The sequence below is a fragment of the Pan troglodytes genome, chromosome 14 (assembly GCF_028858775.2).
Source record: "Pan troglodytes isolate AG18354 chromosome 14, NHGRI_mPanTro3-v2.0_pri, whole genome shotgun sequence".
NCBI lineage: Eukaryota > Metazoa > Chordata > Mammalia > Primates > Hominidae > Pan > Pan troglodytes.
The window spans coordinates 119,557,877-119,841,516 of record NC_072412.2 but is presented as its reverse complement, the minus strand read 5'-3'; the positions used below and the strand labels follow the sequence as shown (position 1 = coordinate 119,841,516).

Below are 283,640 nucleotides of genomic sequence, written 5' to 3'. Positions count from 1 at the left end.
AAGCTTTGGGACGGAGGAGAGGGGCCTGGGCTCTGGAGAGCAGGGAAGGGCTTCTCTGCCAGTGTCATGAATTTCTGGGACTATAAAGGTAAAGTGGTGTGTCCCGTCCATGCGAGGCCAGCGAAGATCCCAGAGCAAAGATCTCGGATCCCAAAGGTCTGCCAGCTGGCCGAACCACAGGGAGGTGGTGGTTCAACAGCAGGTCAAGGTGGCCACTGGGCCCAGGAGGGACTTCTGAAGGCTGTGTTTCAGGTTTCTGGTCTCATAACACAGCATTTTTCTCTCCTAAACCTACAGTTTTCAAATAAATTAACTTTGTTTTTCTTTCTAAAATGAGAAGACGTGTGTGCCGTGCTCCCTCGTCGCCAGCTTGGTACGTGGCTGGTCTGTTTCCAAGGTGGGGAAGCACCACCAAGAGATGCATTCACGTTCCAGTAGTTCAAAACTGCAGACCCCATGGCAGAGAAGGGGACTGAAGACTGAGGTACCCTATGGCCCTGGGCCCATCGCCTCCTTCCTCCCTCACACACAGGCGCCAAAGGCCCTAGGAGCTTAAAGATGCTGCTGAGAAAGCCATCTTCTTGGGACACACAGACCATGATTCCAGCTTGAGGTTCAGAGACAATGAGTCATTTCCCATATTTCCCATTTTTGTCCAGGTACAGGGCAGTGGGGGAGGCACGCCTCGGAGCAGTGTCCTGCAAGAGCCTGCTCCTCCCCAGCTCTGTCTTGGAGCCTACACTTGAGCCATATTGCCAAAGCTGGGAACTTCAAATAAAGTGCAGTGACTGGTCTGTGGCTGCAGGAAACTCTTTCTAGTGCTTCTGTTTTCCCTTTTTTTGTTTGACTTTATCTTAACACTGCTTTTGTGGTGGGCTTTATCTGTTTCCTGTTACATAAAGCAGGAAGAATAAGAGAGCCAAAGAAAGTAAATGAAGTATAAATTTGAAACATTGGTTGCAAGCACTGTCTTGACATTTGCTGAGGAAAAACTCAATAGTATTAATATAAGAGGAGGAAAAGTAAGGAAATGAAAACAAAAGAGCCAGAAATGAGAACAAATACAATATACTTATGTCAATACATATAAATGGATAAAACTGAGCGGGGAAAGCCTCTGGGACTAGGTTAAAATGCAAAATTATGCTATTCTGTTTATGAGACAATATAAAATAAAGTGACCCAAAGATATTAACAATAAAATGATGTAAATTTGTTTGAGTTCTTTGTAGATTCTGGATATTAGCCCTTTGTCAGATGAGTAGATTGCAAAAATTTTCTCCCATTCCGTAGGTTGCCTGTTCACTCTGATGGTAGTTTCTTTTGCTGTGCAGAAGTTCTTTAGTTTAATTAGCTCCCATTTGTCAATTTTGGCTTTTGTTGCCATTGCTTTTGGTGTTTTAGTCATGAAGTCCTTGCCCATGCCTATGTCCTGAATGGTATTGCCTAGGTTTTCTTCTAGGGTTTTTATGGTTTTAGTTTTAACATTTAAGTCTTCAATCCATCTTGAATTAATTTTTGTATAAGGTGTAAGGAAGGGATCCAGTTTCAGCTTTCTACATGTGGCTAGCCAGTTTTCCCAGCACCATTTATTAAATAGGGAATCCTTTCCCCATTTCTTGTTTTTGTCAGGTTTGTCAAAGATCAAATGGTTGTAGATGTGTATTATTGTTTCTGAGGGCTCTGTTCTGTTCCATTGGTCTATATCTCTGTTTTGGTACCAGTATCATGCTGTTTTGGTTACTGTAACCTTGTAGTATAGTTTGAAGTCAGGTAGCATGATGCCTCCAGCTTTGTTCTTTTGGCTTAGGATTGTCTTTGCAATGTGGGTTCTTTTTTGGTTCCATATGAACTTTAAAGTAGTTTTTTCCAATTCTGTGAAGAAAGTCATTGGTAGCTTGATGGGGATGGCATTGAATCTATAAATTACCTTGGGCAGTATGGCCATTTTCACTGTATTGATTCTTCCTATCCATGAGCGTGGAATGTTCTTCCATTTGTTTGTATTGTCTTTTATTTCATTGAGCAGTGGTTTGTAGTTCTCCTTGAAGAGGTCCTTCACATCCCTTGTAAATTGGATTCCTAGGTATTTTATTCTCTTTGAAGCAATTGTGAATGGGAGTTCACTCATGATTTGGCTCTCTGTTTGTCTGTTATTGGTGTGTAGGAATGCTTGTGATTTTTGCACATTGATTTTGTATCCTGAGACTTTGCTGAAGTTGCTTATCAGCTTAAGGAGATTTTGGGCTGAGACGATGGGGTTTTCTAAATATACAATCACGTCATCAGCAAACAGGGACAATTTGACTTCCTCTTTTCCTAATTGAATACCCTTTATTTCTTTCTCCTGCCTGATTGCCCTGGCCAGAACTTCCATCAGTATGTTGAATAGGAGTGGTGAGAGAGGACATCCCTGTCTTGTGCCAGTTTTCAAAGGGAATACTTCTAGTTTTTGCCCATTCAGTGTGATATTGGCTGTGAGTTTGTCATAAATAGCTCTTATTATTTTGAGATACGTCCCATCAATACTGAATTTATTGAGAGTTTTTAGCATGAAGGGCTGTTGAATTTTGTCAAAGGCCTTTTCTGTATCTATTGAGATAATCATGTGGTTTTTGTCGTTGGTTCTGTTTATATGCTGGATTACATTTATTGATTTTCGTATGTTGAACCAGCCTTGCATCCCAGGGATGAAGCCCACTTGATCATGGTGGATAAGCTTTTTGATGTGCTGCTGGATTCGGTTTGCCAGTATTTTATTGAGGATTTTTGCATTGATGTTCACCAGGGATATTGGTCTAAAATTCTCTTTTTTTGTTGTGTCTCTGCCAGGCTTTGGTATCAGGATGATGCTGGCCTCATAAAATGAATTAGGGAGGATTCCCTCTTTTTCTATTGATTGGAATAGTTTCAGAAGGAATGGTACCAGCTCCTCCTTGTACCTCTGGTAGAATTCGGCTGTGAATCCATCTGGTCCTGGACTTTTTTTGGATGGTAGGCTATTATTGCCTCAATTTCAGAACCTGTTATTGGTGTATTCAGGGATTCAACTTCTTCCTGGTTTAGTCTTGGGAGGGTGTATGTGTCCAGGAATTTATCCATTTCTTCTAGATTTTCTAGTTTATTTGCGTAGAGGTGTTTATAGTATTCTCTGATGGTAGTTTGTATTTCTGTGGGATCAGTGGTGCTATCCCCTTTATCATTTTTTATTGCATCTATTTGATTCTTCTCTCTTTTATTCTTTATTCAACCCCATCAAAAAGTGGGCGAAGGATATGAACAGACACTTCTCAAAAGAAGACATTTATGCAGCCAACAGACACATGAAAAAATGCTCATCATCACTGGCCATCAGAGAAATGCAAATCAAAACCACAATGAGATACCATCTCACACCAGTTAGAATGGCGATCATTAAAAAGTCAGGAAACAACAGGTGCTGGAGAGGATGTGGAGAAATAGGAACACTTTTACACTGTTGGTGGGACTGTAAACTAGTTCAACCATTGTGGAAGACAATGTGGCGATTCCTCAGGGATCTAGAACTAGAAATACCATTTGACCCAGTCATCCCATTACCGGGTATATACCCAGAGGATTATGAGTCATGTTGCTATAAAGACACATGCACACGTATGTTTATTGCAGCACTATTCCCAATAGCAAAGACTTGGAACCAACTCAAATGTCCATCAGTGAAAGACTGGATTAAGAAAATGTGGCATATATACACCATGGAATACTATGCAGCCATAAAAAAGGATGAGTTCATGTCCTTTGTAGGGACATGGATGAAGCTGGAAACCATCATTCTCAGCAAACTATTGCAAGGACAGAAAACCAAACACTGCATGTTCTCATTCATAGGTGGGAATTGAACAATGAGAACATATGGACACAGGAAGGTGAGCATCACACACCGGGGCCTGTCATGGGGTGGGGGGAGTGGGGAGGGATAGCATTAGGAGATATACCTAACGTAAATGACAAGTTAGTGGGTGCAGCACACCAACATGGCACATATATAGATATGTAACAAACCTGCACGTTGTACACATGTACCCTAGAACTTAAAGTATAACAGAAAATAAATAAGTAAAAAATAAAATGATGTCTGAAAACAAGCCGGGAGGAGGGCAGTGGAGGTGACAATGTGGATAAAAGCACTGAGATCGCTGGAGAAGGAGTGTCGCAGACACAGACAGGCTGGGAGAAGCACACCTGTGGGGCCGTGATTTCACAAGGGCAAAGCCAGCAGAAGAGGTGGGAGGCTCGGGGAGGCTCTCATGCACGAATTCAGTCCACTAGTGAGATTTTGACTTGTGTACTTAGACCCAACATATAGGAGGTGCTGACTCTCATACCTAGAAACAAGACATGTGCGGGATTGTTAAATCTCATCCCCAAAACTTCCTGCAGGTTTGACTTTGACATAAGCCTCTGCCAAGCACCTGAGCAATTTGACTCTCCTGCCTGAGCCCAGCCCACAGATGGAATTGTGACATATCACCACAGTGATCTGTCATTGTGAGAGAGAACAGTGAGGGAGAAAGCGTCTCACCTGTAGTCAAAGAGGGGCAGCATCAAAGCAGACACTGCTTTTGGCAGTGAAATGAGCAAAGAGTGCCCCCACGGGTAACCCTTCATGTTGGTGAGGACATGGGAAAGCACTGCTACAAATCTCTGGAGAACAATTTCTATGAAGTGTGAAGAATAGAGTTTTTGACATTGTAAATTGATTTTTAATAACTTGTAATAAACTGAAAAAATAAACATTGATCTCTAACTTGCACAATACACAAAAATTCCATAGTTATTAAGCTCCATATTTACTAAAAACTGAAAGGTAATCAAGAAAACTTATAGTATTAGAAGAGAATACAGGAGAATACTTGCATAATCTTAGCTTGAGAGAGCCCTTTCTGTGTATGGCACACAGACCAGATGCCATAAGGGAAATTATTGATGGATTTGACTACCTTAAAATAAACTTAGGTGAATCGATAAGTAATAATGTGGAAGAGATACTTATGACATTGATAATAGAAAAAAGGTAAATATTGATAACATATACTTACTATAGATTAATAACGAAAAGTAACATATGATAAGAATTTGGTCAAAGGCTATGAACAGACAATTCATACAAGAAGAAATCAGATGGTCCAAAGTTTAAAAATATATTTACTACCAAGGGTTGGCAAAATTATGAGGAGACAGACACTTTGGGACCACTTTAAGCAGAGGTGAAAATTGCTAGACTGTTTGTGGGGGGCAATTAGGTGGTATCCATTGAAAATCTAAATGTGCTTACCTTTGATTTAACAATTTTCCTTCTAGGAATATAAGTTACAGCATAATTTTGTGTAAAGATACATATGGGTTAAGATGATCATCATAGTTTCACTTGGAATATCGAAAAACTGAAAACAACCTAAATTTCAATAATTAGAGGACTGATTAAATAAATTAAGGCAAATCTGTATAAAATATTTTGTAATTGCTAAAAAAGGAATGAAGAAGCCTTTCATGTATGGAATGAAACTATTTGTATGATACATTATTGAGTGAAATGAGCAATTTACAGAAAACTACATAGAGTAGGACTCCATTTTTGTTTAAACAAATATGGCCGGGTGCAGTGGCTCATGCCTATAACCCAGCTACTGAGGAGGCTGAGGCAGGAGAATCACTTGAACTTGGGTGGCAGAAGTTGCAGTGAGCCAAGATCGCGCCGCTGAACTCCAGCCTGGGTGACAGAGCGAGACTCCATCTCAACAAACAAACAAACAAACAAACAAACAAACAAAACCTCAAATATATGTACTTGACAAATAAAAATCAAAGTTCACATGCAAGTTGCTAAAAGTGATTACTTCCAGGGGCTGCCATCCAAGAGAAGACTCCCATGTTCCTTACACCCTCTATACTGTTTGACATTTTATGGTTTACAAAAAGCAAATATTAGCTTTGTAGTTAAAAGATTTGAGAAAATTGATTGGACTTGAAATGTTTAAAATTTCAATGTAAATTGCAAAGCAAACTAGATTTTCTGAATGCCTTCAGAGTTAGTAGCTGCTTAACAGTCATGTGTCTTTGCACAGGTACTTGTTCTCTTCACTCTTCGGGATTCTATAAGAGATGTCCAGCAAGCAGCAGAGCTGGGCTTACGATGTCGTACCAAGCATGGAAGGAAGCACTGCAAAGCTGACATCAGCACAAATACCTGTGGAAACTGCAGGGGGCAAGGCAATGAGGTGCTACTTCAAGTAGGTGCCCACGGGTAGAGCCTGTGATCCTAGAACTTGTCCAGGGGGTGGGGTCTGTGGTTCTGAAGCTTGTTCAGGGTTAGGGTTAGGGTTAGGAGCTTGTACAGGGGTGGGGTCTGTGGTCCTGGAGCTTCCACAGGGATGGGGTCTGTGGTCCTGGAGCTTCCATAGGGGTGGGGGTCTGTGGTCCTGGATCTTCCACAGGGGTGGGGTTTGTGGTCCTGGAGCCTCCATAGGGGTGGGGTCTGTGGTCCTGGAGCTTGTCCAGGGGTGGGGTTCGTGGTCCTGGATCTTCCACAGGGGTGGGGTCTGTGGTCCTGGAGCTTGTCCAGGGGTGGGGTCTGTGGTCCTGGAGCTTCCACAGGGATGGGGTTCATGGTCCTGGAGATTGTGCAGGGGTGGGGTTCATGGTCCTGCAGCTTCCACAGGGGTGGGGTCTGTGGTCCTAGAGCTTGTCCAGGGGAAGGATCCGTGGTCCTGGAGCTTCCACAGGGATGGGTTCTGTGGTCCTGGAGTTTCCATAGGGGTGGGGTTCATGGTCCTGGAGCTTCCACAGGGGTGGGGTTCATGGGCCTGGAGCTTGTCCAGGGGTGGGGTCTGTGGTCCTGGAGCTTCCACAGGGGTGGGGTCTGTGGTCCTGGAGCTTCCACAGGGATGGGTTCTGTGGTCCTGGAGTTTCCATAGGGGTGGGGTTCATGGTCCTAGAGCTTGTGCAGGGGTAGGGTTCGTGGTCCTAGAGCTCGTGCAGGGGTGGGGTTCATGGTCTTGGAGCTTCCACAGGGGTGGGGTCTGTGGTCCTTGAGCTTGTCCAGGGCTGGGGTCTGTGGTCCTGGAGTTTGTGCAGGGATGGAGTCTGTGGTCTTGGAGCTTGTGCAGGGGTGGGGTCCATGGTCCCGGAGCATTTATTTAATCTTTGGTGTCTACATATTTTTCCTTATGATGGGCTGGATTTTAAGGAAAGCAATCTTCCACATTATAATGGTCCACAATATAATGGTTATATATACAGGTAAAGCGAGTGATGGAAGATCTTTCAAACTCTTTAATTAATTTGATTTATTGGGGATATTTATAAGCAGTATAATTAATGACAAAATTTAAATCTCATGGTTCTTCCTTTACAATTACAATTTTGTCAATTTGAATAAAATGAAGAGAGTTTAGAGTTTAAATTGTGGGACAAACTCAGATTTTTAACTCTTTCCATTCTGGATTCTGTGGGACAGCTAATTCAGGATCATCACATGATTTCTTTTTTTCTTTTTTCCTTTTCTTTTTAATTTTTATTTTATTTATTTATTTTGAGACGGAGTCTCAATCTGTTGCCCAGGCTGGAGTGCAGTGGCAAGATCTCGGCTCACTGCAACCTCCATCTCCTGGGTTCAAGTGATTCTCCTGCCTCAGCCTCCCAAGTAGCTGGGATTACAATTTTGTGCCACCATACTTGGCTATTTTTTTGTATTTTTTTTAGTAGAGACAGGGTTTCACTGTGGTAGCCAGGATGGTCTCCATCTCCTGACATTGTTATCCACCCTCCTTGGCCTCCCAAAGTGCTGGGATTATAGGCATGAGCCACCATGCCCTGCCTCTTTTTCTTTTTTTAATAGAGACAGTGGCTCACTATGTTTCCCAGGCTGGTCTCGAACTCCTCAGCTCAAGCGATCCTCCTACCTCAGCCTCCCAAAGTGCTGGGGGTTATAGACGTGAGCCACTGCGCCTGGCCAACCTGATGTTAATGATGTTGTATGCATACTATCTGGCTAAGTTATTTTCACCAAATCTTTCTCTCACAATCTACAATCAATCAGCTGAGCTTATTTTAATTTCCTCAACTTTGTGAACAAATGCATGGTGGGTGAGGTCATCAGCTGGGTGACTGTTTTGCATCTCCTGTTACAGGATGTGACCATTTGACATATCCTTGCTGACAATTGAACAAAATGCTCTAATACGGCAAAGAATGAGTGAATACATAATTTTGATGAATCTGATGAAGTAAAACGGGAAATTTCAAATAGCTATGGATTTTAGATGAAAAAGAAGGTGCGGGTACCTTTTTGTTTGGCATATCTGCTGTCTCCAGGGAGATTCCGCACCAGCACCCGGGACTTCTCAGCCCTGCCCCAGTCTTCACACCACCTTTGAGCTCCATACCATGGTTATGAGTGTGTGATTCCTTCCAGAATGGCCGTGTTTTCTTCCGCACTCTGCGAAGTTCCTGTTCTCTCTTCCCCCTGTGCAGACTCCACGAAAGAGCACACACGTTTTGAAATTTGGATTTTATTAAGGCTGCCATTCCCTCCACAGGGCCAACAGGCTCCAGAGCAGGAAGGGGTCCCGGGGTGGAGGGTTGCTCCTGCTTCCCACTGAACCAACATTTAAGAAACCGGTTCTCCAGGTGCTGGAGCGGGAGCTGCTGGCTCAGAGAGGAGCGAAGGGCACACTCAGCCCCGGCGCGCTCGCTTTGCACTGCGGGAGGGGCGTTTTCAGGGTGAGCACAATGGGGCACAGCGGGGAAGTCTCCCGGTGCTTCCTGAGCGTGGTCAGCAGAGCAGATGCTGGACAAGATGAATGGGAGAGAGTGGGGTCCCCAGGCAGGGAGGGCGAGCACCCAGGCACCCGTGGCAGAGAGCAGGGTCCCAGGCGGGGAGGGCAAGCACCCAGGCGCCCATGGGAGAGAGGTGAGGGAGGTTGGCAGGGGTTGGATTTTGGAGGGTCCGGCAGTGCACAGAGTCTGGCACATGTGGAAGACAGTGTGGAGCCACTGAATGGCTTCAAACCAGACTCCACAGGCACTTGAGAAAGACCCCTGTGGACAGGCTGGGGCTGGACTGGGGAGCATGAATTGGGAGGGAGGGGCATCGATGCCAGCCCACTGCAGTGGTGAGATGGGAGCGGTGAAGGCCTGTTCAGGAGGCTGCATTGGATGGAGAGGGAGCCATGGGGGGCTGCGGAAGCGCCTAGAGTAGGGGTCTGACCCTGGCTGTGGAGCACAGAGGAGCACAAAGTAAAGAACCCACCAGGGTTAGGGCTGAGAGTTTGGTGATAGGGAGATTTGTGGAAGCAGGGAATAATGGTGGATGGTTGGTGGCCTCCTCCTGGAAGTTCACCATCACCCTCTGGAGACTTATTGGGCACTTCCTCTGTGCCAGGCACTGTCGTGTGCATATTTCGTTTCATTGGTGACAGATTGCATCTGTTGTTTTGGAAAACCATAGCACACCATGTGCTGCAAGATGCATCTCCATCTCAGAGCCATTAAAGTGTGTGTGTGTGTGTGTATCAATGAAATGTGCTTCTCTCATTTAACCCTGGGAGTGACCTGAGAGGGAGGCACTGTTGGCAGCCTGGTGGAGGCTGAAGCCATCCAACATGGGGCTGGAGCCGGGCTTGAGCTGGGGTGGAACATTTGGGTGGAACCATCTGGGAGGCTGGTGCTCAGGAGTGACAACAGGGCTGAAGACCTGGATCTGCAATCAAATCTGCAGCATCAAAGTGGTGCTGGGCAACGTTGCCCAGGGAGGACAGACAGGCAGGGAGGCAGCCAAAGGCTGAGCCACGGGAGCAGAAGAAAATAGGGCAGAAGAAAACAGTGAGGGAGGTAGGAAGTGCAGAAAGTCAGGAGTGAATTACAACCAGGAGGGGCAAGGATGCTAATGTTAAAAGCTGCAGAAAGGTCAAGGGTTAGATCGGATCAAACTAAACTGACATTTTATGAGGGTCAAATACAGTGGGTCAAAATCAGCAAAGTCACTCAACATAAAAAGAGTAGGACGGAAGAGTCCACATGAAATTAATGCATAAAAGTGTCCCTTTCAGCATCACTGATAATAGTGAAAATTCTGAGTTAATTTTTAATAATATGGAACTGATTAAGAAAGTGATGAGATCACATATAAGGATATAAGATCACATATAAGGTACAATTTTAATTATACATAATGCATATATGTGCACAAAGATATAACTCTATTATGTATTTGGAAATGCAGAAAATATACAAAAATATACAAAATGCAGAAAATATACAAAAAGTATTCTCTCTGGGTGATGAAATGATAGTTAAATTTCTTCTTGGTATCCATAAATATGTATTATGTTATAATCAGGAACAATAAAAACATTATTTTTTAAACTTTAAAAGGAAACAATTCAATAAACTGAGCAACTGGGAAGTCACTGGTGACCTCATTTGATTGTTCAGTCATTCAACAAATATTTACTGAGTACCTACTATGTGCCGAGCATTGGCCTGGGCATTGAGTCTACAATGATAAACAAAAGAGACAAAGTCCCTGGAATCATAAGGCTTGAGATTCAGTGGGAAGACAGACAGTAAACAGGTCAACACACAAGTAAGTGACTGTGCTTTCTTTTACCGTGCTTAAATGATGACTTTGGCTGCTTGGATGACAACTGTGGTGCCCGTGGTAAAGGAAGACACAACGGTGGAGCCAGAACGAGCACAGAATGAGCACCACACTGGTGGGCATCAGGACCTTCCTCTAGATGTGACATTTAGGTGAAGGCTGAAAGCTGAGTAAGAGCTAGGCCTACACGAACACTCTAGATTTCTTTTCACATACCAGGAAGGGCCCCTGAGACACGGAGGAGAAAGGTGTTGTACTTGAGACATCGTTTTAACTGACACCTTTGTTATTATTCCAGGCAGACCTGTTCACTTTATTATCTGGTCTTCTATGAGACCACCTACTCGTGTTATTGTGCAAATTGATGTCATCCAATTAAGTCTTCTCTTTCTTTTACTGTGCTTAAATGATGACTTTGGCTACTTGAAGTTTCACTGGAGCAAATTAGCTGTGTTGGATGTGGACAGAGGGATGGTGCCCAGATGGCAGTGGCAAGCGAGCTCCTGTTTCACTGTGGTCCTCACGGCAGCAGAAAGTGAATGTTTCTCTATTATCCATTATTTGTGGATTATCCTTGCTTGCTTTCTTCTCTTTTGTATTCATGAGTAATTGGTAGCTGGCTTCATTTGTCTTCCTTCCTCCCTAAATTTTCATTTAGCCAAATTCTCCTCCAGGCTTTAAAAATCACCTTCTATATCCAAAAACCAAAGGGGTCCTATTTAATTCTCTGAGGGATGAGGCTGTCTTTGGTTGTGGACCTGCTTATTCATATTGGAGGCAGCAGGGAGAACTCGCATCTTGTGGTTTCTGGCAGCCCAAAGGAAGGGGTTCTTGTCCAGGCTTCTGTATAGAAAACTGGACACATAGCAAGGCTCCCAAAGTCGTCCCAGCCAGAGCCAAATCCTAGAGACATGGGCTGGGAGATTCGGCACATAGTCCAGAAAACCATGGATAGAATTCAGGCATCCATGAACCTGGATAGGAAAGCAATTGCGTCATATTTTCACCAGTTTTTAGCTGTAATTCAGCATTTTCTTCCATTATAATTGGAGGCAACAAACACGGTAACCTGTGACTTTATCACCAAGAGAAACTTCAGATATTACAGTTGGTGCTTATTTTTGGAACATTATTCATACTTATCACTTAGGTGAATTTTGGTGGCTATAGGGCCTGCTGCAGGGTTCTGTTATTTAATATGGTAATAAATAAGCACATGAATTATTTTGTCATGGTTAAAAAATTATTTTGATAATGTGCTTCAATATAATTGGCTGCCTGTCAAATTGTGTGGATTTTATTCTATTCATTTAAGCACACTGCTTTCAGGAGTCTATGACGTCACCATTCTTCCAAAGCAGGTCGTGGCATGAAAAAGTTAAAGAAATCCATATTTGAAATATGAAGAAGCTAATAGCAACAACGATATTGGCTGACTTTTATTGAGTGCTGAGCACTAAGCATTTGCATGTATTAACTCATTTCATTCTCATGACAAGCCTACAAGAAAGGCACAGGAGTTCCTATTTTATACATGGGGAAACCAAGGAGCAGAGAACCTGACAATTTGTCCAAGGTCACACAGCTAGAAGTCGTGAAGCCCAGGTCTAAAGCTGGGAGAGACGGCAGAGTGAGCTGAGGTCCCACCAAGAGCCTGGCTCACAGATCTTACCAGCTCCATGGAATGTTGAAACTGCCGAGTGACCCAAGGAGATGCATTGATTACAGATTCTTTACTTTCTGGATACAGCTTCTCCTTGCTTTCTGGCATGTCTTCTCTTAGAGGAAGAGCATGGGACATATTTTGGACCTGAGTTGTAGAGCCAAAATGGGATTAAAAGCCACCACATAGCCTCTCTAGGGAAAAAAAATGGTGGTGGTGACAAAGTCTAGTTGGCTACATGAGAACATTTACAAGCAAAGAACAATGATCTAATCAGTTTTCCCTATAAGGCAGAGGTCCCCAAACCCCGGGCCATGGACCCATACCAGTCTGTGGCCTGTTAGGAACCAGGCCAAACAGCAGGAGGTGAGCAGCAGGCGAGGGAGCAAAGCTTCATCTGTATTCACAGCCACTCCCCATTGCTGGCATTACTGCCTGAGCTCCACCTCCTGTCAGATCAGCAGTGCCATTAGATTGTCATAGGAGTGTGAACCCTATTGTGAACTGCACATTCGAGAGATCTAAGCTGAGTGTTCCTTATGAAAATCTAATGCCTGATGATCTGTCACTGTCTCCACACGATCCCTAGATGGGACCATCTAGTTGCAGGAAAACAAACTCAGGGCTCCCACTGATTCTACATGATGTTGAGTTGTATAATTACTTCATTCTATATTACAATGTAATATCAAGCTTCACAAGAACAGGACCCCTCCCCTCGCTGTCCATGCCGTATCCCAGTAGCGTCCTCAATGGTGGCAAATAAACCCCTAGATTGTTTGAGACCTGTCTAGATACTTTCTGGTTTGCGAGCCCTGAGGACTTTCTGTGTGCCCTGCACGGTGCTGCCCTTGCAGTGGCAGGGGAGCAGATGGGGCTCAGGCTGAGCTTGTGCCTTGCCCACACCAGGTGGACGCGGGGACACTGCTGCCATGCGGTGGTGATGCTTGGCAGCCTGTGCCAGGGCCACAGCTTCTTTCTTTTATCCCCTCAGGGATTGCACTGGGTCTGGGAGGGGTCCCTTTTTGTTGGCATTTCAATGCCTGTCCCTTTAAGGCAAGAACTCCTCCCTGATCCCATACAGGAGCATCCATACACATCCAGCTGACCAGAGAAGGCCAGAATCCAGTGACCCTGGTCCCTTGCCATTTGCAGTAGGTTTGGTGAATGGGCTGTGGGTCTTAGAAGCCCCCAAAAGCAGTGAGATTCTTCCTTGAGATACAGTTCACATACCATACAAGTCACTCATTTATCGTGTGCAGTTCAATGGGGAGACGCCCACAGTCCTCAACAGTCAGTTGAGAAGATTTTCATCACTTCCTTAGGGAGCCCTGGACCCTTTATCATCTTGCTACCCCTCCATACCCTTGCCTTAAGCAACCACTGATCTACTTTCTGTTTCTATAGATTTGTTTCATATACGTGGAATCGTCTAATATGTGGTCTTTTGTGACTGCCTTCTTTCACTTAGCATGTTTTCAAAGTTCATCCATGTTGTAGCCCGTGTCAATACTTTATTCCATTTCATAGCTGGGCAATATTCCATTATATGGTTAGGGTTAGGGTTCAAAGTCTCTGCTGTATGGTCCTAAGAAGAAACATTTATTTTAAAAAAGCTACTGGCCAGGAGCGGTGGCTCACGCCTGTAATCCCAGCACTTTGGGAGGCCGAGGTGGGCAGATCATCTGAGGTCAGGAGTTCAAGACCAGCCTGGCCAACATGGTGAAACCCTGTCTCTACTAAAAATACAAAAATTAGCCAGGTGTGGTGGCATGCACCTGTAATCCCAGCTACTCGGGAGGCTGAGGCAGGAGAATCACTTGAACTGGGAGGTGGAGGTTGCAGTGAGCCGAGATTGTGCCACTGCACTCCAGCCTGGGCAACAAAGCGAGACTTTGTCTCAAAAAAAAAAAAAAAAAGGAAAAGAAAAAAAAGCTACTGTAATTTGGCAAATGTCTCTGGCATTTGAGCTGAAACCTGCTCTTTCCCTGCTGTTCCCAGCTCGGCAATGCAGACTGCACTCCAGAGGCTGCAGCCAGGCACACAGGCTCTACTCCCCATAGCTTCTAGTCGAAGGGCCTCCTTCCTGGAAGAGGCAGGGCCTCAGCTTTTCTCCTCTTGTCCTCAACTGCCTGTTGCTGAGACTAAGTCCCAGGTGAGTGTGGCATTGTTCTGCCCAGCCCCTGTTTATGGAATGGAGGATCAGCCTAGAGCCTTGGAAATTGTGCTTCTAAGAATACAGGAGCCCGGATCCCCTTGGGCTGGTTCACAGGCATTGGTTCCAAGATGGGAGAGGCAAGCCCAGAAGACCTGTGTGTCCCCACAACATACACACAATGAAGCAAAGAGCCTGGGGTGTCACTCAGAGAGAAGATTGCCATTGTCTCCACTCCCAGCTCTTCCCAAAGGGGCGAGCTGTTCTAAATGCTGTTTCACTTGCAACAGAATTTAGAGAAGTTCAACCCTCACTGAACATGAAAATAAAAGACATCCAAATTGGGAAAGAAGAAGCAAACTATTTCTATTCACAGATGATATGATCTTGCATATAGAAAATCTTAAGGAATGCACTAAAAAGCTGTAGAACAAATCCACAAGTTCAACAAGGTTGCAGAATATAAGATCAATACACAAAAATCAATTGTATAGGTTTTCATGTAGACATGTTTTCATTTCTCTTGGTTATATACTTGGGAGTGAAATTGGTTATATGGTAAATATATTTAATCCCCATATATTTATTAAAATATGTTTAATCACTTGAGGAACTGCTGGACTGTTTTCCCAAGTGGCTGCACCATTCCTCCCAGCCCTGGAGGGTTCCAATTTCCCCACATTGTCACCAACACTCCTTCTTATCTGTCATTTTGATTCCAGTCAATCTGGTAGGCGTGAAGTGCTATCACGTTGTGGTTTCGATTTGCATTTCCTTGATGATGAATGATGCTAAGTATCTTTTCATGTGCTTATTAATCATCTGTATGTCTTCCTTGGAGAAATGTCTATTCAGATCTTCTGCCCATCTTTTAATGGGGTCATTGTCTTTATCACTGAACTGTGAGAGGTCTTCATGTATTCTAGATGCAAGTCCCTAATTGTATCTGATTTGCAAATATTTTCTCCCATTCTGTGGGTTTTTTTTACTTTCTTGATAGTGTCCTTTGATGCACAAAAGTTGTTAATTTTCATTAAGTCCAGTTTATGTATCTTCTTGTTTGTCATTCCTGCTTTTGGTGCCATATCTTAGACTCCATTGCCAAATCTGAAGTCACGATGATTTCCCACTGTTTTCTTCTAAGAGTTTTATGGTTTTAGTTCTTACATTTAGGCCTTTGATCCGTTTTTGATTAATTCTTCTATGTGGTGTGAGGTGAGAGTACAACTTCATTCTTTTGCATGTGGCGATAGAGTTGTCTCAGCATTTGTGGAAAGACTATTCTTTCCTCACTGAATGGTCTTGGCCCCTTTGTTGAAAATACATTGATTATAGACACATGGACTCCCATTGATTTATATGTCTATCTTTATGCCAGTGTAATACTATCTTGATTACTATAGCTTTCTTAGTAAGTTTGAAATAGGTGTGGAGTCCTAATTAGGAAAGAGGAGTCAAGCTGGTGGGACCAAGGGAAAGCAAAGAGATAAAGCAGGTAAGCGACAAGTCTGCCTTTCTTCATGGTCCAGAACACGCAGCCCTCCTGGGCAAACAGCTCACAATTTTCCTGTGCCAAGCTATTACCAGACACCTGCAAGTTAGCTCACTGTAGCTTTGGTGTTATTGGTGCTGCACAAAACCCTCTTCAGCATAAATGCCACCCTATAAAATCCCCAGCAAGCCTTGGTCTCCTCATAGTCAGCCTCTCTCCTGTGGGCTGCCCGCTGCCTCCTCGAAATGTATTTTCCTGCTTTCTCTCATAAATCTGCCTTTCTTTACCTACAACTGTCTTGGTAAATTCATTACCCCCATGCCACTGGCTGAGATAGCCATTGCTCCCCAGCAACAATAAGGACACATGAGTCCTACTACTTTGATCTTCTTTTTCGGGATTGTTTTGACTAAAACAATCCATCAAATTTTAGAACCAGTGGGTCAATTTCTACAGAGAAGTTGGCTGGAGTTCTAATTGGGATTGTATTGAATTTGTAGATTGAGTTTGAGACAGCCAAATGCCCAGAATCTCTGCCCCATCTGACAAGTGTTTACACCAGATGCTTTTGTGCAGATGAGGGAACCTGCCCAGGGCCTTGTCTGCACATGCCCACATGCGCACTGGGGAAACGGGTGAAGCCACAGGCAGGGGAGGAGCCTGGCCTCTTCAGTTCCTGTGTGGTGGCCTGGGATTCCATTTGTGAGGTGGGAGCCTGTTAGCAGGACTCCATCTCACTTTGCTGAGTTTTTTTTTCTTTTCTTTTTTTCCCTTGTCACCCAAGAAAATCCTGCTCTACTCACCCTTCAATGTGTTCGTGTGCCTAGATTTTCCTGGTCATGTGACAAGAACCCAGTTTCAGCTGAACTAAGGAGCAAAATTCTGCAATAGTTTGTATATTGCCATCTTAATATAGCAAGACTTCTGAATCCATACACGTGGGATATTTTTCCATTTATTTAGATCTTCAATTTTTGTGGATGACGGTTTGTAGTTTTTGGAGTATAAATTTTGTACTTCCTTTGTTTATTCCTAAGTACCTATTCTTTTGATACTTTTGAGTATGGAATTGTTTTCTTAGTTTCCTCTTCAGATTGCTCATTGCAAGTATATAAAAACACAATTGATTTTTGTGTATTGATCTTGTATTCTGCAACCTTGTTGAACTTGTGGATTAGTTCTACAGCTTTTTAGTGCATTCCTTAAGATTTTCTACATGCAAGATCATATCATCTGTGAATAGAAATAGTTTGCTTCTTCCTTCCCAATTTCGATGTCTTTTATTTTCATGTCCAGTGAGGCTTGCACTTTTCTAAATTCTGTTGCAAATTAAACCATCCCTTTGGGAAGAGAATGGGAGCTGTTACGAGGGTCTGCTTCTTCCTCTGGGCAAAATCTCAGAGCCCTGGAGCTCGGAGTGGGAACAATGGCAATCTTCTGAGTGACACCCCAGGCTCTGTGCTCCACTGTGTGCGTGTGTTGGAGGGACACACAGGTCTTCTCGGCGTGACTCTCCCAGCATGGAACCAATGCCTATGAACCAGACCAAGGGGATCTTGGCTCCTGTAGTCTTAGGAGCACCATTCCCAAGGCTGCAGGCTGAGCATCCATTCCACAAACAGGAACTGGGCAGAACAAGAGCATCTCCAGCGCGGGGCCACACTCACCTGGGATTTAGTCTCAGCAACAGGCAACTGCACACAAGATGAGAAAAGTAAGGCCCTGCCCCTTCCAGGAAGAAGGCCCTTCGACTAGGAGCTGTGGGGAGCAGAGCCCATGCGCCTGGCTGCAGCTTCTGGTGTGCGTCTGCATTGCTGAGCTGGAAGCAGTGGGGAGACAGCAGGTTTTAGCTCAAATACCAGGGACATTTGCTGTTCTTGTCAAATTACAGTAGCTTTTCTTGAATATATGTTTCTTCTTAGGACCATACAGCAGAGACTCTAAATGACTGTGTTTTAACCATTTTCAAAAGTTTTGCTGGGGAGTGGGTTGAGGGAGCTCCTCATGTGGTCATTCTGGGGGTCTCTCATGTGGATCCCACTTGAAATCCATTTGTCATTGAGTTTTCAGTCTTGGGAAGAGGTATTCATCTCTGAATTTCTTTTTACATAAACTCTGATTGCAGCCTTATTTGTAATAGCCCAAAACTGGAAACCACCCAAATGCTCATCAACAGGTGAATGGATAAACACATTGTGATAGATCCGTACGATGGAACACTACTCAACGTTATGCTAACTGAAAGGCAGACAAAACGCAGATACTTGATGAACCTATACACATAAAATCCAGAAAGTGCAAAGGCACCCATAGGGAACCTTTGATGGGCAGAGGGTGGTGGGTAGGGGGACCGAAAGGCTCAGGGAAACCTGGGGAGTGATGAATATGTTTACTGTCTTGACTGGGGTGCTGGTGTCATGGGTGTATCATATGACAAACCTATCACATACACTTTGAATATGTGTTTACTGTATGCCAATCACATCTGAATAAAGACATGAAAAATGAAATCAGGAGTGAAAGTCCAATTGTTGGCTCTATAGTTTCTCTCATGTTGATTTGTGCTACTGGCTGACCAGCTAGCTAGATATGTTTATTCCATCAACCAACTGGTCTGCAGTGCTCCAGAAGCAGCTGAGACTCCCCTGAAAATGAACTGTTTCTCTCCAGCATTGTGCATTAACTTGGCAAGTGTCCTTTGTTAAAGAATGGAGTCAACTGAGACATGAAATAGCCAGTTATCAAGCCCCAAACTGATGCATTCTTGAGAAAAATGGTTGACTTTCCCATGGCTTCCATTGAAGCCCTGGAAGCCCACAGTAAATCATCTCTGAGGCAGGTTTGCTCCAGTTGGGCCTTTGAACAAAGCCAGCACACAGGACCATGCAGGGCCCGCCTGAGCTTGGAGCAGCACCTTCCCAGTGGTGCACCCTGCTGGGCCTGCAATCTTCCTGTATCACACACCTCGAGGTACCTGAGGATCAATTATATTTTAATTTATTATGAAATCTGAAACTACTATAAGCTTCTTGGGGATAGGTACAGGCCAAAAGTCTTAAAAGGTTCAAGCACTTCCGGAACAAAAACCCCTTCATTAGAATTAACTATCACAATCACCATCAAAATCTTGGACTTACAGGGAAAGGGCCATGGTGCAACTATGAGGTTACTCTAGGATGTGTAAGATGCAGGGGGCAGAGGTTATTGACCTTAGACAAGAGAGGCTTTTAGGATTCACAGTCAAGCATTTATAAGGTGATTTTAAGGAGTATGAAAGCCTGCTGATATTCATTTTCACAGAGGGCAGAACTCCACTTCTGGGTGAAAAGTGAGGTTATGAAAGAGCAGTACCAGTATCCCAGGCTGGGACCCACACAGGATGCAGGGGTACATGATTTTCGGTGTTTTTTCCAGAAAGATGCTGGACCTAGTGGTCTGCTGACAGAGAAACAAAACCTTTTGCTGCTTTTGGAAACTGACACCTTTGAGAACTGCAGGAGCAGGGCTGGGGTACAGCCTGTGTTCCTCCGCCGCCGAACTGCAACCTTGGCCAAGTTCTGCCACCTCCCAGTGCCTCCGTTTCCTACTGTCCTGTGAGGTGCACAAGAGCCCGAACCACACGGGGTCCTGTGAGGGTTCTCAGTCAAGCGCTTAGCAGGTTCAGAGGAGTGTCTGGCACACGGCCAGCTCACGGCCGCTAACTGTGATTTAGTTGTGGGTTGCGGAAACAGCCTAGGAGTCTCAAGTAAAACTTGGAATCACAATCCGCCAAGGAAAAGGGCACTCCTCAGAGCTGTGGCTGTTTTCGGGAGAGGACAGAAACCCCTCGACTCCCACCCACGGGCAGCTCTTCTGCCCATCCCCAACCCCTTCCCAGCACTCGGGTTTGGTGCTGAGCCCGGTGGGATGGCGGGAGCCGCTCCCTTACCTCCTGTGCTTGGAGTTGTTTTTGCTGTCAGTCTGTCCCCTGGTCCTCATGACAGAGGCCACCTTCTCCAGGAGCAGGCGGTTGTCCCTCTCGATGACGGAGAGCCGTTCCTCCTCCAGCTGGGGACAGAGAAGGAGGCTGGAGGAGCGCCAGCAGATTGCGAGGCTCTTCCTCACGCCCCGTTTCTGTGACTTGAGTGCCTTGGGAGTTTTACGCTGCCTCGTCTCATATCGCCGAGTGCGCCATCACGCCTCAGCGGGGACGGAACACACAGGGCCCCACTGTCACGCCTCAGCAGGGACCGTACGCATGGGGACGCCCCATCACGCCTCAGCGGGGACCGTACGCACGGGGACGCGCCGTCACCCCTCAGTGGGGACCGTAAGCACGGGGACGCGCCGTCACGCCTCAGTGGGGACCGTACGCACGGGGACGCGCCGTCACGCCTCAGTGGGGACCGTAAGCACGGGGACGCGCCGCACGGGGACGCGCCGTCACCCCTCAGCGGGGACCGTACGCACGGGGACGCGCCGTCACCCCTCAGCGGGGACCGTACGCACGGGGACGCGCCGTCACCCCTCAGCGGGGACCGTAAGCACGGGGACGCGCCGTCACGCCTCAGCGGGGACCGTACGCACGGGGACTCGCCGTCACCCCTCAGCGGGGACCGTAAGCACGGGGACGCGCCGTCACCCCTCAGTGGGGACCGTAAGCACGGGGACGCGCCGTCACGCCTCAGTGGGGACCGTACACACGGGGACGCGCCGTCACCCCTCAGTGGGGACCGTACACACGGGGACGCGCCGTCACGCCTCAGTGGGGACCGTACGCACGGGGACGCGCCGTCACCCCTCAGTGGGGACCGTACGCACGGGGACGCGCCGTCACCCCTCAGTGGGGACCGTACACACGGGGACGCGCCGTCACGCCTCAGCGGGGACCGTACGCACGGGGACGCGCCGTCACGCCTCAGTGGGGACCGTAAGCACGGGGACGCGCCGCACGGGGACGCGCCGTCACCCCTCAGCGGGGACCGTACGCACGGGGACGCGCCGTCACCCCTCAGCGGGGACCGTACGCACGGGGACGCGCCGTCACCCCTCAGCGGGGACCGTACGCACGGGGACACGCCGTCACCCCTCAGCGGGGACCGTACACACGGGGACGCGCCGTCACCCCTCAGCGGGGACCGTACGCACGGGGACGCGCCGTCACCCCTCAGCGGGGACCGTACGCACGGGGACGCGCCGTCACGCCTCAGCGGGGACCGTACGCACGGGGACACGCCGTCACCCCTCAGCGGGGACCGTACGCACGGGGACGCGCCGTCACGCCTCAGTGGGGACCGTACACACGGGGACGCGCCGTCACCCCTCAGCGGGGACCGTACACACGGGGACGCGCCGTCACGCCTCAATGGGGACCGTAAGCACGGGGACGCGCCGTCACGCCTCAGCGGGGACCGTACACACGGGGACGCGCCGTCACCCCTCAGCGGGGACCGTACACACGGGGACGCGCCGTCACGCCTCAATGGGGACCGTAAGCACGGGGACGCGCCGTCACCCCTCAGTGGGGACCACCAGCTGCTTTGCCCATGGATTGGAACGCATTGGGTGGAGTAAGTGACAGAGTAACACTGAGGCGAGGCACTATCTTGTAAAATTAGGTGACCCTCCAAAAGTAACATGTGGCGGTGGTGCTAATGAGGAAATCTTTTTTATATTTTAAGAAAGATAGAGATATTTTATTCAGTTATAAGAAGAGAATATTTGAGCCCAGAGGAAAAGAATCTGCCTCTTGTTTTAGGCTTCCAAGCGGTCGGTCTGCAGATATGCTGAAGACTGGTTACTCGGCTTCAGTTCAGCCCATTTTAACACCACTGCTTAACAGGCTCATATAAAGCCCACAGCATTTTGTCCTGGAGGCATTACTTCGAGATAACCATGCAATTCTCACTCACCAAATGAGGTAAACTTCAGGAGGTCAGGAGATCAGACCATCCTGGCCAACATGGTGAAACCCTGTCTCTACTAAAATACAAAAAATTAGCCGGGCGTGGTGGTGCGGGCCTGTAGTCCCAGGTACTGGAGAGGCTGAGGCAGGGGAATCGCTTGAACCCGGGAGGCGGAGGTTGCAGTGAGCCGAGATCATGCCACTGCACACCAGCCAGGCAACAGAGCGAGACTCCGTCTAAAAAACAAAATAAAAAAAGAACAGAAAAAAGAAATAAACAACGCCTGTAATCCCAGCATTTCGGAGGCCGAGGCGGGCAGATCACCTGAAGTCAGGAGTTTGAGACCAGCCTGGCCAACATGGTGAAACCCCATCACTACTAAAAACACAAAAATTAGCCGGGCTTGATGGTGGGTGCGCCTGTAATCCCAGCTACTCCGCAGGCTGAGGCAGGAGAATCACTTGCACCTGGGAGGCAGAGGCTGCAGTGAGCTGAAGTTGTATCACTGGACTCCAGCCTGGGCGACACAGTGAGACTCTATCTCAAAAACAAACAAACCAAAAACCCAACATTCTGAGGTGGTTAAGAAATGGTTTACTGTAAGGGAATGATGCTAGTTATTCTGGAACTGCACTGAATAAATTGTCACTGTGAATCCACTTCCCTTCCCCCCAAGACATGAGGGGTCATGTAAACCACAAATAAAATTCTAAGCCCCCTCCACAACTCCCAGCCAACTGAACCCCTCCTCTTGGCCAAGGGCATTCCTAAGTTAACCTGACAAACTAGTTCAGGCCATGATGGGAAGTGGGGATGGACATGCCTCATTATGCCCTGCTCCCAATGGAATTTAGGCACAACTGACCAGCATTAAGGTTAAAACAGAGACCTTAAAACTGACAAAAAGACTCTTTGTAGCAATAAGATACCAACATGATAGATAGCAGGTGTTAAAAAAATATATAACTATTTTACCCCAAAATATATTTATTTGACATATTTCAAAATGGCCCTGCAAAGCTGTCTCTTGTGGGGAAAATCTACATTCTGTAGAGAATCTCCTTCCTTTCCAGGTCTTCTTCCTGATCCAGGAGAGAATTTACTGAGTCTGGCACCTTTTTAACTCTGATGAGCAATATTTACAGTCTATATCCCCTGAGGCCTGCTACCTGGAGGCTTCATCTGCATGATAAGAATTTTGGTCTCCACAACCCCTTGTCTTAACCTAGACACTCCCTTCTATTGATTCCAGGTCTTTAGATAAATTCTTTCAACCAATTGGCAGTCAGGAAATCTTTGAATCCACCTGTGACCTGGAAGTACCCCTGCTCCCACTCCAAGTTGTCCTGCCTTTCTGGACGAAACCAATGTACACCTTACACGTATTGATTGACGTCTCAAGTCTCCCTAAAATGTATAAAACCAAGCTGTATCTTGACCACCTTGGGAACATGTTCTCAAGGACTTCCTGGGGCTGTGTCACAGGCAGATCCTTAAACTTGGCAAAATAAACTTCTAAATTGATTGAGACCTGTCTCAGATAATTTTTGGTTTATAGTCAGCACAACGACTGGGGAAAGATTTCTGCTCCAATTATCAACCAGCTCCCTCACGGACAGATGGGGCTAATTAATCACCTAGACTGCATTTTGTCTTCGGTGAGTTTATTCCTTACTAACCCTGCCATTTCTATTTTCCTGGGCTTTTAAGCTGGCATTTTCTAGTTAGCTATTACATTAAGTAAGGTAGAAATGAAAGTGTACCTTCAGCCTCTTGAGTTTCAGGTGGAGATGGTGGAACGTCAGCGGGGTGCGGGTGTCTACCAGCGGCTGGGCGCTCTGGACCTGTGGCATGAGGAGGCAGCGTTACCTGGGCGCAGTATTGGAAACAGAGTGAGCTCAGATTGTGCTGCTCTGGGGTCTTTCGTGGCACCAGGGATTCCATGTCAGCACACGGCCTGAAGTTCTGAAAGAGGCTCGTGCTTAGATTTGGAATCCGAGTATCCCCTGGAGGAAGCCAGGCACCCTCAGAAATGAGCCTCTATTGCCCTTTTAAAAGACAGAATTAAGTGGGTGCAGGGTGAGAATTTGTTAAATGCCAACACCTGATGACATTTCTAGTCTGCACTCTATTGCCAAGAGGCTTTTTTTTTTTTGAGTCTCGCTCTGTTGCCCAGGCTGGAGCATAGTGGCGCGATCTTGGCTCACTGCAAGCTCTGTCTGCCGGGTTCATGCCATTCTCCTGCCTCAGCCTCCCGAGTAGCTGGGACTACAGGCGCCCGCCACCATGCCCGGCTAGTTTTTTTTTTTGTAATTTTTAGTAGAGACAGGGTTTCAACGCGTTAGCCAGGATGGTCTTGATCTTCTGACCTTGTGATCCACCTGCCTCGGCCTCCCAAAGTGCTGGGATTACAGGCGTGAGCCACTGCACCCAGCTGCCAGGAGGCCTTTTATACAGTGAGTTATGTCCCTGCATCCACCTCACTTTAATTTCCAAGCTCTCCACCAGTATTTCAGGATGAGCACCTTAGGCATTAGCTGTACAACAATCTCTAAAGTTTCCAATTAGAAAAGGTACAAATAAGGGAAACATTTATATTTAAAATGTGACAGGTTAAATGCATGAGACCTGTTTGTATCACTGCTTGCAATAAAAAGGAATCCCCGCATATTCTAGACATTCCTTTATAGATTGTTAACTAAGGAACCTGCTCACGGATAACCTGAAGGCGACAGCATTGGGGAACTCCCCAGTGGAGGAAGAAACCCCCAGCACACGGAGAAGGATAGCCAGGCTGGGGACTGAACCCACGTGCAATGTGGTGACAGCACAGAGGGTGGAGAAGATGCAGCGAGATGTCAGGAGGTGGAGAAAGGGGCAGATGGAGAGGTGTTCACAGAGCACACTTAGGAGCTGCAACTTGGTCCCCAAAGGAAAGGGAACTATTGAAAATAGAGGCAGAGGAGTGACGTGGTCACATGGTCACTTTTTACAGGCTCCTCTGTCACTACGTGTGAACGAAGAGAAGCCTGAAGGAAGGCAGGGAGGCCAATGCCAAGGCTCCTGTGGTCATCCAGGGAGGAGACCTGGGCCTGCAGCATGCCCAGGGCTGTGGGGCCACTGGGCGGGGAGGTGGCAGGAGCCAGGCCCAGGTGTGGTATACATGTGTGGGGCGGGGGTGAAGGGAAAGGAAGGTATGAAGAATGCCCTCTGCTTTCAGTTTTCATACCAGGTGACACTAAGACAGAGAAGGTGGTGAGTGGGTTTGGGGCATGGACAGGAAATTCTGAGCTAAATATGTTTAATCTAAGATGCCTACACAGAGCTTTCTAGAAGCAAGTTTCTTCAAGCTCCAGATAAAGATTTGAGAACATAACTGTTATTAAAAATGTCACACTAGCTTGCCTGGTGGCAGAACTTGTTGACCAAGGCCTTTTGAACCCCTTAATATTATCTGATGTTGCTTCTCGTTTAATTTAAACATTAGGTACAGGGGGGAAGGGAGTGTTTCCTTACAGCAAAATGCCAGTTGGTAAACGTAGAAGCAGCGGTGTGGTCGAAAAATCACCATTTTGTAACCATCATTGTAAAGATTGGTTTTGGCAAAATCATTAAAGAATGCTCTTGGGGGGAAATGAGTGCCCCCAACAGAGTGCTTATTAGTATAAAAAATGGAGACCCGATCTCCCTTCCACCCTCCTCCCTTCCATGTTTGACTCAGGACTCACGTAAAAAGGCCTATATTGCCACTGGTCGTACATCTTTTACGTCTAATGTACAATTTCCCTGTTTTTCTCCCTGCAATTTGCTATGAGAAATCCAGAGAATTTGTCCTGTAGAGTTTCTGAGTCTGGATTTTGCTGATCACATGCCTGACATTTTCTGTATATTGGCAGTTAGAAATTCAGGTTCATTTTTCTTTTTGCTTGATAAACCACAGGTGGTATCTTGACATTTTATTGGCAGGTACAAATTTTTGCTCGTCTCTACCTTGTGATGTTAGCAGCAGTGAATGATCCTAGATCCATTACTTAATTACGGTTTGAAAAGTGGAGATATTCTAATTCCATCATTCAATCTGTATTTGTTTGCTGGAATACTTCTGTAAAGAAAAGCTTTGCATTGGCAAGAAAGTTACTAGGTTTTCTCTATTTGCCAATTTCAAAATAGTGAGTTGGTTCTTAGTACCTTCCAAAGGTGACTAGTGAGGTGTTTTGTTTTGTTTTTTTAAAAGACATTAGGAAGTAAAATGTTAAAACATATTTGACATGTTTCAGTCTATTGTATTAACTTTGGCAAGGTGCAGTGGTTCACACCTGTAATCCCAGCACTCTGGGAGGCCGAGGCAGATGGATCATCTGAGGTCAGGAGTTCAAGAGCAGCCTGGCCAACATGGTGAAACTTTGTCTCTACAAACACATTTGCCAACTCCTTGACCTTGGACTTCCCAGCCTCCAGCACTGTGAGAAATAAGTTTTTATTGTTTGTACATCACCAGCTTATAGTGTTTTGTTATAGCAGCCCAAACAGTCTAAGATACTGCTATATATAAATATATTCTCCAAAATTTATGTGTTGGAAACTTAATATCCACTGCAACAGTGTTAGAAGGTGAGGCCTGCCTTCCTAAATGGATTAATGTCACTATAAAAAGGGCTTTTGGGAGTGGGGTCTCTCATGCTCTTCTGCTACATGGGGACACAAGAGTCCATCACTTTTTGCCCTTCCACCATCTGCCATATGAGGACACAGCAAGAAGATCCTCACCAGACACCAGCTGCCAGTGCCTTGATTTTGGACTTCCCAGTCTCTGGAACTGTGAGAAATAAAATTCTGTTCTTTATAAATTACCCAGTCTGGGCATTCTGTTATAGCATCACAAATGGACTAATACAGACACTGCTTTTATTGTTTTCTAAATTTTCATATGCAATTAAATCTATCTGAATATTCTATTCTGCCCTAATTATCTTTACTAATTTATTTTTTGTTTTTAGTAGTTTTTCCATTGATTGTTTTGTTTTTTTCCAGATACTTAGGAATTTCATTTACAAATAAAATATCTATTGTAAAATATTTTTATGCCTCTAATGGATTTATCTTGTCTAATTGCATTGACTAACACCTCCAATACAATTTAGAAATTGTAAGAGATAGTAGGCATCCTTGTTTTATCTATTACCATAGAAGGAACACTTTTAGTGTTTTCCTATTAATTAAGATACTGGCTTTGAGGTGAGATATTAATTAGTATTTTATCATGTTAGGGACATATCATTGTAATTTCTATTTTATTGCTTGTTTTTTGGCATAAATGGGTGTTGAATTGTGTCAAAATATTTTCTGCCTCTATGGAACCAATTGTATAATTTTTTCCTCAGCCTATTATTGTGGTAAATTATATTAGTGGCTTTCCTCATATGGAATCACCCTTGCATCTATGGAATTTCCTTGGTTAAGATTATTTAAAGTGTGCTTCAGATTTTGTTTGATATTATTTTATGAATGTTTTTGTCTTTATATTGATATTCATACGTGAGATTGATTTGTGTTTTTTTACTTTTTTGGTGAAGTATTTGTCATGTTTTGGGATCGATGTCTCCTATTTGCTTCATAAATTAGAAAATTTTCTTTCTCCCTGCACTGGAACAATTTAAGGAGGATTGGATTTTCTGATCATCAAATGTTTGGTATAATTTTCTTATGAAACTATAGATAACTGTCTGATAACTGGTCTGTTTGGACTTTCTCTTCAGAAGCCAATTTTGGTAACACAGTCCTTTTATGTTGTGTTTTTGTTTGCGATTTAAAAAAAATTTTAAATGATTTTTTAAAGAGAACTTTTAGGTTCACAACAAAATTGAGAGAAACGTACAGATATTTCCCATATACCCTCTGCATCCACACATGCATAACCTCCCCCATTATCAACATGCCCCTCCAGAGTGGTATGTTTGTTACAATCGATGAACCTACATTGACACATCATAATTACCTAAAACCCATAGTTTACGTTAGGGTTCACTCTTGGTGTCACATATTCTATGAGTCTGGACACATGTACAATAACAGGTATCCGTCACTGCATTATCATACAGCGTATTTTCATGGCCCTAAAAATCCTCTGTGCTCCAGCTCTTCCTTCCTCCCCCCACCCACCCACCCACCCGTATCTTTTTACTGTCTCCATAGTAAACTTTGCCTTTTCCAGAATGTCATAGTGTTAGAATAATATAGTATGCAGTCTTTTAGCATTGGCTCCTTTCAATTAATAATATGCAGTTAAGGTTCTTCCATGTTTTTTCATATTTGATAGCTCATTTCTTTTTAGCATTGAATGATATTCCATTGTCTGGGTGTACCGTGGTTTGTTTATCCATTTACCTACTGAATGACATCTTTTTTACTTCCAAGTTTAGGCAATTATGAATAAAGCTACTATAAACATCCATGTGCAGGTTTTTATGTGGGCAAAAGTTTTCAACTCCAAGGAGCAAAATTGCTGGATTGTATGGTAATAGTATGTTTAGTTTTGTAAGCAACTGCCATTTTGTCTTCCAAAGCAGCTGTATGATTTTGAATTCCCATCAGAAATGAATGAGTTCCTGTTACTCCACATCCTTGACAGTATTTGGTGTTGTCAGTGTTCTGGATTTTGGCCATTATTGTTTTAATTTGCATTTCCCTCATGCATAAGATGTGGGGCATTTTTCATATGCTTATTTGCCACCTATATATTTTCTTTGGTGATGTGTCTGCTAAGGTCTTTGGCCTAATTTTTAAATTGGATTGTTTAGTTTCTTACTGTTGAGTTTTAAGAGTTCTTTATGTATTTTGGAAACAGTCTTTTATCAGACGTATCTTTTGCAAATATTTTCTCCCAGTCTATAGATGTCTCCTGATTCTCCAGACATTGTCTTTCACAGAGCAGAAGCTTTTAATTTTAATGAAGTTCAGCTTGTCAATAATTTCTTTCATAGATCATGCCATAGGCATTGTGTCTAAAAAGCTATTTCTTGCCAGCTCTGCTTGCTGATTTAAAAAAAAAAGTCATTCCCATACTCATGGTCATCTAGGTGTTATATTATTTTCTAGGAGTTTTATACTTTTTTTGCATTTTAAATTTATGTCTATGATCCATTTTGAGTTAAATTTTGTGAAGGCTGTAAGGTCTGTGTCTGGATTCCTCTTCTTCCATGTGGATGTTCTGTTGTCCCAGCACCATTTGTGAAAAGGCTGTCTTTGCTCTACTGTATTGCCTTTGTTGCTGTGTCAAAGATCAGTTGATGATTTGCCTATTCTTTCATTAATACCACACTGTGTTGATGATCATAGCTTTTAATAAGTCTCAAAGTCCATGAGTTTCAGTCCTTCAACTTTGTTCTTTCCCTTCAATATTAAATTGGCTATTCTGGGCCTTTTGCCTCTCCGTATAAACATCAGAATGAGTTTGCTGATATCAACAAAACAACTTGCTGGGATTTTTATTGGGATTGCATTGAATCTATAGATCAAATTGGAAAGAACTAACATTTTGACAATATTGTATCTTCCTATCCATTAACATAAAATATCTCTCCATTTATTTACATTTATCAGAGTTTTGTAGTTTTCTTTATACAGATCTTGCACATATTTTGTTCAATTTATACCTAAGTATTTCACTTTTTGGGTGCTAATATAATTGTTATCATGTTTTTAATCTCAGTTGTCACTTGCTGGTGTATAGGAAAGTGATTGACTTTTGTAGATTAAGCTTATATCCTGCATCCTTGCTATAATTGTTTATTCCTTCCACATGTCTTTTTATTGATTATTTGGTATTTTCTACATAGATGATCATGTCATCTGCCATCAAAGACAGCTTTATTTCCTCCTTCCTAATCACTATATCTTTTATTTCCTTTTCTTGCCTTATTGCAGTATCTAACATTTTCAGTACAATGTTACGATGTTTAAAAGGAGTGGTGAGAGGAGTGGTGAGTGCCTTGTTCCCGATCTTAGTGAGAAAGCTTCAAGTTTCTCAGTATTAAGTATGATGTTAGGTAGAGGTTGTTTTTCAGATATTCCTTTTTTTTTTTAAGACGGGGCCTCCCTCTGTCTTCCAGGTCGGAGTGCAGTGATGCAATCATAGCTCACTGTAATCTCAAACTCCTGAGCTCAAGTGATCCTCCCATCTCCACTTCCCAAGTAGCTAGGATGGCAAACATGAGCCACCGCCCAGCTAATTTTAAAAATTCTTTTGTAAAGATGGGGTCTTGCTATGTTGCTCAAGCTGTTCTCAAACTCCTGGGCTCAAGTGATCCTCCCTCTTCAGCCACCCAAAGTGTTCTGATTACAGGGCGAGCCACCATGCCCAGCCTGGAGATATTCTTTATCAAGTTGAGAAAGTTTTCCTCAACTTCTAGTTTCCTTTATTCTTGGTTTGTTGGGATTTAAAAAATCATGAATGAATGTTGGATTTTGTTAAATGCTTTCTCTGCATCTACTGATATGACCATGTGATTTTTCTTTTTTTAGCCCATCAATGTGATTAATTACATTGATTGATTTTTGAATGATGAGCCAGCCTTGCATACCTGGAATGAATCCCACTTGGTCATGGCATATAATTCTTTTTATACACTTTTAATCTAATTTGCTAAGTTTTGCTGTGGATTTTTGCATCAATGTTCATGAGAGATATTGGTTTACTGTTTTCTTGTAATGTCTTTGGTTTTGGTTATAAGGTAGTGCTGCTTCACATAATACGTACAGGAGGTATTCCCACTGCTTCAGTCCTCTGAAAGCGATTGTAGAGAATAGGTAAAATTTCTTCCTTAAATGTTTAATAGAATTTGCCAATGAACCCATCTGGGCCCAGTGTTCTGTTTTGGAAGTTTAATTATTGATTCAATTTCTTGAATAGATATGGGTCTATTCAGATTGCCTATTTCATTTTGTGTGAATTTTGGCAGATTGAACCTTTGAAGAAATTGGCCCTTTTCATTTAGGTTATCAAATTTGTGGGCATAAATCTGTTCATAGTATCCCTTTATTATCCTTTTAATATCCTAGGGATTGTAGTGATGCTCCTTTTTTCCTTTCTTGATGATCATAGCTTTTTAATATTAGTAATATTATTACTAATATAGTTATATTATAACATAGTTATTATAGTTATATTATTACATATATACTAGTAATATAAGTAATAATATTACTAATAATAGCAAAATATTAGTAATTTGCCTCCTCCTTCTTTTTTCTTAGTTAGCCTGGCTACAGGCTTATTGATTTTACTGATTTTTTTTCCCAAAGAATTATCTTTTAAAGAACCAAGTTTTATTGATTTTTCTCTATTGAGTTCCTATTTTCAATTTCATTGACTTCTGCTGTAATTTTTATTATTTCTTTACTTCTAACTTTGGGTTTAATTTGTTTTTCTTTTTTTGAGTTTCTTTTTTTTTTTTTTTTGAGATTGAGTCTCGCTCTGTCACCCAGGCTGGAGTGCAGTGGCGCAATCTCGGCTCACTGCAAGTTCCTCCTCCGGGGTTCACGCCATTCTCCTGCCTCAGCCTCCCAAGCAGCTGGGACTACAGGCACCTACCACCACACCCGTCTAATTTTTTGTATGTTTAGTGGAGACGGGATTTCACCATGTTAGCCAGGATGGTCTCGATCTCCTGACCTCATGATCCGCCTGCCTCGGCCTCATAAAGGGCTGGGATTACAGGCATGAGCCACTGCACCTGGCCTCTTTTTTTGAGTTTCTTAAAGCAAAAACTTAGATTATTGATTTTAGATCTTTCTTCTTTTCTAATATATGCATTCAATGCCCTAAATTTCCCTTGAAGCACAGCTTTCACTGCATCCCACAAATTATGGTAAGTTGTGTTTCCATTTTCATTTAGTTCAGAATATTTTTAAATGTCTCTTGAAATTTCTTCTTTGACCTACGTGATTTTTTTTTTTTTTTTTTTGAGACAGGGTCTCACTCTGTCACCCAGGCTGGAGTGCAGTGGCATGATCATAGCCAAAACTTCTCAGCTCACGTGATCTACTGCCTCAGCCTCCCTAATAGGTGGGACCTCAGGCATGCACTACCATGCCTGGTTAATTAAACTTTTTTTTTTTTGTAGAGATGGTGTCTTGCTATGTTGCCCAGGCTGGTCTCAAGCTCCTGGGCTCAAGTGATCCTCCTGCCTTGGCCTCCCAAATTGTTGGGATTACAGGCGTGAGCTACTGCACCCAGCCCCCATTGTTGTTGTTTAATATTCACATGTTTTGGGATCTTCCAGTTATATTTGTTATTGACTTCTAGTTTAATTCCACTGTGGTCCAAGAGTAGATATTGTATTATTTCTATTCTTCTAAATTTGCTAATATGTGTTTCGTGGCCCAGAAGATGATCCATGATCTATCTTGGTGAACATTCCATGTGAGCTTGAGAAGAATGAGTATTATCCTGTTGCTGGATGAATTGGATGATAGATATCAATTATATCTAGTTGATTGATGATGACGTTGAGTTCAACTATGTCCTTACTGATTTTCTGCTTGTTCGATCTGCACATTTCTGACAGGGGGTGTTGAAGTCTCCAACTGTGATAAGGGGATTCATCTATTTTTTCTTGTAGTATCTCAAGTAGTTTGATATTCTATTGTTAGGTGCTTGCACATTAAGGATTATTATGCCTTTTTGGAGAATCGACCCCATTTTATCATTCCCTTTAACTTTCCTTGTTTTGAAGTCTGCTCTGTCTAAAATTAATATAGTTACTCCAGCTTTCTTTTGATTTGTGTTGACATGGTATATTTTTTTCAATCATTTACTTTTAAGCTATATGTCTTTATACTTAAAGTGGTTTCTTGCGGACAACATATAGTTGGGCCTTTTTTTTTAATCTACTCTGACAAAGTGATTAATATAGTTGGATAAATAGCTATCATATTTGTTACTATTTTGTTTGTTACTCTTGATATTTGTTATTTTTGTCTTTTCTGCCTTTTGTGGTTTTAATTGAGCATTTTATATGATTCCATTTTCTCTCCCTTCTTAGTTTATCAGTCATACTTCTTTCATTACATTTTTAATGGCTGCCCTAGGATTTGCAATATGTACTTACAAATAACTCAAGTCCACTTTCAAATAACACTATATTGCTTAACAGGTAGTGTGAGTAACTTATATTACAAAATAATCTGAATACCTCTCTCCTGTTCCTTATCATTGGTGTTGTTATGGGAATCTTGAGGGTGTTGCCTTTCTGGCTGGAAACCTCTGTGGCTGGTGGCACCTTTGCCGAATTTTGCTCGGGCCCCCTGGGCCCACTTGGACTGGAAGGCTGTGCTCAGCTCATGCTACTGGCCTGGATCCCATCCCTCTGAAGAGACTGGAGTGGAGTGGCGAGGGGTGTGTGAGTGAGTGAGTGTGGGGTCCAGTCACTGCACAGCCAGTCATGCCAGCTGCTGCAGTGAGATGGGCAGCTCCAGGTGCCAGCATGGGTGCTGGCTCACTGCGAGGCTGTGCCTGGACCAGGCGTACTGCAAGAAGCTTCCATAGTTGGCACTGGGGAATGCAGTGGTGCCCAGAAGCTTGGAGGCTCCAGGAACTGCAGGGCCCCAAAGTGGGAGTCACAGCCCTGGCTCAGGGAGCTCCCAGGTCTGGGCCCCCGCAAGAGCCTCAGCTCTTTTCTCCTTCTCTCTTTTCTCCTCTTCACCCACAGCATGGTGAACAAGGGGCATGTTTCAGCCCTGCTTGTGTTGCAGCTCTTTTAGCCCCACCACTTGATGGGTCCCAAGTTCTTGTCCTGCATCCAGGAAGAATGAGGTACGCAGACAAGTGGAGGGTAAGCAAGACAAAGAGGAGCTTTACTGAACAATAGAACAGCTCAGAGGAGACCCACAGTGGGCAGCTCCTCTCCATAGCCACGGTGTCCTGACAAATGTTCAGCTCTCAGTAGAGAGGGTAGCTCCTCCCTGAAGCTGGTTGTCCTGACATCTCAGCTCTCAGCAGAGAGGAGACCTTGGGGTGTGCAGCTCCCCTCTGTAGCTGGTCATCCTGTCCTTTCTTCAGCTCTCAGCAGAGAGGGTAGCTCCTCCCTGCAGCTGTCAGCCCATCATCTCCCCATCATATCTCCATCCTCTGCTAGAGTCTGGCTGAGTCCAGGGTTTTTATGGGCCTCAGTGTGGAGGAAATGCATGCTGATTGGTCCATGGGTGGCCATGGGCAGACCCAGGGAAAAGCACCACAAGTTCCCTCTCTGGCTTGCAGGACTGGCAGCTGGACCCCCAGGCTTCAGGCCCTCCCCAGCTTGAAGATGGGGCTTCACCAGGAACCTGACCCCTTCTGCCCAGGAGTCCGTCTGCCTCCTGTTGCTGTTCATGGCACACAGGCTGTTCATGCCAAGAGGCACGCAGGCCAGCACTGTGCTGTCCTCTGCATCCCCCTCAGCCTCCCTCCTGCGCTTGTCAGTGCCCAAATCTGGAGGGGGCCGAGGTGGCAAGGGGCTGGCATGTCACTTCTGCCCTAAGTGTGGGCACACCCAGCCGGGCTGTGACAGTGCCTGGGCTTGTCCCCAACTTTTCTGCAAGATCAGAGCTGGTGCCAACAGTGGGGAGAAGCCAGGCAGTGGGAGCAGGGACTTCTGAGCCTGCGGGGAGACAGGGGGCCTTCCTGGGCTCCTGAGAGTGCAGAGCCACACACATGCCTGGGTCCGCAGCCATGGCCAGGTGGCTGCAGCTGCACCCAGGGAGCTCCTGACATGCCAACTCAGAAGGGGTGGGGCTCCCACTCATTCCTGGCTCCCACAGGCTCCGTGGAGTGTGCAGCCCTGGCCATGCCTCCTCACAGCCGGGGTGGGGATTCCAGGTCCCCACTGGGCCCCTCTCTGCCTGCTCCTGTGTGCCCAACTGCACTGCTCTCCCGTCAGCAGGCAGCTCGGCCTGGCTCCATCACAGCGGCTCTTAGGGTGACAGGTTCCAGGGGGCTCCCAGGGGTAGGCTCCGGGTACTGTTCACCTCTTTCCTGTGCCCTCCCTGCATCAGCAGGCAAGAGTGGTGACATGGGGCCAGAGTCTGCAGTGGTGGAGGCCCTGGGCCTGGGAGCAGGTCCTGCCTGGCCACACAAGGGTTGGGGCAGCACAGTTGGCTGCCTTGGGGATGTGGGACACAGAGGTCCCACCACTGTTACTGCCACTCCTGCAGCTGCTTCCACCACCACCACCCATGCACCACCCCCACCCACTGCAACTGACATGATGACAGTGGCTGCTTATTCGTTTCACTTATATTAATATAAAAGCAGGTGTACGTGTATCACAGATAGAGATATGCCCATAAGTATACACAGTCTAACACCATGCAGTAATTATGGTTTTGAACAAACTTTTATCTGTTAGATCAACTAAGAATAATAAAAATAAGAGTTTTTATTTTACTGTTGCTTATTCCTGCTCTGATGGTTTCCTTTCTTTATGTGGATCTGTTACTGACCTACACCATTTTTGTTCTCTCTAAAGAATTTCTTCTGCTATTTCTTCCAAGGCAGGTCAACTGACAGATTTCCTCAATTTTTGTTTGAGAAAATGTTTATTTCTTCTTCACTTGTGACAGATAATTTCTCAGGGTACAGAATTCTAGGGTCTTGCTTCCCTTCGTCTGGACACTTCACATGTCTCCCTACACTTTTTCCTGGTTACCGGCTGGAGGAGGTGAGCGTGTCATTCTCATCTTCGTTCCTCTGTTGGAGTCTTGTTCCTCTGGCTTCTTTCAGGATGTTTTCTCTATCTCTGATTTTCTGTAGTTTGAACATGATATGCCTAGGTGTAGTTTCCTGGGCATTTATCCTTTTTGGCATTCTTTGAACCTCTTGGATCTGTGGCTTGGTGTCTGACATTAACGTGGTGGAAATTCTCGTTCATTATTGCTTCAAATATTTCTTCTGTTCCTTTCTCCCTTTCTTCTCCTGGTATTCTCATTACAAGTAAGTTACACCTTTGTTATTGTCCCACAGTCCTTGGATAGCCTTTTCTGCTTTATTCAGACTTCGTTCTCTTTGCTTTTTAGTTTGTTCCTTGTTTGGCTGTTTGGCTGGTTTTTCTGAGACAGGGTCTCATTTTGTTGCCCAGACTGGAATGCAGTGGAGTGATCGTGGCTCCCTGCAGCCTCAAACTCCTGGGCTCAAGTGATCCTCCTGTCTCAGCCTCCCAAGTAGCTGGGATTACGTGTATATACTACCATGCCCAGCTAACGTTTAAATTTTACTGTAAAGACAAGGTGTCTCGCTATGTTGTCAGGGCTAGTCTCAAACTCCTGGGCTCAAGCAATCCTCCTGCCTTGGCCTCCCAAAGTGCTGGGATTACAGGCATGAGCCACTGTATCCAGCATGCTTTTCAGTTTTGAAGGTTGCTATGCCTCGAATGTTTGTGTCCCTCCATTGTTCATGTGGAAACTTAATCCCCACTGTGGTGGTAATAAGAGGTGGGGCCTTCAGGGAAGTGACTAAGTCATGAGGGCTCTGCTCTTGTGAATAGGACTAATGCCCTCATATTAATAAAAGAGGCTTTAGAGAGCTGCCTGGGCCTTCCATCTCTTATGCCATGTAAAGACACAGCCGTTCATCCCTTTTGTCCCCTTCACCATATGAGGATGCAGCAACAAGGAGCAATCTTGGAAGCAGAGCGTGACCTCATCAGACACCAAATCTGCTGGTACCTTAACCTTGGATTTCTCAGCCTGTTGAACTGTGAGAAGTGAATTCTGTTGTTTATAAATGACAATCTTTGGCCGGGTGTGGTGGCTCACACCTGTAATCCTAGCACTTTGGGAGGTCGAGGCAGGCTAATCACCTGAGGTCAGAAGTTTGAGACCAGCCTGGCCAACATGGTGAAACCCTATCTCCACTAAAAATACAAAAAATTAGCCAGGCATGGTGGCGCGTGCCTGTAATCACAGCTACTTGGGAGGCTGAGGCAGGAGAATCGCTGGAACCCAGGAGGCAGAGGTTGCAGTGAGCCAAGATCACACCACTGCACTCCTGCCTGGGTGACAGAGCGAGACTGTCTCAAAATAAATAAATAAATAAATAATGACAATCTGTGATATCTTGTTGTAGTGGCAGAAATGGACTGAGACAGGGGTTTTAATTGATACATCCTAAAGCTCAGGGATTCTTTCCTCAGGAATGCCAGTCTACTAACAAGCCCATCCAAGAGAAGTCCAGGTAGCACAGGGAAGAGGAAAAAGGAGTTTCTGGAGATGGCAGTGTCTGGAGGTAGCAGTGAGTGCAAGGCTGGAGTTGACACCGTGGGCATTGTAGGGAAAAGAAAGAGAGATCAGACTGTTACCGTGTCTATGTAGAAAGGGAAGACATAAGAGACTCCATTTTGAAAAAGACCTGTACTTTGAATAATTGCTTTGCTGAGATGTTGTCAATTTTTAGCTTTGCCCCAGCCACTTTGACCTAACCACTTTGATCCAATCTGGAGCTCACAAAAACACGTGTTGTATGAAATCAAGGTTTAAGGGATCTAGGGCTGTGCAGGACGTGCCTTGTTAACAAAATGTTTACCAGCAGTATACTTGGTAAAAGTCATTGCCATCCTCTAGTCTCAATAAACCAGGGGCACAATGCACTGCGGAAAGCCGCAGGGACCTCTGCCCTTGAAAGCGGGGTATTGTCCAAGGTTTCTCCCCATGTGATAGTCTGAAATATAGCCTCATGGGATGAGAAAGACCTGACTGTCCCCCAGCCCGACACCCGTAAAGGGTCTGTGCTGAGGTGGATTAGTAAAAGAGGAAAGCCTCTTGCAGCTGAGATAGAGGAAGGCCACTATCTCCTGCTTGCCCCTGGGAACTGAATGTCTCGGTATAAAACCCGATTGTACATTTGTTCAATTCTGAGATAGGAGAAAAACTGCCCTATGGCGGGAGGCGAGACATGTTTGCAGTAATGCTGCCTTGTTCTTCTTTACTCCACTGAGATGTTTGGGTGGAGAGAAACATAAATCTGGCCTACGTGCACATCCAGGCATAGTACCTTCCCTTGAACTTAATTACGACATAGATTCTTTTGCTCACGTTTTTTGCTGACCTTCTCCTTATTTTCACCCTGCCCTCCTACTACATTCCTTTTTGCTGAAATAATGAAAATCATAATCAATAAAAACTGAGGGAACTCAGAGGCTGGTGCCGGTGCAGGTCCTTGGTGTGCTGAGCGCCGGTCCCCTGGACCCACTGTTGTATCTTTACACTTTGTCTCTGTGTCTTATTTCTTTTCTCAGTCTCTCATCCCACCCGACTAGAAATACCCACAAGTGTGGAGGGGCAGGCCACCCCTTCAGGCATGGCCAGCCTGGCTGAGGGGTCAGGTGCGTTGGGGAGCGCTGGGGGCAGGGGCCACTGAGGCTCTGAGGGGGAAGGCTGGGCTGAGGATGAGGCCCCTATTCTAGGAGGGCAGTCATCAGGGGACTGGGGTGCACTGTTCTCCCACAGGTCTTTCTTCTCCTCTTATTTTATCTCCTCTTATTCTACCAAGGTCCTTTACAGTTTCAGAGATTTTCAGCCAAGCAATAAAAAACTAAGTTATTCAAAGAGCTGATCCTCTCCACTCTTAATTTGGGAGAAACATTGTTTGCATTCAAGTTTTAGTGCCAGTTGGAGAACTGTGGAGTGTTAGAGGGGTCCTGCTCATGTAGCTGCTTCCAGCCCCTGCTGCTCCTCACCCTTCTGCTGTAGCTTGCCCTTCTCCTCATTCAGTGGGGCCTGTAGCATCAGGGCCCATCTTGCTCTTCTCCCATTTCTTTGTCCTAAATGAGCCCTACCCCCGTGGGACAGCTCTGCCAGCTGCCTTAACCTCCTTTGCCAGGTCTCACGTCCTACCCTCACGCCCCTCAGCATACCCCTGCCAGGACACCCAGGCATCATCACCACCTGTGTCTGCCCCTGCTGGGAAGCTGTGCTTTCAGTTGCCCTGTTCTTCACCACAACCTCCTTTTCATCACTTGGTCAGCTGTGCCCAACAGCAGTTCCTTGACGATATGTGACTTCCAGTTTCTCTCTTTCTGGACGGGTTCTCTGTCTTCACTTCATCCCCTCCAGGTCAGACACCCAGTCCCTCTCTTCAACACTTTCGTGCCAGAATCATAGGTTCCCGGCCCATGCCCCTTGCTGCTACTCGGGGGCCACACTGGGGTGTTCCAATGACTCCATCCTTGGACGCAGTACCTGTAGGTTTCCGACGTCACAGAGCTGCTAAGCTAGCTTATGCCCCCTGGGGCCTCATGGCTCCAGTCAACCTACCAAAGTTCACTATTCAATCATCTCTGCACCTCCCATGACAACAATTTCAACCTTCTTTACCTTACAGTTTCTCAGGTACAGAGCCTGGTTACTTACTTAGGCTGCAGGATTACTGACCAGCTACCTCATGCAGGAGGTATTCTAGTCCCCGGGATACAAAAGTGAACAAGAAAACACCCATGGGGTTTCTATCCTGTAGTATTACTGTAATGCTAACTGATTCATATGTGCTATTGCCTTACCCACTCCTTTCCATGTTTCCCTACTGACAACGGTTGACCAAGTGCTCACTCCACACTCTACGTGCAGAGAACATCGTGGTGGGCAGGACGTGGTCAGCACTGAGTGGGGAAAACAACACAAGTAATGAACATGCCCATCAATCACGTGGCAACAGGAGGTAGCAGGCCCAGGAACCAGAGAGCAGCAGAGGGGACAGAGAAGACTTCAGGGAGGTGATATTGGAACCGGAGTGCCAGGAAGGAAGTGAGGTTGAGCTGGGGAAGGAGCCGGGAAGAGTTCCCAGTGGGGACCTCAAAGGAGACAGCAGGTGCAGAGGCCTGACGTGGGGTGGGGGCTGGGTGCTATGGCGCCTTGCAATGAGTGTGACCTGCAGCCCAGGCCACACAATGTCACTTGCAACCCTAGGAGGAAGAGAAATGCTTGACCTGCAGTTCACTCCTTGGGGTAGTCACTTAAGATCATTACAGGACAGTGTCTCCATTCCCAGAAACAGAAACCCAAACTTCTCCTTCTTAAGAGTATTTCCAGCCTGATCAACACACACGTGGAGACATGATACATGGAACATCGTTCTCTGACGCTCCACTGAGGTGTGGGCAGAAGACTGTGGGAGGCCACCTCAGATCTGCATGGCGATGCCCTCAAACAATTGTCCACATTTGCATCCAATAAATGGAAATAATAACATATCTTCTAATGGGGACAAGGGTTGGCTTTTAGTCCCCCTTGGAGTCCACTGTTTTGATAGAGAAAAGGATGCCGGGCCGGGCACGGTGGCTCATGCCTGTAATCCCAGCACTTTGGGAGGCTGAGGCGGGTGGATCACCTGAAATCAGGAGTTCAAGACTAGCCTGACCAACATGGCAACACCCCTATGGCAACATCCCTCTCAAAAACAAACAAAAACAAAAACAAAAACAAAAACAAAAAAACAGAAAGAAAGAAAAAGAAAAGGATGCTTCTGGTGTTTTTGTCTTAAGATGCTTTCAAGTCACTTAGGAAAAATTAAGTACTTCTTAAATATATGCTGTGATTAGAAATAGGATGGCCCTAAAACATGGCACATGAAAGCTGTCATCTCAAAAAAAAAAAAAAAAAGAAAGAAAGCCGTCAACTATTTAATGAGATTTTTATTGTATGGCAACATAGATGATGAATCTTGTTAGGAAATGTCATTTCAACCATGCTGTCTCCAAAAAGAAAATCACCTCCAGGACTCCAGGGAAAGCAGAGGCATTTCGTGGGCGCTGCTTGGTGCCCGCCCGCTGAGCTGTCAGGGCTGGATTGGGGACTTTCCTACCTTTCTCCTGTGGTCCTGATAGGCTTTCTCCCTTGCATGCCACAGGTACTCACTGGCACAGGGAAAGGTCAGCCGGGGGGCTCCGTGCATCTCAGCAACAAAATCGTCTTGCTCCTTCCAGACAGAGGAGCAGCTGGGGCCTGGTGCAGACCTGGAGACGCTGTGTTTGCAGGGTCATGTGACAGTTGTCATGGCGTCCAAGGAGGGGGAAGAACGGGAGCCAGAAGACAGTCTGGGATTCTCAAACAACACGCGAAGAATAATGGTGAAGAGTGGGATCTTCTGCTCCACTGGGGTGTTTTTTTTTTTTTCAGGAGATCTTGGATAGTTTAGTGTTGCCACTTTGATGCCACTCCTCAGCTACGGAGGAAGGAGATAATCACACATAAGATCTGAGAAATTCTCCAACTAACCTTCCTCCTGCCCACCCTTCCTTTGCTCCTTGCTGTCTTCCTCTCCCCTACCTTCTCTTTCTTCTCCTGCCCTTCCTCCCAACCTCTCCCGCTCTCCAGTTCTTTCCTTTCTTAATTAGTACCTTTCTTTCTGCTTTCCTTATCTCCTTTCTCTTCTTTCTTGAATAATTTATATAATTCGGACAATTCCAAAATATTTGTTTGAAGGTTAGGCAGCAGATCTTCCCTAATTTTTCTGATTGACTTGAAGACGAGTTATGCAAAGGCTTAGCTGTTTTAAGCCACCCTCTCTCCACTGCTCTAATCAGGTCGGGATGGGTTTTTCCTGAGACGAATGGAGTGAACATGGCGCTAGGACAGCTGTCGGTCGTTTCATCTTCGTTGAAGCCACGTGAGCAATGTTGGCGACCACACAGCAGAGGATTTGGTTAATGAGAAAATAGCATCATCATTTTCATGTCAGAGCTGTGGTCTTCATTACACTACAGCTCTCATCACACGAGACTCCAGTGCAGAATCCATGGATGGGAACTCATTGTTCAGCTGTGCATATGTGAGGAGCAGAAACAGGGCATTTCATGAGAAATTTGCTCTGAATATTAGCAGGATGTAGCGGCTGCCAGTCTGAAAGAAAGAATCAGATCTGGAAGTAATAAGATGTGAGTGAAGCCAAAATATGACTTTATTTCCTCCCCTGCCACTCTTGAGGTGGCTGAGGTGCTCTGTACTCAGCTAGCTCTGATGATCTTCAACATTTGGCAGAGGCCTTTATAGGCTGTTAAAACTGTTGATTTAATGAAAATTTTAAAGTTGCCTGGGTTTTTGAAAAGAAAATTTTATTTTAATACATAATTGTTCACAAGTATTAATTTTTAGATAACTTGCATATACTGTAGAATTTAGATGTAAGAATTCCTACCTAGAAATACAACCAGCACTTTAAGACATGAGGCTTAGTTATGATTTCTTAGCCTATACAATCTAAATGTTACATTCAGAGGAATTCTATTAGAATAATCAATTTCCTTTACTCTGATATTGTCATTGGTCAAAAATGACTAGAAAAAGCCTAATATTCAGTAGGTGCTCAACAAATACCTAATATTCAGTAGGTGCTCGACAAATACCTGACAGTCATGCTGATGGGAAGTAGTGCTGTCCATGCTATTGGCTGGTTCCTCAGCTGGGACTCGGAGTCAGACTGTGGGGCTGACCCTGCGTAGCCCTGTCTTCCCTTGTTCTTTCACCCTGTGTGCTGAGAAGCCTGACTGTGCTTGCTGCTGCCATCAGTTGGTGGATGGAGGACTGAGGGCTGTGCTCTATGTCTGCTCACACTCACATGGATAAAGCGTGCATTGAGGGCAAAGTGGACAAAATATGTGATGTTTGAAGTTTTTGTTTTTACAGTGTGGGGATTCACAGTGGTTTGGATGCACACACTGTTTTTGATGCTCCTGGTCAAATGAAGTGAGCTCAGGTCAGGGAAGGAGTCCCAGCTGCCACCCACAGCTGCCACCCGCACTGTCTACCCACAGCTGTCACCCACAGCTGTCCACCCACAGCTGCCACCCTCAGGGAAGGAGTCCCAGCTGCCACTCACGGCTGTCACTCACAGCTGCCTCCCACAGGGAAGGAGTCCCAGCTGCCACCCATGGCTGCCACCCACGGCTGTCACCCACGGCTGTCCACCCACGGCTGTCCACCCATGGCTGTCACTCACAGCTGCCTCCCACAGGGAAGGAGTCCCAGCTGCCACCCACGGCTGCCACCCACACTGTCCACCCACGGCTGTCACCCACAGCTGTCATCCACAGGGAAGGAGTCCCAGCTGCCACCCACGGCTGCCACCCACACTGTCCACCCACGGCTGTCACCCACAGCTGTCATCCACAGGGAAGGAGTCCCAGCTGCCACCCACGGCTGCCACCCACACTGTCCACCCACAGCTGTCACCCACAGCTGTCCACCCACAGCTGCCACCCTCAGGGAAGGAGTCCCAGCTGCCACCCACGGCTGCCACTCACAGCTGCCACCCTCAGGGAAGGAGTCCCAGCTGCCACCCACGGCTGTCACTCACAGCTGCCTCCCACAGGGAAGGAGTCCCAGCTGCCACCCACGGCTGCCACCCACACTGTCCACCCACGGCTGTCACCCACAGCTGTCATCCACAGGGAAGGAGTCCCAGCTGCCACCCACGGCTGCCACCCACACTGTCCACCCACAGCTGTCACCCACAGCTGTCCACCCACAGCTGCCACCCTCAGGGAAGGAGTCCCAGCTGCCACCCACGGCTGCCACTCACAGCTGCCACCCTCAGGGAAGGAGTCCCAGCTGCCACCCACGGCTGTCACTCACAGCTGCCTCCCACAGGGAAGGAGTCCCAGCTGCCACCCACGGCTGACACCCACACTGTCCACCCACGGTTGTCACCCACAGCTGTCCACCCACAGCTGCCACCCTTAGGGAAGGAGTCCCAGCTGCCACCCACGGCTGCCACCCACAGGGAAGGAGTCCTAGCTGCCACCCACGGCTGCCACCCACGGCTGTCCACCCACGGCTGTCACTCACAGCTGCCTCCCACAGGGAAGGAGTCCCAGCTGCCACCCACGGCTGACACCCACACTGTCCACCCACGGCTGTCACCCACAGCTGTCCACCCACAGCTGCCACCCTCAGGGAAGGAGTCCCAGCTGCCACCCACGGCTGTCACTCACAGCTGCCACCCTCAGGGAAGGAGTCCTAGCTGTCCACTCACAGCTGCCACCCATGATGTCCACCCACAGCTGTCACCCACAGCTGTCCACCCACAGCTGTCACCCATGCTGTCCACCCACTGCTGTCACCCACAGCTGTCCACCCTCAGGGAAGGAGTCCTAGCTGTCCACTCACAGCTGCCACCCATGATGTCCACCCACGGCTGTCACTCACAGCTGCCACCCTCAGGGAAGGAGTCCTAGCTGTCCACCCACAGCTGCCACCCATGATGTTCACCCATGGCTGTCACCCACAGCTGTCCACCCACAGCTGTCACCCATGCTGTCCACCCACGGCTGTCACCCACAGCTGTCCACCCACAGCTGTCACCCATGCTGTCCACCCATGGCTGTCACCCACAGCTGTCATCCACATGGAAGGAGTCCCAGCTGTCCACCCACGGCTGCCACCCATGCTGTCCACCCACGGCTGCCACCCATGCTGTCCACCCACAGCTGTCACCCACAGGGAAGGAGTCCTAGCTGCCACCCATGGCTGCCACCCACGGCTGCCACCCACGGCTGTCCACCCACGGCTGTCACTCACAGCTGCCTCCCACAGGGAAGGAGTCCCAGCTGCCACCCACGGCTGCCACCCACACTGTCCACCCACGGCTGTCACCCACAGCTGTCCACCCACAGCTGCCACCCTCAGGGAAGGAGTCCCAGCTGCCACCCACGGCTGTCACTCACAGCTGCCACCCTCAGGGAAGGAGTCCTAGCTGTCCACTCACAGCTGCCACCCGTGATGTCCACCCATGGCTGTCACCCACAGCTGTCCACCCACAGCTGCCACCCATGCTGTCCACCCACGGCTGTCACCCACAATTGTCCACCCACAGCTGTCACCCATGCTGTCCACCCATGGCTGTCACCCACAGCTGTCATCCACATGGAAGGAGTCCCAGCTGTCCACCCACGGCTGCCACCCATGCTGTCCACCCACAGCTGTCACCCACAGGGAAGGAGTCCTAGCTGCCACCCACGGCTGCCACCCACGGCTGCCACCAACGGCTTTCCACCCACGGCTGTCACTCACAGCTGCCTCCCACAGGGAAGGAGTCCCAGCTGCCACCCACACTGTCCACCCATGGCTGTCACCCACAGCTGTCCACCCACAGCTGCCACCCTCAGGGAAGGAGTCCCAGCTGCCACCCACGGCTGTCACTCACAGCTGCCACCCTCAGGGAAGGAGTCCTAGCTGTCCACCCACGGCTGCCACCCATGCTGTCCACCCACGGCTGTCACCCACAGCTGTCCACCCACAGCTGTCACCCATGCTGTCCACCCACGGCTGTCACCCACAGCTGTCCACCCACAGCTGTCACCCATGCTGTCCACCCACGGCTGTCACCCACAGCTGTCCACCCACAGCTGTCACCCATGCTGTCCACCCACGGCTGTCACCCACAGCTGTCCACCCACAGCTGTCACCCATGCTGTCCACCCACAGCTGTCACCCACAGCTGTCATCCACAGGAAAGGAGTCCCAGCTGTCCACGCACGGCTGCCACCCATGCTGTCCACCCACAGCTGTCACCCACAGGGAAGGAGTCCCAGCTGTCCACCCACGGCTGCCACCCTCGGCTGGCCTATGGTTACCTGCAACCCACTGACCACTCGACTCACGTCTGCTCTTGGACTTGACTGACCCGGCAGGGCCCATGGTACAGAATCTGCAAACATCAGACATGTTGCTAAAGACCCAGGAAAATCAATCACCCCCAACAACATGCTCTGGATTTCAGGGCACCACAGGGCTCCAATCAAGTTTTGCTTCTTAAGATCAGACCAGACAAGCCAGTTAAGCAGCAGCTCCTTGGCATCTGTGCTGAGGACTAATGAAACACTGACAAGGGCTTGCACACATGGAGCAACACTGCATGGAAGTGAGCTGCAGTCTGGGGTCCAGTGTTGAGAAGCAGTGCGGACTTCCACCGTGCACCTCTGTTCCGGGATCCAAGCCATGGCACCACACTGCATTTTGTGATTTCTATATTAAGTGGAGAATTATTTTTTATACTGGGCTAGGTTTGGATGTTTGGTATTATATAGTTTCTACTTATATTCTACAGAAAGTAAATACCAACGCCTATTTTTGACTTTGATTATCCAGATTATATTTGGGTGTTCAGCTCCTGCCTTAATCAATATTTTGGCCCAATATTAAGTTTAACGTTGTGTTTCTTAGAAATGCCTTGAAATGTCACCAAGTGATATCCTGAAATGTGGAGGCTGTTACATAGAACAGCTTATTATGTTGCATGCAATATGTAAAGTATTTGCTATATGACACATATTAACTCAGTCTTTAATATTCATAATTCTTTTCCTGTGTCCTTAACTCTAAATCCAAGCTTTGATTTTTCTGTTCTGCCCTCCCACAAAAGGCCGTATCTTCAAAACCAAGCAGCAACTTCGTTCTCATTCTGCAGAAGAGTGGTTTACAAACAAATCTCCAACCACTTCAAATTCACTCAACCTTCAACCTTTGGAGGGCAAATGTGCTTGCAAACATTGATTTCCAGAAAAGGTAACTGTGTCTCCAGTACCTTCTGTGTAGTGCAAATCACTTAAGAGCTGAGCTAAAGAAGCTGGGAGTCACCACCACCAGGAACTGCTGCGTGACCTGCTTAAGTCGACCCTTCCACTGAACAAAGCCAGAGTCCTGGAGGCCATCTTGCATATACTGAAGAGCCCACCCAGGAGTCAGGAATTTTGAGGCTGTGGTCAAAGAAATCTGTCAGACCCCTGAGCCAGCACTCAGAGGGCTTCTCCTGAAGGCACTCAGGATGCCAGTGGTGGGGTCTTTGTGGGGGATGGGGCAGGTGGGCAGTCTTCATAGGAGCTGAAGTCTTCACCCTCAGGAAAACGTGGATCAGAAATAACCCATCCTTCAACAACTGCCAGGTTACAGCAGAGCAGGGGACAAGACAAGGAAGAGCCCTGCGGCCCAGGTTCACACAGTTGTGAAATTAGCTTAATGTCACAGTGCCTAAAAAACCCTCAAGTCGCGAAATTATCTTAACGTGGCCCTGGACTGATGACGTCTCAAGATGCTGCCAACTTTCCAGTGTCTCAGTGCACCAAACATCTTGCAAAGTGAATCAATCCTGCAGAGAAGACACGACCAGCACCACAGGAACCTCGGAGCAGATGGCTCAGACACAGATGATAAGACTCACTCTGCTTCAAGGCACAAAAGATAAAATCGGAAATAGCTGCAAAGTACAGGAAACCATAAAAGTTTTCAATACAGAAGGAATGTTTACAACATTTGCAAAATTTGACCGTACGCTGGGCCATGAAAAAGTGTCCACATGTTTCAAAGGGCTGAAATCATACAGATAATGTTCACAGTGGCAGAGAGCCAGGAATTCATAACAAAAGATAACTGGGAAATCCCATGTTTGGAAACTAAGCAATGCAATTCCAAGGTCAGGAACAAGACAGGGATGTCCCCGTGGCCTTCCCTGATACAAGAGGAGCTCTTTGGATTAAGTGGATTAATGTGTTAGGGGTCTTGAACTGTCCACCTAAAAGGAAATTCAGAGGAACAGGCTCTCCAGAACAAATAAATTTAAGTGGGAATAGCAGGGGATTGCATGCTATGATAGATCACAGGCACACTGGAGGGGCCAGGGCAAAGGGGAGATCTGTAAAGACAGAGAGAACTCCACAGAAGCTGCTTTGTAACAAAAATCACTGGTTAGCAGAGCTTGTCCCAGAGCTGGCGTTAGCTCCTTGTGCAGGCCGCTCACCTGTAATACCGACCTGTCTCGAGGAATTTTCGTGCAATGCATCCTAATATGGGCGAACCTGAGGCCCGTGCAGGGGTGTCTTGAGATGAGGCTTGTCCAGGTGTTTGTGTATGAGGGTGCCCCGTCATGGCCTCCCCACCCCATTTCGTTAGGGTTTGATATGAGTGAACCTATTTTGGTACTAGCAACTTTCACAGAACAGAAGGAGTTCAATTTGCTGGTAATTAGTCATGGTGGTGTTAACTGCAGCCTTACTCATGCAATCATTTCTCAAGAACCCTATTCCTGGGACGATTCACTTAGGTCTCGATCCCACTCTGGAAATAGTCTTAAAAAATTGATGCAAAAGCATGCAAAAGCTGAGTGTATAAACACATGAATTCCAGTGTCACTGGTTTACTGTTGCACAGAGCTGGAGCTGGGCCCACTCCACACAGAATGTGATGGGGTGTGGTGCAGCCACTCTTGTGATGACTGGAAAGACAAACCCAGCAAGATATGCACAAAACTGCTCCTTTTACCAGTAAGTGGGGAGCTGAGCCCAGAAGATACCTTGGAAAAACTTCCTCTTACTAGCACGTGAGAAGCTGAGACTGGAAGACACCTTGGTAAAGTTAATTTGTTATAGGTGTGTTAAAGCAACTAAATATGGCCCAAGAAGGACTCTGTACTTCCAGATTTATGAGTCCTTGTGGATAAACTGCAGCCTAACTTAATAGGTAGACAAGATTGAAAACCTAATTTAGGAGTCTGAGCCTGTAACAACAGCTGAGTCTTGGCCAATCCCAGCAGCTGTACTTCAACCACTCACCCTGCTGAGTGTCCAAACTGTGTTCAAATAAGGCAAACCCTGAGCTGTAACCAATCCAGCTGTCTGTACCTCACTTCCAATTTCTGTACGTCAGTTCCCTTTCTTTGTCTATAAATATTCTTCCACCACATGGCCGCGCTAGAGTCTTCTTGGATCTGCTGTGATTCTGGGGGCTGTCCAATTTGCGAATCCTTCATTGCTCAATTAAACTCCTTTAGATTTAGTTTGCCTCAAGTTTTCCTTTTAATAGATGGTGTCAGAAGTGGGATCCGATATTGTAGGGGTTATAAAATTTGGCTTTTGGAAATTCACAGGGATTTTTGTGTTCCACCCCTTTGTTTCATTTTCCCTGTGCGCTTAGGTAGAAAAAAATCATTGGTGTATTAATCTGTTTTTATGCTGCTGATAAAGACATACCTGAAACTGGGAACAAAAAGAGGTTTAATTGGACTTACAGTTCCACATGGCTGGGGAGGCCTCAGAATCATGGCGGGAGGTGAAAGGCACTTCTTACATGGCAGCAGCAGGAGAAAAATGAGGAGGAAGCAAAATCAGAAATTGCTGATAAGCCCATCAGATCCTGCAAGACTTATTCACTATCATGAAAATAGCATGGGAAAGACCAGCCCCCATGATTCGGTTACCTCCCAGTGGGTCCCTCCCACAATATGTGGGAATTCTGGGAGATATAATTCAAGTTGAGATTTGGGTGGGGACACAGTAAACCATATCAATTGGCTAAGTTAATCAAGGGAATCTGAGAGTAAAGCCAATATTTTAGGTAAAAATAGGATCCTTTTTTTTAAAAAATTATACTTTAAGTTGTAGGGTACATGTGCAGAACGTGCATGTTTATTACATAGGTATACACATGCCATGGTGGTTTGCTGCACCCATCAACCTGTCATCTACATTACATATTTCTCTTAATACTAATGCTATCAAAAATGGGATCCTTAATTTCTAGAAAACTGAGTTCCTTCTGGCTTATACATTAGGCCTGGGAGGCCATGAAGTCTTAAAGAAATGGCAAAATCTTACTAAAGGTAACTTACAGTGGAATGTTCCAAATGAACAATGCACAAAAGTGCATTTAAAAATGAGGGTTCACAAATTAGTCTCATCTAGGGATGCATATTAATATGCAGAAGCTTTTAGAAAGATTTAGAGATGATGGGGCCAATCTGGGGGCAAGTTTGAGCCTTGCCAGTTTCATATTGGGGGCAAAGCAGAGTGGCTAACATCTATGTTTTGTCACATGTATTTTTCTCTGGCCAGAGCAGAAAAAGATAATTTTCCTTTGTGCTGTGGCTTGGCTGCAGTGGCTTGTGCAGCAAGCCGGGTCACTAGGGCCCTCGGGGAAAGGGAACCCAGAAGCCTAGCATGCCGACAAAAGGCTAAGGATTTCTCGTGAGTCAGAGAAATCCTGGCCTCTTTTTCTCTGTACAAACTGGTTAAATGAATAGTAAAAATCACTGTTTATCTCCTCTGTAAAGTTTTAGTTGATATGAAAAAGAATTCTGAGGCTGGTCTTAAACTGTAGTGAATCTGGTGTGCTTTGTGTGTCTTTCTGTATTGTTCTGTCATTAAAAGGGGTACCTTGGGATAACATGCATGCCTAAAACACCATAAGCCCACTGTTCAAGATGCAAATTGGTCAGTTATAAACTTTGCTTCAGGTCCCTGAAAGAAGAAAAAGAAAAAAAAAGTAGATGAGGTCTCCATCTTGTCTTAAACATCCCTGGGGGCTTGAGCTTGTAACCACGTGGAAATGTTTTCCTCAGTCTCTCTATCACAATGGCTGCCAGGTTCATGGTTCAATTCCCAGCTTAGGGAATGAGTACTTTCTGATTGATATTTGGGTGACATTTGCCATTTTTAAATCCTCTTCCCCTCCATGAACAGTCTTGAATTTTCCTTTCTGTAAGCACAAAAATATTGGCTGTTGGGCCTGGCTAAAGTCGGGTAATAAGAAACTTAAAAGAACTTTTATTAAACAGTGCTATAGATAATAGTCAGCTTAATTAAAAGTGGATATTCAAGCTCCAAGAGCCTGGGACTCCTTAAGAAAAACAGGGGCACCAGAGACCCCTTCCTGGCCCCATTCTTCCAAGGACTGGACCCTATACCAGTAATCCAATTAAGAAACTAACAAACTGGTAAAAGAAAACTTACAACTACTGTAATAATCTTCTGTCTGTCTGTCCGTGTAGTTACAAATATGTTGTGTGTGTAATGTTTATATGAAAGAGCTCTAATTAATTGGCTTAAAGAAAAATAAGCACTTCGATCAAATATTTTTAAAGAAAAATAAAAACTAATGCCCTTTAGTTCACATGATTTTAATAATCTTTGGGAAATAAAAAGTTTTAAAGATTATTGGCAAAAATAAAGACATTTGGTCTCAATTATGCAGGTCAAATACTAGGTTCGCTAAATGCTTTAAGGTGATAAACTGCCTTGACTTTTAAGGCCTGGGGACATGTGGAATTCCATTTCATAATATCAAGTGTTTTAAACCTTTAACATATTTGATAGGCTTCTCAAAATTGTATGTCAGCTTCAAAATGGTCTTTTCTGACCTCCAACTTTGGGGTGCTACAGAGGGCCCTTGAAACATCCAAAAGAGAGGTCAACAGGATTATCTGACATGTTAAGTTGCATGGGAAGCATTGTTAAAATAAAAATAGTGTTTAATCTTCAGGTTATACTTTGGTGAATTATATTAATATATGTTCCAAAATTGTATGGAATTTCTAAAATTCTAATATGTTTGAGTATATGCTATCAATCATAATTATGGTTATTATGTCAAGTTATTGTAGACCACAGAAATAAACAAATTTCCTAGCTTAAGTGTTAAAGTTTCCTAGTTATAGTGGTTTTAACTATAACTATTTATTTTATTTTATTTCATTTTTTTTTTTGAGGTGGAGTCTGACTCTGTTGCCCAAGCTGGAGTGCAGTGGCGTGATCTCGGCTCACTGCAACCTCCGCCTCCCAGGTTCAAGTGATTCTCCTGTCTCAGCCTCCCAAGTAGCTGGGATTACAGGCACCCACCACCACACCTGGCTAATTTTTGGATTTTTTAGTAGAGATGGAGTTTTGCCATGTTGGCCAGGCTGTTCTCAAACTCCTGACCTCAGGTGATCCACCTGACCTGGACTCCCAAAGTGCTGGAATTGTGTTTTTAACTATAACTATTTAAAGTCATTTCCACAGTTAATTGCTTAACACTGATGCAGTTTCTGAAAACTTCAAAAGCATGGTGTCCTTTAGGATGTTCAAGAAAGGATGGGGAGGACGCTGACAAGCGCTCTTGAACACAGGTTTCTAACAACTGCAGAGTCACGTCATTTGAACCGCATAACAGTTCCTGGAACTTGAATGAAAGGACTGACCGGGTTATCAAACTGCTAACTCAAAGTGGGACAAAAATTAACTGAATACCAATGAAATTCTTTGCCAGATTTTCATGCTAAATCAGCCAATACGGAAATTGTTTAGATATACAATTTGAATGAAATCTATGGTCTAAGTCAAGTTACCTATGATAACCCATTAGTTAACAGTGCTATGCACCTCATTTGGAGAAACAACTGTTATTCAAGAGGACATAAGTCCAATGTTAAGCATGGACTCATGGAGAACTAGGATGGCTTCCTTGTCCTTCCCGAGTCCTTAAAGCTTTTAATATTAAGAGTTCTGCATTCCATGACTCATCATGGAAAAGATAAAATAATCCAAATTAAATATATTGATGTGGTGATTTATAAATTGCAAAAATGGTTTATAACCAATGTTTGGTTCCATATTCCTGGGAAGACAATCAAAGCTTCAGATAAATTTGGTTACCTGATGGGCCATTTAAACATTTATGAAGGAATTTCATTCAATTGTCATTTTCAATGCATGTTTTCTGGTTGTATAAAAGCCTTCCCATGCGATAGGGCTGATATTATAACACTAAGTTATTGTGCCACATTGTATTTTCATCAGGTAACGGAAGCTTCTTTATGGTTCACTGAGGAGAGTCAACCCCTTCACAATCTAGAACACAAAGATGGGATCTTCTGAGAACGTCAGAGAAAGACTGCCATTGCCATCCTCACTGCAATAAAACTTTGGAAACTTGAACCTTGAGTTCATCATCTCACGACTGAGAAGGGTCCCTCCACACTCTTGGAACTGGACACCCATTGGAACCCTTAAGGTAAAGCTAACCAGGGAAGTTTCTCCCCAGAAGTAGTTGGCATCCTTGATGTGACCAACTTTTCCCAAGATCACGGATCAAGAATTCTATCACGAGACTCTTAGTTTTGAATATTTTCTCCTTGCTTATGCCTCTATGAACAATAGAAATGGAAAGGGGGTCTGTTGTGTGCACTTATGGGGTATACTTTTATTTGTGAAGGATTTTGCAGCCAGTCTTATACATGGACAATCTTATACTTTGATAGATAAAAGATGAAGGCCTGATGTAGGTGAGAAACTTTAATGGTACATACATTGCCTCATAATCAGTCAGAAACAGAACATTGATTAATTCTTCTTAACCCACATCATGAGTTAAAGAGAACATTGCCAGGAAGCCTTCACTCTTCTGGAAGGGCAACATTCGTTAGGTCCTTATTTCCATTGTTTGGAGTAAAAGAGGCAATGATTAGAAATGTATCCCTCATGATAGGCTCTATAGCAGATTCTACTGAAAAGCTATGGTTACACAACAAACTTTAAATTCTCTTATAAAAGTTATGCTGAAAAGTGGCTAAACAGAGAAGTATCTGTGCAGTTGCTGGCACTTACGGCCTATGAAGAAAACATTGGGTATTACAGAGATTCAGTTGAAGGGGATTAATGAAAAAACGACTTAGTCAAGTGAGTAGACTCCTTATCAAGCTCATTCTTTGATCTATTTGATTTTAGGAGGTTTGGTTTATGGGGACCCTGGGTAAGGAGTATATTGCAGACTCTTGGTATTATCCTCCCAATAGTCATAATAATAGTCTCCCTGGTGCACTGTATTCTCTCAAAGGTTTCAAATGTTTGCATGCAGCTATCTTTAGAATGTCAAATGGTCTCTCTTCAACTGGAATGACTAGAGCTGAAAGAAATGTGTGACCATGAGGACACCATAACCTATGAGGGATGTGCTGAGACCAGAAACCCAAAATCATGGTAACTGAGAGCGGCGCTAATGCCCTAAGTTTTGGTCACACTCTCACCTAAGTGAGAACCTGACCAAAAAGGGGGAATTTATTTTAAACAAAATGATGGGAGGCCATTGTTTTGGACTGAGCTCATACAATAGGCCCCAACAGACCCAATCAGACAAAAATAGAGTTTCTTGTGCTAAATGTGACATAATCAAAGACTTGAAGGAAACGTACAGATCCTAGGACAGAACAGACCAGGTTTTGTTTTCCTCCTGTAAACAGGACGTTCAGTATGAGGAGGTGCCTTCTGTTCAGTCCTTCTTCTTACCTTTGCAAAACTCACTGTTCTACTATTTTCCAGTGGGTTTCAAGACCAAATAAGTACATTTACTATGGTGATAGTGACATCGCTGACTAAAGTTTTGGTTAATCTCTCAAAAATTGAGAAAACGACCAAAAGAGGGGAATTGTTAAAGCAAAGTAAATATGTCCTGAGAAGGTCTCTGTACTTCTCTATTTGAGTCCTTGTGGATGAGCTACAACCTGACTTAATAGGTAGACAAGATCGAAAACTTAGGAGTCTGAGCCTGTAACAATCACTGAGCCTTGGCCAATCCCAGTGGCCGTACTTCAGCCACTCACCCTGCTGAGTGTTCAAACTGTGTTCAAATAAGGCAAACGCTGAGTCGCCAGCTGTTCTGTGCCTCACTTCCGATTTCTGTACATCATTTCTCTTTTTTTTGTCTATAAATCTTCTACCACATGACTGCACTGGAATCTCTTTGAATCTGCTGTGATTCTGGGGGCTGCCCAATTCGTGAATCCTTCATTGCTCAATTAAACTCCTTTAGATTTAATTCAGCTGAAGTTTTTCTTTTCACAGGTGGGAAGAAAGCCATTTTAAAGTTTTTATCATTTTGTGTGGTTAATTAAAGAAAATCTATTTGATGTGCAAACTAGGCCTTGATCACATCTTTACAGCCGGCCCCTTCCCCACTGACACCATCTCATACCTACTGAGCTTAGAAATTCAAAAAAACACAAAACCACTGCCTGCAAGCCCACCCTGCTCACAAGATGGATTCTCTTATAAAGCAAACAAGAGTCCCTCTGCCGTCGGTGTCTGAACAGCCCCTCCCTGGGGCCTCATGGTGTCTGACCGCCTGGCTGGCGAAGGCGTCCTTGCTTCCTCAGCCCCACATTGTTTCAGGCCTTGGATGTTCCAGGGAATCACAGAGAGGAGACCACAGACAAGAAGGCACCGGACACTCAACTTCCAGGGCCCTGGAGGCTTCCCAGGAAGGCTGCCTGGGAAGGAGGCCAGGCACCATTCTTGCTCTCTGCTCCAAGCCAGCTGAGTAGGGAGGTGATCTGAACATTCAGTTGGTTTTTGCCAGGAAACCTGGGCAACCCTGATGCTGGGGCAGCCATGCCAAGAGCTCGCAGCCCATGGTGAGGAGAGGGGGCAGGGGCTGCAGACCCATGCGGGCAGAGAGCACACCAGAGCTGGAGGCTGCCTGGTTCCCTTACTGTCTGCAAAAGCACCATGTCCTGCCTGGGATCTCCGCCTCGGTTCCTTTTTTCATCTGGCCATAGAATGCAGTAAGACTTTCAGAACTGAACAACAACAGCTTTTGTGCTATTTTGAGCAGCTATTTTTTTGTCCCTTGTTACTGGTCCTCAAGTCTGGCCTTAGGCAAAGCTCATGTCATCTGCAGGGGTCGGTCCCTCCAGGGCTGGGGCACAGGCTGGAAACCAGCCAGGCCCTGGCGGAGAACCCATGGGCACTGCCTGCCAGGAAGGCAGAGGGCAGCTGAGGCTGCAGGCGGGGGCGGGGGCGGCACAAGGCACAGAAGCCTTTGATGCTCAGACCCACGTGTGCTGAGCCATCTCAGCAGCCCTTGGAGCCTGGGCTCTGCAGGGTCCCACAAACTAGACAGGATGTGTGTGTGTGCTTCTGAGCCCTGGGGCCTGTGTCCAGGAGACCTGCAAGATGCCCAGTAAGCTCTCCAGCCCACAGAGAGGGGACAGGACCCTAACCTCTCAGCCCACGGCCCCTTGTTGCCATCTTAATGCAGATGCAATTGTAAAATAAATAATCATTTTCTCCATCACAAAAACAAGGAAGCAGTTCATGAGTATTTTTGGCAACATATCCTTCCCTTCAAGAAAAGGAGAAAATTCAATGAAATACGAACTGCACCCTCTCCTCCAACTGAGAAGGAAAATGAAATTGAGAAGAAAGCAGTATTCGTCTGATTAGTAAAGAACTGCCTTGGCCTTTAGAAGGTCAGATGTCCTAGGTGGGAACTGTCACTGTGACCAGGAGGAGGTGTGGATCCAGGGCTTCATTTCTGGTCCAGCTTGGTGGCTTGGGTCCAGTCCAGCGACTGCGGCTCCTCAGTCCGTCCCATCTTAAATGCCTCCTGCTGCACCAAGACCCCTTCCCACTTCTCCTCCTCCTCCTTCCCCCAGAATCGCTTATCACGATGGCCACTATCCTGGAGAGAGTGACTCCCAGCAGGTATTCCAGACGGAATCCCTGATTAAAGCTGTGCATGCTGCCAAGCTTCCCCCCGTTTTCACACTTTAACGCAGTCCTAGGTGGCAGCGGCCTATCACCTAAGAGGCAGAGTTTAGAAGGCCACTGATGAAAAATGATATTTTGCGTCAAACAATTCTGTGCTGTGGGGAGCTGTCCTGTGCGCTGTGGGATCTGGGTGGCACCCCTGGCTTCTAGGATTCTATGGATGTAGGTGTGCCTCACATCCAGTGTGACAGCCCAAAGAGTCTGCAGGCGTTGCTGTCCCCTGGGGAGAGATGGCAACAAAAATCAACCCCAGTCGAGAACCACTCTGTCAATCTAATGGGTGAGAGTTCACACTGAGCACCTAGGTTGGTTCTGAGGGAGATTGTTTTGGGAAGGTCGGCCTATGACATCCGAGCAGATGTCGCCTTTTATGCGGGTGACATGGAGACCACTTTCTTCACCTTCCAAGCAGGCTAGGAAGGGCCGACTGGCCGGGCAGGCTGTAGTCCTGAGAAAGTTCGAGTGAAGGCACTCTGCGCTTTGCCAGGGTCTGTGCATGGTGAAGGGGCCGTGTGGGTGGGCTGAGGTGAGGAAGACAGGCGTGAGGGTGAGCTGGGAAGCTGGGGGGCAGGTGGCCTGGTGTGCAGTGTGATCGCTCCCACACCACTCGTCCCCAGGATAGTCACTGAGCTCTCAGCACCGAACTGCATGTCTGTTTCCTTGTGGGAACTTAGCGTGCACCCGCCAGTAAATTATTTTCAAATTATTTTCTTACTGGAGCTCATCATCTCTTCCATGAATGGGAAGTACGAACTAAACACATGCCCCAGCGTGCACCCCAGACGGCGACGAGGACGCTTGTGCTGGCAGCAGGGCAGGCGGCAGGAACCCCGGCCAGGAGCCCAGAGACACGGGGGACTCCAGCTCCGTGTGTCCCTGGGAGGCTGCTTGTCTTTGGACCTCAGCGTCCACATCAGTAAAATGCAGGATGTCACATCATAGCTGTGTCACAAGAGGCGAATAAGACCAGAGGTAGAAGCACTGGGAAAGGACGGCGCTCCCGGGCCTCGGGCTGAATGGTGGAGGGGCTGGGTGCCTCTGGCTTCCATCCTCCTTGAATCAAGTTCTTGCCATAGACAGCACAGGGACGTGCACTGTGCCTTCCAGAAGCAGCACCTTTGAATCGGGGGGCAACTCAACTCTAACTTAGAGAAAGTGGTTGAGATGAGCTGAGATTTACCTTCTTCCATAATAACCTTTACCTTTTGATTCTAATTCTGCCCATTGAAGTCACACTGAAGAAACGACGTCCTTCTGCACACGAGGCCCCTCAGTATTGAAGAAGGCAGAGCACATATCCTTCCCCCATCTGCCTCTCCTTAGGCCACGCTTCCTCAACCCCTGTAACTCCTCCTGCGTGGCCAGGGAAGCACTGCTTGGAGCTGTAATTCACAGTGGTGGTCAGAGGCAGGGAGGAGAGGGTCCCTCCCTGGGTGCAGAGTCCGGCAGGGGTGCTCAAACAGTGCATGCCCTCACCCCACCTAAGGGGCTGATGAGCCCCCTTGGTCCCGGCAGCCCGCTCAGTGCCACATGGCCCCCTAGGTCCCCCTGCCGGGTATGGAAGGAGCACTTCTACCAATGGAATGTGAATGGTGTAGAAAGAAACAAAAAAACAAAGCAAGAACCGTCCAGTCCTAGTCTAGGCTCGTGTTTTCAGTAAAGAAACTGTGTCTCCCAGGAGTTGACAGCATCTGCTTGAGGGTGTACAGCTCCCTCGTCACTGGTGAAGGCTGGTGAGGGTGCAGCCTTCCTCACTCCTTATGCTTTTCCCAAACTCTGGGAAAAGCTCATCTCCGCTATCTTTCAGTTACATTCCCATTAGGAACGGGTGTTGTGGACGCCCTGCAGGGTGTCTGCCCAGCCCCCACGACCCACAACCCGCCCAGTCTGCCCTGTTCTTAGCAGGTGACCACCCCTGCCCCTGCCCTCGGCCTGGGCCCAGCTGAATGGATCACGGAAATGACCTCTTTAGAGACTGGAAGTGTTGTTGGGGCGCAGCTGGTTCTCTCGGCACGTGGCTGGCAGAGACTCTAGGAGACTGTGGGAGATGAGATGAGGGAGAGGCAGGGGAAATAGCCTTCAGGGGAGAGGACTTTGAGAAGAGGGACCAAGAAGCAGGTCCAGGAGGCCTGATGGGCCCTGGGTGGCTTTTCCAGCCCTGGCTTTAGATCTGCAGGAAGTCCAGCTGCCCTGGGTCTGTGGCAGACTCTGCAGTCTTCCAGGAAACTCCTTTTCTGTCTTGAGCTGTGAACGGAGACTGTGTTGGAGGCGTTGGCAGTGAGGTAAAGTCACTCCTGTCTCCCCCTAGTTTTGTACATTGGTAATATTTGTTCTCCTGGAAAAATAGAGACAGGAACCCCAGCCTTCTTTATTTTTTATTTTTATTTATTTATTTATTTTGAGACGGGGTCTCACTCTGTCACCCAGGCTGGAGTGCAGTGGCGCGATCTCTACTCACTGCAACCTCTGCCTCCCGGGTTCAAGCAATTCTCCTGCCTCAGCCTCCCGAGTAGCTGGGATTACAGGCGCCTGCCACCACACCCAGCTAATTTTTGTATTTTTAGTAGAGACAGGGTTCCACCATGTTAGCCAGGATGGTCTCAAACTCCTGACCTCAGGTGATCCACCCACCTTGGCCTTCCAAAGTGCTGGGATTACAGGCGTGAGCCACTGTGCCCGGCTAACCCCTGCCTTCTTTAATAGAAAAATTCAGATTTCTAACTGACTGGCCGTCTTTATTTTCTTTCGCCTTCAGAAAAACTGGGAACAATATGGAAGATATTTATGCTCATGCTCCCAGTGGAGGAAATTTTTAATGCCTCGAACTTCCTAGAAGAAGAGCTCTCTGTTGTGCCTTGATGGCCGCATGGCCGTTGCTTGCTAAGACCCAGCATATGCAGTAGCCTCAGACAGAAATCCAGTCGCTCTGGCGAGCAGCCACACATCGCTCGTCACACTCTCCCGAGACTCTGGCGAGTAGTCACATATCGTGCATCACACTGGTTTTGAAAAAGGACCCGAGCGTCTCTCCTGAGATCCCTGCACTCTTCCCTGGCGGCCATCACTTCACCCACAGTGAGCTAAGTTCGTGACGCTTGTTTCTCTCAGGACAAAGCAGAGATTTAGGTGTCGGAAAAGCACTGCAGGCACCTTATCCCTGGACCAGAGACTCCCTTGGTCTGCTTGATTTTTAAAGTAGAAACGGTCATTGTCAAAATGGCCCCCAGGCACAATATTTACACAGCAGACCCAGTCGCAGCCGCCTCACACCGAGGTCAAGGGGCAGAGACAGCAGGAACCGTGAGCTCTGGTTCCTGAGCCAGCGTCTCCTCCCTCTACCGAAGCCCTCGTGTTTGCACTGTCTTGACGAAACACCGAGGTATTTAAGTGGGAATAATATAGTTCCTTCCGTAGACAGCACAGTTGATGCCGTGGTCAAGGACAAAAATGTTAAAAGGTTTGGCCTTTAGTCGAGGACGGGCAGTTGTTGCTTTCCTGGCGGTAGCTGGATGCAGGCGGGTTTTCCTCCTGTGAGGAGCACAGCAGCCTGGGCGGGTGAGGAGGAGCCAGGCTGGGCAGGGCGGCTGTGGGTTCTCGACTTCCTCCTCCTATTCCGGGTGCCAGGAGCTGTTTACTGCCCTGTGAGAGCTTCCTGACAGCAGCTTCACTGGCCCCCTTCCAATCGAGTTCCTGCCCTCTCATCTTTGTGGAGACCACGCTGACTATGATTTCCGAAAATTTACTTGTTCTCTGCCAAATCCAAGGATTCCCACTCCCTCCCACCCATACCCTCTCTTTGCTTCTTCCCGGCTCTGCACACTCCCCAGCTTGCTTCTGCACCAGGGGCCCCTCTGGGGAAAAGCAGATTTCCCTTGAGCTAAAGAAGTTGCAGTTCACTCAGGCTGGGTGTGCTCCTGCCAGGCTGTCCTGGAGGTTGTGGGCACGTGAGCGTGGGAGGGGTCGTGTGTTCCTCCACCCTCACCCAGAGCAGCCCCTCTCGGCTTCGTGTAATATGCTGGTGTCGTACATACTTAAGTCTGTTTGAAGAAACTGTCCCAGGACTCATATAAATGATAAAAACCGTCGTTCCAGGCAGCCCATGGCTGGCATCTTGAGTGCCAATAACGTGCTCCCTGAAGCTTTCCCTGGCGGACACGAAGCAGCACTTCGCTCGTGATGGCTGATTTAAAACATGCCGGTGAACTGGAGGACGGTGAGCGCGACCCCCGCCCCCCGCCGCTGTGGCCGCTGCGGGGAAGCCTGCGCGTGAGTGGGACACACTTTGCCCTTCGTATTCTGAGGACAGAGGCTTGGCGTATCAGCGAGGCCGTCAGAGTTTCACTCACACCGTGAGGCGTTCTCTAATTAGGGGCGAGAGGGCACGACCGACCGGAAGCGGAAGCTGCGTGACTGCTGGGGGCGGCGCCGTGCCCGCCTTGGGAAGCTCGCGGCGGGTGAGCAGAGGGATGGAAGAACGCGTGCATTTAACGTGGCTTCTGCTGGCTCCGCATGAAACGGGTTTCAGAACACACCGTCTTGGGTCCCTGCCACATGTGCGTTGATCTCATTGGAGGCGAACCTTTGCTCAGGAAACTGATTCACCCAGTGGGTGACAATCAGGAAGGGCACGGAGGGCCAACGTGAGCGTTCTCACAAGCTGGGGACGAATGACGAGGCAGTGGAACAATTGCGGGATGAGGGGGAGTCACGGTGAGTCCTGCTTTGAAAATGAGTCAGGAGTAGATACAACATTTGTAAAGATGACCTGCTACCAAAAGGCCTTTGGTAAAATTCAACATCCTATCATGTTAAAAACTCTCAATAAGCTAGGTATTGATGGAACATACCTCAAAAGAATAAAAGCCATTTATGACAAACCCACAGCCAATATCATACTGAATGGGCAAAAGCTGGAATTGTTCCCTTGAAAACTGGCACAAGACAAGGATGCCCTCTCGCACCACTCCTATTCAACACAGTATTGGAAGTTCTGCCCAGGGCAATCAGGCAAGAGAAAGAAATAAAGGTTATTCAAATAGGAAGAGAGCAAGTCAGACTGTCTCTACAGATGATATGATCCTATATCTAGAAAACCCCATCATCTCAGCCCCAAATCTCCTTAAGCTGATAAGCAACTTCATCAAAGTCTCAGGATACAAAATCAATGTGCAGAAACTGCAAGCATTCCTATACACCAATAATAGACAAGCAGAGAGCCAAATCTTGAATGAATTTCCATTCACAATTGCTGCGAAGACAATAAAATACCTAGGAATACAGCTAACAAGGGAAGTGAATGACCTCTTCAAGGAGAACTACAAACCACTGTTCAAGGAAATCAGAGAGGACACAAACAAATGGAAACACACTGCATGGTCATGAACAGGAAGAATCAATGTTGTGAAAATGGCCATATTGCCTACAGTAATTTATAGATTCAATGCAATTCCCTTTAAACTACCATTGACGTTCTTCACAGAATTAGAAAAAACTACTTTAAAATTCATATGGGACCAAAAAAGAGCCGATATAGCCAAGACAATCCTAAGGAAAAAGAACGAAGCTGGATGCTTCAGCTACCTGACCTCAAACAAGGCTGCAGTAACCAAAACAGCATGGCACTGGCACAAAAACAGACACATAGACCAATGGAACAGAATAAAGAACTCAGAACTAAGACCACACATCTTCAGCCATCTGATCTTTGACAAACTTGACTAAAACATGCAATGGGGAAAGGATTTCCTGTCTAATAAATGATGCCAGGAAAACTGGCTAGCCACATCCAGAAAATTGAAACTGGACCCCTTTCTTACACCTTATACTAAAATCAATTCAAGATGGATTAAAGACTTAAGTGTAAAACCCCAAACTATAAAAACTCTAGAAGAAAATCTCGGCAATACCATTCAGGACACAGTCACGGGCAAATATTTCATGATGAAATCACCAAAAGCAATTGTAACAAAAGCAAAAATTGACAAATGGGACCTAATTAAACTAAAGAGCTTCTGCACAGCAAAAGAAACTGTCATCAGAGTGAACAGGCAACCTACAGAATGGGAGAAAATTTTTGCAAACTGTCCATCTGACAGAGGTCTAATATTCAGAATCTACAAGGAACTTAAACAAATTTATAAGAAAAAAACCCAACAACCTCATTGTTAAAAAGTTGGCAAAGGACATGAACAGACACTTCTCAAAAGAAGACATACATGTGGCCAACAAGCATAGGAGAAAAAGCTCAACATCACTGATCATTAGAGAAATGCAAATCAAAACCACAATGAGAAACCATCTCACGCCAGCCAGAATGGAGATTATTAAAAACTCAAGAAACAACGGATGCTGGTGAGGCTGTAGAGAAATAGAAATGCTTTTACACTGTTGGTGGGAGTGTAAATTAGTTCAACCATTGTGGAAGACAGTGTGGTGATTCCTCAAAGATCTGGAACCAGAAATACCATTTGGCTCAGCAATCTCATTACTGGGTGTATACCCAAAGGATTATAAATCATTCTATTATAAAGATACATGTATGTGTATGTTCATTGTAGCATTATTCACAATAGCAAAGACGTGGAATCAACCCAAATGCCCATCAATGATAGACCGGACAAAGAAAACGTGGCACATATACACCATGGAATACTATGCAGCCATGAAAAGGAATGCGATCATGTCTTTGCAGGGACATGGATGGAGCTGGAAGCCGTTATCCTCTGCAAACTAGCACAGGAACAGAAAACCAAACACTGCATGTTCTCACTTATAAGTGAGAGGTGAACAATGAGAACACATGGACACAGGGAGGGGAACAACACACACCGGGGCCTGTTGTGGGGTCGGGGGGTGGGAGAGCATCAGGAAAAATAGATAATGTATGCTGAACTTAATATCTAGGTGAAGGGTTGATCTGTGCAGCAAATCACCATGGCACACGTTTACCTATGCAACAAGGCTGCACGTCCTGCACATGTATCCCAGAACTTAAAATAAAATAAAATGAAATTAAAGAAAAAAAAGATGATCTGCTACAGAATGCCTTTCACAAGAATGCGACCAGGGATGAATTTACCCCCTGTGCTCAGCGTGACTGAAGTTCTTAGGAGAGCAATAGTCTAATGTTCACCTCCACATTTTACAGACGTTGAGAACACCATGCAGGGGGTCTTTGGAAGTGCTGGAATGCCCCCAGATGTCTGAGCACTCTGTCCTGTCCTGAACTCCCGCTAAGTGGAGGGCAGTTGCTGCTGGGCACCCTGAATGCAGGGCCTCCCTCCTCTTTAGGCCCAGTTGGATTGAAACAAAGTCCAGGGAGAAACGTGTAGCCCCAAAGAGAACAGGAATAGAGGTGCTGGCAGATGAGAATGGCCAATGATTTCCAAAGGTGGAAGGGGATGCAAGGGTGTGGGTGGTGGGGCAGGGTGAAGGTGCCCAGCCAGAGATGCTGAGAGATCAATGGTGGAGGCCAGGGTCATCTTGCTGAGGGATCCCAGAGTGGCACTGAGCTGGGAGGTCAAAGGGAGATAGATGTGGGGCTGAAAACGGGGTGGGGGCTGGTAATTCCAGTTGCAAGTGCCTGGCAGTAGTCACCTCTGCAACCCGTGCCTGCGTCTGTATCCCGCCAAGAAGCCAGCAGGTTCCCAGGCAGCGTCAGAAGATTCTTATTCACGGCCCTGGAGTCAGCATCATGGGTGTGGCCACAGCTTGCAGCCTGGGTCTAAGGCCCCAGGGTAAAATCTTTTTTTTTTTTAATTATACTTGAAGTTTTAGGGTACATTGCACAACATGCAGGTTTGTTACGTATGTATACATGTGCCATGTTGGTGTGCTGCACCCATTAACTCGTCATTTACATTAGGTATATCTCCTAATGCTATCCCTCCCCCCAACCCCACAACAGGCCCCGTGTGTGATGTTCCCCTTCTTGTGTCCATGTGTTCTCATTGTTCAATTCCCACCTATGAGTGAGAACATGCAGTGTTTGTTTTTTTGTCCTTGGGATAGTTTGCTGAGAATGATGGTTTCCAGTTTCATCCATGTCCCTACAAAGGACATGAACTCATCATTTTTTCATGGCTGCACAGTATTCCATGGTGTATATGTGCCTTATTCTAGTGTGGATTGCAGTGTTTCGGGGGAAGGGAGAGATGCTAGCCTGCTGTCTGCTCCTCATCCATCTGTCTTAAATAAAGCACAGCCACGCCCCGTCTGTGGATTCCCTCCCAGCTCACCTTTCCACCCCCAGCTCACCTTTCCACCCCCAGCTCACCTTTCCACCTGGAGGACCCCACGGAAAACCCACAGTGTCCCATCTAAATGAGCCACTGGTTCTTAGACACAGGTGAGCAGGCTTCTCCAGACTTTCCATAGAAACCAGCGACAGAGGGGAAGGATCCACAAAGGTGACAGCTCATGCCCGTAATCCCAGCACTTTGGGAGGCCGAGGTGGGTGGATTGAGAGTTCGGGAGTTCAAGACCAGCCTGGCCAACATGGAGAAACCCCGTCTCTACTAAAAATACAAAATTAGCCGGGCGTGGTGGTGCATGCCTGTAATCCCAGCTACTCGGGAGGCTGAGGCAGGAGAATCGCTTGAACCCGGGAGGCGGAGGTTGCGGTGAGCTGAGACTGCACCATTGCACTCCAGCCTGGGCAACAAGAGTGAAACTCCGTCTCAAAAAAAAAAAAAAAAAAAAAAAAAAAAAGGTGACAGCTGACCTCAGAGAAAACAGCTAAGTGGGAAAACAAAAAATGAAGTTAAAGATCTAATTACTGTCCTCAGAATATTCAAGAAAATACGCATATAGGTAACATAAGAACAGAATACTAGTTAAGAACAGGCAGAGAGCAGGAAAGATGTTTAAAATATGATTTCTGAACTGAAAATCCCACGAAAGAGATGGACTTCAGGGTCCAGTGAGGTTTCCAGAATATGCCTCAAAAAGACAGATGGAGAATTCTCAAGGAGAGATTAAAGTCCTGGACCATGCGCTGAGGAAATGCCAGGCGAATAGGCTTCAGAGAAGAGAAGGGAGGCAGGACGCTTCCTCCACAGGGGAAACTTTCCGGAGCAGAAGGACAGGGCAGAGGCTGGTGGGGAGGTGGGGGCAAGCAAGGAGACCCAGGACAGGGGACCGAAAGGACACTTCCTCTCCTCTTCTGGGGAGAAAAACAATCAAAAGGAGAAAGAGAAACAGAAACACATTCCAGTTACCATGACACCAGGACTGGGAAGGGCGAGGGTGAAGGTCGGGGAGCCCAGAGGAGGGGCACACCCCACGCCCAGCACCCACCCTTCCTCACCCCTCCACCCCCACACCCAGCACCCACCCCTCTACCCTCACATCCGGCATCCACGTCACCCACCCCACCCACCCCTCCACCCCCAGGCCCGGCACCCACCCCACCCACCCCTACACGCCCACACCCAGCACCCACCCCACCCACCCCTCCACCCCCAGGCCCGGCACCCACCCCACCCACCCCTACACGCCCACACCCAGCACCCACCCCACCCACCCCTCCACCCCCAGGCCCAACACCCACCCTCACATTTGGCATCCACCCCACCCCCCTCCCCCACGCCCAGCACCTCCCCTTCCCTCACCCCTCCCTCCCAACCCTCTGCACCCCACCCCTCCCCACCCCTCCACTTCCACGCCCAGCACCCACTCCTCCCCACTTCTCCACCCTCATGCCCGGCCCCCACCCCTCCCCACCCTCCACCCCCACACTCAGCACCCACCCCTCCCCACCCCTCCATCCTCATGCCTGGCCCCCACCCCTCCCCACTGTCCACCTGTATGCCCAGCACCCACCCTCCCCACCCCTCCACCCTCACACCCTGCATCCCACACCCTCCCCCTCCACGTAACACCCTACACCCCTACACCCCACCACTGGCCCTAATCTTCCATCCCCATGCCCCACACCTCCACTTTCCCCTTAGCCCCTCACCCTCATGCCCTGCACCCCACACCCCACCGCTCCCACAGCCTTCCACCCCCATGCCCCACACCTCTACCCTGCCCAAAGCCCCCACCCTCACCCTCACACCCCACCCCTCCTCATAGCCCCCACCCTCACATCAAACTCCCCCCACATTCCACCCTTCCCTAACCCCCCACCCCATGCCCCACACCTCCACACCCCACTCCTCCCCTGAGTCCCCCACTTCCACACCCCACAGTTGCACACACTACCGGTCTCCCAGCCTTCCACCCTCACACCTTGCACCTGCACACCCTCCCCCTCCCCCAGGCCCCACCTTCATGCCCCCACACCTACACCCTCTAATTCGACCTTCCAACTCCCTGAGCTCCCACACTCTGCATCCCACACCCCACACCCCACCCACCCCATTAGCCCCCACTGTCCCATGTCTCATGACCCACACCCCACACCCTCACAGCCCCCTCCACCCCCAACGCCCCACTACAGCCCCCCACTCACCATAACTCCACACCCCACCCCTGCATCCCCCATCCCCACCCCTGCATCCCCCACCCCCCACCACTTTGCCCCATGTTCCCAACCTCCCCAATCTCCCCCATGCCCCACACCTTAACCCCCTACACACCTTCCACGGCCACCCCGCACCCCCACACCTCACGGGCCTCCACACTCCTCAGAGCAACTGGAGCCTTGGGCCTCAGTGGTGGAAAGAGGAGGGTGAGCCTCAGCAGCTGCAGGAAGTAGCAGCCTCCTGGGACAGCTCATCTAAGGAGGACAGGCCCCCTTAACCAGAGAAGCCCCACAGGGTCTACACACAGACACACAGACAGAGTAAGGCTTTTTTTTTTTTTTTTTTTTTTTTGAGACAGAGTCTTGCTCTGTCGCCCAGGCTGGAATGCAATGGCGATCTCGGCTCGGCTCACTGCAACTTTCACCTCCCGGGTTCAAGCGATTCTCCTGCCTCAGCCTCCTGAGAGTAAGGCACTTTTTAACAAGGGAAAGGGGCTGAGCGTGGGGTGGCGCTTGCAATCCTAGCACTTTGAAGGCCTAGGCGGGAGGTGCTTGAGCCTGGGAGTTGGAGGTGACAGTGAGCTAGGATCGCACCGTGGCACAGACAAACCAACAGACAAAAAACGGGAAAGGCACAAATGAAACGATGAGAGCAGCAGAGAAGTGGGAAAGGCACAAATGAAACAATGAGAGCAGCAGAGAAGTGTGGCCACAAGGGGAAGGAAAACTGAGCAAACGTATCTCCTGGAACAAAAACATCAACCTTCCAAATCAAGACACAGCCACAGTGGAACACAGAATGCTTAGTGAAATTTTTAAAAGAGGATTTGTTAGAAACTATAACATGAAATATGACAAAACAAAGGGCCACTGCATCCTTCCTCTCAGTCTACATAAGTAAATAAGTTCGACTCACCTCTTCAACAAAAAGACTCGTGGGATCATTTGCAAAGTGAAACCCAACTTTATGTTGTGTGCAAGAAACAAGCAGAAAACACAGCAGCCCAGACCTTCCAAGGCAGAGGTCAAGGCATGCAGGCAGGTCCTGAGAAAATGTCAACAGGCATGGAGATGATGGACTGATGGAGATGATGGATTGATGGAGTGATGGAGATGATGGAGATGATGGAGTGATGGAGATGATGGATTGATGGAGTGATGGAGATGATGGAGATGATGGAATGAGATGATGGAGTGATGGAGAGATGGAGATGATGCAGATGATGGAGTGATGGAGACAATGGAGACAATGGAGTGATGGAGTGATGGATATGATGGAATGATGGAGTGATGGAGATGATGGCGACGATGGAAATGATGGAGATGATGGAGTGATGGAGACAATGGAGATGATGGAGATGATGGTGTAATGTAGTGATGGAGATGGTGGAGTGATGCCTCTGGGCTCTCGGCAATCTGCTTTTATCCTAGACCCTAAATTAAGTGTGTGGGAATAATAAAGATATTTTTAGACTCATACGGACTCAGAAAGTTTAGGCCCTGTATGATTTCTTCAGAGCAAGTTGGCTGAATTCTCACTATCGTAGTCGGAAGTCTGGCACAGACTCTATCTAAAATTAGTGAGTAGAGAGTGTTGTAATAACAGGAGGAGGTGGGAAATGCCTGACCAGAGGAAATAGTCGAAGTTGCCATGCGGGCGGACGGGGAGATGGTTGAGGCCACCACTGCCGCCTCCCAGCACAAGCCCTCAGTGTTTTTAACCAAATGCACATGTTGTGCTTTCAATGTTGCTTTCAGCAGGAAGGCACTTGGAGCTTTCTGAGTACTGACCCCGTCCCCCTCACACTTGCCTTTTGTTCTCTGAGCTGCCGGCCTCAGGCGGTCCGCGTCTTGTTTGAGTAAGGGAGGCTGCCCCGTTCCTGCTACAAGCGTCCCTTGCCGGCATTGCTGCTGCCTGTGTGACTTCCTGACTGGACATTTGCCACTGGCAGCAAGAAGCCCAGGCCCCTCTGATTCTGCTCCAATTAGGCCCAACCTGAGGGGCCTGACCGGAGCCCCATTTCCCCGTTGTGTCTTGACCAAAAGAATACCAGGTGGGCCATTACTTGCTTTCCAACAAACAGGTGGTGAGGAAAAAAACTTTTCCTTCACTCACTTATGTTTTTTAGTGACTGGAGTCCTGCAAATTGAACTGGCAAAAGTAGATTAACAGGAGAAAAAGCGTTACTTCATATGCATGTGGGGGCTTCACGAAATGAAACAAAAACCCCGCAGAGGCAGTCAGACCAGAGGCTTATTCACGATTTTAACAAAAGGCAATACATTTGTGAAGTGATGAGCTACAGGAAAACAGTGTTGGGTTCCTAGGGAGGTAAACTGTGAGCGGGGAATGGTGTGAGGAAACCACGGAAGCGGGGATTATTTTTGTGTGGGTCCTTGAGTGGAGCTCTCTCAGTGCTGTTTCAGGGCTGATGAGCGCCTGGAACCCTCGTCAGTGATGAAGACTCTTCTGCCCTTCCTAGAATGAGAGACAGGAGGGGACTCCTTCACAAAGAGACATTTATGCCATGGTTTTTGGCAAATAAGGGCAGGATAGAGGACCTTCTCTGCAGCTGCTGTTTCTCAATCGCCCTCAGCTCGAAACGATCTTACACCAAAGCGGCACGTCGCGGGGTGGCGCATTACAATCCCTTCACGCCCCATAGGAGCTTATTCAGCCAGGTGAGGGTGGTGTCTCCAAGCACAGCAGGCACTGCGGCGCCGGGGAAAGAGCTGGAGCCTAGGACTGTCACACCTATCACCCGTGGGACAACAGTTATGTGTAGACTTGGGACTGGGGGACAGGTTCGAACCATGGTCTGCTACTTGCTGGTGACATCTCCTTAGGCAAGATCCTTAAATTCTCTGTAGAAAACAGCTCTAGCAATAGCATCCATTTCATGGGGTTACAGAAGAATTGGACGACTTAATAAATGCTAAGCACCTGACCGTGCCTGGTGTGCAGCTAGCTGTCACCACGTGAAGTGCTTAGCACAGCACTGGACAGGGCCCTGGGTGGAGGGCAGCGTGGCCGTGTTTGCTAGGGCTGCATTGACGTCATCAGCTGGGCGCTGCCTGCTTCAGCACAGAAGATGCCGTTCCTCAAGGCGGTTTTATGCCTCTTCTTCAGAGTCAGTAGCACATTCTCTAAAATATCCTTAAATATGGCAAATCTTTGTCTTTAAAGGTAAACTTGAATTTTATTTTTCAATACAGACCAAAGTAATTTGGAATCAAGTATTTTACAGGAAGTGAGTGATTCAGGTAGGCAGTGACACTGACCCAGAAGTCAAAGCGCCGCCTGGCTGTTGCAGCAATACCGGGCAGTGCCTAGGCTCATTCACTCGGCCCTGCTACCTACTTGGAAGAGCGCCCGGGCAACCGCCTACAGTCTCCCAGCTGTAACCTCCTCATCTGTCGAATGCAGAGGACAACACTTCATACCTCACAGGGTGATCTGTTCTGTCGGTTCACCTCGGAACTGAGGAGCTTCCTTGGACACTGACACTGGACGGTCGGGGGCAAACCGTGCAGTAGCCCCCCTAGAATTAGGGGATCCGTGTGCACGTGGCACTGGTGAGTGCTCTGGAAATAGCTTTTCTTATTTCTTAAAAGTTGTTTTTAAAGATAGTTCAGAAACTGAGTGTTTTGTTGAAATGGTGAGTTTGTGATGGTGCCCAGACTTGCCTCCATACACCGAGCCTGCATGGCCCTTCCCCTGTGACCGCTGGGCCTGGACACACAGTGCGGCTTGACCAAGGGGACAAAAGCAGCCCTGACACCAGCAGAAACTTGGGAAGTGCTTGAAAGGCATTGGACGTCCCCGCTGTTGCGGTGGGAACCTTCTGCTGCCAAGTGGGCGGGCCGAGTTGGCCTCCTGAGAATGAGGGAGTGAATGACACAGACCTCAGGTGCCTCGGAGGCCATGTCTCTGCCAAGGCCTTGCACGTGTGAGTGAGGCCCTCTTCCACCCAAGCCCAGCCCAGGAGTCTCAGCCCCGAGAACCTTCCAGCCAACCCTCAGAATTTCGGGAAATGATGCTGCTTCCTTTACACCACTAGGCTGGTGGTGGTTTGTTATGTAACCGATTGAGAGATTTTTTAAAAGTTAATAAATAAAGCTAAAGTTCTTCAGTGCACACAATCCAGAAGGGGAAGTGGTTCTGTATGTTGATGGTGGAAAGGAACACAGCACTGTGTAGAATTTGGAGCCAAGACCTAAAGAAGCGAAGCCTATAAAATTCATCTTTGGCTCCAGGCATAAAATGGTCTCTCAAAGTTTTAGTGTTTTGTTTGTGTGTTTTGCTTTTTGAATGACTACTCTTTGAAAATTCTTCTCTAAGAGAGAGAAAACTTAGTATAAAAATTCCAGATTAGGTGTTGGGGACTCATTTGTTATCTTCTCTTGTGCACGTACATCTCGGAAGAAGAAGTCTGCAAGAAAAATACAAAGTTCAGCACAATTAATGTCAGCACTTTTTCTCCACCGTAGGATTAATAAAGGATCCAGGTAAGTGGTTCTCAAAGTGTGGTCCCCAGGTGAGGTCCCCAGGTGTGATCCCCAGGTGAGGTCCCCAGGTGAGGTGATCCCCAGGTGAGGTCCCCAGATGAGGTCCCCAGGTGTGATCCCCAGGTGAGGTCCCCAGGTGTGGTCCCCAGGTGAGGTCCCCAGGTGAGGTGATCCCCAGGTGAGGTCCCCAGGTGTGATCCCCAGGTGAGGTCCCCAGGTGTGGTCCCCAGGTGTGATCCCCAGGTGAGGTCCCCAGGTGAGGTGATCCCCAGGTGAGGTCCCCAGGTGTGATCCCCAGGTGAGGTCCCCAGATGAGGTCCCCAGGTGTGGTCCCCAGGTGAGGTCCCCAGATGAGGTCCCCAGGTGTGGTCCCCAGGTGAGGTCCCCAGGTGTGATCCCCAGGTGAAGTCCCCAGGTGTGATCCCCAGGTGAGGTCTCCAGGTGAGGTCCCCAGGTGTGATCCCCAGGTGAGGTCCCCAGGTGTGATCCCCAGGTGAGGTCTCCAGGTGAGGTCCCCAGGTGTGATCCCCAGGTGAGGTCCCCAGGTGAGGTGATCCCCAGGTGAGGTCCCCAGGTGTGATCCCCAGGTGAGGTCCCCAGATGAGGTCCCCAGGTGTGGTCCCCAGGTGTGATCCCCAGGTGAGGTCCCCAGGTGAGGTCCCCAGGTGTGATCCCCAGGTGAGGTCCCCAGGTGAGGTGATCGTCCCACTTTGCCCTAGGACTGCTCCAGCTTCAACACTGAAAGTCCCAGGTCACAGGAACCCTCCTTTGCCCCTGGCAGACTGAGGGGCTATCACCCTATTCTGGGACCAACAGTAAAGCATCACTTGGGAAGTGGATGAAGTGTGAATTCTGGACCCCACCATAGACCTGCTTAACAGGATCTCTGGGGGTTAGGGTTAGGGTCAGGTCTGCTGGGCAGTGATAATGCAGCTAAGGGCGGGGTCCTGGGTCCAGGTTTAATCTGGGAAGGGTCTGGGAGGGACTGGGTTTAACAGAAGCACCTCTGGTGCCAAGCACTGGGGCAGAGCTGGAGTCCCGTCAGACGGTGGGCAGACCTGCAGCTGACCACCACTCTCTGCCGAGGGGAGGGGTCCTGACAGTGCCGTGTCCACCAGACTCGAGAGTGGGGAGTCTGGTGGCTCCAGGGGATGACTTTCCAGGATTCTCCTTTCACTTCAGGCATGGCTAGTGTTTCCAGCAGGTGGCACATGCTAATCGTCCCTGTTGGAAAATTCTGAGTCAAACCAGTGGTTGAAGTGGGTCCTGGAATACCAGGTGTGATATATTTGCAAAACACTTGTGGTCAAATTATGCCATCAGCAGTGGTGAAGGGAAACTTGTAATTGTAATAAATTAGCACTTGAGTGTAGTCCCATCATTGGAAAGAGCATGGCCTTCAGCCCCAGTAACACTGAGATTGGTAAGCAGATGTCTTTTGAGGAAAAAAAATAAAAGACAGTATTCTGAAATCCAACACCTGTTTATTTAATCACATTTTCACATTTACTGTGCTTTCTAGATGATATGCCAAGGTTGTCTGGTCCTGGTAAAAAACGTATGAAATGCCTCCACCTGAACAGAGAAGAAAACGTGATCCCAATGAGAACTGTCTGCAGCATCACACTCACCGCTGTGTCTGAGAACAGGATTTTCCATTTCGGCAGCGGATCTAAACCTGATGCCCAGGACCTGTTTTAAGCAGTGAATCAAAGGTCACAGAAGTTAAAGTTTGGCAAGTTTTCGATGTCAAGGAGATGGAAAGCCTAAAATCAGTTTCCGAACCACTAAATTAGAGGGAACAGCCTTGCTCGTGAATTTTCCAGAATTCCACAAACAATTAAGAAGACCCAGGGTAGGAAGCACATACAATTTGTTTTCTTTGATGGTTAAGTTGGTTTAAGGCACAGAGTTGAGAAGACAGGTAAGAAGAAGCAACTGTTCAAGCCCCAAGGAGAATCCAGAACCGACCCAGCCCCCAAGGAGAATCCAGAACCGACCCAGCCCCCGAGGAGAATCCAGAACCAACCCACCCCCACGGAGATCCCAGAACCGACCCAGCCCCCAAGGAGAATCCAGAACCGACCCAGCCCCCACGGAGAATCCAGGATCCACCCAGCTCCCAAGGAGAATCCAGAACCAACCCAGCCCCCACGGAGATCCCAGGATCTCCTTGTTTTTTAATTGAAAACTTGTTTTTCTCTCCTGTTTTTAATTTCTTAAGGAGAAAATCTGAGACCAAGACAATGGCCCCCTAAATTTCTGTGATACCCTGTTATTTCACAGTTGCCTTACAAGAATAACCATGTCTCATTTGTCACTTTCTGCTACCTGAGAAACCACTCTGTATGATGTTGACGTGTGACCATGTCCAGGTGCAGCTGACGTAGTCTCAGAGACGTGTCTTTGGAAAAAACAGTACACAACAAATGATTATGAGCCGTTCTGAGCATGGTGGTGAGCTGCAGCCAGCAGAACACACCCAGCCCTGCCAGCAAAGGAAGCTTGGTCAACCACAGCAGCCTGTATGGGCTGCGATGGAAACCATGTTGAGTCCCCACCTCACAGTTGAGAAAAGCAACATAATTTCACATGATGCACTAGCCGTGGCGCCTGCTACACACGAGCTCTGGAAACCTCAGCTGCCCTCATCACTTCCTGCCATTCTGGAAGAAAAGTTAAAATTGGAATTAGCAGTAACACGGGCCTCTCAGAGTTTTGAATAAATAGTGCTGTAACTCATCCTAGTAACTTAACTGGGAACCAGGCATCTCAGCTGGTGTTGCAAAGTCACGCAGGGCTGGGGATCCCCGAGCCCCCTGGGTGAGCTGGGTCTTGCCTATTAGCTCTGTAGACAAGGCAGCTTCCAAAGGGCGGTGCGAATGTGCTTCCAGTTTTACAAAATTCTGTGAGTGCAAAGCCTTTGGATATCTGAGTCTGTCTTAAGAGAGCCTCAAGCTAATATTCACACAATTGTGTGTCTCGGTATACAGTTTAAATGCTGGCATTTAGCTTAGAGAACAAAGAAAACGTGAAGTCAAAGAAGGAACAAAAGCATTATATCCTATCAAAAATAACCAAATACGATTCAACCATTTTGAAAATTTCTGATGCTGGTGTTGGGGAAAGTGGCTGCAGATGACGGTGATGCATGCCCAGCAGGTGGAGGAGGCCGGGGGCAGAATGTTGCCCGGGTGCTGGGTCGGTTCTGGATTCTCCTTGGGGGCTGGGTCGGTTCTGGATTCTCCTTGGGGGCTGGGTCGGTTCTGGGATCTCCGTGGGGGCTGGGTCGGTTCTGGATTCTCCTTGGGGGCTGGGTTGGTTCTGGGATCTCCATGGGGGCTGGGTCGGTTCTGGGATCTCCATGGGGGCTGGGTCGGTTCTGGATTCTCCTCGGGGGCTGGGTCGGTTCTGGGGTCTCCTTGGGGGCTGAGTCAGTTCTGGATTCTCCTTGGGGCTTGAACAGTTGCTTCTTCTTACCTGTCTTCTCAACTCTGTGCCTTAAACCAACTTAACCATCAAAGAAAACAAATTGTATGTGCTTCCTACCCTGGGTCTTCTTAATTGTTTGTGGAATTCTGGAAAATTCACGAGCAAGGCTGTTTCCTCTAATTTAGTGGTTCAGAAACTGATTTTAGGCTTTCCATCTCCTTGACATCGAAAACTTGCCAAACTTTAACTTCTGTGATCTTTGATTCACTGCTTAAAACAGGTCCTGGGCATCAGGTTTAGATCCGCTGCCGAAATGGAAAATCCTGTTCTCAAACAGAGCGGTGAGTGTGATGCTGCAGACAGTTCTCATTGGGATCCACCTTGTGATTCTCATTTGGGTCTAATAGCCTTTCTTTTTTTCAGTTCCTTTTTATTAAGTTGCTGTTTGAATGGGCGTGTGGGTAATCTCTGTGTGTGTGTGTTCGTGTGTGTGCAAGGGAGTTCACGCGGGGGGATGTCAGGCCGGAACACAGGAATGGAAAGGCTGCCCACTGGTCTCTGGAGCTGTTTTGAGGCTTCAGAGCGTCTCTTCCACTGCTGCCCTCCAGGGGCTCCCTCGCAGAGAGCGGAAGGCAAGGGCTGCCTGGGCTGCCATGGGCCATGGCTGAGACTGAGAAGTCTTTCCAGGATGGTAAGTAAAGCGGGTGGGCACGGGGTAGGTGGGCACGGGTGAGCTGACAGCCAGCAGCCCAGGGAGCCCCGAAGTTCAGTCCATATTCTGTCTTCAGATTTGGATTCACTCCCCGTGGTTTAGAAACAGTGCTGTTTGAGGTTAAAAACAAAACAAACAAATAAAAAGCCTGATTTTCAATTCTCAGAATGAATGAGAAGAGTGCCCTATGGAGACTGGACTGTTTTTTCTCCTTAAGTGAATAGCTCAAGGGGAACGTCCAGGTGCCGGCCTTCAGGGGTCTCTGCACCACTGGAGCGGGGGCTGTTGGGCCTGCGGAGATGCTGCGAGTTGGAGTCTGAGGGTGGGTGTGGGTTCCCACCACCATGGGCACCACCATTTCTATCACCAGTTGGAGAAGTCCGTTTACCTGTGGAGCAGATTCTCAAGTATTGCAGGAAACACTGTGGAAGCATCAACCGTTGAATGCAGATTCCTGTTCTGTTTATTACTGCTAAGCGAGATGCAATTAGGAATGAGATATCTTCACCCCACTGAGTCTGGGAGGGTCAATGAGCAGTCACATCAGTGAGCAGGCCAGGTGGTGATGTGTGTTACCTGCGTGTTACTCAGGAAAATAAAGCAGGGCAGATGCAGGTAAGGGCCAGTTATTCGACATTGTGTAGTCGAGGAAATCTCCCTCGCAGGTGTTCACAGAGAGAAGCAACACACAGATCCCTGGGGACAGAGCATTCCTGCAGAGGGAATTCCTGCAGAGAGCAAGACAGAGTATTCCTACAGGGGAAATGTGCAAAGGCCCCAGGAAGGGAGAGACCCATTCTGTTGAAGGGAAAGCAAGAAGGCAGAGGGTTGGAGCCAGGAGGCCTGGAGCTGCTGGGTGACGCCTGAGCCCCCGGGCTCCTGTGCGCACGATGGCGCTTTGTGATTTGTGCCAAGGGGGACAGGAGGACAGTCCAGGGTTTTGGCAGAGAAGTGACATGGCTCCTTGTAAATCTTCACAGGACCAGGATAACATCACAACAGGTAGTTAATTCACCACCACACATTTATAGTCTGAGGCCCTTGGACTGTATGAGCTACGACAATGACAGATAATCCAGGTGAGTGCCTCATGAACCCCTGCTGCCCCAGCTCCCACCCGTGGCATTTAGGCCAAGAAGCCCCATTGGTCCCCAGGGACTCTCCAGCCCCTGCCCTCCTTCCTCCTGCCCGGACCAGCCCATCTGTCACAGGGGGCTCTCTAGCCACCTGCCTCTCTTCCTCTCTGAAGGCTGCATGGAGCTGCTTGTCTTTGTAGCTGAACACTCAGGCCCCTGCTTGGTCATCCAGCCAGTCATGGTGGGAGTGGCAAGAGGAGAGCCTGAGATGATGAGGGGTCAGTGATGCTGTCTTCTGGTCCATGGCTCATTAGAGATACCCTGTAATTTGCAGTGTTCTTTCTCCAGGAGGAACAGAGCCCCTCTAATTATATCTGCTCTTATTGAAACCTGAAAAATGCAGGCAGAGTGATAAGAGAGTGAAACTGTGGCTGCACTTTCCTGGCCTCCCTTCAAATATGTAAAGGGTCCTAAGGCGAGCCCTGGCTGGGGGGTCTTGAGCCCATGGCTTCTCCCTCAGTGCCTTTCACAGGTGGTCCAGGGCAAACGCTTGGTGCCCATTCAATTAAAATAGCGAAGGAGATGAGCTACAGCTTCTGCAAGGATGGGTGGGGCTGTAGCCTCTAGGGCCTTAGTTAGAACCACATGAAAACACGAATGCTGGGGAGTAAAATTGCAGGAAATGAATGCAGGAACAGACACGGCTCAGATGTAGCAGAGGTGGGATCGGGAGTGATTTCGTTCCAATTCCCCGATGCTGCTTTCATAGCTGTTGGGGTTGAGTTTGAGGTGTTGTAGTTGAACCTGTGTTGTAAGGGCGGAAAGCCTCATCAGCCCAGTGACCGCACAGCCACGCGGAAGCCTCCCCAGTCAGAGGCGGCCTTGGAGGGCAGCTCGCTGTTCTCACTCAGTCCTGATTCTCGGCTCTCTCCTGACTCCCTAAGGTTTCTTCAACCAATTTGAAAGGGGCAAATAGGAAGCTCTGAAGGACAAGACCCCACACCCTGCAAATCCCCCAGGGGCTGCGCAGGAAGGGCACAGCGAGGCCCCCAGGAATCAGCCCAGCCTCTGTGCCTTGGGTCCTGGACCTGGGTGGGCGAGAGTCCACGTGCCCGGAGCCAGAACCTGTCCCCAGCCCTTGACAGAGCCACATCTCAGGGGACCATTCCAGGTGGGGTGACAGTTTCCAGCTGCAGCGCCTTGAAGCCCAGGCTGTGGGCAGACGGTCCTTACCTCTGGGGTGGGCATGAGTCGAGAGGCAGGACCTTGTGGGGTGACAGCTCTGGACCCTGAGTTGGAGTGTGCACCACTCCCAGCTGAGTACCCACTGGTCACACGTTGGGCCCCCATGCCTCCCTTCTGCCTCTTCACAGGAAACACGAAGGTGGCGTGGGCCAGGGAGCGGAGTTGACTTGAATAGGGCATTTCAAACTGCCAGTCACAAGCGAGGCCAAGGTTTAACAAATGACTCAGGAAAAAACGGGGTTGGGGAGGGCGTGAGACACTCCCAGGTGGGAGGAGGTACAGGCAGCGCTCCCCGCGTTCACACTCACCGTGGCTTCGCGACAGGGATGCACTCTGAGAAACACATGGCTGGGCGATTTCTCTGTGCGGGCCTCACAGTGACTTACACACGCCTGGATGGCCGGGCCCCCCGTAGGCCTGGGCTGCATGGTACAGCCAGCACTCCTCCGCCACAGACCTGTGTGCAGGCTCCTGTACCGAATGCCACAGGCGACTGCCACACAGTGGTGCATGTGCGTCCAAACACAACTAACCCGGGAGAGGACAGTAAGAATCTGGTGCTACAATCCTGTGGGACCACCCTGCTTGACCAAAACATTGTTATATGGTGCGTGGCTGTATTTCCTCCATATCAAAACATTGTCATGTGGTGCGTGACTGTATTTCCTCCATAGAACAGATGTCAGCGACCCCAGAGCATGGGTTCGTGCAATTTTATAAACTCTATAAGCCCATCGAATTGAATTTTTAGTAATGGTTCTGTTTAACAACCAGCTTGCAAAATTCCTGAACGCGTAATGCTTGGTTGTCCTGAGCTGGCACCTTCGGCACATGCGCACATGCTCTCACACGTCCTCACACACACACACTCCCTCACTTACACTCACACACTCTCGCTCACACATACAAGCACACACACACACGTGCACACAGCAGCTGCTCACGGCATCTACTTGAGGGGCCCGACACTCATTTAGAAGCTGAGTACACAAGGTTAGTCTAGGAAGCTAGAACAGAATGTAAAACATCAGGATGCGGCCTGTCTAGTCGGAATAAACATTGTTTATACGTTGGGACACATTTGACTCCTTTCACACCTGGTGCTGGTTGGCTTGGAGAGCAGTGGGGCGCCAGCCAGCTGCCCTGACAGCCACGCCTCCTGGAGGGTGGAGAGAGCCTGGTCTGCAGAAAGCCTGCTTGCTTCCTAAGGGGCACAGACACAGGTGGCCTGAGAGGGAGAAGGTTCTGGAACAGGGGGCCCAGAGGAAAGCCTGCAGCAGGAGCCAGGGTCACGGCGCCCAGCAGTTGCCCTCGCCCTGACTCCTCCTGCTCCAGGCCAAGCCACCCATCTTGGAGCCGCCGTAAGGCCTCCTGCAGTCAAACCGCGAGGCAGCACCATGCCCACAAGAACTTGAGGTTTCTCCTGGCCTCAACCTTCCTCTCATGACAACAAGGCACCAATTTCCACGAAGGGCTCTGCGCTCAGGGCAGGGCTGGTAAACACGAGGTCACGCCCTTCCTGTGAGGGAGGTTCCAGTTCCCACAGCGGAGGCCTCGGGCAGGTGGGGGCTGCCGCAAGAGCAGGACAGGGCCAGGGAGCTGGTGTCCACTCCCACATAGTCCTCTTGCTTTAAACGGTTCTCTTTTGAGATAATTGCAGATTCACACACAGTCGTAAGGAATAACGCGGAGAGTGCCTGTTCCCTTTGCCCAGTTCCCCCAACAGCAGCCCCTTTGCCCAGTTCCCCCAACAGCAGCGTCTTGCAAAGCAAGGAGTGGTCACCGATGGGATCAAGTGCCCTGAGGGCGGATGGCACCAGCTGCACATACACTGGGTGTGAGCGTGTGTGTCAGTGTGTGTATGGGTGTGTGTGTGTCAGTGTATGTGTATGGGTGAGTCTGTGTGAGTCTGTCAGTGCGTCTGTGTATATGTGGGTGTGCACGTGTGTGTGTCTGTGTGCATGTGGGTGTGCGTGTGAGTGTGTGAGCATCAGTGTCTATGTGTATGTGTGCATGTGGGTGCGCATGTGTGTCAGTGTCTGTATGTGTGCATGTGGGTATGCTTGTGTGTGTGTGTGCATGTGGGTGTCCGTGTGTGTGTACCAGTGTGTCTGTGTGCATGTGTGCATGTGGGTGTATTTGTGTGAGGAGCGTGAATGTGTGTGAAGGAGGGAGTGCATGAATGTGTGTGCATGTCTGTGTGTGTGCTTGTGTGTGAGTGTGAGGGACTGGGAGTGTGTGTGTGAGGGACTGTGTGACCATATGTGCATGTGCGAGTGTGCATGTGGGTGTGAGTGAGGGAGGGGAGGGTGTGTGAGCATGTATGAGCATGAGTATGCTTGTGTGTGAGGAAGTGTGTGTATGTGTGCATAAGTGGGAGTGTGTGTGCATGTGTGTGAGTGCATGTGGGTGAGGGTGTGTGAGGAAGTGTGAGGATGTGTGTGAGCATGTGCACGTGTGTGCTTGCATGTGTGAGTGTGTGTGTGTGCGAATGAAGGAGGGTGTGTGCATGTGAGGACATGTGTGAGCATGTGTGCATGTGTGTCTGTGAGGGAGGGAGGGTGTGTGCATGTGAGTTTGTATGTGTATGTGTGAGGAGTGTGTGTGCATGAGTGCATGTGAGGGAATTTGTGTGTGAGGGAGGGAGTATGTATGTGCGCATGTGTGTGCACGTGTCAGTGAGGGAGTGTGTGTGCGCGCGTATGAGTGAGCGTGTGTGTGCATGTGTGTGCTAGCGTGTGTGAGGGAGGGTGTGTGCATGTGAGGGAGTGTGTGTGTGTGAATGAGGGAGTGTGTGTGAGCATGTGTGCATGTGTGCTTACATGTGAGGTAGTGTGTGCGTGTGTGTGTGAGGGAGTGTGCACATGTGAGTGTGTCTAGTTCTGGGCAGTTGTGTCCCGTGTGTGTGAGGGAGTGTGTGTGCATGTGTGTGTGAGGGACGAGCTGGGCAGTTGTGTCCCGTGTGTGTGTGTGGGAGTGTGTGTGTGAGTGTGTCTAGAGCTGGGCAGTTGTGCCCTGTATGCAGATCTCTGTGCAGATGCCGGACATTTCCATCCCACGAGCATCTCTCCTGCTCCTTTTCCAGCCACAGCCACCTCCTGCCCCCTCCCTGACCCCTGACCCCTGACCGCTGACACCCGCTGATCTGCTTTCCGTTTCTGTGACTTTGTCAGCTTGAGACTGTCTCCCTTCACTCAGCCCAGTTCCCCTGAGGCTCACCTGCAACACTGTGCACCCGCTCGCTTGCTGCTTTTCACGCAGTTCACTCTTTACCTGCTGAAGGACAGCTTGAAGGTTGCCTCCAGTTTTCTGCCATTACAAATAAGTCTGCGGTGAACGTTTGTGTTTTTTATGCGTCATGTATTTTGAAGGGCATTTTCCTCACTCTCCTAATCCACAGCCTTCCTTGTGGGTGGGAGGAGGCTGAGCCTGGGCAGGCTGCGGGGGCTCCCTGGGGACAGCACCCACACTTCGGCTTCTCTTCTGTGGCCCTGGTGTGGTTTACGTACGTACAAGAGTTAGATCTGCAAATCCACCAGGGGCCCGACACAGTGTGCAGTGCTGGGAGGATGGCAGAGAGGAAAAATGCCTGCCAGTGCTCTCGGGAAAAATAACCACGAGAAAAGCTACCTCTAGCCGACTGTTTCTTATCTCCCAGACACAGGACACACAGCACACGCAGCTTGGTCCCGGCACAGGCCTGCGGGCGGGCACTGCTGCCAGCCCCATTTTACAGACGAAGAAATTGGGAGACAATCTGGGGAGATGAGTTAGCTTCACAGGAAACTATTTGAAGAAATAAAAGTAATTGACGCGGTGGTTCACAACTCCTAAGTATAATGAAAGCAGCCGCGATCGTTGTCACAGTCAAGGTGCCAGGGATTTGTGGGCTGAGTGGCATTCATCAGCACCCACGGCTTCTGTGGGGGGGGGGGGGGCGTGAGTGTCTCCCTCTGCTCTCCTACCCTGCCCTGCACAACCTGGTGGTGAATTTCCTGTCGCACCCGCTGCCCCACCCCTCCCGGAAGCAGGGAGGTTGGCAACTGAGCTTCTGAGGCTCAAGGGTACCTAGGATGGGCCACTCGGAGGGGAGGGCAGCTCTCCTCGGCCATCACAGCCAGAAAGTGGGCTTTGAGTGTTCCGTGCGGTGCTGCCACCGTGTCTACACCCACCTCCACCGTGTCTACACCCACCGCCACCATGTCTACACCCACCTCCACCGTGTCTACACCCACCGCCACCGTGTCTACACCCACCTCCACCGTGTCTACACCCACCGCCACCCTGTCTACACCACTGCCACCGTGTCTACACCCACCACCGTGTCTACACCCACCTCCACCGTGTCTACACCCACCACCGTGTCTACACCCATCTCCACCATGTCTACACCCACCTCCACTGTGTCTACACCCACCACCACCGTGTCTACACCCACCACCGTGTCTACACCCACCTCCACCATGTCTACACCCACCACCACCGTGTCTACACCGACCACTGTGTCTACACCCACCTCCACCGTGTCTAAACCCAACTCCACTGTGTCTACACCCACCTCCACCGTGTCTACACCCACCTCCACCGTGTCTACACCCACCACAAGTACGTCTACACCCACCACCGTATCTACACCCACTGCCATCGTGTCTACACCCACCACCACCGTGTCTACACCCACCACCACTACGTCTACACCCACCACCGTGTCTAAACCCATCATGTCTACACCCACCTCCACCGTGTCTACACCCACCACCGTGTCTACACCCACCTCCACCGTGTCTACACCCACCGCCGTGTCTACACCCACCTCCGCCGTGTCTACACCCACCACCGTGTCTAAACCCACCTCCACCATGTCTACACCCACCTCCACCATGTCTACACCCACCACCACCGTGTCTATACCCACCACCATGTCTACACCCACCTCCGCCGTGTCTACACCCACCACCGTGTCTAAACCCACCTCCACCATGTCTAAACCCACCACCGCCGTGTCTACACCCACCACCGCCGTGCCTACACCCACCTCCGCCGTGTCTACACCCACCACCGTGTCTAAACCCACCTCCACCGTGTCTACACCCACCTCCACCATGTCTAAACCCACCACCGTGTCTAAACCGACCTCCACCGTGTCTACACCCACCTCCACCGTGTCTACACCCACCACCACCGTGTCTACACCCACCACCATGTCTACACCCACCTCCGCCGTTTCTACACCGACCGTGTCTAAACCCACCTCCACCGTGTCTACACCCACCTCCACCGTGTCTACACCCACCACCGTATCTAAACCCACCACTGCCGTGTCTACACCCACCTCGGCCGTGTCTACACCCACCACCGTGTCTAAACCCACCTCCACTGTGTCTACACCCACCTCCACCGTGTCTACACCCACCTCGACCGTGTCTACACCCACCTCCACCGTGTCTACACCCACCGCCACCGTGTCTACACCCACCACCGTGTCTACACCCACCTCCACCGTGTCTACACCCACCGCCACCGTGTCTACACCTACCTCCACCGTGTCTACACCCACCGCAACCCTGTCTACAACCACTGCCACCGTGTCTACACCCACCTCCACCGTGTCTACACCCACCTCCACCGTGTCTACACTCACCACCGTGTCTACACCCACCTTCACCGTGTCTACACCCACCGCCACCGTGTCTACACCCACCACCGTGTCTACACCCACCTCCACCGTGTCTACACCCACCACCGTGTCTACACCCACCTTCACCGTGTCTACACCCACCGCCACCGTGTCTACACCCACCACCATGTCTACACCCACCTCCACCGTGTCTACACCCACCACCACCGTGTCTAAACCCACCACTGTTTCTACACCCACCTCCACCATGTCTAAACCCACCTCCACTGTGTCTACACCCACCTCCACCGTGTCTACACCCACCACCACTACGTCTACACCCACCACCGTATCTACACCCGACACCGTGTCTACACCAACCACCACTGTGTCTACACCCACCACCACTACGTCTACACCCACCACCCTGTCTAAACCCACCATGTCTACACCCACCACCACCCTGTCTACACCAACCACCATGTCTACAGCCACCTCCGCCGTTTCTACACCGACCACTGTGTCTAAACCCACCTCCACCGTGTCTACACCCACCTCCACCGTGTCTACACCCACCACCGTATCTACACCCACCACTGCCGTGTCTACACCCACCTCGGCCGTGTCTACACCCACCACCGTGTCTAAACCCACCTCCACCATGTCTACACCCACTTCCACCATGTCTACACCCACCACCGTGTCTAAACCCACCTCCACCATGTCTACACCCACCGCCACCGTGTCTACACCCACCACCGTGTCTACACCCACCTCCACCGTGTCTACGCCCACCACCACAGTGTCTACACCCACCACTGTGTCTACACCCACCTCCACCGTGTCTACACCCACCTCCACTGTGTCTACACCCACCACCACTATGTCTACACCCACCACCGTGTCTAAACCCACCATGTCTACACCCGCCTCCACCGTGTCTACAACCACCACCGTGTCTACACCCACCTCCACTGTGTCTACACCCGCCTCCACCGTGTCTACACCCACCGCCGTGTCTACACCCACCTCCACCGTGTCTACACCCACCGCCGCCGTGTCTACACCCACCTCCGCCGTGTCTACACCCACCACCGTGTCTAAACCCACCTCCACCATGTCTACACCCACCACCACGTCTACACCCACCACCATGTCTACACCCACCTCCGCCGTGTCTACACCCACCACCGTGTCTACACCCACCACCGTGTCTACACCCACCTCCACCATGTCTACACCCACCACCGCCGTGTCTACACCCACCTCTGCCGTGTCTACACCCACCACCGTGTCTAAACCCACCTCCTCCGTGTCTACACCCACCTCCACCGTGTCTACACCCACCACCACCGTCTCTACACCCACCACCATGTCTACACCCACCTCCGCTGTTTCTACACCCACCACCGTGTCTAAACCCACCTCCACTGTGTCTACACCCACCTCCACCGTGTCTACGCCCACCACCGTATCTACACCCACCACCGCCGTGTCTACACCCACCTCGGCCGTGTCTACACCCACCACCGTGTCTAAACCCACCTCCACCGTGTCTACACCCACCTCCACCATGTCTACACCCACCACCGTGTTTAAACCCACCTCCACCGTGTCTACACCCACCTCCACCGTGTCTACACCCACCTCCGCTGTGTCTACACCCACTGCCATGTCTACACCCACCACCGTGTCTAAACCCACCTCCACCATGTCTATACCCACCTCCACCATGTCTAAACCCACCACCACCGTGTCTACACCCACCACCATCTCTACACCCACCTCCGCCGTTTCTACACCCAACACCGTGTATAAACCCACCTCCACCGTGTCTACACCCACCTCTGCCTTGTCTACACCGACCACCGTGTCTAAACCCACCTCCACCGTGTCTACACCCACCTCCGCCGTGTCTACACCCACCACCGTGTCTAAACCCACCTCCACCGTGTCTACACCCACCTCCACCGTGTCTACACCCACCTCCGCCGTGTCTACACCCACCACCGTGTCTAAACCCACCTCCACCGTGTCTACACCCACCTCCACCGTGTCTACACCCACCACCACTGTGTCTACACCCACCACCATGTCTACACCCACCTCCGCCATTTCTACACCCACCACCGTGTCTAAACCCACCACCACCGTGTCTACACCCACCTCCACCGTGTCTACACCCACCACCGTATCTACACCCACCACCGCCATGTCTACACCCACCTCGGCCGTGTCTACACCCACCACCCTGTCTAAACCCACCTCCACCGTGTCTACACCCACCTCCACCGTGTCTACACCCACCACCGTGTCTAAACCCACCTCCATCGTGTCTACACCCACCACCACCGTGTCTACACCCACCACCGTGTCTACACCCACTGCCACCGTGTCTACACCCACCATCACCGTGTCTACACCCACCACCGTGTCTACACCCACCGCCATCGTGTCTACACCCACCTCCGCCGTGTCTACACCCACCTCCGCCGTGTCTACACCCACCGCCATGTCTACACCCACCACCGTGTCTAAACCCACCTCCACCGTGGCTACACCCACCTCCACCGTGTCTACACCCACCACCGTGTCTAAACCCACCTCCACCGTGTCGACACCCACCTCCACCGTGTCTACACCCACCACCACCGTGTCTACACCCACTACCATGTCTACACCCACCTCCGCCGTTTCTACACCCACCACCGTGTCTAAACCCACCTCCACCGTGTCTACAGCCACCTCCACCGTGTCTACACCCACCACCGTATCTACACCCACCACTGCCGTGTCCACACCCACCTCGGCCGTGTCTACACCCACCACCGTGTCTAAACCCACCTCCACCGTGTCTACACCCACCTCCACCGTGTCTACACCCACCACCGTGTCTAAACCCACCTCCATCGTGTCTACACCCACCACCACCGTGTCTACACCCACCACCGTGTCTACACCCACCGCCACCGTGTCTACAGCCACCGCCGCCGTGTCTACACCCACCTCTGCCGTGTCTACACCCACCGCCATGTCTACACCCACCACCGTGTCTAAACCCACCTCCACCGTGGCTACACCCACCTCCACCGTGTCTACACCCACCACCGTGTCTACACCCACCTCCACCGTGTCTACACCCACCACCACCGTGTCTACACCCACCACCATGTCTACACCCACCTCCGCCGTGTCTACACCCACCTCCGCCGTGTCTACACCCACCACCGCCGTGTCTAAACCCACCTCCGCCGTGTCTGCACCCACCTCTGCCGTGTCTACACCCACCACCGCCGTGTCTGCACCCACCACCGTGTCTAAACCCACCTCCACCATGTCTACACCCACCTCCACCATGTCTACACCCACCACCGTGTCTACACCCACCTCCACCGTGTCTACACCCACCACCACCGTGTCTACACCCACCACCGTGTCTAAACCCACCTTCACCGTGTCTAAACCCACCACCACCGTGTCTACACCCACCACCACCGTGTCTACACCCACCTCCGCCATGTCTACACCCACCACTGCCGTGTCTACACCCACGACCGTGTCTAAACCCACCTCCACCGTGTCTACACCCACCTCCGCCGTGTCTACACCCACCACCGTGTCTAAACCCACCTCCACCGTGTCTACACCCACCACCACCGTGTCTACACCCACCACCGTGTCTACACCCACCTCCACCGTGTCTACACCCACCACCGTGTCTACACCCACCTCCGCCGTGTCTACACCCACCACTGCCGTGTCTACACCCACGACTGTGTCTAAACCCACCTCCACCGTGTCTACATCCACCTCCACCGTGTCTACACCCACCACCGTGTCTAAACCCACCTTCACCGTGTCTACACCCACCACCACCGTGTCTACACCCACCACCGTGTCTACACCCACCTCCACCGTGTCTACACCCACTGCTACCGTGTCTACACCCACCTCCACCGTGTCTACACCCACCACCACCGTGTCTACACCCACCACCGTGTCTAAACCCACCTCCACCATGTCTACACCCACCACCACCGTGTCTACACCCACCACCATGTCTACACCCACCTCCACCGTGTCTACACCCACCTCCACCGTGTCTACACCCACCGCTGTGTCTACACCCACCTCCACCGTGTCTACACCCACCGCCACCGTGTCTACACCCACCTCCGCCGTGTCTACACCCACCTCCGCCGTGTCTACACCCACCACCGCCGTGTCTACACCCACCACCGTGTCTACACCCACCTCCACCGTCTGTCCACCCACCTCCACCGTGTCTACACCCACCACCACTGTGTCTACACCCACCTCCACCATGTTTACACCCACCTCCACTGTGTCTACACCCACCACCGTGTCTACACCCACCTCCACCGTGTCTACACCCACCGCCACCGTGTCTACACCCACCTCCACCGTGTCTACACCCACCACCACCGTGTCTACACCCACCACCGTGTCTAAACCCACCTCCACCGTGTCTACACCCACCACCACCATGTCTACACCCACCACCGTGTCTACACCCACCTCCACCATGTCTACACCCACCACCGTGTCTACACCCACCTCCACCGTGTCTACACCCACCACCGTGTCTACACCCACCTCCACCATGTCTACACCCACCACCGTGTCTACACCCACCACCACCGTGTCTACACCCACCTCCACCGTGTCTACACCCACCACCGTGTCTACACCCACCTCCACCATGTCTACACCCACCGCCACCATGTCTACACCCACTGCTGTCTGCTTCGTGACTCAGGCGTCTAGGCTGCTTCTTTCCTCCCTCTCTGCATTTCAAGAAGATGAGAGCGAGACCATGATGCTCCGTGGTGAGGCCCACCTGGGCCTCCGACTGTAGTTGATAAACCCAGCACAGCATTGTGTCTCCTGTCCATCAACAACACAGACCACCAGGTCTCGGCATCCACAGGAATCTTGGTGTGGACCTGTCGGCTTCTCTCAGTTGTGTGGCTCAACTAATGTTTGAGAAAGACTCTTCGGTGGCTTTTTATTCATCTCTCTAGATTCTCCAAATGTGTTCTCTTGCAGCTCATCAGGTCACTAGAAAGCTACTTTCTTTGACTTCTAAGTGACTACATAAATTTTATGCGAGAGTTATGATTTAATGTTATATTTTTACTACATTCATTCAACAAACATTCATTGAGCATTTACCATGTTCTAGGCCCTGTAGTGAGTGTCATTTGAGATTAAAAACATCCTCCCCTAACTTGTCCAATATTCCTTTTGAAAAGAATTCCCTAAAAAATTTCTTGTATTGCCTTGTGGGCTAAAGTACTGTCTTTCCTGAAAGTCTGACATGCTTCCTTTTATTAGATAATGTGACTTGTGTAAGATTCATATTTCCATATTTCCCTTTTCACCTTGGCTATCTGGTAGCTCAGTGTGTAGCTTTACGTTCAGCTGTTCTCACCTTACATGTGTCAACAAATCCACTAAAAAAATTTCTTTTAAAAGGAAAGAGACGGGCTGTGTGCAGTGGCTCACGCCTGTAACCCCAGTACTTTGGGAGGCCGAGGTGGGTGGATCACCTGAAGTCAGGAGTTTGAGACCATCCTCAACATGGAGAAACCCCGTCTCTACTAAAAATACAAAATTAGCCAGGCATAGTGGTGCATGCCTGTAATCCCAGCTACTCGGGAGGCTGAGGCAGGAGAATTGCTTGAACCTAGGATGTGGAGGTTGTGGTGAGCGCCGAGATTGCGCCATTGCACTCCAGCCTGGGCAACAAGAGCGAAACTCCATCTCAAAAAAAAAAAAAAAAAAAAAAAGGGAAAGAGACATTATTCCAGCAAGCAGTTTGCAAACTGGGAGATGCTGCCTTTGGAACAAAACAAAGGTGCATTCCAGAGAAGAAACATGCAATTGTCTTCCACAAGGGAATTCCTGCCCAGGATCTCATTCTGGCCTTTATGCAGATAAGGGAGGCAGACTTGCTTCATTCTGTTTGGTAGAGCCTGGTAGCAGTCTATTAGTTTGGTCCAGAGGGCAAATTGGGATTTTCTGGCCTTGGTTGATTCCAGCAGCATGAACAGACAGCTGTGAAAGTTCCAGCACTTCTGGGAACGCAGAGCTGGCGTGTGACCTCTAGTCAGCAAAAAGTCGCATGCCTCCATTTTGAATTCAGGCCCAGTGAGCCCCTTGGGATGCACCTGGCAGGATGGGCTCTTTCAGGTTCAGATACCTGATTCCACCATTCTTCCTTCAGTTCTTACTTTGAACCCTCCAAAAATTATTCCGTTGTGTACTGGTCATTTATGTGGCTTCAAATCCTTTGAAAGTAGATTGTTCAGACATGATCTAATAATGCTGTTTTGGAAATGAATGAATGTGCACTTGTCAATGGGTTGATACGTGAACAGAAGAGTATGTCAAAGAGAGCAAAGTGTAACACCAAGGTCATTGAAAGAAGAAATTATAGAGATTTTCTATTGGGTCATCATCTGTTCCTTTCATCTCTCAATATTTTATTTCCCGGCTCTTATTATCACAGCTCTAAGGGACAACTTTCTAATTTAGAAAACGAATGACCAAATCCTTCATCTAGAACACAAATGTGAGAAGGCCGGTGCTTGGGCAGCTCTGTGGGGCTGTGTTTTGTTGCGGAAGCCCTGGATGTATGCTCAGCCCCTGTGCCTCTCAGAGGGCTGGGGGCCCCACATACAGATACCTTGCTCCGATGTGCCTGGATAAGCACTGAGGGTGGGTTTTAGGGACCGACTGGGGAGAGATGCACGTGGGGTCTGAGTCGACCGTCTGTGGGGCACTCTGGTCATGCCCAGCATCCATTTGTGCAGCACAAACTTTTTCTCTGGGACTGTCCACCCCCCAAGTTCTTGTGGTATCGTAAAGACGACCACAGTTTCGAGATGTAGGAGTGAAATGGACCGAGGCTAACCCAGTGAAGTTTGCGGCTGGGTTAAGGAGTGAGTCAGGGAGATGCGTGTTTTCTCCGTCATGACTGGGAGAGGAGTGCTCATTTGCCGGGAGATGAGGGTGACTGTGCACCTCAGCCGCCAGCAGGAGCACCAGAGAAGCCCTGCTGACGTCTGGGCCTGGGCCACCAGCCGGTGCAGTGAGCCTGGACCCCAGGAATGCCTTTTCCAATCCTGACAGACAGCTGCTTAATGTGGGACATTGCTTTATTTTACAAGTTGAAAAGGCCACCCTAGCAGCACGGAGCACCTCCCAGGGGCTAAACCCTGTATCATGATTGAATACGCCCATGTCAATGAATTCTAACATCTAACTCTACATTCTGCCTCCCCTGAATCCAACGTTCTCTGGATCTAGTTCTGCATTTACCCCTGGCTCATGCTGGTGCATGCATTTTGGTCCTGAAGCTCCTTGGCCGACTGCCTCTTCCTCAGTTTTTAGCCTCAGCACTTCTCCAGCTTGATGATGCTGACCTGGAGGAGCTGAGCTGGAGGCGGGTGGCAGGCGTGTCGCCTTGCAGAGGTCTCTGCAGTGTCTTCAAGCACAGAAACAGCATTTGTCCTTAACAGACAGAAATGTGACACCTCTTCAGGCCCAGCAGATTTAGAGGAATCTGGGATTCAAGCTTTTTGAGTGCATTCATTCAGACGGCCCCATCGCAAGCCTCAGGGCCTCTCTTCTTCCCAGTCAAGGTCCAGAGCTTGGAACAGCACCTTCCGAGGCCGAGCACCCGAACCTGGAACAGCACCTTCCGAGGCCGAGCACCCAGCCCTGGAACAGCACCTTCCGAGGCCGAGCACCCAGCCCTGGAACAGCAACTTCCATGGCCGAGCACCCAGCCCTGGAACAACACCTTCTGAGGCCGAGCACCTGGCCTTCTCTGGAGCTCTGCCTTCTACACGGTTAAGTCCTGGCCCTGATCCAGTTTTTTGGTTTTCCTCTGGTCACAGGAGATGAGTGTCTTATGTGGCAGTGAGGAGGCCCGTTAATGTGCCACACCCTTTTATTTCAGGTGGTGATCTTTTCATTATCTTGCCCTCAACACGAGCCACCTGATTCCATAGTCCATGTATCTGTGACTTTCCCAAACTCTCCAGCACCCGAGATCCTGCCGCTGCCAGTGCATTTCCTTCCAAGGGGCTCCCGTCCCGGCTGCCACTGCTGCAGTCTGGAGATTCACTCCTGACCCCAGCTGTCGCCTGGAAACAAACACCAAAGCGAGATCCGCGTTGAGTTTATCAGCAGGCCTGTGAGGGTGGAGGGATGGCAGAGAAGCAGCTTTGTGGCTGGGCTGCCACAGAGGACTCCACTGGTCCTCGGAGAAACACAGGAGCCGGCTTGCTTCCAGTGGCCCCAAACGGAAGCATAGTCTCCGTCGTAAAGCAGGGGTGTGGATGGTGTCCACAGCACCCACTGCAGACGCCACCCAGGGCCAGCGCTAGACGCAGAGGCTCTGGGTTGGAACCAGGGGTGCCGCCTTAACCTCCTGTTCTGCCCCGGTGAGCACCAGGCTTGCAAGGGCTGAGGACGAGAGAGGCCCCTGTGGCTGCAGGTTCCCAGCAGTCAGGGGAAGAAAGGCCATTCATTCTTTCAACGCATGGAACTGCTTTTTAGGAAGAGAAGGTAGGCAGTGGAAAAAAATAGGCCTCTATCTTCATGAAGCTCCTGTTCCTCTCTATGCAGTGTGTGTGTGTTTGTGTATGTTCACGTAGGTGTGTGTATGTATGTTTAGTGTGTGTGTATGTCTGTGCATGTGTATGGGTAGTATATGTGTGTGCTGTCTGTGTTGTGTGTATATGAACATATGTGTTCATGTGTATATGTGGTGTATGTGTGGTGTATGTATGTAGGGTGTGTGTATATGTGTGTATATGTATGTGTGTACACATGTGTGTAGTATGTGTGTGGTGTGTCTGTGTGTGGTGTCTATGTGTATGTATATGTAGTGTACGTGTGGTATATGTATGTGTGTATATATGTGTAGGGTGTGTGTGTGGCACTGGGTGCAATGAAGTTTTGCAACATAGAGGAGGGAGTGTAGAGTCTCAGTTCATACACACACCTACATGAACACACACACACAAACACTCCTCAGAGAGGAGGTCAGGGAGGAGGAGACCTCGAGACAGAAGAAAGGGAGGTAAGGGTGGTACCTGCCCATGCTGGGGTGTGCAGGGGTACTGGGGTGGGGAGACCTGCCCATGCTGGGGTCTGCAGGGGGACTGGGGGGGACCTGCTCATGCTGGGATCTGCAAGGGGACTTGGGGGGGTGGAGACCTGCCCATGCCGGGGTCTGCAGGGGGACTGGGGGGGGACCTGCTCATGCCGGGGTCTGCAAGGGGACTTGGGGGGGGGGACCTGCCCATGCCGGGGTCTGCAAGGGGACTTGGGGGGGGGGAACCTGCCCATGCCGGGGTCTGCAGGGGGACTGGGGGGGGGAACCTGCCCATGCCGGGGTCTGCAGGGGGACTGGGGGGGACCTGCCCATGCTGGGGTCTGCAGGGGGACTGGGGGGGACCTGCCCATGCCGGGGTCTGCAGGGGGACTGGGTGGGGGAGACCTGCCGGTGCCGGGGTCTGCACGGGGACTGGGGGTGGGGGACCTGCTCACGCCGGGGTCTGGAGGGGGACTGCGGGGGGACCTGCTCATGCCGGGGTCTGCAGGGGGACTGGGGGTGGGGACCTGCCCATGCCGGGGTCTGCAGGGGGAGGAGGGGGCCTGCCCATGCCGGAGGTCTGGGGTGGGGGGCTGTGTGTGCGTGTATGTGTCCCCGCCCCCCTCGTGCGTCTGCAGCAGGTGCCTTCGGATCGCATCTCAGGAGCTGGGGCTGGGCGCGGGATTCCTCCCCTGCCAGATCGTTGTACGTGAACTTCTCTTGGCAAAGTTCGTCCGCGAGTGAATCGCTCAGCCTCGCTCAGCGGGCCCGGGCCGCGCCGGCGACCTCCCTTCGTCTCTTCCGCCAGGCAGCCCGCGGGGGTCCCTTCCGCTCAGCGGCCAATCCGCGGGGCGGGGGCGGGGGCCGAGGCCTCGGGGGAAGCCGATCCCTGCGCCCCCCGGGTCTCCGCCACCCGCCAGCGCCGTCCCTGCCAACCCCGCCCCTGCAGGGCCCGGGCCAGTTGGGAGCAGGGGCCGGGCCGCGGGCGGAGCCTCCCGGTCCCCGCCCTCGCCCTCGGCCAACTGGCGGTCTTGCAGGCGGGCGGACCCTCGGCCGCGCTCGGGGCTCCGGCGCCGCCGCTCCTCCTGCTCGGCCTGAGCTGCCCGGGCTTGGCGCGCGCTTGGGGCGAGGCTCGGCGGGCGCGGACGCGCAGCATGGCGGTGGAGGACGAGGGGCTCCGGGTCTTCCAGAGCGTGAAGATCAAGATCGGTGAGTGTCCGCCGGCAGCGACGCGTCCGACCCCCCGGCCCGACCCTGTCCTCTCCCGCGCCCGCCTCCCCTCCGCAGATCCTTGCTGGGGACCCCGGCGGAGACGCCCTCCAGGCGCGGCGCGCTCCCTGGAGAACGGCTGGTCCGGCTCCGCGGCCCCTCCCCACCTCCCCGCCTCCCCGCCTCCCCGGGGCTCGGGCTGGGTCGAGTCGGCTCCGGGGTAACGCGGCTCCCTGCGCCTCCTCTGCGCCCGGAGCGGCCCCGGTCCCTGGTAGCGGCGGAGGAGGTGGGGTCCCTGCGCCGAGGGACGTCTGTCCGCGTGTGCGCCCCCGCGTGTGCGCCCGAGCGTGTGCCCCGCGTGTTTGCAGGAGTGCGCGCGCCTGAGGCTGTTTGGGCGCCTGCACTTCAGGTGTCAAATCCACTGACGTCGGGGTCTCGGCATCTCCCTTTCTCCGCTGCGCCCAGAAACTTCCTTTCCGGGGAATGTGGAGGCTCCTTCACGCTTCTCCCCAGGGGCGTGAGGCCCCGGCGCGCTGCTGCTGCTGTGCGCGCGCGTCTGTGCCTGTGTGCTTGTGTTTGTGTGTCCATGTGTGGGTGGTGTGTGTGCGCGTGCGTTTGTGGGTGCATGTGTGGTTGCGTATTTGTGTGTGGATGCATGTGTGCGCGCGTGTGTATTTGTGTGTGGGTGCGTGTGTGTGCGCGCGTTTGTGTGTGTGCATGTGTGCACACGTGTGCGTGTGTGCTGGTGGGGCGTTCTGGCTGAGGGCTCCCGCGGGGCAGGGAGACCCCGGACCCATCGGCACCACGTCCTCTTCCACTGAGAAGTGGTGGGCGAGCTGGTGGCGGCCAGGGCCTGCGAGGCTGCGGTTTTTCTCTGGGCTTCAGCAGCTTCTGAAGTGGGCTCCGGGAGGCGTTTCCGGAGAGGAGGCTGTGTCTGGACTTCTGGTTTATCTGGAGGGATCTGCTTTTCCCTGGTTGTTTTATCTTGGGAGAGTGATGTGGAAGTCCTCCCCCTCCCCAGAGCAAGACCGTTTCCTGGAGTGACTGTTCCATATTCATGCCATGAGTGTGCTGGACCACAGCGCGGTTCAGGCTGGAGAGGCTTCCAGGGCCTGCAGTGTCGCGGTCCCCACGGTCCTTCTCCCCCACTGAGCCGCACTTCGCAGCCGGCCTCTTCCCGTGTGAAGAGGCCTCCGGGAACGGGCTGAGTGTCAGTTGTTGATGACATTTGATGCTGCCGGAGGCATTCCAGCTCCCCTAAACCAGCGGGCTGTTTCCTGTCGGCTTTATTTTGGTTTGCGGATCATCGCTGAGACACTGTCTTGATATTTGGCCCAGAAGCGCTGCAGCTAGGATGTGGCAGCACTTCCGCTTTGAGTAGTCCAGAGAGGAGGGATTTCTTTTGTTAATGTGGTTTAAATCCGCTGTCACTTTCATACAAGAAAGCCAGAGTTGGCGCTCCCTGAAGTGCCTGAGGTCGCCTTGCCTGGGTGGGGAAAGGTCGCAGCCCGTGGGGGTCAGTTTGCTGCTCTTTCCTTCAGCCAAGGCTGCCTGGCTCAGCCAGCGAGTCTGAGGAGTGTGAGAAGCACTGGGCTTCCTCAGTCACGGGGGCAGGAGGGCTGGAGGTGGGTGCCCCTGTGGGGCAGTGCCAGGTCTCCAGGCAGCAGGCAGAGGCGGCCTGGGGCTTTGCGGCTCGGGGGTGGGGGGCCCACAGCCGGCACAGCATGCTCGCTGTGTACTCCAGGAAGGGCTACACTTCAGTCCACGGCAGGACTTTACAGAAGGCATGGGAAGTAGAACAGGAGGGCGAGGGAAGACCAGAGTCTCAGACCAGATACTCAGACCCTGAGTCTCCCAGAAGGCAGCTTCACCGGCCTGCGGGCACTCGGCCCCACTTCTGACAGGCGTGGGGGTCAGGCACCCCTGGAGGATCCCTCGGAGAGAAGGAGGTTTGGAGATGCCACCACTTGGTCAGGCTCTGTGCTCCACTTTAAACAAGCCAGTGAAACCCTGGCTCAGCTGAGGCTTAGGCTGCTAATCCCACGTGGGGCCTGGATATCATCTGAACCTTTGACCCTCCCAGGGGCAGCAGCAGTGAGGACGGGTAGAGAGGCCCAAATGCCAGCTGCCCGACTCTCTGGATGTGGCTCCAGCAAGAAGTCCCTGTTTCCTCTCCCCTCCAGAGGTCACCTGCAGGGCTGGCTGCCTGAGGGGTATCTGTGCCCCAAGTAGCTGGGGAGACAGGGCACCTCTTGCATTTGAGCAGAGATGCAGTCTGGGCTGGAGACCCTGAGGGTGACCTGTGGGCCCGCTGGTTTGGGGTTAGTCTCATGTAACTGTGCTGCTGGCCTGATACCCCGGGGCTCCAGCAGAAAGCCCATCTGTAGAAGCGAAGTGGAGGATGACCCTGAGCGGCGCTGGTGCCAGGGGGCCACTGAGCCCCTCAGGCTCTTTCTTTAATCCACATTCATGGCCAACCTTGGCTCTGACTTGCCCTGCCTGAGTCCCTGGTCTTTAAGGCTCAGACAAGATGGTGCCCCTGTGGTTGATTTGAGGGCCCCTCGCTGTCATTCACCTCTGAGCCTTGTCTCCAGGAGCGCTGGATTTGCCCATGAGTCTGCCAGTGACTTGCTGCATGAGCCAGGGCCCGTGTCTTCCCCTTCATAACCTCATTTTTCCGTTTGCAAAAGACAGGCAATTATTGTCTACTATATCCGGTGGGAACGTACAGGGCAGTGTTGTTCAGGGTTAAGTTAACACCCTGCCCCCTCACTCCCAGAACAAGAATTGTCCCTAAAGTTATACCATAAGCAATTCTGCTACTACTCTTACTAAGAAAAAAAGCCAGCACATTTTTGGGGGGATTGGGAGCTTTTTTTAAGGTATAGGGGCATTGGCCATTTAAATTCTTAAATAGCTTTGAAATGTGTGGTGGTGTGTGGCCTCATTCAGACGTTGACATTGGGAAAAATGGAAAGAATCTCTTCCTCCTTTCCCCCTTCCTCTTTGTCCTTCCAGCTCTTGCAGGTGAGGTAATAAGAGGAGAGCGCCACGTAGAAGTGAGGTGCTTTGATGGTAACAATTTAGAGTCTTTGTCTTGAAGAATCTGGCTTTCTGCATTTCAGTTTTGTGGAATCATTTTGGATATGTCCTTCTGTGCACTTAAACATCTTAAACATTGTGTCTTTCGAAACAGTCATTAACCTTTCACAGTAGAGTCTGTGTATCATGCATGACTGAGCCACACTTCCTATGCGATCCCTGCTTTGAGGAAGCCGGTGCTTCGGACTTTCCATGAGTCAGGGACCCACAGGGAGGGCACTTCCGCCACGGCCACGGCGTTGTTTTGGGGCCCCCGCCCCCAAGGCGTGCAGTGCCTCCTCCCCTCGCAGTGATGTCTTCCGTTTCCACAATACTTACTGCTTGTTTTTAAATGTGGCGCCTTATCTTGATACATGTGTTCAATAAAGAGCAACACACAAGGTGTTTCTCTCAATCTGTTAAAGAAAAAAAAAAAGCCAGCCCGGCGGTCCAGGGTGGGAAAGGCTCTTGCACCGCGGTGACCCTGCCGTCGAGCTGGAGGCGGTCAGCGTCCAGGAATGCCGTCCGTGGGAGGCCGGGCCTGCCGTGGGCTCCCCGCTGGGGCTTCCTGTGGCTCTCTGGTCGCTCCCTTCTTTCTCCTCTGGGCTCAGTGCCTGTGGCTCCACTGGGCTCTTGCTCCCTTCCTGTGAGGCTGGAGCTTGTCGGTGAAGAAGACCCACGGCCGGTCTGGCCCAACATTGAACCGCTGGTGCCTGCAGGCCTGTGGGGCAGTGAGGGCTGGGGGCTGCTGGCCTCCAGCCCCAGCTATCCCTCTCCTGATCACAAACAGAATCCCACCTGAAGCAGAAGGAGGTGGCACCGGGTGAGAATAGGGAGAATGACAAGTGGGGTGCCTGGAGGGTCCCCTGGACTGTGCCTCCCTGGCCCCAGCTCCTGGGCTAGAAGGTCAGGGCTCCGGGCCCAGCTCTGCTAGAAGTGGCAGCTGACACTCTCAGCCTGATGGACTCCCTCACGGGAGGTGGAGGCCGCTGGTCACAGGGCTGTTACAGGCATCAAATTAGGTGATGGTCTGTTTAATAAGAGAAAGTAGCAACAGTGTCTTCACAGGGCTAGGGCTCATTCAGGTAAGAGAAGTGTTTTGTGAATGTGAGGGAGGGATACTGGCCACGCCGTGGCTTTCCCCGTGTCTGTCTGACAGTGTAAGGAGGGGCTGTGTGGCCACACATGGGCCTTGGCATCAGAGATCCTAGATTCCCCTAATGCTAAAATTAACTTGGATATTTTATTAACCAAGCTCAGCTAAGCTGCCTGTGCTATTTTTAACCCCTGAGGACGAAGGTGCAGGGCTTGGCTGCACCTGGGAAACAGCAGGGGCTCCGGCAGGGGCAGGTTCAGCCTGGGGCCTGGGCCTTGCCTGGGAAGGGGAGTGGGTTTCCTGTGCGTGTGTGGGTGTGGAGGCGGGATGCAGATGCTAAGGGCGTCGTTTCCATGTATTATCTCATTTTATCTAAATTCTCAAAACTCCACGGCACTGAGGTGGAGAAAGGGAGACCCACAGACTTATCTGGGCCCAAGCACCCCAGCTCCACGGGCTCCTGGGATCCGAGTTCTTCTCCTCACCACTTAGTATTGTCCATTAATTTTTTTTTCTTTGAGACCGGGCCTCACTATGTTGCCCAGGCTGGTCTCCAACTCTCCAACTCCAGGACTCAAGGGATCTTCCTGCTTCAACTTCCTGAGTAGCTGGGACACAGGTGCTCACCACTGCAGCCTGCCTGTCAGTTTGGAGAGCTGTTTCTTCTCTGTGATCTTGGATTGGAATGGGGGGAATCATGGAGGGCTGGAGAACAGAGAGACTTGTTGGTGACCTTAGGGACACGAGGCAGGCAGTGTTCAGGCAGGGAAGGAAGGAAGGGGCTGCTGGTCTGTGTGGGTGGACAGTGGCCTGGGAGGCCCAAGACACAGGGTGTGCTGGGAAGACAGTTTGGAGATGCAGAGGTGATCCTTTAAGCAGGGCCACAGCCACCCATCCAGCCTTCAGGCGTGTGAGCAAATGGTGCCTGGCAGGTGGACTCAGCCAGGGTGCCGGACTGGTGGGCAGAGTGTGGACCCCGGAGGCAGCCCTGGGGGCATCATTCCTGGAAGGGAATCTGGCATTGGTGGAAAACACTTTGACTTGCTTCTTTGGAGCTAGTGGAAGCAAATGAGGCATTTGGAGCTAAAGAGCGTGTGAACCGTGCAGGCGCAGAGTGGATAAGCGGCGTCTCCCTGAGGCTGGGGCACCGTGTTTGCAGGTGGCGCGTCATGTTTTAAACACAGACGTGTGTGTTTAGAAAGGAGGTGGACGTATTGGCTGGAAACAGCCACAAGCAAAGTGACGGCTGCTAAGGTTTTGAAAGTGAAGGCTGCTGAGCGATGGTGGGAGGGGCTTGGTGAGGAGGAGAGCTCCTGGGGGCCCTCGGAGGAGAGGTGGACGTAGCGAACCCACTTGGAATCAGACACCCGAGACTGCATGCTGGCCACGGTTCTTGACAATTCTTTGATTTTAGATGACCCCTAACCTCTCTCTGCCTTGGTTTCTTGGCTTGTGAAAGTGGAGGCCAAGGCCTTCTTTTGCAGAGATTAATGGGACTTAGATGCACCAGGCACTTCCCCCGCTCAGATCTTCATAGATGGGAGGTATCATTCTAGCAGAATTTGAAGCTGTCTGTTCGTCTGTAATGAACTGGACTTCTATGTAAGCAAATATATAAATTGAAAAAGAGCTACACTTTAATAAGTAGGAGGGTGTTGAGATCCAGGAGAGCTCACACTCTGGAGAGGTGGCTTTGGTTTTGGCTGTCATCTTGGAGGGGGTCTGGGAGGGGTAGCTTTGAACTTGCCCCTGAAGAGAGAGTGAGGTCTCAGGAAGGGAAGGAATCATTTGGGTTGGGCTGGTGTTATGAGATGCATGGCCTGGCCTTTGAGGGGCCCAGATAAGTTAGCTGGAGGGGCCAGTGGGACTTGTGGATGGGCCTCTGGCCGATGGGTTGACAGAAGGGGCCGCATGGGGTCCCGTGGGGATGTGGTGTCACGCCCCACAGGTGCCGGTACCTCTGGAGGGTGCGAGGTTGGCCAGCAGGTGCCAGTACCTCTGGAGGGTGCGAGGTTGGACAGCCATTGTGGAACTGTGGTGGGGGTCGGGGAGGCAGCTCACTGAGCGCGTCTCGTCTTACGCAGCCGCAGGTCAGAGCAGGGGTCTGTGTTCACGCAGGAAAGGAGGGGCTTGCCGTGCAACCAGAGCTTCTAGCTTTGAACCGTAGGTGAAGGCGATGAACAGACGTGTCTACTGCAGCAGCACCTGTGGCCAGTGGCTGAGTGAGCAAATAGCAAACAGTAGAAGCAATGTGAGGAGTTGGGGTCTCCCCGCCAATCTCCTGTCGAACTGTCACCCCGTCGTTGCAAGTGGGGCCTGGTGGGAAGCGACTGGATCTTGGGGGTGGATTTATATGAACAGCTCAGCGCCATCCCCTTGGTGCTGTTCTCACAACAGTGAGTGAGTTCTCGTGAGATCCGGTGGCACACCTCCCACCTCGCGCTCTTGCCCCCGCTCTCGCCGTGTGAGACACCTGCTCCCCCTTCACCTTCTGCCATGACTGGAAGCTTCCCGAGGCCTCCCCAGAAGCAGATGCCTCTGTACTTCCTGTACGGCTTGCAGCACCGTGACCAATAAGCCTCGTTTATTTTGAATTACCCAGTCTCAGGTGTTTCTTTATAGCAATGCAAGAACAGCCCAGTGAGTAATCGCCAACTGAAACGGTGATTATGTCATGTGCATCCACACGTGGGCTGCTCTGTGGCTTTCAAGGAACATATTAAGCCCAGGCCAAACCACATGACTCGCAGGAAGTTCTACGGCATAGGATTCAAAAGAAGCAAAATGAGAGCGCCCAACACCACCCCCTAGAAGAATGATAAACACAGATCAGATGAGTGTGCGCGGATCAGGGATAAGACCCACACAGCCTGCTAATTGGATTACCTGTGGGATGGCAGGAGTGCCGTGGTAGGAAGAGAGACAGGAATACAAGGCCTTCCGTAGCCGCAAGTATATGTCTATGATGCATCAATGTGCAGCTATGTATACGGTGGGTGAGTGAGTGAAGAACAAAGGTGGAGCTTAGAAATCATCCCTTCACAGATTGCAAGAACAGTGTCGGCTGTGGAGGACGCCAAGGCCGAGAAAGAAAATAACTTGCCTTCATTCAAGACAATGTGCTGTGTGGGAAATGCGTGTGGACAGGTGAAGGAGCGGCTCCATCAGGCCGCAGCGGGCGTCCAGCAGTGACAGGCGGAGTGAGTTGTGGCCAGCCCCTGAGAGGCCCCGGCCCCTGACAGGCCCCTGACAGGTTTTGGGGCTCCAGCCTTTGTGTCTGGGAGGCTCTGGCACAGGTGAAGGGGAACTGAGGGTTACGTCACCTGCGACAGATGGTTCAGGGTCTCTCTGGGTGTGACGCAGAGTCCAAAGTGAACAGTTACAAACGTTCAAGCTTTGCTGTAGATACGAGTTTCAGAGTCACCGAGGTGCCCGGGAACCCCCTCGTCGGGCCTGGATCCCCGGAAGTGAGTTTCTCCATGGGTTATTGGTCAAACGGCATCAGAGTGTCTGGGAGATTTTGTTTTTCTGTGAGTATTTTCTCAAAAATAGTAGTTCCTTGTTCTATGAGTGTCTGAAAATATTAGGTGTGTTTCTGCAGACAGGGCTGGATTCCTGGGGCTGTAGCTCTAGCCACCCTGAAATTTGGCATTCTTAGTTTTCGTTTTCAAATAAGCTTGAATCCCACATTTGGAACAATCACCCAAATTTAAGGCTCAGTTTTGTTCCTTCTGGGGACAGTCAGTGCCCTGCTGGTATCACAACACAGCCAGTAACGGCTGCAGCGCTGACCTGCGTGTCCTGGGTCCCGAGAGACACCGTGCCGGGCTTCTGGGGGCTGGGCCGGGGGGCTGGGTCAGGAGACAGGAGCCGCACTGGGGACCGAAACCGGTGCCTTGGCCTGGAATTGATCGAGGAACGACTCCTGCACCTGTTCTTTCCTCTTTACATTGTTTCTTTTATGTTATCCGAATAATTTCCAACCTGTAAAGAATCATCTGTCTTGGCCCTGACTGCCCATAGGATAAAATTCCAGAGGTTGGTAAGAGGTCTGAGTCTTTCCTAGACACCGTGGGGATCCTTTTTCTGACCACCGACCAGACAGATGTCCGCTTAGGACATGCATGGGGGCCGTGGCTCCCAGCCCCGCATGGCCCACCCCGTGGGTGCCTCCCTCGCCCCAGGATGGGCCAGAGTCCTCAGCCCCTTGCTGAGAGCCACCCTCCCTGCCTGGTGCGCATGGCGTGCCCAGGGTAGGACGGAGGATTCTCTGGGATGCCTGACAAAGCCGAGGGGTGATTGTTGTTGTGTCTTCCTGGAGCTTGGTTTTTGGACTTCATCGTCTCCAAGCTGCAGCCCGGGTCTGAATTGGGCGCGATAGACCCAGGCCGGCTGTTCGTGTGGCGTTGGAGCCAGTTCCCATTTCTGCGTTAGGTTTCATTCCTGGCCTTTTCCCTGCTTTGAGGGGCTGCACAGAGTACCTGAGGGCCCTTGCGTGCACCCCTAAATCTTCTCTTTAGCTGTGTTCCTTCTGAAGGAAAAGGTTTCACTCTTCTTTTCAGCTCTGGAGATTTCTTGTTTTGGTTCCAAACCCTTGAGGTGCTGGAGCAGCTAGTTTGCCTTGATCTTGTCACTTCTGTGTTTTCTCTTCCCCAGAGCAGCCATTGCTCTGGGAGCCTGAGGACCAGCCTCAGCCCATGGCCCCTGCTGGGGCGGCCACCTCGGCGTCCGGTGGTGACTGTGCAGGACACATGTTTCCTGCCCCCCTCCTCTGAGGCTCCAGGAGCAAAGTGCTGTCCCCAAAGCCACGCCGGCAGCAGGAGCGTCTCCATGACGGGTGCGCACCGAAGGTGCGTCCAGGGTGTAGGGACCCAGGAAGGTTGTCTTGTGGTGGACTCTGATGACCACAGCCCAGGCGCTTTTGTGGCTCGTGGGATCGCTTCCTCAGAAAGGAGGCTGGGTGCTGCCGTGGCCTTTTCCTTCCTAGAGCCCTTTCTCATGCAGCGTTGGCTGGGCCTGCTCAGCACTGTGGCAGCTGTCATGGCAGCCAGTGGTCCTTGCTTTGGGCAGCAGTGAGATGCACAGGCCTGGAGTCAGGGCTGGGGCCGACCTGCCGAAGACCCCCTTCCTAGCTGCGTCCCTCACTCGGGGCCGACCCGCCGGAGACCCCCTTCCTAGCTGCGTCCCTCACTCGGGGCCGACCTGCCGGAGACCCCCTTCCTAGCTGCGTCCCTCACTCGGGGCCGACCGGCCGGAGACCCCCTTCCTAGCTGCGTCCCTCACTCGGGGCCGACCCGCCGGAGACCCCCTTCCTAGCTGCGTCCCTCACTCGGGGCCGACCCGCCGGAGACCCCCTTCCTAGCTGCGTCCCTCACTCGGGGCCGACCCGCCGGAGACCCCCTTCCTAGCTGCGTCCCTCACTCGGGGCCGACCGGCCGGAGACCCCCTTCCTAGCTGCGTCCCCCTGTGTGGAGGCCCCACTGGTTCTCCTGAATGCTGTGCCCTCTGCTTCCATGTCAGAACATTTCCCTCCAATGGGCAGGGGCGAACCCGCCTGCACCCCCGGGGCCCAGGTGCTCCCAGATGCAGAGCAAGCCCACCCAGCGGGGGAAGGCACGGCTCGGGGGCAGGAAGGAGGTGGTGGAGCTGGGGGTGGTTCGGCCCCAAGCGCCCTGAGCCTCTGGTTGCCTACTTCATTCTGGCCCAGGCTGCATGGGGGTTTCCAAGGCTGGGGTCAGACTGGTGGACAGGGCCATTAGCAGAGATTCAGGAAGAGAAACCGGTTCTGGGAAAACCATCTGCATGCAGAGCCCAGGGGACTGGCCATGCCGGACTCTCCTCCGAGGTCAGGGTGGGATGCTCCAACAGGGCTGGTTTTCCCATGGCCTTTGGGATGAGGGCTTTTCTGGGGAATTCCAGATCCCCCCCAGTCTGTAGGTGCCAAGCTCAGCCTTCTCAGGAAGCCTTGCTGGCCGGGGGTGGGGCTGACCGCCGAGGGGCCCTGGAGGCTGGAGCAGCCTGGGGAAGCTCTGCCGCCCTGGCCAGCTGCGCAGCCTGGAAGGGACGCCTGGCCTCCCAGATCCTCTGCCTCCCCGACAACTAATGTCCAAGACTGACTGCTGAGATTCTGGGATTTGCGGTGGGCCCCACGGACTGGAATCTTCATTAGTTTAGGGGCGGTGGCTAGAGGTAGGAGCCTCTGGGCCCTGTGTGCCCCTCAGCCAGTCACCTGCAGTGACAGTGGGAGCAGGCTCCCGCACTCGGCCCACAAACCTGCTAGCCCGGCTGCATGGTGCGAGGCAGGAGAGAGATTCCGAGAAGCTCCTTCCTGAGCCTGTGGGGGCCTGTGCATGCTCACAGCTGTAAACAACTAGTATCTCATTCACTGTACAGGGCTAGCGCGATGGGCCATAAACTCACACGGCCATGGTGCCGCACTCAGGGACTGGTCTGGCCGCCCGCGTCCTCAGGGCTACAGAGGAGTGAAGCGTTCAAAGTCTTTCCCTGGGGAAGCCGAAGGTCGAAGGTCGAGCTGTGCCCGAGAGGCAGAGGTTCAGGCTGAGGGAGGAGTCTGCATCCTTATGTTCCTCGGAGGTCTCCTCTTGTGACATGCTTGCACACATGCACACGTATGCACACCCATGACCCTGGGACCGTTTGGGGCAGGGTTGCACGGCTTGATGTGCAGTGTTGTGTGGAGGTAAGGGAGGCTCCGGTGAGCTTCTGTTGGCTTTTCCTTTAGCCGAGATCCGTGGCAGAAGAAACGGGCCAATCTGTGCTGAGTAGGCTGCATGCAGTTTAAAACTTCTCAAGCAGTTCTTAATCATTTTTATTCTACCCCACATGGCTGAGGCTGGGGACACTCTCCAGACAGCCCCGTGGCTCTCAGGGGCCTGGTCCCAGGAGGCTCAGCGGGATGTGTTTGGGGCACCAGGGTCCGAATGCCCTGCGGGTGGCCTCCTGCCCCTGGCCGCAGTGCTGGGATGCACCTGCCTTTCTACTTTCCACAACTTGGGATCTTTTCTGGCAACTGCTGTGCAATTTTCTAGTATTTTGTATTTGTATAAGAAACGTCTTGTTTTTAGGCCCACAACTTGTTCTTTTTCCGAATAGCTTTTCCCCCTACTTGTCACTGACCTGTTCTCTTAGGTGGCTGCATGTTACAGGGGAGTCCCCAGTCTTTGGACTGTTCCAGAGCCCAAGACTAGCTCGGCTGTGCCACTCGGGGAAGCACACTGGAATTCAAATGAGACAGATGTTACTCTGGGAATCAACTTGATCCTCTTAGATCTGTGTGAGAAGAAAACGGTGGACAAACATTGGTGCTTGAGCCGTAATTAGTAAGAAATTGCTGGTGTTCCTCCTCACCCGTGCCTGGTGACAGGAAGTCAGAAGAAGAGAGTGTTTGATCACTTCTAGATCAGTAGGTTCTGACGATGAAAAGTCCCTTTCCGTGTTATCTGTGGGGCAGGGTCACATGGAGTTTCTCTGTGGGGATTGTTCTCCACCAGGGCTCGTTGGTCCAGACCCCTCGAACGACATCGACGCCTGGCTGGAGAGAGGAGGTGGGGCCCTGATCGACGCCTGGCTGGAGAGAGGAGGGAGGGCCCTGATGGACGCCTGGCTGGAGAGAGGGAGGGGCCTTGATGGACGCCTGGCTGGAGAGAGGAGGGAGGGCCCTGATCGACGCCTGGCTGGAGAGGGGAGGGGGGGCCCTGATGGACGCCTGGCTGGAGAGAGGAGGGGGGGCCCTGATCGACGCCTGGCTAGAGAGAAGGGGGGGTCCTGATTGACGCCTGGCTGGAGAGAAGGGGGGGACTTGATCGACGCCTGGCTGGAGAGAGGGAGGGGCCCTGATGGATGCCTGGCTGGAGAGAGGGAGGGGCCCTGATCGACGCCTGGCTGGAGAGAGGGAGGGGCCCTGATGGATGCCTGGCTGGAGAGAGGGAGGGGCCCTGATCGACGCCTGGCTGGAGAGGGGAGGGGGGGCCCTGATGGACGCCTGGTTGGAGAGAGGAGGGAGGGCCCTGATCGACGCCTGGCTGGAGAGGGGAGGGGGGGCCCTGATGGACGCCTGGCTGGAGAGAGGAGGGGGGGCCCTGATGGACGCCTGGCTGGAGAGAGGAGGGGGGGCCCTGATCGACGCCTGGCTAGAGAGAAGGGGGGGTCCTGATTGACGCCTGGCTGGAGAGAAGGGGGGGACTTGATCGACGCCTGGCTGGAGAGAGGGAGGGGCCCTGATGGATGCCTGGCTGGAGAGAGGGAGGGGCCCTGATCGACGCCTGGCTGGAGAGGGGAGGGGGGGCCCTGATGGCTGCCTGGCTGGAGAGAGGGAGGGGCCCTGATCGACGCCTGGCTGGAGAGAGGGAGGGGCCCTGATCGACGCCTGGCTGGAGGGAGGAGGGGGGCCCTGATCGACACCTGGCTGGAGAGAGGGAGGGGCCCTGATCGACGCCTGGCTGGAGAGAAGCGGGGGGTCCTGATCGACGCCTGGCTGGAGAGAAGGGGGGGGTCCTGATCGACGCCTGGCTGGAGAGAAGCGGGGGGTCCTGATCGACGCCTGGCTGGAGAGAAGGGGGGGGTCCTGATCGACGCCTGGCTGGAGAGAAGGGGGGGGTCCTGATCGACGCCTGGCTGGAGAGAAGCGGGGGGTCCTGATCGACGCCTGGCTGGAGAGAGGAGGGGGGCCCTGCTGGTTCTCTCGCTGCTGCTGGGGGATCCTGAGCGATCGGCCCCTCAGAGGCGTGAGCAGTTGTCTCCGAGACCTCCGTACGGCTTCCTGAATTCCCCAGCTGGTCCCATCCGTCTGGAATCAGTGGCATTCCTTTCTCTCTCCATCATTTCCTGCTCCATTCAGCACTCCTCGAGTATTTAGAGAAAGAGTTTCTCAGCATTTGGACCCAAGAATGTGTTTATGGAAATGCTGAGTGAAAATGAAAGACTGGAAAGGGAAAAACACTTCTCACTACATTTTTGCTAAGTGCCTTTTTTAAAGTTTATTTTGTTTTATAAAGTGTATTTCTGTGTTTTCTTTAGGGAAGCCCTTTCTGCCCTCCATGTGCCCTTCCCAGGCCCGGGAAAAGAGCTGGGGTGGGTGGGCCAGGAGGAAAGCGGGGGGTGGAGAGGGAGGGGCAGGCAGCCAATGTCATCTCCAAATAAAAGCGCTTTGATTTCTTTCCACCAGATCATGATTCATTGTCATGGGTGACCATTTAGTTCTGTGCTCCCCTGGTTTCCTTCTGGGGGACCCCACGGTGGCACCCACACCCCTGTCGCTGCCCACACCCAAGGCTTCCCTCTGGGTAGCTGCACTGGAACCAGCGGGTTTTATGAACACAAGAATGCTGGTGTTTTTCAGGCAGGATACAGCTGCTGACTTTCAGCAGAGAAGGCCAGGCAGTGGGCTAGCCTGGTCTGGTTAATAATTCATCATAGATGTGTGGATGGTCACACTGAGTGTGCGGAGCTCAAAAGCTGCCACTTGCTTAGACGCTAGTCCAGATTTTAGTATGCCTACGGCTTAAAAGTGGTGGTGACATTGGTTTTCAAATAAAATATTTCAGAAATATTTGGGACATTTCTATGCATCTAATCAGAAAATTGTGAGGCTTGTAAAAATGTGCCGTGCATTCTTAACTGGTGTGTTTATTAGGATTTGGGGCTAGAGTTGGGATGTGATAGAGTCAGTGTGAGATGGATGACTTTTTGAGGTCACCCACCAAAAGGCAACAACGGCGAGGCAAAAGCTTTTAGTTTTACTTGATGTGTTAATTACAAATATTAGTTAGAGTAAAGTGATTTTCCAGAAGCTTCCCCACCCACCAAAATGTCCTCCCACAGGCACTTGGCTGGGGGGTTTGAGTCACACAGGCGGGGGTGGGCCTCAGTTGGCCCCCCTGGGGTTCCCAGGAGGCAGCTGCAGTCGTCGGGAGCCATGAACTGGGGCTGTCCCAGGATATAAGGGAAATATTGGCTGTGCCTTCCAAGTTATTATAGAGTAAGGGATAAATAAGACAAACCCATCAACGTGGCCACGTATTTATGAGGCTCATAATGAGAATTTTCAGCCTCCTTGCAGAGGTGAGCTACTGTTGTGCTCAGGAAGATTAAGGCACTTCTAAACGGCTGTTCCCGTGCACGCACAGACACTTGGTGTGCACACGTGCACACGGCAACATCCACATGTGCACACAGGGGCGTGTGCATGCACCCCTCACACACGTGCACCCCTCACACACATGCTTACAGGTGTGTGTGCATGCACCCCTCACATACGTGCACCCCTCACACACATGCATACAGGTGTGTGTGCATGCACCCCTCATACACGTGCACCCTTCACACACATGCATATAGGTGTGTGTGCATGCACCCCTTAGACACGTGCACCCCTCACACACGTGCTCACCCACAGATGTGCATACAGGAGCATTGCATGCACCCCTCACAGACGTGCTCCCCTCACACATTCATCCCTCACACACGTGCACCCCTCACACATGTGCTCACCCACAGATGTGCATACAGGAGCATTGCATGCACCCCTCACACACGTGCACCCCTCACACACATGCACCCCTCACACACGTGCACCCCTCACACACGTGCTCTCCTCACACACGTGCATCCCTCACACACGTGCATCCCTCACACACGTGCTCTCCTCACACACATGCATCCCTCACACACGTGCACCCCTCACACACGTGCACCCCTCACACACGTGCACCCCTCACACACGTGCATCCCTCACACACGTGCACCCCTCACACACGTGCACCCCTCACACACATGCACCCCTCACACACGTGCTCACCCACAGATGTGCACCCCTCACGCACGTGCACACCCACAGATGTGCACCCCTCACGCACGTGCTCACCCACAGATGTGCATCCCTCACGCACGTGCTCACCCACAGATGTGCATACAGGAGCATTGCATGCACCCCTCACAGACGTGCTCCCCTCACACACGTGCTCCCCTCACACACGTGCACCCCTCACACACGTGCTCTCCTCACACACATGCATCTGTCACACACGTGCTCTCCTCACACACGTGCTCTCCTCACACACATGCATCCCTCACACACGTGCACCCCCACACACATGCACCCCTCACACGTGCACCCCTCACACACGTGCACCCCACACACGTGCATCCCTCACACACGTGCACCCCTCACACACGTGCACCCCTCATACATGTGCACCCCTCACACACGTGCATGCCCACACTGATGCACCCCTCACACACGTGCTCTCCTCACACACATGCACCCCTCACACACGTGCACCCCTCACACACGTGCATCCCTCACACATGTGCTCCCCTCACACACGTGCACCCCTCACACACGTGCTCCCCTCACACACGTGCTCACCCCTCACACACGTGCACCCCTCACACACGTGCACCCCTCATACATGTGCACCCCTCACACACATGCACGCCCACACTGATGCACCCCTCACACACGTGCTCTCCTCACACACGTGCACCCCTCACACACGTGCACCCCTCATACATGTGCACCCCTCACACACATGCACGCCCACACTGATGCACCCCTCACACACGTGCTCTCCTCACACACGTGCACCCCTCACACACGTGCACCCCTCACACACGTGCACCCCTCATACATGTGCACCCCTCACACACGTGCTCTCCTCACACACATGCACCCCTCACACACGTGCATCCCTCACACACGTGCACCCCTCACACACGTGCATCCCTCACACACATGCACCCCTCACACACGTGCACCCCTCACACACGTGCATCCCTCACACACGTGCACCCCTCACACACGTGCACCCCACACACGTGCTCTCCTCACACGTGCTCTCACACACATGCACCCCTCACACACATGCACCCCTCACACACGTGCACCCCTCACACACGTGCACCTCTCACACACGTGCACCCCTCACACACGTGCACCCCTCACACACGTGCTCACCCACACTGATGCAGAAGATTTTCCAAACCTGCAGGCTCCATGTGAATAGTGGAAACTGTATTTGCAGAGTTAATTTTTCATTAAGCAAAATTATTAGGCTGCCATTGAATAACTTTTTTCAAATAACTTTATTTAAAGTGATAAAAACTTTTATCATTACAAATAAATTAAGCATTAACTCAGTAGTGTTTTGCCTCTTCTTAGGGTTCGTGTGCCGTAAGGTGCAGTTTTCCCTCACGTTTTAATGGCTCTGACAGGTGCCGCTCAGTCACCAGTTTCCCCTTTCCCAGTGGCTTGGAACAGCGGTCTGTCCTATGCTGGAGTCTTTCGGATTCCTCAGAATGCGGCATGTTTATGAAAAAGCATTCATAGGGAGGGGTAGGGATGGGGGTCTCTAGGTTAATAGTGAGGACAGTATTTCTATTTTATGTATGTGTGTTTCAGAGTTGCAAATCACCTCAGATAAAATAGGGCCCCTTAGACAAGACAGCAGGCCTGGCCCGAGGGGAGGGGTGTCTGTGATGACCTTCTCAAGGCCAAAAACTTCAGGACCAGCAGGATTCCTCCAGAGAATGTTTTCTTGAAGAGCGTTAGCTGCGCGTTGCAAGGCTGGCCGAGAGGGCACAGGCCCACAGGGGACCCGGGGTTCCGCCCCTGCGCTGCTGCCAGGCTCTGGCTGTGTGACCTGTCACCCTCCAGGCCTCAACATCCACACTCATGTCAGCAGGGTGATGACAACTTCCCAGGGACCCCAGAACGTCACCCGCCTCAACTGCAGACGGCCTCTGAGCACGTGTCCCATTCACAGAGCGTTTGGGTTTCTTCTTTAAGCATGCTGGTTATGACAGAAAGTAAAATATTAACCAAGAAGAATAATCTCACATTTAAATACAGCTTCACACAAACACATACATCTGTAGCAACGTAGTTACAGGAGACTGAGAAGGCGTGGGGGCTCCTCATCATTCCAGGCTGTGCTTCTCCCGTGAGAAGCAATAGAGGTAGGAGACTGCGGCTGTTTCTGACCTCTGGACCGGTTAGAGAGCGTTTGTAAGGTAAAAACATACATAGGAGGCTGTGTGTTATGGGAGGAGCCACCAAATTGGCAGGCGACAGCGAGGGGGACACGCGGCCTGCAGAGGGCGTGGACATGACCAGCTGCTTCGAGGCCTGCACTCTGCCTCCGACGGCTTTATCTCTAGGGCATGAGTCTCTTGTGACAGGAAGTGAGTATTAATGAATCAGTTAACCATTTTCTAAACTGGGAAGTTGTCTTGTGACCAGTCTTCACGCAGGCAGGCACCTCCCCCGCGTGCCCGACACTAACCCAAGCCTTATGTTTTGTGGGACACGTGGCCTCGCCCAGGCCAAGGGTCGGTGTGACTGTCCAGCCTCTGTGTCACCAAGGTGGGGTGTTCATCTATTGAACTCACATCCTCACCAGCCGTCCCAGCCAGGAGACACTCGGGAAAACTGCTACCGCACGGCGGCACAGGGACTGTAAACATGTTGCCGCTGGACATAATGGAAGCTGCCGATGACACCACACACAAAGCCCCACCATGGGTTCCAAGTATTTTTACACGGCCAGACCTGGCCCTGTGCCTTGTTCAGCGGCCTCTCTGTGGAGAAGCCTTCTCCTGCCGGGACCTGCAGCAGCCCACAACTGGGGGTGGGGCTGGGGAACCTGCAGCATCTCACAACTGGGGGTGGGGCTGGGGAACCTGCAGCATCTCACAACTGGGGGTGGGGCTGGGGGAACCTGCAGCAGCTCACAACTGGGGGTGGGGCTGGGGGAACCTGTAGCAGCTCACAACTGGGGGTGGGGCTGGGGGAACCTGCAGCAGCTCACAACTGGGGGTGGGGCTGGGGAACCTGCAGCATCTCACAACTGGGGGTGGGGCTGGGGGAACCTGCAGCATCTCACAACTGGGGGTGGGGCTGGGGAACCTGCAGCATCTCACAACTGGGGGTGGGGCTGGGGGAACCTGCAGCATCTCACAACTGGGGGTGGGGCTGGGGGAACCTGCAGCAGCTCACAACTGGGGGTGGGGCTGGGGAACCTGCAGCATCTCACAACTGGGGGTGGGGCTGGGGAACCTGCAGCATCTCACAGCTGGGGGTGGGGCTGGGGGTGCTTTCACCCACGGCCAGGGGTCGTGCCCGGGAATTTCCCAGCTTACCAGCTTAGCACCCCCGCGTTGTCCCCGGAGCTGGGAGCTATGGGTCTTTCCACTGTTGGTCACGACTCTGCCCTGTCCCTGCACATGAGGGCGGGTGGCTGAAAAATCAAAGCCAAGTAAGCTTTGGAGGGAGCGTGTTTAACCTGCCCTCAGGTTTACACTGAAACCCTGCCCACATTTTATCAAGGGATGCCCATAAACAAAGGTCGGCGAAGGATGAAGAAAAACAAGTTGCTTTTACGAGTCAATTAAATATGTAATAGTGCTCAACTCATTTTGGCCTGTGTGGTTTAAAGACCAGACGAGAATATGCTGTTATTTAAGTAAAGGTAAAATGAGGGTCTGGGCCCATTTTGCACCATTTAGCAAGTGAATGGGTAGCTTTTGTGGTCAGACCTCACTTTGGCTGACAGAGCTAGGAAATGTGCAAGGAGCATTTGCTGATTAATTCATCTCCCTCCATCCGTCCGTGTCCCCGTTCCTTCACCCCTCTGCGTGCCAGGTCAAGATATCCCAGAGAATGTTTCTAGAGGAGTTCTGGACTCAAGTCTAATAAAGGAAACCCCAGGAAATCCAGAACAGAAAGTTAGCGTGTGACAGGAGGAAATTCGTTTTGCACTCCACAGCTGAATTTGCGGTTGCCTTTCTAACGTCACATGGGCCGTGCTGAGGATAGGCCAGGTCTCTCTCCCCTGCACAGACATCGCAGACGCTCACCGTGGTGGGGTGGATTGATGGACATGGTGAGAGCTGCATGGACATTGCAGATACTACAGACATCGCAGACACTACAGACATCGCAGACACTTGCTGTGGTGGGTGGATTGATGGATGCGGTGTGAGCTGTATGGACATCACTCGCCATGGTGGGTGGACTGATGGACGCGGTGTGAGCTGTACGGACATCACTCGCCATGGTGGGTGGATTGGTGGACACGATGTGAGCCAGCCAGTCTCTGATGGCAACTGTTTTACATTCCCGGGTAGCATTTGTCCCCTCTGGTTTTCTCATTGGCATCTTTCTCTCTTTTTAAGAAATTCGTCAGAAGCAACATGGTTCTTCCCAGTGAGTGTAGCAGAGGTCTGCTTGACATTTTAGATACATTTCTCCAATTCTCCTTCCGTTCCTTGCCAGCCACTATGTGCTGTGCTGAGCTCAAGCCACAGGTGCGTCTGCCCAAGTGCAGGGCCCTGTCGGGAAGAGCCGTCTGAGGCCCCCAGTCTCCGTGGAAGGAGGTGCCTGTGAGAGACGACGTGCCAGGAGGAGGCCGGTGTGGCTGAGCAGACAAACTTACATTCAGAGAAGCCTCATCCGTGGAAACAGCCCAGGAGGTACAGCAGCTGTTGGGCTCTGGACTTGGCATGTGGCTTATGGCCGAGCATCCCCTTAGGATCATCCCAGCCCTCCAACTCCTGCCCCCAAGTCGGGAAAGGCTCCCCGTGCATGGCAGGGCCTCCGCGCGCTCTGGAGTCCTGGTCGGCCTCTGCTGGGATGGGCTGGGCCTTTCTCTGAGCCCCAAGGGCTTTAGTGCCTCCCAGCCCCACCCTCCAGCCCTCCCTGAGCTAAGCACCTTCCCAGCCCCCTGCTGGCCTCTCATTCACTCTCTGAACGGGGAGTGTTGCTTTTTTGCTGAGGATTCTCTTGGAAACCCTTTGAGCTGAGAGATGAGCCCACAGCGGTGCCTCTGCCTCGGATGTTGGTGTACCCTGCGGCCCCATGGGGAGTGGACGCTGGCAGTCGGGGCACCTTGGCTGTGGGAAAGGAGGACCACGCTGGCCACAGAGGCCTGAGTGTGTGGGACCAGGGCAAGCAGGGAGAGCTGGCATACCCCCACCCCATTCTCCAGTTACCAACCCTTAACCCGGGGCTCTCCTAGCGGGGTCCCCATACCTGCAGCACCAGCATCCCCGGGCACGCGTGTGAAGTGCTCGAGGCAGGCCGCACCCCTACAGAGCTGGGGCTGGCGATCTCTTTCCACAGGCCCTGCAGAGAGTTCCCGTCCGGCTGAAATCTGAGACCCCGGTCTAAAGAGTGTGATTCTCTTCCTGCAGAGTATCAGGAGCAGACCAGCTTCCCAAACAGTCACCCGCAGAGCTTCTGCTCCTTCGGGGAGGGCCCTGACTTTCTCGTGGTAGAAATCCTCCACCCGGCCAGGTTCCGGCTGCCCCAGGCCCCCTAGAAGACTCCGGGGATTGCTGAGCAGATGCGGGGCTGCCTGGAGCTGGCCTGGCCCCTGGTGCCCTGCTAATGCCATTTTTTGGTAACACCCATTCACAATAGCCTGGCTGAGGGTTTTGTTCTCCTTCTCTTTATTTGCTATCACTAAATCCATCTGATTAAAAATTAGCCTGGTGTGCCCTTGTCCCAGGTGCTGGCGGGGGGGTGCCTGGGGGCTGCTGTTTCCAGGGAGAGGGAGGGACAGTGTCACTTACGGGACCACACAAAGGGGCGAATCTGCCTTTTGCTTTTGCCTCTTCCGCTACAGCTCCCACCCTCGCCTGTTCCTTGGAATTAGATAGGGTGAAGTCTGTGCCTCCTTCACCAGCATAAACAGAAGCTATTTTAAGTTGATGGGCCCCAACCCCAACCAAGACACAGGATCCAATGATCCTCTGGAAGCGCCGTTTTTGCTCAAATTGCAGCTGGGGATGTCCTAACTCCTGACCACAGATGGAGGTTTGACATACTCTGCTTTACGCATGAGGTTTTCTGAACAGCTTATGTAGCTAGAGGCTGTTTTGGAGAAACACAGATGGTCATGGACATAGTTGCAGATACCAAGGCTGTCAGTGGACGTGGAGAGGCTGGGCTCTGTGTGATGCAGGAAGTGACGTTTCCCTCCTTAGAGGCTCAGCCCGTTGGAACTCAGCCTGCAGCTCGTTTGAGGCTCAGCCCGTTAGAACTCGGCCTGCAGCTCTTTGTGGCTCAGCCCGTCAGAACTCGGCCTGCAGCTCGTTTGAGGCTCAGCCCCTTAGAACTCGGCCTGCAGCTCGTTTGAGGCTCAGCCCCTTAGAACTCGGCCTGCAGCTCGTTTGAGGCTCAGCCCCTTAGAACTCGGCCTGCAGCTCGTTTGTGGCTCAGCCCGTTAGAACTCGGCCTGCAGCTCGTTTGTGGCTCAGCCCGTTAGAACTCGGCCTGCAGCTCTTTGTGGCTCAGCCCGTTAGAACTCGGCCTGCAGCTCGTTTGTGCCGTTCCATGTTGCAGTTTTAGGTTTTTTTTTTTTTTTTTTTTACTTTGAGCAGCCCTGGATTATGACAGGTGTCTGGTGATGTCTTTCCTGACCAGAGCGTGGCTCAGCCCCCGACCGGGGCACACGGCCAGACCCTCACTCTGCTGCCCCCCACCTGGGACACCGTGGCTCTCTCAGGAGGATTCTCACTCCCCAGCCAAGCACAGTCTGTGGTGTCAAACCTGCCGGTATCCGGATGGGTGTGTCCTGGTGCTCTGAGGCTCCGGTCTGGGCTGTGGGGACGCGGGAGGCTGAGCGGGTGAAGGCGGCTGTGATGTGTGTGTCACGCCCTGTGCAGGTGCCAGGAGGGGCTGTCGGTCCTCACAGCAGCCAGGGGAGGAAGCTTGTTGTGTTTGTTGCTGATGAGGAAACCGGGCTCTGGGAGGGAAGTGCTTTGCCGGCTCACGCTGGGCCACAGCTGCCTGCTGCTTTCCTGAGAAGCCGTGTAAGGAAGGTGGCGGCCGAGTGCGCAGAACCTGTCCTGTGTAGGGCCAGGGGTCATGCAGCTGTGCAGGGAAGCAGCCGCAGGCACGGTGCCGTCCAGTGAGCCAGACTGTATCCATTTCACCTTATTTCAGACACTGAGATTTGAGTTGCACGTAATGTTCACAGGCATGAAATGTTAACCTTTTGATAATTTTTAAATTACTTAAAACCTACCTTGCAGGCGTTACGGCACAGGGTTTGGTCAGGGGCCCGGGTCTGTCTCTCCCTGGTCCTGGCAGCCATGTAAGCCCGTGGACCCAGAGCAGGGGTCCAGGTTCCAGGCCCCCCTGGGCACTGCTGAATTCTGTCCCACTGACTTAGATTTTTTGTTTTATTCTGAGCATTTCTGTGTCTGTTGATTCACTATTTTTTTCTGGTTATAGAAGGAATAATTTTTCTTTTACCAACCACCCAGGCTGCAGCCACCTGTGACTGGTCAGGTTTCTGTGATGGGGAGAGGGCCTGGCCCTGAGGTCTGTGTCTCACGGCTCTCACTGGGCTCCGCCAGACGCTCGTTGCCCTGAGGGTGCAGCTGTGGCAGCATCTGTGGGTGGCTGAGGAGACGGGACGTTCACCGGGAAGTTGCGCCCCAAGGGTGTTCTGGGGGCTGCCTCATGTCCCAGAGCTAGACCCACATGATGCTGAGCCTCGTGCCTCGTGCCGCCGCGAGGCCACCCCCGGTCAAAGAGACCCAGTCCCCTGCCTCGTGGCCCTGCGCCAGCCCCGCCTCTGGTGACGTCTCTTTGGAAGCCACAGCAGGAGGAGGCTGCTCACGGCGTTTGGAGGCTCGAGGGCCTGGTCTCCGGGTGTGCACAGCCGGGATGGAGCAGAAGGAGGATGAGCTTAAGTCAGAGAGTCCTGGGCTCCAGTTTTGCTTTGACGTTTATGTTGCTTTAAGAGAAAACAGCTCAGCTGTGCTTTTCTCCTCTCCGCGGCCCTCGTGGCTGATCTGTATGGAAGATTAGAGGGGACCCTGTGTCAACGTCCGCAGCCCACCGTAGGCGCTGAGTAAATGTTGGTCAGTGTTTTTCTCACTTTATTTTCAAGCTGTCATTGGCTTGGGATTTTGTAAAAGGCAGCTGGGGTGTGGATTGGAGTGGAGCTCTAAGATGCTTGAGGCAAGAGGAGGCTGTGAACAGGAGGGTTTGGACTGGGAACCACGCAGCACAAACGAGCTGAGTTCGAGGAAGGCCTCAGTGCCTTGAAAGGCAGCTGCTGTTTACACTTTTCTCAAGACAGAGGCTTCACGTGGTCGCCGTTCACACAAGTGCCAAGCAAGACCCTGGCACCAGAGGCGTGGACTGAAAATGAAGCCACCTGAACGTCCTGTGACTGTCACGAAGCCGGTCGTGGTCGGGGGCCCGTGTGTGTTTGTCAGGCCAGGGCCCTGCCGCCTGCCCTCTGGCTTAAGGAATCCAGTTGGGGAGAAACACTCCCTCTGAGTACCCCTGGGGTTTTGACCCAGCTCGAGGTTGTAAACAGGTGGAGGGGGCCAAGTGGAGAGGCTTTGCTGTGATAGAGACCTGGGCCTGCCCTGCCGCCGTCCGCCGGGAGCCCACGGCAGCCTCGCCCTCCGACACCCGCACGCTGCATGCAGTGGACTGAACTGCAGGACGCCTGTGTTGCTGCCAGTTCTGCTGTTTGGGAGAAACTCTCTGTGTTAAGTTGGATCTTCCTTGTGACTGATTCAGAGGAGCCACATTGCTACGGAAGGGCTGGGACCCAGACACAGGGTCCAGAGTGTCCTCGAGGTATCAGAAGAACTCCTGGAGAGCAAGCTGAGGGCTGTGTCATCGCCACACCCTCCATGGGTCCCTGCTCCTGAGTTAGGCTATGCCCAGCCGCCCAGTGACTCAGAAGCTATGCACACAAGGTGTGAATCCCACCTTGCTCTAGCACCAAGAAAACAGCACCTGGTGATGGGAAGTGGATGGCAGACGCGGGGTGACAGACGGGATAATGGACATGGGGTGATGGACGTGGGGTGATGGACATGGGGTGATGGATGCGGGGTGACGGACGGGGGATCATGGACGCGGGGTGATGGACGGAGGATGACGGACGCGGGGTGATGGATGGTGGTGATGGACGCGGGATGACGGACGCGGGGTGACGGATGTGGGGTGACAGACGGGGTGATGGTTTCAGGGTGACAGATGCAGGGTGACAGACTTGGGGTGACGGACGGGGGATGACAGACACGGGGTGACGGATGCGGGGTGACAGATGCGGGGTGACAGACGCGGGGTGATGGGGGATGACAGCTGCGGGGTGACGGACGGGATGACGGAGGATGGTGGGTTGTGGGATGATAGGACTTCTCAGCACTGGTCGCTCCTGCCTGGGGGTGGGAATGAATGGGAAGGAGAAAGGCTCGGAGAGGTCCTTGTCCAGTGGCCAGGAGTGGGGCTCAGGTTTTTCCTAGTGTTCAGGGAATCCCGCAGAGCCCCTAGGGGATGGCAGGGCCACCCCCACCATGCCGGCGAGGAAGCAGGCTTGGAGAGGCTTAGCCTCTGAGGCGGCCGTGGAGAGTGGCACTCAGGGGCTGGCTCAGGTCCCAGGCCGGGTGCGAGCTGATCCGCGTCAGCCTCTGGTTCTGAAACACTGAGCCTGGCTCCATTCTGAAAAGTGCAGCAGTAATTTGAGCCTTGTTCTGAATGGCCCCGCTGATTCATCCTGCTTTTGCAGGGCCCTGCTGAAGGACAGCGGCTTCTGCTTCCTCTGATCCTGGCAGCCTGGAACTTCCTGAGAGGACTGGGCATGTGGATAGCCATGGTGGGGACGTCCTTCAAACTGGGGAATGGGCTCCCCTAGACACAGTCGCTTCCACAGGAATCTTCTAGAGCCTCACCCAGGGCAGAGCGGACACCCGCAGCAGCCTGGAGTTCCGGGGAGCCCCGGCCGCCTGCCTGGGTCATGAGGGACAGGCCAGCCCCCAACCCTTGGGTAGGAAGAGCCCAGGCCTCAGGCAGGACAGGCACCTGGGTGAACAGACAGCTTCCCCTGCAGGAGGAGATGCAGCTGTTCAGAAGCAGACCTCCAGCGTGGGAAAATCAGACCCACGGTGTCAGGGTGCACAAAGGCAGGACACACAGGCCCGTCCCCTGCGAGGGTCAGGACACGAAGGAGGGACACACAGCCTCGTCCCCCGCAAGGGTCAGGACACAAAGGAGGGACACACAGGCCCGTCCCCTGCGAGGGTCAGGACACGAAGGAGGGACACACAGGCCCGTCCCCCGCGAGGGTCAGGACACGAAGGAGGGACACACAGGCTCGTCCCCCGCGAGGGTCAGGACACAAAGGAGGGACACACAGGCCCGTCCCCTGCGAGGGTCAGGACACGAAGGAGGGACACACAGGCCCGTCCCCTGCGAGGGTCAGGACACGAAGGAGGGACACACAGGCCCGTCCCCTGCGAGGGTCAGGACACGAAGGAGGGACACACAGGCTTGTCCCCTGCGAAGACCAGGACACGAACGTGGGACACACAGGCCTGTCCCCTGCGAGGACCAGGACACAAAGGCAGACACACAGGCCACGTACCCCGTGAGGGTCAAGGTGCCCAGGGTCAAGGCTGGAGCCTGAACGCTGTCCGCAGACCGTGGCTGGATGGAGACTGCCATGTTGAAATGCCTGCACATCTGATCCAGATGTGGCTGTGCACACCAAGCCGTCCTCGCCAGCTGTGGCTCTGGGGGGGCCTGGCTGAGGGAGGGAAAAAAGTTAACTTTTTCTACCTGGAGACTTAACTGCCTAGAATGAATATCTATTTCTTTGTAATTAAGAACATTTTAAAATACAGAAAAATTGTTTCCTTATAAGACTTTTAATTTTAAACATACGCAGAGCTTTCTAAAAGGGACGCAGCATATAGTTTGGTTTCTGTGGGCCATGTGCCTTCCATGTGCCTGGAGGATGGCCAGGTGGTTTTGTGATGTGTGTCATAGTTTGCACCCAGCTGGTTCAGGTGTTAAACCAAAAACAATTAATAAAGCAGTGGTGGTGATCAGTTCAGACAGAGCCCAGCCCCTCCCCACGCCAGGGGCTTATGCTCCGGAGCGGGAAGCATGTTCTAAGTGGGACTTGTGTGTGAATTTCTACACCTACGCTAAGTAAAATGGGCATTTATTTACAAAGCTCCGAATTACATTACGTTTTATATTTTATGTTTAAACTTCATTAGGAAAAACTGCCATTATTGTTACACGTAATGAGTTGACTGTCAATATAAACGAAGGAAATGTTGGCAAAAGAGAAATTAGACCTATCATTTTTATTTATAATAATCTCAAATGCTGTTAAATTTGTAAGCATTTCTGTTGCTTTATAGATGTTTTGGAAAAGCTAATTTTAAGTTTTCAAGAATGAGAAGTTGTTCCCACTGAAAGCCTGGCACGTTAGCGTCTTTCTTTGCGTTAGTTTCTCTCCATTCTTATTTTGCTCCGTGGAGATACGGTGCACGCACACATATTCAATATTAAACACACATCTGTAAACACACACAGGAAACATTAAACCCATATGTTTCTATGTATTATTCAAAGTTCATCGGAAAAGACAGCAGAGGCCGTGTGCTGCTCTGTGATGCACCCATCCAGAGGCTGCCGTGTGCCGCTCTGCCACGCGCACCCATCCGGAGGCTGCCGTGTGCCGCTCTGCCACGCGCACCCATCCGGAGGCTGCCGTGTGCCGCTCTGCCACGCGCACCCATCCGGAGGCTGCCGTGTGCCGCTCTGCCACGCGCACCCATCCGGAGGCTGCCGTGTGCCCCTCTGCCACGCGCACCCATCCGGAGGCTGCCGTGTGCCGCTCTGCCACGCGCACCCATCCGGAGGCTGCCGTGTGCCGCTCTGCCACGCGCACCCATCCGGAGGCTGCCGTGTGCCGCTCTGCCACGCGCACCCATCCGGAGGCTGCCGTGTGCCGCTCTGCCACGCGCACCCATCCGGAGGCTGCCGTGTGCCGCTCTGCCACGCGCACCCATCCGGAGGCTGCCGTGTGCCGCTCTGCCACGCGCACCCATCCGGAGGCTGCCGTGTGCCCCTCTGCCACGCGCACCCATCCGGAGGCTGCCGTGTGCCGCTCTGTGATGCACCCATCCGGAGGCTGCCGTGTGCCGCTCTGCCACGCGCACCCATCCGGAGGCTGCCGTGTGCCGCTCTGCCACGCGCACCCATCCGGAGGCTGCCGTGTGCCGCTCTGCCACGCGCACCCATGCGGAGGCTGCCGTGTGCCGCTCTGCCACGCGCACCCATCCGGAGGCTGCCGTGTGCCGCTCTGCCACGCGCACCCATCCGGAGGCTGCCGTGTGCCGCTCTGCCACGCGCACCCATCCGGAGGCTGCCGTGTCATGCACACCCATCCGGAGGCTGCCGTGTGCCGCTCTGCCACGCGCACCCATCTGGAGGCTGCCGTGTGCCACTGTCATGCGCACCCATCCGGAGGCTGCCGTGTGCCGCTCTGCCACGCGCACCCATCCGGAGGCTGCCGTGTGCCGCTCTGCCACGCGCACCCATCCGGAGGCTGCCGTGTGCCACTGTCATGCACACCCATCCGGAGGCTGCCGTGTGCCGCTCTGCCATGCGCACCCATCCCAACACCCGGTCATCCTCTTCCTCTCACTCAGTGCCTGCGATTTCCTGCCGTGGCCCCAGAGGAATGGCAGCTCTTTAGGGTCAGGACTGCTCAGCTCAGGGCGGGTGCAAGACGCTGTGTGTGTCAGAGTCTTGCACTGTGGAATGCCCGCTTCCTTTCCCCCACGCTGATTCCCCCACTGTGTAGCTTACCGTAATAGTTTCACAGCTAGCTGACTTCCTTAGGCCACTGGAATATTGATTTGTTCTCATGTTCTCTTAAAAATATTTTTCAAAGATTGAGAAGACACCGTAAATATGCCGTCATGGTCAGGTGTCAGGACAACGGACGGGCTGCTCAGAGCCTGGCCTGGTTTCTGTCATTTCTGGAAAGCTGTGGGTCTGTTGCAGACGCCAGTGCCTCCCATCCAGCCTCAGGCTGGGTGAAGCGAGGTGGAGGGAGCGTCTGTTTGGTCAGTGCTGGCCCCGGATGTGCCTGTGGCCTTGTCAGGCAGGAGGCAGGTGAGGAGCTTCGATGCCGGTGGTCCCTGTCCCCGTGCTGGAGGAGGGGGGCTGCCAGTGCTGCTCCTCCTTGGCTGAGGCCTCCTGAGCCCTTTTCCCCTAGGTGTCCCCTCCCAAAGCCGGGCTCCTCATAAATTTGGGTGTACAGAGCTCTGTGGCACCCCTTGGTGGAGTTGCCTCTGGAGAGCTCCACTGCTGCTGTGAACCTGCCTCTGCTTGCTAGTCACACGGCTGCCCAGTGAGCACCCCTCAGTGCAGGGTCCATGGCACCCTGGCATCTCAGAGGGCTGGCGGCTGCTGGGGATGAGGCTGGAGCCCAAGGGCAGGGTGGGGGCTTGCGTGGGGGTCGTCCTCCCAGTCCCGGACCTGCCCTCCACCTGGGGAGAGCCCCACCCAGCCTTCTGAGGTGACGGCTTGGCCCTGGATACTACCTGCCCTGACTGGGGGCCAGGCGTGCTCTCCATCTCCAGGGATTCTGGGGCTTGGGGAGGTCACAGTCTGTTGGAGGAGGGTGCGCCAATTGGCCAAAGGGTGTTTATGGCCCGAGATGGAAACTGGGCTCGGGGGGCCGAGAGCCTGGGGGCCACCCTTCCTGTGAGGGCTGCTGACGCTGGTGTGGGCAATGCTCAGGTGAACGTGTGTGGGGAGGGGAGGGGGTGAACGTGTGTGTGGGGGGAAGGGGGTGAACGTGTGTGGGGAGGGGAGGGGGCGAACGTGTGTGGGGAGGGGAGGGGGCGAACGTGTGTGGGGAGGGGAGGGGGCGAACGTGTGTGGGGAGGGGAGGGGGCGAACGTGTGTGGGGAGGGGAGGGGGCGAACGTGTGGGGGGATGGGAGGGGGCGAACGTGAGTGGGGAGGGGAGGGGGCGAACGTGAGTGGGGAGGGGAGGGGGCGAACGTGTGTGGGGAGGGGAGGGGGCGAACGTGTGTGGGGAGGGGAGGGGGCGAACGTGAGTGGGGAGGGGAGGGGGCGAACGTGAGTGGGGAGGGGAGGGGGCGAACGTGAGTGGGGAGGGGAGGGGGCGAACGTGTGTGGGGAGGGGAGGGGGCGAACGTGTGTGGGGAGGGGAGGGGGCGAACGTGAGTGGGGAGGGGAGGGGGCGAACGTGAGTGGGGAGGGGAGGGGGCGAACGTGTGTGGGGAGGGGAGGGGAGGGGGCGAACGTGTGGGGGGATGGGAGGGGGCGAACGTGAGTGGGGAGGGGAGGGGGCGAACGTGAGTGGGGAGGGGAGGGGGCGAACGTGTGTGGGGAGGGGAGGGGGCGAACGTGTGTGGGGAGGGGAGGGGGCGAACGTGAGTGGGGAGGGGAGGGGGCGAACGTGAGTGGGGAGGGGAGGGGGCGAACGTGAGTGGGGAGGGGAGGGGGCGAACGTGTGTGGGGAGGGGAGGGGGCGAACGTGTGTGGGGAGGGGAGGGGGCGAACGTGAGTGGGGAGGGGAGGGGGCGAACGTGTGTGGGGAGGGGAGGGGGCGAACGTGTGTGGGGAGGGGAGGGGGCGAACGTGTGTGGGGAGGGGAGGGGGCGAACGTGAGTGGGGAGGGGAGGGGGCGAACGTGTGTGGGGAGGGGAGGGGGCGAACGTGAGTGGGGAGGGGAGGGGGTGAACGTGTGTGGGGAGGGGAGGGGGTGAACGTGTGTGGGGAGGGGAGGGGGCGAACGTGTGTGGGGAGGGGAGGGGGTGAATGTGTGTGGGGAGGGGAATAGGTAGCGTGTGTGGGGAGGGTGTGAACGTGTGTGTGGGGAGGGAGGGGTGAGCATGTGTGGGCTGGGGAGGCGGTAGCCCCCCCTCCAGAACAGACACTGCACTGCAGCCTGCACTTGGAGTCTGCTGCTCTCTCAGGCAGTCTTGTCCTGAGTCATAAATAAGGAACGGAAAACCAAAGTTTCGATTTGCTATTTTCTCCTATTCTGAAGGTGCCATTGAGACGCCAAATCTCGGGCGCTTCAGGCTTTTGGCTGTGGTTCTCCACGGGGTGGCTGAGAGGCTTTGTGGCCGGCCCACTAGGAGGGCATCGGATGCTCGCCCTGTAATTGCGCTGGGTGTGCCCGCCACCGGAGTTCCCGCCCCTGATGACAGGGTCAGGCAAAGAGGCCGGTTCTTGCTAGCTGCAGGTTTTGTGGGTACAGGTCATGGGGTGTGGGCTGTGGGCTGAGCCTCTGGCCAGGGTGTGGTGGCATCTCAGGCCGCATCGCCAGTGGGTGTCTGTGGCTGGGGCAGTGTGGACGCATCGGGGGTGGGTGTCCGTGGCCGGGGGCAGCGTGGACGCATCGGGGGTGGGTGTCCGTGGCCGGGGGCAGCGTGGACGCATCGGGGGTGGGTGTCCGTGGCCGGGGGCAGCGTGGACGCATCGGGGGTGGGTGTCCGTGGCCGGGGGCAGCGTGGACGCATCGGGGGTGGGTGTCCGTGGCCGGGGGCAGCGTGGACGCATCGGGGGTGGGTGTCCGTGGCCGGGGGCAGCGTGGACGCATCGGGGGTGGGTGTCCGTGGCCGGGGGCAGCGTGGACGCATCGGGGGTGGGTGTCCGTGGCCGGGGGCAGCGTGGACGCATCGGGGGTGGGTGTCCGTGGCCGGGGGCAGCGTGGACGCATCGGGGGTGGGTGTCCGTGGCCGGGGGCAGCGTGGACGCATCGGGGGTGGGTGTCCGTGGCTGTGGCAGCGTGGACGCATCGGGGGTGGGTGTCCGTGCCGGGGGCAGTGTGGACGCATCGGGGGTGGGTGTCCGTGGCCGGGGGCAGTGTGGACGCATCGGGGGTGGGTGTCCGTGGCCGGGGGCAGTGTGGACGCATCGGGGGTGGGTGTCCGTGGCCGGGGGCAGTGTGGATGCATCGGGGGTGGGTGTCTGTGGCCGTGGCAGCGTGGACGCATAGGGGGTGGGTGTCCGTGCCGGGGGCAGTGTGGACGCATCGGGGGTGGGCGTCCGTGGCCGGGGGCAGTGTGGATGCATCGGGGGTGGGTGTCTGTGGCTGTGGCAGCGTGGACGCATCGGGGGTGGCGGTGCTGAGCCGAGACTCGGGCTCCGGTGTCAGGTGCTCCTCGGCGGCTTGGTTCTGTGTCCCCCGTCCCCCCGTCCCCCGTCCGGGAGCCGCCCAACCTTCCCTTTGGATGTAGCGTGTGTCTGGGGCTCTTGGTGTTCTCTGTGCTTTGCGAGGGTGAGAGCTACCCCAGAGAGAATGCCAGGCTCTTCCCAGACACCCCGAAGGGCCAGGGCAGCCTTCACTGTGCTGAGGCTGGCTGTGGTCTCTTGGGCATCTCTCCCGACTTGGGCCAGGTACACAGTGGGGTAGGGCGAATGTGCACACATTTCCGGCGGACTTGGGGGAGACCCTCTAGGTCTCCTTGAAGCACAGAGCCAGTGCACCTGGCTTCTCTGCCAAACACAGCAACAGTCACGGCCATTGGCCACAGCCACCTCCACGACAGCCACAGCTGCATTTCTCCCCCTGGGGCCGGCTGCACCGGAGCTGCCCACATGAGCGTCCTTGGCTGACAGCATCGCAGCCTCACTCTTAGGGGTGAGCGAGCAGCAGGGGTGGTTTGGTTCAGGGACCCCAACTCTGGGAGCCCACCTGTCTGGGGCTGGACTCAGGCCCCGTGTTGCCTTGTGGGTGGGTGGGTGGCACTGCCGGCTGCGCCCACGGCGATTATACAGACGACTTGGTCTTCCTGTCGTCCCCAGCCCACAGGACTCCAGCCTCCACAGGCTTTGCCGCCCTCCCCAGGGGTCAGGAAGCCCCGGAGACCATAGGACAGAGGTGGTTTAGTCGGGAGCGTCGCCCTGGGGGTAGGCGAGGCAGGACAGGCAGTGACGCCGCAGCCTTGGCTGTGACACCACCTGGTGGGCTGCAGTCCCACTTCTGCCCCTGCCACCGGCCATGTGGCCTGCTCACCGCCCTGGGCCTCAGCATCTTCTCCTGCAAAATGGGGTCGTGATGGTTCCTGAGAGTTTGTGTGTAGAGGGCAGTGCTGGCACAAAACATCAGAGACAGGGCCCCTCGCACCTCCTGCCCGTCCCACGCAGCTGCACCAGGCTCTGGGGGAGGGTGGGACCTGAGCTTGGTTCTTCCTGTGGGAAGCGCTCTCACTCCCTCTCTGTCCCTCCCTGCTTCCGTCTCTCTGTCCCTCTCCCTCTCACCGTCTCTCTGTCTCCGTCTCTCTTCCTCCTTCACTCTCGCTCTCCCCCAGCACAGGTCCAACAGTCTGGTTCAGTGCCCGCTGCTCTGCCGCCCTCTGGGCTCCTGGCTGGGGCTCTGCTCTGCTTCTCGGCCCGCTGCCTGCCCACTGCCCGCCTACCGCCCACCTGCTGCCCGCCTACCACCCGCCCGCTGTGGATCCTGTGCTTCACAGCCCCTGTCTCTCTGTTTTCTGGTGCTGGAAGAAGACACTCTTTTTAAGACAGTCCTGTGACTCACAACCAAAGGGAGGTCAAGTGCATTTGCACAGTTGTATGCAGTCTGGGGGTCTCCGCTCAAGGCTGGGGACTGTGTGTCGGGCAGGTCCTTCGGTGCTAGGCACGGGGTCTTTCACCCTGTAGACGTCGCTTGTGGGGTCCTTGGAAACTGAGACCCCCGCTCCCCACTTTCTGATGAGAGGGCCCCGTCTGTCTTTATGCCATGGTCCAGGGTGAGTTGATTTCCTTGTGCCGTGGTCCAGGGTGAATGATGTGCCACATTTCCTGGGAATGACATTTTCCGTATGTTTTCCAGACGGCATTGGCATGGCCCACTTTGGAATCCAGCAGGTGACTTCAGGGCCCACAAGCCTCTCACCCCCAGGACCCCGGGTGCAGCCACAGCAGTTAAGGGAGACACTTAGACACTGCCGTCTTCCCTGGAAGCTTCCAGTTCCAACTCCGGGGCTGTTCGGGTTTCGTGTATTTCACTGCTGGCTTCACTGTTTTACCAACAGGGCTGACTTGGAAACGAGGACAGCCAAGCGTGTTTGCCAAGGAAAGCCCGGATCTCTGGCGTGCAGTGCCGGCTGGGGCCCCTGGCATGGGTCAGGGCCGGGATCAGGCCCCTCGAGGTTCGGATTGTCCATGGGGTGGTGCTTAGACACTGTCTCAGGGCGGGGCCCAGCACCGGCAGTGGCTGGCAACTCTCCAGCCCTGAGGGGTTCCTCCTGCCTCTGTCCTTCCTGTAGAGGTGCAGTCCCCTGGTGGGCCGTGGGGGTGCAGGGGGTGCTGGGGCCACTGCCTACCCGTCCTGGTTGGGGGTAGACCTCGCTGGGCAGAACCCCTTCCTAGCACATGGCCCAGGGGTCTGCTTGCCAGTTGGATTTTCCCTTCCCTTCCCTCTGAAATTCCCTGGTTCTTCAATTTTGGTCCCTTTTTCTGGGCCTGTCTGACTTGTCTGTAACAGAAGTGCAGAGAGGTTTGGTGGCTGCCGTTGGCCGGGACACAGGCCTGCAGAACCCTGCCTTGCTGGTGACTGCACAGGCCATCCATGTGGGTGTGGGGAGCCCCTGTCCCTACACCCCCGGCTGCTCCTCAGGCCCCCAGGTGTGTCCAGCCTGACACAGGCTGACGCTCACCACCTCACCTGCGGTTTCAGTCACATGTGGTCAGCCATGGTCCAAAAATGTTAAATGGAAAATTCTAAAAATAAGCAATTTCTGAGTTTTTAAAATTGTGTGGCATTCTCAGTAGCAGTTGAGGCCTCACGGTCCACCTGTTAGTCACTAGCAGCCTCTCCAGGTGGCGAGAACACAGACGCACGGGGCCCGGGCTCCACGGCTTCCGGTGTCCCTGGGGCCTTGGAGTGTTTCTCGAAGGGTACACAGTTCCCAAACGGCTGGACATTTAAACAGGTCCGGGCAGCAGAGAGACCGAACCAGCCTGGGATTTTCCGAGTTGAGGCTGTTTGCCCAGGTGTCCTGGTGTGGGATGTGCTTTCTGGCATTTTCCATGGAAGCCACGTCAGCCGCCTTCTTCCCAATTGCTAGGGCCGGCTGCTGCACTTGTCTTGGAGGTGGTTTCCAGAACAAACTTCCAGCCAGCCGTGGGGCGCAGCGCAGGGGGACTGGGCCCAGACGCGGGTCCCTGGCTGCTCTGAGCATCACGTCCTCCGCCTGATAGAGCCCTGCCTCCAGGACCGTCCTCCCCTTTCCAGGCCACGCTGACCCAGTGCTTTGCAGGAGGGCGGCTCCTGGGTGTTCTGCACAAGAGTCTAAAATCTTTCAGAATGCTTGGAGGGTGTTGTGCACCCCATGGCCGAAGCTCTGAGGGTGCCCCAGGACGCAGTGGGGAGGGTCGGGGCCGAGGGGCAGCCGCCGGTGCTGGCACAGAGGCATCCACATCGGCGCGCCCTCGGCACCGCGGGCCGGGGCGGGGCGGAGTCAGAGCCGCGTCTCCTGCGAGCTCCTCCATTCACCATTCGGTGTCTTCCTATTGCGCGAGTTTGGAAAGCCTTGCTGTGCTCAGGTGTGGCAGTGCGGTCTCTCCACCCTGGCCTGCCGCTCTTCCAGAGCAGACGCTTTGCAAACCTGCAGTTTTTCTTGCTTGATTAGGACAATAGTTTTTAAACAGCATTAGAGTTAAGGAGATAAAACTGTGCGTGTGAGCATCGAGTGGAGCATGTGGGGGCTGCAGGGGCTACAGGGGGGCTGTGGGGGGGCTGTGGGGGGCACTGCTGTGGGGGCTACGGGGGGGCTGCTGTGGGGGCTACGGGGGGGCTGCTGTGGAGGCTATGGGGGGTGCTGTGGGGGTTACAGGGGGGCTGTGGGGGGGACTGCAGGGGGGCTGTGGGGGGGATGCTGTGGGGGAGCTGCTGTGGGGGCTACGGGGGGGCTGCTGTGGAGGCTACGGGGGGTGCTGTGGGGGTTACAGGGGGCTGTGGGGGGGACTGCAGGGGGGCTGTGGGGGGGATGCTGTGGGGGCTACGGGGGGGCTGCTGTGGAGGCTACGGGGGGTGCTGTGGGGGTTACAGGGGGCTGTGGGGGGGACTGCAGGGGGGCTGTGGGGGGGATGCTGTGGGGGGCTGCTGTGGAGGCTACGGGGGGTGCTGTGGGGGTTACAGGGGGGCTGTGGGGGGGACTGCAGGGGGGCTGTGGGGGGGATGCTGTGGGGGGCTGCTGTGGAGGCTACGGGGGGTGCTGTGGGGGGGACTGCAGGGGGGCTGTGGGGGGGCTGCTGTGGGGGGGACTGCAGGGGGGCTGTGGGGGGGATGCTGTGGGGGGGACTGCAGGGGGGCTGTGGGGGGCTGCTGTGGGGGGGACTGCAGGGGGGCTGTGGGGGGGCTGCTGTGGAGGCTACAGGGGGGCTGTGGGGGGCACTGCTGTGGGGGCTGCAGGGGGGCTGCTGTGGGGGGGACTGCAGGGGGGCTGTGGGGGGGCTGCTGTGGAGGCTACAGGGGGGCTGTGGGGGGCACTGCTGTGGGGGCTGCAGGGGGGCTGCTGTGGGGGGGACTGCAGGGGGGCTGTGGGGGGGCTGCTGTGGAGGCTACGGGGGGTGCTGTGGGGGGGACTGCAGGGGGGGCTATGGGGTGGGGGTGCTGTGGGGGCTGCATCTCAGGCGCTGACCCTGCATTTGGGCCAGTTTTAAACAGAGTCTTACTTAGGTCCCAGGCAGGGTGGGAAAGAGGGAGACGCGCTGTGTGAACACAGGTCTGAGAAGCGCTGACCAGAGGCCTGAGTCATTCCCGGACACCCCGGGGAATCCAAATGTGCCTGGAAAGGGAGAGGCAGTCGCCCTCCCTCCCCGACCCAGCACCCACCCACAAGACACGCTATTTCTGTACCGTCTCTGTGTGATGGAGGCCTGGGAGTGGCTGCAGCCCCGCGTGTCCCCATGCAGGGAGGAGCTTCGTCCCCGGCTCAGGCCTCAGCAGCTGCCTGTGGCTTGGGAGCATCTGCTGTGCTTCTGGCTCTGACCTTCACTGCTGTTCTGACCTTGAGAAAAGGAGGGGTGGTCTGGGGGGCTCGGGTGGCCGGGCCCCGACTGCTGTGGTCTGGGGGGCTCGGGTGGCCGGGCCCCGACTGCTGTGGTCCGGCATCAGTGGGCGTTGCTGCCTTCTTGCCTGCGGGGCCGCTCTGTGCAGCCTCTTTTTCTTGTGCTGCTGAAGCAAAGGTCAGAGTGTAGCCCAAAGCTCTGTTAAAATAAATTTCAGAGCTTTTATTTCTTCATTCTTTAAATCCCTTCTGAGGTCTTTCTCCTGCCCTTGTGCCTTCCACTGCCTCTCTCCTTGCTGTCTGGGACATCCCACCGGGTTCCTGCTTCCCTGGGTCTGGGCTGGTCTCTCCTCTGGACTCTCAGCCGGCCTCCGTGCCCCTTGCCCTTCCTGCCTCCCCTCATCCCGGCCATGGGGTTTCCTACATCTCGTTGGGAGGGGGCCGGCCAGCCCCAGTCCACACACACACACCCTTAACGTCCTGACCCCAGCCCACCAGGCCTCAGGGCTGCAGCCCTGCTGCACTTTCGCCTGTTCATGTCTCTGCCTCAGGGCTGGCCTGGGCGCCTGCAGCCCTGCTGCACTTTCGCGTGTTCGTGTCTCTGCCTCACGGCTGGCCTGGGCGCCTGCAGCCCTGCTGCACTTTCGCCTGTTCATGTCTCTGCCTCAGGGCTGGCCTGGGCGCCTGCAGCCCTGCTGCACTTTCACCCGTTCGTGTCTCTCTTTCCCCATGGCTCTGGTGCAGACCCCTGGATGTCGCTGGTGTGAGGCCTGGCTGGGCACGCGGACCCTGGGATCCTTAGCGCCTGCTGGCCCGCACCTGGGTCCCTGTTGCCTTGTCCGCCTGTTCTCTGTCCTCTCAGCTCTGCCCCCAGGGTAGAGGGCATGGCCTCCCGTTTGATTTTTTTTCCTGCTGTCTTGGCTGGGCCTGGCTTGTCGCTGATGAGCTGTTGACCACAGGCTGCCCACTGTAGCCCTGTGTGCTGTGTCTTTAGCCAGGTGCCGTGCTCCCCTGCAGCCCCCAGACTTGGGGTTTTGGCCCTGGGGTCCACTTGGGCCTCTCTGTGCTGGCAGCCGGCCTGGGCCTGGATGGGGGCTGTAGCCCCTCGGCGTGCTCAGCTGAGGGCCGAGAGCTGCCTTTGTCTGAGGTCTCCATCTGGGCCCGCTTTGTTCCCAGGGGTATCCACTCTCTCGCTGGTGGTCTCCCTGGACCCCCTGTGGTGGGGCCCCGGCCGTCTGCACTGCTGCACGGCGTGCACAGGGTCACGAATGAGACAAGACCCCATGGTGGGGCCTTGAGACCCAGGCAGGGCCTTCCTGAGGCATCCACTCCACATAGGCTGCGTCCCCTGTCCTGTCGGCTGCCCACTCTCTCCCGCCTCTTGCCCTAGAAACCTGCACATCAGCTCCCGTCTCAGCGTCTGCATCCCGGGCAACTGTGTGGCCCTGCAGAGGGGAGCCATTCTGTAAGATGGACTGGGACGAGGAGAAGGACGGCAGCCTTTGTGGCCGGGCACTTCCGTTCTGTGATTGCTGCTTCATGTAACTGCTCTCTTCTGGGAGAAGGAACTCAGAGGGCGTTTAGATGCTTCAGGAAGACACTTATGGTGGGGTTTTCAGGCTGCATCATGCCTTTCTTTGAGAAACGCCCTGAGGCATCTATTTGCTGCCTGCCTCTTTGCTGTGATGTTCTGTCTCATGTAGCAGCGATGGCGTCTTTTGGACCATTGCCCTGAATCGGGAATGGGATGGGTGTTCGGGTGTTTGCTCCTGGCGCCCTGTGGGGATGCACACAGCATAGCCGGGCAGGTTGCCGGCTGCTTGTAGACTTGCAGCTTTTCAGGACACACTGGCACCTGCCGTCTGACCTTATCTGCAGGGTATTTTATTGCTCAGGTTAACTGAAGCAGAGATGAGTGACAGTACTAAGACCAGCCAGGCATCTCGCCCCTGGACAGTTCCCAGTTAGCTCTAAAGATGCTCATTTGGTCAGCCCATATCTGCGGAGAACTGCTCGGTTCAGGAGGGGATGTGTGCACACAACCATAGCTGCTGTGCCTGGTGGAAGGGGAAGTGCCACAGCCTCAGTGACAACTGTGACGCCATGAACACTCAGGGACAGGTGTGGTGGCTTTGGGGGTGATCTGGGAGCCTCGTGGAGGAGCAGACTCAGAGTGGCCTGGTGCACGGGAAGGATTGAGACACGGAGGGCACTGCAGGCGGAGAGAATGCATGTTCAAAGGCGCACATGTTGGCAAACACGGAGTGCGTTTGGCTGGGGTGTAGGGCGAGTACGTCCGAGGGAGCAGCGAGATCGGCCTGGACACAGACGGACGTTGCTTGTAGGGGCTCCAGAGCCTGGCTGAAGGGTCAGTGCTTCATTCGGTGGGTGCTGGAGAGCTGTTGAGTGCTTTGGGGGACGAGGAGGGAAGGGTGGTCATAACTGTGGTGGAGACCCGCACGCTAGTCAGTGTGGTGCTACAGTATTTAGAGAATGGAAAGGGAAGGCGTTTGGGAAGTGGGTCATTTGGCTGGAAAGGAGCAGTTGTTCCCATAGGAGCAATCGGGTTATTCCAGGCTGGAACAGTTTGAATCACGGAGGAGGGTGAGTTGTACCCAGGACATGGATGGTCGGCCAGAGCTCATACTCTGTGCAAACTTCCCGGCCAGGGTCCCCAGTACTTAACGCTATGAGAAGGTGGCTTCAGGCAGGAGGTCGGCTTACAGATGGGCAAAGCACAGGCTTCTGAGCCGGGCGTGCAGAACCACCCAGTGTCGGACAACGGCTGAGATGCTATTGAGGTGACTGTGAGAGAGGCGATTTGCTAGAGGAGGCATGGGCCGGTGGGCAGCTCTCAGACCCAAGCCTGCGCCAGGGTCACCCTGCATTTTCGAGAACGTGGACTCCCAGGCAGCAAGGTGGGCCTGCGCACCCCCTTCCCAGCACACCGATGCCGCCCAGGACCACCTGGAGAGCACCCCTTTTCCGGCACACCGATGCCACCCAGGCCACCCAGAGAGCACGCCCTTCCCAGCACACCGATGCTGCCAGGGCCACCTGGAGAGCACCCCCTCCCGGCACACCGATGCCACCCAGGGTGGCATCTTCCTGTAGGCAGATTTTGCCAATCGTTGTGTGAAAAATTAACGTTGATTAGCTTGTAGTACCAAAGAGGATCATGGTTTTATGTCATAATTGCTCTGCCCCCACACACTCTGCTGAGTCAAGTGAACACCATAGCTTAACTTTTACTGGATTAGAAAGTGAGACAAAACTCAGGATTGGACTTATTTGCTCAAATCACAGAATTGTGGAGTTGGAAAGAGACCCAGGGTCACCTGAGGCCCAGCCACTTAGCTTACAGATGGGGAAACTGAGGCCTGGAGAGGTTGGATGAGTCACCCCAAGCCACCTGGTTTGTGGAAACAGCCGGGCCCATCATCCTGACCCTCGGAGTGCCTCTCAGCCTTGCCTGCTGCCTGAGCTCTTTGATGACTTGTGAGTGTGAGTGGACGCATGTGAAGTTGTGTGCATGACATAAACAAGTCTCCATTAATCAGCCGCAGGAAGGAGTGAAGCTCTGAGACTACAACATGGAAAAATCTAGAAAACATGAGGCTGCATCAAGGAAGCCAGGTGCAGGAGGCCACATGTGTGATTCCATTTCTGTGAGATGTTCAAGACAGGCAAATCTGTAGTGATAGAAGGTGGATTAATGGATGCCAGGGACTGTAGGGAGGGGAGATGGGAGTGGGAATGGGTATGGTGTTTCTTTTTCGGGTAATGAAAATCCTCTGGAGCTAGTGGTGATGGTTTTATAGCTCTGTGAATATACTAAAAACCACTGAGTTTACACTTAAAGGGTGAATTGTATGATATGTGAATTACATCTCAATAAAAAATAATTGCAGAAAATTACTGAAAAGCCCCAAATTATTCACCAATGGAGGATGATAGGTAGCCAAGTCATTATTTGAAAACCCAGTAAATAAAAGGGAATAATCAGCATTTATCCTGACTTTCCTGTGTGAACTTCACTGATGGGTTACTAAATAGTAAATTCCGCTTATAAAATTATTTCATTTCATGAATTAAAATGAAAGGTAGAATAATAGCATCACCTTTAACCCCCTACTAGAGCAGCAGATGTAGGTACATACTGTATGGTTCTGTTGATCTGAGATGTAAGAATAGGGTGACTCTAGAACTCTGAAGAGTGCTAAGCTTTGGGTGGGGTGGGATATGAGAGGAGATTCTGGAGCGGGGGAGCCCGCGCCTCGGTCTCGGTACTGACTGTGTGGCTGTGCACATATGTAAACGTGTGAGCTCTATTTACTGAGTGTATATTATAGCCCAACAAAATGCATAAATAAAAATAATACAATTAAATATAAGCTCTAAAAGAAGTATTTATTTATACTCTTTCTTGCCCCAAAAAAGGATGTCAGGTAGAATGTGATGCATGTGTACTAAACACATTCACATTTACCAATGTTGCCTCTATCAATACTTAGGTAAACATGTTTTTTTTAAGTTGCAAAATACACATAACATGAAATTCAGCATTTTAAGAATTTTAAAGTGTACGATTCAGTGGCATTTAGCACATTTACAATGCTGTGCAGCCATCATCCCTCTCTAGTTTCAACACTTTGTAATCACCCCAGAAGAACATCCTTTAAGTAATCACTTCCCATCCCCTGGCAGCCACAAATGACATATCACATTTTGTTTATCCGTTCATGTGTTGATGGACGTTTGGGTTGTTTTCACCTTTTTGGACTATTGTGAATAGTGCTGCTATGAACATTCGTGTATGTTTTTATTTGCACACCAGTTTTCAATTCTTTTAAGTATATACCTAGGAGTGAAATTGGTGGATCATATGGTAATGCTATGTTTAGTTTATTGAGTGGTGGAATTGAAGGTAACCTCATATTTCCCACAACAACAAGAATTCTGTACCTATGCACAGTCAAAAGTCTCTCTGTGGGACTCTTGGGATTCAGACATTATCATACATCCACAAGCACCAAGAACATTCAGGCAAATGTGACCTTACGAAATGGATAAAATAAGGTGCGAGAGACTGGCCCTAACATGATGATGGAGATGTGTGATCTCTCAGACAAAGGATTCAAAATAGCTGTTTTCAGGAAGCTCAATGAACTTCAAGAAAACAGAGACTGAATTTACAAATTTATCAGAGAAAGTTAACAGATTGAAGTAATAGAAAAAATCAAATGGAAATCTTAGAGCAGAAAAATACAGTGAATGAAATGCAAAAATGAAAGAGAGCATTAGTAGCAGAACTGATCAAATAGAAGGAGGAATCAGTGAGCTCAAAGACAGAGTATTTGAAAATACACAGAGAAGAAAAAAGAAAAAAAATGAAAAGAAATGAAGAAAGCTTACAAGATCTATGGGACAACATCAAAAGAACAAATATTCAAGCTATCAGAGTTAAAAAGGGAATTGAGAAAAACAAGGCAGAAGAAGACTTATTCAAATAAATAACAGAAAACTTTCCAACCTGGAGAAAGATAGAAATATTCAGGTACAGGAAGGTCAAAGGTCACCAATCAGATTCAACCCAAATAAGAATACTCTAAGACATACTATAATCAAAAAACTCTCAAAGATCAAAGAGATGATGTCAAAAGCAGCAAGAGAAAAGAAGCAAACAACATTTTGGGGAGATCCAATATACCTAGCAGCAACTTCTCAGCAGAAACCTTATAGGCCAGGAGGGAGTGGGATGATATATTCAGAGTGCTAAAGGAAAACAATTGTCAACTAAAAATAGTGTACCCAGCAAAGCTATCATTCAGAAATGAAGGAGAGATGGCAGCTTTCTCAGACAAACAAAAGCTGAGGAGACTCATCACTACCACACCTGTCCTACAAGAAGCCCTAAAGGGAGTTCTTCAAACCAAAGGAAAAGGATGCTAATGTGATTGTCATACTAATACTGTAATTATGGTGTGTAAACCACTTCTATCTTTTGTAAGAAGAATGAAAGACACAATTAATAAAATAATAACCACAACAGTTAGGAGATAGGCAATATCAAAATATAAATTGTGACACCAAAAATTCAAAATATGGGAGGAGAAGAGAGTTAACGTGTACATGGTTTTGTCTCTTTTTTTTTTTACAATCAAAGGTAAGTTGGTATCAGTTTTAATAACTTGTTATAACTACAGAATGTTTTTCATAAGCCTCATGAGGGCTACAAAAGGAGGTCAATTCAGCAAGGTGATATAACAATAGTAAATATATATGCACCCAGTACCAGAGCACCCCGATATATATAAAGCAAATATTAATATATCTAAAGAGAGAGACAGACTGTAATACAATAATAGTAGGGGACTTCACACCCCACTTTCAGCAACGGGAAGGTCATCCAGGCAGAAAAATCAACAAGAAACATTGGAGTTAAACTATACTCTAGGCCAAAAGAGCCTGACAAACATTAACGGAATATTTCATCCAACAGCCGCAGAATACACATTATTCTCATTGGCAAGTGGAACATTCTCCAGGATAGACTATAGGTTAGCTCACAAAACAATCTCAAAAAATTAAAAAACGTCAAAATTATATCAAGTCTCTTTTCTCAACACAATCAAAAAAACTAGAAACCATAGCAAGAGGAACTTTGGAAACTATGCAAACACATGGAAATTAAACAACATGCTCCCGAATGACCAGTGGGTCAGGGAAGAAATTAAGAGGGAAAATTTAAAATTTCTTGAAACAAATGAAAATGGAAACATAACATACCAAAACCTATGGGATACAGCAAAAGCAGTGCTAAGAGGGACATTTAGAGAAATGAATGCCTATGTCATAGAAGTAGAAAGACTTCAAGTAAACAACCTAGTGATGCACCACAAGGAACTGGAAAATGAAGAAGCCAACCCCCAAATTAGTAGAAGGAAAGAAATAACAAAGATCCGAGCAGAAATGAATGAAATTGAGACAAAAGAGACAAAAGATCAACACAATGAAAAGCTGATTTTTTTGAAAAGATAAAATTGACAAAGCTCTAGCTAGACTAAGAAAAAAAAAAGATAAGACCCAAATAAATAAAATCAAGGATGGAAAAAGAAACATTATAACTGATAGCACAGAAATACAAAGGCTCACTAGAGACTATTATGAACAGCTATACACCAATACATTAGAAAACCTAGAGAAATTTTATAAATTCCTGGACACATACAACCTACCAAGGTGGGGCCATAAAGAAACAGAACCTGAACAGACGTAGAAATCAGAACAAAAAATCTCCCAGCAAAGAAAAAGCCCAGGCCCTGATGGATCATTCAAACATTTAAAGAACTAATACCAATTATACTCAAACTAATCCAAACAAATGGAGAGAAGGGGATACTTCCAAACTCAAGCAGTGAGGTTAGTGTTACCTGATACCCAAACCAGACAAGGACACAACACAAAAAGAAAACTAAAGGCCAATGTCTCTGATGAACACAGACACAAAAGTCCTCAGCAAGACACCAGCAAGCAGATGCCAGCAGCACATTAGAAAGACCATTCAGCATGACAGGTGGGACTCATCCAGGAATGCAGGGATGGTTTAATACCTGCTCATCAATAAATGTGATCGGTCACATGGATATAACCCAGAACAAAAACCATGATTATTTCAGTCAGTGCTGGAAAAGCATTTGATACAATTCAGCATCCCTCATGACAAAAACTCAACAGATTGGGTATAGAGGAACATACCTCAAAATGGTAGAGCCTGTTGATGACAAAACCATAGCTAACCTCATACCGAATGGGGAAAGCTCAGAAGCCTTTCCACTGAAATCTGGGACACGACCTCACACCAAATGGGGAAATCTCGGAAGCCTTTCCACTGAAATCTGGGACATGACAGTGGAGGGGGACCCATGTGGCCCCAGACCCTTCATCTTTCACAGCAGGGAGCCAGCAGCTGATTTTAAGTTGATCTAAGAAATAGCAATGGGACTGTTATTTAAAGTTGAAATGCTAGCTCAAAAAACTAAGAAATTAGTAACTGTGGTTATTTCTAGAGAGTGTGTCTACAGATGGGCATGGGGCTTTAGGGATACTCTTAATTTTTAATCTTGGACTCCTATAGTTGAAAGTTTTCTATCATGCATTTCTGGTATTACTGAACAATAACACCACCAAAAAACATGCATATATATGTATGTAACAGATTTTATAGGGAAACCTTCAAAAATAGAATGTTCCCACCTCTCTCCACCTTCTACTTGAGACTTTGAACTGGAGTTGTAGATTAAGGCTCTGGAACGTCTTGAATTTTCTCCAGGAAAAGGGAACTGGCTTTCTTTTTGTTACGCATACCTGAGGGCCAGCCTTGTGAATTTAGAGGAAGCAAGGGTCTGCGTGTTCACTGCCTGCGCCTGCTGCAGAGACGCCCATGCCCATCAGGCATGTGTGCTTGTCACGTGGGCTCTCTGCTGTGAGGTGTTTTTCTCTTGTAGTTTCACAGCCCATGCTCCAGTGTGGGCAAAGTGAACCCAGACTCACGCTGTGATGAGCGCAGGGAGCAAGCCTGCCTGGTCGGAAGCGGAATCTCCTGGGACAGGAGACCCAAAGTGATGTGTTGTGGACCTTTTGCTGCCACGCAGGGAGGAGCCTCGGTCCCTTCTCTTCAGAGACAGTTTCTTCATCTGTCTGGTCTTTCACCAAAAATATTAACTGTCTCAAAACTGTTGCCACAATCATGTACCCCCATTTTGCCATCATAAAACAAAACAAAACAAAATTAAAGACAGATATTTCTCTGACTCAAAGCAAATATATAACCAAAAAGACAGTAACAAGCGCTGGCGAGGGTGTAGAGACATGGTAGCGCTTGTGCTTTGCAGGCAGGTGTGGAGGCCCGGCCCCGGGCAGGCAGCCGGGTGGCTCCCAGGGTAATTAAACCTGTTGCCGTGTGGCCCCACCCGTTGGTAAATAATCAAGAGAATCCCAAAGCTGTCCGTGTTCACACGGGAACTTGTGCACACTTCACAGCGGCACCATTCACAACAACCGAAAGCTGGGAACAGCCCAAACATCCATCAGTGATTAACAAATACACAGAATGCGTTCCATCCGTGACATGAAATATCATCCGGCCAGGAAGATGGGCAGAGCTGTGACGGGCTAAGCACGGGCGAACCTTGAAGACAGGACGTTCAGTGAAAGCAGCCAGGCACAGAAGGGGAAGGACCGTGTGGTCCCGTTCCATGAAATGTCCAGGACAAGCAGACCCACAGAGACACAGAGTGGACTCGTGGTTGCCGGGGGCTGGGGGAGGAGGGTGGGTTTCGTTCAGGGGAACGGAAATGCTTGCATCAATCGTGATAACGGTTGCTCAACTCGGAATACACTAAAAACCACGGGATCGCACCCTTTAAAAGCAGGGAGTTGTGTGGTGTCAATCAAGACACCCACACACGTGCCGTGAACACCTGTGTGCAGGCTGTGGGGCGGCCGTGCGCGGCTGATGTCCGTGCGCGGCTGATGTCCGTGCGGGGCTGGCCCAGGCCTGCCCTTCCCTCCTGCTTCCTGGGTCACTGGGCAACTCTTCTGCAGCTGGGAGCAGGGGCTAAAGGCGTTCCTTAGTTCTGCGGCTGGGTCGGACAGCACCTTCTGCCTGGTCCTCGGCCTGGGCTTGCTGGGCAGCTGTGCAGGGCTCAGGTGGCCGCCTCCTGCCCTCCATGCCAGGGAAGATCAGGTTGTATTCAAATCACCCTCTGTGAGGTTTCCACCAGGTCCTCACCTTCATTCTGTGCAGCTTTCCCCTTCCCCCTCCCCCCTCCTCCCCCCTCGTCCCCCCTCCTCCCCCCTCGTCCCCCCTCGTCCCCCCTCCTCCCCCCTCGTCCCCCCTCGTCCCCCCTCCTCCCCCCTCGTCCCCCCTCCTCCCCCCTCGTCTCCCCTCATCTGCCCTCCTCTCCCCTCGTCTCCCCTCCTCTCCCCTCCTCTCCCCTCCTCTCCCCTCCTCTCCCCTCCTCTCCCCTCTTCTCCGAACATCCCTGCCATCTTGGTCTCTTATTTTCTTCACCCTTTTCAGCTGCTCTGCCCCTTTAATGAGAACTATTAGAAATTGCTGTGCAAGTAGCAGAAAGTGCAGCAGGAAGGAGCGAAGGAGCAGAAGGCTTCGGGGACAGAGCCCTGCTGGGAGGCTTGAGGGGAGCTCCACCAGGGATTCGGGACTCGCCAGGCTCTGCTGCCCTGGGAGGAGGAGCTGGGGGCTGTCCCTGCACCGCTGTGCTGGTAATTATGAACTTCACATATGGTGGAGTTTTTAATCCCTATTTATTTCTTACGGATCGTCTCTACTTTGTTTCCATAATCTTATTTATTGTTATTAGTAACCAGGTAACATTTTACCATGTGAAAATTAATTTGGGAATTTTAGGGCCAGGCACAGTGGCTCACGCCTGTAATCCCAGCACTTTGGGAGGCCAAGGCGGTCGGATCACCTGAGGTCGGGAGTTCGAGACCAGCCTGACCAACATGGAGAAACCTTGTCTCTAATAGAAATACAAAATTAGCTGGGCATGGTGGTGCACGCTTGTAATCCCAACTTCTCAGGAGGCTGAGGCAGGAGACTGTTTGAACCTGGGAGGCGGAGGTTGCAGTGAGCCGAGATTGCGCCATCGCACTCCAGCCTGGGCAACAAAAGTGAAACTCCGTCTCAAAAAAAAAAAAAAGAAAATTAATTTGGGAATTTAAATATGCAAATCTATTCAAATCCATCAAGTATGGCCTTCAGATAAGGAAGTCAAAGTGTGATTCTTCAGGCATTCCTTTCTCTAGGGGGCAAGAGGCTTACACTTGAAGGAGCCCAAGAGAATTGCTGTAGAAGGGATCAGAGCAAATGGCTGGGAGCTCCAGGGCGGGGAGACTGAGAACCTTCCTTATGTGGGCCTGAGAGTGAGCAGAACTGTGGCTCAAGGGTGTGCGGCTGAGGTGTTAGAAAATAAGTCACACAGCAGATTTTTTTAAGTCTAAAGGCACGTTAATCATTGACATTTCCAAAATATTATTTCTTAATTGTGTAGGCCTTCACATGTCTATTTTAGATGTGTTGTGTGTGTATCTGTGACTGATGTGTCTCTCTCTCCTTTTATTTTTTTTGAGACGGCCTCACTCTGTCATCCAGGCTGGAGTGCAGTGGTGTGATCATGGCTCACTGCAACCTCCACCTCCCGGGATCAAGTGATCCTCCCACCTCCGCCTCACAAATACCTGGGACTACAGGCGTGCGCCACCATGCCCAGCTAATTTTTTGTATTTTTAGTAGAGATGAGGTTTCGCTATATTGGCCAGGCTGGTCTCCAACTCCTGGGCTCGAGCCATCCGTCAGCCTCAGCCTCTCAAAATTCTGGTATTAAAGGCAAGAGCCACCGCGCCCGGCTCATTATCCGATTTAAGGTTTTTGGAAGGAAATGCTGCTCCCAGAATCAGGCTGTGTGTGTTGCTGCCTCCGGCCCTCCAAGGCCCTCTGATAAGTTGTCTGAAGTTATCTGTGACTGAAACGGGTTGTGGTGGTGTCGGGCGGGCGCCCTGCTGGCCCCGGGAGCCGTCAGCCCCATGTCAGCCTGGAAGGAGCTCCACTGAGACTTGGGGCTCTGAGGCAGGCTTGTTCCTGCTGGCACTGCCCAGGGCCCTCCCTCCAGAGGCGCAGGCCGGGGCTGCAGAGTGGGTGCAGGTGACTTTGCCTTCCCAGGTGCCCCAGCAATCCCGCCAGCTCTGGAAACTTGCTCATTTCAAAAGCTCGTGTAGCACGCCCATCTCCAGGAGGTCTCTGCGTGGACTCCTGCTGCCAATCTTCAGGAGTTTTATGCCCAGATAAACACAGCCCCCATTCAGAAGCCCATCACATAGGCTGAGGACGAAGGGAATCAATACTCCAGACTCACCACTTCCCCGTGATTTCCCCAAGAGGAGGAAGAGAATCAATACTCCAGACTCACCACTTCCTGTGATTTCCCCGTGAGGACAAAGGGAATCAATACTCCAGACTCACCACTTCCCCGTGATTTCCCCACGAGGATGAAGGGAATCAATACTCCAGACTCAGCACTTCCTGTGATTTCCCCGCGAGGACAAAGGGAATCAATACTCCAGACTCAGCACTTCCTGTGATTTCCCCGCGAGGACAAAGGGAATCAATACTCCAGACTCACCACTTCCCCGTGATTTCCCCGCGAGGACGAAGGGAATCAATACTCCAGACTCACCACTTCCTGTGATTTCCCTGCGAGGATGAAGGGAATCAATACTCCAGACTCACCACTTCCTGTGATTTCCCCGCGAGGACGAAGGGAATCAATACTCCAGACTCACCACTTCCTGTGATTTCCCCGCGAGGACGAAGGGAATCAATACTCCAGACTCACCACTTCCCCGTGATTTCCCCGCGAGGACGAAGGGAATCAATACTCCAGACTCACCACTTCCTGTGATTTCCCCGCGAGGACGAAGGGAATCGATACTCCAGACTCAGCACTTCCTGGGATTTCCCCGCGAGGACGAAGGGAATCGATACTCCAGACTCACCACTTCCTGTGATTTCCCCGCGAGGACGAAGGGAATCGATACTCCAGACTCAGCACTTCCCGTGATTTCCCCGCGAGGACGAAGGGAATCGATACTCCAGACTCAGCACTTCCCGTGATTTCCCCGCGAGGACGAAGGGAATCGATACTCCAGACTCAGCACTTCCCGTGATTTCCCCGCGAGGACGAAGGGAATCAATACTCCAGACTCAGCACTTCCCGTGATTTCCCCGCGAGGACGAAGGGAATCAATACTCCAGACTCAGCACTTCCCGTGATTTCCCCGCGAGGACGAAGGGAATCAATACTCCAGACTCAGCACTTCCCGTGATTTCCCCGCGAGGACGAAGGGAATCAATACTCCAGACTCAGCACTTCCCGTGATTTTCCCGCGAGGACGAAGGGAATCAATACTCCAGACTCAGCACTTCCCGTGATTTTCCCGCGAGGACGAAGGGAATCAATACTCCAGACTCACCACTTCCCGTGATTTCCCCGCGAGGACGAAGGGAATCAATACTCCAGACTCACCACTTCCCGTGATTTCCCCGCGAGGACGAAGGGAATCAATACTCCAGACTCACCACTTCCCGTGATTTCCCCGCGAGGACGAAGGGAATCAATACTCCAGACTCAGCACTTCCCGTGATTTCCCCGCGAGGACGAAGGGAATCAATACTCCAGACTCACCACTTCCCGTGATTTCCCCGCGAGGACGAAGGGAATCAATACTCCAGACTCACCACTTCCCGTGATTTCCCCGCGAGGACGAAGGGAATCAATACTCCAGACTCACCACTTCCCGTGATTTCCCCGCGAGGACGAAGGGAATCAATACTCCAGACTCACCACTTCCCGTGATTTCCCCGCGAGGACGAAGGGACTCAATACTCCAGACTCACCACTTCCCGTGATTTCCCCACGAGGACGAAGGGACTCAATACTCCAGACTCACCACTTCCCTGTGATTTCCCCACGAGGACGAAGGGACTCAATACTCCAGACTCACCACTTCCTGTGATTTCCCCACGAGGACGAAGGGAATCAGTATTCCAGACTCAGCACTTCCCCGTGATTTCCCCACGAGGACGAAGGGAATCAATACTCCAGACTCAGCACTTCCCCGTGATTTCCCCAAGAGGACGAAGGGAATCAATACTCCAGACTCACCACTTCCCGTGATTTCCCCACGAGGACGAAGGGACTCAATACTCCAGACTCACCACTTCCCTGTGATTTCCCCACGAGGACGAAGGGAATCAATACTCCAGACTCACCACTTCCCGTGATTTCCCCACGAGGACGAAGGGAATCAATACTCCAGACTCACCACTTCCCGTGATTTCCCCACGAGGACGAAGGGAATCAATACTCCAGACTCACCACTTCCCGTGATTTCCCCACGAGGACGAAGGGAATCAATACTCCAGACTCACCACTTCCCGTGATTTCCCCACGAGGACGAAGGGAATCAATACTCCAGACTCACCACTTCCCGTGATTTCCCCGCGAGGACGAAGGGAATCAATACTCCAGACTCACCACTTCCCGTGATTTCCCCACGAGGACGAAGGGAATCAATACTCCAGACTCACCACTTCCCGTGATTTCCCCGCGAGGACGAAGGGAATCAATACTCCAGACTCACCACTTCCTGTGATTTCCCCACGAGGACGAAGGGAATCAATACTCCAGACTCAGCACTTCCTGTGATTTCCCCACGAGGACGAAGGGAATCAGTACTCCAGACTCAGCACTTCCTGTGATTTCCCCACGAGGACGAAGGGAATCAGTACTCCAGACTCAGCACTTCCTGTGATTTCCCCACGAGGACAAAGGGAATCAGTACTCCAGACTCACCACTTCCTGTGATTTCCCCACGAGGATGAAGGGAATCAATACTCCAGACTCAGCACTTCCCCGTGATTTCCCCGCGAGGACGAAGGGAATCAGTACTCCAGACTCAGCACTTCCTGTGATTTCCCCAAGAGGACGAAAGGAATCAATACTCCAGAGTCACCACTTCCCCGTGATTTCCCCGCGAGGAGGAAGGGAATAAATACTCCAGACTCACCACTTCCCCGTGATTTCCCCGCGAGGAGGAAGGGAATAAATACTCCAGACTCAGCACTTCCCCGTGATTTCCCCAAGAGGACGAAGGGAATCAATACTCCAGACTCACCACTTCCCCATGATTTCCCCGCGAGGACGAAAGGAATCAATACTCCAGACTCAGCACTTCCTGTGATTTCCCCGCAAGGACGAAAGGAATCGATACTCCAGAGTCACCACTTCCCCGTGATTTCCCCGCGAGGAGGAAGGGAATAAATACTCCAGACTCAGCACTTCCTGTGATTTCACTGCACGCCGTTGCTGCTGGGCTCCAGGCTGTCTGGCTGGGTGCATCTGGAGGTGTGGGTGCCTCTGAACGGGGCCCTGCTGTCCTCTGTCTGGCTTTGGGGCCACACTGGTCGCTTGAAATCGGCCAGAAATGTTCACACCACAGAAATCAGGAAGGGCCACACATCGGAGGAAATTGAGCTCACGTTTGAACAAAGGTTTTGTTGATCATCTAATCTTGCTAACCTGAATTAAATAATCTTGTCTATAGCAGTTACACTGCAATAGCGCAAAAAAATTAAGACAATGTTTTTCTGGCATTTAAAACTTTACCTGATTCAACAAAGTTGCTTGTGACATTGATGAATGAGTGAAGCGCCAGCATTCCCAGTGTGGAAGCCAGAAGAGATGTCAGCCTAATATAATCTGTATGAGTGGGAGAAATGTTTTAATGGTCGACACGTATCACACTCAGTGATGACGCACTTTTTGAGAACGAGCTAGCAGAGGGTGCGTTGCCTCTGTTTGTCAAATCCTGGTTAAATGCAGCCCAGGATTGGCTTAGAGACAAGAGTTTGCTGTGAGAATCAATTAGCTCTGTGAGTTTGAAATAGAGGACTGTGTATCTCATTATTTTTTGTGAGTTGTGTGCTACACATCTTTTACACTAGTGTGATGTATGATTTAGTTAACCTAGTTGAGCTCGTGCATGCATTTTTCCCCTAGAGAACCAGGTTGTTAAACCTCTGTTGGGACCACCCACCTGGGGGTGCAGCCCCAGGCCTGTCCGTTCCCCTCGCGTACAGGCTGGGTGTGAACTAAACGTCGCTTGGGTTAAGGAAAGTTGTTTTCCCTGCCCCCCATTCCTTCTCTGGGGCTGCCTCCAGAGACGGGACGCTGCTGGGAGATGTTCTTCATGGTTTTATCTCAGTGCGGCGCATCAAGGGAGAAAGACCCAGTTCCCTTTGTTCCTCACTCTCCATTCAAGTGCGTGTGTCCACCCGGGGAGCAGCCTCGGAGCCTCGGAGCACAGGGAGGTTTGCCCACTGTCCGTGATCAGGAAGAAAGCATCTCTCTCTGAGGCAGATGTCAGCATTGTTGCCACTGCCCGTTATAAGAGACTAGGGTTCCCCAGGCTCAGACCCTGCTCCCGAGGTGCAGCCGATATGTGTGCAGGCATCACTGGGTTCCCAATCCCAATTTGGTACTGCGTGAGGCAAACCAGGGCACCTGCAGATGCTCCAGCTCCGGCTCTGCTGTTGTGGTGATGTCCTTTGTCTCAGACGTGGACGTCTCGGGCCTCCTGCCTGCCCCTGTGAGACCTGCAGCTCCCTGGTGAGTGGGGCGAGGAGGTGGGGGCATCTTCACACCTTCTCAGTTCTCAGCAGTAAGTAATGCCTCTCAGTCCTGGCTGCACCCAGAACCACCTGCAGGCTTTCTAATCAAGACGAATGTCTGTTCTTACTGCCTGGAGCCCGTCCTAGTCAAAGAATGGCAATCTCTGGGTGGGGTCCAGGCATTTGTCCTGTGAGAAGCTCTCCTGTATGTGCAGCTGCAGCCGGTGAGTGCAGGTGTGAGGTCCTGTGTGTGGACTCAGGAGAGGAGTCACAGCCCCAGGAGATGCAGCCTGGATGCGGGGCAGGCTCTGCTGCGCCAGGAACACGGGGGCCCTGGGGGTTCCTGTGCAGCACCGGTGTGTCTCTGCTCCTTTGCGAACTCAGAAGGGCGGCTTCATTTCAGCCCACCTTTGCCTTCTCTTTCCTCATTATTCCCTGGGTGTTTTCAGCCGCCAGTGAAACTTCGGTTTTGAACCCGTAGGATTTGCCTCAGTCTCCTGGTGGACACGTCTCTGTGGAGGAGAGGTCCCCTGTCTGCAATCGCCTTCTTTCCCATATTTTATTACCTGTTTATAAGAGTGAGCACAGTTAGAACCAGCTGACAGGGTTTGGAGTCGTGTTTCTCAGGATATTCCAGAGGCACTCCTGCTCCATTCATCTCAGGACTTGAAGTATTTTCCCCAGCGGCTCATTGTAGACCAGCTGGATTCACAGGCCGTCGGAACCGCGAGAGTGCATGTGCTGGTGGCCGTGGTCTGCGGACAGCATTTCCAGAGTGCTGGGTGACGCGGCCCCCGCGCCTTGAGGGTTATACTGCATCGGGAGACTGGGCAGCCCTGGGGAGGCCCGGCCTGGACTACCTTCTGGCTGACCTGGCTCCAAGGCCAGGTCTCCTCCTAGATGTTTAGGGATCACTTGGGTCTCGGGATGCGTGAGTCTCTGGAGTGATGTGGCAGCATCTCCTCTGTGGCCCATTGCTAACAGCCTTTGCACCAAGCACGAGAGGAGGGTCATTTGCACCAGGAGCGTGTAACTGGGGTACTGTTGCGTTTTGGGTGGACGGCCCTCTGCCGTGGGACACTCTTGGTGTTCTAGGTGGACGGCCCTCTGCCGTGGGGCACTCTTGGTGTTCTAGGTGGACGGCCCTCTGCCGTGGGACACTCTTGGTGTTCTAGGTGGACGGCCCTGTGCCGTGGGACACTCTTGGTGTTCTAGGTGGACGGCCCTCTGCCGTGGGGCACTCTTGGTGTTCTAGGTGGACGGCCCTCTGCCGTGGGACACTCTTGGTGTTCTAGGTGGACGGCCCTCTGCCGTGGGGCACTCTTGGTGTTCTAGGTGGACGGCCCTCTGCCGTGGGACACTCTTGGTGTTCTAGGTGGACGGCCCTCTGCCGTGGGACACTCTTGGTGTTCTAGGTGGACGGCCCTCTGCCGTGGGACACTCTTGGTGTTCTAGGTGGACGGCCCTCTGCCGTGGGGCACTCTTGGTGTTCTAGGTGGACGGCCCTCTGCCGTGGGACACTCTTGGTGTTCTAGGTGGACGGCCCTCTGCCGTGGGGCACTATTGGTGTTCTGGGTGGACGGCCCTCTGCCGTGGGACACTCTTGGTGTTCTGGGTGGACGGCCCTCTGCCGTGGGGCACTCTTGGTGTTCTGGGTGGACGGCCCTGTGCCGTGGGACACTCTTGGTATTCTAGGTGGACGGCCCTCTGCCGTGGGGCACTCTTGGTGTTCTAGGTGGACGGCCCTCTGCCGTGGGACACTCTTGGTGTTCTAGGTGGACGGCCCTCTGCCGTGGGGCACTCTTGGTGTTTTGGGTGGATGGCCCTCTGCCGTGGGACACTCTTGGTGTTTTGGGTGGACGGCCCTCTGCTGTGGGACACTCTTGGTGTTCTGGGTGGACGGCCCTCTGCCGTGGGACACTCTTGGTGTTCTAGGTGGACGGCCCTCTGCCGTGGGACACTCTTGGTGTTCTAGGTGGACGGCCTTCTGCCGTGGGGCACTATTGGTGTTTTGGGTGGACGGCCCTCTGCCACACGGCACTATTGGTGTTCTAGGTGGACGGCCCTGTGCCCTGGGGCACCGTGTGCAGCAGGACACTGAACAGAAGGCACCCTGCACTCTGCCCACCAGATGCCAGTTGCACAGCCCATAGTGAAATCCAAGCGTGCCCTGGGAGGTGGCCCCTGGGGGAGACCCCTGTTTCAGCGGCCCCTGGGGGAGACCCCTGTTTCAGCCGTTGTCGGGGTCAGGCCTCCAGTAAGCACAATGGGCGCCTTCTAGGACCCCTCCTGCCACCCCGTCACCATAGACTCATTCTCCCTGTGGTGGAAGTTTCAATTACATTGAATATGCCCATTATTTGGGAGGGTTTAACATCTAGCCCTGGTCACCCGCCCCTCGGCAGAACCTCCCGTGCCCTCTGAAGAGCCGTGGAGACTGGAGGGAGCTGGAGGTGCTCTCAAGGAGACTGGACGAGAGGCAGACCCCCTGGACGGCAGTGCTGGGCCCTCCCTGGGCAGGTGGTGTCACCCAGTGAGTTTTGGAATCAGCCCGCAGAGCGCTCTCCTCCTTCCACCGCCCACAGAAGCCCGCTGGTGCCAGGGGCTCCCAGCAGCCCCTCCCGGCCAGGAGGATTGGGGGGTGCCTTGCTTGAGGATGGCAGCCTGGGCTTCTGTCATTCATAACCCACAGGAGTCCTCTTGAGGGAGGAGCATGGTGCCCTGGAGAGCCCTGGACAAGACCTGGGCCTGGCTCCATCCAAGCCCAGCGGCCTCTGCCCCTCCTGAGCGTGAGGATAGAGCAGGTGCCGTCTGCCCTCGACTTGGCCCAGAGGAAACCCCACTCCCACGGCCTCGCCAAGTTGTGCCTATTTCTGGCAGCTTCGCAGGCCCTTCGGGAAGGCACTTGTGTTGCCAGGGGTCGTGGGGGTCAGGGTCATGCTGTGTCCTCAAGACGCTGTGTCCCCTGCCTCGGGGCCCCCCCCCGCCTCTTCCTCTTATGGCCTCTGCACCGCAGTCAGCCCACCGAGATGTGCAGCCTCATCCCACGGAGGGTGCCGGGTGGGGAGGCCAGTGCGGACGGGCACTCAGGCCCACTCAGAAGCCAGTCACGGAACCCCCGTGTCCAGAGGCGAACAGGAGCCAGGGGGCACACGGGCCTTGCAGTCAGCAGCTCAGAGCCCGGAGAGGGGTCTCTACCCACGCATGGCACAGAGGCTTCTGTGCCTCACTGAGACCCTGCCAGGGCCTGGAGGAGGACCTGCTCGAGTGAGGATCCCAGGGGCCGGGGCTGGGGTCGCTGTTCCAGGCTTCTAAATAGCCCAAAGTAGACGGGGCTCTTCATCCTTTATTCAGATATTTTAGTCACAAGACTATTGTTCCGGTAAATACTTTATGTTGTTAGAAGACGCTGTGTGCCTAGCAAAATTGTTAGGCCCCTTTGAATGTTTTGCGTTGGGACGACTAAAAGGCTGAAGTTGGGAGCCTTGAGAGCTGCACTTCCTCCAGTTCTCCCGCAGGGTCTCCTTCCCCAGCAGGCCCTGGGCTTTATTGCTGGCACGGGGTTGCTTTCGCTGGACCGTGCACTGGGGCTGTCGCCATCACCTGTTCCACGTTATTTCAGTGAGGCTGACCTGTAGTTGAGTAAAACGCCGTGATGACGCGGGAAAGAGAAGAGCGCCCAGCCTGGGTGGACGCGGCCAGTCCCAGCACAGCCCTGGCCTCTCCAGGACGTCTTCTGTCCTCCAGGACGTCTTCTCTCCGGGTTGGTGCCAGGAGCTTTGCTCAGTGGAGCCCTGGGCCCTCGTCCTCACCCGTGGCTGCCTTCATTCCTTCCTCCGCCCTCTTCACTGGGCGCTGAGCTGAGCTGCTGAGCGCCTGGGAGACGCCCGCTGCTGTGTTGAGCAGTACATGAGGCCAGCCCCGCCTGAGGGCTCTCCCCAGGATGCCTGCAGGGAGGAGCAGCGCTGGGTGGGGTCTGTGGAGACCTCCCCATGCCCTCACAGCTCCTCCTGGGTACAGGGGTGTGGCTCCGGGTGCTGCGGGCAGCCCCGACAGCTCGCTGTCAGCACTTGGAGACCCTGTGTGGGCCTCCAGGGAAGCCTGGGCATCCTAACCCTCGGTCAGGGCTGGGCCTGTGCTCACCCTGAGGGTGCAGCTTCCCTCCATGGCCCAGAAGGGCTGCCGTGGGCGTGGGAGTCATGACGCTTCGGATCAGGGCCTTTGTTTTGTTACTCACTGCCTGATCCCTGGAGTTGGAAATCAGGTTTTGCGGTGTTATGCTGTTTACATTAAATGTGTTTAAGTGCTGCCTTTTACTCCTGTTAGTTGAGTTTTCAGAGCCGATGCGAGGTGCTGTGTTGGCTGTCTTCATCAGTCTGCCGGCTGGTGAACACACCGCATATGTTTTAGAGGCATGGTCTGTGGGAAAAGTGGTCATGAGAACTGTTACTTATTTGGCTGTTAGGATGAAACCAGTTTACTTTTCTTTTAATTCACTTATTCATCCATGTATGCAACAGATAATTAGGTACTTACTGTATACCACAGACAGCTTTGTCTTTTTATATGGATGTCTCTGTGCACCAGAAAAAAAAGAGAAAACGTGTTTCCTCTAAGAGAGACAGAACAGGCACCTTTGGTGAAGGTAACTGAATGAACTGTTTGGGGTGCGGTGGAGAAGAAACAGTTGCTTGGGAGCTGGGGCAACCCCCGTCCCGCTCAGCTGTGGGGCTGCAGGGAGAGGCTCGGTCCTGGTGCATGTGGCACACACGGTGGCCAGGCCGTGCTGTAGCAGCCCCAGCCCTCCTGGTCTGAGCAGCTCATTGGAAGTTGGTGCGTCCAGCAGGCTCCCTGGTGTTGCTGTCGTCATAGCAACCAGGACGTTTCTCAGGAGTTTTTTTTTTTTTTTTTTTCTGTTTCAATGCTTTATTAACAGTTGGAAACAAAACCAGTGCCTTGGAGGTGATGGCATCAGAAGCCTGAGGCAGGGAAATGGGCTTGCATTTTGTCCCCCAACTTTTTTTTTTTTTATTAAATGCATCATAGCAAAAGTAGATTAAAAAGAAACAGTCTCAGCCCCAGATGACAGTGAACAGGGAGAAGGAGGTAAAGACGGGGCCATCGGGCGGGGAGGGAGGAACCTGGTGTGTTTTGGGGCCAGGGGACTGGGCATCATCGGGCAGGGAGGGAGGAACCCGGTGCCTTGGTGCCAGTGCAGGGGGACTGGGCATCGTTGGGCAGGGAGGGAGGGAGGGATGAATCCGGTGCGTTGGTGCCAGTGTGGGGGGACTGGGCATTGTCGGGCAGGGAGGAAGGATGAATCCGGTGCGTTGGTGCCAGTGCGGTGGGACTGGGCATCGTCGGGCAGGGAGGGAGGGATGAATCCGGTGCGTTGGTGCCAGTGTGGGGGGACTGGGCATCATTGAGTGGGGAGGGAGGAAGGGATGAATCCGGTGTGTTGGTGCCAGTGTGGGGGGACTGGGCATCGTCAGGCAGGGACGGAGGGATGCATTGGGTGCGTTGGTGCCAGTGCGGTAGGACTGGGCATCGTCAGGCAGGGACAGAGGGATGAGTTGGGTGCGTTGGTGCCAGTGCGGTAGGACTGGGCATCGTCAGGCAGGGACGGAGGAACCTGGTGCGTTGGTGCCAGTGCGGTGGGACTGGGCATCATCAGGCAGGGAGGGATGAATCCGGTGTGTTGGCGCCAGCGCAGGGGGATCCGGCCTTTTCATGTCGTACGGCGTCTGTCTTACAGGGAGTCCACAGAAAGCTTGTGTGTTTCCGTCCTGCAGTGTCCACCTTCGGAAGACCCAGCTGTTACTGCTGTGATTTGAGGCCCTGTGGGAACAAATCTCAGTTCCGTATTATCCACAAACACCATCTCCCACAGGACTTTCAAAAGCTTTTTTCTCTCTCCTTTTAAGAAACACAGGAACTTACAGCTAAATATCTACACTCATTTGTTGCAAAAAACAAAGAAATCCCAGAAAACAAAACAAAAACAAAAAACTCCCAAAGACAAAAACAAAAAACCCAGTAAAATCCCAAGGGAAATATGGTCAGCGTCAGGTCACACTGTAAAGGTGTCAGAAGGAAAGTCAGCAAAGTCAAGCTGTGTTTGAGGGTAAGGACTTCTATCTGCTGCAGAAGCCGTCAGTTCCAAAACAGGGCCGGGAGGCTGGAGGGGCCCCTGTCTGACTTGCTGGGTGTGCTGCGGCTGCCCTCAAATTCAGGGGCAGCCGTGGCCACCAGGAAGGCTGCGTCTGCTCCGGGAACCTCAACTGCCGTCCCCCAGGCTCCCTTCCCTCTCTGGAGAAGCTCGCCGGCCATGTTCTCCCCTTCGTGCCTGTGAACTCATCACACACCCTGCCTGCGTGTGCCGCGTGTGTGTGCGTGTGCTGCCTGCGTGTGCTGCGTGTGTGCGCGGTGCTACCTACATGTGCTGCGTGTGCGGTGCTGACTGTGTGTGCGCGGTGCTGCCTGCGTGTGCTGTGTATGTGCGGTGCTGCCTGCGTGTGTGTGCGGTGCTGCCTGTGTGTGCTGCCTGCGTGTGCTGCCTGCATGTGTGTGCGTGTGCTGCGTGTGCAGTGCTGCCTGCGTGCGTGTGCTGCGTGTGTGCGCTGCGTGTGCGCGGTGCTGCCTGCGTGTGCTGCGTGTGTGTGCTGCGTGTGCTGCGTGTGTGTGCGGTGCTGCCTGCATGTGCTGTGTATGTGCGGTGCTGCCTGCGTGTGTGTGCGGTGCTGCCTGCATGTGCTGTGTATGTGCGGTGCTGCCTGCGTGTGTGTGCGGTGCTGCCTGCGTGTGTGTGCGGTGCTGCCTGTGTGTGCTGCCTGCGTGTGCTGCCTGCATGTGTGTGCGGTGCTGCCTGCGTGTGCTGCCGGCGTGTGCTGCGTGTGGGATCTTCACATCGGTGGGAGCCTTCAGAAAGCCTGTCTTTTGACATGGGATGACCGACCTGAGGCCTGGCCTGGAGCCAGGTGCCTCGTAGCAGCCTAGCTGTGTTCTCCCACGCAGCGGGTGAAGAAGGCGCGTCCCGGGAGAGTCGCCGTGTTGAGGTGTTCTGAGGGTCCAGTGCCTATCAGGAAATACTCATTTTTTCCCACCAACCGATTATCATTGATGCTTCCTTAATGATTCCCAAAATAAAAATTTCCAGAACCTTTTGAATTAGAGGCGTCTCAGAGCCGGAGGAGCCTTCGAGAGCTGCCGTGTCTCTTGCTTTTGCAGTTCAGGACTTTGAGGCCCAGAGAGGTAGACTGTGTGTTGGGGGCACTGGTGGGAAATGGCCGCAAGCAGTGAGACCCTGAGAGCTGCTCCGTGTGGGCAGCAGCGGGTGCTGCTGGGAACGCCTGCCGGCGCCTCCACACGCAGAGATGCGCGGCGCGGACACGGGAGGCTTCGTCCTGCCGGCGCCTCCACACGCAGAGATGCGCGGCGCGGACACGGGAGGCTTCGTCCTGCCGGCGCCTCCACACGCAGAGATGCGCGGCGCGGACACGGGAGGCTTCGTCCTGCCGGCGCCTCCACACGCAGAGATACGCGGCGCGGACACGGGAGGTTCGTCCTGCCGGCGCCTCCACACGCAGAGATGCGCGGCGCGGACACGGGAGGCTTCGTCCTGCCGGCGCCTCCACACGCAGAGATGCGCGGCGCGGACACGGGAGGTTCGTCCTGCCGGCGCCTCCACACGCAGAGATGCGCGGCGCGGACACGGGAGGCTTCGTCCTGCCGGCGCCTCCACACGCAGAGATGCGCGGCGCGGACACGGGAGGCTTCGTCCTGCCGGCGCCTCCACACGCAGAGATGCGCGGCGCGGACACGGGAGGCTTCGTCCTGCCGGCGCCTCCACACGCAGAGATACGCGGCGCGGACACGGGAGGCTTCGTCCTGCCGGCGCCTCCACACGCAGAGATGCGCGGCGCGGACACGGGAGGCTTCGTCCTGCCGGCGCCTCCACACGCAGAGATGCGCGGCGCGGACACGGGAGGCTTCGTCCTGCCGGCGCCTCCACACGCAGAGATACGCGGCGCGGACACGGGAGGCTTCGTCCTGCCGGCGCCTCCACACGCAGAGATGCGCGGCGCGGACACGGGAGGCTTCGTCCTGCCGGCGCCTCCACACGCAGAGATGCGCGGCGCGGACACGGGAGGCTTCGTCCTGCCGGCGCCTCCACACGCAGAGATGCGCGGCGCGGACACGGGAGGCTTCGTCCTGCCGGCGCCTCCACACGCAGAGATGCGCGGCGCGGACACGGGAGGCTTCGTCCTGCCGGCGCCTCCACACGCAGAGATGCGCGGCGCGGACACGGGAGGCTTCGTCCTGCCGGCGCCTCCACACGCAGAGATGCGCGGCGCGGACACGGGAGGCGTTGTCCAGACCCTGGGGCTTCTGCTCCTTCTCACAGTGCCTCAGGTTAATATTGTGGATGAAAAGTCTTTAAAAAGCTTCAAACTGAGTTTATCTCTGCCCTTTGGAGTTGCTGGCATGCCAGTTTGCAAACTGGCATCTTTGAAATGAGCCGACTGCCCCATGTGAGCCATGACGTGTGCGGTTGCCGAGTTGACGCGAAACGTTCAGCGCGGAGTGGCGGAAGTGGGGTTCTGAGAAACTTCTACTCTGCTCCCGTTTTTGATTTTGTTTGTTTCAACAAGAATAAGGTGATGTGGCCCTGAGTGGCGCCAGCAGGAGCCTTGGTGTGGTCTCAGCGTGGTGCCTGCGCCTGCATCTGTCCTCTCGTCCTGCGTCGTGGAGACACCACTGCCAGGCGTCTTTAGAGCCAAATGACGGAGGCAGAAAAGGCCCTGGGGAGGCGCGAGTGTGTTTGAGGCGTTTTTTTTACAGAATGGACTTAAACTGGGCATCCGCTGTCTGGATTGACAGCTGTCACTCATCCCTTCCTGCTCACTCCCTATTCTCCAGTAAACTGGGCCGTTAGGCTTGCCGCTGGGGCATGCTCCGAGCTTCCAGCAGAGAAGTCGCAGCTGGGGTTCAGTTATGACCTCCAGACTGACCCCTGGCAAACAAGGAGTCCGGGATCACGGGCGTTGTCTGCAGGGCCAGCCAGGAACTGGCTCCACTTCCTTCAAGCACGTTCAGGTGGCGTCTCTGTGGGCTTGAAGGAGGGAGACGTGGACCTAGCTTAGGTCTCTCTGGGACGCTTCTCTTTACTGGCAATTCGAACAGCTGGAGTTTACAGTTAACTCACGTCCACAAGAAAGAGCTCTTTCCTTTAATTCTGGCTCCAACTTTGACCTAATATAAAATAAAACTCAAAATAAAAAGGGACTCAGTGGATAAATGAATAAGCAAGACGAGGTCCCTTTGCATCACAGAAAGTTATTCAACCTTAAAAAAGAAGGGAATCCAGTCAGCGGCCACAGCAGGGCCCACCCTGGAGGACATTTGCTGAGTAGAGTGAGCCGGGCTGAAAGGACACGTCCTGTGGATCCCGCCGACGTGAGGCCCCAGAGCAGTCAGATCCACAGAGACAGAAAGTGGGGTGAGGGCCGCTGGGAGACAGCAGGAGGGGGATGGGAGTGAATGTTGAATGGGGACCGAGTCTCCGTTTGGGAAGACGAGAGTGTTCCGGAGAGGACGGTGGTGATGGTTGCACAACTCGGTGAACGTGGTTAATGCCACAGAACTGTGCACGCGAGCAGGTCAGAGATGGAAAATTGTATGTTAAAAATTAAAATAAAGGGACTAATGCAGGTAAACAAGACACAGCAATCCTGAGTCCCAGGCTGGCAGGTCCCTGCTTGCGGGACTTGCATTAGAGGGTGGCGTGCATGTCCCTCGCCTTTCGGCAGTACACGTGGGGTGCGCATCCACATTTTGACTTGTGGTGGCAAAAAAACCAAGGCTTTATAGAGAGCTAGTGAATGCACACAAGCAAAGGCTGGAAACGTGTCTGCGATGTAGCAGGGAACAAACATTTCTACGCTGCTGCTGATGTATGTCGCTTTTACTTTTTAGGTGAAGCCAAAAACCTTCCCTCTTACCCGGGGCCAAGCAAGATGAGGGATTGCTACTGCACGGTGAACCTGGACCAGGAGGAGGTTTTCAGGACCAAAATTGTGGAAAAGTCACTCTGGTAATGTCTTCTGTTGCTTTACTTGGCACTGATGTGTTTTCTTTGGTGTAGAGAATGTCCCAAGGGTGTACGTCACCTTCCCATTTGCCCATGTGTGGAGAACGTCCCGAGCGTGTACGTCACCGTCCCGTTTTCCCATGTGTAGGGAATTTTTCTGTGCGTAGACAGTGTCCTGAGCGTGTACATCACCGTCCCATTTTCCCATGTGTAGAGAATGTCCCGAGCGTGTACATCACTGTCCCATTTTCCCGCGTGTAGGGAATTTTTCTGTGCATAGACAATGTCCCAAGCATGTACATCACCGTCCCATTTTCCCATGTGTAGAGAATGTCCCGAGCGTGTACATCACCGTCCCATTTTCCTGCGTGTAGGGAATTTTTCTGTGCGTAGACAGTGTCCTGAGCGTGTACGTCACCGTCCCGTTTTCCCGCGTGTAGGGAGTTTTTCTGTGTGTATTGTCCCAAGCATGTACATCACCGTCCCATTTTCCCATGTGTAGAGAATGTCCTGAGCGTGTACATCACTGTCCCATTTTCCCGCGTGTAGGGAATTTTTCTATGTGTAGACAATGTCCCAAGTGTGTATATCACCGTCCCATTTTCCCATGTGTAGAGAATGTCCTGAGCGTGTACATCACTGTCCCATTTTCCCGCGTGTAGAGAATTTTTCTGTGTGTAGACAATGTCCCGAGCGTGTACATCACCGTCCTATTTTCCCGCGTGTAGAGAATTTTTCTGTATGTAGATTATGTCCTGAGCATGTACATCACCTTCCCATTTTCCTCCTGCTTAGTTTGAGGAGGAGATGCTCCCTGGGGCTCTGGTGTGCAGGCAGCTGAGCTTCTGTCCTTGGTGGTGCGTGGATGTGAACTGGTGTTGGCTAAATGCTCCCGCTGTCCAGGAAGTGCATGTAGGCGGCGGTCCCCCTGCGTGGACTCGCAGGAGTGCTTTTTACTTAGAGATGAACCGGGAAGCTTGCACTCCACAAAAGAGTACAAATTAAGGATTTCGAGAGGGGGAAATACTGAGAAAGCTTTTCTCTTCCTGTAAAATTTTCTAAAATAGCTATACAGAAGATGGGTGTTAACTGAGGTAAGAGGCCTAGAAAGTGTTTATTGATATGATTTGAGGAAGAGAGGAGTCAGCCAAGAAAAACAAACTCTTAAAATCAACAAGTTTCCCCCTCAACTTGAGCGTGTGAAGATGTGGGTGCCGACCCCAGGATGTCCAGAGCACAACCAGAACTTGTGTTTCTGAAAAGCTCCAGCTAAGTGGCCAGGCCGTACTCGGAGGACCACTGCAGTTGAACACGAGGACATGGCACGGGGTGGGATGCACAGGGACAGGAAGCCATGGCGATTTATGTCGGGGGTGGGAAGAGAGAAGCCAGGGAGAGTGTGCCAGGCAGGGCCTCAGTGCTGCGGCCTCCGGGGGAAGCATGGGGCAGCTGGGTTATAAGGGAGCGGCTTGGGGATCAGAGAAGATGTCCGTGTGGCTGTGACTCCACCAGGTTATAAGGAGCGGCTTGGGGATCAGAGAAGACATCCTTGCAGCTGTGACTGCACCGTTCAGTTCAGAAGCATGGGTCGTGTGCTTTGATCAAAACAGCTATTTTGATTTTGAGAACATGTTTAGCTAAAGAATTATATCCTTGCATCTGGCTACTTCCAAGTGGGAATGAACAACCCATGCTGATGACTGGGTGAGTTTACTTACTAGAAAACTGTGAGGGGTCTCCTGCCCCGGAGAGACTGGGGCTCATATCACTCCGTCACTGACAGTGCTTCCAAAAGGCTTTGGCGCAGCTGCCCTCCAGGCCGAGGAGTGAGAGTCATTTGTGTTATGTTAATGCACACTCCGGGTTCTTTGAAATAACTCGTCAAAAAGAACTGCAGGCTGAGGGGCATTGTCAGGCGCCCAGTCTGGCTTTACGAGAGTGTCTTGGGGTTGCCATGGCGATGACTGGGCACAGCCATTCTTCTGAAGAAAATGGGAAGAGACGGAGCCCTTCAGAAGTGCCTTTGGAGCTTCCCTGGATAAAAGTCCATTCTGTGTTTAAATGGTCTGTTGTTAGAGGCCTATGGATTGTGGGCCTGGAGAATTACTGGCAGTCTTTCTCAGGCCGGGATCCTCTCAGACCCGCTGAATCAGAGCCAGTGGGAGGAGAATCTGTTTGGGAACCTCTCTTTCAGGTGAGGTTGAGAAATGGGGGCCTGTTGTCTTTCAGATATTTCAGAAGAATTTAGAAATAGAAATCATGGTCCTGGCCGGGTGTGGTGGCTCACACCTGTAATCCCAGCACTTTGGGAGGCTGAGGTGTGAGGATTGCTTGAGGCCAGGAGGTTGAGGCCGCAGTGAGCCATGATTACGTCACTGCACTTCAGCCTGGGCGACAGAGCAAGACCTTGTCTCAAAAAAACCCAAAACACACACAACAAAAGACTGATAGCAAAGAAAGAGAAACCCATGTGGGACAGTTCCAAGAGAGTAAAACTGTGGCACCATTTAGCGTGGACACCGGCAGCCCTGCCCACGTGTAAAACTGTGGCGCCGTTTAGCGTGGACGCCGGCAGCCCTGCCCACATGTAAGACTGTGGCACCGTTTAGCGTGGACGCCGGCAGCCCTGCCCACGTGTAAGACTGTGGCGCCGTTTAGCGTGGACGCCGGCAGCCCTGCCCACGTGTAAGACTGTGGCGCCGTTTAGCGTGGACGCCGGCAGCCCTGCCCACGTGTAAGACTGTGGCGCCGTTTAGTGTGGACGCCGGCAGCCCTGCCCACGTGTAAGACTGTGGCGCCGTTTAGCAGGGACGCCGGCAGCCCTGCCCACGTGTAAGACTGTGGCGCCGTTTAGCGTGGACGCCGGCAGCCCTGCCCACGTGTAAGACTGTGGCGCCGTTTAGCAGGGACGCCGGCAGCCCTGCCCACGTGTAAGACTGTGGCGCCGTTTAGCGTGGACGCCGGCAGCCCTGCCCACGTGTAAGACTGTGGCGCCGTTTAGCGTGGACGCCGGCAGCCCTGCCCACGTGTAAGACTGTGGCGCCGTTTAGCGTGGACGCCGGCAGCCCTGCCCACGTGTAAGACTGTGGCGCCGTTTAGCGTGGACGCCGGCAGCCCTGCCCACGTGTAAGACTGTGGCGCCGTTTAGTGTGGACGCCAGCAGCCCTGTCCATTTGGAGGGCTGTGCGGGCTGGCCGCCCCTGTAGTGTGAGGGCAAAACGCAAATCAACCCACCCCATACAAAAAGTTGGCAGGAAAGGTACTTGAACCCAAAAGCTGGCTCTCTCATAAACTTGCAGCTGGAATCCACACTACATCTGTGGTCGGAAGCCCTCCATCGGTGCACATGCATTAACAGAGTCCTGTATTAGTCATTGGTCAACATCCACCTGAGAGGCAGGTGTCAGGTAGGGCTGCCCCGCATGCTGGGGAGTTTAGTCCTGGCCACCACCCCCTCCTTGCTCCATGGTGGCACCCACTTTGGGGCCGGTCCCCCAAGTCTCCTGGTCCCCGAGTCTCCCATCCCCCGAGTCTCCCACCCCCCAGTCTCCCAGCCCCCAAGTCTCCCGGCCCCCCGAGTCTCCCAACCCCCGAGTCTCCCGGCCCCTGAGTCTCCCGGCCCCCCAGTTTCCCGGTCCCCCCAAGTCTCCCGGCTCCCCGAGTCTCCCAGTCCCCAAGTCTCCCACCCCCCCAGTCTCCCACCCCCCAGTCTCCCGGCCCCCGAGTCTCCCGGCCCCCCAGTTTCCCGGTCCCCCCAAGTCTCCCGGCTCCCCGAGTCTCCCGGTCCCCGAGTCTCCCATTCCCCCAGTCTCCCACCCCCCAGTCTCCCGACCCCCGAGTCTCCCGGCCCCAGTGTCTCCCGGCCCCCTGAGTCTCCTGGTCCCCTGAGTCTCCCAGCCCCCGAGTCTCCCAGCCCCCCAAGTCTCCCGGCCCCTGAGTCTCCCAGCCCCCTGTGTGCTTCCTCCAAGGTCAGTGTCACCTTTAAGGTCTGATCGTTCATTTGGCAAAGTCGCTGTGGAAAGAAAAAAGCCCACGTCTGCATCTCTGAGCTCAGAAGGGCCCCAGGGTGCTCTCTGGCTGCAGCCGGGCAGGAGCCCCTTCTCACATTCCCTGGGGAGAAGCACTTGGGTCACGTTTGATTTGCTGTTGCCCAATATCGCCGTCTGACTCAGCAGGAAGCTGCAAATGGAGTGTGTGAGGAAGGAAAGGCGGAACTCAGCTTCTCTTCTTCCCTCTTTCCCACTAAGGAGGTTACCGACCCAGCTCCACCTCGGGCCTGTGTCCCCCAAGCCTCCTCCCTGCGTGTGGCCCGGGTCCCTGGGCCGCGCGTCCGAGGCCCTGGAGTCTGTGGGGCCTCTTTATCGAGTGCTGAGCCGACGTCTGGGGAGAGCGTCCTCTGTCTTCCCTTTTTTCTGTGTTTTTCAAGGTGGAGGTTGAAGGGCAGTATCTGTCACAGGTTTAACTTCAGAATGCATCGAAGTGGACACGTTTCAGAGAACAAGCCCTTTCTCTCTGGCCTTGGCCCTTCTCCAAGGAAGTGATTTTGGCAGTTTCTGTCCTACTAGAAAAATATTTTTCTGAGGTTGAGAGTGAACTGTGTTCACAATCCATACCTTTTAGAGCAATCATTTTTAATCATTTAAAGGGCAGCCACTATTTGTTTCCTTATTTACTTAAACTAAAAGGCTCCCTGAAATTGGATTGGCAGGGCTGGGGCTTGGGAACCAGCTTCCCTCCCTGGACCTCCCCTGGGCCGGCACCCACGACCCTAAAACAAGGAGATGACCCTGCTCCCCAAGGCTGCGCTGCAGTGGAAATCACCGTCTTGTCCAGCAGAAAGGAACAGCTGGCGTCACACACAACAGAACCTAAATCTCTCCTTGCTGGGTTAGTCCAGTCATTTGCAAGAATATTCAGTAAGTGTTGTGTCCTCATTTCCTTCCGTCCACGTAAGGACATGGAATGGTGTCTGTCCCTGCCTGCTTCCTCTGCGCCCACATGGCCGACCTCTCCCCAAACCCTCATCCACGCACAGTCCTGGCTCAGGGAGGCGCTGCCTTGGGGTTCTGGGTCTGACCCTACCCCCTGCCGCTGGGGTTGAGGCTGGGCAAAGCCCTCTGCCCCACGCGGAGCCCTGGCCCCCCCTTTCTGTGGAGTTGCCCCTGCGTCCTTTGCAGGGTTCATTTGCATGCCCATCTCGGGGAGAAGGGGCCGTGGCCACAACAGGAAGAAACTGCAGGCGTGGCCGGTTTCTGTGCCTCCTCCACCCAGAGGTGCCACGGCCTGAACTCCTGCTCTGAAAGCTGGTTATGCGTTAGGTTACAAAGCTGTGTCTGTAGGAAAAGTTCTTTTGTTTAAAAAATCATGAGCACCCCCAAAATGATGTGGATACGCAGACAAAAACGTCAATGTGATGTGATTTCTGAGAAGTGGAATTATGGGGGAGTTCTTGTTCTTTTGTTTGTGTGTTTTATGTACAATTAGAAGTTACAAGTCAAGGAACAGATAGATCTTCTATTGCTGAGCGAGGAGAGCTGGGTCTTCCCAGGCAGAAGAGGACATCAGACATCACCAGGGACCCTCACTTGGCAGCCCTGAGGGGCAGGCTCTGAGCTCTTCTGGGTGGAAGCCCGTCCCGTCCTGTGTGCACGCAGCGGGTGTTTGTTAAAGACAGGGAGGTTTCTTTCTGTTCATACTGCAAGATGTAAATCACCCCCAAAATAGTACTTTTGTGTAGTAGAAATGACTAAACCAAGAAATGTCTCCACAGCTCCAAAGTTTTTCAGGAGGGGAGAAGTTATTTGGGGTTAGAAACTGAAAGGGGCAGGAGGAAGTTGGTGGTTTGGGAGACAGACGGTTCATTCTCTCAGATGCTTTTAATAAAAACCAAGTTGTTGACTTAGGAAACACCGACTTTGACATTAGGCGACTCATGAAAAGTCACATTTCCCATGAACATTTATTTTCACTCTTTCTCAAGTTAGAGCTTAAACAAAAACCTGCTTAACATGACTGGAGGCTTCTTGAAGCCCAGAACATCCCAGAACTGCTGGAGTAGGGGACCCATCCTCAGCCCCAGAGTACCCCAGGTGGGGGCCCATCCTCAGCCCCGGGGTGTCCGCAGGTGGGGGCCCATCCTCAGCCCCAGAAGTGCCCCAGGTGGGGGGCCCGTCCTCAGCCCCAGAGTACTGCAGGTGGGGGTACATCCTCAGCTCCAGAGTGCCCCAGGTGGGGGGCCCGTCCTCAGCCCCAGAGTGCCCCAGGTGGGGGGCCCATCCTCAGCCCAGGTTGAGGGGCCTGTCCTCAGCCCAGGTCAGGGGGCCAGTCCTCAGCCCAGATCGGGGGGCCTGTCCTCAGCCCAGGTGGGGGGGCCCGTCCTCAGCCCAGGTAGGAGGGCCCGTTCTCAGCCCAGGTAGGGGGGCCCATCCTCAGCCCAGGTTGGGCCCATCCTCAGCCCAGGTGGGGGCCCATCCTCAGCCCCAGAGCACCCCAGGCCAGGGATCTGTTCTCTCAGTCCTGGAATGCTGGCCCCAAATCTCCCAGCAGGTCAGAGCCCCTGGTCCTGTCTGTATGACCCCCAAGCGCGGCCCAGCATCTCCATCTCTACCTGCATGTGTGTGTCCTTCCATGTCATGCTGGCTCACAGGAGTGCACCTGTGTCAGAATGATGCAGGGGGTTCTCTCACCCGCACAGGAACTCAGCCGGCGGAGAGCATGAGGTTGCTCGTATTCTGTGAGTACTGAGTGTCTACTGCACATGGCAGGCTGCCCCAGGCCCAGGCCTGGAAGGGACTCTTCGGCCGCCTGTGCCTGCAGGAGCCTCCTGGCCCTGAGCTGTGGCTGGGCCACTGCAGGGAGAGGCTGGGCCTCTCACGAGGGGGCCGCACCGAGGATCCCATGAGGAGAAAAGGCCAGGTCCCCCCTTCTCCCTCCTGCCTGGGCCTCCTCTCGCCCGGCCGCCTCCCGCTCCTCGGCCGCTGGCCCTCTCTCCTGCCCCTGGCTCCTCCCTGGAGAGCCCCTTTTCCCACCAGGGCCTCACTGGAGGTTTGGGGTTTGAGGTGTCTCAGCTGCTGCAGGGGACCCGGTGTCTGGTTGTGCCTCCTCCTGATTGTCACTGCTGCAGTCACACATCGTGGCCGGGCCCTAAAGACCCAGCCGATTTTCATTTGTTTGTAAGGATGGTGGTTCTTTTTTGGGGGGTATGGGGTGGGAGAGAGGAAAGAGCCTCGTGTGCAGGAGAGGCGGGAACCAAGGCCACAGTGTCCCGGGGTGCTGTGTGCAGTGGTGTGTGGCGTGTGGTGTGTGGCGTGCCTGGCGACCACAGAGCCCATGAGCCGAGGGGCAGCTCCTCGGTGCCCCTGAACAAATGGGGAGACTGAGGCTCGGGGAGGTGAGGTGGCTCACCACGGCCGCTGCAGCTGTGAGTCTCAGCCCAGCCCGCCTGCTTTCCTCACTGAGTCTTTGGGTTCCGTTTGAAGACTCACAGCTCTAGTTGCCAACATTTCAAAATAACCCCACCCATCTTGAACCACAGGAGGCTGCAACCCAGTGTGTGTGGGGCTTCCGCTGAGACCTGCTGTGCTGGGTGGTGAGTGGGCTGTGAGCTGACCACGGACCCCTGCCCTCCAGCCTCTGACCTCTGGGAGCCAGGGCTGTGTGACCCTGCAGTGTTGGGTGGCGGGTGGGCTATGAGCTGACCGCGGACCCCCATCCTCCAGCCTGCGGTCTGTGGGAGCCAGGGCTGTGTGGCCCTGCACCGGCCATGTGCTTCTGATGGGTGTGTTTTTCCTCCTGTCCTTTGCGGAGATGGAGCATTTTCCCTGGCCGAGTTGCCCCTTCTCTGTGGGGCGCCTCTGAGGATGAGTCAGGCAGTGACTCAGGACCGCAGAGCTCAGCCCAGAGGCTGGCTTGGGAGCCCCAGGGCTGCTTCGCAGACCCAGTTTGGGGTTTGGTTCCTCTTCACGCAGGCTTTACCCTCTACCCCGAGGCTGGGGCAGCCCTGGCAGCTCCCGGCTCCCCCCAGGGTTTGGGGAAATGGGCCCCCGAGCCGGCGGCAGAGCACAGAGCTGGGAAACCAGGTTTATTTTCTTATGATCACGTGATGGGAGCAGCCGCAGGCGGGATGGGGCAGCGCCAGCCTCGCGCAGATGCTGGGAAGTGACTCAGGGAGGAGAAGGTGGGGGTTTCTCTGCTGGTCCCAGCTGAGCCCCTGCTCCAGGTTCCAGGAGGAGGAGGAATTCAAGTCAGATGGTTTCCCCTCATCAGAGCCACTGCTTAAAGGTCAACTCTGTTTTCTGCAAGAGGTTTTTTCTTTTTTCCCCGTGAAAGTTTGCTTGATTCTGTGAAACTTCATTTGCACTTCTTCCAGAAATGACTGAGGGAAAGGAGACTTTGCCAGGGTCTCTGCCTCAGAGGGAGAGGCTGCTGCGTGCGTTAATTTCCTTAGGCCACATGGCAGGATTTCAGGCGAGCCCGGTCCTCTCAGGCAGCACTTTTTCTTTATTTGGAAAGAGAGTTCCAGAGCCCTCGGGCGGTGAGTGGGGGCCGCCTGGGCCAGGCATTCATCCCGCATCTGACTGCTGCTGACCTCGGCTGGAGACAAAGCCGGCCTGTCCGAGAGATACCCCGAGGTTAAGCTGCTGATGGGAAGGGGGGCGCCTGGTGGCTGTGTGGCCCCTTTGAGTCCATCAGAAAGAAGAGATTGTCCGGCACAGGCCACCGAACAGGATGGGGGATGGGAGGAATGCCCTAGCGTTCAGCCAGTTTCATTTTTCTTTTGGAATACGCTTCAAACTCTGCTGCCCAGGAAGGAGAAAGCACAGACCTTCCTGCTGATGAAAGAAAATGAGTGCCCCCACCGTGAGACCCACGGACAGCGGGGGGCTGTCCGTGGGCCTGGGCTTTGCATCTGGGAGTGTTGGTGCTGTGTGGAGGGAACTGACCCTGTCCTCAGGCTGAGCCTGGAGTCCCCACAACAGCATGGGGGGGAAAGCTGCTGTCCTCAGACTCCGCGTGGCCTCCAGTGATGGTGCTGTGGCCACTTCCTGCCGGGTGCTCACCGTGGGTTCTGGGTGGGGCTGGGAGGACATGGGGCGTAGGCCATTCTGCCCACGAGGTGACGTGATCGAGGTGGACGTGGCTGGCCTCGCAGCCTCTGCTCCTGCAGGTCCTGGGACGCTGTGTCCATCTGCTGGAGCTCATTTCAGAGCTGGCCGATCACAGGTCCATAGTCACCCACTGGTGACAAATTTAACAAATTTGTGGGGTTTTCTTAGTTCAAAAAAGATCCTCCTTAAATGTTGTGAAATAATATGTCTTTTAAGTTGCAACACACATTCAGAAGTTCCCAGAGGGTTAAATCCTGAGCATGAAAAGATGGTCATTCTAATAGAAAACAGGCCCAGAGCATTTCAAGAAAAAATGAGATTTAAAACTGCTCATAAAAAGATGGACATTCCACCTCACCAATGAGCCAGACGTTTAAAATTTAAGCAGGTTTTTGCCACCGGTTTAGCAAACTGTAAAAATATTTATAAGACGGCGTATGCTGGGGGTGGACACTGGTCCAGACTCCCTGGAGGGTTCTGTGGCTTTGTGTTTCAAAGGCCTCAGGACAGTGCACATCCTTGGAGGAATTTATCCCACGGGGACAATCAGCCACTGCACAGATCTGCGTTCCCAGGGTGCTCACCCCTGCTGCTCCCACCACACAGCGTGCACATGGCAGGGGGACCTGGCACTGCTGTCCACGCACACACGTGCCGTCTGACCCCAGCGTTTTATCAGCTCTTTGGAAAGTGGCCCATGGCCTGATGTGAAAGGAAAAAGCTGACTCTGTCACAGGGAACATAACCTCACTTTTATTTAAAAAATTTATCCATATTTCCATTCGTATCTTCTATATTTATAACATAAATATTTACTATTATTGTTAATATATTTGTATTATAATATAATGAGTCATTATAGTATGAATATACTTATATTTGTATTATAAATATTGTATTTATGTTATAAATGTAATACAAATATATTTATATTTTGTATATTTTAAACCTATAACATTTATATATTTTATTCTATTTTATATCTTTGGAGAAAAAACTCCAGGAGGATGTTTCCTGGAATGTTAATTCCAGATTTCACTTTCTGATTTTTTTACGTATTTAAAATTTTGTTTCTTTAAAAATAGCTTTATTGAGGTATAATTCAAGCACCATACAATTCACCCATTTTGAAATGTACAATTCAGTGGTTTTTAGTATATTTGCAGAGTTGTGCAACCATTGCCACAGCCAATTTTAGAACATTTTCATCTCCCTAAAACGACACTCGCGCCCTGTAATCCTCCAGTTTCCGGCCTGCAGCCTCTCCTGGGGTGGCAGACACGGGTCCCTGTTCTGTCGCCGGCTGTGCCTCTCTTGGGCATTTCGTGTCAGTGGAAGCGTCTGGCCCATGGCCTCTGTGTGCGTGGCCTGTTGGTCGGCACCACATTGTGGATGCCTGTGGTGTGGGGCCAGGGTCCAGGCGTCCTTCCTCTCCAGGGCTGAGCACCGTTCTGCTGTTGCTCCCTCAGCAGCCGAGGCCCACCTGCCTTGTTTCCACTGTCTGGCCGTCATGGCTGAGGCTGTGAGCACGCGTGTCCGAGTCTGCGTGCGAACGTGGGCTGTGAGCACGCGTGTCCGAGTCTGCATGCGGACGTGGGCTGTGAGCACGCGTGTCCGAGTCTGCGTGCGGACGTGGGCTGTGATGTCTCTTGCTGCACACCTGGGGGTGGAACCACTGGGTCCCGTGGCGACTGTGTGTTGAACGTCGGAGGAACCGCCAGCCTGTTTTCTGTGGCAGCTGTGGCCACTTGACCTTCACACAAGTTGTGTGTTTGGATTCGCGTCTCCACCTCCCTACCCTTGTTACTGTCTCTTTGATCACAGCCATCCCGGTGGGTCTGATTTTCTTTGTACAATGCGAGCCCCCCCTCAATGAATTTTTGCTTAAAAAAAAGCAATTTGTTGTTTTTAATTGAAATGAAAGGAAGCATTCTTTCCTATGCATGTGTTTTTTTTAAAGCAAACAAAATTAAAATCATAAGTAAGTAAAAAAACCCACAGGAAAATTCTAAAAACTTGCACATAAATGGAATTACGAATCAACTCATCGTGGAAAATCGTGTCTTGCTGGATGTAGGTTATAGATGTAAGGTTAGGCACAGTGGAAAGGGAGATGGAGCCTGCAGACCTCAGACGTGGACATGGTCCAGGACGGCGCCAGTCCGACCCCCGCCTTTTCTGCCCACCGTGGGATCTGGAGCCCCCCGCCCACCATGTCCCCTGAGCTGGCTTGACCTTGCCGTCCTCCCCGCCCGACCCCTGCTCCGTGTGCTCTGTGCAGACACGTCCCCTGTTGAGTCTGAGATGGAGTTACCACCGCAAGCACAGGTGACGGCTGAATCCCACTGCCGCCTCCGTGGATAGGGCACCAGCAACCCTCTGGAGAGAAGGCAGCCTGCCACGCTTTGTAATGAGCAGTTCGCTTAAGGATCATGTTAGACTCCGTGGCTAGTAAAGATTTCAAAGCTCCTATTTCTTTCTTTCTTTTTCTTTTTCTTTCTTTTTTTTTTTTTTTTTTTGAGACAGAGTCTTGCTGTGTCGCCCAGGCTGGAGTGCAGTGGTGCGATCTCGGTTCACTGCAACCTCCGCCTCCCAGGTTCAAGTGATTCTCCTGCCTCAGCCTCCTGAGTAGCTGGGATTACAGGCGCCTGCCACCATGCCCAGTAATTTTTTTTTTTTTTTTTTTTTTTTGTATTTTTAGTAGAGACGGGATTTCACCATGTTGGCCAGGATGCTCTCAATCTCTTGACCTCATGATCCACCCACCTTGGCCTCCCAAAGGGCTCCTGTTTCATAACCCATCACCCTTAAAGAGCCGTTCTCTGAGGTGGACCTGGGCGCCTGGGGGTTTTATAAACCTTTTCAGGCAACCGTAGTTTGTGGTTCTAAGAGGAAAAACATCAAGAGACCTGAAGAACCCAAGCCCCACGCATCGAGGCAGCGTCCCCGGCCGTGACGGAGGGAGCCCCGCGCATCGAGGCAGCGTCCCCGGCCGTGACGGAGGGAGCCCCGCGCATCGAGGCAGCGTCCCCGGCCGTGACGGAGGGAGCCCCGCGCATCGAGGCAGCGTCCCCGGCCGTGGCGGGGGGTGGAGAAGGGAGAACTGAGTTGGGTTTTGGTGTGGCTATTTCTGTGGTATTCCCTCGAAATATTTGCCACTGAAAAAATGAAAAAACTCTAAGTGCTTTTAAGTGAGGAATTTCTGTGCGAAGTCTCGGGAAGAAGAAATGTCTCTGTGTGCAGTGCCCAGGTTCCATCTGCCGGCTGTGGGGGGCTCCGTCTGCCGGCTGTGGGGGCTCCGTCTGCCGGCTGTGGGGGGCTCCGTCTGCCGGCTGTGGGGGCTCCGTCTGCCGGCTGTGGGGGGCTCCGTCTGCCGGCTGTGGGGGGCTCCGTCTGCCGGCTGTGGGGGCTCCGTCTGCCGGCTTTGGAGGCCCCGTCTCCCGGCTGTGGAGGTGGCAGAGCCTGGCTGGGGTCTTCCCAAGGGCCCAGCCTCCTGCTCTTCACAGGGAACCTCAGGGAATGTGGGGCCTCTGCCTCCCTTTCAAGCCACTGGACTTGAGCTGACCACTGATAACACTGCAGCTCCACCGCGGGCGAGCGCAGCGCTGGGGGACAGTCCTGGCCCGAGCTCCGGGCGTGCGCGGCTCCAGCTGCGTCCTGCCCGCCTCTCGCCTCACTGGAAGCAGAGCGGAACGGGGCGTGTCCGGTCCTGGCCCTTCGCGTCCCCGCAGGCCCGTCACCTCCTGCAGGAGCCCCTCTGGCTTCCCGGCAGTCTTGGCTCTGCCAGAACTGAATTCCTGTGGTCCCCATGAGGACAACCAGGATTTGCTCGGCACCGTGGCCTCTCGGGCTGACCGCTGCACCTTGCTTGCAGAAAGCCCCACCTGTGGAAGCTTGGGTGACCTTCCCTTCCTGGTCCGCTGTGCCAGGCCTGGGCAGCTCCTGGCTGCTGACCTGAGACAGGTGATTCCTCCCTGTACGCCCACTGCCCCATCCGTGCATCCATCCATCCAGTGTCTTGCACGGGCCTGCACATTCCCAGCTGCTGTGGTGAAATGTCTGCTCTGCACCACGTGACCTCGGCTGCACCCTGACCTCTGACCTCGGCTCCCAGCATGCTCCGGTCCTGCCGTGCCCTGCCCAGGCCACGCCGGCCTTCTCCTTGCTCCTACGTCTTCACCACACACAAGCCCTGCTGCCTCGAGGCCTTCGCACCTGGTGTCCCTCTGCCTAGACCCCTCCTGCGCTCTCCGCGCCGTCCATGGCCTCATTCATGCGTTCACTTGTCCTCCTGCGGGTCTCCTCACCGTCCACAGCGCTGTTCAAGCGCTCACTCGTCCGTAAGCCTCCCTGTCCCCCGAGCGAGGCCACAGTGCCGCCCCCACCAGCCTTGCCCGCGTTGGACATTCGTGGTTCTGCGTGCTCTTTGGCTGGCTCCATGGGGCCAGGACTTTGCTTCATCGGCTGATATTCCCACAGTCTAGAACGGGGATGGGCAGCTGAAACAGTCATGGAGAGAGAGCGCTGTGGTTTCTGGGTCCAGTGAGCCACGCCTGGCGGGGGCCAAAGACATCGAAAGTGCTCCCAGTTGTTTGGGCCTGGTGTGTGGGAGGCCCTGCCATGTGCTTGTCTCACTGTGCAGGGCAGAGGAAGAAACCTCCGAGCCAGGCAGTGGCGTGTCCTGGGGAGGCCGCTTTGGGGGCAGAGCCACTGCCCTTCCCCAGCCGAGCGCCCTCTGTGCCCACAGGCTGCACTGTGGAGAGGGCGGTGTCCTGAGGCTGAGAGATGAGGGAACTGGCCTCTGGCAAGGCAGCGTTGAAACGTGGACGTCCCCATCTTCAAAGTCGTGCTTCCCCCGGCAAGGCCCGTGTGGGCACCTGTGCCTCCTGGGTACCTGCGCCTCCTGGGTACCTGCGCCTCCTCGCATGGGCTTCAGCGACGTCTGTCACAGATTCTTACATTTAGACGTGCCATATAGTCTTCCTGGTGGAGACCGACGTCCCCTTGGCCTTGTGAAGCTTACCAGGGCCTGAATTAGGTTGGGGGGAGCAGCTGCACGGGGGGACTGTGCTGTGAAGATGCGGGAGGGCCTGACGGCGGCTCCTCCAGGCGGGACCGTGCTGTGAAGACGCGGGAGGGCCTGACGGCGGCTCCTCCAGGCGGGACCGTGCTGTGAAGACGCGGGAGGGCCTGACGGCGGCTCCTCCAGGCGGGACTGTGCTGTGAAGATGCGGGAGGGCCTGACGGTGGCTCCTCCAGGTGGGACTGTGCTCTGAAGATGCAGGAGGTGCAGGTGTTTGGTTTTTTGAGACAGGGTCTCGCCCTGTCACTCAGGCAGGAGTGCAGTGCTGTGATCACAGCTCACTGCAGCCTGGAACCCCGGGCTCAAGCAATCCTCCGCTTCCCTACAGACGTGCGCCACCAAACCCATCTAATTTTTAAATTTTCTTTTGAGTTGGGGTCTTGCTATGTTGCCCAGGGTGATCTCTAACTCCTGGGCTCAAGTGGCGCTTCTGGCATGGCCTCCCAAAGTGCTGGGATTACAGGTGTGAGCCACTGCATCTGGCCTGGATGCAGGTATTTAAAAGAGCTTAGGGAAGTTCTTCGAAAAAGGCTCTGGCCTTCAACTCCCACTTCTACTCCTGATTTTGGTTCTCATTGGGATATAAGTTTCAGAGCACTCCTGGGCTCAGGAGAAGAGCAGCTCCCCTGTGAGGGGCAGGGTCACCTGTGTCCACAGCAGGAGGGCTTGGTCCCTGGGGACTGCGGGTCGGCATAGTCCAGGGTGCCCATGACCAGTCCTCTGAGGAGCAGGGCCTGGGAAGGGCATTGTCGGGCAGGCGAGGACGGGCATGGTTGCTGGTCTGGGCATCAGTGGTGTTGCTCTGAGAGGGAAGGAGATGCTGTCCCAGCAAGGGTGGCCTCAGGTCTGGACCCTCAAGTGGACACCGTGTTTTGGCTCTAGGACTGGCATGGCCCAACAGGATTTTCTGCAAAACAGGAAATGGTCTCTGTGTGTTCCGTCCAGTCTGGTGGCCACAAGTCATGGGCTGGTGAGCACCCGAGGAGCTGAATTCTGTGGTGGGAATCCAGGTTCGGGAGAGGTCGTCAGGCAGGTGTGCAGACAACGTGAGCTGTGAGCCTCACGCCCGAGGAATCCGCTCTTCCTGCTGGACGCGTGGATGGTGGTGATGGCCTCGCCGCAGCAGCAGCACCTGGAGCTGGCCCCTGCCGGGTGGGTGGTCTCCATGGGGCTCATGGCATCTCGGGGGTCTTGGGGGGATGTCACTCTGGTGCTCCGTTTGCAGGTACAAACCTGCCGTTCTAGGAGCTGACTGATGATCCCGGCCCTCGTCCCTGTCCTCACACCCCGAGTGGTCAGGCAGGGGCTTCACTCGGCTGGTTCTGGCCTCCGTGCTAAAATGAATGAATAGGACAGGACAGTGAAGAAAACGCACACCTGGGGAAGTGACCTGGGAACTCACCGCCCCCCACCCACCTCCAGGACTCCGACCTCCCAGGGCCTCAGCCAGGCCCTGCCCTCTTCAGCACATTGGAAACACCTGCATTTACCCAGTGTGCACTAGGATGGCAGCTCTCCAGCCTCCAGCCTGCAGGCCGAGCCCTCACCCCAGGGAAGCCATTGTTCTGGGTCCCCTTGTGCTGAGCGCCCTGGCCAGAGGTGCCCCTTCCAGGTCTGGGTGTGGTTGGCGGAGGTTTTATGGGTTTTAGCTGTGGGTTCATTCTCAGAGGTTGTTAACTGCCCCCAGAAGGTGGGGAACCGCCTCCACTCTCCTCCTTGAGCTGGGGGTTTTACATTCTTCCAGGAGTTTCTTCAGGGCTCCCTGGCTATGACATCGTGGCCTTGGGTGTCAGGCTGGCTCTGTGCACAGTCATTGTGGGGAGAGGTTTCCTTCCTGTGGGGGCCTCCACTGTCCCTGGAATCGCCCTTCTTATTCCCTAAATAAATCATAGGTCTAAGAAGCTGAACGAACCCTCTATTCTGGCACAGAGACTGGCTCCAGCTTTCCTTGAAATCCTGCAGAGCCTTCATGAAAATGAGTGCAAGGCCTGTAGCACGGCCGCCTCTCTGGACCCCACTGCCCTGCGATGCCTCCTCCTCTGGGCAGCCTCCCCAGCGGCCTCCTGGTCTAAGTCTCTCTGCCCAGGCAGCCCTGCCCCCTGCTCTGCACCGTGTGGACTTCGCGTCCGGAGTCCAGCTGCTCTCCCCTCTTCTGCTCGTCCAGCTCGTGGGAATGAAGCTTGGTCACAGTGGTTGGTGGCTCAGAGCTCTGTTGATAAGGCTGGCCGGCCGCCTGCAGATGTCCTGCCTGGTTTCCTGAAAGACTTGAGGTGACCCGCAGGAAACAAAGTTAGTAATAACTTTATTACTTTGAGTTTAAAAAGTTATATGAAACAAGAAGAAAAACATTAAAATAGGCAATTGGAACCACTAGAATAAATGACATCAGACATGCAAAACGCTCACCCATCACCTGTGCTGGAGCCTGTTCTGGCTCCAGGGTTCTCAGCTGCAAATGTGTAAAATGGAACTGTAAGTGTGACGTTCCCCTTCTTCAGGAGGGGGGACCCGTGGTTCCCGAGGACAACAGCTCCTCTTAGCAGGGGGGGCAGCCTGACAGAGGGCCCCAAGGCGCTGCCTCCCCTGCTGCGATTCAGGAGCAAGGTTCTAAAGCCGTTGCTGGAGAAATTCCTGGGTGGAGGCTGAAGGAGGTCTTGCTCCCCAGGGGTAGTGCAGCAGGGCTTGGGCAGCGGGGCTGAGAGTGCGGTGTCTCTGGGCGCTGCCCGGTAGCGGGGTGTTCAGATGCTCTGCCAAAGGCTCTGCACAAGTGGCTCCTCTCACTGCAACTCTGCTTGGCAGTGGGGGGCTCATTGGGGGGAGGCCCGTGCTGGCTGGGCACCTGGGAGGGTCCCGTGAGGCTTCTGGTGGTGCTGACACCTGTCCGTGGAAATTGAGGTGCTTACAATTCATAAATAAACCAGAAATCCATTCAATAAAAAGAGATAAAAATAGCAGAAAGAGGAAGCTACAAGAAAACATACGAACTCCATAAAATTATCACCACAGACTGGACGTGCCCCTTTCTAAATGTAAAAGCGGTTTATAGCAACATAGCATGGCCTGAGTCACGGCACGATCCCTGGGGTTAGTTTCGTTTCATCAGATGTCGGAGTGCCTCGGTTTCCCACCCTGTGCATCGGGGTGGTGAGGAAGTGTGCAGGGTTAAATGCCAGGTGCGTGGCACCCGTGTGTGGGGTGTGCTCAGCGCTGGCATCCTCATCTCACCGCCCCTCACCACGCACCGGACACGCACCACATATGCATCAGACATGCATCAGACACACATCAGACACACACCAGACACTCACCACTCACCAGACATGCATTGGACACGCACTGGACATGCATCGGACACACATCAGACATGCAATCCAGCCCGACCCACTTCCTCCTCCCTGCCTTCCTGCCAGGCAGGCACAGGCCCATGTGGTGGGGTCCTCAGTGCCTGTGCGGGGGCAGGGGGCTCTCGGGAAATGGTGACGCCGTCTCACGGCGAGGTGGCCAGGTGAACCCCGAGGCCTGGGTTGCTCTGAAGCTGCTGCAGCTTCCTGACAAGCCGGCTGCTGGAGTTTGTGCCAATGGAGGGTGTCCGTTCCATTCTCTGGCAGCTTGGCTGTTGGTGCCGGTGGTTCTGAGATTCCTCCACGGTGAACGAAGCTTGATTTACGCCTTTTGATTACGCATTTGCCGCAAGGCCCAGAGCTGTGCGTGCTCCCGCTGGGCTTCTTGTGTGAGATGCACCGCGGCCGGGACAGCCTGGGCACCTGCCACTCTGGAGCAGGAAGTGAAGCCTCCAGCCCTTGGTTCTTGGGGCTCTGCCGGGAGCGAACGGGGCTGGAAACGCCAAGTCCAGGCTGCTTCCGCACATTCAAACACCACGGCTTCCTGCCGTCACTTAGGCCTCAGTGGCCCTAAAAGTTGCTCTAGGACGTACAGAAGAGGCCGTTTTGTTGTTGTAAAAATCCCAAATGTTTTGTGGATTACTATTAATTGTTAACGCTTGTCCTGTGAGTAGCTCGTCACCTGAGGCCTTGTCGTGAATATTAAAATGCGCGTCTGCTGTCCCTTTTGGCTTCGAGGTTGATAGTGGTTTTTCCTGCCAGTGGGGACGCTGTCTGCAGAGCACCAAGCTTCTCCAGGGAGGCCACAGGGTGCTGCCTTGGGAGTGTGCGTCCTGCCCCGAGATCCTGCAGCTGTGACTTTACACAGGGTGGAGGCGGGGTCACGACCCCTGCGCCTTGTTATGAAAGCAGCGCATTGTGTGGGGCGCATCTGTGGTGCCTTTGTGTACATGTGCACCCAAGTGCTCCAGGGAACATGCATGCATACGCATGAACATGCACATACGCCTGTGAGCACACATGTATGGGCACATGCATGGCACATGCATGCACACACCCATGCACACGTGCCTTTGGGCACACCCGTGGGCACACACATGCACACACCCACGCACACGTGCCTGTGGGCATATGCACCCACAGGCACACACATGCACATGAACATGCACACATGCCTGTGGGGACACACATACGGACACACACATGCACACAAACACGTGCCTGTGGGCACACACGTACAGGCACATGCATGCACACACCCACACACGCCTGTGGGCACACGCACCCATGGGCACACACGTGCACACACCCACACACACATGCCTGTGGGCACACACACCCCTGGGGGTCCCTGACATCAGATCTTGGCGGTGCTCACGCAGACGCAGGAGATCAGAGGATGGCTCGCCTGCATCAACCACCAACGCGAGAATGTGTTTAAAGGAAACGTGACTTTCTAATGGGCCTTCATTAACCAGGATGCTGCTACAATGGAGTTGGTGGAAGTCCCTAAGCATTCTGCCTTCATTGAAAGATAAAGTGATGTTTCTTTTGTGTGTAAATGGATACTGCTGTGTTTCCAAAATGCTTAAAACAATGTAGGCATTTTAGGCTTCCCTTGGAAGACTGTTTTATGACAAAAAATGGTTTTCTGAGTAAACGTTACCCAGTCTCTGACCCAGTTATAAAAATACTGAAATCAGTGAAATCCAAATGAAATGCCTGTCATTAAGGCCGCTGCAGGGAGAAGGGGTGGGGCCTGGACTCCGGACCCCTCCCACCTGGACTCTGGGCCCCTCCCACCTGGGCTCCGGGCAGCAACAGTCGCCCGCCCCAGGTTTGGGCTTATGCCTGTGCCATATCTCCCGGTTTAATTTGCATTTTCTCGAGGGCTAATGACATGGAGCATTTTTAATACATTGCTGGCCATTTGTCTTTGGTGATGTGTGTTCAAATCTTTTGCCCCTTTTTAAACTGAATTGTCATCATTTATTGAGTTATAAGAGTTCTTTATATATTCTGTATATAAGTCTTTTATCAGATAACTGACTTACTAATATTTTTTCTAGTCTGTCTTTTCACTTTTTATTTTTTTAATTTTTATTATTTTTTTGAGACTGAGTTTCGCTCTTGTCACCCAGGCTGGAGTGCAGTGGTGCAATCTTGGCTCACTGCAACCTCTGCCTCCCAGGTTCAAGCGATTCTCCTGCCTCAGCCTCCCGAGTAGCTGGGACTACAGGTGCCCACCACCATGCCCTGCTAATTTTTGTATTTTTAGTAGAGATGGGGATTTGCCATGTTGGCCAGGCTGGTCTCGAACTCCTGATCTTAGGTGATTCGTTAGTCTCAGCCTCCCAAAGTGCTGGGATTACAGGCGTGAGCCACAGCACTGGCCCTTTTCACTTTTTAAATAATGCTTTTAATGCAAAAAAGTTTTTAATGTTTTTAATTTTGATGAAGTTTGATTTTCCATTTATTTTTCTTTTGGCACTTGTGCTTTTGGTGACAGATCTAAGACATCTTTACCTGACTTTAGGGTGCAGGTTCATTCTCATTTTCTTCTGAGAGGCTAGTAGCTCCAACCCTTACACCCTTACAGATGGGTGCGGGGTCTGAGCTCATTTCTGTGTGTGGCTGGGGTGGGGCCTGTGCCATTGGTGACTGTGTGGACGCCCCCCTGGCCCAGCACGTTGACCTTCCTTTGCTATCAGAATGGTTCCTCCCTGAATAACTTACATCTTTCCTATTTTGGACCTTAGCATCAATGTGCATGAAAGTGGGCTTGTTTTCAGTTCTGAGTTGGTGGTAGCTGTGCGTGCACCGCGGTAATCGCCAGCAGGTCCGGCGTGGGGAGGAAACTAACCCCACCTGTGCCAGCCCAGGACAACAGGGAGGTTTGCTGAATGGCAAAGCCCACTGGCTTCTGCTTCTTTATTGGGGGTGTGGTTATTTCAAGTCTCCTCTGTGGGGCGGCTGCATCTCCTGGTGACTCACGCATGGGCGGCCTGAGCCATGTACTCTGTAAGCACAGTCAGCAGCGGGGTCCTCTACCCCAGGAGCAAGGGCGGCTGGGCAGTCAGCAGCAGGGGCCTCTCCTCCGGGAGCAAGGACTTTAAGTACAGTCAGCGGTGGGGGCCTCTCCCCCAGGAGCCAGGACTCTAAGTACAGTCAGCAGTGGGGGTCTCTCCCCTAGAAGCGAGGACTCTAAGCACAGTCAGCAGCGGGGGTCTCTCCCCCAGGAGCGGGGACTCTAAGCACAGTCAGCAGCGGGGGTCTCTCCCCCAGGAGCCAGGACTCTAAATACATTCAGCAGCGGGGGCCTCTCCCCCAGGAGCAAGGACTCAAAGTACAGTCAGCAGCGGGGGTCTCTCCCCCAGGAGCGGGGACTCTAAGCACAGTCAGCAGCGGGGATCTCTCCCCCAGGAGCCAGGACTCTTAAGTACAGTCAGCAGCGGGGGTCTCTCCCCCAGGAGCGAGGACTCTAAGCACAGTCAGCAGCGGGGGCCTCTCCTCCAGGAGCGAGGACTCAAAGTACAGTCAGCAGCGGGGGCCTCTCCCCCAGGAGCCAGGACTCTAAGCACAGTCAGCAGCGGGGATCTCTCCCCCAGGAGCCAGGACTCTAAGCACAGTCAGCAGCGGGGGTCTCTCCCCCAGGAGCGAGGACTCTAAGCACAGTCAGCAGCGGGGGCCTCTCCCCCAGGAGCGAGGACTCTAAGCACAGTCAGCAGCGGGGGCCTCTCCCCCAGGAGCCAGGACTCTAAATACATTCAGCAGCGGGGGCCTCTCCCCCAGGAGCCAGGACTCTAAGTACAGTCAGCAGCGGGGGCCTCTCCCCCAGGAGCGAGGACTCAAAGTACAGTCAGCAGCGGGGGCCTCTCCCCGAGGAGCCAGGACTCTAAGCACAGTCAGCAGCGGGGGTCTCTCCCCCAGGAGTGAGGGCGGCTGGGCAGTCAGGACTTTGTACTGGATCTCTGGATAAAAGGAGCGGTCCAAGGCACTGGAGTGCTGTGTTTTATGTTTAATGCATAAAGGGAGCCACTGCCTGCCCCAAACCAGGTACCTTCAAAACATCACGATGGCCCTGAGGCTGCACCTAGACCTGAGCACGTAGCATGGAAGTCATTCTGGCAGTGGCCATGGTCTCTGTGGAGGTCTCAGCTTCCGGGCCGCCAGGTAGCCCAGTACAGAAGTTCATCTGTGCAGCGCAAAGGCTGGAGGTGGAGGCCGGGGAGCAGCTACGAAGCCCTTCACCCCACAGGGAGCCGCAGGTTCGTGTCTCATGCGTGCCACACAGTGCAGGGCATTCTCACGGCATGTTTAAAACTAAGACCACACATGTGTCCACCGGGGGTGAGGCGCGAGCGTGGCCTGTGTTCTAACTGGCGCTTTTCTTTGTCTCTCTAGCCCGTTTTACGGAGAAGACTTTTACTGTGAAATTCCTCGGAGCTTTCGTCACCTGTCCTTCTACATTTTCGATAGAGATGTTTTCCGGAGGGATTCCATCATAGGTAGGTGATGAATGAGCATTTACTTCCCCTTTTCTGCCTGTTCTGTACCAGGCGAGTATTAGCATTTCAGTCCAGAGCCTGGCTGGATGGTGCTGAGGGGTCGCTGCAGGGCTTGAGGTCACAGCAGCCCTGGCTGTTCCTCCTGATCTGCTCTTGGGATCTGGCCTGGCATCTGTGGTCCCTGCTAGAGCATCACACCAGGCTCAGGTCAGTGAGCACTGCCAGTCGAGGCTTCCGTGGCCCCTCAAGGCAAGAGCACAGCATCCCTGACCCTCTTCAGACAACTTCCCAGGGCTGTTCCCCGGGGCATCTGCGGGGGGACCTTTGCATGGATGTGGGGCCTCCCTCCTCACCACATCTTGGCTGTCCCTGTCCCAACTTTAGTCCCCACAGTGTGGGCACAGGAAGGGCGGGTGGGGGTGGGGGCATGTGGCCTCAGTTTCCCCCTGGTTTTGGGGGCAATACTGTTACTTCCAGGAGATGGTGTGTTTGGAGCAGGGGTGGGGCTGCTCTTGGAGAAAGCTTATGGGCAGCCCTGCCTGGGATCACAGGAAGGCGGCATCCTGTAAGTTGTGGGGCCTCTGGGCAGAGTGGACTTCAGGTTACTCGGGGAGCTCCTTGTTCCTAAATGCAGCCAGAGGACCCCGTCAGGAGCAGACCTCACGTAGCAGGCGTGGGAGGCTGAGGGATCAGGGTAATTCCCGCTGTGACGCTGGGAGAGCCAGGAAGGGAGGAGGGGTCCTGTGGCGCCTGAGCTCACGCCCAGGACGGGCGGCCGGGGAGCCAGTGTGTACTGGCTGCCACAGCCTGAACCCAGACCCCAGGTGGTGCAGGCTCCTCGTCTTCATGGCTGCCGGGATGCTGAGTGGGACGGGGCGAGAGGAGGAGTCCCCCAGGGGGACCCCCAGCTTGGCCCCAGGCAGCCTGAGGGCCCGGGGGTGCAGGAGGCCAGCGAGGCCACGAGGGTGCTGTGTGTGGGCGGGGTCCGCGTCCATCTGACGCTCGCTGCTCACACTGGCTCCTCACACCGTGTCACGGCCGCTCCACCCCACGCCGGCTGCCCCCTTTCCCCAGCGCTCACCTGTGTCCCTCAGCTGTGGGCTTTCTTCATCGTCCCTGTTCCTCTGTTTGTGAGCCATGGACCAGGATCTGTGATCTGATCCATTCCCAGTGCTTGGCACACAGAAGTGAGAGGCACGGCCAAAGGTCCATCTCAGAGCTTGAGTGTCCTAAAACCCAGCCTGTCCCCACTGGGTGGCCGGCAGCTAGTGTGTGTCAGCACGACGTTGGGAGAGAGAGGGGGCATGAGAGAAACGGGCTAGCAGGTAACGCGTAGGCTGTCTGCACTCTGCCATGTCCCGGGCCTCCACGGCAAGTCCCCTGACAGAGATGAGACGCCTATCCTGACCAGTCTTGCTCTCTGCCTGGCATTGAGACGGGCTTGGCTGGGTGAGAGGCCCTTGGGGCCGGTCAGGGCCTCACCTGGCATTGATAAGGCCAGTGCCCCCTCATCATTGCAGGGGTCGGGACCTGGACATTTTTGGGACTGTTGTTCACTGTACCCAAGTGATTATTCTTAGAAACTGCTGTACTTTTCATAGAAGTCTCCAGAGTTTGTTTAGAAAATACATGGAATGGGTCACATGGATCTCAGATAATTGACGTTTGACTTCATTTTGAGCGGGAACACTGTGCTGGGTGCTTCCGCAGCGGACACCCTGGCCCTGAAATGCGGCTGCAGAAGGTGTTTGTGCTCCTGAGTGCAGCAGGCACCTGACCCCCCTTCAGGGTCTTGCTGTGCTGGGCCTCATGGAGCCTTGTCGGTGAGATGGTCTTGAGGGTCCAGCGTGACCCCTGCACCCCCCTGCTCAGTGTCTGCCTGGGAGGCCCTCAGGTTCAGGCCCATAGCTTTATGTCGCGTTCAAGCTGGGTGCTGCGGAAGGGTTCCCTCTTCCTCTCTCCCTCTGACCAGGGCATCGGCTCCAGGGCTAGTGGCTGGCAGTTCTCCCTCCTGCCTCTGGGCTCAGCCGCTGTGCACCCCACTCCCGAGGCACCTCCTTCTCCATCCCCATGTCCTGCCATGCCCACCTCTGGGACTGGGGCCTGCTGCAGGAGATGGCCTCGGCCCCACGGCATGGATGGGCTGCCCTCCGTGACCTGCCTCCCCTGCCCCACTCGTTGGTTGTGGTTCTCTTGCCTGTTGTGCTGTGTCCACTGGACAGAGCTTCCTGGAGCCCATGGTCCTGCAGGGCAGGCCTGTGTCTCACTCCTGTGTTCTCAGCCCCTGCCAGGGGCCTCCAAGGGTGTTCTCAGAAGAAAGGGAGGCATGGAATCCAGATTATTCAGCGGAGGCTAATGGTGTATCTGGCGGGGCTCAGCCTGTGCTGGGCGCCACGCGCGAATTGAGGTGTGACCGTGTGTCAGGCCTCGTCACCAGCTCCGTTTATACTCGAGAATCCACAGGGACTTGATTCATTCTCGAAGGTGTATGAGACATTTTTGGAGTGACAACCCTAAGGAAAAAGAAATTTTAAAAAATTTTTGCACATTTTAGTAAGAGAAGCTGATCAAGTTAGTTCTGGAGTTATACACTCTGAAAATAACAAATAAGATGTTTATTAATCATTCTGTTGACGTCGTCTGCTAGTAGTTCTTGGTGGCTTTACGATTATGGTGACTGGACTTAGATGTTTCACTGTGGCTTTCGCAGCCATGAAAATGGGTGGCTGTCTGGATCTCCGGTAACGATTTATCTTTATGATGGTAATTATGTTGTTACCGGGCATGAAACACCAGGTTCTGGGGAATGCGTTTCTGGGTGGAAGTGCGCGGTGGCCACTGGCTTCCTGGCTGCGTGGTTCTCCTGGTTCTCCTTTCTAGCAGCCGCCCACGCCCTGAGGAAACCCCACCTGCCAGCAAGTTTCCCTTGGGGCAGCCACAGCTGTGCTCAGTTGCAAGTTCAGGTCCAGGAGTGAGAGGTGCACTGGCAGGTGCCAGAAGGAAGTGGGGGCGCATTCCTATGGGGTCGGGGGTGTGGGTTGGGGACGGGAGGGCATCTTCAGCCTGGAGGGGGAGGGCGGTGGCGACAGAAACCGAGAAAGGCAGCTGAAGCCGTGCCGGGATACGGCGCCCCTGCAAGTGAGACTTGGGGAAATAAAGGCCTGCCCTCAGCCCTCCCCAGCCCACCCCGGCACCTCCACCGGCTGCAGTCAGCTCCCGCCGCAGCAGGAGCAGAAGGAAGAAGTGTCCAGTGTCGGCGGGTCCCGGGCGGCGTGACCGTAGCCTCCTCTGTCCCTGGGTCCATGGCCCACAGAGCGCTGCTGCCGGCGGGAACTGTCAGGAACTGTCAGTCAAGCCGGGCTCCCAGCTGCAGGGCCGTGACCTGCGGGACACACGGGGCGCAGGCTCCTTCAGGATTCCAGGCGCAGGGAGGCGGCCTCTGCCTGGACTCGGCTGCCGGGCGCTGCACTCACAGAGCACAGACCGGAAACTATGGCTCCCCGCAGCTGGGATGCGTGAACCACGGAAATGCGCGAGGCCCGGCTCGGTGCTGTCAGGAGCATTGGGGTCTCCGCCCCCGATCCTGGCGCCTCCCTCCTTTTCCCGCTAGGCCTCCACCTTCCTCTGGGCCCCGGCTCTGGTAACACCATGTCCCCCTCCATTTGCCCCTCCAGCCCCTAGAGACTCTCTGAGGCTTCCCAGTGGGGTGGGGGTGCAGTGAGACCTCCATTCTTTTCTTCTTCTTCTTCTTCTTTTTTGAGACGGAGTCTCGCTCGGTCGCCCAGGCTGGAGTGCAGTGGCGCGATCTCGGCTCACTGCAACCTCCACCTCCCGGGTTCACGCCATTCTCCTGCCTCAGCCTCCCGAGTAGCTGGGACTACAGGCACCCGCCACCACACCCGGCTAATTTTTTTGTATTTTTAGTAGAGACGGGGTTTCACCGTGTTAGCCAAGGTGGTCTCTATCTCCTGACCTCGTGATCTGCCCACCTCGGCCTCCCAAAGTGCTGGGATTACAGGCATGAGCCACCGCGCCCGGCCGAGACCTCCATTCTTTGTGTATAAATCAGGTGGTCTGCAACTGACATATGGTAAAGTTCGCTGTTAGGTGTAGCCTTCACCAGTGTATGCAGTTGTGTAGACAGCAGCACAACTAAGATATGTTCCCACAGCCCAGAACACTCCTTTGGGCCCCTTTGGGGTGGATTTCCTACCCTGGCCCACAGCCCCTGGCAGCCACTGCTCTGGGGCCTGTTCCCACAGTTGCCTTTTCCAGGAGGCCACGTGACTCAAACCCTGGAGGGGCCGTGCCCTCTGCCACTGCGCTGGTCCCGCGCTGTGCAGCTGTGAGCCAGGTCGCCCCCTTCCACTGCCCGTGGGTTTCCATCATACAGACACAGCTCAGCCGCCTCATCCACCCTCTGGATTGTGTCTAATCCTCAGGAATTATGAATAAAGTCACCGTAAACATTCTCGGATAGGTCTTTGTGTGGACAATGTTTCTGTTTCTTACTCTGAGATAAATGCGTGGGAGCGAGATTGCTGGGTCACCGTAGGGTGTGTGTTTACTTTCATTAAAACTACCCAACCGTGTCTCCAAGTGGCCGCCCAGTCTGCCTTCTCTCCAGCAGCGGGTGAGAGCAGCAGGTGTTTCGCATCCTGCCCAGCCCTTAGGACTGTGAGTTTTTATTCTCTACTTACCGTTTGCACTCCCATAGGTGTGCACTGTCTCACTGTGGCTTTTATTGCATGTCCGTGAAGAGCGGCGTCGAGGACCTTTTCTTGGGCTTAGTGACAGCTCCATTCCTCTTTAGTACATTGTTCAAATCTTTTGCCCTTTTAATTGGGTTGTTTTCTTGTTACTTTTTAAAGCTCCCTGTATATTCTGGATACGAGTCTATCACAAGTGTGCTTTGCAAATATTTTCTTCCAGTTTGTGGCTTGTATTTCATTTTCTTACCATTGGCTTTGAAGAACAGAAGTTTTTAATTTTGATGGTCCAGTTTATCACATTTTTTCTTGTATGATTTGTACCTGTGGTGTCATGTCTAAGAAAGTCTTGCCTATCCCACGGTTGTGGCGGTTTTCTCCTGGAAAGCATGTGCTTTCAGCATTCACATTTAGTTCCATGATCTGTTTCAAGCTAATTTTCACTTATAGCACAAAGAAAAGGGTCGGGATTCTGTTTTTTCCATGTAGACATCCCTTTGTTCCGGCGCCCTTGGTTGAAAGACGACCCTTCCTCCGTTGATGACTTTGGCACATTTACAGCTTAGTTGGCTGCATTGTGTGGGTCTGTTTGTGGCCTGTGTATTCTCTTCCATCTGAGGTAGGAGGCGGGACTGGACTCTGGAGGCAGGGCTCGGACACCGAACCAAATTGAGGACTAGCTGAGACAGGGATGGGTGGAAGCAGCTTTCCATCGGACACGCCTGCCAGTGTACCATGTCAGCTTACCATTGCCATGGCAACGCCTGGAGGTTACCACCCCTTTCCATAGGAACAACCCCGTGACTCGGAAATTACCACCCTTTTTCTAGAAATGTCTGCATAATCTGTCTTTTAATTGACATATAGTTAAAAGTGAGGATAAATAAGACTGCAGGAGTGCCCAGAGGTGCCACTCTCAACACCCCACCTATGGGGAACCCTTCTCTGCAGGAACGGCTGAGACTGTCAACACCCTGCCCGTGGGGAGTCCTGCTGTGCAGGAGCGGCTGAGACTCTCAACACCCCGCCCGTGGGGAGTCCTGCTGTGCAGGAGCAGTTTCAGAGCTGTCACTGCCGCCTCCATAAAACTGTTTTCTTCCACCACCACCTCATTCTCGAATTCTTCCCTGAGTGAAGCTACAGACCCTCTGAGGCTAAGCCCCAATTTGGGGCTCGCCTGCCGTGTGTCATATTGATCCACCTGTCCTCATGCCAATACCATGCAGTCTTGATCACTATAGCTTCATAGCAGGTCTTACATTGTAGTGTAAGATCATCAAATTTGTTCTTAAACTTGTTTTTCTATTCTAGATGCTTTGAATTGCCATATATACTTTTGAATGAGCTTCTCAATTTCCAAAATAGTCCCACAGGAATTTTGACTGGGATTACATCGATCTATAGATTAATTTGGGGAGAATTAATATCTTAACAAAACTGAGTCTTCAAATCCATGGACATGGTATATCTTTCCACACGCTTGGGTCTTTCCAATTTCTCTCATCAGTGTTTTGTGATGTGTTTTCAGCCTACACATTTTGCACATTTAAAAACATTTATTTCCCTGTGTTTTATGTGTTTAGTGGAGTGGTTAAAGATTTCTGAGGTAGTCCACCAAAAGCACAAACCTAAAAGCATAATTTTGTGAAAGGTGCTGTTTTTGTGTAATTTTCATGGTCATTGCTTGTATGTACAAACGCAGTCGACGTCTCCACACTGACTTTGTGTTCTCTGTTCTTGCTGAACACACCAATTAGTTCTATTAGCTTTGCTTGTAGATTTTTTTTTTGTACATTCTATGAATAAAGGCTTTTATTTCTTCCTTTGGGATCTGTATGGCCTTTGTTTTTTCCTCGTGGCCCTGGCTGGGACACAGGTGGGGTCAGAGGGAGGCGCGCGCATTTCAGCCGCATTCCCTGTCTCGGGCAGCTCTTGCTCAGTTGTGTCCTGTGGCTGTTTCCCCTTTTTCTGGTCCCTCTGCAGCTGGTCCCTCTGCAGCTGGTCCCCCGTCTGATGCCCTCCAGACCGCTGGCTCCTCCTTTCTGAACGGGCCTGGCCAGCACAGATGCAGCAGAAGAAAGTGACCCTTCCGGCTTCTCGTGGTGAGAAGGCCGCCGCCTTTGCCCAAGTGAGAAAGGGAGGCCCAGAGTGTTCGGTAAACTTTTTGGTGTATCTCAAATAGATGGGGACAACCCTGTGGATTAGGCACATCAGAGAAATTTAGACGCCGTGGCTTTTAGATCAGGCATTCTCTCAGGTCAGCATCTGGAGATACGAACACGCATGCTTCAAATGTCCACGGTCCCCATTGTTGAATGTGGCTGGCTTCTAGAAGGAAAGGTTGGGGGCTGGTGACAGAAGTGACCCCACGTCGGGAATGAGGTGGCAGGGGCAGGGATCCCTTCTCGAAGGGATTTTAAATCCTTTTGAATGTTGTGGATTTTGTTCTGTTTCTGTGTTACCTATTAAAAAATTAAGTGAAGTACTTCTAAAATTAAAGACTTGTAATCATGTGCCAGTTACAAGATTCTTATCCACGTAAATATGTGACTTCTCCCGTCCCAGTTTCAGCTCATAAAAATGTGAAGACATAGTGACATTGCAAGTATTTAAAACTTCAGACTTCAAAACTGACCCTCCTGTCCAGCTGAAGGCGTCTTGGAGTCTGAAGATTTATCCCTTTTCACTGAAATATATTGCCCAACTCAGTTTTAAGAAGTTTTTGCTTTCATGTGGCTTTATTCCTGTGAGACTCAAAACTGAGGTTCGTGTTGTGGGGGAAAGGGGAGGTTTTGCAAGAGCCACGCAGCGGTCGTCAGAGGAGAGGACAGAGCCCCCACTCGGGACCCTTGAAGTCAAAGGCGCCCACCCAGGGCTGCCGGTGGGAGGGCGGGGGGCTCAGCGAGTGAGGCGGGGCGGGGGGGGCTCAGCCAGTGAGGCGGGGCGGGAGGGGGCGGGGGGGGCTCAGCGAGTGAGGCGGGGCGGGGGGGGCCGGGGGGGCTCAGCGAGGGAGGCGGGGCGGGAGGGGGCGGGGGGGCTCAGCGAGGGAGGCGGGGCGGGAGGGGGCGGGGGGGCTCAGCGAGTGAGGCGGGGCGGGAGGGGCGGGGGGGGCTCAGCGAGTGAGGCGGGGCGGGAGGGGGCGGGGGGGGCTCAGCGAGGGAGGCGGGGCGGGAGGGGGCGGGGGGGGCTCAGCGAGGGAGGCGGGGCGGGAGGGGGCGGGGGGGCTCAGCGAGTGAGGCGGGGCGGGAGGGGGCGGGGGGGGCTCAGCGAGGGAGGCGGGGCGGGAGGGGGTGGGGGGGCTCAGCGAGTGAGGCGGGGCGGGAGGGGGCGGGGGGGGCTCAGCGAGGGAGGCGGGGCGGGAGGGGCGGGAGGGGCGGGGGGGCTCAGCGAGTGAGGCGGGGCGGGAGGGGGCGGGGGGGCTCAGCGAGTGAGGTGGGCCAGGAGGAGGTGTCCTGGCTGTCGTCCACCCTCGTGGTCTGCGCCATTAGAGGCCATTGGAGGGAGTCCACATGGTGTGTCACTGGATTTCTCTCTGAGCCTCCCTGGTGTTCATTCTCCCACATGTGCTGGGGCCTGTTTCCTGTGCCGGCCCCCTTGGTTCTTGATTTGGCTCTCGCCTGCCCTCAGTGGTGGTTTCAGCGTCCCGTGCAGCTCCAGATGGTCTGTGTATGTCTGTGTGGCAAGAGCTGAGCCGATGAGGTCACCAGGCTGATCGTAGGAACCCATGAGGGCCGGTGTGCTGTATCTACGTCCGGGTAGCTGTGGAACTGGCCGGCCCTGGCTGTGAGCGGGGGTCCCGGAGCTGGGAAGGGGCTTCTTCCAGGGCTGTTCCCAGGGCTGCTCTGCTTTGCAGAGTGGATGGTGTGAGGTGCAGCCGGCTCCCCTGAGGACATGAGATGAAGATGCTGATGTGCATGGCAGGTGTCAGCAGCACTGGAGGCAAACTGTCCTGATTCCGCCTCTCTCCTTTGGGCACTTGGAAAGCGTCTTTGTGCCTCTTTCCACCTTCCGCACCTCCCACCATGTCCTGTGGCCACGTGGTGCCCCATCATGTGGCCGACCTTGCGCTGTCCCATAGGGTCTGGAGCTGGTGCTGAGCTGGGCGTGTCTCAGACCCTCTGAGTTTGCAGACAAAGGAGGGGCCTGGCGGCCCAGGCCCACGGGCTCTGAGATTAGTCACGGAATGGACCAGTCAGGCTGAGAGGTCTCGCTCGCATGAGCCCGCGAGGCAGAGGAGCTCCTGAGCGAAGATGCGTCCTGGGACCTCGCAGGGTGGGGACGCCAGCATAGGAAGGAACGCTGGCAGGAAGGCAGGGACGGAAGCTCCCTCTCCCTGCAGCCGCGGCCTGCTCGTCTGTGGGGTGTGCAGAGTGGTACCTGCCCCTCCAGGGTCACCGCAGGACCGACTGAGATGGCACCTGCGAGAGGCTGGCAGTGGAGTGTTCCCGAATTTACTGAGGCTGGACAGAGAATCAGGCCCAAGCGTGCGGCTGCTGGATGCCAGGCTGGGGTTGTTCCGATGGGAGCCTGCAGAAGTTTTTCGAGACACGGAAATATAAAAGGATCTTCCTTGGAAGAGAGAACTGGGGCTGAGCTGCGCTGTCCTGGCATGAGGCAGGGTGGCCGGGTAGGAGGCCCAGGCCGCTCCCGGGAGCCCGGGTCATGCACAATGTGCTCAGACCCCGCGGCTGCGGACGCTGCGGTGAACCGGGTCTGCGGGGACCCAGAGTTTCTCGCTTCAGTGACTGGACCAGGATCCTTAAGGAGAGCGTGTGTGTCTCTGGGTGCAGAACGAAGACGTGAGGAGTCTGCCAACATTTCCTTCCTCACTCCTGCTCTCGTGTGTGCTCTGCGATGGGCTCAGACTTCACATGTGTGTGCGACTCCCTAGGAGTTCACGTGCATCTGTCAGCAGAGGTGCATGTGCTGCCGTGGGTGCTCGCCGTGGTGGGTGGCGTGGTCCGCAGTGTGCGGAGGCCACTGGCAGGGTTGCCGTGGTGGTGCCATGAAGGGACGCAGGATGGGAGATGGCTCAGTGCCCAGCGCCTGACAAGCCCTGTCCTGCCGGGGTTGGGATGGGCACCCGTTTGCCGCGCCTCGGGAATGTTTCTGGAATGAGGTGAACGTATAAGCAGATAATAATGGTTACAGATGCGAATTTACACACATAAATCCATACTAGGTAAACGTATATTGTACAAATATATTCTGATACGTATTTTCACTGGAAGCGTAGCCCCTAAGTACTAAGCCTGTTTAAGGCACGGGAAACTGTTTAGAGTGGACGTTCCCAGACTTTGGGGCCCACACAAGTGCCCAGGCACCTGTGATGGTGCAGATTCCAGCCCACACCAGAGCCTCTGTTCTCCTCCGTCTGGAGAAGGCCAGGAATCTACACTTTCAGGCTCTCCAGGGGTCCCAGAAGGCGGCTCATTCATTACACTTCAGAGGCACAGATTCAGACCAACCCACGTCGCGTGGGAAGGTGGCAGCTCATTCTGGCTCTCAGTCCTGCCTGTGAATAACCTGAGCACCCACATGCATGCACACACGTGCGTGTCCACACACACGGAAAGCACCCTAGGCACACGTGTGTTTCAGGCTGTCGCTCGCATGGGTGCACACATGTCTCTTGCGGCGTGATGCCGCTGCCTTGGTGGTGTGTGAGGCACGAGGTGTTCATTTGTGAGATCAGAGCTCTGGTGCAGCCAGCTCCGAGGCACCTCCTGCCGTGAGAACTGGCCACGGACCACAGTGAAAGTGAGGTGCGCATTGCCGATGGAGCGGACGTTCGCGCCTTCACAGCGAAGCCTCTGGAACGCCTTACTGGAAGGGACACAGCGGAGACTTACCCCTCCACCTGATTATTTTGACTTTTTAATATCAATTTTTAGAGACACAGTGCCACCATGCCCGGCTCATTCCTTTATTTTTTGTAGAGACAAGGTTTCACCATATCGCCCAGGCTGGTCTCAAGCGACCCTCCCCCCTGGGCCTCCCAAGCGTGGGGGTTCCAGGCATGAGCCCCGCACCCAGCCGGTGCCCCATTCTGAATTAAACTGTTGGAAATAAGCTGCGGTGATGATGGGCTGGCTTCTGCTGGCAGGCGTCCTGGCTCTGGGGCCTGTGCCCGTGGTGAAGTCTTCTCTGCTTGTGTTGCAGGGAAGGTGGCCATCCAGAAGGAGGACTTGCAGAAGTACCACAACAGGGACACCTGGTTCCAGCTGCAGCACGTGGATGCTGACTCGGAAGTGCAGGTGAGACTCTTGGCGCAGCCCCGGAAACCAGAGCCCCGGGACACCATGGGGCTTCGAGACGGGCCCGGCTCCGACTGTGGCTAAAGACGTAGATCGGGCTTCGGCCTTGACTGGGAATAACGATGAGCAGACTGCGTGTTCGCCCACTTGTGCTCGGAGTGAGCGCGGTCTCTGCCACGGATTTTGGGTTGTGCGTGTTCGCCCGCTTGTGCTCAGAGTGAGCGCGGTCTCTGCCACGGATTTTGGGTTGTGCGTGTTTGCCTGCTTATGCTCGGAGTGAGTGCGGTCTCTGCCATGGATTTTGGGTTGTGCGTGTTTGCCTGCTTATGCTCGGAGTGAGTGCGGTCTCTGCCATGGATTTTGGGCTGTGCGTGTTCGCCCGCTTGTGCTCGGAGTGAGTGTGGTCTCTGCCATGGATTTTGCATTGTGTCTGTTCGCCCACTTGTGCTCGGAGTGAGCGCGGGCTCCGCGTGTGGATTTTGGGTTGTGCGTGTTTGCCCACTTGTGCTCGGAGTGAGCGTGGGCTCCGCATGTGGATTTTGGGTTGTGCGTGTTTGCCTGCTTATGCTCGGAGTGAGTGCGGTCTCTGCCATGGATTTTGGGCTGTGCGTGTTCGCCCGCTTGTGCTCGGAGTGAGCGCGGTCTCTGCCACGGATTTTGGGTTGTGCGTGTTCGCCCGCTTGTGCTCGGAGTGAGTGTGGTCTCTGCCATGGATTTTGCATTGTGTCTGTTCGCCCACTTGTGCTCGGAGTGAGCGCGGGCTCCGTGTGTGGATTTTGGGTTGTGCGTGTTTGCCTGCTTATGCCCGGAGTGAGCGTGGGCTCTGCCATGGATTTTGGGTTGTGCGTGTTCGCCCGCTTGTGCTCGGAGTGAGTGCGGTCTCTGCCACGGATTTTGGGTTGTGCGTGTTCGCCCGCTTGTGCTCGGAGTGAGTGCGGTCTCTGCCACGGATTTTGGGTTGTGCGTGTTCGCCCGCTTGTGCTCGGAGTGAGCGCGGGCTCTGTCATGGATTTTGGGTTGTGCGTGTTTGCCTGCTTGTGCCCGGAGTGAGCGTGGGCTCTGCCATGGATTTTGGGTTGTGCGTGTTCGCCCGCTTGTGCTCGGAGTGAGCGCGGGCTCTGTCATGGATTTTGGGTTGTGCGTGTTTGCCTGCTTATGCCCGGAGTGAGCGTGGGCTCTGCCATGGATTTTGGGTTGTGCGTGTTCGCCCGCTTGTGCTCGGAGTGAGTGCGGTCTCTGCCACGGATTTTGGGTTGTGCGTGTTCGCCCGCTTGTGCTCGGAGTGAGCGCGGTCTCTGCCATGGATTTTGGGTTGTGCGTGTTCGCCCGCTTGTGGTCGGAGTGAGCGCGGGCTCTGTCATGGATTTTGCGTTGTGTCTGTTCGCCCACTTGTGCTCGGAGTGAGCCCGGGCTCCGCGCATGGATTTTGGGTTTTCCCTTTGCCTGCTGCTGCCCTTTGTCATGCACAACTGAGGAAGCTGTGAAAACAAACACGGTGGGAAAGGACAGGCACGCGTCATTGAGGCCCAAGAGAAAACATGGGTGGGGAAGGGCCGAGCCAGGGTCAGCCCTCAGGGACCCTCACTTCCCCCCGGTCGGCTGGGTGGGCTGCTGCCTGGCACGCGGCACCAAGAAGGGTCTGAGCTGAAAGAACGTTCTGGTCTCCCGTGTCCGTTGTCGAAAGTGGCCAGGGGCTCACCCTGGCTTGCCGGAACTGTGTGCCGACTGGGGCTCACCCCGGTCCTGTCCAGTGTGGGGAGCTTGTCCCACCTCCCCACGCAAGACCGGGGGCTCCAGTGCTGGGGCCCATGTCCCAGACCCTTGTGTTCACAGCTGCTCACGGACGCACGGTGCCCAGCTGCCCGGCAACAGCTGCTCCAGGCTTGCCTGTAACAGAGGGAGCAGTGGGGGTCAGTCCACCCGAGCCCAAGCCTGCACCAGCTCCTGTGGGGTCACCCTGAGCCCTGGTCTGTGACACAGAGCAGCTGCAAAGGCCACAAGCAAGAGGCACCGTGGCCCAACCCTGGGACATGGGAGGGTTTCCCGAGTGGGTCCTCAGCTGGGACCGCAGTGAGTGTCCGAGTGTAGGGTTGCTGCATAGCGTCCCCGGGACGCGGGAGGGCTTCCTGGGTCCTCAGCTGGGACTGCAGTGTCTGAGTGTAGGGTTGCGGCACAGCGGCCCTGGGACGCGGGAGGGTGAGTGTCTGAGTGTAGGGTTGCGGCACAGCGGCCCTGGGACGTAGGAGGGTGAGTGTCTGAGTGTAGGGTTGCTGCATAGCAGCCCTGGGACGTAGGAGGGTGAGTGTCTGAGTGTAGGGTTGCGGCACAGCGGCCCTGGGATGTGGGAGGGCTTCCTGGGTCCTCACCTGGTACCACAGTGTGTGTCTGAGTGCAGAGTCCCAGCACAGGCCGCCAGGCTCGGAGCCAGCTCCCTCATCAGATTGCTGCCAACATCCTCTGCAGGCCTCAGTTTTCCCATCTGGGTGGGTTTGTGAAGCGTGCTGGAATGGCATGTGTGCCACTCGAAGGCGCCTGGCGCATCGTAAATTGGTGGCTGTGATGGTTATTTTTACACCTGGAGGCTGGCATCCTGGACAAATCCCCAAAATAGGTTCCTTGTGAGGACTTCGCCTGAGACTTCAGCAGAGGCAACTGGGTGGGTTGGATGGAGGCTCTGTGCCCGCAAGTTCAGGGCAGATTTGGGCTGGGGGACTGGGTGGCCTGGTGTCCTCTGGGAACCCTTGTCCCCCGGCAACCCTCGTCCTCCTGGAACCCTCGTCCTCTGGGAACCCTCTTGCCCCGGGAACCCTCGTCCTCTGCGCTTCACTGGGTCAAGGTTGCCATCTGCCGAGGTCATGGGCTGTGCACATGCCCATGGCCAGCAAAGGGTTCATTCATGAAGTTGACCATGAGCCCAGCTGTGGGGGTGGGGTGAGGCCCTTGACGGAAATTAAGGAGTGGAGCCAAGAGGCCCTGGGGATGGCCCTGCCCCAAGGGACCTGTGCTAATTGTGCCTCACACTTAATTAACTCTGCTTCCTGGGAAAGCACTGGCTGGGGAACCCACACGTGCTGTGGAAAGTGAAGGACGCTGTGATTACTGCAGAACTAATGACTGTCCTCGCATCCCCGGAGCACAAGGGCCCCAGCGTGCTGCTCCCACGGACCTTGGCTTCCCGGCAGAAAGGCGGGGTTTCCCACGTGCTGCCCGGGAGACGGGGCTTGGTGACTGGGCCGCTCCCGCCTGCGCGTTGGCGAGTTCCCCAGCTCTTCTATTCTGGGATACCCGCCGTCGCTGGGGTCTCCGTCACAAGGGCCTCTGAGCAGCTGGCAGGTGCGGCCTCGTCGTTTGCCTCGGATTCAAGTTTGGTTTTATTGGCAGGTGTAGCTTTTCCTCCTTCTTGCCTTTTTTTTTTTTTTACTGATTTAATTTTGAAATGGTTATAGATCTATAGGAAGGCATCAAAACAGTACACAGGAGTGGCGAGGGGCGAATTCCCACCTTTCCCTGAAAACGGAAGGCCGTGCTCCCTTCTCCCGGCTCCCCCGAACGGAAGGCCATGCTCCCTTCCCCCGGCTCCCCCGAACGGAAGGCCGTGCTCCCTTCCCCCGGCTCCCCCGAACGGAAGGCCGTGCTCCCTTCCCCCGGCTCCCCCGAACGGAAGGCCGTGCTCCCTTCCCCCGGCTCCCCCGAACGGAAGGCCGTGCTCCCTTCCCCCAGCTTCCCCAGGCACTGCCATGCGCAGCTGGTGCAACGTCAACCAGGACGCCGACGTTTGTGCAGTCCACGGACGTTATCCAGATTTCACCAGTTCACAGGCACGTGTTTCTGTGTGTATCTCTCTGTGTATTCTATGCTATTTTTTCCAGTTTTTTATGTGGTAAAACAGAGACATGAAATTTACCATTTTAACCATTTAAAGTGTCCAATTCAGTGGTACAGCATTGAATATATTCATAATATTGTACAACCGTCACCACCACCCATCTCTAGAGCTCCTTTCATCTTGCAAAACGGAACCTCTGTCCCCTCTGTCCCCTCTGTCCCCTGGCTAGAGTTTTATTCACGCGCTCCCGTCTGCGCCTTCCCCACCGGCAGCCCCATGGCACTCTGTCTCCAATGCAGGCCACTCCCCGTGGCTCATGGGAGTGAGCTCTACCCTGCTGGTCTTTCTGAGGCTGATGTCGCTCTGTGTGACATCCTCCGGGTCGCTTGTGGTATCAGAACCTCCTTCCTTCCAAGGCTGAGGAATGATCCGAGGTGCGAAGCGTGTGCTGTTGCTCCAGTCGCCTGCCGATGGGCTGTTGTGACAGTCGGTGCAACTTCATCACAGGGTAGATGGTGTAACCACCATGACGATCAGGACTCAGACGTTGCATCTCCACAAAGCTGTAAATAAGAACGCCGCAGGTTGATCTCACAGCTGGTGGAATCTCATAATTAACGCCCGAGGCTGCGTACCCGTGGCCAAGCCCAGCGTCCTCCAAGCCTGACTCTCACTGTCCGGAACATGAGGATCCTGAACCAAGTGGTGTCAGTCTCCCGGGAATTTGCACTTTATGGAAGGCAAATGCGAGCTGTTGTCTAAAAGGGAGGAGGCAAGGTCATTGCTCTCCAATGCCCGCTGCTCTACAATGCGTTGCTTCACTGATGCAGTCAGCCCCAACGCCGCCCAAAACGTAGCGTGACAGGGAGCAGTGGCCCCGCTGGACTCCAGCCAACCTTTAAAACCTCAACTCCAGGCTGGGCACGGTGGCTCATGGTTGTAATTCCAGCACTTTGGGAGGCCGAGGCGGGTGGATCACCTGAGGTCAGGAGTTTGAGACCAGCCTGACCAACATGGTGAAACCCCGTCTCTACTAAAAATACAAAATTAGCCGGGCGTGGTGGCGCATGCCTGTAATCCCAGCTACTCCGGAGGTTGAGGCAGGAGAATCGCTTGAACCCGGGAGGCGGAGGTTGCTGTGAGCTGAGATCGCGCCATTGCACTCTAGCCTGGGCAACAAGAGTGAAACTCCATCTCAAAAGAAGAAGAAGAAGAAGAAAAACCCCACAACTCCAGTCTCAGGAGCCGCCGTTTCATCATGTCACAGTGACCATTTTCAGGAAGGCAGGGGGTAGCCATGTGGCTCCATGAGTCCCTCCGCTCTGTGATTCCCAGGAACAGTCCTGTGTCCGGACAGCGAGTGTCACAGAAGCGGCCCATGGGGGAGGCCAGCAAGTGAGTCACAGAAATGGGGGAAACACAATTAAGCCTTTCTTGCTTCCTTCTGGAACGGCCACTGTTGGAAAGTCTTTGTTAAATCACTTTATTATGCAGAGTTGTGCTCTCTGACCCTCCCCCGATGCAGGGCCAGCGGGGGAGACGCCAGCGTCAGATGCCAGTGGCGGAGATGCCAGCGTCAGATGCCAGCGAGGGCACCGCCTGTGACAGCGAGGCATCTGCGGTGATCTGGGCGCCTGGGGGTCACTGAGCTCCGTTTATAAACCGGGCTTTCAAGTGCATCTGTGACGTATTCAGAAAATAGCACAGCCCTGCAGGGCATCACAGCAAACCCCTGGGTCTGCCATCCGCCCAAGAGACACCTGCGTGTTTCCCCCTTGGAGCCTTCCAGTTGCACCGTGAAATCTCACTGGGCTGGAAATTCCAGCCTCCCGCTACAGCCTCTGGGAATTTTGTGTTTGTGCAGCAGACAGTCCTCTTGGAAGGATTTTCGGAGCAAACAAAGTCACCGTCCGTCGTCAAGCTTTCACATGTCTCCAGGGTTGCAAGAGGAGACGGCCGAGGCTGGGCTTCCTTCCTCATGGCCTCTGCGTCCTGTCTCATCTGCCCGCTGACTTCGTCTCCTCTCTGCGGCCGGCGTGGAACAGCCCTGCATCCAAGGCACCTCTGTCCTGGCTGCTCTCTGGGCCACTGCCCGCTCAGCGGGGGACACAGCAGCCGGTGGGTGGGGCCAGGACCCTGACCCGGCTCTGCGCGCTGCTCTCTCCCTGGGGAAGGCCTTCCTAAGAAAGATGGATAGGGACCACTGGCTGCTTTTTTAAAATTAATTAACTCTGTTTTGGGGGCAGTTCTGTGTTCACAGGGAAATTGAGCAGAGTACAGAGTTTCCATACACCCCTCAGCAGCCCCCGCCCAGGGCCCCATGGGTGACACTGCAGCCACGCGTTGTCAGGAGCTGGACGCTGGGGCCCCTTTGCTATGTCTGTGAGTTCGCAGGAGTGCAGCGCCAGGGACCTCAGTGCAGCGTCCAGGCAGGTGCCAGGGTCGGCAGCCAGGTCCTCTCGTTCCTTTCCTGTGGGAATTTGTGCCTTTTCCCTTTTGCTCTTGGTAGCCTGGTTTGAGGTTTATTAATTTTATTGATCTCTCAAGGAATTTGCTGTTGGCTTTGATTTTTACCTATTGGTTTGCGATCTGACTTCTGTTTTCTGTTCTTGGGCTCTGGGTTTAGTTTACTCATTTTTCTCAGTCTCCCAGCTCTAAGCTCAGGTCAGCGTTCGGAGCTCCCTTCTGCTCTAAGCTCAGGTCAGCGTTCAGATCTCCCTTCTGCTCTAAGCTCAGGTCAGCGTTCAGATCTCCCTTCTGCTCTAAGCTCAGGTCAGCGTTCAGATCTCCCTTCTGCTCTAAGCTCAGGTCAGCGTTCAGATCTCCCTTCTGCTCTAGTCTGTGTGGCCGGCACTCCAGATTCCCCTCCACCCCGAGCACGGCTCCCGCTGCATCCCACTGATTTTGATGAGTAACACTTTCATTTCTGTTTATTCCAGAACATTTTAAAATTTGTCTTGCATTCTCTCATCTGTGTGTTATTTAGAACTGTGTTGTTTAACCTCTAAACGTCTGGGATTCTCCAGCCTGCGCCAGCACGTGCAGATTTACTCATTGGCTTTTCTGGCAGGAGAAAGGGCCTTCCAGGGGTGGGTTTTGTTTGTTCCCACTCCTGAATCAGCAGAAGACGGAAGCACACAAGTCAGCCGGTCGGGAGGGATTCATGCTGCAGGAACAGGAGCAGCCTCAGGACCTGATGGTGCCCAGCCAGGTGCCCCTGGACCCGGCCAGGAGCCGGGAGAGCACACGGAGGCCGCACAGCCTGCTGCTGGGGACCAGGACCCCCCGCATGCAGTCGTGACTCTTCCTGAAGCTCCCGAATGTGAATAGAGCTACCTCCGTCTGCACAGCCTTGCAAATCTGAACGCTTCTGTCCTGAGAGAGTTTGCGCCCGGCATTTGAGAACGGGGATGAAGCAGTGGGGATTCTTGGTTATTCTTGGGTCAGGCACTTTCTCCTGTCTTTGGTGGTCAGGCCATTCCTTTAGTCCGTGGATAGCCATGGATAGCAGGCCCACTGCCCGGCGGTGAGGACCACAGGCGATACTCCGCTCAGCCCTGAGCTCTGATGGGTGTGGGAAGAGGAGCTGTGGTCTTGGCGGGGTCTTTGTTGTCATTTTAGGCACCTGCTTTCCCCGCCCACAGTGCTGGCGTGGGGTTCGTGCCCACCTTCCCGGCCCAACATCCTTGTGGCCCCTCAGGACCTGCTCTGGGGCTGCAGCCACAGGGCGGGAAGGCCACACCCAACCTCCAGACCCCAGAGTCTCAGGACAGCAGCGGACGTCCCACCTCCCACACCTGCCTGGGCAGCACAGACCCAGTTCCATTCCCCCTGTGAGCGCTGGGTCAAGTGTGGGGGTGCCGTGGGGCGTGGTGCCAAGTGTGGGGGTGCCGTGGAACGTGGTGTGAAGTGTGGGGGTGCCGTGGAACGTGGTGTGAAGTGTGGGGGTGCCGTGGGACGTGGTGTCAAGTGTGGGGGTGCCGTGGGACGTGGTGTCAAGTGTGGGGGTGCCGTGGGGCGTGGTGTCAAGTGTGGGGGTGCCGTGGGGCGTGGTGTCAGTGCGGGGGTGCCGTGGGGCGTGGTGTCAGTGCGGGGGTGCCGTGGGGCGTGGTGTCAGTGCGGGGGTGCCGTGGGGCGTGGTGTCAGTGCGGGGGTGCCTTGGGGCGTGGTGTCAAGTGCGGGGGTGCCGTGGGGCGTGGTGTCAGTGCGGGGGTGCCTTGGGGCGTGGTGTCAAGTGCGGGGGTGCCGTGGGGCGTGGTTTCAAGTGCGGGGGTGCCTTGGGGCGTGGTGTCAAGTGCGGGGGTGCCGTGGGGCGTGGTGTCAAGTGCGGGGGTGCCGTGGGGCGTGGTGTCAAGTGCGGGGTGCCGTGGGGCGTGGTGTCAAGTGCGGGGGTGCCGTGGGGCGTGGTGTCAAGTGCGGGGGTGCCGTGGGGCGTGGTGTCAAGTGCGGGGGTGCCGTGGGGCGTGGTGTCAAGTGCGGGGGTGCCGTGGGGCGTGGTGTCAGTGTGGGGGTGCCGTGGGGCGTGGTGTCAGTGTGGGGGTGCCGTGGGGCGTGGTGTCAAGTGTGGGGGTGCCGTGGGGCGTGGTGTCAGTGTGGGGGTGCCGTGGGGCGTGGTGTCAAGTGCGGGGGTGCCGTGGGGCTGCACCGACACGGTGTCAAGTGAGGGCTGAAGGGCTTTATGTTCACTCCCTGACCAGGGGCTTCGGGGTGTGCACCCTGGCAGGGCAGGCTGCGCCCATGACCCAGGCACCCCGAGGGTTCACAGGCAAGAGTTTCAGAAGGTGGGGAGGCCGAGGTTGTGGCAAAGTCATAAATCAGTACATGGAGGCCGTATGTCGGTTTGACCTGAGAAGGCAGACATCACGACGTGTGGCCCACGGCTCGGATATAGAGCGTTTTTGATTTGTGATTGGTTAAGGAGGAGAAGCTTTGTCCAAACAATTGAGATCAGCAGAAAAGAATGTTGGCTCTGGCCCACAGGCATGACCCCTCCTGGCCCCTGAGGAAGAAATTCAGAATAGAGCCGGGTTCAGGGTTCGGGCCTGTGATCCCCCCTGCATTTGTGGTCTGTGTTGGTAGATCTGTTTGGTGAGGGTCTCGGTTTTTGAAAAACAATTTAGGGACATATGTTAAGATGCTATTTTTAACTTGTATAGGGAATAAATATCTCCTGACTAATTTTTTGGCTATTATTTTATTATTTATTTTGCTTGTTAGGTGATTTACCACTCAAGGCTGGCTAGGTGTCTGATATATTTTTGAAGGAACTCGAAGGTTTTTTTAATCGTTTAGGTGGGTGGGGCCTAAGCGGGGTCCCTGCTCCATCCGAGGTTCTGCACCAGGCCACATGCTGCAGGGCTGCCGTCGGTTCTGCCGTCCATGTCTTAGCGCCAGGCATTCTGCCCGTCTGTCCCGCCCTCCCACAGGCAGGGACAAGCTCTGGGGAACAGGCCTTGGCCTTCCCGGAGCCTCAGGAGCTAGAGCTAAGGGCCGGGCCAGGCAGAGCCCCTGAAGCATGGATGAGTCTGTGTTTATCCCATCCATTCAGTGCCATTCAGGCTGGAGCAAATACAGGGACAGCGGCACACACAGGTAGGCACACATAGCCGCACACACACACAGGTGGACACAGTCACACATACACACAGGCGGTGCACACACAGGCAGACATGCACACACAGTCGCATGTACAGACAGGCAGACAAACACATACACAGGTGGACACACACAGCCACACGCACAGACAGGCAGACACAGTCGCACACACACACAGAAGGACATGCACACAGCCACACACACAGACAGGTAGACACACACACAGTTGCATGCACATACAGGCAGATGCACACACAGCTGCTTGCACACAGACAGACATGCACACAGTCGCACGCACACACAGAAGGACACACACAGCCAAACACACAGGCAGATGCACATACAGACAGGCGGACACCGACAGGCAGACACACACAGTTTCATGCAAACACAGGCAGACACACAGCCGTGTGCACACAGACGGACACGCACACACAATCGCACGCCCACACAGACACATAGCCACCTGCACAGACAGGCAGACACACACAGCTGCATGCACACACAGGCGAACATGCACACAGGTGGACACGTACACACAAGCAGATACACACAATCACATGCACACACAGGTAGACACACAGTCGCATGCACACAGATGGACACAGCCACACACACATGGACACACAGTTGCACACACACAGGCAGACACACAGCCGCACACACAGGCGGACACACAGCTACACAGGCAGACACGCACACAGCAGCACAGATGGACACACATAGTCGCATGCATGCATAGGCAGACACACATAGACACACACAGTTGCACGCACACAGGTAGACACACAGCCGCACACACAGGAGGACACACAGCTGCACACACACACACAGCCAGATGCACAGACACAGGCGGACACACACACAGGTGGACATGCACACACAGCAGCATGCTCACTTACACAGCTGCACACACAAACCGCACGCACACAGGCAGACACGCAGTCATACACACAGACAGGTGGACACACACCCACAGCCGTGCACACAGACAGACAGGTGGACGGACACAGCAGCACACACAGACAGACTGATCTAGAGAGACAGGTGGACCTGCAGAGCAGCCTTGCTGTCTGCTCTGCTAGAAGCCCCCGTGAGCCTTGCTGTCTGTGTGCGTCTTGCTGTCTGTGTGAGTCTTGCTCTCTGTGTGAGTCTTGTCCTCTGTGTGAGTCTTGCCCCGTGTGAGTCTTGCCCCCTGTCTGAGCCTTGCCCTCTGTGTGAGCCTTGTCCTCTGTGTGAGCCTTGCCCTCTGTGTGAGTCTTGCCCTCTGTGTGAGCCTTGCCCTCTGTGTGAGCCTTGCTCCCTGTGTGAGTCTTGCTCCCTGTGTGAGTCTTGCCCTCTGTGTGAGTCTTGCCTTCTGTGTGAGCCTTGCTCCCTGTGTGAGTCTTGCCCTCTGTGTGAGTCTTGCCTTCTGTGTGAGTCTTGCCCTCTGTGTGAGTCTTGCCCTCTGTGTGAGCCTTGCTCCCTGTGTGAGTCTTGCCCTCTGTGTGAGTCTTGCCTTCTGTGTGAGTCTTGCCCTCTGTGTGAGTCTTGTCCCCTGTGTGAGTCTTGCCCCCTGTGTGAGTCTTGCCCCCTGTGTGAGCCTTGCCCTCTGTGTGAGCCTTGTCCTCTGTGTGAGCCTTGCCCTCTGTGTGAGCCTTGCCCGCTGTGTGAGCCTTGCCTCCTGTGTGAGTCTTGCCCTCTGTGTGAGCCTTGCTCCCTGTGTGAGTCTTGCTCCCTGTGTGAGTCTTGCCCTCTGTGTGAGTCTTGCCTTCTGTGTGAGCCTTGCTCCCTGTGTGAGTCTTGCCCTCTGTGTGAGTCTTGCCTTCTGTGTGAGTCTTGCTCTCTGTGTGAGTCTTGCCCTCTGTGTGAGCCTTGCTCCCTGTGTGAGTCTTGCCCTCTGTGTGAGTCTTGCCCTCTGTGTGAGTCTTGTCCTCTGTGTGAGTCTTGTCCCCTGTGTGAGTCTTGCCCCCTGTGTGAGTCTTGCCCCCTGTGTGAGACTTGCCCTCTGTGTGAGCCTTGTCCTCTGTGTGAGCCTTGCCCTCTGTGTGAGTCTTGCCCTCTGTGTGAGCCTTGCCCTCTGTGTGAGCCTTGCCCTCTGTGTGAGTCTTGCTCCCTGTGTGAGCCTTGCCCTCTGTGTGAGTCTTCCTGTGTGAGCCTTGTCCTCTGTGTGAGCCTTGCCCTCTGTGTGAATCTTGCCCTCTGTGTGAGCCTTGCTCCCTGTGTGAGTCTTGCCCTCTGTGTGAGTCTTGCCCTCTGTGTGAGTCTTGCCCTCTGTGTGAGTCTTGCCTTCTGTGTGAGTCTTGCCCTCTGTGTGAGTCTTGCCTTCTGTGTGAGTCTTGCCCTCTGTGTGCGTCTTGCCCTCTGTGTGAGCCTTGCCGTCTGTGTGAGTCTTGCCCCCTGTGTGAGTCTTGCCCTCTGTGTGAGTCTTGCCTTCTGTGTGAGTCTTGCCTTCTGTGTGAGTCTTGCCTTCTGTGTGAGTCTTGCCCTCTGTGTGAGTCTTGCCTTCTGTGTGAGTCTTGCCCTCTGTGTGCGTCTTGCCCTCTGTGTGAGTCTTGCTCCCTGTGTGAGCCTTGCCCTCTGTGTGAGCCTTGCCTCCTGTGTGAGTCTTGCCCTCTGTGTGAGCCTGGCCTCCTGTGTGAGTCTTGCCCTCTGTGTGAGCCTTGCCCTCTGTGTGAGTCTTGCCTCCTGTGTGAGTCTTGCCCTCTGTGTGAGCCTTGCCCTCTGTGAGCCTTGCCCTCTGTGTGAGTCTTGCCCTCTGTGTGAGCCTTGCCCTCTGTGTGAGCCTTGCCTCCTGTGTGAGTCTTGCCCTCTGTGTGAGCCTTGCCCTCTGTGTGAGTCTTGCCCTCTGTGTGAGCCTTGCCCCCTGTGTGAGTCTTGCCCTCTGTGTGAGCCTTGCCTCCTGTGTGAGCCTTGCCCTCTGTGTGAGTCTTGCCCTCTGTGTGAGCCTTGCCTCCTGTGTGAGTCTTGCTCTCTGTGTGAGTCTTGCCCTCTGTGTGAGTCTTGCCCTCTGTGTGAGCCTTGCTCCCTGTGTGAGCCTTGCCCTCTGTGTGAGTCTTGCTGTGTGAGCCTTGTCCTCTGTGTGAGCCTTGCCCTCTGTGTGAGTCTTGCCCTCTGTGTGAGCCTTGCTCCCTGTGTGAGTCTTGCCCTCTGTGTGAGTCTTGCCCTCTGTGTGAGCCTTGCCCTCTGTGTGAGCCTTGCCCTCTGTGTGAGTCTTGCCCTCTGTGTGCGTCTTGCCCTCTGTGTGAGTCTTGCCGTCTGTGTGAGCCTTGCTCCCTGTGTGAGTCTTGCCCTCTGTGTGAGTCTTGCCCTCTGTGTGAGTCTTGCCCTCTGTGTGAGTCTTGCCTTCTGTGTGAGTCTTGCCCTCTGTGTGCGTCTTGCCTTCTGTGTGCGTCTTGCCCTCTGTGTGCGTCTTGCCCTCTGTGTGAGCCTTGCTCCCTGTGTGAGCCTTGCCCTCTGTGTGAGCCTTGCCCTCTGTGTGAGCCTTGCTCCCCGTGTGAGTCTTGCCCTCTGTGTGAGCCTTGCCTCCTGTGTGAGTCTTGCCCTCTGTGTGAGCCTGGCGTCCTGTGTGAGTCTTGCCCTCTGTGTGAGCCTTGCCCTCTGTGTGAGTCTTGCCCCCTGTGTGAGTCTTGCCCTCTGTGTGAGCCTTGCCCTCTGTGAGCCTTGCCCTCTGTGTGAGTCTTGCCCTCTGTGTGAGTCTTGTCCTCTGTGTGAGTCTTGTCCCCTGTGTGAGTCTTGCCCCCTGTGTGAGTCTTGCCCCCTGTGTGAGTCTTGCCCCCTGTGTGAGCCTTGCCCTCTGTGTGAGCCTTGTCCTCTGTGTGAGCCTTGCCCTCTGTGTGAGTCTTGCCCTCTGTGTGAGCCTTGCCCTCTGTGTGAGCCTTGCCCTCTGTGTGAGTCTTGCTCCCTGTGTGAGCCTTGCCCTCTGTGTGAGTCTTGCTGTGTGAGCCTTGTCCTCTGTGTGAGTCTTGCCCTCTGTGTGAGTCTTGCCTTCTGTGTGAGACTTGCCCTCTGTGTGCGTCTTGCCCTCCGTGTGAGTCTTGCTCCCTGTGTGAGCCTTGCCCTCTGTGTGAGCCTTGCCCTCTGTGTGAGCCTTGCCCTCTGTGTGAGCCTTGCTCCCCGTGTGAGTCTTGCCCTCTGTGTGAGCCTTGCCTCCTGTGTGAGTCTTGCCCTCTGTGTGAGCCTTGCCCTCTGTGAGCCTTGCCCTCTGTGTGAGTCTTGCCCTCTGTGTGAGTCTTGTCCTCTGTGTGAGTCTTGTCCCCTGTGTGAGTCTTGCCCCCTGTGTGAGTCTTGCCCCCTGTGTGAGTCTTGCCCCCTGTGTGAGCCTTGCCCTCTGTGTGAGCCTTGTCCTCTGTGTGAGCCTTGCCCTCTGTGTGAGCCTTGCCCTCTGTGTGAGCCTTGCCCTCTGTGTGAGCCTTGCCCTCTGTGTGAGTCTTGCTCCCTGTGTGAGCCTTGCCCTCTGTGTGAGTCTTGCTGTGTGAGCCTTGTCCTCTGTGTGAGTCTTGCCCTCTGTGTGAGTCTTGCCTTCTGTGTGAGACTTGCCCTCTGTGTGCGTCTTGCCCTCCGTGTGAGTCTTGCTCCCTGTGTGAGCCTTGCCCTCTGTGTGAGCCTTGCCCTCTGTGTGAGCCTTGCCCTCTGTGTGAGCCTTGCTCCCCGTGTGAGTCTTGCCCTCTGTGTGAGCCTGGCCTCCTGTGTGAGTCTTGCCCTCTGTGTGAGCCTTGCCCTCTGTGTGAGTCTTGCCTCCTGTGTGAGTCTTGCCCTCTGTGTGAGCCTTGCCCTCTGTGAGCCTTGCCCTCTGTGTGAGTCTTGCCCTCTGTGTGAGCCTTGCCCTCTGTGTGAGCCTTGCCTCCTGTGTGAGTCTTGCCCTCTGTGTGAGCCTTGCCCTCTGTGTGAGCCTTGCCTCCTGTGTGAGTCTTGCCCTCTGTGTGAGTCTTGCCCTCTGTGTGAGTCTTGCCCTCTGTGTGAGCCTTGCCCTCTGTGTGAGTCTTGCTCCCTGTGTGAGCCTTGCCCTCTGTGTGAGTCTTGCTGTGTGAGCCTTGTCCTCTGTGTGAGCCTTGCCCTCTGTGTGAGTCTTGCCCTCTGTGTGAGCCTTGCTCCCTGTGTGAGCCTTGCCCTCTGTGTGAGCCTTGCCCTCTGTGTGAGTCTTGCCCTCTGTGTGAGTCTTGCCCTCTGTGTGCGTCTTGCCCTCTGTGTGAGTCTTGCCGTCTGTGTGAGCCTTGCTCCCTGTGTGAGTCTTGCCCTCTGTGTGAGTCTTGCCCTCTGTGTGAGTCTTGCCCTCTGTGTGAGTCTTGCCTTCTGTGTGAGTCTTGCCCTCTGTGTGCGTCTTGCCTTCTGTGTGCGTCTTGCCCTCTGTGTGCCTCTTGCCCTCTGTGTGAGCCTTGCTCCCTGTGTGAGCCTTGCCCTCTGTGTGAGCCTTGCCCTCTGTGTGAGCCTTGCTCCCCGTGTGAGTCTTGCCCTCTGTGTGAGCCTTGCCTCCTGTGTGAGTCTTGCCCTCTGTGTGAGCCTGGCCTCTGTGTGAGTCTTGCCCTCTGTGTGAGCCTTGCCCTCTGTGTGAGTCTTGCCTCCTGTGTGAGTCTTGCCCTCTGTTTGAGCCTTGCCCTCTGTGAGCCTTGCCCTCTGTGTGAGTCTTGCCCTCTGTGTGAGCCTTGCCCTCTGTGTGAGCCTTGCCTCCTGTGTGAGTCTTGCCCTCTGTGTGAGCCTTGCCCTCTGTGTCAGTCTTGCCCTCTGTGTGAGCCTTGCTCCCTGTGTGAGTCTTGCCCTCTGTGTGAGCCTTGCCTCCTGTGTGAGCCTTGCCCTCTGTGTGAGTCTTGCCCTCTGTGTGAGCCTTGCCTCCTGTGTGAGCCTTGCCCTCTGTGTGAGTCTTGCCCTCTGTGTGAGTCTTGCCCTCTGTGTGAGCCTTGCCTCCTGTGTGAGCCTTGCCCTCTGTGTGAGTCTTGCCCTCTGTGTGAGTCTTGCCCTCTGTGTGAGCCTTGCCCTCTGTGTGAGCCTTGCCTCCTGTGTGAGTCTTGCCCTCTGTGTGAGCCTTGCCCTCTGTGTGAGCCTTGCCCTCTGTGTGAGCCTTGCTCCCTGTGTGAGTCTTGCCCTCTGTGTGAGCCTTGCCTCCTGTGTGAGCCTTGCCCTCTGTGTGAGTCTTGCCCTCTGTGTGAGCCTTGTCTCCTGTGTGAGTCTTGCTCTCTGTGTGAGTCTTGCCCTCTGTGTGAGCCTTGCCTCCTGTGTGAGTCTTGCTCTCTGTGTGAGCCTTGCCCTCTGTGTGAGTCTTGCCCTCTGTGTGAGCCTTGCCTCCTGTGTGAGTCTTGCTCTGTGTGAGCCTTGCCCTCTGTGTGAGTCTTGCTCTCTGTGTGAGCCTTGCCCTCTGTGTGAGTCTTGCTCTCTGTGTGAGCCTTGTCCTCTGTGTGAGCTCTCCGAGGGTCCTGGGGGCCTCCATCCGGCCTCGCCTGAGGGGAGGTAAAGGCAGTGGCCCCTGCTCGGGAGACAGCTCTGCTTCCCTCTGCTTTGTCCCGACGGACACACGAGCAGCCTGCAGCATCAGCGCCTTTGGGGGTCTGCTTCACTGAATGACCGTCTCCTACACGGTTGGACCCCTCACTTCTGAGGCAGCGACCTGCTCTCAGCAGAGCCAGGAGCCTGGGCAGCCACATGGGGCTGAGCAGTCAGGCAAGCAGCTCTCCTGGAGGAAGGCCACGGCTGGGACCCTGCGTCTCGGGGGTGGAGTGGAGGGGCTGGACGTGCCCATTGGCCAGGGCAGGGCGGGGCTGCCTGCTCCCTTTGCCCTCTGGGCTTTCCCTGGGCGCGCGGCCCTAGTGGCCTGTGGGAGCAGCGCCACAGCCTCTGACACCCCATCCTTGTGCCTTGCAGGGCAAAGTGCACCTGGAGCTGCGGCTGAGCGAGGTCATCACAGACACTGGGGTCGTCTGCCACAAGCTCGCCACACGGTAAGACACGTCCTCACCAGAGACCGAGCACGCAGCGAGTGGCATGTCTGGCTCCCGAGGAGCACACAGGGGTTTTCACACCAACGCACAAGAATTTCCAGAGCCGGTGGCTGCCCAGGATGACACTGTTTAGAGGTTCTGGCCCCCCCAGGATGATGCCGTCTTAGAGGTCCTGGCCCCAGGATGACACTGTTTCAGAGGTCCTGGCCCCCAGGATGACTCCGTTTTAGAGGTCCTGGCCCGAGGATGACACTGTTTTAGAGGTCCTGGCCACCAGGATGACTCCATTTTAGAGGTCCTGGCCCGAGGATGACACTGTTTTAGAGGTCCTGGCCCCAGGATGATGCCGTTTTAGAGGTCCTGGCCCCCAGGATGACTCTGTTTTAGAGGTCCTGGCCCCAGGATGATGCCGTTTTAGAGGTCCTGGCCCCCAGGATGACACTGTTTTAGAGGTCCTGGCCCCCAGGATGACGCCGTTTTAGAGGTCCTGGCCCCAGGATGACGCCGTTTTAGAGGTCCTGGCCCCCAGGATGACGCCGTTTTAGAGGTCCTGGCCCCAGGATGACGCTGTTTTAGAGGTCCTGGCCCCAGGATGACGCGGTTTTAGAGGTCCTGGCCCCAGGATGACGTGGTTTTAGAGGTCCTGGCCCCAGGATGACACTGTTTTAGAGGTCCTGGCCCCAGGATGATGCCGTTTTAGAGGTCCTGGCCCCAGGATGACGCCGTTTTAGAGGTCCTGGCCCCAGGATGACGCCGTTTTAGGGGTCCTGGCCCCCCAGGATGACGCCGTTTTAGAGGTCCTGGCCCCCAGGATGATGCCGTTTTAGGGGTCCTGGCCCCCAGGATGATGCCGTTTTAGGGGTCCTGGCCCCAGGATGACGCCGTTTTAGGGGTCCTGGCCCCAGGATGACGCCGTTTTAGGGGTCCTGGCCCCCCAGGATGACGCCGTTTTAGAGGTCCTGGCCCCCAGGATGACACCGTTTTAGAGGTCCTGGCCCCCAGGATGATGCCGTTTTAGAGGTCCTGGCCCCCAGGATGACGCTGTTTTAGAGGTCCTGGCCCCAGGATGACACTGTTTTAGAGATCCTGGCCCCCAGGATGACACTGTTTTAGAGATCCCGGCCCCCAGGATGACACCGTTTTAGAGGTCCCGGCCCCCAGGATGACACTGTTTTAGAGGTCCTGGCCCCAGGATGACGCTGTTTTAGAGGTCCTGGCCTCCAGGATGATGCCGTTTTAGAGGTCCTGGCCCCCAGGATGACGCCGTTTTAGAGGTCCTGGCCCCCAGGATGATGCCGTTTTAGAGGTCCTGGCCCCCAGGATGATGCCGTTTTAGAGGTCCTGGCCCCAGGATGACACTGTTTTAGAGATCCTGGCCCCCAGGATGACACTGTTTTAGGGGTCCTGGCCCCAGGATGATGCCGTTTTAGAGGTCCTGGCCCCCAGGATGATGCTATTTTAGGGGTCCTGGCCCCCAGGATGACTCTGTTTTAGAGGTCGTGGCCCCCAGGATGACACTGTTTTAGAGGTCCTGGCCCCAGGATGACACTGTTTTAGAGGTCCTGGCCCCCAGGATGACGCCGTTTTAGAGGCCCCCAGGATGACGCCGTTTTAGAGGTCCTGGCCCCTGGATGACGCCGTTTTAGAGGTCCTGGCCCCAGGATGACGCCGTTTTAGAGGTCCTGGCCCCCAGGATGACACCGTTTTAGAGGTCCTGGCCCCCAGGATGACGCCGTTTTAGAGGCCCCCAGGATGACGCCGTTTTAGAGGTCCTGGCCCCAGGATGACGCCGTTTTAGAGGCCCCCAGGATGACGCCGTTTTAGAGGTCCTGGCCCCCAGGATGACACCGTTTTAGAGGTCCCGGGCCCCAGGATGACGCTGTTTTAGAGGTCCCGGCCCCCAGGATGACGCTGTTTTAGAGGTCCTGGCCCCAGGATGACGCTGTTTTAGAGGTCCTGGCCCCCAGGATGACGCCGTTTTAGAGGTCCTGGCCCCCAGGATGATGACGTTTTAGAGGTCCTGGCCCCAGGATGACACTGTTTTAGAGATCCTGGCCCCCAGGATGACACTGTTTTAGGGGTCCTGGCCCCAGGATGACGCCGTTTTAGAGGTCCTGGCCCCCAGGATGATGCTATATTAGGGGTCCTGGCCCCCAGGATGACTCTGTTTTAGAGGTCCCGGCCCCCAGGATGACACCGTTTTAGAGGTCCCGGGCCCCAGGATGACGCTGTTTTAGAGGTCCCGGCCCCCAGGATGACGCTGTTTTAGAGGTCCTGGCCCCAGGATGACGCTGTTTTAGAGGTCCTGGCCCCCAGGATGACGCCGTTTTAGAGGTCCTGGCCCCCAGGATGATGATGTTTTAGAGGTCCTGGCCCCAGGATGACACTGTTTTAGAGATCCTGGCCCCCAGGATGACACTGTTTTAGGGGTCCTGGCCCCAGGATGACGCCGTTTTAGAGGTCCTGGCCCCCAGGATGATGCTATATTAGGGGTCCTGGCCCCCAGGATGACTCTGTTTTAGAGGTCGTGGCCCCCAGGATGACACTGTTTTAGAGGTCCTGGCCCCAGGATGACACCGTTTTAGAGGTCCTGGCCCCCAGGATGACGCCATTTTAGAGGTCCTGGCCCCCAGGATGACGCCGTTTTAGAGGTCCTGGCCCCCAGGATGACGCCGTTTTAGAGGCCCCCAGGATGACGCCGTTTTAGAGGTCCTGGCCCCTGGATGACGCCATTTTAGAGGTCCTGGCCCCAGGATGACGCCGTTTTAGAGGTCCTGGCCCCCAGGATGACGCCGTTTTAGAGGTCCTGGCCCCAGGATGACACCGTTTTAGAGGTCCTGGCCCCCAGGATGACGCCGTTTTAGAGGTCCTGGCCCCCAGGATGACGCCGTTTTAGAGGTCCTGGCCCCCAGGATGACGCCGTTTTAGAGGTCCTGGCCCCCAGGATGACGCCGTTTTAGAGGTCCTGGCCCCCAGGATGACGCCGTTTTAGAGGTCCTGGCCCCCAGGATGACGCCGTTTTAGAGGTCCTGGCCCCCAGGATGACGCCGTTTTAGGGGTCCTGGCCCCAGGATGACGCCGTTTTAGAGGTCCTGGCCCCCAGGATGATGCCGTTTTAGGGGTCCTGGCCCCCAGGATGACTCTGTTTTAGGGGTCCTGGCCCCAGGATGACGCCGTTTTAAAGGTCCTGGCCCCAGGATGATGCCGTTTTAGAGGTCCTGGCCCCCAGGATGATGCCGTTTTAGGGGTCCTGGCCCCAGGATGACGCCGTTTTAGAGGTCCTGGCCCCAGGATGACGCCGTTTTAAAGGTCCTGGCCCCAGGATGATGCCGTTTTAGAGGTCCTGGCCCCCAGGATGATGCTGTTTTAGGGGTCCTGGCCCCCAGGATGACGCCGTTTTAGGGGTCCTGGCCCCAGGATGACGCCGTTTTAGAGGTCCTGGCCCCCAGGATGATGCTGTTTTAGGGGTCCTGGCCCCAGGATGATGCCGTTTTAGAGGTCCTGGCCCCCAGGATGATGCTGTTTTAGAGATCCTGGCTCCCAGATGACACTGTTTTAGGGGTTCTGGCTCCAGGATAATGCTGTTTTAGAGGTCCTGGCTCCCAGATGACACTGTTTTAGGGGTCCTGGCTCCCAGATGATGCTGTTTTAGGGGTCCTGGCCCCCAGGATGATGCTGTTTTAGGGGTCCTGGCCCCCAGGATGACGCTGTTTTAGGGGTCCTGGCCCCAGGATGACGCCGTTTTAGAGGTCCTGGCCCCAGGATGACGCCGTTTTAAAGGTCCTGGCCCCAGGATGATGCCGTTTTAGAGGTCCTGGCCCCCAGGATGATGCTGTTTTAGGGGTCCTGGCCCCCAGGATGACACTGTTTTAGGGGTCCTGGCCCCAGGATGACGCCGTTTTAGAGGTCCTGGCCCCCAGGATGACACTGTTTTAGAGGTTCTGGGCCCCCAGGATGACACCGTTTTAGAGGTCCTGGCCCCAGGATGATGCTGTTTTAGAGGTCCTGGCCCCCAGGATGATGCTGTTTTAGGGGTCCTGGCCCCCAGGATGGCACTGTTTTAGGGGTCCTGGCCCCAGGATGATGCCGTTTTAGAGGTCCTGGTCCCCAGGATGACACTGTTTTAGAGGTCCTGGCCGCAGGATGATGCTGTTTTAGAGGTCCTGGCCCCCAGGATGACTCTGTTTTAGGGGTCCTGGCCCCAGGATGACGCCGTTTTAAAGGTCCTGGCCCCAGGATGATGCCGTTTTAGAGGTCCTGGCCCCCAGGATGATGCTGTTTTAGGGGTCCTGGCCCCAGGATGACGCCGTTTTAGAGGTCCTGGCCCCAGGATGACGCCGTTTTAAAGGTCCTGGCCCCAGGATGATGCCGTTTTAGAGGTCCTGGCCCCCAGGATGATGCTGTTTTAGGGGTCCTGGCCCCCAGGATGACACTGTTTTAGGGGTCCTGGCCCCAGGATGACGCCGTTTTAGAGGTCCTGGCCCCCAGGATGATGCTGTTTTAGGGGTCCTGGCCCCAGGATGACGCCGTTTTAGAGGTCCTGGCCCCCAGGATGATGCTGTTTTAGAGATCCTGGCTCCCAGATGACACTGTTTTAGGGGTCCTGGCTCCAGGATAATGCTGTTTTAGAGGTCCTGGCTCCCAGATGACACTGTTTTAGGGGTCCTGGCTCCCAGATGATGCTGTTTTAGGGGTCCTGGCCCCCAGGATGATGCTGTTTTAGGGGTCCTGGCCCCCAGATGATGCTGTTTTAGGGGTCCTGGCCCCCAGGATGACGCTGTTTTAGGGGTCCTGGCTCCCAGATGATGCTGTTTTAGGGGTCCTGGCTCCCAGATGATGCTGTTTTAGGGGTCCTGGCCCCCAGATGATGCTGTTTTAGGGGTCCTGGCTCCCAGATGATGCTGTTTTAGGGGTCCTGGCCCCCAGGATGATGCTGTTTTAGGGGTCCTGGCTCCCAGATGATGCTGTTTTAGGGGTCTTGACCCCCCAGGATGACACCGTTTTAGGGGTCCTGTCCCCCAGGACGACACTGTTTTAGGGGTCCTGCCCCCCGCCCCCCCGATGACGCTGCTTTAGATGTGCTGTCACACACTGCCGGCGTCCTTGCTAAAGCACATGCTCACCTTAGAGGTGTTGTTTTGGGCTTTTGTGAATGGCCAGCGTCATTCAGCGTCACACCGAGGCAGAATGGCTGGTGTGGCCCTCCCTGCCTTCCGGTGAGGAAACCTCATCTCACAGCTTGAACTCAGGCCTCCTGCCTGACCCAGAGCTGTCTCGCCATTCGCCCAGGTGTCTGCGCTCCCTCCTGACGCCGCCTCTGCTTCTCTCCTCAGCATCGTCGAGTGCCAGGGCCTCCCCATCGTGAATGGGCAATGTGACCCCTACGCCACCGTGACGCTGGCAGGACCCTTCAGGCAAGTTGCCTCACGCCTCAGGTTTCTGTTCTGGTCCTGGGGGGCTAGGGTCCAGCTCTGAAATCACGAGACCACTGCCTCATTTGGGAGGAGGCAGGAGGTTGCGCTTTGAGGTAGAATATGAATTTTTACTTCCTTTTGTTTTCTTTATTGCTCCAAAATTGCTTTGTAGAAAATGAAGCCTTCATGCTCTTCACGCTGGGTATTTTTGGCTCAGTAAAGGTTCCTGATTTGCATACCATCTGGAGTTGGAGACCAGCAGAAATATTTATAAAATAAATAAAGACAATAAGTGACTTGTGCATTTGAGAGCTCGGTTTTACCACTGAGAGACTTGGAATCAGCAGTGTTGTTTTAATCCCAATCCTTTCTCACTTGATAACAGATCAGAAGCAAAGAAGACGAAAGTGAAGAGGAAGACCAACAACCCCCAGTTCGATGAAGTGTTTTATTTTGAGGTTGGTATCTTCGTGGGTCAACGTTAAGTGGAAACTCTGCACCCGAGACACGTTGGCAGAAAGTCTGGATCCAGAACGATCTCAGTCTCTTCCCTCTGGAAGTTCCTTCCAGAGAAGAGCAAGCCCAGCTGGCCGGCTCTGGGATCAGAATGATCTCAATCTCTTCCTTCTGAAAGTTCTTTCCGGAGAGAAGCGAGCCCTGCCAGCCGGCCCTGGGTTCCTTCCGGAGAGGAGCGAGCCCCGCCGGCCGGCCCTGGGTTCCTTCCGGAGAGGAGCGAGCCCAGCCAGCCAGCCCTGGGGATTGGACCCATGGCCCCAGGACCTTCCCTCCTCTCCCAAGAGAGAAAGGTCATTCGTTGTCTCCCGAACTGGCCCAGATTTGAGTTAAAAGATGACAGATTAATGCTTTCCAAATTACCAGGACCTTGGGGGTTTTTGTTTTTTTGGCTGCTCTACGCAAGCATCCCTGAGAGGCGGAAGGCTTGTTCCAGTGGAAATAGGCAGGGTTTTGAAACAAAGGGGAAAGGATTCAGACACAGAGATCCTCTCAGAACATGAAGCACCAAAATCCATGAAAAGGAGGGTGCAAGGGTGCACCTGGTGGAATGGGACCCCGTTTGGGATGGCTGCATCTCGTGGAGTGAGGACCTGCCATGTGGCTGGTGCAATTTTGGGACAGCTGCATCTCGTGGAGTGAGGACCTGCCATGTGGCCAGTGCGGTTTGGGGACGGCTGTGTGCAGGGCCTTTAGGCAGATGTTCTTCCCATCCACAAACATTCCGGTGCACAGGCCCTGGAGATGTGAGGATGGATGAGGCATCTGTGGCAAGAGCATGGCCAGTCACGCCTGAGGGGTCGGGCGGGCTCCCCTGAGCCATGATGGCTGAGTGGGGCTCGATGCATGCAGCTCTCAGGGGACCGTAGGAGAGTGGACCTACCGGTCAGTGGGTCCTGACTGAGCAGGACCCACTGGCACTGCTGAGGCTCGAAAGGGCCCCACAGGCAGAGGTGGGAACTTGGTGTCCAAAGCCAGGGCCAGGCTTTCAGGGCCACTGTGAGGAGGGCTTTAGAGGTGGAATCTCTTCTCTGTCTCAGATGGAAGCCTCACTTATAGACAGGCGGAGAAGATGGTTTTGCCAGAGCGAGGGAAGGCAGGGAGCTGCCAGGCTCCCAGGGGCAGGGTGGGCCCTGTTGGAGGTGCAGGAGGCATGCAGCATGGACTGAGTTCCAGGTGGCAGCTCCCCCCGCCTCGGCTGCTGGCTCGGCTGCCACACACAGAGCTGTCATACACACAGTGGGGTAGAGCTCGCCCACTGCCCGGCCACACACGGGTGCTCATCACACTTGCAGTGTTCTCACGCTGTTTCTACCATGTGCACTCCTGTTTCACTCTGTAAAGACGTGGGTCTCAGCCTACGGGAGCAATTTAGTGACCACAGACAGTCTGAAAACCATGGTCTGCGTCACCACCTGTGGGGCTCCAGGGAAGGCCCGGACCTTGCTGACCGCTGCTGTGTGGGACGCGCGGGGCCCTGCTCTTTGGGCTCTGTGACCTTTCACTCCGTCTCCTCCCCTTCCTTAGCAGCCGCAGACCTCTTTCACCAGGACCCTGTCTCTTTCGGCTTCAGCTGCTTCTGACCCAGCTGGAGGCTGAGCCCCGGGGAGGGAGCACATCCCCCGCAGGCTGTGGTCAGACAGCCACCTACTGGGAGCAGACCCAGGAAAACAGATGTTCCGTTTCTATGGGAAGCAGCATCTGTACCATTTTCTTCCAGGATAACAACTAGACACATTAAGGCCCTTTAACTCTCTAAATGAGATTAAATAATCTCATAAATTTGGTAGGAGCTGCCTTCATTCACTCAACACGTGTCAGGTGCCAGCACCGTGCTGGTGATCAGCTGGTGATAAGATGTGGGAGAAAACAGAGGAGTCCAAGGCCACCACACCAGGCCAGCATGGGAGAGATGCAAACAGTCAAGCCTCTACAATAGCTCCCGACCTGCCCTCCAGAGAGGGCGTGAGGCAGGGGCACTGGGGGCTTCCTGGAGGAGGCATTGCCTGACCTGAGTTTTATGAGATGGGGAAGTTGGGGGGAAGCAAATTTGAGGACAGTGGTGTGTAGGTCAGGAAGGAGGAGGCATCAGCAGCCCTCAACCCAAAGCAGAGAACTGCCCCTGCGTGATCTTCACCTCAGTTTACCAATCAGGAAGTGCAAGCTCAGAGGCTAGGCAGTTTTAGCAACATGGTTTTGGTGTCAAGCCCTACATCAGAACTTCGAGCTGAGAGCTCCTGAGCCAGCATCACTGCTGAGGCCCGGAGAAGGTGGGGTAGGGAGGGAGGCCGGGCAGGAGGGAGCCCTTCTTGTAAACGCAGGTGACCTGGTGCACGGCTGATGGTGGTTAAATCGGAACTCCAGGTGGTAACCGACTGTGGTCTCCTGGAGCCTGTGGGTCGGCCTCCTGCTCTGCTGCAAGGGCCCTGCTGGCTGGCGGGGGGCGGTCCCAGAGCCTCAACCCTTCACGCCTTCACTCCGTTTCTGTTCTAAGGAACCCACGGTGCGGAGGTGTCAGGAGGAAGGTAGCAGCGTCTTGACTTTCCACCGTCTGACCCTCCCCGGAGTGCTGGGGTCTGTTCGGGGCCGGCCAGGTTCAGGCTCCACAGACCTCACACGTTTCACTTCCTGTTGGCAAATAGAGCCTTGAGGTGGGGCCACGGGAGGGCGGCGCTGGCTTCGTCTCCACGGCAGAGGGGACCCTCCCTCCCTCACGGGGTGGCAGGCCCAGAGCAGGCGCAGGTGAGGGACATTTAGGTACCCAGAGCCCGGCACCCATCAGGAGCCGCTGGGAGAGTCCGGCCGTGGCCGTGAACAGCCTTGGGGCGGGTCTCACCTGGGTCTGCCCCTCCAGGGGCGCCGTGAGTAGGAAATGCTGGCACTCAGGAAGCCAGGCCTGAAGCCCGAATCCCGCCAGGCGCCTTCCTGGTTGTGGCCCTTGAGTGGCGTGTGGGTAAGCGCAGAGGGTAGGGCAGCCTGGGGCCTAGGTCCGCATATAGCCCCGCCTGGTGGCACCGCTTTCTGTCTCTCCTGACTCTAGGTGACCCGGCCCTGTAGCTACAGCAAGAAGTCCCACTTTGACTTTGAGGAGGAAGACGTGGACAAGCTCGAAATCAGGTGAGAAAACCAGGCTCTGCGTCCCCCACTTGGCAGTTTTCACCCAAACTCCTCAGCTCTTTTGTTCTTTGTTACTAAATATAGGGTCGTAGATAGAAATGAATTTCCATTTTCTTGGTAATTTTCACAACAGGATGTTAGAAGTTGTAGTTGAAGTGACAGCCTGTGGGTGGTGTTAGGGCTCACCTTGCAATACCTGCGAAGAGGTGAAGGCCAGAGGTCCGCATCCCTCTGGCCGTAAGGCTTCATCCACCTGGAGTGACGGGGGCTGCAGCCGTTCTTAAGGTCTTGTTCTAAGCCCTCCGCCTTCCATGGGTTCAGGCCTCACTCAGAGGTTGCAGGGCCTGGCGGGTCAGCACAGCACCTGGCCCTGACCAAGCAGGACCCACTGGCACTGCTGAAACTCTCGGCTGGGCGGCCTCTGTGGAGACCCTGTCCCCTTTGACTCGAGTGAAACGCTCTCACCTGGCGTCCTGGGTTCATGTTTCCTGCGTATGGTCATAGAAGCTGCATCTTCAGCCTTTGCCCGTGGGGCCCCCACCGCCCTTTCCTGGCTCCTCAACGCCTCCCACGGGAAACGGGGAAATCGCTTGTGGGTTCACGCAGGTCAGGACGCGATCTCAGGCCCAGGATTTAGAGAGCCCCACGATCCCGCTGACTGAGTTCTGGGGAGGGCGGGCGTCAGAATGTGCCCTTCACAAACCCCGGCGGGTTCCCTCCTCCCAGTGAAAATAAGCTGGATTCCTGTTTATTTTTGAACGTAGCCTCTGTTCCTTCTGTACCAACGAATGCCTCCATTCCCTATGAAGAGGCAGATGAGCCTCCCCTGAAGCCCCCGAATCTTTCCATGCTGGACAGAGAAGGAAGGAAACGGCTCCCTCCTGACCCTCCCCAGCCGGCCCTGAGACCCCGAGCCTGGGATGTTCCCCGAGCCTGGGATGCCCCCGAGCCTGGGATGTTCCCCGAGCCTGGGATGCCCCCGAGCCTGGGATGTTCCCCGAGCCTGGGATGCCCCCGAGCCTGGGATGTTCCCCGAGCCTGGGATGCCCCCGAGCCTGGGATGCCCCCGAGCCTGGGATGCCCCCGAGCCTGGGATGTTCCCCGAGCCTGGGATGTTCCCCAAGCCTGGGATGCCCCCGAGCCTGGGATGTTCCCCGAGCCTGGGATGTCCCCGAGCCTGGGATGTTCCCCGAGCCTGGGATGTTCCCCGAGCCTGGGATTCTCCCCGAGCCTGGGATATCCCCCGAGCCTGGGATATCCTCCGAGCCTGGGATGCCCCCGAGCCTGGGATGTTCCCCGAGCCTGGGATGTTCCCTGAGCCTGGGATGCCCCCGAGCCTGGGATGCCCCCGAGCCTGGGATGTTCCCCGAGCCTGGGATGCCCCCGAGCCTGGGATGCCCCCGAGCCTGGGATGTTCCCCGAGCCTGGGATGCCCCCGAGCCTGGGATGTTCCCCGAGCCTGGGATGCCCCCGAGCCTGGGATGCCCCCGAGCCTGGGATGCCCCCGAGCCTGGGATGTTCCCCGAGCCTGGGATGTTCCCCGAGCCTGGGATGCCCCCGAGCCTGGGATGCCCCCGAGCCTGGGATGCCCCCGAGCCTGGGATGCCCCCGAGCCTGGGATGTTCCCCGAGCCTGGGATGTTCCCCGAGCCTGGGATGCCCCCGAGCCTGGGATGCCCCCGAGCCTGGGATGTTCCCCGAGCCTGGGATGTTCCCCGAGCCTGGGATGTTCCCCGAGCCTGGGATGTTCCCCGAGCCTGGGATGCCCCCGAGTCTGGGATGCCCCCCGAGCCTGGGATGTTCCCCGAGCCTGGGATTCTCCCCGAGCCTGGGATATCCCCCGAGCCTGGGATATCCTCCGAGCCTGGGATATCCTCCGAGCCTGGGATGTCCCCCGAGCCTGGGATGTCCCCCGAGCCTGGGATGTTCCCCGAGCCTGGGATGCCCCCGAGCCTGGGATGTCCCCGAGCCTGGGATGTCCCTGAGCCTGGGATGCACCTGCTTTCTTTAGGTCATTTTGGAGAATGTGCTGGCCATCAAATCCTTGGTCATGCTCCCTCCCAGGGGCTAACACTGCCCTGGGGGGACCCTTAATGGGACACGCATAGCCGGTGCGTGGCTCAGGCCCTACGGCTGCTGGGAGGCGTGGTTTTGTGGTTGAGAACTGTAGGAATGTCCCTGATGTTATCGGTCAGATCCGTCCCCCATAGTTGTCTCCATCCTCAACCACAGAATGTCCCTGAGGTGGTCGGTCAGATCTGCCTCCCCAGGGACTCACACCAGCCCCTTTTTCAAGAGAAGGAAGCGCCATCGTTGGTTTCTTTTTACACCAAGTTTTGAATTCAGGAGTGAAGTCCTAGTTATTAAATTTTTTAAAAGCACACAAAACATGTTTTAAATATTTCCCTTATTAAAGGCAAATGCGCCTGCCTGGCCGCTAGGCACATTTTTTTAAAGTGTCCATGGGCAGATCAGTGGTCCCCTCATGTTCCTTCTGAAAGGAACGCACTGTGGGTTCCTGTGCAGCCTGTCAGCCCTCCCCGGCCCAGATGCCAGTGCCTCTGCGGTGCCACTGCCCTGCAGGATTTGCAAGGGTAACAAAATCCCTGGCCTTCTGGAATCTTCTCCCTCCAGGGGGATGCCCCTGATGGCCACAGTGTGGTTAGGCCTGCCGAGTTTTAGCCCCCTGAGTAGGGCTGGCCACGTGTAACTGTGTGGTTTCAGGCCTGTGGGTAGGGCTGGCCACGCATGACCTCAGGTGTTTCAGGCCTATGAGTGGGTCCTGGCCATGAGGGACTGGGTTACCAGCTCTGTAGACTTGTTGCAGCCGGGGATGCTGTATGTCTGTCAGAATTTCACAGCCCCAGGTCTGAGGGGACACGTACCATCCCACACTAGGACAGAACATTATGGGAGCCGCTGCTGTGTTAGACGTTAGCAGAAGCTTCACAATGCTGGGCCTGCGGTAGTCACGGAGATTCGTGGGCCATGCTGTGGTTTGTGGCCACAGTTCTCCCCCCGCTGTGGTGTGCATGGCTCCTGAATCCACTTTGTGCCCCTAGATCATGAGCAATCCATGGAGACAGGGTTCTACATGCAGGGGCAGGGCATTCACAAGAACCCAGTTTTGTTTTGAGGCACATTTTCATGTGACGAAAGCAGAAAGCCCCTGGATGTTGAATCGGGCAGCCCGTCCTCCATGGGCACCCTCCTCTCTACAGGCCCAAGTTCTCCATCATCCCCTGGATGTTGAATTGGGCAGCCCAACCTCCACGGGCACCCTCCTCTCTATGGGCCCAAGTTCTCCATCATCCCCTGCATTGAGCCCTGCAGATGGAGACTGTTGGGCCGCATGCTGGGGTGGTGCGAGAGGCACACGCCGCAGGGCCCAGAGGATCTCACTTGCCCGCCGTGCACAGACTGCTGGTGCTGGGCCTGTTGTGGGCAAAGGGGACAGATGGTGCTGGAGCTGAGAGTGGCAGCAGCCACATAGCTCCTGGGTGCACACAGCAACTCCTGGCACAGAGCGATGCCTGGCTCCCTCCTGGCACAGAGCCTGGGGTCATGTAGCTCCTGGGTGCACGCAGCGACGCCTGGCTCCCTTCTGCCGCAGAGCCTGGGGTCATGTAGCTCCTGGGTGCACGCAGCAACACCTGGCTCCCTTCTGCCGCAGAGCCTGGGGTCATGTAGCTCCTGGGTGCACGCAGCAATGCCCAGGCTCCCTCCTATGTAAGAGCCTGGGGTCATGTAGCTTCTGGGTGCACGCAGCGATGCCCAGGCTCCCTCCTATCTAAGAGCCTGGGTCTGAGTCCGGGCCCATGGCCTTCCGCCTTCCTCTGCCTGCCCATTACCACTGGGAGACACTCATCTTTATTCCAAAGCCACAGGCTGGTCTGACGTGTTTGAAACGTGCCCTGTGGGTCGAGCCTTGATGGAGACTCTGGGAGGCGCTGCAGGCTCCACTCTGCTCCTGGGGGAACAAAGCGTGGCCTGTCATCTTTGCTCCACCCGGGCTGCCCGCCGTCAGCTGAGCTGTACCGATGCTGTTTTTCAGAGTCGACCTCTGGAATGCCAGTAACCTGAAGTTTGGAGATGAATTCCTGGGAGAACTAAGGATCCCGTTGAAAGTCCTGCGGCAGTCTAGCTCCTACGAGGCGTGGTAAGATGATGTTGCACCTGCAGACTTCCGCATCTCTGAGAGCCACAAAAACAGGTGCTGCCTCTGAGTGGAAAGGCACAGAGGCCACGTGTGCTGGTCCTCGGCTGTGCCCAGCACCCACCTGCTCTTACTTTGCATGTAGCTCTGACGAGCTCTGGCTTGATGAGTTTCTGCCCCACAGCAGGTGAGAAACGGCAGGTGAGGAGAGGCAGCAGGGATCACACTGAGCAGGGACTCACAATGGCTGGCACCTCAAAACAAGACAGGGAACGTGGGTGAAAGCGGCCCTAAGCCACGAGCAGCTCACAGGGTCTGATCCTAGGCGAAAGTGGGGCCCTGAGCCGCAAGCAGCTCGTGGGGTCTGATCCTGGGTGAAAGCGGGGCCCTGAGCCGTGAGCAGCTCACGGGGTCTGATCCTGGGCGAAAGTGGGACCGTGAGCTGTGAGCAGCTCACAGGGTCTGATCCTGGGTGAAAGCGGGGCCCTGAGCCGCGAGCAGCTCGTGAGGTCAGACACCAGTAGGGGAAGGCATCAGCAGACGGTGCAGGAGCCCGGAATGCGCACACAGCAGGGCTGCGCCACGGCTGCGCTCTGGGTCTTGTTCTGGGCCCTCGGCAGCACCTCCTGTTGAGGGCGCATTACAGGGTTCTCCACTCCCCTCTGCACATCTAGACCTCAGTGGTCGGCTCTGACCCAGACCTCACCCCAGGACATGTTGTGTGTTGCTTCCTCCTGCCTTTCTTTCCTGTTGTCTCCAGGTGCTTGGTGTTTTGGTGGAAGGAACAGGCCATTGTTTCATTTTACCTCCAGTTCATGTGTGTCCCTTAGCGACAGGCAGCTCCTGAGAGGGCCCGGAGTCACGGGAAGCGTGCACTCCCAGGCGTGGACTGTGTGCCGGGGCCTCATGCCCCATGTGTCCCTCTGCCATGTGTGAGGGCAGGTTTCTATCCCAGAAACTGTGAAACACGCGTGTCTTTTGATTCTACGAAGACCCCTGAGCTGAGTTAGGCTTCCTCCTATGCTGAACGAATCCCTGGCCCTGACAGCCAAGGCAGCCACCACATACCCCAGAGAGCCCCAGGGCGCTAATGCCTCGCACACAGGCTCCACCCACCTGATGGGGGCTAATGCCTCGCACACAGGCTCCACCCACCTGATGGGGGCTAATGCCTCGGACACAGGCTCCACCCACCTGAGGGGGGCACCGATGTCTCGGATACAGGCTCCACCCCGCTGACGGGGCTGCTAATGCGTCAGACACAGGCTCCACCCACCTGAGCGGGGGCTAATGCCTTGGACACAGGCTCCACCCACCTGAGGGGGGCTAATGCCTCGGACACAGGCTCTACCCACCTGAGGGGGGCTAATGCCTCGGACACAGGCTCCACCCACCTGACGGGGCTGCTAATGCCTCGGACACAGGCTCCACCCACCTGAGGGGGGCTAATGCCTCGGACACAGGCTCTACCCACCTGAGGGGGGCACCGACGTCTCGGATACAGGCTCCACCCCCCTGACGGGGCTGCTAATGCGTCAGACACAGGCTCCACCCACCTGACGGAGGCTAATGCCTCAGACACAGGCTCTTTCCACCTGAGGGGGGATCTAATGTCTCGGACACAGGCTCCACCTACCTGACGGAGGCTAATGCCTCAGACACAGGCTCCACCCACCTGACAGGGCTGCTAATGTCTCAGACACAGGGTCCACCAACCTGACGGAGGCTAATGCCTCAGACACAGGCTCCACCCACCTGAAGGAGGCTAATGCCTCAGACACAGGCTCCACCCACCTGAAGGAGGCTAATGCCTCAGACACAGGCTCTTTCCACCTGAGGGGGGATCTAATGTCTCGGACACAGGCTCCACCTACCTGACCGGGCTGCTAATGCCGCAGACAGGCTCCACCCACCTGATGGGGGCTAATGCCTTGGACACAGGCTCCACCCACCTTATGGGGGCTAATGCCTTGGACACAGGCTCCACCCACCTGATGGGGGCGGGGCCTCGGACACAGGCTCCACCCACCTGAGAGCTTAGACTCCCTGGCCCACAAATGAGAGCAGAAGAGGGCTCCTGGGTGACTGCATGGGGTAGAACCAAAGATGGAAGAATGTCCGGGCAGGAAACGTCTCTTACAATGACCAGGTGCCCAGGTGGCCTGCCAGGCTTACCAGCCCAAGGCCCCCACCCTGTGACATCAGGAGCCACGGCACGCTTTGGTTGAAATAATTTTCATTTCCACCTGCTGCTGACACTGCTGGGTGTGGGTCTTAGGGCGGGTCACTGACCACTTCTGCGCCGGTTCCCGGAAACCCGTTCCCGCCATGTTCCACCCCCTATCCCCCTCCGCCTTTCCCCCCCTGACTCCTGCGCCTTTGGCTCCAACACTTGCCTCCTGGGGATCCCCAGTGACCAGCCCTGCCGGGGGTCTTTGGTGGGGAGTCCCCAGGGGCTGCACTCTGAGGGGTCCTACAGGATCACCCTCCTGACCAGTCGACCTCAAGCAGGCAGCTGGGCTTCCCTGAGAGCTGCTCCTTGGCAGATGCAGCCTCATGCCTCCCCTCCATGTGTCCCTCCCACCCAGGTACTTCCTCCAGCCCCGGGACAATGGTAGCAAGAGCCTAAAGCCAGATGACCTGGGCTCCCTGCGGCTGAACGTGGTATACACGGAAGACCACGTGTTTTCTTCTGACTATTACAGCCCTCTGCGGGACCTGCTGTTGAAGTCTGCGGATGTGGAGGTGCTTGTCCACGCCGTGGCCCGTGGGTGTGGGCAGGAGGTGCCACCTGCCTGGGGCCCCACCCTACACCCGGGCCCACCCCAGAGGGCACCTTCTCCCTGAGGGGGCCTTTCCCACGCCTCCCAGCCTGGCCTGTTTCCCATCCAGATGCCTGGACCCCTTTGCTGGGGGCACTGGTCCGTCGACAGTTAGAGCCGTGGGAGCCTGGTGATGCTAAGGACTCCCCGGGTTGTTCGAGGGGGACCCCATCATCAGAGTCCCTCTGCCGGCTCAGGGGCCCTAGAGCTGGCTGCATTTGGGGGTCACTAGGAGGAGGTGCAGATGCCCCTCCAAGGGTCCAGCCAAGCAGCAGCAAATGGGAAGTTTGGTGCTTTTGTGAATGTGTGTGTTTCTGTCTCAGCAAAGAGCCGTATCTATTGTGGCTGGAAGTGAGACCCCAGCCAAGATGGGGACAGGCCTCTGGGGGTCCTGCACCCCGGGCCCTGGCACTGACCTCGCCCCTCCCCGCAGCCCGTGTCAGCGTCTGCGGCCCACATCCTGGGCGAGGTTTGCCGGGAGAAGCAGGAGGCGGCCGTCCCGCTGGTGCGGCTCTTCCTACACTATGGCAGGGTGGTGCCCTTCATCAGTGCCATCGCCAGCGCGGAGGTGAAGCGTACCCAGTGAGTGCCCACCCTGCCCCGGGGGAGAGCGGCCTGGACCAGCTACAGGGATGGCAAGGTCGTCGCGGAGAACTGCGCGTCCTGGGGCAGGGCTTGAGGGAATTCAAGGGTCCCTAGAAACCATGTTGCTTCAGGCTTTCTTTCACAGATCCAGTTAATGATTCTTTTTTTTTTTTTTTTGAAAGCCCCATTTGCCTTTGAAATCCCGGATAGAGTGAGTGAATGGGGAGGAGAAACAGCTCCCGGGGCTCGAGGACAGCTCAGGCCCCTCCCTGGGGCACTTTGGGAGCCCACAAAAATGGAGCACAGCTTCCCTCAGGACCTGCCTAGTGCTGTTTCCGGACGCCCTGTTCTAGAAACATCCGGCTGCACCTGCAGCCACTGTAGCTGACAGGAGGGGTTTGCTTCTCTGCTGGTCCTTGGATGCTGCCAGGGTCTGGTGCTCAATTCTCTGCACAGGCACAGGCTGCAGAGGGCGAGAGGACGGGAGGGCGAAGGCCAGCCAGGCTCCTCCTGAGCTGGTGGCCACGCAGGTAGCCGAATGGTTCCCTCTGGCAGTGTTGACACAGGACGGTTCCATGGCCAGGGCCTCCGAGCACCTGGCCTGGTTGTGCTCCTTGTAAAATGTCAGGAAGCCGACTGATGGGCATGCACTGACCTCACAGCCCACAGGCAGGTGCTCGGGGTCAGGCTCTGCTCCGTCTGCACTTCCGCGTCCCCAGGAGACAAACGCTGTCCCCATCACCATTTCCCAGGGACCCCAACACCATCTTCCGAGGAAACTCACTGGCGTCCAAGTGCATCGACGAGACCATGAAGCTGGCGGGGATGCATTACCTGCACGTCACCCTGAAGCCCGCCATCGAGGAGGTGAGCACGGGGCCGAGAGTCCTCAGCATCACGAGGCGTGGGGAGGATTTCCCCCTACAGAGGGCACTGCACTGGGATCCAGCCAGACCACGAGCTGGGCTTGAATGTCGGCCCCTCCGGCCTCGCCACAGGGATGCTGATTCATTCACTTTTATCAAGAGGATGTTCCCTGTGTACTCCAGAACCTTCCAAATTCTCCCAAATTAAAACTATGCATAAGAAAATCCACCACTCCACTAAGGAGAACATGCAAGAAAAACCTGGCTCTTCCCAGGGAGACCTTCTTTCTCCGCATGTCCTGCAGTCCCCTCTGTCTGGGCCCTGGCTCAGTGGCATGTTTGAGCTGCACGCCCAGTCCTCACCCGACCCTCTGATGCCCGCCAGGCTGTGCCCCCCGTTTATGAGCGGGTTTGTAAACAGGTTCTTTGCAAATGTGAGAAAATTTAACATAGCATTCTGGTTTGCTCTGTGGGCAAAATCATGGCAGCATTTTGAAGTAAAAATATTATTAAAGCCCTGTGAGGCCTAGTCCGTGTGGGCTGGTGCACATCACTCCCGAGAAAGCCCGATTCGTCTGATCGCGGGCGCATCGCTCCCTGAGAGAGCCCGGCTCGTCTGATCACGGCCATGGACTGGGCCCCGTGCCTAGTGTTTGCACCTGACCTCTCACTTGTCCCTCGGCAGCCAGTGACACAGGCCCAGGGTTGCCCCCTTGCAGCCGAGGCTCGGGACGACACCACCCCACGGTGGCCCTGCAGTCCGGCCTCACCGTGCCCCTCCGTGCCAGTGGCCGGGTTCGGGGAGCTGTCGGGGCATTTTCTGGATGAGGCTCAGGGTCTGCATGTCAGCCAGGCCTGAGACCCCTTCCACCCTCCCTGCCTGTGCCCCCGGAACCCACTCACAGAGCCCCGTCTTAAACCTCTCCCCAGATATGCCAGAGCCACAAACCCTGTGAAATCGACCCTGTGAAGTTGAAAGACGGAGAAAACCTCGAAAACAACATGGTAGGTTTTCTTCATGAACCAACCAAAGCCAGTCACCTGCTTGGGGTTTTTCAGCCGGTGGCTGCCTGGAAGCTCTGACTCACCCCGTGACCCCGGTTGGGGTGGGAGCAGGACCAGGCGTGGGGATACCCGCCTCACCCGGCTGCAGTACGCTGGCTGCACTACTGGGAGGCCTCAGCCACCACCTTTGGCCTGGCCTGTGTGCCCGGCTCTGCCCCCTCTGTGGGGTCCGGCCTGCACACCCGGCTCTGCCTCCCCTGGGGGGTCCCGGCCAGCTCTTCCTCCCCTGGAGTGATCCGGTCTGCACACCCAGCTCTGCCCCCTCTGCGGGGTCCGGCCTGCACATCCAGCTCTGCCTCCCCTGGAGGGTCTGCCCTGCACACCCAGCTCTGCCCCCCCTGGACAATCCTGACCAGCTCTGCCTCCGCCCCGGCTCCTCCTTCCCTTGGGCGATGGCTCCTGCCCCTCCCTTTCCCTAGGACAGGATGACCTCCCCGCCTCCCCAGGCTGTCCCCAGAGCTGTGTCCTGCGTTTTAAAACAGCAAAACTCCCTGATGTTGAACTTGCTCCAACATCTTAGTCACTTCACATGATACTTCTTGCAGAGCGTGCTGTTTCGTCATTTCTGTATGTAAATGACAGGACAGAGCTCTTTGCCTTGGGCAGGCACATTCTAGTGAACGTCCATTCCCCACTCAGTAAACGAGGTCGGGGCCGAGCCGGGGAGCCGACGTGGTGCCCGTGTAGTGATTTTCACGTGTGAATTGCCACAGCTCCCAGCACAGATTTCCAGGGAGTGGCTGTTCACACGTGTCTCACTGCCGCAGCTGCTCTGTGCCCGCCCTCAGCCCCTCCCCACGCGCCCCTCCCTGGGCGTGCCCTGGTGCTACACGCATCTGCGGGCAGCCTCGGGAGTGGGTCACAGTGCCGTGTCCCGTTGCAGGAGAACCTACGGCAGTATGTGGACCGCGTCTTCCACGCCATCACCGAGTCTGGGGTGAGCTGCCCGACCGTCATGTGTGACATCTTCTTCTCGCTCCGGGAGGCGGCGGCCAAGCGCTTCCAGGGTGAGTGCCCTGGACACCCTCATGTTGCTGAGAAATGGCCATAGCCCTGTGCAGCGTGACTCCCACCCAGGCAGAACCCCCCGCAACCCTGGCTAGACTAGAACTGCGGGGTCATGAACCCCAGTTCCAATGCTGGATTTTTCCGGGGTTTGTGCCCGGGCCAGTGTTCCCTAGTTCACCACCACAGTGGTCTCCAGGGGACCCCAGCCCTGGAGTTCACAACCGCAGTGGTCTCCGGGGGACCCCAGCCCTGGAGTTCACAAGCACAGTGGTCTCCGGGAGTCCCCAGCCCTGGAGTTCACCTCCACAGTGGTCTCCAGGGGACCCCAGCCCTGGAGATCACCACCGCAGTGGTCTCTAGAGGGTTCTTTCTCCAGGGTTCTTACATCCCAGACAGAGAAAGAGAGACAGACGGAGAGAGAGAGAGAGATGGAGAGAGACAGAGACAGACGGAGAGAGACAGATGGAGAGAGAGACCGAGATGGAGAGAGAGAGAGAGACAGAGAGAGATAGAGACAGAAAGAGAGAGATAGAGACAGGGAGAGAGAGATAGAGACAGGGGGAGAGAGATAGAGACAGGGGGAGAGAGAGAGACAGAGAAAGAGAGACAGACGGAGAGAGAGAGAGGGAGAGACAGATAGGAAGAAGACGGAGAGAGAGAGGGAGAGAGACAGAGAGATGGAGAGAGAGACAGACGGAGAGAAAGAGACAGAGAGAGATGGAGTTAGGGAGAGAGAGAGAGGGAGAGAGACAGAGAGATGGAGAGAGAGAGAGAGCCAGAGACAGACAGAGAGGGGGGGAGAGAGAGAGACAGAGATAGGGAGAGAGACAGGGAGAGGGACAAAGAGGGAGAGAGACAAAGAGATGGAGAGAGAGAGAGACAGATGGGGGGGAGAGAACCAGAGACGGAGAGAGAGAGAGAGACAGAGATAGGGAGAGAGACAGGGAGAGGGACAAAGAGAGGGAGAGAGACAGAGAGATGAGAGAGAGACAGATGGTGAGAGAGGGAGAGAGAGAGATAGGGAGAGAGACAAAGGGGGAGAGACAGAGAGATGGAGAGAGAGAGGGAAACAGAGGGAAACAGAGAGAGGGAGAGAGACAGACACAGGTGGAGATAGATCCAGGACTGTGGCTGGACTTCCCTGCGGACCCTCAGGGGGCCGGGGCATGGTGTCCTCACGAGGCCATTGTGCCCGAGGAAAACGGTCACCCTGCCTCTCTCTCCCGCAGATGACCCGGACGTCAGGTACACTGCAGTGAGCAGTTTCATCTTCCTGAGGTTCTTTGCACCCGCCATTCTCTCCCCCAACCTCTTCCAGCTCACGCCGCACCACACGGTGAGTGACCGGCTGAGGGACCGAGGCTTTCTGAGCTGTCCTGCGATGCCGGCCTGGGTTGGGGCATCTGCGTGGCTGTAGGGGGCCGACCGTGTGGAGTGTGGAATGCGTGGGGAGTGTGTGAGGAATCAGGAGTGAGTGGGGAGTGTGTGTGGAATGAGGAGTGAGTGGGGAGTGTGTGTGGAATGAGGAGTGAGTGGGGAGTGTGTGTGGAATGAGGAGTGAGTGGGGAGTGTGTGTGGAATGAGGAGTGAGTGGGGAGTGTGTGTGGAATGGGGAGTGTTTGTGGAATGAGAAGTGTGTGGAGTGCGTGGACAGTGTGGGGAGTGTGGAAGGCGTGTGGAATGGGGAGTGTGTGTGGAATGAGTGAGTGGGGAGTGTGCGTGGAATGAGTGTGTGTGGAATGGGGAGTGTGTGGAGTGCGTGGACAGTGTGGGGAGTGTGGAAGGCGTGTGGAATGGGGAGTGTGTGTGGAATGAGTGAGTGGGGAGTGTGCGTGGAATGAGTGTGTGTGGAATGGGGAGTGTGTGGAGTGCATGGACAGTGTGGGGAGTGTGGAAGGCGTGTGGAATGGGGAGTGTGTGTGGAATGAGTGAGTGGGGAGTGTGCGTGGAATGAGTGTGTGTGGAATGGGGAGTGTGTGTGGAGTGAGTGGGGAGTGTGCGTGGAATGAGTGTGTGTGGAATGGGGAGTGTGTGTGGAATGCATGGGGAGTGTGTGTAATGAGAGTGGGGAGTGCGTGTGGAATGGGGAGTGTGTGTGGAGTGCGTGGACGGTACGCGGGGAGTGTGGAGTGCATGGGGAGTGTGGAATGCGTGTGGAGTGTGTGGAATGAGGAGTGAGTGGGGAGTGCGTGTGGAATGGGGAGTGTGTGTGGAGTGTGTGGACGGTGCGTGGGGAGTGCTGGTGGATGCCCTGGGTCCTGGAACGTCCTCGTTGCAGGTGGTTCACCGACCTATTTAAGCTGTGTACGTTCTGGGGGAGTCGAGACAATGTCACAAAAGCAGTGGACGGTTTGGCCAGGGTTTTAGCTGCTGGTCACCGCCCTGCTCTCCCCACCTGCCCATCACATATGGAGTATTGATGATCAGCGTATCATCCGTGTATTGAGTCAACAGATTCCTATTCAGCACTGGTTTTCTCCAGGCCCCAATGTGGTTGCTGGGGCCGCAGCTCTCAGGGTATAGGGATCTGGGGTGACCGTGTTGCACGTGCGGGTGGCAGAGCTGGAAGGAGATGGCCAGGGCGAGGGGACGTGAGGGATGGCCCGTTCCCCAGCACTTCTTTTTTTTTGAGACGGAGTCTTGCTCTGTCACCAGGCTGGAGTGCAGTGGTACCATCTCAGCTCACTGCAACCTCTGCCTCCTGGGTTCAAGCAATTCTCGTGCGTCAGCCTCCCTAGTAGCTTGGATTACAGACGTGCACCACCACGCCCAGCTAATTTTGTATTTTTATTAGAGATGGGGTTTTACCATGTTGGCCAGGCTGGTCTCAAACTCCTGACCTCAAGTCATCTACCTGCCTTGGCCTCCCGAAGTGCTGGATTACAGGTGTGAGCCACCAAGCCCAGCCCCCAGCACTTCTGAGTTGAACCTTCAAACCCTGTGAAGGCTGAGATGAGCCCCAGGCAGGGCCAGGAGACTCAGCACCCCGAGACTCAGCACCCCAGAGCCATGACCCCACCTGATGCTTTCGACTTTGAGATGCACCCTGCACGCTGGGCCGAGAGGGTGGGTCACCGCGGTGCCGTCGGATGTTGCCTGCGGGATGGTCTCAGCAGCTCCTGAGACTGTGGGACGCCCACCCCCTCCAGTCCCATCTGCGTCACTACCCCTGTTTCTCCGTAGCTCCTGCACAAGCCACAGCAGCTCTGAGGTGACTCCTGCATTTCGTCCCCTCGATCTGGGACAGTCACAGCATTTCTGTGAAGCTGACATAGACCTTTCTTGCTCCCGCCTCCCCAGGACCCCCAGACGTCCAGGACGCTGACATTGATCTCCAAGACCGTTCAGACCCTCGGCAGCCTGTCCAAGTCCAAATCTGTGAGTCCCTCTTCTTCATTTTCTCTTTTTAGGGACAACTGATTCTTTTCTCTCTTCAGAAAATACACGCGAAAAACCTCCCACATTTGAGAGAGTCGTAAGATAAAGATCAAGAATCAAAGCCGGCACCGCATCCTCTCCTGAAGCCCAGGACCTGAGCGTCCCCGTCCCGCTCACCTCTCCCCTCCTAAAGTGAACCCCTTGCCTTTTTCGGGAGCCTGTGGCTCGTCGCCGGCCCCGTGGCAGGAGCAGCATCTGACCTGTCAGGTGTGGGAAGCGGCCGAACGGGCCAGGCAGATGGCCTAACCTGGGGCCTCCTGGGCGTTGCGGTGCTGGAGGCTCCTCCTCACGCAGCCCCCTCCTCCCCTCGTGGCCCCCTCCTCCCCTCGCGGCCACCTCCTCCCCATGCCTTCCCCTCCTCCTCACGCAGCCCCCTCCTCCCCACACGGCCCCCTCCTCCCCACACGGCCCCCTCCTCCCCACACGGCCCCCTCCTCCCCACGCCTTCCCCTCCTACCCACGCGGCCCCCTCCTCCCCTCGCGGCCCCCTCCTCCCCACGCCTTCCCCTCCTCCCCACGCGGCCCCCTCCTCTCCTTACAGCCCCCTCCTCCCCACGCGGCACCTCCTCCTCACATGGCCCCCTCCTCCCCATGCTGCGCCTCCTCCCCTCGCGGCCCCCTCCTCTCCACTTCCCTCCCCACGCAGCCGCCTCCTCCCCACGTGGCGCCTCCTCCACACGCGGCCGCCTCCTCCCAACGTGGTGCTCCCCTCCCCACGCGGCACCCTCCTCCCAGGGCCCCTCTCTCCCTGTGGATATGAACCTCCGTCCTCCATCCTCGTCCCTTCAGACTGGATGTGGTGCCGCCAGGTCGGGAGTCCCTCAAGCATCTGCCCCGTTTCCCCCAAGAGCAACTTGTGTGTTTGAGAGGGTCAGAGCTGACGTTTGAGGCGTCCCGGGGGCAGTGCTCGTGGTGAGGCCCAAGGCTGTCTCTGCAGGGGCCTGGCCAGGGCAGTTCGATGCCTTCGGGCCCCCTCGGGGCTCTGTCTGGAGAGGGCTAGGCCGTGGTGCACAGATGCCCAGGCCTCCTGGTTCCCTGTTCTTGGTGGGGCCCAGGTAGAAATGAGGGCTTTGGGGAGCAGAGGCCCCCACTGGAGGAGCAGCCCGCTTGGGGCAAACGCTGGGTTTCTCTGAGTCCGAGTGAGTAAAAGATGTGCCACACTCGCAGGCAGGCCGAGGTGCGCTGACCACTCTTTCCCACCAGCCAGGCCCTGCGCTGTGGGCTGGAAACTCCGTAACAGGCACTTGTGCCTCCTCCGAGGTCTGCACCAAACCCACCTCATTTCACAGCCAGGGAACTGTGCAGTGACCTCAGTGTGGAAACAACAGGAACTTGGGGTCGAGCCTCAGGAATGGTGGCTGCAAAGGCCCCCCCGAATCCCTGGGTGCCTCCACTTCCCCATGTGATGGAGGTCCCTGCCCCCTCTTCCCACCTCAGAGCGGCCCTTATGCCCCACAGGCGAGAGATGGGCATGGGGGCTCTGGGACCCTGGCCTATGACTGCAGGTTCCCAGGCAGCCACATCTGGGCCCCAGTGTACCTCTTCATGAGCCTGGGACCCAGGTGTGACGGACGGCCCGGGGCCGGGACGGAGTCACTGATGCCAAAGGGTGCTTGGAGACCTCGCGGGCACTGGCAGGTCTGATGGTCTTCGTTGACGCCTGAGCAATTTATGTGATTTGTCCTCCGGGCAGCCCTGCGGGCTCTCACTTGCCCGGTAACACCGGGTTCTTCGCCTGTTTATCGTCATTTAGGCTTGGACAGTTCCTGCCTCTAGCTTTTTCGGACTTGGGCCGTGAGCCGAGGTACTTCGGGCTGTCCTCAAGTGATCTCCGTTTCATTTTAGGCGAGTTTTAAGGAGTCCTACATGGCTACATTTTATGAATTCTTCAATGAGCAGAAATATGCTGATGCGGTGAAGAATGTAAGTATCGACTCACCCTCCGACCGCCTGTGCCGCGCCCAGGAGACAGAGTTCTCTTTTAAAATTGAGATAGAACCCACATGACACAGACTTGGCCATTAGCGAGTTTAAACAATAAAGGCATTCGGTGCATTCACAGCGCTGCCCAGACAGCCCTGACCCGAGTCCTGGGACACCTCCTTCTCCCGCAGTTGGTAAACTCTTTGGTGTGACTGCCTTTGGGGCCAAAACGGGGCCCTCGCCCATCTTGTTCTGTGTCTGAGCCCCCCGAATGAGGGCGCGTCCCACCTCAGTGTGTGTGGTGGCCGGACTCACTCTAGGCTGCAGTCGTGGAGCCCTGGGGCCGCAGACTCAGTGTCAGGAACGCGGTGCGTGGGGAACGTCCAGACTGCAGGGCTCTGCTCCTCCCCACAGTCAGGAACGCGGTGCGTGGGGAACGTCCAGACCGCAGGGCTCTGCTCCTCCCCACAGTCAGGAACGCGGTGCGTGGGGAACGTCCAGACCGCAGGGCTCTGCTCCTCCCCACAGTCAGGAACGCGGTGCGTGGGGAACATCCAGACCGCACGGCTCTGCTCCTCCCCACAGTCAGGAATGCAGTGTGTGGGGGGAACCTCCAGACCGCACGGCTCTGCTCCTCCCCACAGTCAGGAACGCGGTGCGTGGGGAACATCCAGGCCCCAGGGCTCTGCTTCTCCCCACAGTCAGGGACGCCTGAGCCTCCTCACTACCGGGACCCAGATTCCCCGCTTAGAGTCACCCCTGGGTGGCCTCTGGAGATGCAGGTTGATCCCCAGGTGTTGCCTGAGCCCGGCCTCTCACCTGAGATCTCCGTGGCAGTGCCGGGGCTGGGGTGGCACAGTGGGGAGTAGAGGCCCCACAGCCCTCGGGGAAGGACTCACTTGCCCAGATTCTGTCTCCACTGGTATTACAAAAGAGGCAGTAGCCGCCGACGCTGTTGTTATACAGAGAGCCGTGCACGTCAGATGTGTGGCTTCCTCCCGGTGACCTGATTTCTTCCCACTTTAGTTCTTGGATCTGATTTCGTCCTCGGGGAGAAGAGACCCCAAGAGTGTTGAGCAGCCCATCGTGCTTAAAGAAGGGTAAGGAGGGTAAGGTGGCGTCTGGCAGGGCAGGAGGGGAGAAGGGTAAGGTGGCGTCCGGCAGGGCAGGAGGGGAGAAGGGTAAGGTGGCGTCCAGCAGGGCAGGAGGGGGGAGAAGGGTAATGTGGTGTCTGGCAGGGCAGGAGGGGAGAAGGGTAAGGTGGCATCCGGCAGGGCAGGAGGGGAGAAGGGTAAGGTGGCGTCCGGCAGGGCAGGAGGGGAGAAGGGTAAGGTGGTGTCCGGCAGGGCAGGAGGGGAGAAGGGTAAGGTGGCGTCCGGCAGGGCAGGAGGGGAGAAGGGTAAGGTGGTGTCCGGCAGGGCAGGAGGGGAGAGAAGGGTAAGGTGGCGTCCGGCAGGGCAGGAGGGGAGAAGGGTAAGGTGGCGTCCGGCAGGGCAGGAGGGGAGAAGGGTAAGGTGGCGTCCGGCAGGGCAGGAGGGGAGAAGGGTAAGGTGGCGTCCAGCAGGGCAGGAGGGGGGAGAAGGGTAATGTGGTGTCCGGCAGGGCAGGAGGGGAGAAGGGTAAGGTGGCATCCGGCAGGGCAGGAGGGGAGAAGGGTAAGGTGGTGTCCGGCAGGGCAGGAGGGGAGAAGGATAAGGTGGTGTCCGGCAGGGCAGGAGGGGAGAAGGGTAAGGTGGCGTCCGGCAGGGCCGGAGGGGAGAAAGGGATGGGGGCCCGCAGTCCCCGGAGCACCCAGCACATTCCGGAAGATTCCCTAGTCGGGGGCAGCCTCCTGCCTTGCTGGCCAGCAGCCTTGTGATTTCTGTACCACTGGCCGTTTCGTCCACACCCGCACTTGGGGCCGGCCTTCCCTCCAGGCTCCCGAGGGCTCTTTGGTCAGGGAACCAGAGTCAGAGGGGACGGCCCTGGGAGTCTGGCCCCTGTGCCTTCAGCCTGGGACCCCTCTGCCGCCTTCTCGGTGACCTTGGAGGGGGACGTCTGTGTCCCACAGCCACCCCGTGTTTCTGACACAGGCCTGTCCTCCCTCGACCTCTACCCAGAGGCCCCTGGAGCATCAGAGCCCATCACCCTTCCTTACATAACTGACACGTCTGCCCGTTCCCACCAACCCGGTCCTGTGGCCCGGCTCCCACTCCCACTCGGGGCTTTGCTCTGCCTGCCGTGGCCCATGTTCCTGTATTTTTTATGTGTTTGCCAACATGTCGGGCACAAGTGCAGTTGTATTGGATGGGGCTTCTCGTGAAACCATCACCTGAACGGGCACTTTGTGCCCACTGAGTAATTTCTCATTCCTCTCCCGCTCCCGCCTCCACCCTTCCGAGGCCTCAGTCTGTGATTCCGAATACGTGTCCCAGAGTGCCCCGCCCCTCCGTGTTTATCTCCTATGGACCAGTGAGAACATGGGGCGTTTGGCTTTTCGTCTCTGAGTCATCTCCCTTAAGATAACAACCTCTAGTTCCGTTCACGTTGCTGGAAAACGTAAGATTTCCTTCTTCTTGATGGTGGAGTAGCATGTCGTGGTGTATTTATGCCACGTTTTCTTTATCCAGTCCGTTGGTGGACACGTGGATTCCGTGTCTTTGCTGTTGTGAGTGGTTCAGTGGTAAACGTACCCATGCAGGTGTCTTTTTGGTAATTGCTCTTCCTTTGGGTGGGGCCCAGTGTGGGATTGCTGGATCGAATGGTGGCTCTGCCTTTAGCTCCTTGAGAAATCTCCGTGGGTTTCCTTAAGCGCTAATTTCCATTCCCCACAGCGTGCAAGCGCTCACGTCCTCCACAGCTCTGACAGCGTCTGTCATTTTTCCCTGTTTTATTTGATCCCAGCCATTCTGCCCGGCGTGAGGTGGGTTCAGGTGGCTCCATTCTGCCCGGCGTGAGCTGGGGTCGCAGGCAGCTCCGTTCTGCCTGGCGTGAGCTGGGGTCGCAGGCGGCTCCGTTCTGCCTGGCGTGAGCTGGGGTCGCAGGCGGCTCCGTTCTGCCTGGCGTGAGCTGGGGTCGCAGGCGGCTCTGGTTCTCATTCCTCATGTGATGAGCCACGTTGGGCTTTATATCGTATGCTTGTTGGCCATTTGTCTTCTAAAAAAGGTCTATTCCCCTGTCCTTTGACCACTTTTAAATGTTTTTCTTTTAATTTTAATTTTTTTTTGTTAAGTTGTTTGAGTTCCTTCTAAATTGTGGCTGTTAGTCCCCTGTTGGATCTGTAGTTTGCAAATATCCTCCCATTCTGCAGGTCGTCTGTTTGCTCTGTTGGTTATTTATTTTGCTGTGCAGAAGCTGTTTAGTTTAATTAAGTCCCATTTGTCTATTTTTGTGGATACTCTGTTAGAGCCATCTGCTGAAACCTGGATCATCTCTGGGTCACTGGTGGACCATACCCCAGTGGCATTACTTACATTGCTATTTTTCTTAAAATCACCTTCATTTAACTTAATCATATATTAACCAATAATATTTGCAATACACACATTTCATGTTAGAAATGCAAAATGTTTGTTCTTCGGTGCCATAAGGAAAAATTAGCATTTAGACAAAAAGTGCTTTCAGCGAGGCAATTTTTACTTTCTGCAGAAAGGGTGTCCCTCGCAGAAGGAATAATGGCGGGGGCACACACAGAATAGAGAGACGCCAGAATATTTATTCCTTACGCACGAGGTTCCTATTGTCGTGTCCTGTCCCCATTGCCTGGAGCCGGACCTCACAATCTAAATTAAGACCTGATTGGCTCATAATTTAAAACTGTTTTAAATAGGTAGAAAAATAATAATATGTTTAAATAAGGAAGGGGCATAGGCTGTGAGCTGGGACATGCCTATGAGTACATCTAACACAAATACCTTGGTTAAGGTACAAGGACACAGAAGATATTATGAGCCTGTGGGCACGTCCAACAGCTACACAGGATAGAGCTTAACAAAGAGTTATTAGCACAAAGCAAGGAGGCTTGAAGGAAGTTAGTCTTTAAAAGAAACTATTATTTCTAACACTTATGATTTATTCTTTAACGAGAAGGGAAACTTTGAAGAGGAAACTTTTTACTTTCTACATTTCATAAATTCACAGCTTTCAAAGCAACAGATATTCATCCTGTAATCCCTAAAGCAACACAGGACACTCAGGGCTTGTGTGCCTGATGCCGAGAAGCTGCTGTAGATACAGGTTCAAGGACAGGCGCCTCCCAGGTGCCACCAGCCAGAGGTTCAAGGACAGGCGCCTCCCAGGTGCCACCAGCCAGAGGTTCAAGGACAGGCACCTCCCAGGTGCCACCAGCCAGAGGTTCAAGGACAGGCGCCTCCCAGATGCCCTGGACGCAGCTGAGGCTCCACTAGCTCCTTCCAGCAGCTGCACCACCTGCGACTCACACCAAGGTTTTGGTCCATCAGGCCCTCGAGTTTCCAGCCCCTGGATCAGCCTCTCCTCCGGCACCTCAGCTCTGTCACATCCCCAAACCCAGGGCCACCCTCGGTTGTGCAAGCGTGGGCCGTCCTGGGGCCTCGGTTCTGCCGTCTCAGCCCTTGGTGCCAAGTGTGTCTTGCCATGTTCGTCCATGTGTGGGGGTGGTGATGACCGTGTTTCCTGAGGGCTCACCCTGTGCTGAGATGCTCCCACACCTCTGCCGTCTCTCAGGGCTGTGTGTGTCCTCACCCACTGGGACACAGGACCGGGGACGGGGCCTCTGCAGCGCAGCGTGTGTTTGCTGAGTTGGCCGTGGCTGCGTGGGGCCGAGCTGCTTTCAGCCTGAGGCTTCCGGCTTAGCCGTGGCTCCTGCCTCCCCGTCCCACACGCGCGACGGTCCCGGTTAGAAAACCGACTCCTGGAGAGCCAGGCGCCCAGACCAGAGCTGTGCAGTGAGGAGCCACTGGCTTCTCTCCACTCAGCGCTGCCTCAACCTGGAAACCTGCATATAAAATTCACATGCAGCCTCGTCCACTGAAGGCCCTCAGAAAGTTGGGGTTCTTAAAAAAATCCTAAAGCTGAAAACATTTATAACAAGACTGCTACTCAAATCTAACTGCTACATGGTCCAGAGTCTTCTCAGAGGCGCCCTGTTGCCCTCAAGGAGGCCGGCACGTCGTGGAACTCCCAGTCCCCCCACAACCCCCGTCTGTGTAGGCCCCGCCCTGCGCATCCCACTGGGTCCTGCTGGTCCTCAACAGCCTCCTGGGCTGACTTCCTGCCTGTGAATCCCTGGAGTGAACGGCGTTCGGCATCCACTGGTTGTGAACTGCGCTGTCCTGGCGGCTCCCAGCGGCCCTGCCCTTTTCTCTCTTGAACGGCTCCCGGCGGCTTCTGCACCCTCTGCTGTGCATCCACAGCTCTCTGGCCACATCTGGCTGTGTTGCTGCTCAAAGCCCCTCATTCCGATTTCTGAGTGTGCTTGTCGAGGTGCGTCTCCCCTGCCCACCTCCCCACTCTGTCTCTCCAGCTTGGCTTCTCGTCCTCAGCTTCCACCTCTGTCCTCCAGTCACTCTGTCCGGCCACTTTCTTCTCCTCCAGCTCGGCCGCCGGTTCTGGTCAGGGACCCCTGCCCGGCGATGAAGGCCGAGCCTCAGAGGGCCCTGGGCTGCCGGGAGGGCGTTCGAGGACCCTGCCCAGGGCAAGGCTTGAGGTCCTCCTCGCTGAGGCCTTGCATCCTCGGTGGCCATCCTGTCTCCTGCTCCCCACGTTTCCTGAGGACGTGGCCCAGTGGCGCCTTCTACCACAGCAGGGCTGGCCCTGAGGGGGGCAGGTTTGGTCTGGCAGAGGCGCCGGTGCGTGACTCCCGCACAACACAGGTGTGCGTTTTGTGGGCGTCTGCTGCCTGCCCTGGCCCCAAGCCTGTGGCTGCAGGTCCTCCGAGTGTGGGCGTCTGCTGCCCGCTCTGACCCCGAGCCCACGGCCGCAGGTCCTCCGTGTCGTGTGGGCATCCACTGCCCGCCCTGACCCCGAGCCTGTGGCCATAGGTCCTCTGTGTTGTGTGGGCATCCACTGCCCGCCCTGACCCCAAGCCCGCGGCTGCGGGTCCTCCGTGTGTGAGCGTCCACTGCCCGCCCTGACCCCGAGCCTGCGGCCGCAGGTCCTCTGTGTGTGAGCGTCCACTGCCCGCCCTGACCCCGAGCCTGCGGCCATAGGTCCTCTGTGTGTGAGCACCCACTGCCCGCCCTGACCCCGAGCCCGCGGCTGCAGGTCCTCCGTGTTGTGTGAGCGTCCACTGCCCGCCCTGACCCCGAGCCTGCGGCCGCAGGTCCTCTGTGTGTGAGCGTCCACTGCCCGCCCTGACCCCGAGCCCGCGGCCGCGGGTCCTCCATGTTGTGTGGGCGTCCACTGCCCACCCTGATCCCAGGTCCGCAGCCGCAGGTCCTCCGTGTTGTGTGGGCGTCCGCTGCCCTCCCTGACCCTGAGCCTACGGCCACAGGTCCGCCGTGGGAGCATCGCATTGGCATTTCCAGTGGCAGCACCACTGTTGAAAGTTCAGTGTGGGAGGCAGGAGGGTTGGAGATCTCCTAAAACCTGGTGCCATCACCAACTGGTGACTGAAAGCAGTCAGCGCTCAACTTTTCAAAGGAGAGGCATTGCCTTCCAATTTTAATCTCATCACTCGGAGTAAAATGATAAGATATTGAAAATCCACTGCCTGCCTCAGGTCTCAGAACGCAGAAAGTGGGGGGTGTGGTTTTGCACCTGTGCAGGGAGGCAGCTGAGGCCCGGACCCCGGCCCTGTGTGCTCTTCACACAGGTTCATGATCAAGAGGGCACAAGGACGGAAGCGCTTTGGGATGAAAAATTTTAAGAAGAGATGGTTTCGCTTGACCAACCATGAATTTACCTACCACAAAAGCAAAGGTAAGGAGCAAGGTCGCTTTCCCTGGCTCTTGCTGGAGCGTGCTGGGCCCTGGGACTGAGTCTGCCTTTCAGGGGGAGAGCTGAGGGGAGGAAGGATTCAGTGCTGCGGGCAGAGCCCGGGGCCGCGGTGACCCAGAGCCCTCTGCTTCCGGCTCTCCCTTCAAAGATCCCTGAAGGGGTCTTTCAGACCTGCTGCTGGAAAGTGAGGGAAATCTGCTTCCCCAGAGAACCAGTAAACGCAGAGCTGACCGCATCAGTCAGGTGCTTTTCCGTCCACGTCCCTTCCTCCTCTGGTCGCCTCGTCACGGCCAGGGTGCCGCTCCGCTGAGGTAGACGAGGCTTCCCACTGCCTCCTGCCCCTGGCTGTCAGATCTGCTGGCTCAGATCTAGATTAGGAAATATCGAGCAGTTTCTCCCATGTTCATGTCCCAGAACGGGAACATGTTCTGGGGACAGAGCCTGAGGCCACGGCAGCTGTGAGGATGCGAGGATTGGGCCCAGCCTGGGTGCATGGCAGGGCCAGGTGGGTCCCAGGCTTCCTCAGCCCCCGCACCTGCAGCCTGTCAGTGATTCAGCCATCATCCCCAAGGAGATGAACATGGGGCACCTCCTCCGGCCCAGGGCACCCCAGCAGAGACCCCCAGCTTGCAGAGACCCCCAGCAGAGACCCCCCCCGACAGAGACGCCCCCCCCAGCAGAGACCCTCCTGGCAGAGACCACCCCAACAGAGACCACCCAGCAGAGACCCTCCTGGCAGAGACCCCCCCCAGCAGAAAACCCCCCAGCAGAGACCCCCTGGCAGAGACCCCCCCAGCAGAGACCCCCGGCAGAGACCCCCTGGCAGAGACCCCCCGGTAGAGACCCCCTGGCAGAGACCCCCCCGGCAGAGACCCCTCAGCCCCACCCGGACCCCAGCCGGGACAGCGGGGCCCGCACCCGCCGACAGTCCATCTCTGCTGCAGGGGACCAGCCTCTCTACAGCATTCCCATCGAGAACATCCTGGCAGTGGAGAAGCTGGAGGAGGAGTCTTTCAAAATGAAAAACGTGAGTGTGGGGCCCCCAAGCCTCGCTTTCGGGTTGAGGCCTGGCCAGGTTTTCTCTGCTCTCTTCCTGTGCCTGGCCCTGGGCTCACCCTTCCCCACCCCCTGCACTCCAGGCTTCTCAGAGTCTCCGTGTTACTCGGGTTGTTCACCAGGTGCTGGTGAGTTTGTGTCGGAATCTCGCATCAAAGCAGCCACACTCTGTGTGCCCGGGGTCACCGGGGTGGGGTGGAACCTGCTGGAAGGTGGGGCCTGAGCTGCTTCAGGTGGCGTCCCCCGCAGGGTCCCCAAGGTCAAGGGCCCCTCCGTCAAAGACATCCCAGAAGCAGGCTTGGGACCGTCTGGAATTCCTTTTGGAAGCTTTTTTATTTTGGTATAATTTTGAATTTATAGAAGTTGCACGAGTAGAACAAGTACTTTCCACACACCCTTGACCCAGACCTGTGTGTGGCCTCGTTCCCCGGTCACGCTTGACCCGGACCCACGCGTGGCCTCGTTCCCCGGTCACGCTTGACCCGGACCCACGCGTGGCCTCGTTCCCCGGTCACGCTTGGCCCGGACCCACATGTCGCCTCGTTCCCCGGTCACACTCGTTCCTTCTCCCTCCACGGTCCCGCCCATGCTTTTCTGAACGTATCAACACTTCCGAGTGTGTTTCCCACCGTGCAGTCCCCAAAACCACAGCAGCCACCATCGCGCGTTGCCGGCACGACCACATTCGAGTTTGCCGCTGTCTGGTCCCGTTCCTCCGGCTGTGGTTCCTTCCCCTCTGGATCCAGTCTGCGCTGCATTCTGCTGCCCCCTCCGTCTGGCCGACTGGACACTCCCAGCCTTTCTTTGTGTGTGGTGGCCTTGGCATCTTTGAGGCGTGCAGGCCTTCGGTTTTCTGGACGTCCCTCCCTTTGGGTTTGTCGGATGTGCCGACGTGGCAGGTTCTGATGATGCATTTTTGGCGGGAATCCCCTAGAGGTGTCCGTGGCGTCACCATTGTGTGGTGGCCTCCCAGAGTCAGCCGCTGGCCACGTTCTCCCTGGTGACTCAGTGCCCCTTCAGCCAGTGACCCCACCGTCCGTGCCATCCTGAGGCTGACTCCGTACCCTGACACATGCTGGCTGGGACAAGCCTTCTGTGCCCCGACTGCAGCATGAGGGTCATGGAACAGTTGCAGGGAAGGCACAGTCCCTGGGCCTCGTGCCAAAGTTGACGCGTGTTCCTTACCATTGGCAGAATTTTACTAGCATGTTATTCACAGGCAGTCCAGACAGATCCTGCAAAAGACATAAGTTTGGAGAGTAATTTGAAGAGGAGGGTGTGGGAAGAGGAGGGTTGGGAAGAGGGGGAGATGGGAAGAGGAGGGTGTGGGCTCAGTGCCTGCTGACTGAGGGGGATGGCCGGGACCTGGCCCTGAGACCGTCTCTCGAAGGAAGCAGTGTGGACATGTCCTGGAAGCACCTCCAGCCCTTCACGTAGATTCCCAATAATTCCCTAGTTTCAGCCGCCTGTTCCCAGCTGTTCATTCCCACTGACTTCCTCAGAGCCCGATTCCCCTGAGGCCACTGCCAGGCCAGGCTCTCACCAGCCAGGGAGACCTTTCTGAAGGCTGCTCCTGGTGGCAGGGCCGAGCCTGGGATGATGCCCAGGACGCCCTCCATGGGGGATCACAGCCATGCACGGGGGCGTCCAGTCCGAGACCTGTACACATGTGCCGGGTGCAAGGCAGGAGGCTCCTGGCCTCTGTAAATAAGACCTCAGCTGTTCACCAGAAACCTGGAGCCCAAATCCTCCCCAGATGAGTGCAGAAGGCCCGTCCCCTAGAGAAGGCCACTGTCCCCCTGACTCCTGACTTAAGGGCAAGTCCCACATGAGAGCACTCCCAACCTCCAGTCTGTCTCCTACTCAGAAAACCTGGCTTCTGTGTGCAACAGAGCCGGCTCCTTCTGGGAGCTTCTGACCTCCAATCCTAGGATATCTGTTACCCCTGCCCCAGGACCCCCGTCCCTCTAATCCTAAGGCTTCTGTCACTCCTGCCCCGGGAGACCTGTTCCTCCAATCACAGGACCCCCATCCCCCCTGCCCTGGGACCCCCATCCCTCCAATCACAGGACCCCTGTCCCACCTGCCCCAGGACCTTTGTGCCTCCCATTTCTTCTGCCTTTGACACCCTTTGCCCCCCCTCCCTGCTTAACTAATTTTGAGTCAACCCCGACTGCACCACCAGGACTGCTCACTTCCAGCTCCTGCTGACACCTGCCCTCATTTAGTCTTTCTTGGTGGCTGCAGGTTCAGTAGAAACTCTATGCCAGGCTTTGTCTCCGGGACATAGGAGAGTGCTGGTGCTCAGTCATGTTTGTTGAATGAGTAATAAATGGTAAAGGTTGTTGCTGCCCCGAGACGCTTCAAGGGGAAGCAACCCCCTAACCCCAGCTGGGAGGAGGAGGAAGAATCCTGGGCTGGTCAGCTGGGGAAGGAGCTGAGCAGGCCAGGCCACCTGGGCTGACACAGCACGAACACCACGTGGATGGGACGCCTGCAGTCAGCTGCAGGAAGGCCTCGTGGGGAGGCCACAGGGCCCCTCTTTTGTCTTTTGAATGGAGACCTCCAAGGCTCCAGGACATAAAGGGCCTTGGCCAAGCTGTTCCTGGCCACCTGGCCACATCTCCAGCTGCACCAGTTCTCACCTCCATTCCCCACGGCCCCAGCTGTCAGGTTTTAGGGTGGCAGAGAGTTCCATGCACCCCCTGGCCTCGGACTCTTCTGGGGCTTAGAGCTCCGGGACTTTTGGGCCTGTGCACCCTCAGCGTCCCCTCTTACGACTCCAGCGAGGACGGCCAGGTGCCTGGTGGACTCTTGCACGTGCTTAGCCACGAGACCTCATGTGCGCTGTCCTGAGCCCACCTGTGTCCTCAGATGTTCCAGGTCATCCAGCCAGAGCGTGCACTGTACATCCAGGCCAACAACTGCGTGGAGGCCAAGGACTGGATTGACATTCTCACCAAAGTGAGCCAGTGCAACCAGAAGCGCCTCACCGTCTACCACCCGTCCGCCTACCTGAGCGGCCACTGGCTGTGCTGTAGGGCGCCATCCGACTCAGCTCCGGGCTGCTCGCCCTGCACTGGGTAGGTCTGTGCCTCGGCGCCCAGCTCGTGCACTGTGCGGGAAATGTGGCCAAGGGGCTGAGTAGGGAGGGACCAGCAGACAGTGCATGCCTGCCTGTAAGCTGCACATAAACAGGGCTGCCCTCGCCTCCTCCCAGGAGCCTCCCACCCGAGGGGGCCTCCCCCGAGGGAGCATCTGGGGCCCAGCCTCTGGAAGGCTCTGCGCAGACTCCAGGGTGCCACAGGCCTGAGGCCCTGCCCTGGGGGAGCGGGAGGTCAGGGTGAAGGGGGACTCCCCAGGCCGTGGCCATCCTGCTTCTCTAGGAGGAGGCTGGGAGCAAGCCGCTCCCTGAAAGCTTCGTCTGGCCCAGGACACCCACCTTGATTCCACATGACGCAGCAGCCCATTGTCTTCCCGGCCCTCCATCAGCCGGGCGTCCCCATCAGCCGGGCGTCCCCATCAGCCGGGCCCCCCATCAGCCGGGCCCCCCATCAGCCGGGCCCCCCATCAGCCGGGTCCCCCATCAGCCAGGCCTCTGGCAGTTGCACAGAGGCTTGGGTCATATCTGCCGGTCCTAGGAGGAGGCCTGGGTGCCCGGCGGTCCCCCGGTTATGCTCCGTGAGATGCACCTCGCTGTTGTCGTGGCCACGTGATGCTCTCGCTAAGGGCCCTGCAGAGGATGAGCTGTGCTCCATGCTGGGCCACCGTTTAATCCTCCCACAGCCTCAGAGCTGGGACCTTAGATCCTGCTGCGTGGACACAGAGGCTGAAGCTCAGGAAGAGGGCCTGGCTGCTGCTCAGGCATGCGTGGCCACCGCCCCAGAATCCCCCAGGAGAGGCCAGCGCTCTCCCGTGTCCTCACATCCCAGGACAGCGGGAAGCATTGCAGCCTGGCGAGGAGAGAAAACCTGGCCTGTCCCCACCCGCAGCCGACCGTGCAGGGAACACAGTCCCAGGAGGCTTCCTTCCAGGCCATTTCTCTCCATGAGAACACGTCTGCCGAGTTTGCTCACTGCCTTGGCAGATCTGTGGGTCCCAAGAGGCTCCAGCCGCTGAGGCCAGACAGCTCGGGAGCCTCCCCTATCCCGCACACCCACAGCCAGCCTCAGTTCTCCCAGCTCGGGGATGCTTTTTTAGTTTTATGTTTTTGAGACGGGATCTCGTTTGGTCACCCGGGCTGGAGTACAGTGGTGCAATCTCAGCTCACTGCAGCCTCAACCTCCTAGGCTCAAGCCATCCTCCCACCTCAGCCTCCCAGGTACCTGGGACTACAGGTGTGCTCCACCATTCCAGGCTAATTGTTTTAAGGTTTTTTGTAGAAACGGGGTTTCACCACGTTGCCCAGACTGGTCTCAAACTTCTGGGCTCAAGCAATCCTCCCACTTCACCCTCCCAAGTAGCTGGGATTACAGGCTGATGCCACCAGCCCAGCTCATTAAATTTTGGTTTTTTGTAGAGACGGGGTCTCACTATGTTGCCAGGTCTCACTGTGAGGGTCTCCCCATGTTGCCCAGGGTGGTGTTGCTCAAACTCCTGGGCTCAAGCGATCCTTCTGCCTCGGCCTCCCAAAGTGCTGGGATTACCCACATGAACTCCCTGACTGGCCAGGGATGTGTTTTAATGTTGGTCACTTCATCTTCTTTCTTCTTCTTTTTTTTTATGATAAATGCATTTCATTATTTATTTAGATGTTTAAGCTCTCACTGTGAAGTTTTTACAAGCTGTTGAAGACTGACAAATTATTTCTCACACAGAACTATAACCACCCATCCCCAGACAGCATAAATATATGGTTGAACATGAATAAATGACACCATTTTATCAATTACCTAATAAAACAAATGACCAAGTATCCAAATACTGAGCTACTCAGCTCAAAAGGCATATACAATATTGACGTCTGATCAGTTCATTAGCAGAAACCCACTTCTTTTTTTACAAGAGAAGTTGGGAAGAAAAGGGAAAAACTGACACACTTCAAACAAAAATAAGTTGGAAACAATTTCTAATCAGTATGGAAAAAATTACAGACATTTCAGAAATTTTATGATTTAAGAATTGTTTTAGCTATAATAAGCATTTCTGCCTTTTAAAAAGTATTTACTAAATTAAAGAGCATATTTCACACGTTCTGCACAAGGCAGCATTTTGCTAAAAATAACAGCCCCGCGCGTTCCTTTCAGGCCCTCCCTGTTGGTTGCACCTGCGTGCAAATGTGAAATTAACCGTGAGGCCACTTTGTCTGAAGCCATCAAAGACGTGCTTCTGTACAATGTAGATTTTCTTTTCTTTTCTTTTTTTTTTTTTTTTTTTTAGACAGAGTCTCGCTCTGTTGCCCAGGCTGGAGTGCAGTGGTGTGATTTCGGCTCACTGCAACCTCCACCTTCCAGGTTCAAGTGATTCTCCTGCCTCAGCCTCCCAGGTAGCTGGGATTATAGGTGTGCGCCACCACACCTGGCTAATTTTTGTATTTTTAGTAGAGACAGGGTCTCACCATGTTGGCCAGGATGGTCTTGAACTCCTGACTTCAGATGATCCACCTGCCTCGGCCTCCCAAAAGTGTGGGGACTACAGGTGTGAGCCACCACACCCGGCTTTGGAGGTTTTTCATAATAACACAAAGTAAGATTTATAAAAAGACATGAGTCCAGGCTCAGTGGCTCACGCCTGTAATCCTAGCACTTTGGGAGGTCGAGGCGGGTGGATCACCTGAGCTCAGGAGTTCAAGACCAGCCTGGCCAACATGGTGAAACCCCATCTCTACTAAAAATACAAAAATTAGCCGGCGTGGTGGTGTGCGCCTATAATCCCAGCTACTCGGGAGGCTGAGGCAAGAGAATCACTTAAACTCAGAAAGCGTAGGTTTCAGTGAGCTGAGATCGTGCCACCGCGCTCCAGCCTGACGTGTGCTGGTGTGAACATAGGAGAAGCAGACATAGAATGAGCAGGGAAACAAGCACACAGCCTCCTTCCGTGTTTGAAATGACTGAAGGAATAAACCACATGAGGTCTGGAGTGTTCATAGTTCCTGGGAATTGAGTTCTGTATGATACTAAAAATGTACAAGTATTACATATTACACTGGGGATTTTAGCACCTAGTCTTCCTAAATTTCTTATGTATTGATAAGATTCTGGAGTAGGAATAGATTTAAACAAGACGTAACTCAGTACTGCGTCATTTCAGGAAAGGTCAGTTAGTACAAATGATAAGCACATTTTAAATACTAAACAGCAAGGATCTTTTGCCACGTGTCCAAATAGGCCAATGGTAACTGAAGCAGAGGTTGCTAGTTAGTTCTGGTTTGCAGCCTGGTGACACTGCTGTCTGTGCTGCTGTGGACGCCGTCAGCCTTGCTCAGCAAGCCAACACACCGGCTGTGTACAGACAGACAGCAAATCGATCCTGTCGAATTTCACTTCCAACACAATCGTTGTCTTTCTTCAGTGACATTTTAAAAATGAATGTCATTATTAAAAGCATCGTTTAAATAAGCGTTTTTATCTTTCTGTTCTTGCTGTGTCTGGACAGCGGCCTCCCAGCCAACATCCAGCTGGACATTGATGGGGACCGTGAGACGGAGCGTATCTACTCCCTCTTCAACTTGTACATGAGCAAGCTGGAGAAGATGCAGGGTGAGTCTGCCCGGCACACAGATCTGTGCAGCGAGGGGATGGCTGGCGAGGCCCCGGCCGCAGGAGCATGCTGTGGGGTGAAAACCTGTGGTCTGAGCCTCTGGTGTAGTGTGGGCTACATGTAGTTGTCTTTGTAGCACGGATGGATGCGAAAAGCTTTTTGCAGGGTAGGCAGCTATTTGGGGGACAATTACCTGTATAATAGGTTCTATAGATAATTTTTAGATGGAATTTAACTTGTAACCTCTGTACTGCCAAGTTTCTTTAGAGGACCCTATTTTTTCATTCCTTTGTGTTTTCCAGAGGGATAAGTGCATGTGTGTGGACACGTATGGGAGTGTGCTTGCATGTGTGCGGACACACATATGAGATGTGTGCATATGTGTAGGCATGTGTGAGCATGTGAATGTGGACATGTGTGAGCATGCATGAATGTGTGGACATGACATGTATGAGCGTGGACATGTGAATGTGGACATGTGTGAGCATGTGTGAATGTGTGGACACGTGTGAGTGCATGAATGTGTGGACGTGTGTGAGCGTGTGTGAATGTGTGGACGTGACATGTATGAGAGTGTGAATGTGTGGGTACATGTGTGAGCATGTGTGTGTGTGGACATGTGAGCATGCATGAATTTGTGCATGTGTGGAAACAGGGCACATGTGAGTATGCATGCATGTCTTTGGGCACATGTGTGAGCATGCATATATGTGGGTGCACACATGCCATCTAATTCTGTAAAGCAATTCAATGTCACAGATAATGATACTGCATATATATTTGAAACAGTGCCAGGCACACCGTGTGTTTCAAATCTATATGCAATATCATTATCTGTGACATTGAATTGCTTTACAGGATTGAAATAGCAATCCAGATAAGCCCAATTAGACCACATGGGGACAGTGGTTTGAGGTCTGTGATTCAGGAGAGGCAGAGACAAGAAGAGCCCACGGGGGCGAAGCAGCTGCGTTTGTTTCTATGCCAGTGTCTGGTAGAACTCAGATCTGCTCTTGGAGATCATATGACAGGGCCCTTGAGTCCCACTCAGAATGGAAATAGAGCGGAATGTGCCTGGAGTTATGCCTGTTAGATTTTCTTCTTTTCATTCCCCTGATTTAACCCAGAAGTGTCAAGTGTGCCTTGACCTGGAAACACATGAGTCCTGCCTGAGTGTCCGTGCAGCTGCCCATCTGTGAGCTTGGCCACGCCTGTTCTCCAGCCCCACATGCCCTGGGTGTACGTGGGTTCCAGGCCTACACTAACACACAGGCACATACACATGTATGCATAGCCATGTACACACATGTTCCCAGCAATACATGTGTGAAATGAACACACAGGTACATGTGTGTGCAGACAGGCAAGGCAACAATACCTGCACACACGTGCAGTTGAACACAACACACTTACATGTGCAGGCCCATGTGCAGGCATGCACACACATGCGCAGACAACCACACATGTACACACTCATGGGCCACCACCCACCACAGCGTCTTCTCCCCCAGCAAGTGTGCCAGGTGCTGTCCCTGGGTCTGAGGTCCCTGGATACTGTGCAGATGGCACAAGGCCTCAGGGTGGCCAAGACAGTGGGTCTGGCATCAGCCAGCCTCTTCCCAGCCCTCTCATAGCAGGAACCGACACAGCAGAGGCCAGAGTCAGGGAGCCTCGGAGAGGGTGAGGTCATCACACACAAGACCCAGGTTCTGAAAGATGCTGACCAGGCCCTCCATGGTCAGCTTGCTCCATGCACCACTATCCAACCTTGCTCAGCTCCTCCTAGGCCGTGCACCCCGCACCACAGCTCCAGCTCTTCCTCTGCTGGGAGCACCCTTGCGCATCAGGCTGGCAGACCCTGTTTACCTTGGAAATGTCTTCCCCCAGGCGCTTCCCAACCTCACCATCCCCATAGCCTGGTGTATTAGTTCTCATGTTGCTATAAAGAAAAGAAGATTGATTGACTCACAGTTCTGCAGGCTGTACAGGAAGCATGGTTGGGGAGGCCTCAGGAAACTTTCGATCATGGTGGGAGGGCAAAGAGGAAGGAAGGAGGCACCTCCTACATGCAGGAGCAAGAGAGAGAGATGGGGGTAGATGCCACACACGTCCAAACAACCAGACCTCGTGAGAACTCACTATCACGAGAATAGCAATGGGGAAGTCTGTCCCCATGATCCCCTCTCCTTCCTCCAGGCCCCTCCTCCAACACTAGGGATTACAGTCTGACCTGAGATTTGGGTGGGGACACAAATCCAAACCACATCACCTGGGCTCACCTGTGTCACCAAAGTCACAACCATCTCCCATCTCCTATGCAGTGACCTTCCTGGGCCTGGCACAGAGGAAGTGCCTAGCACCTGGATGGGTGTGCTGGACAGATGGCGGGGCAGGCAGCTGAGTGGGTGGGTAGATGGGTGGATGGACGGTTGGGTGAGAGATGGGTGAATGGAAGGATGGGTGAGTGACGGGTGGATGGATGGATGGATGGATGGGTAGATGGGTGGATGGACAGATGGGTGAGTGATGGATGGATGGACAGGGTGAGTGATGAGAGGATGGACTGAGGGGTGAGTGATGGGTGGATAGACGGATGAGTGATGGGTGGATGGAAGGATGGGTGAGTGATGGTGGATGGACGGATGGGTGAGTGACGGGTGGATGGACGGATGGGTGAGAGATGGGTGGATGGAAGGATGGGTGAGTGATAGTGGATGGACGGATGGGTGAGTGATGGGTGGATGGACAGATGGTGAGAGATGGGTGGATGGAAGGATGGGTGAGTGATGGGTGGATGAACAGATGGGTGAGTAATGGGTGGATGGACGGATGGGTGAGTGATGGGTGGATGGACCAAGTGGTGAGTGATGGGTGGATGGACAGATGGGTGAGAGATGGGTGGATGGAAGGATGGGTGAGTGATGGGCGAATGGACCAATGGGTGACTGATGGGTGGATGGAGCAATGGACGAGTGATGGGTGGATTAACAGATGGTTGAGTGATGGGTGGATGGACAAGATGGGTGAGTGTTAGGTTCATGGACCAAGGGGTGAGTGATGGATGGACAGACTGAGCAGTGAGTGATGGGTGGATGGATGGATGGGTGAGTAGTGGGTGGATGGACGGATGGGTGAGTGATGGATGGATGGACCAAGTGGTGAGTGATGGCTGGGTAGACAGATGGGTGAGTCATGGGTGCATGGACAGATGGATGGGTAGATGGGTGGATGTACAGATGGGTGAGTGATGGGTGGATTTACAGATGGGTTAGTCATGGGTGGATGGATGGATGGGTGAGTGATGGGTGGATGGACCGATGGATGAGTGATGGGTGGATGGATGGATGGGTGAGTGATGGGTGGATGGATAGATGGACGAGTGATGGGTAGATTGACAGATGGATGGGTAGATGGGTGGATGGACAGATGGGTGAGTCATGGGTGCATGGACAGATGGATGGGTAGATGGGTGGATGTACAGATGGGTAAGTGATGGGTGGATTTACAGATGGGTTAGTCATGGGTGGATGGACGGATGGGTGAGTGATGGGTGGATGGATGGATGGGTGAGTGATGGGTGGATGGACCAATGGGTAAGTGATGGGTGGATGGATAGATGGGCAAGTGATGGGTGGATTGACGGATGGGTAGATGGGTGGATGGACAGATGGGTGAGTGATGGGTGGATGGACAGAGTGAGTGATGGGTGGATTGACAGATGGGTTAGTCATGAGTGGATGGACGGATGGGTAAGTGATGGGTGGATGGACCGATGGATGAATGATGGGTGGATGAATAGATGGGTGAGTGATGGGTGGATTGACAGATGGGTGAGTGATGGGTGGTTGGATAGGGTGAGTGATGGGTGGATTGACGGATGAGTGATGGGTAGATGGATAGGGTGAGTGATGGGTAGGTGGACAGATGGGTGAGTGATGGATGGATGGATAGGGTGAGTGATGGGTGGATGGACCGATGGACGAGTGATGGGTGGATTGACAGATGGGTGACTGATGGGTGGATGGGCAGATGGGTGAGTGATGGGTGGATGGACCGATGGACGAGTGATGGGTAGATTGACAGATGGGTGAATGATGAGTGGATGGACAGATGGGTGAGTGATGGGTGGATGGACAGATGGGTGAGTGTTGAGTTCATGGACAAAGGGGTGAGTGATGGGTGGATTGACAGATGGGTGAGTGATGAGTGGGTGGACAGATGGGTGAGTGATGGGTAGGTGGACGGATGGGTGAGTAATGGGTGGATGGATAGGGTGAGTGATGGGTGGATGGACCGATGGACGAGTGATGGGTGGATTGACAGATGGGTGATGATGAGTGGATGGACGGATGGGTGAGTGTTGAGTTCATGGACAAAGGGGTGAGTGATGGGTGGATTGACATATGGGTGAGTGATGAATGGGTGGACGGATGGGTGAGTGATGGGTGGATGGATAGGGTGGATGGACCGATGGACGAGTGATGGGTGGATTGACAGATGGGTGAGTGATGGGTGGTTGGATAGGGTGAGTGATGGGTGGGTGGACCGATGGACGAGTGATGGGTGGATTGACAGATGGGTGGGTGATGGGTGGATGGACAGATGGATGAGTGATGGGTAGGTGGACGGATGGGTGAGTAATGGGTGGATGGACCAACGGATGAGTGATGGATGGATGGACCAAGGGATGAGTGATGGGTGGATGGACAGATGGGTGAGTAATGGATGGATGGATGGACGGATGGGTGAGTGATGGATGGAAAGATGGGTGAGTGATGGATGGACTGAGGGGTGAGTGATGGGTGGATGGACCGAGGAGTGAGTGATGATGGGTGGATCGACAGATGGGTGAGTCATGGGTGGATGGATGGATGGGTGAGTGATGGGTGGAGGGACAGATGGGTGAGTAATGGGTAGATAGACAGATGGGTGGATGGACGGATGGGTGAGTGATGGCTGGGTGGACAGATTCCTTATTGTGATTTTTTTTCTAGTTATTGCCAGTTTTATTTTTTAATCAATATTCCAGCTGAGAATTTTGCATCTGATACATGGTCCATGGACTCCTTCTGGGTGAGAGTGGCATTCTGATGGCCCTACCCGCTTCAGGGTCCTTCTTCCCTCGTCTTGAAGAATGGCACATGTTCACAGCTGAATAGCTCTATGGCCTGGCTTGTAGGGCTTAAGACACCGCAGCCTGCCTTCATTTCATCCTGTTTTCTCTGTTTCCTGGTTTCTTCTGGCAGTGCCTCTGCTGGTGCGGTTCCTTCTCTGCTCCCGGCTGTTGCTGAGATGGTTGGTCAAGTCCAAGGCTCAGCCCCACACTTGTCTCCTTATCAGATAGCCACACAGCCACTTGCTTAATGGTGTCTTCCAAACATGCTGTCTCATTTTTTTTGAGATATGGGTAGGCTGGAATTTTAATTCTCAAATCTTTGAACTTAACCAGCCTTTGAGTTCTGGTTCCTTTTTGCTCAACAATTCCACCTTCAAATCATCTCTCTTCCCCCATTTTGCTGTCAGCGGTCAGGAGGAACCAAGCCGCTCCCACAGCATTTTGCTTAGAAATCTCCTCAATTACGTGTCTGATGTCATCACTTGCGAGTTCCACCCTCCCAGAACACGAGGGCATGAACACAGGTCCACTTTGTCACGAGGATGGCTTTTTCTCCACGGTCCAGTAGCATGGCCGTCCTTTCTGTCTGAGATGTTGTTAGAACAGCCTTGCCACCCATGCTCATGCCACCATTCTGTTCAGGGGTACTTAGATACCCCCTAAGACAGGGCTTCTCTGCAGCTCTCCTCTCCCGAGCCCCCAGCATTGTCCTTCAAGGGCATTCACGGCAGCCATGCCTTTTCCACTCTGCACCCCCAAACCCCTTCAGCCTTCGCCCAGCACCCAGTTCCAAAGCCAGTCCACATTTGAAGGTACTTGTTACAGCAGCAGCCACTTCTCAGTACCAAGTTCTTGGTGAGTTTGGGCTGCCGTAAAAATTGTACCATAGGCTGGGTGGTTACAGACAGCAGGAATTCACTTCCCAGAGTGAAGGCCTGAGAAGCTTGAGATCGGGGCGTAGCAGCGCTGGTTTAACTGCGGGCCCTCTTCTGGGCTACAGCCCGCCAGTGTCTCATTGTGTCCTCACATGTGGAAGAGGCAAGCCAACTTCCTTGGTGTCTTCTATAGGGACGCCCATCCCCTGCATAAGGGTTCCACCCTCACACCTTGTCACCTCCCAAAGGCCTCATCTCCTGATGCCATCCCTTGAGAGTTAGGATTTCAACCCACAGATTTGGGGGCACAAACATTCATTCCATCCAGATGGGCACAGCTGCAGGGCGTCGGTGCTGGCTCCGGGAGTGCGTGCCCAGGCGCTGTGAGCAGTGAGGCAGAGACGTGTGCCTGGTTCAGGTGTTTGGACTCAGGTGGCACAGGGCCCTGCTCTGGCTCAAGGGTTCCATGGCTGTCCACTGGGGGCGAGGCCCCAGAATGGCTTTCAGCAGGAGTGATGTGGTCCGATTAGGAAGGTGGCCCCGGTGCGCAGGTGGGGTCCGGGGCAGTGGTCTTTAGAAGCTGTGGCACAGACTGGTGTCCGCCCTTTGCTCGGCCAGCCCTGGGCCAGGCCTGTCCTGGCTGGACGTGCTCAGTGGCAGCTGGGTGTGAGATGTGCTGAACCCCATCGTGCTCACCCCCTCAGCTGACTCTTCAGGGCTGCCCCAGGGCCCATGAGCCAGCCCAGCGTCCAGCTGCAGGTGTCTTCCCTCCTGGTTCTGGCTGGGCGGGCTGGTGGGGCGTGCAGAGCTGGGCACATCCCCCTGTGAGAATGGCTGATTGGTGACAAGGCTGGGAGCAGCAGAGCCCTCAGAGGTGAATGAGGTTGCTCAGCATCCAGCTCCCAATGGGCTTTCCCTGGGCTCAGTGTGGGCACAACTCACCTACCTACGGGAATGGTTTCTATCTCCGTCTGCGTTTACGAGTGATGGTCAGCCCTTTCTGGAGGAGCTTGCGTTGGAAGGATGTGTACCATGGGTGGAGCCTGCAGCGACGCAGCTGTGTGGAGACGGGGCTGGTGGCCTGGGCTCCTGCCCTGCGCTGACCCCTCCGCCCTCCACAGAGGCCTGTGGGAGCAAATCTGTGTATGACGGCCCGGAGCAGGAGGAGTATTCGACGTTCGTCATTGACGACCCCCAGGAGACCTACAAGACGCTAAAGCAAGTCATCACTGGGGTTGGGGCTTTGGAGCAGGAGCACGCCCAGTATAAGAGGGACAAGTTCAAGAAGACGAAATATGGAAGCCAGTGAGTGCCACTCCCGTGCCTGCCCTGGACGGCCAGTGTAGTGGGCGGGAGATTGCAGTGGGGGTAGGGCTGCAGGGAACTCCCGGGTGGGGCCGCCTGTGCTCAGGTGTCCACCGGGGAGGAGAGTCCCACTTGCACCGGGCTGGCACCTGGCAGTGGTCAGTGGACGTGGCCCGGCGCTGCTGGTCCCTCCTTCGGAGCAGGTGCTGCCTTTGCTTTCCAGGCCCCCAGCCAGCGTCCGGGGTGCCTCCCTGGCCTGCTGCCTCCCAGCCTCTCTGCTATGCTGGTGTCACGTGCTCTGGCAGTCTCTAGGCCCAGGTCTTGTTCTGCCTTGGTTGAGTGGCACACCCTCTGCCATCTCTCCAGGCCACCCATGGTGCCCGGGAGCAGGGCCAGCTCTGGACAAAACCCACTCTTGTCTCATGAGGCAGGTGTGGCGAGGTTGAGTACGTTCAGCCTAGTCACCAGCTGCAGGCTAGGTGGCGCTTAGCTAAGCTCCACTCCCCCTCACTCCATGGAACAGAGGGTTGTAAGACCCTCATGAGTTGCTGGAAGATTGACTTAAACTATGTAAAGTGCTAGCCTGGCTCTCAGCCTGGAGTGAGCAGATGTGTCTGTGTCACTCTCTCCATCCAGTGGGTACCCAGGTCCACCATGGCAGAAGCCACCACACGGGCTTGTTCAGGGGCGGGTAAGCCCTAGAGCCCTGTGTAGCTGTACAGCCTCCTCCTCACTTCCATCCTCCTGCTCACTCCTCTCTTTGGTCCTCCCTCCCTTCGATCCTCCCTGTCTCCTCCTCCACCCTTCTCCTTCTCCCTCCTTCCCTTCCTTCCTTCTTAACCCCTCCTTCCTTCTACCATGCGGGTCTGGTCTGGGAAGGGCAGTGGTGAGGCTCCAGGAGAGTGACAGGTCCCTGTGGCCCGGACTTGGACCGAGTTGCTCAGGGGACTGAGCCTGCAACACCTCCTGAGTGCTGTGACTTCACCTCTGACATCATCATATCAGATGCCTCTCGACACCCTTCTGGGGAGACAGCCCCATTTGCCTCCCAAATATGTTGGCTCGTTGATATCAGCAGGTCCATCAACCTCATGGCCAAAAGCCAGCAGGTTGAAAATGCGCGAAGCATGATGCTGTTGTAGTAGAAGGTGCACACGAGGCACACATGGTACAAGATGCACACACACGGCAGGAGGTGCACACACATGGGAGGAGGCGCACACACATGGCAGGAGGTACACACGGAGGAGGTGTACACGCAGGAGGGGTGCACACACATGGGAGGAGGTACACACACATGGCAGGAGGTGCACACACATGGGAGGAGGTACACACACATGGCAGGAGGTGCACACGTGGGAGGAGGTGAACACACGTGGGAGGAGGTGGTGCACATGTGGGAGGAGGCGCACATACGTGGGAGGAGGTGCACACACGTGGGAGGAGGTACACACGGAGGAGGTGCACACACAGGAGGGGTGCACACACATGGGAGGAGATGCACACATGGAGGTGGTAGGCATGTGGGCGGAGGTGCACACACGTGGAGGTAGTGGACACACATGGCAGGAGGTGCACACACATGGTATGAGGGAGGTGTGCATGTGGGGAGGAGATGCGCACGCCTGCTGAGTGTCCCAGCACTGGGACAGATCTGTGTCCCTGGAGCTCATGCTCCCCACACATGAGCACACTCTTTGCAGTGCAGATGTGCACATTCTGCACACGTGCCATACACTCTACATATTCCACATCTGCACATGTATATGCGCTACACACGTGCCACAGGGAGAGCACACGTGCACAGGTACTTGCACGCCTGACCCACCTGTGCACACACATCAGAGTCACTGTGGGTGCTTCCGGGGGCACTGTGGTTCCTTTGGCTCCTCTATTTTTTGTGTGGATTGCAGTGTGAGTGTGTCACATTTAGGAACAGGAAAAGCTCCCGCAGCCACGGGTGAGCACCAGGCAACGGGGTCTGTGCCTCATTCCCTCTCCCATCCCCCTTTTCAGGGAGCACCCCATCGGAGACAAGAGCTTCCAGAACTACATCCGGCAGCAGTCCGAGACCTCCACTCATTCCATTTAAAGTCTGTGGGACGCACCCAGTGGTGCCAGCAACCTGCCCATGCAAAGCCGCAGCCTTTGGGAGGGAAAAGAGAAGGAAGAGCGCAGAGCCGGCAAAGTGAGATGCACGCCGTCCCGGCCCATAGACAAGTGGCGCTGGGGTTTCCCTCTCCCAGAACCGCTGCCACCACCGCCACGCCTTCCGCAGAAAGCCCACCTGGCCTTGTGGAACGTGTCGTCCTTTGATTCTGTGCTTTTTGCTCCTTGTTTGTGGGGATCTGGGGATCAGCTGAAGGATCAGGAAGTGTGGGCTGTGCCCTAGCCACATCACAGCCAGCCTCAGGGAGCCACGGCCCGTCTAGTCGACTGTGACATGCACCTCCAGCCGTGTGTGCGTCAGTCTCGTGCACGTCTGTCTTGCGTGCACGGTGCGTGTGACACTGGGCTCTGTGGCTCTGTGCCCGGGAGGCCTGCTGGCCCTGCCTCGGCTTTCGGCTTCATCACATTGGGAGGTTCAGAGCATTACTCTCCCACTGTGCCTGCCATCCAGGCAGCCTTGGGAGGCGGCCTCCCTGTTCCACTTTCGAGGTTCGTTTGATTCCTGGCTGAGGGGTCAGTTTTATGGCTGGGAGGTGCAGAACTACACAGAAGTCCCAGTCTGAGGATGTCCTTGGTGCTTGGGGGATACGGGTTCTGTCCACAGAGTCCCTTGGAGGGAAAGGTGTGGGCTCCAGCTTCTCCAGGCGTCTGCGGAGCCCACAGTTAAAGCCCACATCGTTTTGCTGTTGAATGGGGTTTAAAATCAGAATTAACATTTGCCACCCCCCGTGGAAGTTTGAAGATTTTAAAAATAGAAATGTACATTTTTCAAGCTGTTTTTCTTTATGTTTTTGAAGGACCATTTTTAATTAGCTCTTTGATACAAAGTAACTCAGAACGTCAAAACCTATACCCACTAAAGGGAAGGCTGCCGGGAAGGCAAATGGAACAGGAATGGAGCCTGTCTCAGGAAGGCCAGCTGCAGGTCCTCCAGAAAATCAAAGAAGGGAAGAAACTCTGAGTTTGAGGTACAGGGGCTTCGGGGTGCAGACGTCCCTCCAGGGCCCATGGTCAGTATTGCACCTGTGTTATGAACCCCCAGATGCTGTGCAGGGCAGGGGCGGGGGCTGCTGTTTTATTGGGGAGGGGAGATCCTAAAAATGGGGTCCAGGCAGACCCCTCCAGACCTCACACTGCCGAGGAGGCCTTTCCCAAAGGGCGTCCTCCCGGGATGCAGACGGCAGGTGTGTGGGAAGCGCCGTTTAAATACACAGCACGACGTATCCTTGTACCGACTGCTCCTGGTTCTTGTTTGAAAATACTGTAGTTCAGGCTCTTGATCTAGATGGCAGATAGGAACTTTCTTGTCACAAAAATACTGGAGGAAAATGTTGTAAAAATAGACTTTTGGACACACAGCTGTTGGGGCTGCACTGAGCTGCAATTTTTAACATGGATTTATAACTTAATGTTTCTGTTTATAAAATACTAATGATTTGCAATGTATTTTACTGGCCAATTAAAACAGATGTTTTATTCTTTCTGAGGACTGGCTTGGTTTTCCAGTGGTACCCACTGGGAATTGCACATGTGGGCATTAGGGGTGGGGGGTACAGGGAGGAGGGTGGCACCTGGGGAGCAGGATGACATTGCTGATGCCAAGTGACGTCCCTGGTGATGGGTGATGCTGCTCTGACAGGTGGCACTGCCCTGATGACAGGTCACATTGCTGATGCGAAGTGACATCTCTGGTGACAGGCAGCGCTGCTCTGACAGGTGACATCGCTGGTGACAGTTGACGCCTCGTGATGGGCAGCGCTGCTCTGACAGGTGGCACCGCCCTGATGACAGGTGACATCACTGGTGACAGTTGACATCTTTGGTGATGGGCAGCGCTGCTCTGACAGTGGCATTCACCTGTGGTGCCTCGGGTGAGAGTCCGGCCCTGTGATACCCTCAGGAAAGGTGTAGGTCACACAGTGCTAAGGGCTGAGTGCTGCCCAGGGCCATGAGGTGCGGCTGGAAATGGTGTCCACTCAAGGAGTGCTGGGCAGACAGACCACCACGTGCTGCCATCTCCAGGAATGCGGAGGGTGAGGCCACTTGGAGGCCCTGGGAGAAGAGAACGGACTGTGCCTCCAGGCAGGTGGCTGCTGTCCCTCCAGGCAGGAGAGGGTTAAGGGGGGCTCTGGGTGAAGACTCCATGATATGTTGCCTCATTTTTTTATTCCTTTCCTTGCTCCATTTGAATTCCTCTTTTTTGGTAATTCTATTGTGAGTCAGCTCTGGTATGAGAAAAATGAGGAGGTGTGGCTTTGGGGACACCAACCCAGGCCTTTCTCCCAGGGAAGGGTGAGGCTTGGTTCAGCCTGGCTGGCCTCCTTAGTCCATGCTGAGGTGTGGGGTCTGCCCCAGTCCAGGAGTGGCTGTGGGTGGTGGACAAACCCTTGCAGGTGGGGGCATCCTCCCCGGGAGGCCAGCCCGTCCTCCTGGAGCCACACTTCCCGGCAGGGCTTCAGGCAGTGTCGGGAGCCAGGGGGCTCCGTTCACACACTGGGCACAGCTGTGCTGGGGTCAGCCCAGGAGGGCCAAGGTCAGCCCCTCCAAGAGGAAGTAGAACGGCAAGGAGGACGAGGCCCCAGGGAACGTGGAGAATGGAAGCCCCTTCTGGAACAGCCAGGAGAGTCCTGCAGGGCAGTGGGAGGTGGGAGTGTATGGGGGCCGGAAGCCCCTGCGCGTCTCGCACTGATATGGTTCGGCTGTGTCCTCACCCAAACCTCATCTTCAGTTGCAGCTCCCATAATTCCCATGTGTGGTGGGTGGGACCCAGTGGGAGGTGATTGAATCTGTGTGGTGGGCAGGACCGGTGGGAGGTGATTGAATCTGTGTGGTGGGAGGTGATTGAATCTGTGTGGTGGGCAGGACTTGGTGGGAGGTGATTGAATCTGTGTTGTGGGCGGGACCCGGTGGGAGGTGATTGAATCTGTGTGGTGGGCGGGACCCAGTGGGAGGTGATTGAATCTGTGTGGTGGGCAGGACCCGGTGGGAGGTGATTGAATCTGTGTGGTGGGAGGTGATTGAATCTGTGTGGTGGGTGGTGATTGAATGTGTGTGGTAGGAGTTGATTGAATCTGTGTGGTGGGAGGTGATTGAATCTGTGTGGTGGGCGGGACCCAGTGGGAGGTGATTGAATCTGTGTGGTGGGCGGGACCCCGTGGGAGGTGATTGAATCTGTGTTGTGGGCGGGACCCGGTGGGAGGTGATTGAATCTGTGTGGTGGGTGGTGGTTGAATCTGTGTGATGGGAGGTGATTGAATCTGTGTGGTGGGCGGGACCCAGTGGGAGGTGATTGAATCTGTGTGGTGGGCAGGACCCGGTGGGAGGTGATTGAATCTGTGTGGTGGGAGGTGATTGAATCTGTGTGGTGGGTGGTGATTGAATGTGTGTGGTAGGAGTTGATTGAATCTGTGTGGTGGGAGGTGATTGAATCTGTGTGGTGGGCGGGACCCAGTGGGAGGTGATTGAATCTGTGTGGTGGGCGGGACCCCGTGGGAGGTGATTGAATCTGTGTTGTGGGCGGGACCCGGTGGGAGGTGATTGAATCTGTGTGGTGGGTGGTGGTTGAATCTGTGTGATGGGAGGTGATTGAATCTGTGTGGTGGGCGGGACCCAGTGGGAGGTGATTGAATCTGTGTGGTGGGAGGTGATTGAATCTGTGTGGTGGGTGGTGATTGAATGTGTGTGGTAGGAGGTGATTGAATCTGTGTGGTGGGAGGTGATTGAATCTGTGTGGTGGGCGGGACCCAGTGGGAGGTGATTGAATCTGTGTGGTGGGCGGGACCCCGTGGGAGGTGATTGAATCTGTGTTGTGGGCGGGACCCGGTGGGAGGTGATTGAATCTGTGTGGTGGGTGGTGATTGAATCTGTGTGATGGGAGGTGATTGAATCTGTGTGGTGGGCGGGACCCAGTGGGAGGTGATTGAATCTGTGTGGTGGGAGGTGATTGAATCTGTGTGGTGGGAGGTGATTGAATCTGTGTGGTGGGCGGGACCCGGTGGGAGGTGATTGAATCTGTGTGGTGGGCGGGACCCGGTGGGAGGTGATTGAATCTGTGTGGTGGGCGGGACTTGGTGGGAGGTGATTGAATCATGGGGCGGTTCCCCCATACTGTTCTCGTGGTCGTGAATAAGTCCCACGAGATCTGATGTGAAAGTTTTATGAGGGTTTCTCCTTTTGCTTGGCCTCATTCTCTCCTGCTGCTGCCATGTAAGACGTGCCTTTCACCTTCCACCATGATTGCAGGGCCTCCCCAGCCACATGTGGAACTGAATCCATTCAACCTCTTCTTTATAAATTACCCAGTCTCAGGTATGTCTTTATCAGCAGCATGGAAACTGTCTAATACACCCACCAAGAGACTGCAGGTGGCTTTGTGGAGACCCCAGTGACGCCCATTTGCCCTTGTTGCTCCAGACGACCCAGCACTTGTTGGAGAGAGACAGCGGCCTCCTCTCCCATCCTGGCAGCATCCGCGGGGCTCCCGACATCAGAGTGTCCAAAGCAGGTGCCTCTGAGGAACCGTCCCAGGAGGCCAGGCAGTGCCAGAGCGTGTGTGAGGCCAAGGCCCCCACCCTGCACCCACCACTTGCCCAGAGAGCTGAGGCCTCCTGGGTGCTGAGAGGCTGTGGGCTCTTCAAAAGAAGAGATCAGAAGGAGGGGAGCCTGCAGCCTGGGGGTCACACCTGCTTCCTGGCTGAGGAGCCCCGGGTGCAGGAAGCGGGCCCTGGGGGCGGTGGGGGGAGGTGCGCCGGCTCGCAAGGTGCCTGTAAAGGGGCAGAAGGGGCCGCCCAAATAAGCCACACTGTTGTAAGGGTTGTTTTGAGCTGAAACAGCCATCCACAAGGATAAGAACGCTGCTTTCTTCTGGCTCTGGAGAGCGTCTTCCCCGTGGGGTGTTACCTCCTCTTTCGGGAGGGAAAGGCCATTCCCGGCCACACAGACCGTGCTGGAGTGCGTGTGCCTTTCTCCAGCTCATCTGCTGATTTTAATTATCAGGCCTGACCAAAAACCCCAAGAGGTAAAATGTCGCCTCCCCACCCACCGTGGTCTGGATGCTGGAGGAGACGGCGCGCCGGGGATTTTCTGTTCGGCTCAGTACAGGCTGAACTCTGTCCCAGCAAATCCTCATGCTGGAGCTGTGACCCCGTGACCCTCAGGACCTCAGGGTGTGGCTGCACTTGGGCGTGGAGCTGTAGAGATTGTCAAGGTAAAGCGAGGCCGTACGAGTGGCCCTGACCCAGTGTGACCAGCGTCCTCATGAGAAGGGGAGACGAGGACGCAGCACGCAGGACGACCACGTGAGGACACGGAATACATCATCTTCGCGCCAAGTAGAGAGGCCTCGGGTAACCAGCGCTGCGAGACACCTTGCCCCCAGCACCGGAGGGAATGAGCTCCCGCTGTTTAAGCCGCCTGCCTGGGAGTGCCAGCAAACCCACGCTGACCTGTGCAGTTCACACCGTCGGCCCGGAAAGGCCTCGCCGGAGCCCCGGCCACAGCAGGGTTTCGTCCTGGCGCCGTGTGGGTGGGGAGAGGCGCTGGGCCGGCAGCATTTGCACCCCACCACTGCCTGCAGGGGGCTGCCTTTGTCTTCCTAAGTTGATCTGTGTCCCATTTGCCCTGATAGGGAGAGAAAGATTCAAATACCCTGTCACAGAGGGAGACCGGCATCTCATCTGCAGGCCCTGTTAGGGCCTGGTGCCAGTTCCCCGCCCTCCCTGGTGGAGAGACCAGAGACGTGAAAACGCAGAACCCGCCCCAACCCCGGCCTGCGGAAAAGAAGAAGGGAAGACACAGAACCCGCCCCAACCCCGGCCTGCGGGAAAGAAGAAGGGAAGACACAGAACCCGCCCCAACCCCGGCCTGCGGGAAAGAAGAAGGGAAGACGCAGAACCTGCCCCAGCCCTGGCCTGCGGGAAAGAAGAAGGGAAGATGCAGAACCCGCCCCAGCCCCGGCCTGCGGGAAAGCCGCGCTGTGCTGCCAGGGACCAGCCGATCTTTGGCCTCTGACCTTACAGTGATGTCACAGCAGACCCATGGCAACGCACTCCCAGCACCTCCTGACTACTCCCTGCGGGACGGCTGGGTGTGAGGGTGGCAGCCTTGTGCTCAGGACGAGGCTGGGCTGGAGGATGGAGAAGGACACGGGGACCACACACAGGAGGCACCGGCCCGGCCTCAGGGCCCTGCCCTCAGGAGTGGCCCTTGGGCACCTCAAGGTGGCCAGTGAGGCCTCTGAACTTCAGTGAAGCAGGAGTCTGGGAGGCCTGCAGCCCGAGGGGGACCCTCCCAGCCGCCCTAGGAAGCCTCACAAGGAGCTGGGTAGGGGCTGTGGGGCCGCGGGGAGCTGGTGGACAGCGCGGCTGTCCCACCAGGCACTGAACCCAAAGTACCTGCGTCAGAGCCCAGCCCAGTTAGAAAGTTCTAGGAAGTTCCCAAGGTTAGGGATGCGCCGAGACAGCCCCAGGAGGTCCAACGACGTGTGTCCAAGGCGGGGCACGGCCTGGCGTCATACATTTTAGGGGGCGTGGGGCATCAATCAGCACCTGTGAGGGGGTACGTCGGTTCTGTCTGGAAAGGGACAGCCTGAAGCAGGAGGGGCTTCCAGGTCGTAGGTAGAGGAGACACAGGGCTGCATGCTTTGGGTCTCGATCAGCCTTTCACTGAACACACAATTTACACGTGAGGGGACTAGAGGGAGAGTCACTTGTATCCTCGTCCGGCTCCGTGACTGCAGTTTTTCATGAGCAGCCCAGAGGGAGCTGTCGGACACACTTGTCTCAGGTGAGCAGAGGGAGGACCGTGATCTCTGTCCCCGTCCTGCGCCTGTGACGGTCAGCTGTCCATGTGCATTCCCAGTGTGAAACTCCACAAAACTGCTTAGGGCAGAGATCTTGAGGCTCACAGGGAATTTCCTCGTGGGTGAATGATGAGGGAGGCCTGTGGCCGTTTATCTCTGCAGCTCTTGTTTAGGAAGAGGATGGGAGGCAGGTTTGTCTGACACATTCCCAGCCTTACTCCTCCCCTTAGCTCAGTGATTCGGGGCCCAAGGTTCATTTTCCTTCCACAGGCAGCAGGGACCGGGCCGGGCCTCCTGCCTCCCACTGCCCTGTGCTCGGAACGCTAAGGGCGGAAGTGGGGACCACTCCAGGTCCACACCCGTAACCCACCCAGGGCTGCTGGGAAGGCCTTGCGCTGCTGGGGCGGAGCTGTGGGGGCTCCAGCCGGGCACAGCCAAGGGCGGGAGGGGTGAGAGGAGGGCAGGCCTGGGACCCTCATGGGCCTCTGAAGCCAGCCGATGCCTGAAGGGAGGATCATAGCCAGGCGCCCCGTTTGCAAGGAGGCCCTGGTGAGGGCCTGGGTCCCTGCCAGGAGCCCTGGGCCTCACCCACCAGCAAGGAACCTGCGTAGCTGGTGTTTGACACGGTTGGCTTCTAAACCGTGAAACATGTAGGCTGCCCCTGTGTCGGTCCACACTCGCCACTCTGAGATGTTTCCAGGTGTGCCGAACGGACGGTGGTGTGGGCCTGGGGATGGTGCTGGAGTCACCTCCTCACACCTTGAATACTGGCCCAGAGCACAGGGCTGAGGGGCTGACATGGAGCTGCGAGCTGGCGCTCCCCTCCCCTCCCGCGGCCTCGGCAGCTCCGCCTCCCCTTCGCAAAGGTGTCCACGGGGCCATGGAAGTGAAACAGCCCAGTAGGACTCGGGGTTTGCTTGCTCAAGCCCTGGGGACAATTTTAAGAGGTAATGATGTAAAAATATGTGTTCTTCTCTGAGTTTAAAAATCCAAATATGTGCTGTTTGGGGGACGTGAGTAGTTAGGAGGCTGCACCCTACCTCCCTCCCCACGGGGTTCCCTCAAGACGTGCAAAGTTCTCAAAAGAATAAGTTACGCCAAGGCTGCTTAGCGGGAATTTAAGTTGGGGCGGGGAGCGGGTCTCCAATAATGCCGCCCAGTGCCACCGCGGTGTAGACTTAGAGGCCGGGGTCGGATGGAGGGAGCGGGTCTCCAATAATGCCGCCCAGTGCCACCGCGGTGTGGACTTAGAGGCCGGGGGTCGGGCAGGGAGCGGGTCTCCAATAATGCCGCCCAGTGTCACCGCACTGTGGACTTAGAGGCCGGGGTCGGGCGGGGAGCGGGTCTCCAATAATGCCGCCCAGTGCCACCGCGGTGTAGACTTAGAGGCCGGGGTCGGGCGGGGAGCGGGTCTCCAATAATGCCGCCCAGTGTCACCGCGGTGTGGACTTAGAGGCCGGGGTCGGGCGGGGAGCGGGTCTCCAATAATGCCGCCCAGTGCCACCGCAGTGTAGACTTAGAGGCCGGGGTCGGGCGGGGAGCGGGTCTCCAATAATGCCGCCCGGTGCCACCGCCGTGTAGACTTAGAGGCCGGGGGTCGGGCGGGGAGCGGGTCTCCAATAATGCCGCCCGGTGCCACCGCGGTGTGGACTTAGAGGCCGGGGTCGGGTGGGGAGCGGGTCTCGAATAATGCCGCCCGGTGCCACCACGGTGTGGACTTAGAGGCCGGGGTCGGGCAGGGAGCGGGTCTCCAATAATGCCGCCCGCTGCCACCGCGGTGTAGACTTAGAGGCCGGGGTCGGATGGAGGGAGCGGGTCTCCAATAATGCCGCCCAGTGCCACCGCAGTGTAGACTTAGAGGCCGGGGTCGGGCGGGGAGCGGGTCTCCAATAATGCCACCCAGTGCCACCGCGGTGTAGACTTAGAGGCCGGGGTCGGGCGGGGAGCGGGTCTCCAATAATGCCGCCCGGTGCCACCACGGTGTGGACTTAGAGGCCGGGGTCGGATGGAGGGAGTGGGTCTCCAATAATGCCGCCCGCTGCCACCGCAGTGTAGACTTAGAGGCCGGGGTCGGATGGAGGGAGCGGGTCTCCAATAATGCCACCCAGTGCCACCACGGTGTAGAGTTAGAGGCCGGGGTCGGGCGGGGAGCGGGTCTCCAATAATGCCGCCCGGTGCCACCGAGGTGTGGACTTAGAGGCCGGGGTCAGATGGAGGGAGAGATTGAGCCCCATTGTGGCTGACATTTCCCTCAACACCTGCTGGATTTGCCCAAAACTGCACGATGGGAGGTGCCACAGCAGGGAGGCCGGGCTTCTGTGTGGCCGCTTGTCCTGTCTGGCAAAGATGTCCACCCTGCACAGCCTCCCCCAGGCACCAGCACCCTCAGGGTCCGAGACCACGGCCCAGGAGCGCATCCTCCCTGGAGCTTTGTGGCTGCCCCCAGACAACTGAGATTCTGCCAGAGAAGAGCAGGAGGCATTTCCAGCCCTGTGACCCGAGGAGAAGGGCCGGGCCTTGTTGACCACTGGTAGAGTCCGACGTGGCCTTGGTTTCCGCAGGGACTCAGCTCCTCACCCCTCGCAGACTTGGTGGGCTCCATGACATGCCCAGTGCCACGTGCACCCACAGGTGCCTGGATGTGTGAGACGCCGCGTCCACATCACAGGGAGGCCTCCGGGATGCGGGAGACGTGGGGTGGCTGACTTCACGGGGGCACCAGTGGGGTGTGTCTGGGCCTGGGCCATGCGGAGCACAGGAGACCGGCGCTCACGGAGGGCAGCCCAGAGAGGCCGGCAAGAGCAGAGTGAGAATCCACTGGGTTCCAGACCCACTGAGGCCCTGCCTTGAGCCCACATGCACCCTGGACGCCTGTTGATTCTGCAAAGGCTCTGCGCTCCACCTCTGGGCCCCACTCGTGGCTTCTCTGTTGGGGGCAGCCCCTCATGGTCGGCCATTGGTCTCATTTCCCTGGAAGAGCCCCATTCCCCAGCTGCCCCTTGGGCCTGTGGGCTGAGCTGAGTGACCTGCCTGGAGTGGCCCATGTGACTGTGCTGAGCTCTGGGAGGAGGTCTGGTCTCTTCCATCACAAGCATCATTTGAAGCTTTGGAATCATCCCTGTTGTATTTGAATCCCGGGCCAAGGGGGTGTTGTGGGAAGAGGGAGTAGCTGCAGGAAGCCAGGGTCTCCGCAAACATTCCCGGCTCCGATGCGGCTGGAGGCCCTGTGGGATCTGGAATCCGCTCACTCCAAGGCTCTCCTGAGCACCTAGGGTTTGGAGAATCCTCTGCCACATGACTTCCTCACAAGGCTGTGCTGGTTTGCAAGCTCCTGGGAATGGAGAACTCAGTGTTTCACTAGAATGGAGTGTTTCACGTTGGCCAAGTCAGTCAACACCTTTAGCCAAGTGTGCCAGGGAGCAGTGTGTGCTCGGTGCAAGCCGGTGGCCAACAGCCAGGCTTGGGTTCCTGCCGGGAACACCAGAACACTGCTCACTCGAGTTGATGTTCCCGGGCCCCTGTCCTCTCTCACATCAAGGTAAAGATCCTCACGAGACATAAAGTGGTCCCGAAAAAAGACTGCTAGAAACATCCCGCAATGCCTCTCGGGGAGCCCAGAGACCCTGGGGATTGGTGGATTTTCCTGGACAAGCCAAGTGGGGTTTCAAGTCCCACCTGTCCATGAGAGGAAGCCTGGGTGGGGGGTAGTAGCCGGCATGGGCAGGTCTTGTGGGCTTCTCCCACCCTCCCGCTCAGCTACCTCCAGCCAGCTGTGCTAGGACAAAGAGGAGTTTCAAGAGGTCCCGGAGCCTCATGTGTTTACTGTAAGGCGGCTGGCCATGCCTCACCCTGAGTCCTGCAGGGAGAAGGTGGAGCCCAGGTGTGGGCTGAGGTGCTGGGGCTGAGCCTGGCTCAAGGCCCTGGCACCAGGCTGTGGAAAGTGCCGATAGCAAATACCGGAGGGCCGGGCATGGGCACAGGTGGGGGAGAAACTCAAGTTAGCCGTAGCCATGGCTGAGAGTTGAGCTCTGCTGTGGGTGGCTGTGGGCGGCTTGGGGCAGGTCCTGAGCTCTGGTAGCTGCGATGTAATGGTGCTGACGGCTCTGTCCTTCCTCCCCAGAGTCTGAAGATCAAGGGAAAGACCCAAGCTGTAACGCGGAAGATGCCAGCTGGTAAGCAGCCTGTCCGACGCTGGCCTTTGTGAAGGTGGAGCTGGGAAAAGTGAGGTGGACACAGGAGAGGGTGGGGTGTGGGAGTGGTACCTGGGCATCAAGGTAGACACTTAGAAGGGGACAGAGGGAGCCCTGGGTCCTGAGAAAATCCCGCCCAGGGCCTGGATGGGAGGGCTGGGAAATCCTCCTTATTTTGAGAGGAATTCAGCGTGGGAACAGGGCCCACCTGTAGCGGGGTGGTATCCTCAGGACTCGGGCCCTGGCCTGAGGGTCACACAGCTGCATCCCTCTCAGTAGACACCCCATGGCCCTCTGGGGAAGGAGGCGTCGTCTCACTAGTGGACTGCTGGGCCCACCCTAGATGTAAACAACTCGAGTGCTCCTTTAGGGAGAGGGTGTGGGGCCCTGGACAGCACATCCCCACTTCGTACCGCCGAGTTCTTGCCTCCCTGCACCTCGCGTCCTGTTCTAACCCAGCTCTGGTTCTCCCACCCACTCACCCTCCTGCCATCAAAGAAGACTTAAAAGTCATTGAATTCCTCAAAAATTTGTCTCAGATCTAACAAAGTCGATTTACCATGGACAAGGCATGGGCCAAGTCCCCCTTATTTACAAATGGTTCCCGTTGAGTGGAGACCAAGGAAGGTGTCCGGTTGCCGAAGTGGCCAAAGGTGCAATCAGTTGGTGAGAGTGAGTGTTCATGTGTTAGACAGGATGTGTGCGGCGCCTGGAGCCTCCCACTCTGTACAGCTCAGGGAAGCTGATGGCCTTGGTGAGGGCAGTTGAGCTGGGAGGACCACACACCTTTAGGGTGGCAAAGCTGAAAGTGTCTGCTCACGTTGGCCAAGTCAGTCAATACCCTTGGCCAAGTCAACGCCATTGCAGATGGTGGCGGAGCCCCTGTCATCCTCACTGCCTGTTGCGTTCCTCTTGCCCCTGGCCACACACCATAGCAGACCACAGAAGAGGTCACGAGGTTGGTGCGAGTAACAGCAGGGCCAACCATGGACCCCCCAGCCTACTGGCCAGCATGGCCCATTTGGTATCCACATGGAGTGTGGATCTGCCACAGGGTGGCTGCATCTTCTCATCAGATTTTGGCTCTTTGAGCAAGGTTAGACCCTGCTTTCCAAAATAAGCCCAGGTTGGCTGTAATCCCAGTCCAGACCCTGGCTGTACAGGGTAAGTTTTCCAGGCAAGATGGGCCAGCAGAGGGAGCCAGGAGGGCCAGGCTGGGGGCCCTTCAGAGCCAGAACTCTGTGCTGGGTCAGGGCCCCTCATAGGTGCCCACCAGACCCCAGGGGCACCAGCCTCGAGCCCAAGGAGACAGCCCCAGAGGAGACCAGGAGCTGCCCGCAGCTATCTGCCGTCTCTTCCAAACCACTTTCCCTGCTCCTCCCGCAGTCAGAAAAACCTAGCACAAGACAAGAAGGAAAGCTTCAGCACCCTTGGGAAGCTGGGTCATGAGAGTGGAAAACAAGACCCAGAGAGGGAGAAGAGCGACTTGGAGGCCAGCATGCAGGAGGTGCAGGAAGGCGAGCACGCAGACGGAGGCTTGCAGGAGGCCAAGGTTGGGCCACGCTGAGGAGCGGTGCATTTTTTCCTCTTGCCTTGGAGCCCGGCCTTCACTTAACCTCTTTGGTCTTACAGGAACAGGAGGCAGAGTCCATAAAGCTAAATGACCTTCAGGAAGAAGAGGCAAGAGATTTTCCCTTTAGTAATAGAAGTGAGAAGGGAGGCCTGTCCAGGCGGGAGTTCTGCCGGAGCCCGGACCTGCCCGGGACGGTGGCCTGGGGGTCAGCTCAGCAGGCGCCAGGCTGTGAAGCTGGACTGGGCCCCTGCTACCCTAGAGAGGCTTGGGGCCAAGCTCTGAGACTCTTTACCCGATCCCAGGGCAGCCTGACCCCCGCTTGCTAAACGTGCAGTCACTAAAGGTGTATGAGGCCCTGAGAGGAGGTGCCCTCAGCTTGACATTGGCCCAGAAAACACCCAGAGCCCCAGGCTTGATGTGTTGTCCAGGGACACGTCATGCTGTGGGGGTTCTCACATGGCACCGTATGAAGGAAAGTGGCTTTTGTTCTCCCTCCAAGCTGTGTGGTGGGGACGGTAACACAGCCAGACACGCTGCTTGCCAGGCGGGCCTTGGTTTCATTCCAGGGCTCTTGGGAAGTCCTTCACCCACCCCCAAACACTGCCCTTGGAGTTGACTCAAATGCTCCCATCAGACACACGTTCTGGGCTGGCCCAGGTGCCCTGTTGGAGGCCTTGGGACAGCAAAACCATGAGCTGCTGAAGCCGTTCGCATCCCGGGGGGGTCTCCTGCTCCTTGGTGCGGAGTGTGGCCCACAGGCAGGCTGTGGGGCAGGAGTGCTGCCTTGTCGAGCAGGGCTGGGGTGGGAGCAGCCGGGCTCCCCAAGATCTGGGCATTGCCCCATCTCCTGGAGGCCCGAGTTCTCAGAGGGTGAGGTTGGAGGAGACCCTCTGGGGTCTCAGGGCCCTGATGGGAGGTGAGTACGGAGGGGTGAGAAAGCCATATCCCTCCTACATCCTCCTCCTACATGGACACCTCACAGTCCATACTGCCGTCAGCTCTGCCCAGCGTCCCAGGAGCCCTCGTTCAGCATTGCCAGGATCTGGGGGCCTGATGGTCATCACCAGGGTCTGCCCCGGCTGCCCCAAGGGCCAGGGGCCACTGTTCCTCCCAGGGAATCAATGTTCCTCTCCAGCTCACCCAAGCCTGCCATCCACACCTCTGTGGTTTCCATTCACAGAAAGCATCTGTGTTTGTGGAGATTGATCTGGGAGACCATGCTGAGGAGGTAAAAATGGAAACCCCCAAGACAAGCAGAGCCAAAGCCACCAGGAAAGCGCCTGTGCTGCCTGGCAGGGCCAGCCTAGGAGGCTTTTCTGGGAACTTACCCCACAATAGCCATGTGTTGGATGGGGAGGCAGAGACCTGGGGCCAGCAGCTCCAGGAGAGCTCCCTGGTGTTGAGGATTGGTCTAGCCTCTTCCTTACCCTCCCACACTCCAACTCACGCACACTTCAGCACTATCAGAGACTCTGGGGCCTGGGTTAACCTTCAAGGTGCCCATGGGTCCTCAGAACCTCTTGTGGGGGATCACGTTGGGATGGTGAAAAGGGCACAGGCCTGGAAGCTCAGAGACTGGGCTTTGGTGGATGTGTGGTTCTGTCAGTAAATGCTCAAAACAACTCATCATACTTCCCTGTGCCTCAGTTGTCTCCTCTATAAAGTAGGAATCATATTAGTACCCGCATTCCAGGGTTGTCTGGGAAAGCTCTCAGAGCAGTGCCTCACACCCAGGAAAGCTTATCATCATCATCATGGGGTATCATCATCATCATCATCACCACCATTACTATCATCACCATCAACACCATCATTATATCACAACCATCATCATCATCACCACCAGCAACATCATCCCCATAAAGATTATCACCATCATCATTAATATCACCATCATTATCACATCACCACCATCATTCCCATCAGCAGCAGCATCATCATCAACATCACTATCATGACCATCATTACTGTCACCATCATCATCACCATCACCACTATCACTATCACCATCATCGTCACTAATACCATCACCACTATCACTACCACCATCATCGTCACTATTACCATCACCATTATTACCATCATCACCTTCACCATCATCACCACCATTATAATCACCATCACCATTATAATCATCACCACCATCATCATCACCATTAATACCATCACCATCATCACATCATCATCATCACCATCACCATCATTAATACCATCACCATCATCATCACCATCATTAATATCATCACCATCATTATCACATCACCACCATCATTCCCATCGCCAGCATCATCACCATCACTATCATGACCATCATCACCACCATCACTGTCACCATCATCACCATCACCACTATCACTATCCCCATCATCACCACCATTATAATCACCATCATCATGACCATCATCACCGCCATCATCACCGTCACCATCATCACCATCACCACTATCACCGTCACCAGTCATCACCACCATTATAATCACCATCGTCACCATCATCATCATCACCATCACCATCATCACATCACCACCATCATTCCCATCACCAGCATCATCATCACCATCACTATCATGACCATCATCACCACCATCATCATCATCACCACTATCACTGTCACCATCATCACCAACATTATAATCACCATCACCATCATCATCACCATCATCATCACCATCATCCTCATCACCATCATAATCATCATCATTGTCACCATCACCATCGCCATCATCACCATCACCATTACCACCATCATCACCATCACCATCATCACCACCATCACCATCATCATCACCATCACCATTATCACCATCATCACCTTCACCATCATCACCATCATCACCATCATCACCATCATCATCACCATCACCATTATCACCATCATCACCTTCACCATTATAATCACCATCACCATTGTCACCATCATCACCATCACCATCATAATCACCATCATCATTGTCACCATCATCATCACCGTCATTATCACCACCATCACCAGTATAGTCACCGTCATCATCACCACCATTATAATCATCATCATCACCATCGTCATCACCATCAACATTATCACCACCATAATCATCATCCTTATCTGTAAGAAGAAGAGGCTGACTTAATGACCTGTCTGGGCACTTCCAACACTAACATCTGGGGTGTGTTCCTCCATGTCTTTGCTGTAGTGAACAGTCATCATTCTGGAAGTTTATTGAAGTTCTTTCTTGGCAAGTTTCAGCTCCTTCCTGGGGGTCAGTTATTTTCCAGACTGTACCTTCTCTCCCTTTTGCCCTCAGAGCCACAGAGAGAGCTGGTTGTTAACCCCCAACAAGGCTATTCTTGGGGCACATGAGTTCTAAGGACTCAAGGAGGGCCAGCCAGTGGCACAGTTGGGCTGACAGGCCAGACCCGGTCTTCAGTCCAGGAGCCAGGCCTCATCAAGGGTGCAGTTCCATGGTCAGGTTCCCCTAACTGGAAATGTCCAGTCAATAGAGAGCCCTGTCTGATGGGAGGTCATCCAGCCTCTGTGCCCTAGTCTGATCCTCCAGCAGGTCCACAGGCTATGCCTCAGTGCCCGTGGCTGACACCTCCCATCCCTTAAATGTCTCCACTCCCCACAGGTGGTCACCGATGCCAAGAAAGAAGAGAAGCCGTCCCAGATGGATGTGGAAGATCTGTCAGAAGACGAGTGAGTGATGCTTGTGGGCTCACACTAGGTGGGGGTAGGAGGACTTTCCCCCCACCACGGTTTCTGGTGTGCCCACCATGCCTTGTGTGTGGTGGGCAGAGCCGAGCCCAGGCGGTCCCCCCTTCTCCCTGGGCACTGCCGAGGCTCAGCACCTCCCGAGCCTGAGGGGCTGAGGGCAGGCAACAGGACATCGGACCTTCGAAGGGCTCAGGGACGAGCTTCACGATGCCCCACCTCACCCCATAACCAGGCCGTGTCTCCTACCCACCAGCCAGGAAAAGGACCTGATGAGAAGGGGGAAGAGGAGGGAGAGTAGGGAGGAAGGAGGGGGGAGAGGTGGTAAGTGCATGGTACTGACTTCTCCTGTTTAGGTTTTAGCTGCAGACTTGGGTCCTGCAGGTGGTGGGAAGCCGTGCATACATGGCTGGTGTCACAGCCAAGCAGGCTTCTCTCACAACAAGCCTTGGGCCCTGGGGCCGGGGCTAGGCAGCCTCCGAAGAGATGATCCGTGTCCCCAGGCTGGATGCTGTGTAGGTCCAGGGAAGCCCCAAGACTCCCCGAGGCCCGAGGCCCTGAAGATGGGTGTGGGGAGGGAAGACACTGGCCCATTGAAGGGGGCCCATGGATCTATAGTGTTTTATTTTAAGCAACACACAAAAATACAAAAAGCAATTGTCCAAATGCCTACCACTCAGAATTAACAGTTTATCAGTATTTTGATTTCTTACAGATATTTTTAAAGGATGAATTGTTCTATCGGCTTTATAAAACAGTCACATGATACTAAACCTTCTTTCAGCCTGTAATCCCAGCACTTTGGGAGGTTGAGGTGGGCAGATCATGAGGTCGGGAGATCGAGACCATCCTGGCCAACATGGTGAAACCCTGTGTCTACCAAAATACAAAAAATTATCTGGGCGTGGTGACAGGTGCGTGTAGTTCCAGCTACCAGGGAGGCCGAGGCAGGAGAATCGCTTGAACCCAGGAGGCGGAGGTTGCGGTGAACCGAGATAGTACCACTGCACTCCAGCCTGGGTGACAAGAGCGAAACTCCATCTCAAACAAACAAACAACAGTTACATTAACATTTTAACCAGTCATTTACAATAACGGGAATTATGTGGAATAGCACAACAGAGAGAAATGTTTAAAAATCACCCCAGCTTCCACCTCTTAAAAGCACACGGGAGCATCTGACTTTCGACACTGAGGACAGGGGCCGTGGCTGAGGACAGGGGCCGTGGCTGAGGACAGGGGCGAGGCTGAGGACAGGGGCGTGGCTGAGGACAGGGGCCGTGGCTGAGGACAGGGGCGAGGCTGAGGACAGGGGCGAGGCTGAGGACAGGGGCGAGGCTGAGGACGGGGGCGAGGCTGAGGACGGGGGCGAGGCTGAGGACGGGGGCGAGGCTGAGGACAGGGGTGAGGCTGAGGATAGGGGCGAGGCTGAGGACAGGGGCAAGGCTAGGACAGGGGCGAGGCTGAGGAGAGGGGCTGCAGCTGTGCCTGCCAAGCAGCGTCCTTGCCCAGGGCCAGCTTTGAGAGCTGCAGCCCTCAGCCCCCGACTGGTCTAGCTTTGCTGACGGATTGCTGCTGTGATGATGACAGCCCTACCTGCGCTACCTGCTCTCAGATTTTTATGTCTCCAGGGAGAGAGAAAGTCCTCGAGAACATTGCACTCTGCCCCAACTCAGCAGAGTCTCTGCCTCTTTTGACTCCTACCGTAACCGGGTCACACCGGCTTTCACTAGGACATTGGGGTTGTTTTGACTCCTGAGTCTGGGCTTAAAATGGGCAGGTATTTTCCAAGTACAGCTCTATTTTTCTCATCGTTTCCTGATGATGGATTTGGCACTCGGCACACAGCTCGATGGCTGTTTTCTGCCCCAAGCTGGACAATCCTGGGTCGAAATCTCCTGGTCTCAGCCTCCATCCCCCTTGACTCAGCTATCCCAGAAAACCTGCCCAGTGGGGCTGCTGGCGGCGTGCAGTGGGGAGAGCTGCCAGCAGAAACGAGCTGACGTGGCTTCTTAGGTTTGCTACCTCATCTCACAAATTCCCCCTTTGGGTCACCATCCAGTTGCATTTACAAGACCCAACGCTGATTTCCCAATACCTGGAGGCTCCGGCCCAGGAAGGCCGAGAGTCCTCAGCCATGGCTGTAATGAATGGGCGTCAGCTCACGTGCACACTTGCGTGTTCATTGGAAAATGCTTTGGCAGGCTCCATCTCTTTTTTTGTTTTTGAGACACAGTCTCACTCTGTTGCCCAGGCTGGAGTGCAGTGGCACCATCTCGGCTCACCGCAAGCTCCGCCTCCCAGGTTCACGCCATTCTCCTGCCTCAGCCTCCTGAGTAGCTGGGACTACAGGCGCCTGCCACCAGGCTCAGCTAATTTTTTGTATTTTTAGTAGAGACGGGGTTTCACCATGTTAGCCAGGATGGTCTCGATCTCCTGACCTCATGATCCACCTGCCTCAGCCTCCCGATGTGCTGGGATTCCAGGCGTGAGCCACCGCACCCGGCCTCCATCTCTTTTTTAATTAGCATGATCTGGATTTTCTTTTTCCTAGTGTTGCCTTTTCCTGTACCTGCCCAACACAATACATCCCCAGGACTGTTACAGGGAAACCACAGATCACGCAGAGCACTGCACACTTCATAGCATCAGAGGGGCCACAGATCACACAGAGCTCTGCACACTTCATAGCATCAGAGAGGCCACATATCACGCAGAGCTCTGCACACTTCATAGTTCCAGAGTAGCCACAGATCACGGGGAGCACTGCACACTTCATAGCATCAGAGGGGCCACAGATCACGCAGAGCTCTGCACACTTCATAGTTCCAGAGTAGCCACAGATCACGGAGAGCACTGCACACTTCATAGCATCAGAGGGGCCACAGATCACGCAGAGCTCTGCACACTTCATAGCATCAGAGGGGCCACAGATCACGCAGAGCACTGCACACTTCATAGTTCCAGAGTAGCCACAGATCACGGAGAGCTCTGCACACTTCATAGCATCAGAGGGGCCACACGTCACGCAGAGCTCTGCACACTTCATAGTTCCAGAGTAGCCACAGATCATGGAGAGCACTGCACACTTCATAGCATCAGAGGGGCCACAGATCACGCAGAGCTCTGCACACTTCATAGCATCAGAGGGGCCACAGATCACGCAGAGCACTGCACACTTCATAGTTCCAGAGTAGCCACAGATCACGGAGAGCTCTGCACACTTCATAGCATCAGAGGGGCCACACGTCACGCAGAGCTCTGCACACTTCATAGTTCCAGAGTAGCCACAGATCATGGAGAGCACTGCACACTTCATAGCATCAGAGGGACTATAGATCATGCAGAGCACTGCACACTTCATAGTTCCAGAGTAGCCACAGATCACGCAGAGCACTGCACACTTCATAGCATCAGAGGGGCCACACGTCACGCAGAGCTCTGCACACTTCATAGTTCCAGAGTAGCCACAGATCACGGAGAGCACTGCACACTTCATAGCATCAGAGGGGCCACAGATCACGCAGAGCACTGCACACTTCATAGTTCCAGAGTAGCCACAGATCACACATAGCTCTGCACACTTCATAGTTCCAAAGTAGCCACAGATCACGCAGAGCACTACACACTTCATAGCATCAGAGGGGCCACAGATCACACAGAGCTCTGCACACTTCATAGTTCCAGAGTAGCCACAGATCATGGAGAGCACTGCACACTTCATAGCATCAGAGGGGCCACATGTCACGCAGAGCTCTGCACACTTCATAGCATCAGAGGGGCCACAGATCACGCACAGCTCTGCACACTTCATAGTTCCAGAGTAGCCACAGATGACACAGAGCACACAGAGCACTGCACACTTCACAGCATCACAGTAACTACAGATTGGAAAAAAACTGGATAACCAGTGAACAAAACTGGAACCACTTTTGTATATTATGTCATTAATTGTGCTCTTAATATTTCCCACCTTTTTGTACCCATATTTATTAGAGTCCTTTCCACAAAAAGCAGTTTTGGACTAGAGCTGATTATAAACGTTTTTAGAGAATACTTCAGAATAATGACTACAGATGCAAAACCTTAGAACAGCCACAGTTAAAATTTGATGAAAGCTTCTAACCAACAAGAAAATAGTTATTTCTATTACACATAACATTGTAAGAAAACAACCAAAATCATGACTGACAGTGTCACATCAGGACTGCCCAGCTTCTATACATTTTCACATAATCTTTAGAATATTCACACGGATAACATGCCCATACAAATATAATTTACAATTGGACATTATCAAAATTATGACTGATATTATATTAATATAAATGTATGTAATTTTTAGAACATTTATATCAATAACATGCTCACAATTAAAACTGAAAGAAGATTTAGTATCATTTATCATTTGATGATGCTACCCATAGAGTTTTACCAAATGTAATTGTTTAATCTGAAAAGACTTTATGTAGGATTTTGATTCTGTGGAAACCTGCAAAAGATGTCAAAAGGTTCAAAACAATCAAAACAGAATTACAGATCATTTAAAAATAATAGTCACTCATTTAACCAGAGTGATTATCAAAAGACTTCACAGGCAATTTAGGAAGTTACATTGCTGTAAAAACCATAACCCTTTTAAAGCTCAGTTGTCTTAAGTAATCAAAATCTAATAAAGATAAAGGAGAAATTATCTTGATAAAATATAAAATATTTGGTTTTTAAGCCAGTTACCAAAAGGTACAGAAAAACCTGCAGTGTGATTGCCTCTCCTTGAGGGAAGCCCATGCAGGTAACCTGGAAGTCAGATCCGATGGAACCTCGCCTGACACAGGAAGAGCATCTTCAGGACTGTGGGTGTGCACTTGATTACAGAGGACAGTAAACAAGGAAACTAGGGCCTTGAGCTGGGGAACACACAGCTATTGGTAACAGCATGAGAAGTTGCCTGATTATGTTGAACAATTCAGACATAGCAAGAAAAGCCAAGTGTATAAATTGAAGCTGCACTTAAGGAAAACGTTGCTTAAACAGCAGAGTTAGAACTGGAGGAAAAAGTTGCAGGACTTGACAAAAAGTTTGAAGGAGAAAGTTGTTATCCCAGGCCTTCTTAAGGGGAGAAAGAGCTGAGGCAGCCACACACGACCTGCAAACCACACGTGACAAGGGACAGCAGAAGCTGAGTTTCTGAGATGTAGACCTGAGCAGTTTCAAAAGAAATGATTTTAGAGTTAAAAATCAAAACCTCTTGCAATTTCATTAAGAGCAAACCAGTACTTTAAGGAAACTTTGTGGTGACATAGGGGACCAATCTTTAGTTTTGTATTAATGTATATTTAATATCAAAGCTCAATCTTTTTTTTTTTGAGACAGAGTCTCGCTCTGTCACCCAGGTTGTAGTGCAGTGGCACGATCTCAGCTCACTGCAAGCTCCGCCTCCTGGGTTCACGCCATTCTCCTGCCTCAGCTCCCAAGTAGCTGAGACTACAGGTGCCCACCACCATGTCTGGCTAATTTTTTTTTTTTTTTTGTATTTTTAGTAGAGACAAGGTTTCACTGTGTTAGCCAGGATGGTCTCGATCTCCTGACCTCATGATCTGCCCGCCTTGGCCTCCCAAAGTGCTGGGATTACAGGCATGGGCCACCATGCCTGGCCCAAAGCTCAATCTTTAGAAGGACATATAAATAATTCCCTTTTAATCACAGCCAATTTACACACAGAATTCTTTTCAAAATTATCTTTTCATAAACCTTATCATGACTTTTACAGACCATTCTGACATGCTTGGACTTTCTGCTTTGTCCTACACTTCTTTTTAAAATAGCCAGTCATTTTGCTTCAGGATAAAAAGAGAGATAACTTGGACAAGTCCTCATGTTAACTCTATCATCGCAGATTGCCATTTGAGCTCCAAATTTTCCTTGATATAATTTGCTCATTGGTTTAAAATAAGCAAAAGAGTGGGCCAGTGACAGCCTTAGAAAGCCTGGTATGCCTTAATGTTTAAGAACACCATTTTTGACCATTTCTGCATTAAATCTCCTTTCATGAACCCCTCCCATCTAGAAGGGCTCCATGTGTCACACGCCTGCTGGGCACTGACTGGAGGTTGGTTGTCCAGTGCCTGTTGTTTCACTTTGCGATGATTCATTTCCCATTGGGAGTCAGATTAAAAGGGGAAGCACCTGCTCAACCTGGCCAGACAGCTTCACACATCCTAGCCAATCAGACAGCCTCACACATTCTACCCAATCAGACAACCTCACACATCCTAGCCAATCATGCAGCCTCACACATTCTACCCAATCAGCCTCACACATCCATTTCTTCCTAGAATCTTTTCCTTTTCTTTTTTGAGGCAGAGTCTCACTCTGTCACCCAGACTGGAGTGTAGTGGTGTGTTCCCAGCTCACTGCAACCTCCACCCCCTGGGCTCAAGTGATTCTCCTGCCTCAGCCTCCCAAGTAGCTGGGACCACAAGTGCCATCGTGCCCAGCTAATTTTTTATTTTAGTAGAGATGGGGATCTCCCTATGTTGGCCAGGCTGGTCTTTAACTCCTGAGCTCAAGTGATCCACCTGCCTCAACCTCCCAAGTGCTGGGATTACAAGCATGAGTCACAGCACCTGGCCCCTAGTATCTTTCAACTAGGAGAATTTTTCTCCTTAACAAATGAAAAGTCTCCAAAACTCAGGGCTGTCAGCCAAGCAGGAGGTCTGAGCCCTAGCACAGCCCCAGGAGAGGACCCAGAGAGACCCCAGGAGAGACCCCACCACGTGCAGCTGTGCAGGGGCCAGAGAGGCCTCAAGGGCCTGTGCTGGGGTCAAGGTGCCAGGTCTCTGCAGTGTCCCTGGGCAGTCCGCTAGGAGTCCCTTCATGGGCACGATGATTGCCAATTAAGGGAAAAAAATCAAGCTTTTCAAGAGTTTGTTTTACGTGGAAGTCTTAGTGAGGACTGTGCACTGAGGCTGTCGCCCACGAGCCGTCTGTCCATTGCCCCACGCCGTGTTTCTGTTCACGGTTCCTGGACAGGCGGCGGGGGCTGGGCGCATGCAGAATCACATCAGGGTTTGAGTGCGAGGGCATGTTTGGCTGTAGATTACAGAGGCGTAATCACGAACCGCGGCAGACGTCGTGTGCAGGAAAAGGCACGGACCCAGGTCACTGATCTTTTAAGAACATAGTGGCTCCAGGTGGGGACGGAGGCAGGGCCCTTGTGCTTTTTGCTGTTTTGTCTTCAGGCATCCTTCTGGAGACCCGCATGTCCTCCCAGTCAGGGCTCAAGCAGAAACCAGCAAACTGGGCTTCTCATCTGCCACTCACCACAGCCCCTAGGGCTTGATGAAATGGGGTGCATGCGGAGTGCAGGGGAGACCCCCAGTGCACTTGATGAAAGGGGGTGCATGTGGAGTGCAGGGGAGACCCCCAGTGCACTTGATGAAAGGGGGTGCAGGCAGAGTGCAGGGGAGACCCCCAGTGTGCTTGATGAAAGGGGGTACAGGCAGAGTGCAGGGGAGACCCCCAGTGTGCTTGATGAAAGGGGGTGCAGGCAGAGTGCAGGGGAGACCTCCCAGTGTGCTTGATGAAAGGGGGTGCATATGGAGTGCATGGGAGACCCCCCTGGTGCACTTGATGAAAGGGGGTGCATACAGAGTGCAGGGGAGACCCCAGTGTGCTTGATGAAAGGGGGTGCAGGCAGAGTGCAGGGGAGACCCCCCAGTGTGCTTGATGAAAGGGGGTGCAGAGTGCAGGGGAGACCCCCAGTGTGCTTGATGAAAGGGGGTGCAGGCAGAGTGCAGGAGAGACCCCCCAGTGCACTTGATGAAAGGGGGTGCATGCAGAGTGCAGGGGAGACCCCCCCAGTGCACTTGATGAAAGGGGGTGCATACAGAGTGCAGGGGAGACCCCCCCAGTGCACTTGATGAAAGGGGGTGCATACAGAGTGCAGGGGAGACCCCAGTGTGCTTGATGAAAGGAGGTGCAGGCAGAGTGCAGGGGAGACCCCCCAGTGTGCTTGATGAAAGGGGGTGCAGAGTGCAGGCGAGACCCTCAGTGTGCTTGATGAAACGGGGTGCAGGCAGAGTGCAGGAGAGACCCCCCAGTGCACTTGATGAAAGGGGGTGCATGCAGAGTGCAGGGGAGACCCCCCCAGTGCACTTGATGAAAGGGGGTGCATACAGAGTGCAGGGGAGACCCCAGTGTGCTTGATGAAAGGGAGTGCATGTGGAGTGCAGGGGAGACCCCCAGTGCGCTTGATGAAAGGGGGTGAATACAGAGTGCAGGGGAGACCCCCCAGTGCGCTTGATGAAAGGGGGTGCATGTGGAGTGCAGGGGAGACCCCCAGTGTGCTTGATGAAAGGGGGTGCATACAGAGTGCAGGGGAGACCCCAGTGTGCTTGATGAAAGGGGGTGCATGTGGAGTGCAGGGGAGACCCCCAGTGCGCTTGATGAAAGGGGGTGAATACAGAGTTCAGGGGAGACCCACCAGTGTGCTTGATGAAAGGGTGTGCAGGCAGAGTGCAGGGGAGACCCCCCCAGTGCGCTTGATGAAAGGGGGTGCAGGCAGAGTGCAGGGGAGACCCCCAGTGTGCTTGATGAAAGGGGGTGCAGAGTGCAGGCGAGACCCTCAGTGTGCTTGATGAAACGGGGTGCAGGCAGAGTGCAGGAGAGACCCCCCAGTGCACTTGATGAAAGGGGGTGCATGCAGAGTGCAGGGGAGACCCCCCCAGTGCACTTGATGAAAGGGGGTGCATACAGAGTGCAGGGGAGACCCCAGTGTGCTTGATGAAAGGGAGTGCATGTGGAGTGCAGGGGAGACCCCCAGTGCGCTTGATGAAAGGGGGTGAATACAGAGTGCAGGGGAGACCCCCCAGTGCGCTTGATGAAAGGGGGTGCATGTGGAGTGCAGGGGAGACCCCCAGTGTGCTTGATGAAAGGGGGTGCATACAGAGTGCAGGGGAGACCCCAGTGTGCTTGATGAAAGGGGGTGCATGTGGAGTGCAGGGGAGACCCCCAGTGCGCTTGATGAAAGGGGGTGAATACAGAGTTCAGGGGAGACCCACCAGTGTGCTTGATGAAAGGGTGTGCAGGCAGAGTGCAGGGGAGACCCCCCCAGTGCGCTTGATGAAAGGGGGTGCAGGCAGAGTGCAGGGGAGACCCCCAGTGTGCTTGATGAAAGGGGGTGCAGGCAGAGTGCAGGGGAGACCCCCCAGTGCACTTGAAAGGGGGTGCAGGCAGAGTGCAGGGGAGACCCCCCAGTGCGCTTGATGAAAGGGGGTGCATGCGGAGGTGCAGGGGAGACCCCCAGTGTGCTTGATGAAAGGGGGTGCAGGCAGAGTGCAGGGGAGACCCCCTAGTGCGCTTGATGAAAGGGGGTGCATGCAGAGGTGTGGGGAGACCCCCCAGTGTGCTTGATAAAAGGGGATGCATATGCAGGTGCAGGGGAGACCCCCAGTGTGCTTGATGAAATGGGGAGCATATGCAGGTACAGGGGAGACCCCCCAGTGCACTTGATGAACGGGGGTGCATATGCAGGTACAGGGGAGACTCCCCAGTGCGCTTGATGAAAAGGGGTGCATACGCAAGTGCAGGGCAGACCTCCCAGTGCACTTCAGGTTGGGGGTGCTGCTCTCGGGGTGCCTGTGGCCACAGTGCTGGCCCAGGACCCTTTCTCACCCACCTGCCCTCCTCTCGCCCTGCAGGATGCATACCAGCTGTGTGTGCTGCATCCCGTACTCCACCAGGAAGAGGGCAAAGGAGAGCGCCTAGCGCCCCGGAGAGGGTGCTCAGAGCTTGGCGAAGAAGAGGAAGGAGACGGGGTGCGGAGGGGCTGGGGGCACAGGAGGCGGGACGGAGGGTGATCCGGCCGCCTACTTGCCGCCCAAGAGCCTTCTCTGCCAGGCACTGAGGTTTCTGTTTTCTTCTTGTGGGAGTGGCCAGGCCTGGAAGGAGCGATAGCACAGACTGCGCCTTTGGGCTAAAGATCCCGCCAGCCCTGAGCAACACTGGGGTGCCGATGACCACACCAGGTGTGAGCCACGCCTGAAACCCACTGCCCACTGGGTGAGCGATGACGTGACCTTCAACAAACACAATAAACAAGCACGGGAAGATGCTCCTCCCCTCCACCAGATGCTCCTCCTCTCCACCAGATGCTTCTCCTCTCCACCAGATGCTCCTCCTCTCCACCAGATACTACCCTCCTCTCCACCAGATACTACTCCTCCTCTCCACCAGATGCTCCTCGTCTCCACCAGATGCTCCTCCTCTCCACCGGATGCTCCTCCTCTCCTCGAGATGCTCCTCCTCTCCTCGAGATGCTCCTCGTCTCCACCGGATGCTCCTCCTCTCCACCAGATACTACTCCTCCTCTCCACCAGACGCTCCTCCTCTCCACCAGATGCTCCTCCCCTCCAACAGATGCTCCTCCCCTCCAACAGATGCTCCTCCCCTCCAACAGATGCTCCTCGTCTCCACGAGATGCTCCTCCTCTCCACAAGATGCTCCTCCTCTCCACGAGATGCTCCTCCTCTCCACCAGATGCTCCTCCTCTCCACCAGATGCTCCTCCTCTCCACGAGATGCTCCTCCTCTCCACCGGATGCTCCTCCTCTCCACTGGCTGCTCCTCCTCTCCACCGGATGTTCCTTCTCTCCTCGAGATGCTCCTCCTCTCCACCGGCTGCTGCTCCTCTCCACCGGCTGCTCCTCCTCTCCACCGGCTGCTCCTCCTCTCCACCGGCTGCTCCTCGTCTCCACCGGCTGCTCCTCCTCTCCACCGGCTGCTCCTCGTCTCCACCGGCTGCTTCTCGTCTCCCCCGGCTGCTCCTCCTCCTCTCCGCCAGATGCTCCTCCTCCTCTCCGCCGGATACTCCTCCACCTCTCCTCCGGATGCTCCTCCTCCTCTCCACCGGATGCTACTGCTCCTCTCCGCCGGATGCTACTCCTCGTCTCCTCCGGATGCTGCTACTCGTCTCCTCTGGATGCTGCTACTCGTCTCCGCCGGATGCTACTCCTCGTCTCCGCCGGATGCTACTCGTCTCCACCGGATGCTCCTCTCCACGGGATGCTCCTCCTCTCCACGGGATGCTCCTCCTCTCCTCGAGATGCTCCTCCTCTCCACCGGCTGCTCCTCGTCTCCAGCGGCTGCTCCTCGTCTCCAGTGGCTGCTCCTCGTCTCCGCCGGGTGCTCCTCGTCTCCGCCGGGTGCTCCTCGTCTCCGCCGGGTGCTCCTCATCTCCGCCAGATGCTCCTCCTCGTCTCCGCCAGATGCTCCTCCTCGTCTCCGCCAGATGCTCCTCCTCGTCTCCGCCAGATACTACTCGTCTCTGCCAGATACTACTCCTCGTCTCCGCCAGATGCTCCTCGTCTCCACGAGATGCTCCTCCTCTCCACCAGATGCTCCTCCTCTCCTCGAGGTGCTCCTCATCTCCTCGAGATGCTCCTCATCTCCACTGGCTGCTCCTCGTCTCCACCGGCTGCTGCTCGTCTCCACCGGCTGCTGCTCATCTCCACCGGCTGCTCCTCCTCTCCACCGGATGCTCCTCATCTCCACCGGATGCTCCTCTTCTCCACCGGATGCTCCTCCTCTCCACGAGATGCTCCTCCTCTCCACCGGCTGCTCCTCGTCTCCACTGGCTGCTCCTCCTCTCCACCGGATGCTCCTCATCTCCACCGGATGCTCCTCTTCTCCACTGGATGCTCCTCCTCTCCACGAGATGCTCCTCCTCTCCACCGGATGCTCCTCCTCTCCACCGGATGTTCCTCCTCTCCTCGAGATGCTCCTCCTCTCCACCGGCTGCTGCTCCTCTCCACCGGCTGCTCCTCCTCTCCACCGGCTGCTCCTCCTCTCCACCGGCTGCTCCTCGTCTCCACCGGCTGCTCCTCCTCTCCACCAGCTGCTCCTCCTCTCCACCGGCTGCTCCTCGTCTCCACCGGCTGCTCCTCGTCTCCCCCAGCTGCTCCTCCTCCTCTCCGCCAGATGCTCCTCCTCCTCTCCGCCGGATACTCCTCCACCTCTCCGCCGGATGCTCCTCCTCCTCTCCACCGGATGCTACTGCTCCTCTCCGCCGGATGCTACTCCTCGTCTCCGCCGGATGCTGCTACTCGTCTCCGCCGGATGCTACTCCTCGTCTCCGCCGGATGCTACTCCTCGTCTCCGCCGGATGCTACTCGTCTCCGCCGGATGCTCCTCTCCACGGGATGCTCCTCCTCTCCACGGGATGCTCCTCCTCTCCTCGAGATGCTCCTCCTCTCCACCGGCTGCTCCTCGTCTCCACCGGCTGCTCCTCGTCTCCAGCGGCTGCTCCTCGTCTCCAGCGGCTGCTCCTCGTCTCCTCCGGGTGCTCCTCGTCTCCGCCGGGTGCTCCTCATCTCCGCCAGATGCTCCTCCTCGTCTCCGCCAGATGCTCCTCCTCGTCTCCGCCAGATGCTCCTCCTCGTCTCCGCCAGATACTACTCCTCGTCTCTGCCAGATACTACTCCTCGTCTCCGCCAGATGCTCCTCGTCTCCACGAGATGCTCCTCCTCTCCACCAGATGCTCCTCCTCTCCTCGAGGTGCTCCTCGTCTCCTCGAGATGCTCCTCATCTCCACTGGCTGCTCCTCGTCTCCACCGGCTGCTGCTCGTCTCCACCGGCTGCTGCTCATCTCCACCGGCTGCTCCTCCTCTCCACCGGATGCTCCTCCTCTCCTCGAGATGCTCCTCGTCTCCTCGAGATGCTCCTCCTCTCCAGCGGCTGCTCCTCGTCTCCACCGGCTGCTCCTCCTCTCCGCTGGGTGCTCCTCGTCTCCGCCGGGTCCTCCTCCTCATCTCCGCCGGGTGGTCCTCCTCATCTCCGCCAGGTCCTCCTCCTCGTCTCCGCCGGGTCCTCCTCCTCGTCTCCGCCGGGTCCTTCTCCTCGTCTCCGCCAGATGCTCCTCGTCTCCGCCGGCTGCTGTTCGTCTCCGCCGGCTGCTCCTCATCTCCGCCGGCTGCTCCTCCTCTCCACGAGATGCTCCTCCTCTCCACCGGATGGTCCTCCTCTCCTCGAGATGCTCCTCATCTCCACCGGCTGCTCCTCGTCTCCACGAGATGCTCCTTGTCTCCACGAGATTCTCCTCGTCTCCACCGGCTGC

General features: G+C 54.4%; 3 protein-coding genes and 2 long non-coding RNA genes across 10 annotated transcripts; 3 read left to right on the top strand and 2 right to left on the bottom strand.

Moving 5' to 3' along the window:
* Window positions 1–4,564: 4,564 nt before the first annotated feature.
* Window positions 4,565–52,708, top strand: LOC129136883 (uncharacterized). Its single transcript, XR_008538924.2, has 3 exons — window positions 4,565–4,730; window positions 6,105–6,269; window positions 52,398–52,708. It is a non-coding gene; the product is annotated as an uncharacterized LOC129136883 (long non-coding RNA).
* Window positions 19,874–40,938, bottom strand: CFAP97D2 (CFAP97 domain containing 2). Its single transcript, XM_009427335.4, has 3 exons — window positions 40,661–40,938; window positions 23,598–23,678; window positions 19,874–19,996 (listed from the first exon to the last, which is right to left on the bottom strand). Exons 1-3 carry the CDS (start codon window positions 40,748–40,750, stop codon window positions 19,874–19,876), a joined length of 294 nt encoding a protein of 97 aa, XP_009425610.2. The 5' UTR covers window positions 40,751–40,938.
* A 40,592-nt stretch (window positions 52,709–93,300) lies between the features above and the next one.
* RASA3 (RAS p21 protein activator 3) lies at window positions 93,301–255,755 on the top strand. 6 transcript variants are annotated; one of them, XM_063792388.1, is made up of 25 exons: window positions 93,394–93,545; window positions 139,657–139,859; window positions 155,803–155,920; window positions 177,853–177,956; window positions 188,828–188,922; window positions 205,175–205,251; window positions 210,585–210,665; window positions 211,051–211,123; window positions 214,219–214,295; window positions 218,349–218,453; window positions 221,039–221,195; window positions 221,706–221,854; window positions 222,610–222,724; window positions 223,654–223,728; window positions 224,672–224,795; window positions 226,026–226,132; window positions 228,097–228,174; window positions 230,080–230,157; window positions 231,184–231,257; window positions 236,930–237,036; window positions 237,999–238,081; window positions 240,985–241,193; window positions 244,705–244,808; window positions 251,922–252,105; window positions 254,122–255,755. In XM_063792388.1, exons 2-25 carry the CDS (start codon window positions 139,673–139,675, stop codon window positions 254,195–254,197), a joined length of 2,637 nt encoding a protein of 878 aa, XP_063648458.1. In that variant the 5' UTR covers window positions 93,394–93,545; window positions 139,657–139,672; the 3' UTR covers window positions 254,198–255,755. The 6 variants fall into 6 exon arrangements, with proteins under 6 accessions (XP_024204189.1, XP_063648459.1, XP_063648458.1 ...); XM_024348421.3 differs by lacking the exon at window positions 139,657–139,859 and having other exon boundaries at window positions 93,301–93,545; XM_024348422.3 differs by lacking the exons at window positions 93,394–93,545; window positions 139,657–139,859 and adding an exon at window positions 150,778–150,933.
* Window positions 255,756–259,231: 3,476 nt separating this feature from the next.
* LOC134808174 (uncharacterized) lies at window positions 259,232–260,289 on the bottom strand. Its single transcript, XR_010150592.1, has 2 exons — window positions 260,168–260,289; window positions 259,232–259,893 (listed from the first exon to the last, which is right to left on the bottom strand). It is a non-coding gene; the product is annotated as an uncharacterized LOC134808174 (long non-coding RNA).
* On the top strand, window positions 260,227–280,386 carry C13H13orf46 (chromosome 13 C13orf46 homolog). The gene is given in 7 exon segments (XM_054665632.2): window positions 260,227–260,595; window positions 265,194–265,245; window positions 266,650–266,815; window positions 266,896–266,943; window positions 268,017–268,064; window positions 270,445–270,512; window positions 280,229–280,386. Coding segments are annotated over 7 exon segments (735 nt in total). The 5' UTR covers window positions 260,227–260,309; the 3' UTR covers window positions 280,296–280,386.
* The last annotated feature ends 3,254 nt before the right edge of the window (window positions 280,387–283,640 follow it).

Coding starts and splice junctions, on each gene's coding strand:
- CFAP97D2 (XM_009427335.4), bottom strand. CDS start 40,750: ATGCACGGAGCCCCCCGGCTGACCTTTCCCTGTGCCAGTGAGTACCTG. Junction 23,679..40,660: donor ATCAGGACCACAGGAGAAAG/GTAGGAAAGTCC, acceptor CTCATGCCACAG/GTCCAGAGCGCCCAGCCGCT. Junction 19,997..23,597: donor TGAAACTCAAGAGGCTGAAG/GTACACTTTCAT, acceptor CTCTGTCCCCAG/CTGGAGGAGGAACGGCTCTC.
- RASA3 (XM_024348420.3), top strand. CDS start 155,125: ATGAATAAGCAAGACGAGGTCCCTTTGCATCACAGAAAGTTATTCAAC. Junction 214,296..218,348: donor GTGGACAAGCTCGAAATCAG/GTGAGAAAACCA, acceptor GCTGTTTTTCAG/AGTCGACCTCTGGAATGCCA. Junction 231,258..236,929: donor CCCATCGTGCTTAAAGAAGG/GTAAGGAGGGTA, acceptor CTCTTCACACAG/GTTCATGATCAAGAGGGCAC.